The sequence below is a fragment of the Camelus bactrianus genome, chromosome 8 (assembly GCF_048773025.1).
Source record: "Camelus bactrianus isolate YW-2024 breed Bactrian camel chromosome 8, ASM4877302v1, whole genome shotgun sequence".
Lineage (NCBI taxonomy): Eukaryota > Metazoa > Chordata > Mammalia > Artiodactyla > Camelidae > Camelus > Camelus bactrianus.
In genome coordinates this window covers 29,584,496-29,872,853 of record NC_133546.1, presented here as the reverse complement: position 1 = coordinate 29,872,853, position 288,358 = coordinate 29,584,496, and the positions used below count along the sequence as shown (strand labels likewise).

The following is a 288,358-nucleotide window of genomic DNA, read 5'->3' as shown; positions in this document are numbered from 1 at the left end:
AAACATTTTCTGTGTGCTGATGAGTCATCTCCAAGGTACGCTATTTGGGAAGAACATTCTGCATCAAAAGCCTGCCTTGGGCTGTTTGAGAACCTCTGCTGAGTCAGCGCTCATGGGGGCAGTGGCCCAGCCAGAGCTATTAAGCACAGATCTTTAAAAACAGATGTATGGTTGAGAGTGTGCAGGTTATTTATTTTCTCATGTGCTTTGTGTTCTAAAAGGCTTCCCAAGCAGCCTGACCATGGAGCTATTGTGTGAAAATAAAGAACAGGGAAGGGAATTAATGGCTTTGGTCAACTGAGGAGCCTTGATTATCTATTGAGCTGAGGGTGACAACAGCCAAATAAGGTCCACCCAGCCAGGACTGAATGTATAATTTGCAGGGCCCCTTGTTCAAAAATAATTAAGAATTTCAAGATCGTGACAGCAGAGCATTCAGCTCAGTGACTGCACAGGTAGCATGCCTCTGAAGCTGGCCCTACACTGAGCTCTCCCCTGTAAGCACTCTAGGAAGTTGATCTTTGAACAGTGGCAGTTAAAATGGTGAATGGTGGGTTACATTAAAAAGTGTGCGGTGTTGCTTAGCAACGGGCAAAGGGCCTGAATGGGCTGACTTGCGAGTTGAGATACACCATCTTGAAAGTCAAAATTCACGGAAACCTCCTAGTAGATAATTTTCAAGAAAAAGTAATCCAGTGGGGGAGAGAAATGGGGAGGGCAAGAAGGAACACATTTTTCTATTCTTATCACCCAGTGGTGAGCTTGTCATTTTCCCTCTTCAGTATTCTAACACTATAACTCTTCATAAGTGAAGTGGAAGTGAGAAGGAAGTTCTGGTTTTCTCAGAAATGTAAACAACAGTTTTCCTTAAAAAATAATGAAAACACAAACTAATCAATGAATATTTTTGAGCACATTCATTTGATAATTCAAGGGTACCGTATAAGAAAACGGATTCATGTCCGTTGAACATTTAATAGTAAGTATGTATTATGTAATAGAATACAGAGATGAATAAGAGTTTTTATTTCTGAGGAACTCAAACAAGATTATGTGAGAACATTAAACTAAAATGTAAGAAGCCATTAAACAGCAGCATTACATTTTAAAGAATGGAGTCCATTATCTCCTCTTCTTCTTTCCTTGGTATTTTACAGGGTCCTTGTGCTGCAGAATCAGAACCAGCTCTCCTGATAGGGAGCAAACAGTTTGGGCTCTCGAGAAACAGTCACATTGCAATCGCATTTGATGACACCAAAGTTAAAAACCGGTATGTATCATTCTGAGATATTAGACAAAAACTGATACATGGAAGTGCTGAGTATTTGCAATTATTCAAGTTGAATCAACTACATTTATTAATAAATGCACTGAGTACAGTAAAGAATAGAATTATATTCATCTGAGCCTGAGAAGCCCAGTTTAGGAAATCAGCAGACCTTTAAAGTTGTCGTCTTGGAAAAGGTTTTGCTGTCCTTTATGAAAAAGCCCCCATGATCAGTCACTCTGTCTTGGCACAAGAACACGCTTATTCTTCTGTTTTACTTTGCATGCTTTTGTTTCACAGTCTCACGATTGAATTTGAAGTGCGAACCGAAGCCGACTCAGGCTTGCTCTTTTACATGGCTCGGATCAATCATGCTGATTTTGCTACAGTTCAGCTGAGAAATGGATTGCCCTACTTCAGTTACGACTTGGGAAGTGGTAACACCAGCACCATGATCCCCACCAAAATCAATGATGGCCAGTGGCACAAGGTAATAGTCTACAGGATGTTGGCAGTGCCCTACAAGGGGGTTCCTGGGTGACAGCCACCGGCATTCTCCTGGTGCCAGTACTGTTTGCCAGTGCAGACACTGACTCTGGTGCTACTGGAATATGGCCCAGGAGTACCATATACAACTGCCCAACCTTGGAAAATGTGAAATCAGACCTGGATAGCTTTATATTTGACCCCTTACATGCCTCATCATGGAACTGCAGGATTCCATCATTACTATGCAGCTGTGGTTCCCAAACATCTGTCCACAAGCTAGGGCCAGGCGACTGAAGATGTTTTCAATGCCCCAGTTATTATTATTGTGGGACAATGGAGCATGTTCATCATAAAGCTCTATGGATTCAATTTAGAGAAATAATATTTATTCTGAGATTCTATTTTCCTTTAGTACTTTTGGGGTACTAAAATGGCCTCTCTTTTATGAAATAATATTTGACAAACTTAAAAGCTGGCAACACTAAAATGGACCCTGAGGCCACCCGCCTCCCCCCACAACCCACCCCATACCATTCTGAGCACACCCAGAATCTGGGAATCTGCTACATCATGTTTAAAGGCCTGTAGGGTATCATTTCCACCAACAGTCATTTGGAATGACTTTTAAAATGTTGGCCTTACACCCAGAAGCTGGTGCTGTTATGGGCACAGAAGGCTCATTTGCCAGCTTACTGTCCTCTTTGGCATGCCTGTAAATAGATAATATACTGCCTGATTAAAACGAAAACTCAGAATTCGTCTCTGCGCCTGTGGTGGCCTATTAAGTAAAGCTTCCCTAGGTGGACCAATGAAATGTTTAATTTTTAGAGTAAGATATTATTAGATATTGGATTTTATACATTCACATACTTGGACTTGTCATATCATCTAGAAAGCCAAGGAACCTGAAAAAATATAATAAAAATGCGAAGTCAGACAATTTGTTATTTGGAAATAAGAAATTTTATAGGGAGCTTATGACTAGCAAATACCAGTATTTCTGAAGGAGCCATCATTAAGATTTATTCTTATCTCTAGCTAATAGAATAATAAATATGACACTTGAGAAAAAGACATATTGTTGGGCTACAGTGAGGCTGGGATTAGGAAAGTTGTTTAAATACTCTAGTCAAATTAAGTGAGGGATTTTATTTGGAAAAATTGTTTCCAAAACCAGAATATTTGTGTAAAATAAGGTCTTAAATTACTCTAATGCTGAAGTCGATTGGTTTTTAAACCGTTATGGTACTCCAGCATTTCACAGGGTTACTTACTCCTTTTGCTAAATTCAGACTCAAGGATTTTATGCTCAAGCTAGTCTTCCCACCCCTTATTTCACTCTGCCCAGAAGATAACTCACTCCACCGCAGTAATTTCAGCACCAGGCGGCTTTCCATCTTCCTGCCTGACTTTGGACTAATCAGCTGCTGCAGAGACAGCAGTGCAGGCTGGATGTGCTGCCCTTCCTCCAATTTTGCCCGAGAAGTGCCTGTTAAGCAGAGGAATGTAGCATATCTGAAATTGTGTTGGGAAGACCAGGCTTTGCTCAATCAAACTAATGCACTTTTAAAATTGGACATGAAGTTTTGCAGCCCACTTAATTCATGACAGGGCTCTCAATCTGCAAGTTTCCTTACAAGTGTACCTCTCAATCCATATGCTCACTTGGCAACTATGGAAGAGTCTTCAATCTAAACTCACTCAGGAAGGTTTTGTACTCTTTTGGAGGTGGTGCTAATGGAAAAGACAGACTTTGAGATATTCTGCAAGTAGTTTTAATTTCACTTATATTATGGGTTTAGCATCGATTAGGCACTCTGTAAGTTATTTCACATTTTCCTAAGGAATATCCTGAAAGTTCTTATGTCTTATACTCTGCATATTTGAAATTTATCTATGATTGGTATTAATGACTCCTCTTCTTTTGGTAGATTAAGATTATGCGAATTAAGCAGGAAGGAATTATTGATGTAGATGGTGCCTCCAACAGAACCATCAGTCCCAAGAAAGCTGATATTCTGGACGTTGTGGGGATGCTGTATGTTGGCGGCCTACCCATTAACTACACAACCCGAAGAATTGGTCCAGTAAGTGTCGAGTGTGTTTCTTTGTGGCCTAAATGGCTGCCTGAGTCATGTATGTATCTTGAATAATTAGGTCCCATTGGCACATGACCACTTACAGGTGAACAGGCAATCATGTTTTCTGAGAAGTGACTGATTTTCTAGACAGATTTGACTATGGGAGGCAATATTACAAAACAGAATGTGGACCCTGGAGCCAGACTCCCTGGGTTTGAATACCTGCTTAACTGTTAACAAACTGTGTGATCTTGAGTAAGTTACTTAGTTTTTCTTTGACAAAGTTCCCTCTTTGGTAAAACAGAGTAATAATAATGCCAAACAAGCAAGGTTGCTGGAAAGATTAAATGAGGTAATAAATTTAAAGTGCTTGGAAGAGTACCAAGTGTACAGAAAGCCCTGGACAACAAGGAAGATGATAACGATGATACTGACAGCATTGTTTCAAGATGAGAGATTTTAGCAACTATTGAGAGATGCGGTATTTAGAGTACAGTTATCTGATACTGAATTCAGAATTTAAAGTCTTCACCAATTTTGTAAATCGATATTCACAAAATAATTTTTTGTCAGACCACGTGTCTTGGTTTACTTTGGGAAGCATTCTTTTAAGGAGCACAGGAGATTAGTGTTTTAGGAAATTGCACTACATACAAGTGTGGTCCGTTTCAGTGCTCAAATTAGAACACATGATGATGTAGAGTTGTTCTTCATCAAAGACATGTGTTCATGATGGTTGCAGTTCTCAGTATTTGGCTCCCCTCATGAATGATCAGTATTACTTTCCTCTCATAGCTGTTGGATAAGCTACCTAGGCCAATCAAAGTGAGGGTCCCTGAACTGAAAGTGGCAAGAATGATTAACTTGCATCCCTTAAATCAGATGAAATAGCATGAAGCAGAGTATGATTGATTGATTTCTAAAGTCTCTAAACTTCACAGGTTTCACGCAGACTTTCTGGTTTTTACGTGTATGTGCATTTTCATAGGAACGTGTCGAGAGCTTTCATTAGATTTTCATAAGGAAGAAGCACTGAACCAAACCTAATTACCTTTTCAAGTAGAATTTGAACATAGGTTATGAAAAAAATGCATATGTAGTAAGGTTAATAAACTATCACTAGAAACATGAAATGGAAACATGAGACTAATTAAAACTTACGATATCCATATGGGGTCCATAGCTCTGTCAAACCAGTGGTCCCACTAGAGAGAGTGTGCAGGATTTAGAATATCAAAACAGCCGTATTCCAGGCTAGATGCATCCCAGTCGAGAAGCACAACCCAGGATTCTGCACCCATGCTGTGAAGCCTGCAGTGATAGCGCTAATCCAGGCAGTTTTGGAGATGCTTCGGACAATGGGCTGATGATTACATACATAGAGCATCCTGCAAATTCCACATAAAGGGAAACTTCTGCCAAAACATGATGTGTGCTTCTTCTGACTTGAATATTTAGGTAACCTATAGCATTGATGGCTGCATCAGGAATCTTCAGATGGCAGAAGCCCCTGCTGATCTTGAACAGCCAACCTCCAGCTACCATGTTGGGACGTGTTTTGCAAATGCTCAAAAAGGAACATATTTTGATGGAACAGGTTTTGCCAAAGCAGGTGAGGTGCTTCCATGTCCCTTCTGTTGAATATTAACTAGGTACAAATACTGACTTCTTGCCTATGTGGGAAAATAAAAGTCCCTGGGGTCCAAACTAGTATCCTTGATTTAAACCAGAAATACAAACTCATAGAAGTAATAAAAACTACCTCTTAAAGATTAATGAATTAATCTGATTCTGATAAGAATAGAAGAAATAAAGTAAAAGGCTATTTGGAGAGTCTTCTATTTCCTACCCTGGAGATCAATAATAGTAAAATAAGGTAATTCTGCAAGAAGGTTCATATGTTTCTATTATGTAATGTGTCTACTTTCCAGTTTTCCTTGTCTACCTTTCTGGAGACAAGATAGTATTTTTCTTTCTTCCTCTCTTCAGTTCCTTGCGAGGTTCTGTCCCATGCTCTCCTCTCCCACACACAGCACATGCATCCTGGTACCCATTTCTTGTTGATGGTGATGATGACTGTCCCCTTTCCCTGACTTTTTTTTAAGTATCTCCCTCTTCCCAGTGGACATTTCCAGGGCAGGTCTGGATCACTGATAGTGAATGTACAATTTGGAAAGAAAAATATAAAATAACTTGTACATAATGACAAAAAAAAATGACATTAACATACTTAAGATAGATTCAGTCCAGTGTTAGAAAAAAATTAATGAGTACATAATATGTAGAAGTTAACATGGGAAACAAAAATTTAAAAAGTGTCATTTCTTCCTTCAAGAATATACCATCAGTAGATAAGATTCTGTATGCTCAGAAATCACAAGAAGGCAAGTAAAAATAACTAAAAACTATGGAAGACATACAAGCAAGGTCTGTGGATATTTAAAGAAAAGATTAATTTGGGTTGGAGAAATCAGGAAAGGTTTTGTGGAGGTATTGACATTTGAGCTAGGGTTTAAAAGATGAGTTGAGCACTCACATGCAAAGGTTATCAGAAATGGAAGAGCAGGGCCCTCCAACAGAGTATAAATGGGAGATTTCATTTGTGCAGAAGAAAACAGAGAAACACAGGATATGTTAAATATTGAAACATTGGAGGTTCTGTTGAACCCCAAATTCCATTCCCCAAGTCCAAAGCTTTGCTCGAGTTTTCTGCAAATTCACTGGTGGCTAGCATACACTTGGTCAGATCTGATGGCCACCTTCTGTTTCAGCCTCTGCAGTTAATAGATTGACTGGCCCTCCTGCCTGAGTTCTGGATCAGACTGGACCTGAAAATTAGCAACTTCTCCGGTTACCAGTAATTCCTGCCATCACGTCAACACACAGTGTAATATAATCTGTATAGGACTTGGGTGGTCAGAGGAGGTTACTGGAAAACATACAACTTCAATTTAAGCCTCTGACATCTTTGTCTTTAAAAGCTTTCCAGCTCCCCAGTTTCTGGGGTCCGAATGGCTCTCCACTCCCCTTGTCCTCCACTCAGCTGCTTCGTGTTATTCCTCTCTTTTCCTGATTTCTTCCCTTCAAGAGCAGAAGCAAAATCTTTATGTTCAGTTTTGCAGAACAATTCAGCTTCTTCTACCCTATATTCTTTTTTTGTATATATATATATATTTTTAATTGTAGTCAGTTTACAGTGTTGTGTCAATTTCTGATGTACAGAATAATGCTTCAGTTACACATGAACAAATACATATTTGTTTTCATAGTCATTTTCATCATAAGTTACTATAAGATATTGAATATAGCTCCCTGTGCTATACAGTATGAACTTGTTGTTTATCTATTTTATGTATATTAATTAGTTTCTGCAAACCTCGAACTTAAAATCTGCTCTCAACCCACCTTTGCCCATCCAAACCCATGAAGGTTCTCAGTAGGAAAAAGAAATCTTTCACAAAGCAGGTGCCTCCCTTCATTGGAGATAGTTGTGGTTACACATCGCATGTGTTTCTTGCTTAATAAATAGGAGACCTGGAGAAAATGTCTGTGAGTTTCTCCCTAGTACTTCATGCAGATGGTGTAGTCTAGCCTGATCTTAATGAGTCACTTTGTTCTAAGAGGCATGTCTTAAATACTTGCTTAGAGATTAGGTAAACCAATGAATCAAATATGGATAATTATACAGAAAAGATTTAGTTTAGTGAACTAGAAAAGTCTGTTTATGTCCCAGAATCTTCTCCTTCAAAATTGTATTTGCAATTCCTTTCTTTATTAATAAAAATGTTTGGGGACATTTGAGCCCTTTCAGGTCTTCGTGGTACCACTGAGAGTGTCCTGGTAAAATTTTACTGAATAGTCATTGAAATGCGTGACTTAAGTCAACAGCAGGAGTTCTAACAATCATACCTGGCTATGAGATTTTTTGAGTGAATCTCAGTGTGTGTTCATTCATTCATTTATTCAACAAATACATATTAAACTTCTGTTATGTGCCAGATGCTTTGGTAAGCACAGGAATAAAAAGGTGAGCAATACAAAGTCCTTGCCCTCACAGAACTTCCATTCTAGGAAGGAAGGCAGCCAAGAAAATAAGCAATATCGATGAAGTGTATTATATGATTCGATGGTGGAGGTATAGGCAATATGACAGTCTGGAACTTATAATCGACTAACATGTGAATTGAAAGCTAGTAACAATTGCATTGTACAAATTTGAATTAACAATCCCTAAACTCTATTTCACAATTAAAAAAACAACCTTTGTTTTACAGTTGATGGGTTCAAAGTGGGATTGGACCTTCTTGTAGAATTTGAATTCCGCACAACTAGGACCACTGGAGTTCTTCTGGGAGTCAGCAGCCAAAAAATGGATGGAATGGGCATTGAGATGATTGATGAAAAGGTGAGCATCATCGGTCTTAATATTTATGATCTCTTCGTGATATTGTTGTTTACGTATAGAAAGCTCTATTTTGAAGCTTTGCTCTATTCTTTGTTGGGAGAAAGCTAACCTTGTATCTTTTTATCCTTCTGGATTTTCTCAATTCTTGTGTGTTTTCAGCACACTTGTTCTGTAGACCAGTGTAAACTATAATATAAATGTGCTAATTCTATGATAAGCCAGTTGTACTGACTAATAATGGACTAAGTAGTTTAGATCTCAAGCTCTTACTGTGTTGCTAAAAGCACACTGTTATTCTGCTCCTTATGAATACACAGTCTATGAAGCTATCAATTCCAGTGGGGAAAAAAAGGAGAGGGCGTGGATTGCCTAAAATCAGTTTTTGCCTCTTATAACAGGGTGGGCCCCTTTCAGAAGTCAAGATGGCTAGCTGACATGTTGGTTTCTCCATTTTTATTTAAAAGTATCCATATACAATTTCAAAATAGAACAAATTTATAATAAAGTGATATTAGTAGTGTATCAAACATTGTGTCAATTTTCTCACAAAGGATAATCTAATTCTAACCATCACTTTAGTCCCTGCTTGCCTGTCACCAGCAACCTACGGTGAGATGACCAGTTTTTATGTACTTTGCTCTATACAGAATGGGGAAAAGCAAGAAATTTCATAAGTTTCCTATCTGGCTATTCAATCGGATTCATACTTCAACTCTGTTTACATTTTGCTTGTAGGGTACTGTTGCCTCCCAAGAAGAAAAACCACCTATTGATCTAAAATACACCTTCCTTTTTCCCTCTTCTCAGCCTTCAAACTGTCCACAAAGGCAGTAAAGCAGAAAGATCCAGGAGCACAGAGGCAAAAAGGGAGAACAAATAAGCAACACTTAATAGAGATTTTCAAAACATTTTCACTGCATCTTGTCGAGGGAAGCTTCATTTTTCACCTGCTTGTAACCAGGGTTCTTAGCAACTTATCAGGGTATCAAGTTGCATCACAATGCATACGGATTTCTCACCAAGCTCCTTTTATGTGCACAATTCTGTTATTACGAATTCCACCCAATATAGTAAAATCTTAACTAATATTTACATCACTGTGCAGTTTACAAGCTTTTCACCTATTTGCTTGCACTCTTAATCTTCTTTTTAAAACCCCAATTTCTTTTCTATTACCTTGTCAAATGTTTTGCCAGACTGACTGTTTTTAATGTTTCAATATGTTTTTTTTCTTCATCAGCTTCAGAAGAATTCTGTCATCTCAAATTTCAGGCACCCTTCCATGTTACTGAAAACAGATTTTTCCCATTTTGACAAGAACTCCCAATCTAAGTTCTTTATTGTTAAGAATTTAACTGGCCTTCTGGCTCTAAGTCTTTGGTGCCTATGACATGAAGCTTGCCCCAAAATGTAATTTATGTAACTTTCAACCCTATATATAAAATAGACTCCATGTAGGAAGAAATATATAATTAAAACATCAAAAGTTTAAATTAAAAAAAAAAAACAACCTTTAAAATGAATTCGTAAACCAGCTCCCTAAGAACTCCCACACTCTAATAAGATCTGTGATAGGAATTTTTCCCTGTATATACTGTTTCCTTCTTTGTCACCTGCCCTCAAATTGGATTTCACATTTTCTAAAAGCAGAATTATTTGTTACCAGTCTCACACATCTTACCTATTGCTCCCAACAATGTTCAATGGCAAAGAGTGACCCTGTGACCCTGGTCATTAAATTTGTGTTTTAATTCTTGTCAAATTTTTTAAAAATGTAGTATGCCTCAGTTATGTTCATTTCAAACTATTCCAGCCAATGTCCGTCCTAAAGACCTGACAGTTTCTACTGTGTGAACCACCATGTTATCCTTCTAACGAAACCGCTGTGAGCATTCAATTTCCTACTTTCCAGCTTATGTTTCATGTGGACAATGGCGCCGGCCGGTTCACTGCTGTCTATGATGCTGGGATACCGGGGCGTTTGTGTGATGGGCGGTGGCATAAAGTCGTGGCCAGAAAGATCAGACACCACCTTGAGCTGACAGTAGATGGGAACCAGGTGGAAGCCCAGAGCCCAAATCCAGCATCTACATCAGCTGATACAAATGACCCCGTGTTTGTCGGAGGGTTCCCAGGTGAGTGTTGCCTACCCCAGCAAGAGTGTCTTTGCTCTGTTGTGTTAGTGGTTTTGAACACATTTATATTCTGTAAATATGTCCAAGGATGTATACTTGCTTCTTAGCTTTAGAATCTGCTCCCATAAATAACACCTTACCTGACATTTCTAGTGTGTAAAATGAGCCTTTTACTTATATAAACCACATGGGACTGAACTTTTCATGATAGCCTTCAAATTTCATTCATGGGGAGATGGAGGCTAGAGGAAATGAATTTGGCTTATAAAAGATATTAGGCATTTAGCAGCAATCAGGGCCAGAATTGGTATTCTTTCAGATTTTTAAAAAGTTAATATACCAGAGGAATCATAAAATGTTATGGAACTTATTTCCTCAAGTTCTGGAAATCATTGGGTTAAACATAGCTAATTTCCCCCTTATGCTGTTATAGAGTTTATATTTATATTACAAGAAACCCAAGCAATAAATCTGTATTCAAAAATCCCTTTCCAGCACATTAAATACAGCATGTGAACCACAAAGAGTTACCTAAAGTGCTCATAAGCAAGAGTGCCCAACTTGATGAGAAATAAGCTAAGTGCCTCTTAATAAATACTGTACTAACACAGACTCCTGGAATGGTCTTTCAGTATTTTGGCAAGAGAAACTTTTGTCCCCATTTATATAGAGCTCCTCTCCTTAACAAAACGAGCAAAATATATATTCAGCAGCAGTTGATGTAGGAAAAGCTATAGAAGTAATGGGGACCAGTTCTGAATTCCTCTTTCCAAAGTTGCTCCTGGGTTTTTGAAAATACTTACTTCCACTTCAATTAGGATAAACCCCAAGACTTTACGAAGGAGATAATGTACCTCTCCATTCACAGTCTACAAAATGGGATCTTAGTTAGCACCTAGTAGGCCTGCTAGTAGAAGGGACTGTCTCAATAAGAGAAAGATGTGATTGAGTTCTCAACCAATTTCACCTTTTGGGATTTATTTATACAAAGTAATAAAGTCACCATTAAAACTCAGTGTCCTAATTCAGTACTTCAAGTATTTGATCAATTGCTTTGGTTCATTAAATAACATTTAATAATTTTAAGTCACAACTGGAAACTTGTTCCTTCCGAACTAAATTCTTTGTTTGATGTCTCCAAATGGATAATTGTAGATATCTCCATATTTCATAATGCAGAACCATAAAAAAGTTGATATTTCTCTACAAATTTAACTGTTAGTAAAGCTAAGAACATAATCACTAACTTTACATAAAATAGTCTTCCAGTTGCATCTTAAGCTAACAGCTGACTTTGAAACAAGCTCTTAACAGAGCAGCTGCATTTGAAAACTGAGCCCTCTTTGCTGTGCTTTTCAGATGGCCTCAACCAGTTTGGCCTGACAACCAACATTCGTTTCCGAGGTTGCGTCCGATCCCTCAGGCTCACCAAAGGCACGGGCAAGCCACTGGAGGTGAATTTTGCCAAGGCCCTGGAACTGAGGGGTGTTCAACCTGTGTCATGCCCAGCCAACTAATAAAAAATAAGTTCAGCCCCCAAGAAGGGCCCTCCAAAACAAGTATATCAAGTAAAACAAATGTATTTTATCTATATATGTTATGAAAACTAATTTGTGCATGTATATTGAATTCTTGCTGTATTCCGATGGTGCTAATTCAGATCCCAGACTGAATTTTAATTCAATTTTTTTTCTCCAGTCCATGAATATTAAATCAGTTATTGCATTCTAAATAATTGCTTGTTTTGTGTGATTTTAAAGATAAAAGGCAACTGACCATAAATTGTCGAATTTGCAACTGGAGTCATCTCAAGAAAAGCTCAGATGTAATTTGTGAAGGCAACATTTTTTTTTAACTAGTGCCTGTTTATACTTTTATCATCCTTTTTCCATGTATATCAGCTTGGGCTTTCTGTCCAGGCCATTGAAAACAACAGTGGATTTGGCATGTGTAATTGGGAGGAAATCAGCTCCCTCGCTCCCTGTGTTTGTAAAAGCATTAGCAGATCATTTCCCTGGTCCAGGTTCATTATTAGAGGGTTTAACTAGCCATATGAATGAATACCTTTTTATGCTGAAGGTAGAGTATAGATCAGATTCAGGCCAGAGAGCTTAATTACTTGATTTTCTTGTTTGATGATGATTTATAGGCTTTGGGGAGATACCAGAACCAAGCTCTAGAATGACAACTAAGCACACATTTGATACTGCAGTATTGAGGCTCTGGGCCCTTTGAGTTTTCAGTGACTATCCCAGTCTATACACTTGAAGGAATAATCCTGAAATGTGCTTTTTACTTAACAGGAAACAATAAACCAGAAACTTAAAGAGTATACATCATTGGGTCTTTTGAGTTGCAATTTAACCTAACAAATCCATTTCCTAAAAAAAAATTCTGATTTTTTCCTTCTTTTACCCACTATTTCAATCATCTTCAAAGGGACCTGTGAGAGGACAAGCCTAGATTTTATTCATAAACTTAAGAAGGAAGCGTTTCATTTGCCATCTTCAGTAGAAATAGTTGTAGTCTAATAAAGCAAATAATTTAAAGGAACAGATTTTCCTCACAGTGGTAATTTCTGCAAAAGAAAAATAGTCATCTCTGATAATGCTCTCCACAGGGGAAAGAGAGGTGCTGTTTCTAATCGAGGAGGTGGCTAACACAATCTTACTATTTTATCATTGGCTGGTTGCTTGACACAGTTTGTCCACACAACTTCATTCTAGAGCAGGCGATTCTCAGCCATGGCTCCATTTTGGAGTTACCTGGCAGGGAGTCTGGTAGCCTGAGCATAAGGATTTTAAAAAAGCTTCCCAGGCAATTCTGAAGTGCCACTGGGATTGAGGACCACTGTTCTAAAGAGAAAAATTATCTGCTATGCTAACAAAGAGTTGTGGAGTCATCTGAGAATCCTACTGTTGACTTTGTCTTGGCCATTTTCACACATATAATATCATATTATAACAAAATAACATAATATTGAATCTAGCTAATGCCTTTTGACCAACCTTCAAGCAATAAAATTCTTTGAAAACCAATGTGTTTTGAAAATGAAGACATTAAGGAACCCTGACATGACTTTTGGGCTTATTCTGGATAATAAGTGGATAAACAGGACTAAAGATGCTAGGCTACTAAATTCATAGCTAATACCTTTCTTTCCTAACTCTTGAAAAAAAAAGATACATAACAAATTTGAAAGCAAAGTTACTTAATTGGCACTCCTATCAGCGTCAAGCCCTGCTGAAGCCAGTTTGTAGGTAAGTGCCTTTGAATGATACTGTTGGAAAGATCCTTTGAGATCAATTAATACAGTGACTCAACTCTAGCTAGACAGTAAAATTGCCTTGGGTACTTAAAAAAAAAAAGAAAGAAATGTATATATACACATGTGTGACTGTATCACTGTGCTGTATACCAGAAATCAACCCAACATTGTAAATCAGCTATACTTGAGTAAAAAATTAAATTACATTAAATTTTTTAAAAAAGAAAGAAAAAAATCTTACATCTGGATATCCCCTAGACCTTAAATTATAATCTTTGCATAATGCCCTGGCGTTGACATATTCTAAACATCTCCAGTTGATTCTAATGTGATTCTAAGACTGAGACCTCCTGGGCTTCTACTGCTTCCATGTTTTATGGGGAGGATCTGGAGGGAACCCAGAAATATTTGATGGTGTGCTCAAAGTCCCACATTAATTAAGTTTTCCAAAGTAGGCCCAAGAAAACTGATCTGGGCCCAAGCAGCTTTCACTGAATCAGGTATTAGCTAAATGTGTCCCTTACAAAATCCACATTCCAAAGTAGTTCACGAACTTGAATGGACAAAGCTTGTCCAGATTCTAAGATGAGAGATAAGGAAATGTTATAGAAGGGAAAAGTTTCTCTAATGTATTTTAAACTAATTTCCTACCTTAAAAATAAATTAATTTTTATTCCAAAGCAAGATAACAAGATAAAATGTTTCCTTTACCCAACTTTATCCCCTTAGTAATTTCCTCGCCTCCTGCCACCTATAGCAATTATGAAGAAAGAATACTTTTCATTTGGTATTTTCCAAACACCCATTCATACCAGGTTGTCAGCCTTCTTTAAGAAGGTGCTTTGTACTTTAGAAGAAAAACATTTGTGAGGGGAGTTTTATTGAAGTTGCCATGGTGAACACCACTGACAAAGGGAAATAAAGAACAGCAAATTTCAGCCTCAAATCACCAGAGCACTGTCAGACACTTAAAGCTTCAATTAGTGGTTTTAAAAATCATAACTATTTTCTCCTTCTTTGATTTAGCCTATTGTCTCCAACTGCAGAACTCTTCTACATTTTCTGCTTAACAACAGAGAAAAAGACTACTTTGACAAATTGAAAATCCCTTGATTTTATGTGAGTTATTTACTGAATTACTTTGTATATAAAATTGGTACCTACAATTAATGTGAAAACAAAACACAATAGTCAGTTTTCACGAGTACAGAATATAGTCTTCTTTTCCACTGCCACTTGCAAAGGACTTGACTTATTGCTGATGCAACTTTTTTTATCTCTGGTTTTCAATGTTCTTTCATCTGTGTTGAGTCAAGAGAGAGATATAAACGTATGTACTGTACTCATTTACCTCAGACCCAAGGACATGTGAAGGGAAGGGATGTCCCTGGATGGATCCTGAATTCCATTATTTTGGGGTCCTGACATGCAAGGTGGTGACTCAAATCACTCTTTGGTGTTTGTGGCAGTTAACTAAGGGAGCATGACATTTGTGCCCATTACTGAAGTTAAAATGTTAGATGGTGTGAATTATGTTTCTCCAAAATTCATGGGTTGAAGGTCTATCCCCTAGTACCTCAGAATGTTACTGTATTTGGAATTAGGTCCTTTCAAGAGGTAATTAAGGTAAAATGAAGTCAAATGTTTGTGCCACAACCCAGCATGACTTATGTCTTTATAAGAAGAAGAGATTAGGATACAGGAAGAGAGAAAAAGACCATGTGAAGTCACAGAGAGAAGAAGGCCATGTACAAGCCAAGGAGAGCGATCTCTAGGGAAAACAACCCTGCTGACATCTTGAACTCAGACTTCTAGCCTCTAGAATTGTGAAAAAATTAACAGCTGGTGTTTAAACCGCCCAGTCTGTGGAACAATTGAACAGAAATATAGCAGGGACCGAAGACGTTAGGCTCCAGCACTTTTAAGTAAAAAGAGTTCTCTTTTTGAATCAAAACATTGTCAAAGTCCCATTTTCTTAGAAGACTCTGAAGAGTACAACCACTATCCAAAGGGAAAAAAAAGCCAAATAAAAAGACAAAGAGTAAGTTATTCAGATGAACCTTTCAATTAAGAATAAAATATTTCTTAGGACCCATTTCTAAAAATAACACTGAGACAGACTAATGAAAGTTATATAACAATTGTAAGAGCTTTTACATAACAAAATATTGGGGAAGATAATATACTCTATTTGGTATAGGTTTTTTAAATCCTTCTGAAGGTAAAAGAAAAACACATTTACTGAATTTATTGAGTTGTAGAAGACACATCTGCCTCAAATCTATTCCCCTTATTACTGGGGACCTACCCTTCCCAGTATCCCTGCTGAAGAAATGAGCACCGGTGCGGGTAGTTCATCAGCGAATCTCATCCCATCCTCTTGCCTACAGTGATTGAGATGGTAAGAAATCCAATGAGAAGCAATGAGTTTTCTGTTAGGCCTACTTGAAAATATACATCTCTCTCCTAAGCTACGGCATAGTGTGCCCAAGGCTGTGAATATTGCCTCCAATTTACTACTAAGTGGGGACAGCCCAGATCTGCCAAAGGACCACAGGATGGAATCTGAGGATGAAGCTGACATAGCAAAAAGCAAAATGGAGAAACCACATCATCGGTGAGTAAAACCTCATCTGAAGGCTGTCGGAACTTTTCAATTACAGGTACTGTGCTAGCTTTTTGATGTTAAAGAAAATTATTAGTGTTAGCTCTCACTTGTAACATTTAGTTCTAACTGACAGGAGTGCCAGCTATTTGGTAGGCACTACACACACAATCTCCAAGATAATCCTCTCAACAGCCCTTCTTCCTGGTACTGCTGTCATCATCCCCTTTTTAGATATGAAAAAACAGAGGCTTGAAATAATTGACTTGCCCAAAGTCACCCAGCCAGGAAGTCCTGGAACCATTGATTTTAAATTGAAAATATTCACATTAGGTTCAATACTTTCCAAAAGTAAAGTTCTAGATTATTATTTTTCTTACACTTATATTACTTTTTTAAAAATGGAACTTGCAGAATTAAGCTGAGGTTGAAAAGTAGTTATTGTAATCCCAGGGGTGTTCTCACTGAGAAGAGGGGTAAAAGTTATCATTCCTCATCTTTCTTTCCACAAATATTTTTAACTCCTAAAATGTACAGGCACTGTTGAGATAAGAAGCAGATATCTCATCCAAGTTTCTTTAGCTTGTGAGTAAAATCATCAAACCAACCAAAGCAACACGAAGTGTATATTATCAGAGTATCAGGGAGTTTTGTAGAACCCAAGGAAAGAGCAGAAGACTCTCCTCTCATAAGGATGTGCAATCAAGGACTGAAAACCATCAGGTGTTACCCAGCAGCTAGTCTGCCTCCTTCTCTGTTTCCCACTGTGTTGCTGCTTCACTATTCCCTCTCTCCAGATGGGATGCCCTGGTATGGCTGCCTGTAAAAACAGACAACTCATTTTAAAGGACCCCATGAAAAAGGACTAGCTGCTCTTGATCCAAATTTTAAACTCTCTAAACAGAAAGCATGATTGGCTGAACACGAATCCAATGCTGGTCTCTTGTAACCAAATCAGTATGGCCATGGGAAGGATCAGGTAGGACAAATATACTGTATATGAAACTCCCCAGTGGCTGGAGATGGGAGCGATCCCAGAGAAAAGGGAGACTGACTACACAGAAATTCAAAAATCTGTTTGACTACAGCATAGCAGCAAGATAAAACAAGACAAAGGCAGCGCTCAATTTAAGGTACATAGTTCAGAGGAGAAGGGGTTCTGTGGGGCCACTAGGAGAGGCTTTGAGTCCCTGGTGGAACCTTATGATTCTGACTCTGATCCAACTTCTGATCACCAGTTTCAATTCTGGTGTGCATTTTTCATTCCATATCACCAAGCAATTCTCTCGGACACTAGCTGGGTATCCTATTATTTAATTCATTTCTCACACTGTCTACCTGGAGATAGTGTCAGATCCCACAGGTTAATAGCTAAGTCATGCAAGACTGCCCCAAACCCCTTCAAATGCGAGTCTGGGCTGTCATCTTTGACTAAACCTCCTTGTTGTTTTCAATTAATTTGCTAGAATGACTTATAGAACTCAGAGAAACATTTTACTAACTAGATTACCAGTTTATTATAAAAAGATATAACTCAGGAACAGACAGATGGAAGATGTGCATAGGGCAAGGTATAGGGTAAGAGGCATGAACTCTCCATACTCTCTGATCATGCCACTCTCCCCGAATCTCAAGTGTTCATCAACCTGGAAGCTCTTTGAAGCCCACCATTTTAGGTTTCTAGAGACTTCATTCATAGTCATGATTGACTAAATCATTAGCCATTGGCCACTGATTCAGTCTCAGCTACTCTCCCATCCCACAAGTAGGGGGAGAGGGTGGAAGAGATGGGCCCATAAGTTTCCACCTTCTAAACACACACTTGTTTTTTCCAACAACCAGCACCCATACTTAGGTGCTTTCCAAAAGTCATTTCATTAACATAACGAAAGACATATTTATTGCTCTCATAACTTGGGAGATTCCAAAGGTTTTAGGAGCTCTGTGCCAGAAATGGGCTAAGACCAAACATATATTTCTTATCATCAATCACTATATCACAGACTTGAACTTGGCCATAAGGGATTTCCATAGAATGAAAGGTAATCCAAATAGGGGGATCTGAATCCTGGACTCTGACTCTGAAAGTGATCTGATGAATGAAAGTATCATATTTTAATAAAATATGTAACAAGAGAAACAGAATTGAAAAATAAATGAACTGACATGTTGAAACTACAGCTTTTTTTGATATTCCCAAAGAGGTTGTAAGAATTGTGTGGTGTCTCATACAATCCTTCCAAAAAGATAAATGATAAATGAATTCTAAACTAAGTACTGGTTTTGAAATTAAAGTTTTATCACCACAACCAAAAAATATTTAGTCATTGATTAAATGATAATGAGTTTTTAAAATCATTCTTTCTCCCCCTCTCCTTCTAAAGAACCTCGTCTGCCTAATAAATCTATCTAAATCACGCCATAATTTAAAGGTTTACTGTCTACTCAGAATGCTTGGTTTGTGTTTATTGCAGTCCACATAGTGCAAATATGAAAAAAATCTAATTTTCTTAATGGAAGGTCTATAATTGACTCAACCTAATGTATTTCTGAAAGATTAATAAAGCTACTTTTCCTCATGGCAGTAAGACAGACATTAAATAATAACATCTCTCAAGAGTGAATAGTAATCCAATGATCTCTTTCTCATTATCTGCAAACACTTTATGAACACAAACACATGGGATAGGGTCACTGGACCCACAGTCATCCCTACTGAACTAAAGTAGATTGTTTTCCTGCTCAAATGGAATAGAAATTATAAAACTTATATAATGACCTTCATTTATGCTTTCTAGATCAAACATGATTCTCAGAAGTGATTTTTTAATAAATTCTAAAATGAGGTACTAAAATTCATAGTGTAATCAATTATTAAATGCCTCTTCCACCATTTTCTCTTACTCTGATTTCTCCCCTTTTCTTGGCTTACCATTATGTCATTCTTTTGCTCAGAAAAACTAATCTTGATGAATGCCAGATTAAGATCAATAGACATGGCTGTTAAAAATAAGAAAAAGAAAAGTTTAGCACTCCTTTTTCATCCACCACCTACCATCGAGGGCCTCTTATATGCAATGCCTTGGCTAGGTGCTGGAGATGACATGCTATATTGAATCAGATAGATGGAATACCTTGTCTCTTCCATCATTTTGGGAGAAACAGGTAAGTAACGCAGTAAAATAAAACCTTGTAATAAATGCTAGAGGAAACAAACAAGAAATTAAAACAGAAACAATGGGAACCAATTTTAGAATGGGTGCTTAGGGAAAGCTCTACTGAGCAGATGACTCTTATGCTGATAAATAAAAATGAGAAGAAATCAATTATGTGAAAAGTATGTGCATGTGTTTTCGAGAAGCAGGGCATTATGTCAGAGGGCAGTCTAACTGGAAAGACTAGAAAGGGCAAAGACCCTGAGTTAGGATGGAACGGGTGTCTTCTAGGGATGGAAAGGAAATTAGTGTGACCAGAGGATAGCAAGCCAGTAGAAGGGAGGTATGAACTGAGGTTGGACAGAATGACAAGGTCACATCATGCAGAGTGTTACAGTCTATGGGGATGAATTTGGGTATTGATGCAAAGTAGCTGTATTCATAATTGTCAAAAATTGAAAGCAACCTACATGTCTTTCAATAGGTGAATGGATAAACTGTGGTATATCCATACAATGAAATATTACTAATCAGTAAAAAGAAAAGAGCTCTCAAGCCAAAATAAATAAATAAATAAATAAAATAACCACAGAAGACCCTTAAATCCTTAATATTTCTTAGTGAAAGAAGCCAATCTGAAACTACTAGATACTGTATGATTCCAACTCTGTCACAGTTTATTTAGAAAGACATCTTGGTTGCTTCCAGTTTTTGGCAACAACTATAAGATAGAGTTGCATAGGTGGCTAATAGTGTCTACAATGGTGAGGGAAAGAATTAGTGTTCCTTTTTGAACATACTGAATTTGATATTGGAAGCATCACATGAATATGTCAGGTAGGCACTTGGATGTGTGAATCTGACACTTAAAGGAAAGATCTGGATGAGATATATGAATTTGGGAGGCAAGAACTTAAGGATCCATGCAGACTGGTAAGATCTCCTAGGGGAAAAGAGAAAGAGAGAGAGAGGCACCCAGGACCAGGCTTAAAAAACCACCACATTTAGAGGTTGAACATAAAAGAGGTGATGTCATCAAAGGAGAACGACAAGGAACAGAAAAATATTTCAGGAAAAGGTGATGTCAAGAAAGACAAGAGAGAAGAGTGTTTTAAGATGCAGGTAGTGTTAAACGTGTGTTTCCAAGGATAAAGAGAGTCTTATAGTCTTTTGGTGGACAACATGATGACCTCGGCGAGAGCTACAGAAGTTGATTGGTGGAGGAAGGATTGTTTTGAACAGTGAATGGAAAACAAGAAATTAAAGAGAGTATTTATGAACAATTAAATGTTTCCTGTTTTTCTGAAGAGGGATTATTTTGTGTCAGACCAATGTCTTGCATATAAATTTGCCTCATTCACACCAAAGGAGCAAAGTGAAATAAGAACATTAAATTGCTTGAACCACAGGTGTGCCAACAAGATTCTGATTGGAGATACTGGCCCACGGAACCAGCTGATGCAACTATAAAAGGTGCTGGTTCTCAGAGTTCCAACTCCAGTAACTGAGAGGTCGCTAACTAAGAAGGAAGGCAGAATGCTTCTGGATTTCTAGAGCCTAAATAATTTAGTTAAAATAAATCACTCTCCAGCCATAAATAAGTAATAAAACCTTATACATTTAATAGAGTAGAATAAAAACAAATATGATAAAATATCAAAATAAAAGATAAAATATAGATAAAGTAATAGAATCGAATCTAGCAGACAAAAGAATCAAGTTGAATAAAGAGCACGCACCAGCGCTGCTAACCACAGGCCCCCGCCACCTCTCCGCGCTAACCCCCTACCCCAACACCACACACACAAAAATGAGCGGGGGCCCTTTAAGAAGAGGTGGCTGCAGGAAAAGGAAAGCCCACTAACAAGCTAAGCTTCTGCTGTAAAGAACATCTGACAGTTGACTTCTAGGAGGGGGCTCCATTCTCACGAAATTCCAGTGTGACCACAAAACCCAACAATAATTTCTTCTGGTAAAACCGAAGAGCATAAACAAAATTGAGTTTATAAGCAAAGGCCTTGCTTGACGTCATTTCAATTCCTTCTAGTTTTGCTTCAGTGGTCAGGTAATTTACTAAGGTCAAGTGATGAGGGTGGATGTACTTGGGTCAGGTTAGGGTACAGGGACAATGAACAAAGTTCCTACTCTGTGTGCGTTACCCAGGAGGTTATTTCTTCGTTTATGATATTCTGGTTCTGTAGTTTTACTATAATGTATTTAGGTGAAGGTTTTGTTCCTTTGTGCGGTTCAGAACTTAATGTGCTTTTTAATGTAAGACAAGTTTTCTTGCAGTTGGAGGACATTCTCTTTAAATAGCACCTCTTCCAAATTCTCCTTTCCTTTCCATTTGAATCCTACTTAAACTGAAGCTCTCATTTTATCATCCATAGCTCAACCTGTCTTTCGTACTTCCACGGACAGATCCAGGTTTTGGGGATCTGCAATTTGCACACCTGGGAGTAGTTTATAAATAAGCGCACAAAGGACGCCGGGAAGCGCGCCTTGCGCAGACGCAGAACGGCCCTCTAGCTCGCGTTGCACCGCCTGCGCGGCTTGTGTGCGGCCGCTTGTTCCACTGCGTGGGGTTGCTGCCGGATTCGCAGCGAGCCACGGCTGCCGTGGCCGGGTTTTTTTTGTGTCCGAAGACCTGCATACACTACAGAGGGCCTTTGGACAGCTTGGCTGCAAGTGTAGACAGGAAATCCTCACCGCGCGGCGCCACAACCGGAAAAGGCCAGGTTAGTTGTCGTTTAATAAATGCTTCTTTTTATTACTGTTTAACATTGTTTTAAAAATTATGGGTAGTACAATAAAACAAGAAACAAAAGAAATATAATGATTGTAAATGGAAAGGTAGAACTATTATTTACAAATGATAAGACCATGTTCCTCAGAAATCTAAGAGGATCACCTGAAAACCCTTTGGAAGAGTGGTTCCCAAAATTACCTACACATGGGAGTCACCTGGGAGATGCAAAACAGAAAAAAAAAAAACAAAAAACCAACAACAACAAACTTGTTGGCTGAGCCTTAACTTCCAAGAGATTTTGATGTTTTTGGTCCAGTCAGTGTTATGTGTGTGTGTTTAATATAGGATAAAATAAACCAGAAAATATCAGTGCATATTTCATACAGTAAGTATTGTTTTGTGAAACCTCGTTTTCAAATACATATTTGACCTGAATGTGTCTAATGGATAAGAAGGGAAGTCTATTTTTCAGCTGTGGGCGTGGTGTAAAAAGTTTGAAAGTTGCTCTGAATTACCTAGAATTGGTGGAGGTTTAAAATGGGAGCTGCGTTGTCTTCCTGTGGAATATGTTACAGAGAACAGTGCTTGAGTTGTTAATAGCACTTGGAGTAAAGAGAACTCCAGAGGCAAGAAGCCCTTCCAGAAATGTCCTCATGAGTATCTATCAAGACGCCAGGAGAGTGAGCTCCTCTTTACAACAGTGGCAAGGACCATACTCAGCTGCAGTGCCTCTGCCAGCTGACCGACTACGGTTCCTCTAATTAACTACGTTTTCTCTTCCTATTCCTTTTTAATTATTCAGATCTCAGTTAAGCAGAGTAACAAAGGGGAAGGAGGCTTCAGATGGAGGTGACTTCCCCACAGGGTGGGCTAACCCCACCTGAGGCGTAGCAGGGACCTGAAACCCCTCATCTCGAGAACTTGTCTCCAGTGAAGGATCCACATAGCATTTAATTGTTCCTAGTCTCTTGCCTCACCACCTTGCTTGTTTTCTTTCCACTTGTGACTGAAATATGAAGTGAGAAAGGAGAGGTTCTCTTTTAGGTTGTAAATCCTGGGACTCTGCGTGATGCCCTAAGGAAATTCAGGTAGTGGCAGGCAGGTGGAGGGCAGGAAGGGGGGGGTGGTGAGGGGAGAAGGATACAGAAGGAAGTGGCTATAGACTAGCTTGTTGATATAGGTAAGCTGTTCTGTTTGAACGATCAAGAAGTCCTAGAGATTTGTAGGGAGTGAGTGAAAAAATCATGTAAAATCAATCAATTTGTGTTCAGGATTTAGTGTTCATTCTTTTTTTTGGTGGTTGAAGTATAGTCGGTTTACAGTGTGTTAATTTCTGATGTACAGCATAGAGATTCAGTTATAAATATATTCGTTTTCTTATTCTTTTCCATTATAGGCTATTATAAGGTACTGAATATAGTTCCTTGTGCTAGACAGTAGGACCTTGCTGTTTATCTCTTTTATATACAGTAGTTAGTATCTGCAAATCCTAAACTCCCAATTTGACTCTCCACTCATCCCCTCTCATTAAAGTTATAAAACAGAAGTTATGGTGAGAGTTCCTTATATTGCAGATTACATGGTACTTCATTAACAGATGAACATAAATAGGCAAAGCAGGACTATAGCCTCACATTTGTTTTATTTTGTTTTTTTCAAACATAATGATTCCACCCACATTTTATCTAAAAACTGGAAAGGACTTTAAAGTTTATATAATCACCTGTCTCCTTTTAATTATTTTCTTATTAAATGGAGGTATTGAGAGTAAGTCAGAATAAGTGCAGAGAAGATACTGTTCCCAGGTTTCAAAATTACTGGTTAGATTGTTTCCATCAAAGGAAGCTTCTTTTTCTTCATAAAGAAAAGGTTACACCTTACTATGTTATTATGAAGTTCATTCACACACTTATTCATTCATCATTCCAGAAGCTAAGTACTGAGCTTGTATTATGTGTCAGCCACTCTGCTAAGTGCTTCTCTCTACAAGTAGAATGAGACAGGCTTGGTGTCTGCCCTCATAAAGTTCATGCTCTAGTTGAGGAGAGAGTCATTAAATCACTTTGAAAATATTCAGTTCTGGAGAGGAAAGGCAATTGAATACAGGTTTCCTAAATTCTTCTACCTGTTGATGTTCATCAGATTCGAACCACCAGAATCTGAGAATAGCTTCGTAGCTCCAGTTTATGTCCTCAAAATAAAAAAAAGTCAAAGAACATAACAAGAAAAAAAATGGTGTGATGAAATGCAGAAACTTCAGATTCTAAAAAATCCCTGATTTAGTTTCTTAAATGTTGTCTTAAATTTTCGCATTGAAATAGCTCCTTCAGATTTCCTTAATTTGTACATGCTTTTACCCACAAGAAATAACAATCAGGAACACACAGGCTAATTTTAAAAAGTCATGTTTATCAAGTGTTGGTTTGAGAGCCAAAAAGCCAAATCCCTCATCTCCTGAGGATGCCCTTCTGGAAGAGTGGAATGCAAATATTTATATTAAGTTATTTTCATAGGTGCTAACCTTATGTCTTACGGTGGTTCAGATTAATCAAAGAGAAAATAAATAATTCTTTCCTCCATGAAAGTATTTGTGAAGTGAAATATTTTGATATCTTAAAATGTATGCATTTTCATACTGAGTATATGTTCTACAGTTGGAAAGTAAATTTTAAGTAAGTGTCATATGAACATGAAATTGACTGAGAAATACCCTTTGAATAATGTCCGTTTAGTTTCAGGTTAATATGGCAGTATTTTCTGTGGAATCTATAACCCAAACAGCTGTCATAAAATTATTATATTTCTAAATGTAGGATTTAGTAAATATTAAAAATATCCAAAATGAATGTTTAAACTATTTCATAAATCAACATGAGCCTTTTCACTTACAGTGATGCAAATTGATATGCATAATTGGTGTGCATGCGTCTCTTAGCTCATCTGTTGGGGATAATTGAAAGAAAACAAAGTATAGGGAGGACAACTCTTGTGCCAAACACTATACTGTAGAGTAGTTTTGAGGGACCAAAATGATTTAGATGTAGAAGTCAGGACCATAAAAATTAAAGTAACTAAAAGAACTAGGATTAATTTTATCAGAAAAAGTGTACAAATGTAGTGCTGCAGTGAAGTACAGGAGAGCACTTCGTAGAATAAAAGAATGAGCATAAAGTGACCCTTTGCTTCTATTTATATTTGCATAGAGTTGCATCCTGTTTATGCTTCATAAATAAAGGCCATAAGTAAAACTTAAAAAAAATACAAAGTATGAATAGAAAGTTAGACATGAGGTGAATATTCATTTCTTGAGAATGAAAAAATCACATAAGTTATAAATTGAAACAAAACAAATACTACAAACATAATAAACTGTAGAAAAATATAATTTGTATATTAACTGCAAGAATACATCCATAACACTTTCTTTCTCCTTTATTTTTGGGTGCATTTTCTTTTGTGACAATAATTATGTAATCTTCTTCATTTGAAGGAATAAGATGTATTGGTCTGTTGTTCTCTAGTTCGATTTTTATTGACAATTTGTCTTTTAAAAGGTTTCTTTTAGTGCTACAACTCATTAGTAATATCTATGTTTAGGATTGTTGTCAAATATGGGGGAACGGCCAGCATGTTCCTTTCGTATATAAACTGAAGGACCGCCTTCTGACTCTGTATATGTCAGATCTTGTTTTTTCTTCCTTATTTTTACTGTCCAGTGCCAGGGGCTAGGACATCTTTCTATCACAAAATAATCTCTGACGCTGTTTTTCAGTGACACGATGCTAGGTATTTTGGCACAGTGGTGGCACGGTATTCCTGGAACTAGGGATGCCTGCACTAACTCTGCTACACAAATGTATCCCAGCAAACACAAAGCAAATATTCCCAAGTCAACTCTTCCAAAAATGTATGTAACTATAACAGTGCTGCCCGACATGAGGAAAGTGTGACAGAGGCCAGCTGGAATGGAAAGATATGGCAATATTAACCATTTGTAGTTTTAAAGTCTCGCTTTTGCAAATATTATAGAAACATATAATAATATGAACACGTTGCTAAGGAGGGGAATATTGCTGGAAGGGGCAAGTGAAGGGCCGAGGCATAAGCCTCATTATTTCATTATAAATCTGGTAAATCTGTCTCTCTACTTTTCCCATTTCTTCCTGTTTCCGCTGTATTTTGATTTCTTCAATCTCTATTTTGCATTTCATGAGTTTTCTTTTCAATGAAGTTAGTCTACCATTTATCCCGTCTATTGACTTTCTCATTTCAATGACTCTTTTTTATTGAAGTGTAGTTGATTTACAATGTTGCGTCAAGGACATGTTCTTATTTCTGAAATTTCTATTTTGTTGTTTTTCACACCTTCTTCTAATTAAAAAATATTAATATCCTCTTCTTATGTATTCATTTTCTTCTTCTGTATCTCTAAGCATTTTAAGTACATTTGTATTTTAATTTATTCCGAGTTTCTCTATTATCTATATTTCCTTGAGTGTGAATGCTCCCAAATATCGTGCCGCCTAACACTCTCAAGGTGGCAGAATGCCTCGCGTGTTTGTAGTTTGTGACAGAGCTTACCATGACGGGAGTCTTACGTGCCCTGATTTACGAAGGCATCCCCACGAGGCCGTTTCCTGTTGCCTTTTATGACTTGAGCCCAGGTCTCACACACAGCCACACAGGGCCTCAAACCATCTCTGCACTGGGATTAAAACCCCATCCCTGTGTTGCAAAAAGATGTGGGGTGATTTGATCATTCAGCAAATAGCAGATTTGGGGGGTAAATGTTGGTATCTTCCTGTAATTGAGGGAGGTAGCAGCTGATACCACACCTAAACACAAACATACATATACCACACACATATAACCTCAATAACAGATGGTGTGTCACAAAGAAAGCAAGTCATGAGCCAAATTCTGCTCACTAGCACTCCCCCCACCCCCGAAAAAGAAGGCAAACATTTATTAGCAAGCAAGTACAAAACTAATTGCATGCAGTGGTCTTTGCCTTACAGCACCTTGCATAAAAAATCTTGCTCCAATACAGAAATTATAATCTCACAGCAGAACTACCTAGATGTACAGTCAGGGTGGATGACTGGGTCCCCCGTGATCAGAGGAACTTGGGTCCAATGGTGCTATGGATCTCAAGCACTACAGTAACTGTAGAAGTCTTCTGAGATACCGGGATTTTTATGCTTTGTTCCTCTACAATGTTCCTAACCAAACATCTATCCTGAACATGATTCATTTTACCAATGAAGAAATTGTTTCTAACATCCCTTAAACTAATAACAGTCTCTCTGGTGAGGATTTTGATAATATTTGAAATGCTAAGTGCCCACCTCTAACAGTGTGGATTCCTGATGAAGTTACTTCAGATGCTGACTGACCACATCTGTCTTTATATTTGTCAGCTTCAGTCTTTCTTGTTGCAGCAGACTATCTCCATGAACCAGAAAGATGCCCACCAGCAGCTCCCCACATTCCGACAGCTTCCTGACCAATTTCAGCTTGAGAATTTCAGTGTACAATGTTCTTCTTAAATGTGGTTTTCAGAACCAAATGGCCTGATGTAAATCAAACATCATCAATGAAAACATGACTCTTAAACCAATGAGATAGACAGTCTAATTCTGTTGACATGATCACAGAGTTTCTTTAGCAGCAATTTGGGTGATGAGTTTTTAATCACCTGTTATTTTTCACACATGCACACATGTGCTCAAGGTGAGGTGCTCCATACTGTAACTGTATAATTAAGTTTTACACCTAAATTTAGGCTATATATATCCCATTTACATTAATTTTACAACTTTCCCTCCATAATGTCCAAGTTTTTTTTAGAATATTTATTCTGCCATCTGGGTGAACAGATGGACAGATGGATAAAAGATCTAACATTACCCCACTCAGTAGACCATATTTTACAGTCAGCAATGCTGTCCTAAAACTATTTCAAGCTCTGGATTCTGCTTCTATTATTTCCCAATCATTGCCCCACTTTCTGTCTTTTTTGGATATTGCAAGCCATCTCCACTAGCAGCCCTGGAAATTGCAACTGAAGAGAAAAGCTTATGAAAAAACAGTAATTTATGAAGCAGTACCCTAGTGGTCTGGGTTATTACAGGCTCCCAAGGAGCCTAACTCCCTTTGGGGGAGCAGCTTATGCAGTAGGAGAAGCTGATTCGACATATTTCTGATCCTGCATCCTCTCCTGGTTCTGAGTGTGCTATAACCAACTCTGCTAAGTGATCAAGTTTCACAGCACATGTAATGGTAGCACAGCAGGACTTCAGCAAATCACCAGGAATTAGAGGTAGCTAGGGAAAGCAAACAATTATGGAGAAGTTACGGATCACAGAGAGGTGGCTCCTAAGGCAGAAAATTCTTCCTGTGTCAGGCTTGAGTCTAGAAAAACCTGCATACAATGGTCTGTTGTGTAACTGTCCGATAGTCATGGACTTTGGTCACTACCAGCCAGGGAATGTTTGTACCAGGCAATCTTAAAAGTAATTCAGTTGGTTATTAGTCCCTGAAGCAGTCTTGTTATTCTATGCCAAGTAATAATAGTAGTAATAATTATTATTATAAAAATCTTATATACAATGAGCTTTTAAAAGTCAGCACACTGTAATTCCTAGCAAAATAAAACGTGGTGAAGGATGTAGTATCATGTCATTCATCTCTCAGAAGCTCTAGAAGGATACCGTTACCCAGTTGGACATCTGAGATGATAGTATCTATTAAATGAATTATCTCCCTAGAGATGATATTAATGGGTGCTAAAGACTTGATTCTTTTATTAGCGACTTTTTTCTCAAAACCTTAAGGTCTCCTGTGTGTAGATTTAAATTCTAGAATTTGTGGTATTCCCCTTTGTATAATTGCCCTAAAGAAACAATGGCTGTGAAACCTACCAGACTTCTTTTGGTGGCTGTCACTCTTGTTGATGTCCCTTCATCTCTGAAACCTCCCTCATTCCAAACTTCCCTTCATTTTATCATCATTTATTCATATAGGGAAAATCTGTTTCTCAGTTTCCTGGTGGTGTTTAATCCATACTTTCTCTTAATAAAGTGAATATTCAGAATGAGAAGAGGAATCATTACAGATTTAAAGATGTTGACAAAACCACAAACATCACAAAATCCAGAAAAATAACATTATTATTAACTGCCTGGAGACCACCATGATCCCCCCCCACTTTTTTTTTTTCAGCTGCCTACATTTTCACTGCTTTTTTTTTTTTTTTTTTTTGGTAAAATATGTGTAACATTAACTCTACCATGCTTTTAGGTGCTAAGGACTACCGTTCTTTATTTCTATGTGCTGATTATTTTGAACAGCACTCTCATGGGTCCTATTTCATGTTTGAAAGATGCTAGCCAAATTCCCTTCTAAACAAAGAAAAAATTGCTGCTTCTGCCTTCATTCTGGATTATCTTCTTTATCCTCTTCAGGAGTAGTGAAAGCAAAGAGGGTGGATGAGGCAATCATTATATAGGCCAGAGAATCCCAGTTCATGTGGAATCATCAGCTCCAGCTCTCCTGCCTCCTTGTAGCTTTTCTAGGGCACTGAACTATGCAGTGTCTGAGCGCTGTCTGCATGCGTAGGTTTCTTATCAGAAACATTGTCTGTTACACCTGTACTGTTTTGTGGGCATGTGGGTATGTTGGAGCAGGGTGCAGATAGGGGAAACCTTTAGCTAAGAAAATAACACACCAGCAAATCTTCCAAATCTGCCAAAGAAGTAAACTCTTCCCCAAGCCAATGAAGAAGTGTTGGTTCTGGTTTGATTTCAATTGCCTAGAATCCTATTAATAAGGCTAGATTTCAGTTTTTTTGTGTGTGTTAAAATGAAGTGCCTTTCTTTTCGTGTTGTTAAATATATGTGGAAAATAAATACGAAAACTATGCTGACCTAAATAACTATTTGCCTGGTCTTCTACAGACGTAATTTGAAGGAGGTGATAAAGAAACTAGGGTTCCTTAGAGACCTCCATGTAATTACAAAGGAAACACTCCAGAAAACTAAAATGGCAAGTATATTTAAGGTAATTCCCTGTGAATAGACTTTGGCTGCCACCATCCATTTTATTATTGCTCTTCTAAATTGCTTTCTTGCTGTTCTCTACCAGAGCCGCAGATCAATCTCTAGGTATTGTTGCGAGGGCTTGTCCAAAGTAATGACACCTGGCACAGGGCTGGAGTTGTTTTATGTTCAGGGCATGTTATGCTGTGCACTAAGTCTTTTTCTTCATTAAGAGACTTTGAATCTCATAGTTGGATTTAAGCACAAAAGAAGGCACATTGCAGAAAATGTTTTAGTTTAGATAGAATTTCCCCAGGGAAGCAAGGCGCACAGGGTCACCCACATTCAGGGAATGGGAGGTGGTGGGAGATAGCTAGAGCACGGTGTGAGTTACCGCTTTATTACCTCTCAGCCCCAAATTCACTTTGCCTTCCATGCGCTGCAGTATTAGGGTAGAGTTCTATAAACCTGTCTCCACTGCCAGCCGGCCCAGCATTCTGACTGTCAGAAGAGGGGTGCTGGAGGAGGAAGGGGCTTCTCCGCCTGGTCTACCGTGTTCAGTTTGTTGGGCTCCTGCAGAAATTTCTTCAGAAATACCGAGCAGCCAGCAGCAAGTGACCCCCATCTGCAGCAGCTCCCCCAGCGTGCTCCCTTCAGGAGACAGCACAGCTGAGTGTCCAGGATGGTGCGTCTCAGCCACCAGTCTCTGAGACTGGCTTCTCAGCACCCCACCCCACCCCCACCGTGAGCTTCCTAGGGGAGGGCCATTGTCCAGCATCTTTCCACAAAGTGCTGGCAGGCACAGCATCTCCCCTTTAACCATCTCTGGCCCTGCCACAGCCTGCAGAATTCTGAGTCCCTTAAGTTATGGCTTCTCCCAGCACTCCAGAGGGAAGATTTCCAGTGAACTTCACGTAATCCATGAGCCAGGACTGTGCGCTCTCCAGAAAGTCTGCATCTCTACCCTGAGAGATGTGACCTTCTCCTGGGTACCCTGTCTCAGCCCCAGGGGCAGTGGCTGCTCCTGTATCTGCTGTTCTTGTGTGTGGTAGCATCCTCATGGCTTGAACTAGCAGTGCCTCATTGCTGAAAGCCCCTGATAATTCTTTATGTTAAACTTCTTCTATTCAACTTTTTGATGTGTTTTCTGTCTCTTAGACCAATCCCTAACACAATGCCTTAGTGGTAAGGAAGAGCGAGAGGGGTTCTCAGTGCTTTGCACAAAGAAGAGCTGCTTCATCCCTGACTTTTCTGCCTCATGTGCCCACCTTTCTAACAACACCCTTGTCCCCAGCTGCTCTCCACCTATGCTGATCACTGGCTTAAACCCACTGGACACCAGTCCTCTAAAGGCTCCTCCCTCCCTCACTCCCAGAGTTTCCCCAAATCTCTGCCCATCTTAGGCACATTTAAGGAGGGTGAGTAAAAAGAATGACTTTAATATCTACATAAAATGTACTCTGGTAAAAACTGTACCTTGACCTTTAAAAAAATTCACAACTTGGTATTTTGTAGCAGATACTTAAATAGAACTCTGACTTGATCAATATTGCAAATTGCCAAGTTAGTGAAAGTCCCAGAAAATCATGCTGAGAAACAGCAAAAATTTGTTCATCATGTGAAGGTCAATCAGGAATTTCTGAATTGCATTGGACAATATCACAACCACAGTGGCCTGATTTTGACACTGTAATCCATCTCCACCATGGCACAAAGAAAATCAGTGTTCATTATACAGTTTTCCAGTGCATGACCAGAGTAGCGACAAATTGACTTCCCATGATGACTATAAATAAAGGAAATGCACTTTAAGACTCTCGTCTAGTGTAGTAGCCTGTAGATAAGTTAGACATTAAAGTTAGAGGATTTGAAATGAGCACTACAGTTATTTCTTTGATCTGATTTTTCTACTGGCCTTTAACCTCTTGGCCCCAGCAGATACAGGCTCCAATTATTCCTCTAATGGGTAACTTTAATCTCAGTGGAAAAAAAAGAAGAGTGATTCATCTGAAAAATTAAAATCTGAGCATGAAATACAAAATAAATAATGGATTCTTTTCTAATAGCAGAAATGCCTGGCTAGATTCTGTTCCACAAGTATGCTGCAAAGGTGCAGAGCTGCGGTTTTAAATTTGAAATGCATTCATCTCTTAAGAGTATGACATAAAATTCAGTTCCTGGAGTCTGGGCAGATACTGTACTGAGGCTCAGCCTTGGCAGTGCTTGGAAATGCAAGTTTCATCTTTATGTCCATTGTATTCTTGCCGATCCCCTCTTCCATTTGCCTTGGGCATGTCAGGCTCTGTGTGTGGCCTTGTCTGCCAAAGGACTCAAAGTGCAGTATCCCACCGGACACAATACCAAAATACACCTTTTACATAGGATGCACAGGAGTGCCCCCGGAGTTGCAGAGGGACTGAAATACTCTCACAGAGGGGACGATGTCAACGGAAGGCAGAAAGGGACAAGATGGAAATTACTCAGATTTCAGGCAAGGACCTCGGGGGGGAGGAGCTGCTACTGCCTGACATGGGGGATCATAAGAGGAGGAAGCAGCTGTTGCTGGGAAAGGTACGGAGTGATGAGGGTCTGCTCTGGGTTCTCATGTACACTCAATTTAAAAAATTCAAACTGGCTAAGTCCAGAATAATCCTGTCTGGACTCAGATTTTCAGTGGACTGGTATAGGTGCCTCCTCTTGTTAATCATCCAGTTTCCTGCACCCAAGACTCCATTTGTACAAGACCTTTTGAAAGGGGTTGTTCACCTAGCTAGTCTGATCCTCTCCCTGCTCCAGGCACAGTTATGAGAAGCAGCCAGTCTTGTCTGCTCAGTGGGTGACCTTTCTCCCGGCGTGGAGAGCAGGATGCTGTGTGGACAGGGACAGCAGCTCACCGAGGTGGCAGCCTCTCATCAAAGGTATATCTTTTCCTGAGGCTTGATGGTGTCTTCTTCCTGCTTTCTCAGAAATCGCGTCACCCAGGTCACGACTTCCCAGTTCTCTGGTTCTGCTGACTTAGTGTCTGCGTCCGTTAACTAATAAATCTCCATCCCCCCTTCCCCAGCCCCTGACAACCACCCTTCTCCTTTCTGTCTCTGTGAATTTAGCTATTCCAGGGCTATTTGACTCTTCTAGATTCCACCTCATGTAAACCATACATTATTTGTCTTTTGTGATTGGCTTCTTTAACTTAACTCAGTGTCTTCAGGCTCATCCATGTTGTAGCATGTGTCAGAATTTCCTTCCTTTTTAAGGCTGAATGTTACTCCATTGTATGTATATATCACTTTTTATTTATCCATTTATCTGTCCAAGGACACCTGGGCTGCTTCTGCCTTTGTGCTATTGTGAATAATGCCGCCTTGAACGTGGGTATACAAACATCTTTTTAAGACTCTGCTTTTGATTCTTTTGGCTATGTATCTAGAAGTACAATTGATAAATCATACTGTTTGATGTATCCTTTGGCAATACTATAACTCTGATTGAATCTCACTTTCTCTCCCTAATTTAACCCTGCACTCATGTAGCTGTTCATGGCTGCAGAAAAGCAAACATCCAACATCAACTTCCCTCAGTTTATGACTAGGATCCAGTGTGACCAACCAGCCTGGTTTGCTCAGGACTATCCCAGTTTTAGCACTGAAAGCAAGGCCCCTGAAAAGCCCTGAGACCAGGGCAAACTAGGACAGTTGGTCATCTTACCAGAAACAGGCTCTTGACAGGACCTTGTATCATACTGTATTTCCCTAGTCCATTCACTCTCCTATTCTCCTGAATGACTTTTTCACACCTGCTCACTTCTTAAACCTCTGACACATCCCCCCCCATATTTATTCTCAATTGAAGACCTTGATCCCTACTTCACTGAGAAGATGGAAGCATTCTGAAAAGAACTTCCTGCATTCCTACCACCACCACCTACGCAGTGGCTAGAGTCTGCACTCACATCCTTTGACGTCCCTCCTACAATCATCTTTTTCTTTTTTTTTTGCCATCATCTCCTATAATTTATTCCTTTGCTCATTATATTCCAGGTACAGAGAAGTAGTTTTTTTTTTTTTTTTTTGCCAGTCTTCAAAGGCCAAGCTTGTTTCTGCTTTGGGATTTGCTATTCTCCCTGATAGAATATTCTGTTCCCCCCAGGCCCTATCTTTGCATGAATGTTTGTAACCCTACACATTTGGAGGGTAGGGGTTAGGATAGGAAGCAGACAACACTCAGTCTAACTCTCCAAGTTTCTAAATGCTCCCCCTCTACCAGACCATTTTGATCAAATTGTTCTCTTTAATGGTTATTCCCGAGTCACACCATCACCAAACTCTGACATCTCCTTTCTTTCACATGGTAGCATGTAACTAAATATACTTAGATGCTGTCATTTTGGATATATTGTTTCATCTTCACTTACATGTGTACCTGTTGATAACATCATTTCCATATCTCCACCTCCTTCTGGAGTCATCCTTTGATGCTTTCCACCTATTGAGTTCCCAGCGATCAGGACTAGCTTTCTGTGTCCTGTCCCTTTTGCTCCTCAAAGCCTCCCCCCCTTTTTTTTTCTTCAGTACTCTTAGGTAGTCCCACACTTCTTCCTCATAAAGTCAAACTTCTCATCCATGGCAGCAAATAATCAAGTTGGAAACCCACGCCCATGCCAGCTTATTTCTAACAATAGTGGTACCACTCAATTCCAGTAGTAGTCTTGCTCCTTCTCAGCAATACTCAGAAAATGTATCCAGTCAATTTCTTAAGATATTGCTATTTAATTCTCTTTGGGGAATTCACATGGTATAGACTTTAGAAAACATAAGAGGTAAGAGAGAGAGGAGCTTTTGGACGAAATGGAGACTGTTAGCAAGCCCCGTTCTAGTGAGCTGGGCACACAACAACTCGTCTTCATTGGCTTCCTTCTTCTTCCTTCATGATGCTTTCCAACTTCAACCAATCTCAAGGTGGCTTTGGAACAATCAAGGAACAATTATGTCCTATATGTTAGCTAATTTGTGCAAAAGAGAAGCACACAAGAACTAAGAAAGAGTAATTTCCATAGAATAAATTTATAATAGCATAACTATCTTTAGTTTATTTTATATGATTGTATATAGCTTTTTAATGGCTAGTAGAACCCATTTCTAACAAGCCTAGAAAATGTGCTTTACCTTTTCTTACCTTGAATTGACATTTTTTTAATGAATAAATTTAAAGATTCTCATGTACCTTAATGAAGTAGGGAAAAAACTGGTGGTTCTAAGTTTGAGTCCAGTCCAATGATCTTGAGTAAACTGCTTTGCCTCTTTGAGCCTAAGTTTTCTCATCTATAAATGAGAATATTATCTTCTTCCTAAGGCTGATGTGAGGAATGAATGAGAATATATATGAAAATTTTCATAAAGTGTCAAACAGTAAGTGCTTATCATCCAGTTCCAGCAAAAGAGCAGAGTTAGAACAACCTGTCAGATGAGGAGAGACTACAATATATGCACTTAGGAATTCCATTCCCCAAACCACAAAATTACCTTTGTTTCAAGTCACCATACAGATTTTTCACTTCTTAAGAAATAGATATGTTCAATTACAATGTGTGGAGATTTATGGGGCTCTGGAAAATGGTATTCCTGCTGTAAGCATAAGAAAAGAAATGCAAATACTGATACTTAAGTGGACTCATTATATTGCATTTTGTTAGAGTTAACTAGAAAAAACCCCAAAAGATTTGATGTAAAAATGTGGTTTTTTTTCCTTGTAGAGAATTAATAGCCCCCTCTATGTAAAAACCAACAACTAGAAAACATTTTCTAAGGTTATCTATACATATATTTTTTTTTCTACACATGTTGCAATCCTTTCTAATTCACAGCTCTCAATCACCCCTCATTTCTTGTCCTCTAATCCCCATGGGGAAGCCTCTGCATACCCCTCATCCAGCATCCATCTCCTGTGCCTCTTTTGTTTCATCATTTAAGATGTCAACTCCTAAACAGATATGTCCAGCCCAGACCTCTGTTGATGGACAGATTTTAATATCCAACTGCCACTCATCTCCTCTACTTAGATGTCTAACAGGACTCAAAATTACGTCCCAAACTGAACTCCCGATCTTTGCCCTCAGTGTTGCTGTACACCTAGTTTCAGTTTGTTAGTGACTATTCCATTCTCCCTTCGATTAGGCCAAAAATTTCGTAGTTGCATTTCCACATCCATTCTGTCAGGAAGTCTCACTGGCCCTACCTTTCAGCAATGTCTAGAATCTGACTACTTCTCACCAATCCCACAGCTACCCTTTTGGTCTGAGCCAAAAATCTCTCTTGTCTAGGTTTTTGCAACACCCTTCTCACTGGGCTCTCTGTTTTCATTCTTGTTACCCCCAACTCTGGATTTATTTTCAAAAGCAGCAAGAGAGTGATTCTTTTAAAACCTACATCAGTGCATCTTACTGCTCTGTTCAAAACCCATAGTATTCAAAGATGGTGCCCTCCTCCTCTTCCTCCTCCACTCTGGCTCACCCTGCCTCAGCCACACTGGCCTTTTCACTTGTCCGTGAACATGCTACGCACATTCCCTTCTCATTCCTTCACATTACTTTTCTCAGTGAGAACCTCACTGACCATCTTATTTAAAATGTCAACCCTCCTCCTGTTCTTTTTTCCTCTCTAAATACATACTATTTATCACTTCTACATGATATTATTTTCTGACTTTCATTAGAATATAAAGACCACGAGGGCTCTAACCTAGGTAGAGTGCCTGGCACTGAGTAGATGTTTGTTGAGTGAATAATTTCAGCCTCTCAGTTTTGCAGAATCTTGAAAGTTGAGTTGTGTGGTGTATTAGTTATCTGTTGCTGCTTTAACAAATTACCACAAACTTAGTGGCACAAGACAATACAACTTTATTGTCTATAGTTCTGGAGGTCAGAAGCCTAAAATCAAGGTGTCAGCAGGGGTGTTCTTTATGGAAGCTTCAGGGAGAATCTGTTTTCTTCCCTTAATTTTTTAGCTTTTAGAAGTTGCTTACTTTTCTAGGCTCACAGCCCCTTGCTCTCATTACTCTACCTCTTACTTCTGTTGTCACATCTTCTACTGCTTGCTTCCATCTCCTGCCTCCTCTTATAAAGGCCCTTGTGATTACATCAGGCCAACCTAGATAAACCAGGATAACCTTCTCATCTCAAGATCTTTAACTTAACCACATCTGCAAAGTCCCTTTTGCTTTATAAACTCACATTCACAAGTCCTGGGGATTAGGACGTGGACACCTTTGGGAGGCCATAATTCAGCCTACCTCATGTGGGAAACAGTTTTGGGGGTTGAATATATGAGCATCACATAACTAGGCAACAGCTGAAGGGATGTGACTGAGTCTATGATACCTGCCCGTGTGCCAGGCACAATAAAGCAGAGACAACAGGAGATGACGCTTTATTCACATAGCCTGGGAGACAGGCATATGACTTCTATTTAAATAGGCACATACTGGAGATGGAATAAAAACCAGTAGAATTGGGTCAGAGAAGTTTTGAGCATAGAGGTAAGGTACGAGGCTGCGGGGAGAGGGTACAGCTTAGTGGTAGAGTGTGTGCTTAGCATGCATGAGGTCCTAGTTTCAATCGCCAGGGCCTCCATTAAAAAAAAAAAAAAGGTATGAGGCTGAGAACCTGGTCAGGGGTGAGACATGGAAATTCTCCTAAGCCACATTAAGGATTTTGGACTTGGTTCTAAGGGAAATTGGAAACCACTGAGAAGATTTACATATGGAAGTGGCCTGATCAGATTTACAATTTTAAAACATCACTCTTGCAACGTGGGGGAAAAAAATGGGAGAGCAGGAGGAAGGATGAAAGACGAGCTGGGAAAAGGGTGCAGTCATCTAGGTGACAGCGGCTTGCTGCTATATTGAGTCTTGGTTTCTTCTCTGTAAAATGAAGATCGTGTTGTTATCACCTTCACCTGACTATTACGATGATGCAGTGGGAACACACACACAGAATGGTGTTGCGCATATCAACTGTGCTGGCTACTGGTAGTGTAACTGAATCAGATCTTAGCTACCCAGTCCTAACATAAAATTACAGGGAAGCTGCTTAAAAGGAAATAAGGTTTCAATTACATCTAACATATGGTATTTAAAAGCTAATCAAACATTGACATAATCACACCAGGATAAGAAGCTGGCCTCTGCACCATCTGATTAGGTCAAGAAGACCCGCCTTTAAATACGTCCTGGAAAAGGAGGTGAGAGATGACCATGAGCTCAGAGAGAACGTGGATCCCAGATTTCAGTAACAGTGAAACAAGGAGAAACAAAATCACTGCTGGGAATTTGGGCTGCCAGAGGCTAAATATTATGAAAATGAACAACGTTGAGGGTTTTCAGAAGTGCTTTTCTTCATGTCATTAAGCAGTGAGTTACAACAATATTGTGTACAGAAGCACAGACTTGGACATGACAAGGGGGTTCAAGTCCTGGGCCTGTCACTAGGTTTACCACTGGGAAAGCCCTGTAAACTCTCTCAGCTATTCTTTCTGAAAGTCAAAATAATTATAGAAATACCTCACAAGAGGCTTAGAATGTACTGAGAAAACATTTACAAAGTGCTAACACAGTGCACGGCCCAGATTAAGTACCCAAATGGTGGCTATTGTTGGTATTAATGTTATTAACTGTTGTAGGCTTTTTTCTTATATGTCAGGCTGATACCTTTCAAGGCATTGCAAATAGCATCCCAAAAGGTGAGGGAAGCAGGAAAGAGACCAGCAGGGAAACAGCACAGTGAGTGTTAGGGTCAATGCCAAGTCTTCTTTCTCAAACAGACATGCTCACATGTGACTCAAGCAAGGGTTGAAGAGTATGAGCAAGGAGCAGGCTACAAGCAGGCGAGAGAAGACGTAGGCAGGAGCCAAGGGGAGAGAACGACAGCATCCAAGCGCCAGAAGCAGCTCATCTCTGGAGTGCCAGGCTCACTCCGGTCAGGACTCGCATAGCACACAAGAACACTGGCCGTGCTCTCAGGGCTGCAGCTGCCCTCTCTGCGAAAACACAGGCACGTTAACCCTCCTTTCAAGAAGCTGTTTGCAGCCTTCTCCAGAGGGCACTGTCAGGTTATGAAAGAGAACCACTTAAAAGTAACAAGACGGCTGTTGTCAACAAATAAACCTCTGAAGACAATCTCAGGTATTATCAAGGATAAGAGAGTCCAGTTGCTGGGTTTTCCAATGGATTCAGACTGCCAGAGCCCTTTATAAGCTGCATATGGTCAGAGAGAAAAATAAAGAGATAATGTAATTTTCTAAAAGCCAAGGGGTAAATCTAAGTCAGGATAAGAAAATGAAGAGGTGTCTAAATGACTGAGCCTATTCAGAAGGGAGGGACATAGGAGAGTTACCTGGCTGTCATTCTTCCCTTTGGATGCCCCAAGAACTCAGGCTGAGTTCCTATGGAAAAGAAGCACTTTGGTTTCAGCTCAGCAAAGTGCATTAGAGCAGGCCCTTGGAATGGCTTTCAGACAGTGAATGTAGCAATTTTCAGGACTAAGAATTATTAGATGTCTTTGGAAGACTGGATGATTGATTATGTTTCACTCTCAAATCAGAAAGATTTCAGTGGCTCCCCATTGCCTACCAATTACATATTCCTCACCCTGATTTTGGAAAACCATCCTTTTCTCTGCTCAGTCCCCACGATGGGACAAGGAAACTCTGAGGGTCCCAAGTACAATCCCAACTGGGTGTGGAGACCAGTAACAGGACGCTCATCTAAATACTAAATTCTCAGGAAAACTGACTTCCCATCTCAAGTCAAGTGTCCACCCTTGGTCCAGTTAGACATGGCGACACCACAAACAAGCCTAAAGTGTGTCCAGCCTGCCTTTCCCCGTCTCTTTATCTTCTGTTCCCTAGACTCAGCCACGTTAGACAGTTTGCCATTTCCTCCACATCCTTCCTCTGGGTTTTCTTACGATTTTCCTCAGGGTAGAATGCCTGTTGGAAAAAGAAATTAGACACAGCCTTCAAGGACTAGGCTCGGGAACTTTTCAGAATTACACTCAGACTCATAAATGTTAAACAAACTAAGGAGGCCGGAAGGAGCCTCTCACACCCTAGGGCAATAGCAGAGCCCAAAAGGAAGAAGACAGACTTCCCCTTCTTGCTGGCAAGAGCTTAGTCAACGAGAAACTGCCACAGCTCAGCCAATGGAGAGCCACTCTCAGTTCCTCCAATGGACTCTAGCCCTCCCAGCTTCCTTTCCTCCTCTTAAAGAGTTCACCTCTCCATTTTCATTGGGGACCTGCACATGGCTCACCAGGCTTGCAAACCCTGAATTGCAGTTCTTTGTAGACCCAAAATAAACCCGTTTTTGCTGGAGAAATAACTGGCAGTCTATCAGTTTTAGATCAACGATCATAAACATTCACCAGGCACCTACCATGGGCGAATTACTAAACACTGGAGATACTAGATGAGAAAAGACTTCTGTTCCCAGTGTGCAGGAAATCTCATTCCTGGGGCATTATCTACTTTGACACTTTGGTGCTCACATAATGCTCACAAATTCACAATTTATACAACTTTTTGACTTAAATGATTTCACCTCTCAGCCCCGACACTCAAATTGGAGAATCATAATCTTCTCCAATGGACAGCATCCCACATGCCATCACCGTGCATCTATTCTGGACTTGCTCTTTTTCCATTAAAACAGCATCATCACCACTGCCATCATCATAGCTAATATTCACAGAATGATGGCTACACATTAAAGAGTGTGTTCATATAACTTGTCTCATTTATGTATCCAGACTTCTCATCTGGGTTAATTTACCAAAGCTCCATGGGGGTGGAGTCTCTGTTTTCTGGTACATCTCTTGATAAACCCAGATGCTCAGTATGCTTTTTGGTCACAACAGGTCACCAGGTCTTTGACTTCACAGAACAATTTTCATAGTGTCCACCAAGCTTCTACTATAGGTTCAGACCTAAAGTGATGCATTTTAGTAATACATGTTATGTTTTAAATTTGACCTGAATGTTTCTCCCAAATCCATGGCTTTGTAGTACTCACCATCCTTGAAGGTCACCTGCTACCTCTGCACCTTTTCAGAGATTTGCAAGTTTTTCTTACCGTCTGAGGTCAGATGGCAAAAGAGCCTTCTAGGTTGATTGTATGTTGTCTTGGGACAGAAAGGTGTTTTTGTTTTTTGGTTTTTTTTTTTACTACTAATTTTTATGCACTGACCATATATCTCTGGAATCTTAGTCATTGCATTTCTCTACCTAGGTAAGTTAATTTTTCTTATTCTTCATTATTGTCTTCATATATAGTTCCCTAGCCAAATGACTGACAGTTACATAAAAATTGTACTTACATTCATCTTGGTGTAAAACTTTGAGAAACCACTTTTACATCTCAAATACATATACAAGTTTACCTCTACCCACATGCCTCTTTACCCTCACTTTGACAACATATGCAACAAGAGCTTTAAACATCCTTATACTCTGAGTCAGTAATAATTTTTTTGGCTACTTCTCAGCAGTTGACCAAATGAATTACCATGACAGCAGGGTAACAAATCCATAGGTAAGTCAGATTATTTCAAATTCTTTGTTTTCAACAAATATATAGAGAGACCTATTAGCTGGTAGATCATTACAAATAATTTTGATGATAAATTGCTATGATTTTTGGCATGCAATAAATTTTTAAAGGAGTTAAAAACCTATCACTGCTATAACTTAATTTTTTAAGTTTCTCAGTGCATAGATATATTTGAAAAATATATTGCTAAATTTATTAGGAATAAGTAAAATCTATTCATTAATAATTGAGGAAAAACAAAGTCCTATTCTCATTAAGAACCCAATTTTCAATAAAGTTTTATATTTATTAACTATCAAAATTTGTGATATATCTTTGTTGTTTGATCAACTAGAAATTCAGTATATACACTTATTTTGTCACAGAGAAATGTAATTAATCTGTACCATTGAATAGGTTATTTTAGGATAAATTTCTAAGGAGAAAGTACAATGGAAATAGAAGTTCAAATAAAGATAGAACAATTAAAAATTTCTTACTATTAATATAGAGCTTTCATGCATTTTTTTTTTTAACAACAGATAACAGGGCATCAAGTCCCTATGGTATTAAAATTCCACTGTAAACATTTTAAAGTATTAGAATGTCCTTTGCAATTATTTAAACTTACGATGAGAAGTTGTGATTTCAGTTTTAAAATATGCAAGGTGATACACAGTCTATGAAAATTAATTTTAGAGGGTATGTGAATGAGAAAAATTTTGAAGAAAGGAATTATAGAGCACTTCAATGCATGCTGTTTACCTCTCAATAATTAGGATTTGGAAACAAAGCTTATAACACTTGTCCTAAATTTTGTTTTACTTAACATCAGATCTTACAGATTATCTAATACATACTCCTCATGTTTTGCTGTATAGATTGTAGTGGGCAGAGCAATGACTCTCACACGTGGCAGTGCAGAAAGGCAGTGAGACAGACCGGCATCTCCCAACCAAGGGTATTTCTGACAGAGCTGCTAACCTGGAACAAGGTTTAATGTACCAGAGTTATAGTCCATTTAACACCAGCATCCAACAGGCTTACTTTAACATCATTTGATTTTAAACTTGGGAAAGTCTTAAATTTAACAATCATCAAAATTAAAATCAGTGATCCTGCTTAAGGACTGGTAAAAATCCTTGGGGGGATTTTTCACCTTTAGCACCATTTTCTTCAAAACTTATTCAGTTATTTAGAGTAATATTTTACACAACATGGGCCAAGATGCTCTTGAATTAATGAAGCATAGAAATACAGGTAATATCAGATATTAGAAAATTCTATGTGAAAACTATTTGATGAACGAGTTTCCCCTCTGCAAAAAATAAAAGAAAAGAAAGAAAGAAAGAAAGAAAACTGATAAAATGGCTTCCTTTTGCCCCTTCCCCCAACAATCTCAACTAAATTCACAGCTTCCAAGTCCTATTTACATCTTGGCCAAACTGCAAGAGGCTTCTGTCCCCATCACTTCAAAACCACCCGCTTTCTAGGTCAGCCTCAAACTTGTAAACTTTAGCCCCAATATTGTCTCTCCTCAATCTTTGTCTAGTTTCTAACTCAATCTTCTTCTGATTTCCATCTCTCAATTATTTGATATAGTTAACCATTTCCTTCTTGCAAAACTAGTTGTCTTCCCTGAAGTCAATGATTTTCCTCTTCTGACTCTACTACTATGGTTTGAACTGCTCCTTCCATGGCATCTCTTCCTTTACGATCTCTTAAGTGGAGGGAGCTAGACCCCAAAGTTGTCCTTAGCCCTTTCTTGTCCCTGCAGCCTCAGAAGACCATCATTTTAAATTATCACCATTTTTCTGAATACACACCTTTTAAAGGCGTCTTGCCTAAGAGATGTCTCATTTCCAGCTGTTCAGGCTCTTCACACACCTCAACACAGCCTCATTTTCTGCCTCTTCCATGCCCATAATACACATGTCTCCCTTGCCCCAATCCCTTCATCCCAAACCAGTACTTCCCTTGTTCTAGGACTCAATACAAAGCGCCATCATCTCCTCCTAGGGGTCTATGACGCCTCTCTCTCTTTCACTCCTCTCCATCCAGTGGAATCATCAAGCCCTCTTGACCCAACTCTGCAGCATCAATATAACCCATTCTCACTCATTTTCATTGCCATAGGCTTAATTCTGAATCTCAGCCTTCCAAACCTGGTCTAGTCCGTGGTATCCCATCTGAGCTTCCAGCTTAAATACCACTGCCTCCACTAACAATTACCCAGTTAATGGTGTCCTTTCTCTATGCTCCCAGGATATTTTACCCATAAATAAGATACATTGTTAGTTGCACGCATTTCTGCCTCCCTCAAATCAGAGATCCATTTGCTGAGACTCCATTCCCTATCACCAGCCTGTATCAATGCTACCCACAAATCTAAATCTAATCCCCTGTGGAAATGCATCATAGGATTGATTTTCACATCACCACAGCATAAACCACAATGTAGAAGAGCAAGCACTACAATGTCTGGAAAGAAAAAGAAGAAAGAGGAACAACTAGATAGCCATGTTTTTTTTGTGGAACTTTAAAGTATTTCTTTAAAGTATTTCTTATCATAATAACATCTAATAAACTCATAGTGTGCTTTAAGGCATCATCCAGTAATGTCTAATCATTTCTTAACAATAAAGTACATGAATTTCCTTCCTCTCCTTAACATGAAGAATGATGATGAATGAAACATGTCCTAGAACGTGTTTCAAGATTCCCAGACAAAAGGTGATGAACAATCCCTCAACAGGTAATTCTTCTTACTCTCAGTAGAATTCTCAGAATTGTCGAACTCAAACTGGGTGATACAAGCAACCCAGGCTAAGATGCCCCAGGATGTCTCCCATTGAAATGAATGTTTTAAAGGCACCAGTAATGATGAAATCACTTCCTTTTTTTCTTTGTGGCAAGGCTTCTATCAGGTGAGAGAAAGAAAAGTTTTAACTGATTGCTCAGAATTGGGCCACACTCGGTGACTCTCCTTATGAACTTCCCTCTATGGGAAATTCCTTGTTCATGTTGGCCCTGGCTGGAGGGGAATGTGACTTAAGACAGAGATTACATGAAAGCCGTCATTTTGTACAGGTTATAGGAGATGCAACAAGAGACAGAACTGAGCTGCCTCGGTGCACTGAGGGGCGAACATCAAAAGAGGAGTGAAGACAGAAGAGAGTGGGCCTGCTTTCTCTGAAGCTTATCTGAGCTCTCTTGGTTGAGAAATCAAGACTTGAAATGTCAAGATAAAAAGCTTGCTTGTGACAAAGCCAGTGCATATTGGCTTTAGTTGGAAATACCACAGAAGCAGCTTTTCTTGTAACCGATCTGCTTCTCCTATACTGTACGCAGCTCTATGTGAAAATAACTCGTGGAACCTTTCAAAGACATCTCAAGGCGTTTAAGGAATGATTATATGGATAGAGGTGGGTGCTCATGTTTCATGTGAAACGCTTTCTAGCAGAACCAAGTTCCCCCATGCAATACTTCAGGTCAGAAGTGGGGGGAAAATAAAAGGATGCCAAGTCCAAATTCTAAGATTGAGGCCAATTGAAATGGAGGGGAAATTATTATTGCTGTTTATTAAATATGAAAACTGAGAAATCAAAGACCCAGAAAAACCCAGACAATGAAGTGGGACCTTTGTCTACAGGAGCAGCTAACACCCACTGAAAGTCCCTGGACCATCCCCGGCGTGAAAAAGTTACCAAATACGGGAGATAAACTGGGTGTGTGTTTTCTTCCTGGGCCTCCTGGTCTGAGATACGGGGAGAGAGCACTCCCTCTGGTCAGTCTGCTTACCTTAAATGAAACAGATCAGATTTAAAGCCGGAGAGAGAGGATGTTCCAGAATTATTTATGTGTCCTCTGCAGCGCCATATATACCTGAGGAAGAGTAACCACCACTGTTTTCCAGGTGGAAAACCACCACGGCATTGGAACCAATAACCCGGAATGAGACTGCTAGCTGATCATATTGATCACAGTATCACGAATAAAAATACAAAATTTTTGAATACTATTAGGCAGCCACGCTGCTGAACCCTTTCATATGGATTGACTAATTCTAGTAAGCGTCTAAGAAGTAAATATACCTTTTATTCTCATTATACAAAGTAGAAAATGAGGGCTAAGTAAGGACTTGTCTTTGGTCACATCAATTAACCCAGGTCAGCTGGCTCCAGTGCTCATGTCACCTCTTAAAACTATTTAACGGCATAAAGTCCCAAACTATGTAGCCCCACATTCAAGGCCCTCCCTACACCTCCTACATCTTCTGCTTGCTAGAATCTCACCTGCTTCCTTGTGTAACAGAACTCCTTGTAAAGGAGTTGTCCATAGTCAGTCTTCAGTTCTCCCACTCTGTCTTAACCCTGCTTTAATCGGTCTTTCATCCCTGTCACTTTACCCAAACTGCTCAGCACGGTCAGCAATGACCTCCCCGCAGATAAACCCAGGGGTCCATTCTGAGCGTTTGGCTCATTTGCGCCCTCAGGAGCATCTGACATCACAATCACTCCCTTCCCTCAATAACCTTTCTTCACTTGGCTGCTGGCACATCACCATCTCTTGGTTATCTCGATGGTTGCTTCCTCTCAACCTTTTTCCTGGTTCCTTCTCCTTTTTCTCACTTCATCAGAGGTAAGCTCCATTGGGTAGCTCCAAGGCTCAGCTCTTGGTGACTCTGTCTACTATATGCACATTCATTGCCTTGGTGATCTCATGCAAGCTCCCAGTTAAAGTCCACTTACGAGCCAGTAACTCCAGCCTAGACCTCTCTCCTGAACGTCTGCACAGATCACTGCCTACTTGGATGTCCAGTAGGCACCTCAAATTCAACACATCCACAATGAACTCCTGAACCCCTTCTCCCTCAGAATACCTGACTTAACCTTCTCCTTCCCTATATCTGCTGTTGGAAACTCCATCCTTCCAGTTGCTCACGTCAAAAGTCATGTGGTTATTCTCGATTAAAAATGCATTCTCACTGTACACCAGAAATTGACACAACATTGTAAACTGACTATAACTCAATAAAATTAAAAAAAATGCATTCTCTTTTCTCCTATTAGAACTCTGTAGGTGCTACCTTCAAAAATACACCCAGAATCTGATCACTTCTTACCACTCCACAGCTGCTTCCTCACCAGCAGCCCCATTTCACTCAAGAATGTTCTGATCTGAATAAATTATGGTCATCCTAACGCAAGGCCCTCCATGGCCTCCCCCCATGCCCACCCCAGCGTCACCTCTCTGACTCGCCCACTACTTTCACGGGCTCTTATGACACTCTGGCCATGACGGTCTCCTTGCTGCCCTCTGGGGAGCCAGGCACATGTGTGCCTTTGGCACTTGGTTCTGGCTGTTCCCTGTCTGGAGGGCTCTTCTTCCAGATATCCGTGTGGCAAGTTCCCAGCTTTCTTCAAGTCCTTGCTTGGCTCTTAGATGTTCAGTGAGACCCCCCATTTACTAATGGAATGAGCCTATCTCTCCATTCTTTGTTGCCTTTACCCTGCTCATCATTTTTTTGTCTCCATTGTACTTACATCCTTTCACCACACTGTATACACTCATCCCTCGGCATCGGCTGAGGATTGTTTCCAGGATCCCAGCAGATGCCAAGGTCCATGGGTGCTCGGGTCCCTTCTGTAAAATGGTACAATATTTGCATGCAGCCTATGCACAGTCCTCCAGCATACCTGAAACCGGCTCTGGATGACTTATAAGACCTACGATACTGTAAGTGCTATGTAAGCACAGTAAATACAGTGTAAATGCGATGTAAATAGTAGCTAGGGTATAGCAAATTCAAGTTTTGCTTTTTGGAACTTTCTGGATTCTTTTTTTCCAAATATCTTTGATCCACGGAACCTCTGGATGTGGAGGGCTGACTGCACTTTTCTTGTTTTGTTTATTTGTCTCTCCTCGCTGGAAAGTGAGCTCTGTGAGAACTCCAGGGTCTCCAGGACAGACCATGCCCGGTGTACGCACGTAGGTCCCCAGTAAGTATCTGTGGGAGGAAGAAGCAAACACGTCCACAGTAAAGACAGAGGTCATTATGAACTCTCACACATCCTTCGTTTTAATTTTCCACTTCACTGTCTTCCTCTCACTGTGTTCCTTCTGCTTGAAACAGACATTGTCAAAGCACTTAATTTGGGCTCGGAAAAACCTCCTCGCCTCCTGCCCTCTCCACTCAACAAGTTAAGGATAAAAGCAGACTAACAGATTGAACATAGAAACTCTGAAATTAATTATTTACAATTCTCAGAATCAGTGACCCAAGTGAGAGCTCCAGGCTGGCTTACCTGTCTTGCGGATACCTGGCACTGAGTCTCAGCCACACGCCACCAACGCAGGTTCACTTTCAAAACTTCGCCTCGCTTAGCTGCAAAGGAATTCCTGACCAATAGTGCCACCTACTGACCAGTCTTTGAGAAATCAGGACGATGAAGTAGAAAGTACAGTCCAGTCTAACCTGAAAAGTAGGAAATGAAACATCCCAGAAAGTCAGGAAAATAAACCACTTTTCCTAAAGAGTGCTAGCAAGGAGTTACACTGAATTCTACAGCAGCAGTCAGCAAGTATTGTGCAATTGTAAAGAATCACAATGACTCCATTTACAAAACAGGAAGCATCTCCAAAATATTAGCAGGGCAACCAATCACTAGCTGTCTACTTTTCACCAGCAACTTAAGAATTAGGATGTTTGAGACTCAAAGCAAATATATTTGTTGTTTTTATTTTCCCTCACATACAAACAAATCAAAACTAATCTACCCTGAGACTTAAAATTCACTAGAAAAAAAAAATTACAAAAAAAGCATTTTGGTAAATGCCAAGGCATTCACATTTGAGGCTGTACAATATAAAGTTTCTCCTCTTTAGAAGTACACAGAGACATTTTTCTTAGTTAATTAAATGCAATATTGTTCAATATCAATGAATATGGATCACGTGCTCTAAGGATGACTCAAAATAAAATGGCATTTTCATATTTTTTCACCAAGATCTAGTACTTCTTCATTATTAAAAGCTTCTTGTATCCCCCCTTCCCGCCATGAGTCCACGAGTAGTAAACGGTGACAACGAGTTGACACGGGCTTTAGGAAGCCATTTATCTAAGTCATTGTACTCACTCCTGCCTTTTTTAAGTTGTGTGCTCCTAAATGTTTTAAGCACTTGATATTGGTTTTATATTTTTAATTGTTTTTCATTACATTAAACCATTACTAAAACATTTTGCTAACTGGGGAATGAATGTACATTGTTGGAATCAGAAACAGAATACAGTGTGCTTTGAAAAATTCTAAACAATAGAAATCTGCATAAAGAAAAAAGCTAAGAAAGGAAACAAGTTTCTATCTCCCACACGTCTTCCCACTTTAAAAAACTACACAGGAGCAACAGGAGCAGGAAAACTCAAAATAGGCCATTATTACACTTGTGAATGGATAGGATTAAAAGCAATAATTCCAAGAGAAGATCATTTAGAAAAATGCATTTAATTATAAAAAATTTTTAAATAAAAAAGCAATGGCACAAATCACCAGTTACTTAAGTGATCATATCCACAGGCTGCTCTTGTAATTATATGCCCAAAATTTGCAACCGTTCTCATTAGCAGCATTTCCCTCCTCATTAGAGTGACTGCAAGAGCTTCTGAAAGTGTGCAATTTTTCCTAAAGTCCTACTAAAAGTATCATAAACACAGTTTGTGCAACATTCATTTACATCACCTTTTATTTACTACACTCTAAACTCATAAAATATTGAACAGACTCTCCCTCACTTCATCCCTCTTATTTACAGTACAGAGGCTCATCGCTTGTCACAATATGGTGTGTGCATTAAAATCCCTGAAAATGGGAACTTCCACAGCATTTTAATGAATTTGCTCTGATTATTATAAGTACACAAACAAAAGCTTGTTCATATGACTCTGTCATACCCAGAAGAATAACTCTTCCTGCTGACATATTTATGAGTAGAAAAAAACCCTCTTTCAGTAGAATGCATTCTCGACAATTACTGGATCATACTTTCACGCATATTTATGCTAATACGACGGTAGGTAAAGCCAGCTGTGACTCTGTATTTCATTTAGAAGGGTGCAGAACACGTGACGTGATCTGGCTTTCACTCTCTTGTTATCCATAATCCAGTTATGCCACACGGATACATTTTATTTATTCTGACTATGTAAGTCTTAAGTGGTGGATTAATAATTGGCAGTTTCTGACAGTTCTGTTTTCTTGGTAGTGGATACAGTTCCGTGCACCTAGGTCAGAAGAACTGAAAAAAGAAATGCAAATCACTTCACGTGACACGGCAGGGAGAAGCGGGAAGCCATTGTCTGAACCAGTGATTCAAAGAGATGAATATTAACATTCAAGAGTGCCAGGAATACTGCTGAATTCAGTCTGTTTTAAGCTGTACTGTCTTCACAACTTGCCATACCTGGTGTTTGCTACCTTTTTGGTTGAAAAGCAAATCTAAATGGGGGAAGGCAGATGTCAGGAGGAGAGAAAGGTGAAAAAGCACCTACTACTGGATGTATCATTTTAGGAGAAAAAAAGTAAGAGGGAAGAGAGTATTATTTTCATATTAAAGAAAAATGGTATCACAGCTGGACATATTTCACAGGGTACATAAAATTAGCCTACAAGCTAGGTAAGCTCCTTTCTTCTCACTCCAGAGATATTTGCTTTCCAATAATAATATTAACAATAATAATTGACATAATCTGGCAGCAGCACAAATCTATAACATTTTAAGGCTTGAGAGTGTCACTATTCAATAGCTGGGTGTGTCAGAATAACACACAAGAGTCCTGCCTGTCTCTTTTATCTACACCCTTGACCCAGCAAGCATTACTAAGGAAGTCCTTGTGGTCACTGGTGGCTCAAGTCTTCTACGATGGCTTTGACTTTATAACCCACTCAGCATTTGGGTTGAGCTGATACAAGTCCTTCATGTAAGTGTCCTCATCGAGGCAGCGTTCCCCTATTAAAGAGATGTTGAGTCAGTTTAATACAGTGAGGAGGTAGGGATGCGGTTTTAAACTGAAGCCTAATGGTTTAACTCTGAAGCCTTACACTTTGAAATAGTTCTCATTCTTTCTTGTCTCCTATACTATTATAAGACTTGGCCAAATATTGGATAAGTCAATTAGACAGTTCTTTGCTAAATGCACAGGTTTCAAATTAACTGTTTTGTTAAATGGTTCCTTAAATGCTTATTCACCTTTATTAAGAGTGGCAACAGTTTTGAATGGACCTAAGTAAGAAATCAGGCTTAATTCCCAATATCTAATAGCAAAATGCAAAATCAAATGTATTAATACTTCATCCTTATTAGTAGAGTTAACAACCCAGATTTCGAATGGAGTTGTGGTTTATTTAAAATTTTAGAAGGAAACTTTACATGCCTGTCTTCAACTTTCAATATTTACTAAAATTCTTCAGTCCTAGAAAAAAAACTCTACAAAACTTGTCTTAAAATATTTTAAATTACTATTTTGAAAAAAACACCATTTAATTTATTTGTTGACAGTTTCACTCACCGTTTTAAGGGTCAAAAAAAGAGAAAAAACTTATTTTAAATTTTAACAAGGAGATGGGTATGATGCATTGATAATTACAGATGGGCAAATAAAACATGAGACATGGTCAAAACTAAGTCAATTTTCCGACTTCTATTTTGTAAGTTACCAGTATGTCTATGTATGTGTGCAGGCAGTCAACAATGGCAAAAACGACTTGTGCTGTCACTAAAAATATCTAGTTCTGTACCATAATACAAGCGTCATCTGGGTCTTAAATAAACTCAATTACTTTCTTTATTAAGATATGACATCAGCGTAAAGAAACAGCTTTGAAAAACTTCATTAACCATTTTAGAAGTTATTCCAATTTTAGGGAACTTGCCTCTACTCAGGTTCCAAATAGACAGGCATTTGTACAGAAAAAGCCCTACAAGAGCCTACACAGACGGGTCAGACCACTAAGCAAATCCACAACATTTATCAGCTATCTACAACATGCTGCATTTTTATTCTGATTTTCTTTTCTCTCCCGAAGATGTAAATAATAACCATTGGCAATGTCAAATCAGCATATGGAATACAAAGATTGAAAAAAGATTGAAAAAATGTATGGGTGCTTACCAATATTTCCTCCAATTTCATACAAAAAAACTTCCCCGTTCTTGAGAGTCTGGGCAACCCCACTAACAGGGACAAAACAGACTGATTAGTTGTATCATCAGACAGCTTGCAAGTAAATCACTTTAATGTGCTTGGGGAATTCTAGCTTGTATGGAGAATTCATGACTTAGACATACTGTAATTATCTACACGTTTGTATTTTCCCATCTGTTAAATGTGCTGAATAGGTAATAAAAATGTCACACCTGTAAGTTAAAATAAACAAATGGAATCATACATCTGAAGGTGAAATAAAAAAATCATTATCTAAATTTGTGAAGTTAAAAAAAAAAGTGACAACATTTTAGCTGCCAATACAATTATTAATATGGTCATCTATTTTGCATAGGGGCCAAAAGTCCTCATAAAACTACAAGAAAGGTTTTCCCCTTAGTTGTCACAGTGCATTTATTCCATAGGTATTTGTCACAGGTTTACTGTGCTGACAACTCTAATAGTATGATGAATTGAATCGAATCGAATAGGTGAATACAAAGAGGAGGACATGGTTCATAACCCTCCCTGTGCTGACCATCCAGATGCAGGAGGCACATACACTCAAAATAGAAGCAGATACTCAGTATGAAGACTTTACAAGTAGGATGCATTGTACAGGTTTACAGTCTTCAAAGAATAAACTCTTTAGAACATTAAGTTTAAACAATAAAAATTGGTAACATTCAGTGGTTTACAAAGATCTCTGTATACAAACTACCTGGGAAGCCTGCTAAAAATCAGATCCAGTGCTCTAGAAACTCTGGCTTAATATGTCTAGATTAAGCCCCCAAATCTGCCTTTTAAGTGCTCTCTTGTGGACTCCAATGCATGGAAAGGTGGGGGAACCACGGACAGAAGACTATGAAGACACACTCCCTGGAACTGAGAAGAGCAAACCAGGTCTGACTTTTGTCCAAACCGTTAGAGAAATGTGGTACAGCAGAAGCTTTCCGAACCAAACTATTTCATGGCTCACTGGTTATCCAACTCCGTCTACTCTGCCGTCCGTGGCACACTGAACACTCAGGGCTATGGGTGCCCTTACGCTTAAGATGTGCCCTGCTGAGCTGCATCCTAACCCAGAGGACAACTCACTTGGTTTCCAAACTGGTGTGTTTATTTTTGAAATTAAAGAACTTAATAATTATACTTTTACTTTTAACATAGTGCATAACCCAATGAACTATGAGTATAAAGAGGGTCATTATTTCTAGGAAATATATGAGAACCAAACAGAATGTTTTGGGGAGACTAGAAAAAAATCTAATCAGATGCTGTTCTCAGATTGCTTCTCCAGTATCTATGTCCTTTTCCACTTTAAAGAAATCTAGACTGGATCTCCTGATATATACAAGCTTTCACATAATGCTAGCTTAAAGAAAAGGCAACAGCCTTTATCAAAGACTGGTGAATGAATGTAATTTATTGCACATTTGTTTTATATCATTCATGTGTCCTTGGCTTCAGTAGAGAAAACAGGGGAGAATAAAGGTGGGGGGATGTAGGGTTTCCCACTGTCCCTACGCAGGTGGAGTGCAAATGGGAGAAAGAGGGGAAAGTCGTGGAAGAAAAGACTCACACAAACATTTGTTTAGAATTTCACTTACTAGATGCCCAGACAGATAGTGCTATGTGCTTCATGGTCATGTTCCCAGTTAATTATCATGAGGCTGTAACGTAGGTCCATCCTAATGTGGTCCACTTTTACAAATGAGGAACTTGAGATTTATAGAGATTATAAAAACTTGCCTAAGATGAAACATGAAAAGCTGGTAGTTGGATCCAGATCATCTGCTTCCAGCATCCCCAAGCATGAGGGGAAGGGCTGGGGTTTGGAGCAGGGCAAAAAGGCAAATGGACAGAGAAGTTTACCAGACTCCCCTCTGGGTAGAGCAGGATGGGGAGAAGGGAGGAAGGAGATGGAGGGGATACTTTAGGGGACAGCAAATGCTGAATAAAAGCTTCACAAGCAGAAGATCCAAACATGCAAAGGGCACTTTTCACAAATCTGGTGCTTTCTATCATAATATGCCTACTATGGTCCTACTCTAACCTAAATATTAAAGTCACGATTGAATGTATCATTCAACTCCATGGCCACATCTTGTACTGTCTGCAAGTAGAGGACCAAAAGTACAGGCTAAATTGAGCACTTGAGTCCTGCAAGTAAACACTGTGTAAATTCAAGCCAGGCCTAGCCAGGAAAAGCTGTTTCTATCTGAAGTCTGGACAGATCATCAGGTACACACTCTTGGAGAGGATGGGAAGTCACCCTGGGTGGGAAGAATGGCAAGCGATGGTATCTACTCAGTTAGGGCAGGGAGTAGAGAGGACGTGGACTGACTTTGTTGAAGAGGACAGACCTTTTAGGGAGCAAAGACTCTAAGAAATTCCAGTCGCCCCAGGACTTAATCCCCCACATTCCATCTACTCCCAGACTCTGCACCAATGGCCCCCACATCCGTGATGGCCTCTAGCCAGTATGAAGATAGGTTAAGGGACTTCCTCTGAAGACAGAAACCACAGATTTAGAATTCAGCTCTACGACGTATGAAACATGACTCTGCAAAGTCTTGATTTTTCTTATCATTAAAACAGAAGTAATAGTATTATTTCGTTCAGAGCGTGGTTGAGAGGGAAGTTCATGCTGGCTCACTGAAAGCCCAGAATTACCAACAAGCCTCTTTTATTTCATCACCATCTGTTAACTGCATGGGCTCATCTCTTCACCCAGTTTACAAACCCTGAGGGAAGACACTTTAAAATATTTTTATACCCCTTCCAACATCTAGCAGAGGGCCTGAAACAGAGCAGAGACATATTAAATACATGTGTTTCTGTATTAAAACGGGAGAAGTTTTGGCAGAAAATGTGAACGTTAGAATGAGGAGATTAAATTCTATGGGAGACAAAAACAGAGTATTCAGAAACTGGGATGCCAAAGTGCCTGATGTCCCTGTCTTAAAAAAAAATTAGATTCATTTATTTCAATGAGTGGAAATGAGGGGGGAAAGCATTAAGATACAGTTTTAGCTAAAAACGAGAATTCGAACACTGAAATACCCTTACCCTGTTGGAACCTCTAAAATCCAAGAAAAGATACTGCAAAATGTCTCAGAACATGTACATCGGAGGGAGGAATGCCAACAGCCTTCAAAGAACTCCCGCCCTATCAGCCCACGACCGAGGGGAAGGCTCAGTCACCCCTACTGAGGATGGTGTGCTTTGCTCTGGTGACTTCCGAGCTCTGGGGACTGGCTGTCCTCTCTCAGTTCTTTATACCTTCTGTTTTAAAATTTAAGCATTTCCTTTTATTCATTTCATTTCACAGAAAAAGTTGTATCTTTTGTTTGTTTTAATCCCACTGTATCCTAATTAGTGATTTTCCTAACAGCCTACACCCAGTAATTAACCTCCAATCAACAGATTCTGGAACGAACATTGAACGGTCTCCTGTGCCAAGCCCATTGCCGGCGCCGTGGAGCAGTGCTCAGACATCCTGCTTGAAATCAGCTCAACGTGAACACAAACTCCATCAAATGAACTCAACTCATTCCAACAGTCTAATTGTTAAGTCTGCTTTTCTTTCTGCTGGGCAGATGAAATTTTTACTCCCTTCATACCATCCATAGTTTAAAAAAAAAAAAAGGTAGGGGGTGGGGGGAGAGAGAGAAAGCAAGTGAGTTATAGCATGGAATAATTAAAACAAAACAGGCTTCTACCTTTCTTGGCTGAGAAACCTGGCAAGTACATCACTGGCTTTGAGTTCTTCAGTTAGCTGTATTGCCATGGAAACTTTCGAAAGATGGGGAGCTTGCACTCGAATCACTCCCTGAGGAACGTCAGCCTGCAAAGCAATAATGACACTGGAACAAAGCTGGCAGCAGCTGGAACATGTAACTCTGTACCATGCATTATATGGTAAGTGTGCTTAACTACTAGGCATTTTACTTCACTACATAAAAACCTTAACTACTGTATAATGTAATTTGCTAAATTACATCAAACCTCAAATATCCTCTTAATGGTGATAGGGGAACTTTATAATGCCTGTGCAGTAATGCTTAATTATTTTTAAAGATGTAAAGAATGACAGCAATAACCATTACTGCCAGATTAAGTGCTGATTTCTGAGGATTATCTACTAGAGGGTGCTTCCTCATGTAGCAATTTATGAAATTGAATCAGAAAGAAGTTACTTTGTGTGCTGTTGCAACCTGTGCATTTTAAACATCTTGCACATTCACAAAATTTCGCAAAAATTTTTGTCCCTGAGAATATTTAAAAAAAAAATGAGACGTACTTTCCTAATACACGTGCACTGTCTGCCCCTCACCTGGCTGACGAGCTTATCCTCTGACAACACACTTTGAACCTGAAATGACACTTTCGAAACCCTTTGCCCACAGATGTTAAGAACATTTTACGTACTGAGAGGCTATCAAAGAAAGATTTTGAGAACTGTAGTATCACAATGTCAGCTATGACATTTGAAATATTAGGTCTAATTAAATCCTAATGGTTCTGCTAAAATAAGTACTAATTTATTATTTATAACCATATGTCTTGAACAGACCGTAGAACAAACAACATGCACAAATTATGTTTAAATTTAATGCTTTAAACACTACAAACACCCTGTTTAATTCAACCAAGATTTACTGAGCATCTAGTGAGTCCCAAGCATTGTGCTAAATCTGCTTACCTGGTAGATGAATAAGACATAAGTCCTCTGCTGCACAGTATTATTTTGTGCTCACAGTGTCATTTTTAATGTACATGGTCTTGAGTTTTTGGTTTGTTTTTTTTTTAACATAAAGTAGGACTACACCACAGATGGAATTAATGCAACTCTTCAGAGTTTAACAAAAATAACATGGTTTGAGATCAGGCTGCACCAAAACGTACATGCCTTCAAAAGACATGACTGCTTCTCGGTAACATCTGAGAGGTAGTGTGGGAGCAACAAAGAAAAGGAGCGACACTGCACAGGACTGTCAAGGGAGCCCAGGGTTGTGTAAGACAACGGCTTCGTTCCCTGAGGGCTGCAAACACCTGTTCCACGGGGAGAGACAGACCACGCCCTGACCTGACCACTCGGGGAAGCCCAAGGGGTGCACTCCCTCCACCCTAGACAGAGACAAAGCACGTGGGTTGCTGCCCGCTGTCCTGCTGGGCGTGGAACCGCATTCCTAGCATCCCTGTCCTCGTGGGACCTCTCTTCCTGGGGATCCCGTGCTCAACCTGATCCCTAAAGGACACCCCGATCCCAGCCTGTGCACAGGCCTGTCAACTTCTGCTCCACCTCTCCCATCCAGCCTGGACCCTTGGCTGGAGCTGCTGACTTCCAGTTTCTGGGGCCTACGGTTTGGCCGGATACCTTATCTAGTCTCTGAGCTCCACCTCGCCTCCAGGTTATGGGTCTAATTTGCCTTTTTCCTTGATGCTAAGTCAGATTTTACTTTCATCTTTAACATTTTGGAAAATAAGTTGCTTCTCCCAATGGATGGGGCATTTCACGTGGGAGAGTTGCTACCTTTTTTCCTTTCAAAGCAGTTATTAAATCACTGGTGTATCTTATAAATTGGGGATTATGCTACAAGCACCTCTCCCTTGGGGTTCATCTCTGGCTTATGTCCTGCTGGGCCATGCTGCCTGCTGGCCTGGCCTCCACTGTGTCCTCACAGGGGTGAGAAGCAATAAGCTGGGCCTGACAACTTGATCACTGGGATGAAAACTGTAATAACAACAGTTGAAGCACTGAGTCTGTGTTCACAAAATCCAATCCCCTCTGTCCACTCAGTTAGGGAAACAAATATCGGTGTTTTAGATTCTGTTAGTCTGTTACTATTATTCTCTTATGGAGGGTCCTGAACAGCAGATTAGGGTCTGCAGACTGGTATCTACTATATGCTGATTTAGAAGTCAGGAAATTCTGCTCAAGTCACAGCACTAAATACTCTCACCCAGAGGTTTCTTTGGTGAAAGTAATGGTGGCAATACTTGTTCCCGTAATTACATCTGATCCAAGCCTAGAATATCAAAAAGGCAGGCAAATCTATGCTGACATTTGAAGTGAAGATGATATGATTGAGTTTTCATATATAGTTATAAAAGCAAAATGATCCAGAAAAATAATAAACTGCTACAGAGAGTTCGGGGATACAGCAACCATACTTTGCTCCTTGCTTCCTCCCCACCCCTCGCTTTTCTTGTGGGACATTCCATCCTTTGGATAAAAAAGGTCAGTCAAAATTTGCTACAAACACCCACGCTTTCCTATCTTTACATAAGTTCTACTCCCCTTCTGAAATATCTCCTGCTAGCTATCCATTTTTCAAGGTTCAGCTCAAATACTTCATGAAACATTCCAAGATCCAGAGTCAAAAGGAGTTTCCTCTTTCCACTGAAACTCTTTATGACAGGGATCCTAATAAGTGTCGCCTGTATTCTAGTTACAAGCCACTTATCTGAGTCACATCTGTAGCCATCCATCATTGTTTACTGATTAGATAAGGAACTCAAGAATATTTCTCATGAAAAATGCTATGCCAATAATAATAAAAATTTCTCTAGAATAAAATAAACTATACCAAGGAATATTTTCCTCAATAGCAAAAAAAATAGTCTCAGGAATATGGTCTAAAAGAAACAAGTTAAGTTGCCTCTACCTACCACATGGTACCACTACTCTCCTTGCTACTGAGAAAAGACAGGAAGGGAACGAGAATGGAAGAAAGGAATTGAAGGTGCTACAAGGGATAATAATTTAGTCCTGCAGAGAGTAACCAACGTTAGCGTGCACCTGCTTGGGGATGAAGCCGCTTTCCCCCCACAGCATCTCATGCACAGCTGAAGACCTCTAATAATATAATCATGGCCTCTACTTTCTAAATGAGTTCAGGGATCACCCTTTGGAGAGTATGGCCTTGCTTTCTCGTAAATCACAGCACTGAGATCAGGGTGGTGTCAGGAGTTGTACCCGACAGCCCCCCATCTGACACAGGAGTCCAGAGTCTCTCTGATAGTTTGGAAGGGAAAGGCCCAGGTACCAGCTTCTGAGGGCACTTGAGAGTTCTCACATGTACGGGAAACGTCAGGTAACTGCCGTACTTTGGCTTTTGTCAGCATATGGGGAGTGGCACGTATACAGGTTCCTTATGGCTGTGAAATCAAACATTTCCTACACCCCTCCCCTCAGTGTGTATGTGTGTGTTTGTGTGTGTGATGGGAGCAGTTCTGAGTGTTGATTTCAGTGGTAAGACATCCCCTCCCAATTCTCACAACAATACAAAGATGGACAGTTGGATTCATTTTGAACCTCCCTTCCCTTTACTGTTGGAGTTTAACTGGTAAACGTAATGGTTAAAGATGAAGAGTTTAAAAGTTGTTTTTGGAAAGTTTTCCCCGGATAGCTCGACAAGGGTGGCCAAATAATACTTACTAAAGACGATAAACAATAAATGGTATCAAAGCTCTCATTTAAATGGCGTATGACAACTATGATTAAGCTCCAGAATCATGCTGCATCAAATACTAAAGCTATTAGTATACTAATTACACTGAGCTGCCAAGCTTTGAAGAGACACAACATGCCTGATTGTTAAGCCAAACCGTCTGTTCTTAACTTGAGCCACTGTAATAACTAAATCTGTGAGTAGCACCATCTTTATAACCTTTCTACTTCATATTTTTTTTTGTCTTAACAGCTGTGACTCTGTCCCTTACTTTTAATTTTCCTAGTGTGCTTGTGAGCTGAAGTTTTATGATGTACAGCAAGACAGGAGAAGAGTCGTTATTTGACTACCATGCCATTAAAAATTAGTCACAAAGGATTTTACAATTTATAAAATGTTAGTTTCTTACTCATGCAAAGGCTGTTAAAGCAAGAATGATCTCTCTCATATGGTGCTCACATGTTTTACGCATCGAACTAAAGTATTTTTTTTAAAGTATGATTTTATTTCTTACTATTTGGTAAAAATTAACAATGATTTTTAGTATTTTTTTCAAAAAGTATAGATAAACATGGCATTGCTATTTTTGTACCCTAGAGATTAGAAATTTGATGTCAGACCTTGAGAAGAGACATTAATTTCCTTTTTTTACTGAAAGCTAATTTAAATGTGAGGATGACATTTTTAATACTACAGAAAACCCTTTTTTATCTTCAAAAGGGCAAATTGGAAATACAGCTTTCTCAAATAAAGGCCAGATATAATACATACTTTAGAAAATTAAACAAGGCCATTTTAGCAGGGTATCTTAAACTAAAATGGCATATTCATCACTTCAGTCTGATTGGAGGTGGAGATACAGAAGTCATTCTATGCTATCTTGAACTGTCTGCGTTCTGATTATAATTGGGCCTTTGTAATCCAAATACTTAAACTTTTATCCAACTCACAGATTCAGAGAATTTTTAAAGAAGGGCCTGAGATAACTTCTGTACTTAATATGCATTTAATTTACAATGAAATAAAGTTCTGATAATTTTCTCTTTTAATAGGGTATTTTTTATGCACTATAAAAAAATTAAGAGAATGTCTGAAAAAGAAACAAGATTTTGTGCTTGATATTATAATTTGATTTTCCACATGGGTCCCCAAGTAGATCCAGACACTGTTTCCAGACCTAAAGCAGATGCTGGAAACAATACCTGGGACAATGCTCTGAGTCAGAGCTGTTAAGTGAAACCAGAGATGGAATTCTAAACAGTTGTGACTAAAGACATACAACCCTCGCCACAAACCACCCAGAGTCTGCACCGCACTGCTGCCAACTCCAGGATTCTTCTGGAGAATGACAGAAGATGAAAGTAAAAGATCTCTTTTCCATGTCCAAAACCCGGAACCTTAAAATGTTACAAGATCATTTTGGAACTCGTAGCAAGTCATGTAAACTCTCTCAAGTCCAAGCCCCTCAACTGTTAATTAAGGGCATGGCCAACAGATCATCCTGAGTTAACACCCATTCGCGTTAGGAGCGAGAACTTTTGCTTCCTTTACAAGGGCAGAAGTGGTGAGTAGCTTGGCTTATGCCAGATAATCTCCCAGAGCTTCACTTTGCCCACCCTCTCTCCTAAATGGACAGCTTCCCTTTCTTCTCAGAGGTAAGCTTGAACGGCAGGAGAAAAATCATACAGCTCTAAGTCCACAATGGACTTGAAACATGCATGATTCAGCAACTCATAATCAGAAGTTCATCAAAGCTGCCCTAGATCGTTGTTAGGCAGAGATGCAATCTGAGGTCATTAGGGACAACATGATGAAAGGTCTGTGACTTCCTTAAAAATACTAAAAGGAAAAAAGGTGTGGGAGGTAAGATAGAACAAGATCAAAAAAATGTGTTTGATTGTTGGTTGATGGCTTTATGGGGGTTCATATACTCTTCTATCTTTGTGGATGTTAGAAAAATTCCGTAATAAAATTAAATATATGTGCACACAAATACATGTACACTAAATGGGGGAAAATTTACCCTTACAATTTTTACACAATATACAAAACCAGGTCCTGTTCTTGGAGATTCTGACTCAGTGGGTCCAAAAAGTGACCCAGTTGTGATTTTTTGTTTTTAAATAAATAAATTAATAATAATAATAATAATAATAATAATAATAATAATAATAATAATACAGATGTTCCTATTGTATTACTTCTGGCTAAACACCATTCATCTGGTCTTATTCTCATTTTATAGAAGAAACTGAGGCCCAGAGAGAGGAAATTATCTGCCATTAATGCCTCAATATGGCAAAGCTAGGGCTATTATCAAGCCACATGACTCCTGCCGTTTGATGTGGCATGTATAAGTGTGTATGTGGGTATGATATCAATCCCAAATACAAGTTGAAAACTATCTGAAAACAGTTATTTTTACATGGTCTACAATTATGTGATTTTTTCACCAAGTGTTTCTTCCTGCTGTAATTAATAGATAAGTCTCATTAGTACTTAAGAAAGTCACAAATTTGTACCAAATAATGAATACACTGTAGTCATTATAAACATTGGTCTTATTAAGTAGATTGAGTGTGCTCCTCACAACATGGTTCAAACTATTCATTTACCTAGTCAAGTATGTCTTAAAACATGAGTGCCTGATTATATATAGTTAGCATTAATAGCATACAGAGGGCTTTAAAAAATACTACCTTGATGAATTTTCATGATCTATAATCTCTTGTCTTTCACTTTTCAATCCCTGGCAATCATGGCTTCTTCCATTAACAGTCACTGACAGTGCTTTGGAGAAAGTCACAACTAATCTTTCAAATGCAAAATCCAGTGGCCCTTGTATCCAAGGCTAACCTGACTCCACCTCTCTGGAGTATCTGGTACCACTGACCAAGCTCTATGACTTCACTCTTTCTCCCTGGGGGGGCGAAGACACTACAGCCTTCAACCTTCTCTTACTTCCTATTATTTCTTGGCCTCTTTTACCAGTGCCTCTTCCATGGCCCACTGATTAAATATTGGTGTTTCTGCCTTTTTGTTTTCTTACCCTATATATCCACGTTGTGTAATAGAAACCACTCTGTGGCTTTAGCCTCAATCTCTATGCTGATCCCAAATGCACTCTTCCAGCCCCGGTCACCCCCTGAGCTTCATGCCTGTGTAGCCAACTTTCACAAAGGCACGTCAACCCCAAATGTCAAAACTACCTCATCAAAATCTGTTCCTTTTATTGGATGTTTTGAGATAAAATCACCCAAGATAAAATCAGTGAGACATTCTAGATTCCTTCTTCCACACTCCTCACATCTAAACAGTTTCCCCATCTCACGGATGTGGGTCTTACTGGCTCACAGTCAAAGCTTCTTTCCCTTCCCATTGCTGGGCCTTAGCTCAGCCCAGGACTGTTTTAAAAGCTATATATTAAACATATCTTAAATGGCAGTAATACATGTTTATTGTATTACTACACATAAGCTCAGGATTTGTGAATATATATATATATATACACACACACACACACACATATATATATCTATATCTCCTTCTCAGAGGTTTGCTGTGCTCTTTGGGGAAAGAGACTAACCGTAAAGACACCTGGATTTAAAATCATGTAGATCTGGTTTCAAATTTCAGCTCCACCACTTCCTTTCTAGATAACCTTAAGTTATTTAAGATTGCTGATCCTCACTTTCCTAATCTGTTAAAAAAAAAAAAAAGACAATAATATACTCCAACTAAACTTCTATGAATATTAAATAAGATGTTGGTAAAATATTTAGCATGATATCTGACCTCTGGTAAGCATTTAAAATGCTGACAATGATTATCCCTTCCCAATGTAGCAATATAATAGTATTCACTGATTTGTAACTTCTTTCTTCAACATATTACAAATATCTTCCAATGACACACACTTGTCCATTTTCATGGTATTTCATTACACAGATGTGCCACAACATATTTAACTGATCATCTCCATCCTTTTGAATCCTTCCTTCCTTCCTTCTTTCCTTCCTTTTTTATTTGGGTGGGGAGGGCGGCTTAGGTTTATTTATTTGTAATGGAGGTACTAGGGATTGAACCCAGGACATTGTGCACGCTAAGCAGCATGCGCTCTACCACTGAGCTATACCGTCCCCCCTTGAATTACTTCTAATTTGGGTCAGTATAAAGAAAGTGGCAACAAACTTCTGTATAACTATTTGCATGCTTATCTTATTATTCCCTCTGAAGGAATTTCTAAGCCAATGAGGGGTATGGTTTTCAGGACTTTGCTGTATGCCAACTGCTCTCCAGAGGGATTCTGCCAATTTCGTATACTCCCATCAACAATGAAATTAGCCGGCATCTCCTACCTAACCTCCTCTCTCACACTCATCCAGTGTGTCCTTCACCTGTCCTCATAACAACGATTCTAAAGTGCAAATATAATCATGTAACTCCTGGAGTCATGACCTTCAGCAGTTCCCTGCCATTTACAGAAGAGAAGCCTGGCTCCCTCTTAGCCCCATTCCTGCCTTCCTTCTGCCCCTGCCCCTCCACACACCTTACCGGCCAGTATGACCTCATTCTCCCTCCAAACACCCTCAGTCATGCCCACTTAGATATCCAATTCACATTTCACACTCAGCAGGTCCCAGGTTGAAACTGTGATCTTCCCTAAGTGTCAATTTCACCCTTCCAGTATCTCAAGCCAAAAACCTTTGAGTCATTCTTGACTTCTTTCTTGCTCTTATAACTCATACCATTTCAACAGCAAGAAATCCCAATGGCTCGATCTTCCAAAAAAAAGAAATCTAAAACCCAACTTTTCTACCTCCAGTGCTAATGCCCTGATCTGTTACTTGGATTATGACATGACCCCCTTAAATGGTCCCCCTATTCTATCCTTGCTCTCCAGAGTCTGTTTTCAACACAATAGTCCAAGGGATCATTTTAAAACATAGATTTTCAAGCCTTTGTTGAAAACCCTGCAATGACCCCATTTTACCCAGGGCAAATCCAAATTTCTAACAATGACCTACAAGAGCCCACACAGTCTGGTCCCATTGTCCCCCCTGACTTCACTTCATACTACTGCCCCTATTGTTGGCTCCACTCCAGTCACAATCACTTCTTACTAGTCCTCAAATACCCCAAGAAAGTTCCTGCCTTAGGGCTTTTGTACAGACCATTCCCTCTGCCTGAGGTACAGATTCAGCTCCATTCCCTGTTCTCCAGATCTTAGCTTGAATGAATACTACCCAGATCACTCAACTTAATACTGCAAGAGGCTCCCCCTCCCAATTCCCCATTTTTTGCTCTACTATTTTTATTTTATAGCATTTACCATATACTAACATACTATGTAACTTACTCATTATATTTATTTTTATTTATAGGATTTAAGCTGCACAAGAGCAGCAATCTTTATCTGTTTTGTTCATATAACATATTTCAAGTGCCTAGAATAGCGCCTGGCACACAACAAGCACACACCAGAGTCGTTTCACAAACCAACCAACCATCCCAGGCAGTTTCATGCTCTGTAGTCAAGAAACACAGACCAACAAGACAGGACTGGAGGGGAGGGGTGCTTATCCGAAAGTTGACAGACCATGTTTCATCCAAAAGGAATAGCTGCTACCCAGATCCAGGCAATTGTTACCCTGCAGGAAAGCAGGTCTCCTACTGTGAGGGGATGCAAGGATGCTCTGACCTCCAATCTGTCAAGTTAAGATGGAAGTTCAGACTTTGATGTTAACTCTTTCGGTGTTAAAATTCTGGCAATTGATGGACAACCATGCAAAAACTGACTGGTTAATGGCTCAATACATATCCATAGTATTTGATATTATCTTCTGCTTTATTTATTGTTCTGTAATTATTTCCTAAGTATATTTTTTTCTCCCTGATAAAATGATGATAACTTGAAAAAAAATTCTGGCAACTGATGAAATTTTTTCAACCAAAATGACAGGCCAAATGACCTCCACTGTGGGCCACGACCCCCTGTGGGGGGGCCAGAAAGCTCCCTCTGCTAGCGAGACTTTCTCTTCAGTTTGCTGCCTCCATAACACCTGCTCATTTTTCACGTCTCAGCGCCACTCCCCAGGGAAGCCTCCCTGATGCCCACTTCTGGTTCTGTAGCCCAGGGTACCCTGGTCAGGCTCCCATCACACACCCCGGCACCCCTGAGCTCAACCCTCCTACATCACTCTCCCGGCTCCCTGTGGGGCACACCAACCGCATCGCCCTTTAAAGACCTAACAGGGAGTGGGGGCTTGGCACCAAGCAGGTACTTACTAGCATTTTGCAAAAGAATCACTGAACTTCTCAGAAGACAAAGCCAAAACTCAGAGATTAAGTGACAGCTAATACGTGACGAGACTGAGAGTTAAATCCAGGTTTAAATCCCAAGCCTTAAAATGACAATACAGCTTCTAACTAGTACAGACATTAATTCTCAAACCAGCTCTCCTCTATTTAACCCAAAGTACAAACTAAAGAAATCCAGATTAATACTGTTTTTCTATAAATGACAAAATTATTTAAATGTTCCATCTCCCAAAGAGTAACATTTTCATTTTTGTCTAAGGATTTACTGTTTAAAAGGTACAGCACAAATTTTGTTTTTCTAGAAACACACTGTTCCCCAGAGGATAACTGTCTTATTAAAAAGACAAAGGTATAAAGTCACCTAAGTTAATATGAATAAGCAAGGTTACAAAACAAGAAGGTATTCACATATTCACAATGGTTTTAGAAGTAATAGATCATTCTAAGTTAAACAAAAATGATACCTCAAAAATCCTCTCTAACCTATAACATCAAGCCCTTTCTAAAAAATAAACACCATGTGTAATTTTGCTTTATTAAATTTTATGTTTTTAAAGATACTTTTAAATTGACCAAAAAATATTTAATGCCAAGAAAATGCTATTTTCTAAGAGTGAGAACTATAAATAAATAAAGGAGAAAAAAATATTTTTGTGTGTGATTACTGGATCCCTAAGTAGGCCAAAGCAGAAATATCAAGACAAAGGCTGATAATTGCATTTCCACATTATTCCACAAGATGTCAGCATACAACTGAGGAACCTCAATGGTGGTGCTGGTGGTGGAGGGGTGTCTTCACTGTAAATAGAACAATAGAAGCCCTTTCATTTCATGATCCTAAGTTAGAGCTTCAGTAACTCACTTTTTAAATGTGTTTTCATGTACATTTCATTTTTTTTATACCCAGTTCTTACTATATTCTTACAGTAGTTTCTGAATGCTGAAATTTAGATATTCCTTTTTTGAAACATTTTAATTTTCTTCATTCCAACATAACTCCCTCCAAATTCTTCTGATCCAATCAAGAGCCTGTAAGGTCTTGCTGAAGTCCAGGAAGGATTGCAGGCACGCCACCAATACTGACCTACTTGTCTGGCTGGGTTAGCTATTTTCCCCCATTTCACAGATGAGAAAATCGAAGAAAAAGAATGGTTCACATAAGGGACGCTACAGTCGCCAAACATCACACAATTAGTGGGGAACTCGAGCCCCCTGGGAGCCCTGTGTGTGTGTAAGTGCGGTGGGTGTGGGCTGAGACATGCCAGTCCTGCTGCCTTCCTTTGTTCCTTATCATCAGCTCACATGCTGAGTCACCCAGACCTATGCAACTATCAATACTGATCACCAGTACCAGTCTAGTAGCACAGTTACCATCACTGATGCCTTTAACTTGTAAGAGTATCAGGGCCTAGCAAGTGTGCAGAAAGTCACACTACAAAAACCTCTAAAACTCTCTGTCATATGTATGATATTTAAAACAGCACTGCAAGCTGTATAAGTACGTATCTGCAGGTTTCTCTTACATCATTTGCACTCTTATCTTGCTTCTCATATTTTTCTCGGTCATAAGCCATTTTCTTCAGCAATTTCTTCATGGCTTTTTTATCTTTTCTATGATTTTCGGTGTTTTGCTTCCTCACTTGGTTGACAATAAACTTGGGAATCTATGGAGACATAAAATTAAGTTTGGGGAGGAAAAAGAAGTAGCACCATTTTAAACTATGGAAATAGTTATCTTTTTATTTCTTCTATTTGGAGAGAAGTAAAGGCTTTGTCTATTTGATAAGACTGTGCCATTCATCAAATCTGTGCCCCAAAATGCATCGTATTACTCATTTACCATGTGTACAGAGCATTAACATGATGCAAATTACCACCCACTGTGTCAGGTTGAAAGAGAGGCTTGGTGAAGTTCAAGGACACAGTGGCATCTTCTGTGCCTGGTACACCAGGACTGGAGGCTGCCTGGGGTGACTGGCATTAGGGCCACCACCTCAGCAATTGGTCCCTTTAGCAGCCTCTTACCTGCAACCTAGCCTCTAGCTAACCTACAGTCCCTTTCTCATAACCAGCTAGGCTCTCCTGTCAAAAGAGAAAGAAAAACTCACCAATAAACAAGAGCTGATAGGTATCGAGCAATACTCCAGGAAAAAAAAATGATCCTCAGAAATTCCACTAGCAAAAATAAACTATTTTAAAAGTTACCAAATTGAAATAATGAAATACCATCAGTTTAAAACCTGAGATTTAAAAAAGGGACATTAATTTTTTTTTGAAGTCACATTTGAAATCACCTATATTGGTTACCTTTTCTAGAAAATATAACAATAAAAAGACTTCAGAATCTAGATACCATCACTTATCAACAGAGCTTGAAGATACATACTTACTGTCCACAGAAGTTTTTGATACTTAATCAGTAAGTGCATGATATGAGCTATCCCGGCTGCCATTCCAAATTCTCGCTGTTCGCTGGACTTCAAACCCAATGTGTGATACATGAAGAGATTTGGGGCCATGACCATTGCTACATTCATGACTGTCATCTTATTCTTCTCTTTATTGTCTACCACTCTTTGGAGAAATTCAAGCAGGGCCTGAAACAGAAATGACTCTTTGGGATTTGTGTTGTATGTGAAGGTAAGAGAATAAAGCACTGTAGCATACAAGCTTTTTATTTATTTAAAAAAATAAGTGGTGCCTAACCACAGTCAGCTAGCCACATCCAGTGGAAGGCTCATTCAACCCCAGCTGCCTTTGTCTTAAGGGCTGCAATAGCTGATGGACAGGAGATCCAAAAACAATGGGGAGGAGGGGGAATAAACAGAGACAAAGGGAAAAAGAGTCTTTTTTTTTTTTTTAAAGGAATGAATGAAAAGAAAATTTTCACCAGAACAGGCTAGTTTATACTCAGTTTGATGCCACCAACTTCCCACCTCTATTGCCAACACTTATGTCTCCTCTGAACCTCCCCCCCACAAAAGCCACAGACAGCTGAGATCATCTTCCTTCTGCTAGGAGGGCAGGCTTTAAGTTCTTTTCTTTCCTTCTTGTATTAATTTTGGTCTAAACAATAGTAACAGTAACTGCACAGGTAGTCAATGTTCTCTACGGGCAAAGTATTATTTTAAACACATCACAGAGGTCAACTCCCTTACTGGAGACAGATGCTGTAATGATCCCCATTTTACAGATGAGAAAACAATGTCTAAGAGAATGTATAAAACTTCACAGAGGCCATAGAGCAAGCAAATGGTGGAGAAGAAATTTAACTGCATGTCTATTCTGAATTCTTAACTACTAAAAGAATCAATGTTTTCATATTTAGCCTAAAATCCCTATCTGAAAGAGGTCAAATAAACTATACCAAAATAGAAAAACAGAAACAAAACAAAAAGACTGTATTCATCTCTCAAAGGATCTCAGGGAAAAACAAAAACAACAAAGTGTTAATAGATTGATCTTGAATCAAGTTTAGCTGCTAAATAGACCCCCAAATTGTGAAACAAACTAAAGGCACAGCCTTAATATCTAGCAATGAAATTAATGTATCTAATTTCTGGTACAGTGCTCAGAAAGTTAAACTGTAATCCAAGCAAAGGTGAAACAGAAACAGTACCTTCTCAAATGAAGACAAAAGATTAACTGGTAAGGTTTGGACAAAATACTTAATTTTGTTCCAGAGACCAGAATAATTCTTCAGGGACCAGTGTATCTCTTTCTTTACAAGCATAAATTACAGAGATTAGGTAATAAACCACTTAAATGTGGTGTGCATAATGCAATATTCAAAATATTACTACCAGGATACTAGAATGTGTGTGTTGTCTGTGTGTATAGGTATGAAACTAATTAAAGGTTAGCCTAGCCTCAGCTGAAAGAACTCCATCTTCACGTGTATTTTCTTTTCATCTGAAAGATAAGGACTGTCCTTTTAAAAAAGTATCTATCACCAGTCTGGTATTATGTAAGTATCACTGAACCCATTCTGAAAACCTAGTCAGAGTCCCAGCACGGTTACTTATTAGCTATGTGTAATCTTAGGGCAAACCTTCTGGCATCCTGCTCTTTAAAGTCTTCTTGTTCATAAAATGGAAATACTAATCTCCTAGCCTAACAGGATTAAGCAACACAATGTATGTAAAAACAAACTCCCTAAAACTACAAAAAGGATAAACATATGCCCCTAATTATATTAACACAGGTCTCCTATTTTATCTTAACATCAGTCTTTCTTATTGCTCCAAGTCAAAGGTAAGTATGATCACTGGTCCAAATGCACTAAATCCAAGGTTAAAAAAAAAATCCCGGTTAAGCAATTTCTCCAAAGACACCTGTTGCTTTAGACTTAAACTAGGACATGGTGTTTAACATGGTCACTCCAAACCCTTAGATGTGCTGTAGAAACAGTCTACACAAGCCATGCACATGATCCTGTCCCTCCAAATGGCAACTGAAGGAGTAGCACTAGGATTGGAAAAACTGAGGAAGTTTGCATTAAGCTTCCTGAAATTACCTTGTGATGAAGTTTCCCTTCTCTTTTATAGAACTAAATTTAAATAGTTTATTCTCTTGTAGGTATACTTATTTCAATGTTTCTATTATTAGAAGTCTTGTTTGAAATCTTCACCAGAGCTGGCTAATTAAGTTACTAAAGCCTAAGTAAATTATTAAAATTACTTGTTTTCATTTTCTAATTTTTTTTACCCCTCAAAAGTATTTTCTACCTTATTTATATAATTGTGCTCCCAGTAATCTGATATGCAAAAATTAAAACTACTTTAAAATTAAAAAAAAAAAAAGTGCCTGGGACTTTAAAGGCAAAGTCCAAGAATGAGTTCCAGACCAACCTCGCCCAATAGTAACCATACCAGGATAAGCATTTCCTCCCCAAACTACCTGAATTCTTTTGAATGCAGGCATATTTTAAGTAAATCATGTATCTCAATTTCCACCTTATACTGGTCATTCACAGGGTCATCACATAGACAGGCACCTTTACGTGACGAAGAAAAATATGGATTAAATTCCTCTTTCTGGGTAGTTGATACCCTATGTCCAGGGCATGGCTAACAAGCAGAGAACAGACTGGAAATCAGTCCCCACTGTGTCCTGGGCCAGATGCTCCTATTTTAGTCACAGTCTATACACCCATACACAGCAGCTCTGGTCACACAATTTTTGAATACATCCCTCTCTGGAGTTGGTCTATCTCCAAATCCAGACCAAACCAAACCAAACCTAATCTGCCTTGTCGGTTATTTATTTAACAGCCAGTGAAGCAAAAGATTATTTTCTGACTTAGTTAAGGGAATAACTCTTTGGAAGTTCTCCTATAGTGATGCAGTGTTTTGTTTTGTTTTGTTTTTTAACTCCAGTGATCCTCATTAACTGCTTCATCCAGAAGAGCTGAGTATTAATGTTCAATTCCATGGGCATGAAAGAACTCACTCACCTAGTTTCAATTCAAGGAGTCTTAACAAGGTACAGAAAAAAATTTCCAAGGTTTACCAACTGGTGGTTTTGTTTTCTTGACAGGAAATATTTTTGACATGATTTTTCATTTTAAATAGAAATAAAGGGGTAGATGCGTAAAGTTTTCACCCTTATCTATATACAAAAATTTTTTTAAAGGCAACAACAAAACAGAAGGTATAAAAACTCTTTCTAAACTTTATAAAAGTTTATAATTAAATTTCTTCCAACTACTCTATAAACTTTTTCCCCTAAGGAAAATAAATCAACACAGAACAATCCACTGATTATTATAAAAGCCTCTGACAACATTTAAGATAAACAGTATTAAATCATATGAATATTGGACCAAATCACTTTGAAATCATGACATAAATCAGAAACTCAGGGTAAAGCCCTTATAGAAATGACTAGCATTTATTAGAGTTGGTCTATGTTTTGGCTAACCAAACATTTCAAAATCATCATTATGACTTAGTTCAGACTCTACTGCTTGGAACTACAAATGTAGCGTCTTTAGGCAACAGTGGGTTATATTTGACGAGCCTTAGGATTTTCTTTTTAAACTTTCATTTTTCACCTTACTAATACATGCTCATTAAATAAAATTTGGAAAATGCGGAAAAATAGAGGAGAAAACCCCAAAAGCACCCATGTTTCTAGTAACAAATGAACTTCAGATACCTGTTTTGGTAGAAGAAATGTGACAGTGAAAAACAAACCACCCAAAGACAAAAAACAAACAAACAAACAAAACCTAATGATACCATTAATATGACTAATCTAGTTAATAAATTAATAAAGTTAAAGACTTTCACCATCTGTCCTTAAATATAGGTCCTTTCTTTATAGACAACTACTAACATTTCCATAACATCATTTTGTTTTGCCACAAATAATGAAAAATTACTCTGCTGCGTTCTGAGGGAGAGCTCACGTAAATGAGTCCAGCTGACCTTGAGTGTGTCTCTGTTTGCATCAGGCAGCAGGATGACAAGAAGGTTCAAAGCCTGTAGTTGCTGCTTCTTGGTTGGAAGATCTGCAGACAGAGTAGACAAATCTGAATGCTTGTCTTTACCAAACATTTTTCTTTACTTTCTCTTCTCATTTTGTAAGAAAGAACGTTATTTGGCATAAACATCACTGGGAAATGTAAGACACAAAGACTGAGCCGAAGCCTTGTTGAGAGTGTGTTTGTGGGAGACCAGGGGAAGCAGCTGTTGCTGTGGAGTGTTCTCTCCCTCAGAATGCTCACTTCCAACTGTGATCATATGACGAGCGGCCTTATGTTTGCAGACACACAACAGTGCTTTGGAAAAAATTTTAACTTCTGCGTGATAATTATTTCCCAAGGAAAAGACATAGAAGATTGGACCTTCTAGGATATGGTGTCAGGGTGCATCTGTAACAGTGAAGTCTGTTTCTCTTAATGGTGAGTGAACAAATTATGTGGTGTACATGGTGAGAGTCCATCAGTTCCAACAGGAATGTGCAAAACAGGGCCTGGAACACAATAGGTGTTCAATAAACACTTGTGGAATGAATGAGAAAACCCACTAGCAATGAAAGAGTTGGAGAGGCACAATCATCACCCTTGATACTCATTTCCGGTAGCCCTCATCCCATTAAGAAACACTCTTGGATATCTGTAATCATTCTGGCATTTATTTTTCAGGGATAAATTTAGTCCTTTCATCTTTAGCCAAGGAATATATAGGCAAAATAGCACAATTGAACCATTAAAAAAATTTTTAGAAAACGATTTCTGTCATGTCTTCCCCAAAAATTCTGAAGAGGTGTTATGATATCTAATAACCCACAGGAAACATTTCAATATAACATGCTTTAAGACTAGCCTGGCACATAATGGAATAATATTCATCCATAAAAAAGAATGAAATAATGCCATTTGTAGCAACATGAATGGACCTAGAGATTATCTAAGTGAAGTAAGTCAGAGAAAGACAAATGTCATGATCTCATTTACATGTGGAATCTTAAAAAAAAAGATACAAATGAAATTAATTACAAACCAGAAATAGACTCACAGACTTAGAAAATAAACTATGGTTACCAAAGGGAAAAGGGATGAGACGGAGGGATAAATTAGGAGTTTGAGATTAACACATACACACTATTATGTATATAAAATAGGTAAACAACAAGAACCTACTGTATAGCACAGGGAACTATATTCAATATCTTGTAATAACCTATAATGGAAAAGAATCTGAAAAAGAATATATATATATATATATGTACACGTATAACCAAATCACTTTACTGTACATCTGAAACTAACAACATTGTAAATCAATGGTACTTCAATATAAATAAATAAATAAATATAATGAAATCTTGCCGTTTGCAACAAACATGGATGAACCTGGAGATCAATATGTTAAGTGAAATAAGACAGAGAACAACAAATATCCCATGATCTCACTTACATGTGGAATCTTAAAAAGACAAAAACAGCTCACAGATTCATAGAATTGATTTGGGAAACAATCTGAACCACCATAGGTGGTGGGGATGGGGGGAAATGGGTGAAAGGAGTCAAAAGGCACAAACTGCCAGTTATAAAAGAAATAAGCCCTGGGGAAACTGTACAGCATGGGAATTACAGTTAATAACACTATATGTATATTTGAAAGTTGCTAAAAGTAAATCTTCAAAGTTCTCATCACAAGAAAAATATTTTTCTGTCATGTGTAGTGACAGATGTTAACTAGACATTATGGTGTTCATCTTGCAATATATACAGATACTGAATCATTACACTGTACATCTGAAACTCATAATATTGTATGTCAATTATACCTCATTAAAAAAAAAAAAAAAAGAATAGCCTGGAACAGTTCTGGTTGACACTGTAGCTCGCCATAATCATTAACAGTACCTCCTTTTTACTCTCAAAAGTGTCCCAACTTGGAATTTAACAATATGGTCACTATAATGTGGTGACAGCATTTTTCCTGTTTTAATGGTCTCTAAGACTAAAAGAGGTAATCATGCCAGTACATGAACCTCCTAAGATCTCTGTGTTCACTGGACAGGAATCGAGAACTACTGGAGACCTTAATTTGGAGCTTTTCCCAAGACCACAATATGGCAAGACATGTGAAGTTTGTCACCCTCCCCCCGACCAATGAGGCAGCCAAATGATTTGTTCTACGTTTCTGCATGACAATTTCAGAAATTAATTTTTCAGGAAATAATCACAGGTTCTGCCACATCCCCTTGTGCTTTTATGATAACTGTTAATCCACAGCTTCTCCAGTAAGTGTTGCTTTTAACATTTGGCAAGACAAATGTATCAGAGAACTTAACATGACTCATTCTGTTATAAAAGAAATCTGAAGTTTCCAGGTTTTAACACGAAAATACGTATACTGAATTGCTGAAAGGAGATGCAATTAATCTGTACCCAAAGAGAACATTCTGTTATCTATTTACTCAGAGATGTATATTTATAAAGGAAAAGGAAAACACAGTGTGGCATTTGAGTACACGCTGCCATCAGTGAGTCAATATGTCTATCCAAATATATCTGGTTATAGTCTGTGTGCTGCAAAATGTCATTAAAACAATTAATATGGATGGCACCAGCACAAGAATGGCTTCAGAGACGGATGGACAGCACTTACTCTGGACAGCCTGAAACGCTTTGAGATATTCCACACTGAGCAGCGGCTGGGGCAGCTCCCGGATGAAGAGTTTCAGCAGGCTGGTGGCATCGTGCTGCTTGACACTTTCCCAATTAAAAGTCCCTTCATAAAACTTTGCTTCGAGTTCTTGGCAAAGATTCTGAAAGGCAAAGGAAGAGAGAGACAGGGGAAAAAAAGCTACCAGTGAGTGCATTTTTTTTTCTGCCGAGAATGATACACTTCCCACTTTAAAAGAGGTTCTACTCGTGTAAAGTCATCTGAAAGTACCAAACACTCCTCTCTTAATCAGAAAAATACTCCCCACCCCCACCCTAAATGTACTTCACCAATGAAGATGATACCTAACACCAAAAAATTTAAAAAACTGTACAATTTTCAGGACCTGCAACAAACCTTAAGCAGTGCAGATTTAATCAAAAGGTTAGTTGTAAGAGCCTTTACATTTGGTGGCTTTACTTAGATACTAAAATTTTTTCACTCACTTTAAAAAAATCATTTTAAAAAAGTCTATGTTTTAAATTATTTAGAAGTCCGTTACATAACAAAATACATAATCAATCTCTGGACCTAAAGCAGGAGGCCACCTCTGAGTACTCACCTCTAGGAAATGGAAAACCAAATTCTCCAGCAAATGAGGCACGAAAATATATCAATACACCTGTCTTAAAACCACAGGCTGTCAGTGACACAGCCATCCTGCTGCTAGCTGCAGAAAACAGTGGGGGCCATGTAGAATTAGAAATACCTACTTCATTTACCTCAGAGATGCTGCAAAACTTGCCAGACAAATTATTAATAATAAATCAACTTAGCTTCATAATTACTATTTTCTATATGCTTTTTCACTGTGGCATAAATCCTATTATGATAGAAATCCTTCCAAGGTTGTCACTTTCTTCTATTATTTGAAACCGTTCTCCCAAGAAACGTTCTTTTGCTTTTCCTGTAAGGTGAATTTCTGACACTTTCTCGACACAATTCCAGCCTTCACCCCAATTATTTTTGTAATTGGTTAAATATGTAAAGGCGAACCTAGAAATGGGGGTTAGGGGAAAGACAGGTGGAAGGAGAGAAGGGTGAAAGGAGTCGGGGGGGAGGAGAGGAAAGAGAGGGGTGGGCGGAGGGCCCCAGCAACTTGGTGAGGGAGGGGAGGAGAAAGAACCAGAATTTTTGCATATTATCTTTAAATTATTTATAATGGACCAGCTGCTGTGTAATTTGGTCTGTGACAACGGGCTGTGTTGAAGAGTTGAGCCAGCCGAATCCACGTAATTGAGCTTCTAAGAAATTATACCGAGTTGAACTCCTCCCTCCGCCAGCTACCCGGCCAAAATGCAGAACACGCATGCTGCGCACCCTCGGATGCTCAGCAAAAGGCGTGCAGGACTCTGGCAAGCGGACCAGCCGTCGCATTCTGCTCATGCGCGCTGTGAACAGTGCCCTGCGAAGCGGTCGTTCTCGCGGAGGTGGGTAACATGAAGTCCCGTTACCTGTTTCCGAGGGATTCTTTCTCTGCAGGAGAACGTGCTTCTCCACAGAACTCATCTCCGAATCACACAGTGTCCATAACTGACCGGTGGTGAAAGGCCGGAGGTGTCAGCAAGGGACCTGAGACCAGGGCACCTCATCACGCTCACTCACGGGGGCACCGAAGCAGTTTCGGGGACCTCTGTGCACCGCACCGCAAGCCCAGGGGACACCAGCGGGATGACAGCTGTGAGCAGGGTATGTATCGGGTGACTCAAACCCGATTAAACTGAGATCACCACGTAGTAAGAGCCAAGTCGGCCCAAACTAGCTTCCTAAATTGAGGAAGCTTATCAAGATAAGCAGGTGATGCAAACTGTGGAACCTATGAACAGTAATTCCGGTCCTGGCAGCGCCACAGCCATTGTCCCAGGCAAGGAGAGTGCCACCCACCAGGAGTCATTTCTTCTTGATCCAGCTCTAAAGGTCTCACACAGAATAGGTCTTAAGGAAATGAACAGAGGATTACCTCTTCCCTCTATCCTATTTTTTCTTAGATTTACAGATTCAGGAAGACAAAATATCGGATGTGGGCAGTGACCTATCTAACTATCTATTCAGAGCCAGAGCTGAATCTGGAGGATAGGGTGATGGATATTGTTCATAACTGCTAACCAAACATTTTCCCTTGATAAAGTTTCTAGATAGAGCTACCAATCCAAGTATGAAGTCCCTGTAAAATACAAATCCGGGGGGAACGTATACGAGCCATGCCATCGTCGGGGGGTAATTGTACTTTACCATGCATTCATTTACTTTCTTGCCCAGAGCAGGAGCTGGGGAGCAGAGAAAGGAGGAAGATACACAGCATTCTAGGACAGTGGGAAGGAAATGGCATCTTGAGAGAAGAGAAGGCAGGGGGGGAGGAAAGAGGGGGCTTCGACTGGGAAGTCTGGGAATTCCCTGGCCTCTTTTATTTTTTATTCAAAGAAAGAATTTTTTATGATATGAAGAAATAAAAAACTGGTTGCAAAACTCAGGCTACTCTTGGATCCAGGGAGCCAAGGAACTGTGACAGTCAACAGGGTGGTTGAGACAGAGTCTCATTTTGCCAGCTTACTAAAACTAATAATGTCTGGGGACTGATGTCAAGTCTTCTACTCTGTTCACCTGGCGGAGTTTATCATCCTGCCTTTTTTAACTACTCTTGTCTTTTGCTTGTTTACTTTTGTTCCTATTTTACGTTTGCCCAGAAGAGAGATTAAAATCATTTCCCTCTTAATTTATCACAGTATTATCACAGGTAATACAGTGATTTTGGAAAAAAAATCAAAACCTACACAAATCAAAAGAGACTAGAAAAACTAACTATAAACTGAATGTTTAATGTTAGAAGGTTTTTTGTTCTATTTTGTCTACTAAAATGGGAAGAAGGGGTGGGGAGGACAAGTTAGCTTTAAAAATGCAAAAGTATAATTAAACAGTAAAGTTTTACATGAGTAGAACCAAGTAATTACCTTGATTCTAACGGCAGCTCCGGGTATTCTTAAGAGGCCTTCAGTTTCCAAACCTCCTTCTTCAATTCGAGAAATCAGCTGTGTGTAAACAGAATACTCTGATTTTGGTATTCTCAACAGGTACAATTCCAAATTTAACATGTTTCATATATAAATACATGAAAGTTGATTACAGTGACATGTAAAGTGGATTTCATGAAGTTTTGAATGCTCCTTCACTACCACTATCATCCTTGAAACTGACATGTCCCAAAACTTGTCATCATTTAGAAAAATGTCGAGTTTTATTCTCCTTTGTAACACAAGTGTGTAGTTTCACACAACAGCTGAGATACTCCAAACAGAGACTGACCCATGTTCATTATTTCAAAGCAACTAAGATCATGCATTTCTTCTGGTTTCCCAGAAACATACATTCTTCAATCAAACAAATCTTATGAAATTCTAAGTATTTGCATATTTATATCTCATTTTTAGTTTATTCAAAGAAAGAATTATTTATGATATGAAGAAATAAAAACTGGTTGCAAATAGTCATTTTTAGTCTTTTAAGCTTTTGGTGGTAAACTTAATTAAACAAAAAAAAGTTCTTGTATAGGGGGTCTAAATTAGGCTAAACTGGGCTACCCAATGCCCAATGAATACATACAGTTCTCTCTATCTTCAGAACCCCATTAAAATAACAAAGTTGTTTTTTTGTTTTTTTTAATAAGGCAGAAACCCACAAGAATAGGCAAATGGAGAAATTACAATGACAATGTTGGAAGCTAGGAAAATATAAGTGGTTAGTTCTTGGCAGAGACTTCCAGTTGGCATATGCATTCCCTGGGCAGTACACAAAGGGTTTTTAGGAGGTACTCTGCTATTTTAAGGAAATCAGTTTCTTTGTCCTCAGTTTAAATACAAGGCACTTGCTAGCATCACATAGATTTTCCTTCCTAACACCCACCCTCCCCTTTTCACAATAGCTTTCTAAAAGACAGACCTACTCTTTACTCAGCCCCAAACTTACTATAATACTCTCTGCAGACCCTAAGGCACAAAATCTTCCAGAGTACCAAAAGAACGTAAAAAATTTTAATTTTTTTTCAAGGAAACCTCCTTTAATGATTTACCAAAGCTCTGTAAACAACATAAAGCTTACTATTTTCCCCTTCTTAGCAAAGTGTTAGGAGCAATGCAAGGCGTCATAAATGAAGTCTTTTGACCTTTATCTAGATGTTCTGAAATCAGATATATTGTAGAATGTAGACACTGGAAGAGAGGGCAGTTTTTCTTTAATGACCTCACCCCTTCTGTCCCTGTACTATAGCCGAAGAACGCACTGATCTTGAGGGAGTCAGGTAAGAATAAAAAAAGAGTAGTCTCAGAATTTTCTCAAGGATTTACTATTAACTGAAAAGAGAAGCATCTTTGACCAAAGCAGTACATGATTTTAAAAAATTCATCTGGGATGTTTTCCAAGACATTTTTCAAGTTACCCTGGATTAAAAAAAAAAAACCCACAGGAAAAATCTTTATGTGAATTATTTTAGATTAGACTTTAGACTAGATGAGCATTATTCAATAAAATATTCAAAACCAAATTTATCAAATAATACCATGCAACGTTTATTCATGTACAAGCAATTTTTGTTTTATTTCATCTTATAAAACGTTTAAAATGTTCTATTAACAAAAAATAAAACTGTATGCTAGTAGCTGGACCAAATTAGTTTTTAGCAGCATATGAATTTTGCTTTCATTAAATACACAGGAAAAAAATGGATGATTTCTAAATAACTGTATGAGAGTGATGTCTGGATTCTTATATTTGAATTCTTTTTATTATTCTCTAGTGCTGAATACTAGTATTCAATAGATGTATGTGTATATATTGTCTGAAAGAATGCCATGTGTTTTCTTATATTTCTCACTTTGAAAATATTTTTAGCTACCACGTTATATTGCATTATTAAAATGTAAAATAATACTTAACAACTTTCCTTTTATTTTCAAAACTTAAAAATGGAGAATGGGGAGGGAGGGTATAGGTCAGTGTAGAGGGCATGCTCAGCATGCACAAGGTCCTGGGTTCAATCCCCAGTACCTCCATTAAAAATAAACAAACAAAATTAGTAAGTAAACCTTTAAAAAAATGGAGAAAAACTATAATGATCTATATATTCTAATCATGCTGCTTTTAGTAATTTATCTTACAAGATACATTATATAATAATTTATCAGTGAAGTTCATAGCCTTTCCCAAAATAGATACTACATACATATGAATTTGTGAATTAATGGATTAAATATGAAGTCAGACATTTTTGACACAAAGTATTTTTTATTTGATTAGTCTGACAGTGAAAACAAGATTTGCTAATTTGGAGAATTTTGCCATGGATAAAAATTAAGAATATTTCTATTTCTCCAACCCTTTCTGAGAATGTGGTTTAAACAATGTGCCTCTAAGTGGGAGGGAAAAAAAACAGACACAATTTACAGAAATTAGATAAGCTTTATTCAAGTCTTTTTGGGGTATATTTCTCAATAACTGAGAGAAAATAATCCTCGAAAGACTGGTAATAAAATTTTTTGTAAATCAGTGGGTTCCAATTCTTTCCTTTCTACAAAATTGAAGGAATGCATAATTGTCAGCTGATAAATCAAAAAATATCATGATAGATCACTGTGACTTTTTACTTATAATTCAGAGGGGATGCAAACAGATGAGCATTATCTAATAGAAAACTGTTTACACTCCCTTTCTTTTTTTATATGAACCAAAAAACTTTAAGACTCTTGTCCAATGACTTCAAACTGGTGGGCAGTCTGAGTCTCCGGAATGTGAAAGAGACCAAAAATGTAAGATAACTAATTAAATAAATAACGAAAACAATTTCAAGAGAAGATGACAAGAGGCAGGATGCAATCCTGGGCCTGACCAGGAGGCAACACTGACTTTTGTGGATACCAGAACTTACTGCTTGCTGGTGTGATGGTGAACATGATGTGTCAACTTGGTTGGGCTACAGTGCCCAGTTGTTTGGTCAAACACCAGTCTAGATGTTGCTATGAAGATATTTTTAGATGTGACTTACATTTAATCAGTAGACTCTGAGTAAAGAAATTACTTTCTAAAATTTGAGTAGGCTTCATCCAGTCAGTTGAAGGCTGTAAGAGTAAAGACTGAGGTTCCCCAAAGAAGAAACAATTCTGTCTCAAGACTGCAACATAGAAACCCTTCCAGAGTTTCCAGCCTGCAGACTTTGGACTCGACTCTGAAACATTAACTCTTGCCCGTGTTTCCAGCCTGCTGGTCTGCTCTTTATAATTCAGACTTGCCAGGCCCCACAACTGCATAAGTCATCAATTCCTTAAAGTAAATCTCTCTATATATGTATACCAATATATAGATATATAGACACAGGTATAAACATTAGATAAAATCTCCTACTGGTTCTGTTTCTCTTGGAGAACCCAGGGAAAGGATCCTGCTGAGATCCCTGCTTTGTCCACCTGTGTAGAGTAAATCACACCTTTCACCACCATTGAAAGAACCTGAATATATGGCTACATTTGTCAGCATCTCTCTTAATCACAGAGACCGCTGACAGCTATGCACACACATCCAGGTTCTGCAGGCAGTCTGTGCAGAACAAAGTCCATCAGGAGAAACACTGAGACACAGGTTTGGATGTAATGAGTGAATATGAGGAATGAAGGAATCGGAGCTTCGTAGGTAAGATGGTAAAAGACTGGGAATAACAGAAGAATTAGCGCCAAGCAGACTGAATCTGAGTAGTGTTGATGAACTTGTTGAACCAAACAACTGTGAAAGTCCCAACTGCCACTCTTGCCACCCCAGAACTTCCAAAAACTGTGAAATCCCTGGGCTGTTGCAACAACCTACATGTTGAGTAGCCCATAACTGATCTGACCCACCTTCCTCATGGGCATTCTCTGTCTTTTATCAAATGTGATCTGTGTTCCTGAATAATGATAGCTTGAAGTTTAGACTGAAATTTTTATATTGTCATAGATAATCCCCTTATGAATAATTGAGTGTTGACTGTATGAGTGACTTCATAGTTTAGCAATCATTTTCTAATTCTACTTTATGATTTCTTTGACTACTTTGGAAGTAGGCACTAGTAAATTAATTGGACATCGTCACTGTAAATAGGAAAGCCTGGGAAATACATACAGGCATGAAATATTCATGAGGATTCAATTCCCTGGAAATTTATAAGCAGTTCCCACTCCTATGTATTATAGAACTGAGATCTCAATTATACAAAGCCAGATAATATAAGACAGGAAAATGATGCCATGTAATCACAGTTACAAGTAATAACACTGAAAGCATCACCATGAAATAAAAAATTATGAGCTTTTGAAATAAATTTGTTTCCTGAATAGAAAAATCAAAGTATAAAAGAGCGTATCAATTGGAAAACTATATTATAATCCTATGAGTGCAAAACAAACAAAAAAGAAAACAAAACCCACCGTTAGCTCAAGTATGTTCTCTCTATGCTGACCCATTCAGGCCTACTTACTTTTTGAAATATCAAGGGTATTCGAGTTCCTGGGACTTTCTTCTGATCTTGTTCTAACAGTACTGTCAATGGAACACAAAACAGGCCAGAATCTGCCACAAAAAAAAAAAAAAAAAAAAAGGTAAAATGTCTTCACTTTCATCAACCTATAAAATATTAATGCAAAAATGTTAAGGCAACAGATTCCTGATCTTGTCATTCAATCAGACAAGTATTTGCCGAGCACCTAAGTGAGTGACGCTGTCGAGCCATTAGGGATACACAACCCAGCTGGAGGATTCTGGCCCTGCCTTATAGCGCAATCTAGCAAGGAAAGAACCTGACAAACGATTATAAACAATCACCAAAATAATTAGAAAAGTATAAACTGGTACATAAGAGAAACAGTGCTGTGGGAGTAGGCAGAATCTGCAGATCATTCATTACATGTAATCACACTAAAGCTTCTGGCTTAAAACAAATATCACTCATCTCTTCCATACTTAATTGATAGTCGACATTCTACAATACAGTAAAATATAAACATCTGCTTTTTGAGAAATCAGCCAACATTATGATCTTATTCTATAGAAGTTTTTCTTGAGAAAATACAGCAAATGCTTGGTCTTTGTGGATTTAAATGTGTAGTTTTATATATTTGAAAATAACTCCAGAAGAAACAACAGGTAATAAGTTATAATTTTTCTAAATTAAAATCATACACCTTCAGTCTAGGATGAGCATCGCTTCTACCCAGCACCTCCTACCCCACGCCCATTACCGAGTGAACAGTAAGCACAGAAGTGTAACACACATCGTCATTCCCTAGAAATTTATAAGCAGTTCCCACTCCTATGTATTACAGAACTGAATCTCAATTATACAAAGCCAGATAATATAAGACAGGAAAATGATGCCATGTAATCACAGTTACAAGTAATAACACTGAAAGCATCACCATGAAATAAAAAATTATGAGCTTTTGAAATAAATTTGTTTCCTGAATAGAAAAATCAAAGTATAAAAGAGCATATCAATTGGAAACTATATTATAATCCTATGAGTGCAAAAAAAAAATAGATAGAAATCATTCGTGAACATGGAAAAGGTGATTATCTTGTGATATAAAAACAGACATGAAAACTGCCATGTCAACAGAGATGACATTCAAGCAAATGCCAATAACCCAGTAAATAACTTGTAGTTTAGGAATTAGGGGGGAAAAAAGCAATCTTCAAGAATGTCAAAAGCCTAGTTTATAATGTAAGATAAATAAGATACAAACATATAAAAAAGATGAAAAGAAAATCTGTTATATTAATAGTGATATTCTTAATGAGAACGGCTTAATATTTCTCTCTCTGATAGGAGGCAATTCTAAAACATAAAATTAAAAGACCTCTTTAAGCCACTTTGAAAGTCTTGAGCACTGAGTCACAGCTATTTAAATTATATTTATATTTAGTATTTGGAGAAGACTTTGTGATGAGCTTCTGAAAAAGCATCTGAATCTTCATTATTCACAATGGACTGTGGAAAACCAGAAGAAATGTTTGACTCAGAAATTCACCATCCCAAGCCTTAAGCTAAAACACTCACTCAAAGGAACTGAACACAGAATGAGGTCTTCTGGGGCCCAGCATGGGGGAAAGGACCTGAAGGGAAGGTACACTTCAATCCTACAGAGAAATTGCCTCTAAAACTTAAATCAGGTGAACACTTGTCTTTGCTAACGTTACCATAGCAACTCAGTAATCCTCATTCTTGGTTTCTCTTTAAGAGATGCCTTTAAAGTTAAAGGAGATGTTAGAGATTCCTAAACAGTAAAGCTTTGTCAACAGAAAATTATCTGGATTTCCAGGCCAATAAAATTTTGGAAAAACAAAAACTAAGGAGGTGTCTGTTCTCTACCATGTTATAAAAAATAAAGTCTATTTATGTAATGGGTAAAGCAAGCTGCTAACAAAGGAAGAAACCACACAAACCCATAAGAAGCACAATTCAGTGACATTCTGTGCCACAACTGCACTAGTTTCTTAATATAGGGGAGAATATTTTTTTGCAAAATAGTTAACGTAAATGAACAAAGGGACAGACTACTAACTGCCCTATGTATTTGCCATCAAATAAATAAGCAAAAGTAATTGATCAGGAACAACCATCTTAAAGTTATTTTTCAAGATCCAATTTTGGAAATAAGTATATGTACCAAATGTTATTTTTAAACGTAGTTTTCAAAGGAGAGCCCATTTGAGTTAAGAAACCTTGACTCAGAATTTCCTTCTAATTTCCTTCTATGGTAATTAAACATTTGATTATCCCTTTATTTTTTATAATCTAGGAGGCAGTGCATTCTCATCAAGTCACAAAAATTTTGCAAGGAATGTTTTAGAGTCTGAACTGTGGATGTATTCAAGTGTTGGTTTATTTTGTAGATGTTTCCCACCCCTACAAGAATATTTCTAAAAAGCCAAGCTCATTCTTACTACTTTAGGAGTAAATTCAACCACTTTTCATTTCAAAATTACCTTTTGTTTTGATTTTCACAGCTTTTTGTTGTTTCAGTTCAATACCCAATACATCGTAGAGGGCAGTCAGCTCAATTAGGGCTAAATGGCAAACTTTCTTCATGTCCTGGGGTGCCAGGTCACCAATCCTGGTGGTGCCTGTTTTGTCTTTTGGCAATCTGAAACTCTAAAATAAATACCATTAATATAGTAAAGGTTTACAGTAGTTAACCCCTTTTTTAATGAAAGAAGACAAAATTGTAACTACAGAAAGAAGTTACACTCAAGAGGACCGACAATGAAAGCTGTAGCAGGATCTCTCCAGTTGGAACGAAGAGCAATCCTATCTTAATGCTGGTTGCAAACCTGTAGGAAATCAATAAAAGTCTGACAGACAAGGGAACCAGGCCATGTGCCAAGAATATGAATACCAGTGGCCAAGAGGACAAAATCAGTAAAAAAAAAAAAAAAACTCGAATTAACAGACCTTAGAGAACCAAGAAGGAAGAGAAGGCAAGACAAACCATGAGGAGGAGGAAGAGGGAGGGAAGGTGAAGAAGAGATGAGAAAGAAGAGGAGTGGCCACCAGTGAGTGCTCAGACTGTGCCAGGGACCCTGGACCTACGTTATTATTAATTGCCATATACATGTAATACATGACATTGTATGTATAATATTGTATATATGGCATATATAATATTGTCACAAAAATGCAAATAAGACAGGTACAGAAGGACTGTATTGCACTGCGGAGGGCAGAGGGGAGACTCAACATGGACTTCAGAGACACAATGCCTACCAGTCATCTAACTACTGACTAGCTGTGTGGGATTCTGGTAGTAAAATAGGAGGCAGTGGGGAGAGGCGGGGGAAGGAGAGGAGAATACGAAGGCGGAGAGGGGGAGGGGAAGGGAGAATTCCCCTAATTCAAAGGGCTGCTATGAGGTTTAAATGCCTGGTATTTCCCAAGCACTTCTATGTGGTTGCTACTATTATTACTTCCACTACGGAATAAATTAACTGAGGCTTAGATACACTTCTATCACAGGCAAATAAGTGGTGTCTTTATTGTCTTGTGCCTTTCTCAAATGTTATCTACTACCTATTCAGCCTCTTCATATTGAATATGTGTGAAACTAAGAAAAACAAAATAAAAACACGAATTTCTCTAACATATTTAATACAAATTATAGTTCCACTGTATGTACCAATTACTAAAACAATAATCATTCTCTAAGAGTTTGATAAAAATCTTATTATTAAGGTTATGACTTTGGGGTTTGCTCTTGATTTCCTAATTTAATTTAATGGCCAAGGGTATTGAATTGATTCTCTTTTATTCCCTTTACTTTGCTCAGTTTTGCACCATAGCATTAACACTTCATGGTCTAGAAACTATTGCAAAAGACATGTCCTAAAGCAGGAGTTCTTAAAGTGTGGTCCAGGGAGGCAGAGAGGCACCAAATAATACTCTTTCAAGGAGTCTAAGAGACCAACACTATTTTAATAATTAATGCTGGGGCATTATTTGCCTTTTTCACTCTCATTCTCTTATGATGTACAATGGAGTTTCCCAGAGGTACAAGACATGGTGTTGCCAACAGACACTGCAGAAGTAGATACTAGAATACAGCTGACATCTTCCAAAGCCAGACCATTAGAGAGCTGCTAAAATGTAAAACCATGGCATATGTCTTAATAATTTGTTCTAGAAAATATGGCTATTTTTCATAAAATGTTATTTATGTCAACTATAATACTATATTTTAAATGGATTAAAAAGTATTCTTAAAATTTCTCAATTTTAATTGCTAATAGGGTAAATATCCACACATATAACTGACATAAACAAAAGCTTCCCAGATACACACAGTATTTTTAATTATTTATCAAGAGAAACTATTCCTTCATCTACTTATTCATGTTTCACAGCTCAGGAACACAGATCAGTGACAAGCCTTCCAGGGAACGCAATCCAAAGAAACTCTTTACATTCCAAAATCACTTTGTACCAGCCCTCTTCATCTCCTCAAAATCTTTCATGGAATCATAATTTCTGTGGAAATCTGCGTACGCCTGAATTCTTGGTTGTTGCGTACAGAGAGCAGCAACACCCGAGGAGGCAACAAATGCTCCAACATGAAATCAGATTCTTGGCCAGAAGGCTACGTGCCTGAGGCTTCATCAAGCACTGGAAGCTGTGGTAGTTACTTTCCTCAACCCCAGCATCTTCCCTGACGGATAAGACAAACGCTTTTTGAGGTCCTCCATTATTTTTAAAAGCCTAAGCACATTATAAGACCAAAATGTTTGAGACTCACTGTTCTAGAGCGTTTCCTAAAACCTACAACTTTTGGCAATTGAGCAGCTAATTCTCTTCAAGCAAAGCCAACTCTGAGAATCTTAGATACTTCTCCACAGAACCAAGTATAGAATCTTCTTTAGAACCTGATAAAGTCTCAACAGAGTCCACTATAAGAGAAAGGAGGTCTCTCTTAACTTTTAATACATTTTCCCCTATAGAACATTAAAAGAATAGCAATAGATATCACCAATACACTACCTAAGTGAATTTCCAGCATAACTTCCAGTGTTAATGGTACAGTTGCACAGGGGTTGAAAACATGGAGTCAGGTATCATGGCTTTTATTTTCTCTTAAATATTACTGCAAGGTAAGGCAAAAACGATAATACTCATATTTGATAAATGATTTCTCATTCTATTCCACAAAGGTCCTGATAGGATAAGAATGATTACAGCATATGCTAGGTGGGGAAACTGAGGCTCACTAAGAGGCTAAATATGGTACCCAGCCAGGGACATAAGAATGCAAATTCGGATCTTCTAAATCCTAAACTCAGTAACCATTCTGTCCTGCTCCATTTTCCCTGTCCACCGCAGCAGACAGGGAGGGATGTCTGATCAGTAATGATGGGGGACTGTGAACTCCTCAAGGACAGGAACCATGTCTTAATCATCCCCATCTCCCTACTGTACCAGAGCCGTGACACACTGCAGGTGTTCCGTCCCACTGTATTCAGTGAAATGAAGACCCCCCTGCCCCTGGGAGCAAAGTACAGAATCAAGCTCAGTGAGACTCAGGGTCACTGGCCTGATGCTCCCTCAATTTCCCATGATTTGTACTGAGCTTCACTTTTAAATCACACAAAACTCTCTGTATTTTCTTCATGCCTGGCCCCAGAGTTCTGTTAATTGCTTTATGTTCTGAAGGGCTGAACCAATTCTATTTACCAACCATTTATTAAAAAAAAAAAAAGTCCTAAATGTTTCACTAAAATCAGTTGCTTTTAGTCTAATAAGTCAAACACATGTAATAAAATTATTTAAAGTATTACCCAAGGTAAATGTTTAAAGAAACCTGAAATATTATTAGTTCAAACATTTGAATTACCTTGCAATCTGTCATGAGCTTTATTTATTTATTTATTTATCTAACATTGTGCTTAATGAAAGGAGTTAGTTCTTTATCCCAATGTTTAATTCATAGCAGTGGCTTTAAATATTTATGAAGTTTCATGTCATTTTTGTTTAGTTAATAGCCTGGATGGTTCAGTTCATTGGCTAAGAGAAGGCAGTGCAGTTTCAGCAAAAGAAAAGCTCTTTACCTTTTGAAAAATGTGCTTTTGAAAAAGGAGAGAGAAAAATTTTCAAAAAATGTAAGGTCACTGGTTCCCATGTGGTTACCATAAATTAATCAGGTAATTCTCCCAGGCTGCACCCCTCTTTTGTAGGCCTTGGAATAGGAGGGGCCCATCAGAAACTTTGTCAGTAATGATGGACTTGACTTTTTCACGCATCAAGTCACTCTAACGTCAGCTCAGAAAGCAAGAGAATCTATTCCTACTGGTCAGTTTCCACAGATGGCTTCTTATCATCTGCTAGGACATTCATCTCTTACCTAAGACTTTTCTATGTGTAAAATGTGATTTTATTATGGTGTTTCATTCACTGTCATTCTAGAGAATGGATACCTTTCTAGATAAATGAGATTTTAGGAAACTTTCAAATTTACACTTCTTAAAATTTCCTTATCTTTTTACATGGGGAGCAATAACCATAATTTAAGCTTTTCTTGACAATTCAGGATCATGACCCTACACACCTAGTTCTGTATGGTGTCCAGACGTGGGTCTGTCTTAGGTTTTCAGTCTCCTCACTGTATACTGAACCACCATTTCTTTTACTGTCCCTCTGCTTCCTTCCTCCAGAGGTGTTCTATTCTCTAGCAAACTCCCAACTTGGGCCTCCATGCAAGTTTTTGGCCTTCAGTATGCGCAGAGCTTTGTTTCCAACCAAAATTACTATAAAACATGAATTTACTTGAATTAAACATAATTCAGTAAGAATCCAAAAGACACTGAATAAAGACCTAAGAACTAAAATACAGGCATGCATCTAGAATATAGACTTTACACCATAGTTATCACTTCAAAGCTATGATCTTAAAAATTCCTGAATAAATCCTTAATGTTTTAAGTCTCCCAACGTAAGATGAAGGAGTGCTATTAAATTTTTATCGTATATGATGGACTCAACAAACCAGAATTTCATTTACATAATATCCCAAGCTATCCTAAATAAGTTGTTAGTAGCTCCAATCCAAGGACAAGTACACTTAACCTCACACCTAAATGAAATGAACACATACCCCTAGGGCACATCAAGGAGGGTCAACAGGATCTTCCAGAAAAAACTCCTGCTTCAAAAGCTTAGTCACTAAAGCCAAGCCTTAGCATGCCATGCAATCTCTCTAACCTGTCTCTGTGTATGAAAAACAGGAATTGTAATATCTGCCTCATACAGATCATTGATAAGTGAATGAAATATCTACAGAGCATACTTTCTAAGATATCGTGGGTACACAAAACACAATTAGTACCTAATTTTCAAACTAACACCCATTGAAGGTTATAAAACCTGATCTCCAAATTTAAGAGGAGACATTTGAGTCTGCTGTGAGAGAGTGTAAAGAATTAATAAAGACTGCTGGATGCCGTAAGAAAAAGGAAGTGAATATAAAATGAGGTCAATGGGGAACCACGCATTACATAGAGCCTCCCGTTCATTTACAGAAGTGGGAAAGCATGAAGTAGAAATAGAATTTAAGGTTTTATCTGCTTAGACTCCTGCCTCAGAGTAATGAATATAAATATTCATTTCACCAACCATGCTGAGGACTTGTGGAAAGCTAACAAGTATGCCCATGCCTTCTAGAAGATATACAAACAAATAAATGATTGTATACATAAACCGATACATATATGCATAAATAAATACAAGGATACTATAATTTGACAGTAATTATCAAAAGCATGGCATCTTAACAGTTTTAAAAATGATTTTCTAAATTTTATCTAATGTAAGTTCACAATCAGGAAAGACCTAACAGTAAAGTTAGAACTGAAATAGACCCTAAAGGGTTAGTTAAGGCTTCCTTAGTAAACATGGAACAACAGAGGGGCAGTCATGGGAAGGTCATTGTAAGCTTGGGGCAGCACAACATGAATAAAATCAAGAAGGTAGGTGAGCAAAATTTAGTCTGTTAGGCAGAGAAAAAATGAGAGAGGAAGTTTTGTTTTTAAGTCTCTGAAGCAGAGATGAGTTTTTATTTTATTCCACTGTTTGAATTAGCAACTTAAAAGCCCACTGTGTCTTGTTTAATTAGACTCTCCTATACTTCACTTAAACCCCCTCCCATCTGTTGAGATATAGAAGACAATCACTTTTAAAAGATAGTTTTGCTAAGGATGGTCTGGGACCTGGATCATCTCTTGAAGCCATATGATACATACTCCTTTATTTTTCCTACTAGGATTAAAATGGATTTTTAAAAATATATGGTAAAGCCTGGAAATAACCTAGATGTCCACCATCAGGTAGCTGGTTGAATAAACTGTGATACATCTTCACAATGGGGTACAGAGTATAAATAAAAAAGAACAAGAAATACTTCTCTATATTATTATGAAGTAATCTCCAGAACATACCAATAAGTACCCCACCAAAAAAAAAACCAAGGTGGAGAAAAGTGTGGATAGTGGACTTCCACTCTTCTAAGAATGGAAGGATAAACCATAAAGTTAAAATCAGAAGAAATTTACCTGCACAGTAAATTTACCTGGAAGGGGGAAGGAGAGAAGAGGGTGACGGCTCAAGGATAAAAGTGAGACTTTTAATATATCTTGTTTTTCACTTTGACTTTTGGCCATGTAAATAATACACATGCTTCTAAAATAAAATTAAATTTCAAAAAAGCAATCCCTAAACATTGACTACAAAGTGAAACTAATGAACCTAACCAGGTATGCAGTTGGTGACTTACCTATATGGAGAATAACCATCCTAAACAACCTAAAACAGAGTAACTGGATTATGGCAGTCCTTTTGGGATCCACCCCAAGGATACAAACAACGGAAGAAAAGAAAAACAAGTTTAAATTATTTTCAAGTAATCATATTGTTGACAGCAGTGTTAGTATTTTTATTCTGAGAATGCTGTGCATTAATGGAGGATAAAACAAACAAGTAATTATGTGATATTCTGATTATATTATCTGCTGTATCCTGAGAACCACTATTCTCAGCATGGAAGAAAGAAGATACATGTACTTCTGTCCTCTGAAAAGGCTTAAAGCAATGGCCACCCCAGAGAAAGGAACACTCCTAGTGTCCTGAACACAGTCACAGAAGTATATTTCTACCAAACAGAATCAGGGTTTCTTGCAGAGATAGACAATTCTAGATATGGAGCAGAAAATATACCAGAAACATATGAGAAATTTTCTCATTTAGATGTCTAAATCCATGAGTTAAGATACTATTTTTACAAGAAAATAAAACAATGCTAATTGTTCACAAGTGAAAGATGCTAGGGAACCAAAAAAAAAGGAAAACCAGTAAATAAAAGGAAAAGGTAACCCATTTGAGACAGTTTTTCTTAAAAGAAGTATTTAAATTAATAAATGAAAAAAAAGAACTTAGAACATCATTTTGTCACCCTTCGTAAGTGTATGGGTTCAAGCAGTGATCAGCAGCAGCTGCTAGTTTCATGAAAGAGAAAGACAACCAGATGTTCAGTGACTCTTGATACCTGATCACGTATGAAGTAGTCTTGACCAAAAAAATGAGCCTGAATCTGATACATCCAGAGGTAATCAATTTACAAGGAACAGAAGAACACAGGGACAGAATTAGAAACTTTAATAACCAGGTTCCTTCAACAAACAAATTTTGGAGCAGGGAAAAAGGAACAGAGGGAAGAAAGGATAGGGGAAAAATGAAGAGTAATGAAGGAAGGGAGAGAGGGAAGGGAGAGAGGCAGAGAAAGAGACCCACACGGAGAGACACGGAGACAGAAGAAGGGAGGGAGGGAGGGAGGGAGGGAGGGAGGGCAGGAGGGCGGGATTAAAAGAGTCTTAAAAGGCATTATCAACTAACTGCAATGCATGAACTTTATTTGGATTCAAACTGTAAAAAAAAAATCATGAAACTTGTGATACAATTTGAAATTTGAACACTGATCAGATATTTGAAATGAAGAATTGTTAGCATTTTTTAGATACAATAATAGTACTATAGGTATGTGTTTTAAAAAACTATCTTTCAGAAATATATACTGAAATATTTATAGATGACAAAACAGAATTCAGAGATGTATTTCAAAATAACACAGTGGGGAACTAGTTGGGGGCATGCACAGGTCAGGACTAGCCCTGAGTTAATGAACGTTGGGAGCTAGGTGATGAGTATTGGGGGCTCATTACACTATGCTTTTTAACTTCCATGTGTGTGAAATTCTACAAAATAAGTAAATGTAACTTTAAAAAATATAAGACATTTAGTAGCAATGAGAACACTCAGTACACAGAGCTTGGTCTCCAAATACAATCTGCTACTGAAAAAACAAGGGCTCTTTGAAGAAATAGATTCTTTCTAGTCTGGGAGGAAAAAGTACAAGGTGAACCTGGAATATCTTGTACTAGAAAGCAAAGAAGCAAAAGAATGGGGCCATGTTAAAATGGCACGGCTTGAAGGACACCTTTTGTCAAATTTGGGTAAATTTAAACGTCAAAGAAAAAACAAAGATTCATAAAACACAATGAAAAAGAAGTCATCAGTCTAGAGTGATATTCAAAAACAAAAAGAGAAAAGGGGAGGAAAGCAATTACTACAGATCACCAGTCAATCATTACAAAAGGAATAAGAGAATGAGAGAAATCACCACTTCGCAAACACTAGTTTCATTACTGTTTCAGCTAAAGATTATAAATGCATGGTGAAACCAGTGGGTGAATGGTTGTTAGTGACAACGGGGTATTCACTCAGTCTTAAGGATCACAAATTAGTATTAGCTGCAAGGGGAAAAGGTGTCTGTACAATGGGGAGAGCTGGTGAACATCTTAACCAAGTGGTCAAACATCCATCCTCAACCAAAGGACCATCTGAAGTCAGGCCCCTCTTCTGATGATGCTATGGGAGGCAGAACCATCTAGGCAGTAGTTTGGCTAAACAGGTTTAACTTGGATCTAGTCATCAAGAACAGACAAAACCAGAAATTTGATTTAGACCCCTCAAAATATTAAAGAAAAATCAGAAGACCTGATCTAGATTCAAGAAACCAAAAAGATATGACATCAAATGCAACACATGACCCTTGCTTGAATCCCAGCTGGAGTGAGGAAGAGAGGAACTATAAAGGACAATTCTGTGGCAATTGGGAAAATTTTAATATGACCATATACAAGTGTAATTATTGTTTTCATGTTCACTTTCTTTTTTTTAATATATGTATTTTTTAATGGAGGTACTGGGGATTGAACTCGGGACCTCACTCTACTGCTGAGCTATACACGCTCCCTGACAAATATTCAATTTCTTAAGCATTAGAGCTGTGTTTTGTTTTGTATGCCTTGTTAAGCTTAAAGAAAAAAAAAAAAGAAGTGAGTGTATATTTGATAGCGCAACATATACACAAACAGATGGATGTAGAAAGAGACAAAGTAAATGTTGTATAATGTTAACTGTTGAATGGATCTACATGAAAGCTGTAGGGGTGTTTGCTATGCTATTCTTTCAACTTTTCTAAGTGTTTGAACTTTTCACAATAGAAAGCTGATGAAAAATACATTCTGATGTTTAGTGACATCTCAATAATGTGCTACGTACAGGTAACAGGGCATCATCGCCTTTGCTTCTCAGGGTCTTCTCCTTGGAACTCTCTTTCTGATTGACTGCTTGCTCTGCAAATGATACCTCCAGGTTGATGTCTGTTTCAGAGGCAGGTGCCTCCTCAGGCACCAGTGGAATCAGGTCCTTTTCACCAACAACTAGGCTAGATGCCTGGCCTGAGGAAAAAAAACAAAAGACTCAATTCATATGCTTTGGTTATTTCTTTTTTTACTTCAAATGCATAGACTGTATAAACCTTTGGGGAAAGTACTATTCACTACAGGCAAGAATTAACAGTTATTTTACTAGTAAAAAGCATACTCAAGGAATCCTACCAACGGTGCACGAGGGGAAGAGAAGGGAAGGTGGTGACTAGAAACCCAGAGTTCAACTGTGGAATTTTTTTCTAAGGTCACAATTCTTAGACTGTGTCCAGTCAACACTGCTGATGATCTCAAACTTGGAATAAATAATCTCACAAAAATTTAGTAGACTTAATTGTTTTATTTTACACGGGGAGCTTAACAGCAAAAAAACAAACAAAACAGAGAGAAGAGAAGGAGGTTAGTTTTACTCTCTCTTAGAACTATGATACACCACTTAACTTCCTCACAGTGGAACAGGTTCCTGGAAAAGACTTCTTCCACGCCCTGCATGTCCTTTCTGGAATGTTATCTGCCTATCATAGTGAAAATTCCAAAAGTTAGCACCAAAAACATTTGCTGTGGGAGTCAGGTCGGGAGGCACCTGGTACAGGAACTAACAGGTTTTACACCAAGAGTATATCAAAGATTGTAACAGTTCTTACAAATCTAGTCAAGTAAGTTTCAGATACTTGTATCAACAGTTTAGCTTTTGTTTGCTTATTGTTAATCCTCCAGGAAAAAAACTAACATTTGAAAATTTGAAAACTTCTTTGCTAGAAAAAACAGCTTTAAGCTTAGAAGAAAATTTAGCTTCTAAATTTGACTACCTGGTAAGTTTTTGGTTTTAACACAATTCACACTAGAGGAAACTCTGGAATCCATGACAGGATTACTTTCTTTTTTTCTAATTGCCAACCTTTAATTTATGGTGAGCAACTCTGGATTACATAAATAATAGTGCACTCACATGTTTATATACTAACACAACAAGGTGATGGAGGGCAAAGTTAATTTTAAAATTTAATAATATGTCATATATATGTATATTATGAAAAGTCTAATGCCTTCAGAAAATGTTTATATTATCTTCTATTTTCTATATTTATATCAATTTAAATCAAAAAACACAAAAAATGTTTTACTGAAAAGAAAAGAATAGATCTAGCCTTTTTCACTCCCATTCAACAAGCAGGGAAGGCCTTATGGCCATGGACCTGTGTAGTGCTCAGCGGGGCCCCACATGGGGTTTAATGCTCTACTGTTGCCATCTTGAAATTGGAACAAGAAGACCTACGTTTTCAGTTTGCACTGGGCTTGGCAGCCTACATAGCTGGCCTGGTGGCATCTCCCAGTTGTAAGTAAACACTAGGTAAGTAAACACTGACCTATGCCAATTCCAAAAATAGGTAGAAATTTAAAGCTCTTTGATTGTATTTATCTGCTACCATCCATGCCACGTTACGCTTTTTCCAACAGCCTATGACAATTTTTTAAAAATTATAACTAGACCTTTCTCTGATTAATTTTTAAAGTATGAATTTAAATGTCAAAGCACAATTTGAGTTTTATTTTCCCCACTGGTTTACACTGTTTTTATGTTTTACTGTGAAATATGTATGTTGGTTTCCTAGGAAACCATTCTAAGAGGAAAAAAATGATTAGCCATTTTCTTAAATTAGAAGCTACCTTTCCAGAAGCTGAACATTTATGGATTAAAAACATTAAAACGATTCCCTTTTCTCCTTAACACTCCCATATCAAAGTTACAATAAATACCACCTTTCCCTCCACACAAACAAACGTTCTGTGCTGAATTTAAAACCGAGAGGAGATACTATAATTAAGTTAGAATGCATTTAAAACATACAAAGTTCCTCCAAAACATGGTAAAAAATAAAAAAACCTAGTAAGGACTAACGGATAAAATGATAACCCAAGTTAAGGCAGACAGTAGGAAAACCCATTTCACGAGTGACAGAGGGACACTGCTAAAAGAAATGGATGGTTAATTGGCTAATAAATATACCTATGAATTATCTTCTCTCAAAGAGAAAAGGTAACAGAGAATGCAGAGATAAATCTTTTAGTTCTTAAAGTCCTAAAATGTAAATAATATAATTTCTTTAATCTATTCTCCTTTGGTTTTTGAAGTGGACAAGAACACTGAGTTATATATATTTCACAAAATTCCTTAAAGTGTTTCAGTTGTCCAAAATCATCCACAGTGTCTTTATTTTAAAAAATAATTTTCCTTTCTCCATGGAACTCAAACAAGAAAATATACATAATATGAAATTTTTAAAAATTATTTGAGCATTATTAAAAATGACTTGGGCACTATGTTTCTTATACATAGAGTTGTACAATTTGGTAAGAAGTTAAGATTGATACTTAGCAGGAGATTAGTTAATCTGAAATGCAACAACCCTTGCAACATTAAAATTTTATAACTTTTTCATTCAGAATAAATAACTTTGAACATGTATAAAAGCCCAAGTGTAGGGAAAACATTTAAAATAGACTATGTAGCTCAGAATTTCAGATTCCAAGTGGAGAGAGTTCCACCTTTGAACTTTAGACATGCATTTCATTCAGTACCTTTCAGTGTTTTCCTAACACTGTTAACTCACTGGCCAGCAAAGGAGCATGGCATTGCCCAGAACAGGTGCGGGAATAAATACTTGGTGACTTGGGTGGCACTGTACACATTCTCTTAGTATTCTGATTGGAGGCTCTCAGCCCAATTCACAGCACTCCAGCAAAAGCAGATGTATATCAGGCAGCAAGTTTGTCACATTCCTCTCAGCTGCTGTAAGCTAGGCTGGAAAGTACTCACATAATGAACTTGTCTTCCAGGACTTCTGTTTATATAGCCTACATCACCATCTCTGGCAAGGGAGGAAAACGTCAAGAAAGGACAATGTTTTCCTCAGTATTCATTTAGCAATTGCCAGTCACTCTTCCCCAAAGCCCAAAGCATATTGACATTGGCCCAAAAGGCTCATCTGTCTCTCATGATGACCCAGCTCTTGCCCGGCAGCACTGGCTGTTCCAGCTTGCTTGCCACTTCAGCTTGCCAGCACACAGACTCAGGGAAACACAGCCAGTGACTCCATTCTGATATAAAACATGGAACTAAAGAGACCTCCACAGAAGAGTAAAAAGCAAGTGCTTTTATAGATATAAATATATAGACAAATACGTGTCTATATGCACACATGCACATGCTTATATTTATAGATATGTGTGTGTCTGTATATTTTAAGGCAGGGGTATAGGACAAAAGTTTGGAGAGAAGTATGGAGGAAAAAATAAAGACATTGGATGCTCCAAGACTCCAAAAGACCCCATATACAGTAATTGTGGACTAACATTTAATTTTTATAGACAGGTTGGGAACACTTCCCAGTCCTCTGCAGTCTACCTGATATTCCTCCTCCAGGACTTCCAATCCAAATACAACACTATTAATGGCATGGACACTTCAGGTGCCAGGTCTTAAGAACAAAAACAACAAGAGCAAAAAGGACAAGCCCCTGAGCAGGAATCAGGGAGCCACAGACCACCTTTGTTATAGTTTTTAAGCAACAACACATTAAGGATTAAGTTTTTAAGCTTAAATTTATAACCTTAATATAGAGCCTTTTTTCCTTCTCATAAATCCATGAAAGAGCTATAAATTCTTTCTTGGTAAGTACTAATAAAGTCTTAACATATATTTTCATTCAGGCCTTCAACTAATCCATTTCTGAAATAACAGATATAGAAAAAGAATGAAAAGCAGAAATAAAATCAATTGCAAAAAAAAAACTTAAGTTTTTAAAAAAGTTTTTCTACACCTTCTGAAAAGCAATCCATTTCTGAACCTCAGAATTTATGATCTGAGATCCATTTATGAACCTCAGAGCTAATGATTTGACAGTGGGTCCCCACATTCACTGGCTCCCCTTCCTAGCTGTATGGCCTTGGGAAAGTGACTTCGCATCTCTAAACCTCAGTCTTCTCATCTGTAAAGTGGGTTAAGAACAATATTTACTACATAGAACTTTTAAGCATATTAAATTAGGTAAGTATCTCTGTACAATACCTGACACATGGTAAACATTTGGGAAAACTGACTATGCATAGAGATGTTAGAACAGATAAAGATAGACAGGTATTACAATATATGTATATACATCAAAGGCCCACTACGTGCTCAGTCTTATGTAATTATCTCCTTTGGTATTTTACGTGAGTATTTTAATAGAATCTGCTTACTAGAACTGAGGATGAACGTTTTAAAAGGTTTTATACGTTTGTTACACTAATAAATGAGGAAACACAAGAGAACAGGTCCAACATACCATCTTTTGCTTGATCTTTGTTTTCATCTGTTCCAACTGATTGTGATTCGGAGCCATCTGGAGCCTAAAGATAGAAAGTGGGCCATTGAGTCATCTCCAACTCACAAGCAGAGAAATGGTATTGTAAATAACTCTATCACTAACCTTTAGAGTACAAGAAGTGTACTCAGAATTATAACAATCAGAAAAAAAAAGGACTATGGTTATAATCAAGAAGCAATCATCCAACAAATGTGTGATTACCCACAACGTGTAAGACACAATACTAAGCCCTGAGGGAGATACGAGCAACGTCACGAGAATCCCTGTCACCAAGGACACCACTATGGATTGAAGTGAAAAGAAGTTAGTAATATCCGTTAACAGATGAGTAGATAAACAACATGCGATCTACCCGCACCAGGGAATACTCTTCGGCCATAAAAAGAAATGAAGTACAGATACTCGCTACAACACGGATGAGCCCTAAAAACATTAGACTGAGTGAAAGGAACCAGGCAAAAGGGCCACATATTATGTAATTCTGTTTCTATGAAATGTCTGGAATAGGCAAATCATAGAGACAGAAAGTAGATCTCTGGTTGCCTGAGGGGTAAGGAGGGAAATACAAGGAATGACTGCTAACAGGTATGGACTTTGTCTTGGAGATGATGAAAACGTGCTAGAATGGATTGTGGTGATGGTTGCAAGTCCATGACGACACTAAAAACCACTGAAGTAAACGGGTGAACTGGACGGTACCTGAATTTTCTCTCAATAACGCTGTTACAAAACAAAAGTACAAGTTGACATGTAGGTAATAAAATACAAATTATTCAAATTAAAAAAAATAATACATATGGGGTAAAATAAAAGCTAAATTACCAAGCAGGTAACAAGAGCTTAGATATTCAAAGGAACTCCCTGGGCAGTGACACTTGGAAGAATATTGCCCTCCAAGGGTTTACAGACACCGTAAAACATGGCTGGCTCCGTTCACCAGTAAGTGTGTCCAGGCAGTATTTCCTCCCTTTCAAGTAAAGCTTCAGAAGGAATTTAGGAAAAAGGGAAGCGAAGTTGAGATGAACCATATACAGAGGTCTATTTGAATGAATTATTTTTAAAATACTCATTCTATTGGTGTTTCATCTCTACACAAAAGAGGTAGCCTTTGTAGTCTGCTCACCGCACATTTCAACTCAAGTGTTAGCAGAGAAGGACCCCCCTCTCCACCTGCAGCCTAAGAAGAGTCTAGAAAAGCACTCAGGCAGGCACACTGAGGTGCTCTCCTTAGAGATCTGAAGTTCTGGGGACAATGTAGAGTGACGACCAACCACAGAAGTGGTTCATGAGTCATGGCACTGCCTCAGTCCCCCTCAGGCAGAGCAACACCACCGCCTCCGCCCACAAGCCTGCAGAAGGCTAGCCCCCCATGGCACAATGAGCACAGTGAGTAGTTCTAATCTTACATACGAACACATATTATGGAGCGTGTGGTTGGAACTGTTTTCCTAAGCAATTGAAGACGACAGTGCAGATGGTATTCATTTCTATATTATATTCCCCAGTGTCAGCAAGGGCTTCATGAGGAAGCGCTGAAAATGGACGAGCTGAATGTGTACAGTCATCCCTCGGTATCTGCAGGAAATTGGTTCCAGGACACCACCACCACCCACCTCCTGCCCTGCCCCTGCAGATGCCAACATTGGAAGATGCTCAAGTCCCTTATTAAAACAAACAAGAGTACAGTCGGCCTCCGTACCCATAGGTGCAGAACCCAGGGATATGGAGGACCCACTGTGCTTATCTGAGAACAGAAGAACTGCAGGTGAAGGTGGCTGACCCATGTTTGCTTCAGGGATGGGGGCAGTGCTTCAATTAAAGGCATGCAGTGGGAGCAAGTTAACATTATTTTAATTTACTTGCGCTATTTCTCTCTTGCTGACTCCATCAGATGATACAATCACCAATTACCTTACATTCAAACCATATGGTTCAGACGTTACCAGGAATTTGCTGGAAAATGTTGCTTCTAGCATTGAGTAGCAACATCCTCTTGGGGACTGGCAGGAATCCCACAGTCTGCAGTTTGCTTAGGCTCAGCTCTCTGCCCCCTCCCCCTTTTGGCTTCCTCTTAACTCCCTCTGGGAGGGCCCTTTAATTGGGAAGGAAATGTCATAATACTGTATTTCTTTACCATTCATTTTTCTACAGCTGGTAACCGAATCCAGTCCTTCAATTCCAGTGGATGTCCCAAATAACCACTGGGTGGGAAGTGAGTGTGTAACTGCCTTACAGCAGCAAGAGACCTGTCTGAAGCAATCCAGTGACCCCAAAACTCCTGTAAAATGGACTGGATTTCATCTACAGTTGACTAGGCAAATAGAGTAGCAAACTGCAGCTATAAAGGATTTCTTGGAAGAATGAAATGTCTACAAAAAGCAAAAAACCTCTACATGACAAAGACATCTTAAATATATAGCCCTTTCATTCCCTCATTTTAAAAAAGAATCCTATGATTTTTGTTAGCTTTTATTTACAGTGCAAATACAATCTCATGTATTTACTGAGATTACTTAATATCAGCGTCTTAAATGGAAACCCAAATATAGCAGGACGCATAGTGGTTAAAAGCACATATTTAGAGTTAGTCACATTTCGGCTTACTAGCTACAGGATCACTGAGCAAGTTGCTTAAAGTCTGTGAGCCTCAGGTGCAGAAGGGAAATGATAATACCTCATTCACAGGACAGCTATGAGGACTAAATGAGATACGGCCTGGAAAGTAGTTAGCAAGTAAGTGTTCGGTAGTGGTGGCAGCAAACAGGATTGCTATGATCATCACTGCAACCATCATTTAAGATTCTTTCTGTTTGTTCTCATCCCAACCACCACACTGGGTCTTCTAGACCAGACTATTCAGTGTATGAATCGCTGAATCACTATGCTGTATACTAGAAACAGAACACTGTAAATCAACTATACTTCAATTAAAAAAAAAAAAGTGTCATCTGAGAACACGTCAGACTGTAAATCAACTTTGACCCTTAGAACATCATTTAGTTCAGCTGACCTTTTTTCTCTTTGGAGCAAGTTTCTTGATGAAGGAGCAGATGATAATTTACATCTTACGCAAGCTCTCCAGGTCCTCATGGACATGTAATAAACAGACTACCACCTGGCTGTACTGAGTAGCACTGTTCCAGGGCACACAGTTCTCCTACCTGTCCCAGGCCTTCCCTGATACCTGTCAGTCCCAGAGTCCCTACCAGACTCCAGCAGCTTCCACTGATAAATCAATCATCTTGACAAACATCTACTCAAATCCTCCATGTGCTAGGCTTCGTGCTAGGCACGAGACACAAAGAGGAAGTTATTTCATGTTTCAGGGTTCCTGTTTTGTAACTGAGCTGCACAATTCCCTGCCATTCATCCCCACGTGAATCTAGAAAAAAAGCAAAATCTTCCTACAAGAGTTAATGGAGAAGGGAGAATCCTCTCCCTCCTACATTTCTGTAAGAAACAATTAGCAGTCACTTTGTCTAGGGAGCTGGGGCCACTCCTAAGGCTCCAAAGCCACTGAACACAGGCACTGTCATACAGAATTGGAACTCGTTTAATTTTCTGCTCCATTGGGATAACTTCTAGAAGGACAGGGGCGGAGTCCCTCTTGATCACTGCCAGCACAGAGTTTCAGTGCCCTGCAGATCAGTGCCCATTGTTTTCAATGCCTCAAATTAGACTGGATGGGTCCAATGGATTCTAGGTGATTATTCCTTCACTTTATCAAAAAAGAAAACCTACTTCTTTTTCTTTTGACTCTCTCTGTTGAGCAAATATGTCTCTGACGTCAGGAACCTGGTACTGTTTGTTTTTTTTCCTCAAGGTCTGGGAGACAGTCTCCACTCGTTTCTGAACAGCTGCCGCCTGGGTCCGGGTCAGTGTTGATAAAAACACCATGCTTTCTTGGGGATCTCCAGCAGCCTCTCCGAAGAGATTGGACAAACCGGCCTCCTTAAGCCATTCTTCTTCCAATTCTCCCTCTAAGACAGTAAGAGAAAAAATGGTATTTAAGTCATAAAATATGAGAACTTTTACCTTTTTTTTTTAAGCTGTTTAAAAACTCCTGCTGAAACTCTCCTATCACAACCAAACCACAGGCCCAAGAATCATTATCTGAAACCTGGACAGCTGCCAGCAGCTCCAGCCATAAAGATATCAAATTTTAGATCCATTTCACATATACTCAATTAAAAATTTTAAATGACTTCACATGTGATTAACCTCTATAACTTCCCTGCAGATTAACTAGGGGAAGATAATACTCTTCCCCTTTCAGAGACTAGCAAGCGATGAAAAGATAACTTACTTCCATCAGGTCACAGAAGGCAGTCGATGCTGGGGATAGCCATCAAAGCCCTGTGTCTTGGCTTAAATTCAGCACTACCCCCAGCCCAACACTAACTGGTGGAAAAGTTTGTGTTCTCTGCTTACTGTAGCTGACAGCGAGAGAGGCCAAGACGTAAAGAGCATCCGAACATCAGGAACTAATCAATTTCAAATTAATTTTTTTAATCCCCCTAGTCAGCACATCAGAGTCATGGTTTTTTCACAATTTTTTTTTTAAAAAGCAATAGCTTATTAAAGGAAACCTGTTAAACAACTGAATCAATTCAAAACACCGAAAGGAAGTAAACAGCAAAGCAAGTGTTGTGTGAGATCTATTGAGAATTACAGAAAAACTGAATGGTAACTAGAATAGATTCACTCCAAGCTCCAAGTTTACAGAGGAAGGCGAAAGACCAAGGACCTGGGACACAAAAGAACTGTATTCCTGCAAAAGTCACGTCACTTTGGCCAAGTCACTGAGCCTCAAGCTGACTCTGTTTTCTCATCTATAAACCAAAGCACAGCTGCCCTGACCGCCTCATGACCAGACGTGAGCATGTTACAGGGGAGAACTCTGCGGAGCTCCGGCACGGCCCGTACCACGTGATGTAACACTTACTGCTCTTCCTGTCCATCCTCCTACGCTGTGCAAACTCCACAAGGGCACAAATCAAGTAGGAATAACCTTGGTTTCAAGAAACATAAGGCAGTGCTGGGCATTCTGCACGCCAGGAAACAGGCACTGTTTACTGACAGAAAACGTCAGCCATTACTATTAATGCTATTGAGGAAGAACTCAGTATGTGTGTGTAAAACCAAAATTGCCAGGAAAAAGCTGATATTGCCATGACATAGAAAGAAAATGAGATTACAATGCACTGTCACTCATTCCTTTAAAAAGTAGAGGTAAAATTCAAACAATTTAAAGTCAAAGAAAAGGCATGGGCCTGGAGAAACGTTCCCAATTCCTCTTGATAATCACATCATGAACAACTATCTATGAATCCACTTCCATCCGGGAGAATTAAGAAAAAGCTAATGCTGTGGGGGAGGGTATAGCTCAAGCAGTAGAGTGCATGATTAGCATGCACGAGGTCCTGGGCTCAATCCCCACTACCTCCTCTAAAAATAAATAAAAGAAATAAACCTACTTACCTCCTCCCAAGCCTCCCCCACCAAGTCAAATTAAATTAAAATTTTTTTAAAAGAAGAAAAAAGGAAAAAAAAAAAAAAAAGACGCTAACGCCACAAGGCTAGGTATCAGGCTGGAGTGCTGCTTTTCCTCACTCAGCAGGCCACTGGTAAGAGGCTTCTATCTTGAAACACTGAGACAGGAAGGCTGAGAGAGGCTATTAGTTATCATAAATAAGCTCACCTGGATTGGTCAGGCGAGGAAGAATGACAATACAGGGAAAGAGAACCCAAATAAAAGAATGAGTTGGTCATCATTTTCCTTTCCAAATCAAAGGAATGTTAAATTAAGAAAAATCTCCGACTTTTTAAAGTATTATTGGTTGATTTTTTTTTTAGGCAATGTTATAGCAAAGGAGAAAAAACTGTATGTAGATTTCAGTACTAAACAGCTTGATGCCAAGTCATTTAGCATCATTAAGCAGTCTTCTGTTGAAAAAGAGGTCACTATCCTTGGGCCACTGTGGCTCTTTTATATCAAGTTATATACCAAATACATACTTACCAAGCTATGGATGGCACAAGGCGTAGACAGAAAGCTAATATAATAGATGCCAGAGCTGGGCATCAGAAACCTGGTGTCTGCTTGAATTTAAGAGATTGACAGCAAAAGTATGAGATTTAAGGAGTAGGGGGAGTAAAGTTTTACATATTTCTTCCAGAATATCAAACACAGTAGTGGAGGCTGCAGAAAATGTGGCTGGAAAGAGACTTGAGAGAAATTATAAACCAAATACAAGAAAGAAGTAAATATGGAGGCTAAAAATGCTAATGCCACTTTCCACTGTCCAAATCTACACCCTTAGCTTAGCTGGCTAAGCTGTGGCACTGCAGCCAATGTGGAGTGTGAAATTGTGACACTGTGAAAGATTCGATGACCAGGGCTGAGATAGGTCTGAAAATCACCAACAAGGATTGGCTTATGTGAATCTTTTTTCCTTCTAGAAAAAAGTTACTTGGCTAGTAAAACAAGATTACTATCCTCAACCACTTGAAAGGCTATCATGTAAAAATAGATTTATTCTGCTCTTCCAGAAAAAGTGAGTCAAAGGTAGAGTAGAGCAGATTGTAAATCAATAAAATAAAAAAAAAAAACAAACATCAAAACAGCTCGAGCTGACTGATCAATTTAAAAACACCTCCATCATCAGAATCTATACTCACTAGAGGCCAAATGACTGTATGGCTAGGATACTATAGGAGAAATTTAAAGGGAGGTTAGATGACCCCAAAGGTCAAGTCTAACCCTCAGAGTTTATGACACAGCAAGCTTGGCCAACAAGACCCTGACAATATCCAAAACTAACTGAATTTATTCTGCCACTTATATTTGGCAGCTGCATCTATAAATCTGCCACAATTAAGTAATTTTCAAGTTGAAAGGCAGCCACCATTATCTTTTTCTCATTTTCCTATCTTTAATTATTTTTTGTCCTCTTCGTTTCCATGAATTCATTTCCCATTCAAAATAAATATCAAAAAAAAAAAAGAGTTTTATTTATTTCATTATTACCATCAGGCTCTTTGACAACCACCACCTCCTGGTCTTCTTGTCTGTTCTCATTAGATTTCCTGATATTCTGTATTTCAGTCCAATAGTCTTCCATAGACAGTTCATCCAAAGAATCCTGGGAACTTGATCGATCAAATGGAGGCTTTTCTGAAACTTTGGTGATTTCCTGATTCATGGTATACTGGCCATATCTGCGACTGTAAATTCAAAAGAAAAGACAGTTCATTTTAGTACATGAGGAATTAGTACAATTTCTTTCTTTCTTTTCTTTTTTTTTTTTTTTTTTTACAATTTCTAAAATATAGTACTGAGCTGGAGAATTTGGAAACTTCTTAAATTCTCCTTAACAAAACCAAAGAGATGTGTATTTTGAAACTGTTTAACTTACCATGTGACCCAGGAATCCTGCTCCTGGGCATATATCCAGAAGGAACCCTACTTCAAAATGACACTGGCACCCCAATGTTCATAGCAGCACTATTTACAATAGCCGAGACATGGAAACAGCCTAAATGTCCATCAACAGATGACTGGATAAAGAAGTTGTGGTATATTTATACAATGGAATACTATTCAGCCATAAAAACTGACAACATAACATCATTTGCAGCAACATGGATGTTCCTAGAGAATGTCATTCTAAGTGAAGTAAGCCAGAAAGAGAAAGAAAAATACCATGTGAGATAGCTCATATGTGGAATCTAAAAAACAAAACAAAACAAAACATAAATACAAATCAGAAACAGACTCATAGACATGGAATACAAACTTGTGGTTGCCAAGGGGGTGGGGGTGGGAAGGGACAGATTGGGATTTCAAAACGTAGAATAGATAAACAGGATTATACTGTATAGCACAGGGAAATATATACAAGATCTTGTGGTAGCTCACAGAGAAAAAAAAATGTGACAATAAATATATATATGTTCATGTATAACTGAAAAATTGTGCTCTTTACTGGAATTTGACACAACATTGTAAAATGATTATAACTCAATAAAAAATGTTAAAAAAAACTGTTTACCTTTGAGATGCTACTGATTATAACATGCTTGTAGAATGAACAGTTCTACTCTCTGCAGAAAAGTATGGCAAAGAACCAACAGCAATGTAATAAATCATCTTTCCCTTGCCATTACTCTTTCACTTAAATTATTTTAAGGCTCCTTTAAAACTAAAAATTTGTTCTTAGAAAGTAACAGGTTAAATCTTGATTAGAGGTTAATTAAATTGGGATTGAATTTTATATAGTATTTCATATTTATCACCAGTATCTATAAACCAAACTCAGTTTACCCTTACATAGCACATATATGCAACCAATGAATGAGGTACAATTTGAATTTTTGTTTTATTTTTTGGAACCAAAACATAAACAGAAGGATGATATATTAAGCCTGCTGTTACATCTATTCTAGAAAGCAACTTTTAATCTTTGCCTATAAATGTACCTATTACTTATATAGATTTTAAAATGTGGTAAAAATGTATTTGTTGGCAATTCTGAATAGTTAAGAATTACCTCTTAAATATTTAAATATAATCTATGAAAAAAAAGGAAAGTGAATAAATAAAGGTATCTGCATGACTTCAAGTTAACTATGTATTTTTTTCTCATAAGTCAAATCCTATCTACTACTAAAATTGAATTAAAGGGCTTACTAATAAAAATCCATATAGAATAGAAATACTGAATTGTTTTACTGTTGTTTATATTGAGATAGAAGGAGAAAAGCCTTATTACTTAAAGGAGGAAAATTTTCAGTTCTGGTTCTTCCCCTTCATAGTCAATAATTTTTTAAAAACACAATTTGAGTGGGGACAAAAATTGGTGAACCAGTGTTTTGTTGTTCCAATTTCAAATTGCTTTTTTTATCTCCCAAGAGGCCGTTAGGAAGTAATACTTTGCTAGATTGGTTTTACTTACTGCACACATAGAAAATAAAAAGAAATGCAACAAAACAAAATTCTTCTAATAGCGTGTGAATATTTTCACATTTCAACTGACCTTTCCCATAATTATTTAAAAGAGTAGTAAATTATTTAATACTACATAAGGAAGACCACCACTAAACTCTAGTCAAATCTACCCAGCAGTTTAATTCCAACTGACATCTTAGAAAAAGTCAAAGAACTTAATTAGCTATTGCTGCAAATAAATGCGATATAACTGACTACTTAACTGTAATATGCTAATAGGCCAGTTTTATCCCTTTAAAGATGATTCTCTTTGCCTTAATTACATACTTTATTAATGCTGGTTGCATAAAGGAATGAACAATTTCTATAATCTCTCCCCCTCTAGCAATCCTGGGGTGCTGATTGGTGGGTGTTGGGAAGAGGGCCAACAGGAGGAAGTCTGGACATGTTTGTGTGAATCTCTTCCCTCCAGTCTCCACTGTCCATTGTCTGCCTCCTCCATCCCTTAGTTCAAGGGACACTTCCTCCCCTCCTCCCCAACTCGTGCTTACATCCTTGTATCCCACCCTGGTCCCCTTCTCTCTCCCATTGGCTGCATTACCATCAGTGTTCTCAGTTTGAGGTTTATTCTCCTGATTCTTCTTCTTTTTTTTTTTTAATTTTTTACTGATTTATAATCATTTTACAATGTTGTCAAATTCCAGTGTAGAGCACAATTTTTCAGTTATACATGAACATATATATAGTCACATTTTTTTTCTCTGTGAGCTACCGTAAGATCTTGTATATATTTCCCTGTGCTATACAGTATAATCCTGTTTATCTATTCTACAATTTTGAAATCCCAGTCTACCTCTTGCCACCCCCCACCCCCTTGGCAACCACAAGTTTGTATTCTATGCCTGTGAGTCTATTTCTGTTTGGTATTTATGCTTTGTTTGTGGTTTTTTTTTTTTTTTAGATTCCACATATGAGCTATCTCGTATGGTATTTTTCTTTCTCTCTCTGGCTTACTTCACTTAGAATGACATTCTCCAGGAGCATCCATGTTGCTGCAAATACCGTTATGTTGTCGGTTTTTATGGCTGAATAGTATTCCATTGTATAAATATACCACAACTTCTTTATCCAGTCATCTGTTGATGGACATTTAGCTGTTTCCATGTCTCGGCTATTGTAAATAGTGCTGCTATGAACATTGGGGTGCCAGTGTCATTTTGAAGTAGGGTTCCTTCTGGATATATGCCCAGGAGTGGGATGCCAGGGTCATATGGTAAGTCTATTCTTAGTCTTTTGAGGAATCTCCATACTGTTTTCCACAGTGGCTCCACCAAACTGCATTCCCAGCAGTGAAAGAGGGTTCCCTTTTCTCCACAGCCTCTCCAGCATTTGTCATTTGTGGATTTTTGTATTCTCCTGATTCTTAAATTAAAATGTGAGTGAGAAAGCTTTTTCTCCCTTAAAAATGAAAAGTAAATTATATTAATTTTTAATTTCTGAGATCAGCAGCTCAACTGATCTATGGTTCATATTCTTAATCCCGCTTCATCAGGATAGCTAGAGCTAATTTCTAGAGTGTCTGCCAGGTTCATCTTTGGTTTATTTCATATCAAATATACAGATGTCCTATCCTTTCTTTTGTTTTACCTCTCATCATAATGTAAGATGGTCTACCTTATTCCTATTTTCTACAACCCTTAGCCCACAAGAAACCATGATGAGAACTGTGGAATGTGTGAACTATAGTGACTAATGCCAAATAATTTGGTTTATCTGCTCACAAGAAAGAGGTGCAGTTGAAGGAAAAGTACATTAAGCCTTTCACTCCTGAAGGAATGTGTTTATTCTGGCAAGAGTTTTCCAGTAAATTTCCATTAAGATAGCATGTGCAGAAAAATTCAAGGGCATTGAGCAACAGCACTGTTACGTAAATACACCTCCTATATCAAGCCTTGCTTTCAAAGCGTGCAAAAAGTGAAAACCTAATCGCTTAGTGGCTGATGAATCGACTCAATATTTTGACTTTAATAAGATTCAAAAGCTGAATACATTTGCTGTAATAACTTGAAGATACTGAGTCATGGAAAGGAAGGGTTTTTTTTTTTTTTGATCACTGGCAAATGTTGCAAGAAAACAATTTCTTTTATAAATATTAGGGGGTGGGGGAGGGCATAGCTCAAGGGGTAGAGCGCATGCTCAGCATGCATGAGGTCTTGGGTTCAATCCTAGTATCTCCTCTAAAAGTAATTAAATAAATAAACCTAATTGTCTCCCTCCCTCTTCCCCCCGAAAAACTAAATAAATATTAGGGGATGGAGTGCGGGAAGGAGGCAACCATCCAGTGATAGTCCTCTGCCATATATTTTATATTTTCTCTAAAAATGTGGCTGAACATTCTTTAATTACAGTTTATATCAATAAACATGTCAACCCACTCTCCTTTACTTCTTAGATATTCTCACTTTTGTACTCCTGCCAGGCAATGGCTAAAAGTCTGGCCCATCTGCCCTTGTAGGAGGCCAGTTAACTTGCTTCCTCTCTTCTGTTTTTAGGAGTATGTTATATGACACCATCTTCATTCTGCAAATTGGGTTCAAAAACATAGAAGCAACATCTGCTAGACATAATGAAGTGTGGTGCAAAAATATTCTGGATTTCTGAAACATCCTAGCCAGCACATGGTGATGAAATCAAAGAAACACAGTTTGTACCACAGGCAACTTCCTGGCAAATAGTTGTTCTGTTTGTTCTTCTTCACTCCCCACCCTAAATCCTTTGTGCTAAACCTCCCATGGTTGCTCTTCTAACACCCTCCTGTTTCTCACTTTTTATAATGGTAACAATGGAACTAGACACTGTCCTCTAGAAGTTGCCTCCTAGTCAGCCCTACAGGTCATGCTGTTTCTAATACAGCACAATATTATCACTTGGCCTTTCTTCCCATGGGCACTAACATTACCAGCAAATACTCAACTTTGCAGACCCTTATGAGCCTCCATGGTGGTTCATCATCTTGCTGGTGTGTCCTCATGCTGTGGATAAAAATTGAGGCTCTGTTTCCTTATATTTTCCCCAGGTGTATTTTATCTCATTTTTCTGTAATATTTTTTTCCACCTGGTCTTTGGATTTCAAACACACAGGTATCATTCAGGGTATAAGTGATACCTGTTACTTTGTTGTAGAGAATATTAAACTGATCTGACACAAGCTGTCCTTCATAAGAAGGTGGAGCCTGCCGTGTGCTGTGCTGTGGTCCTACTGTGATTCAGCCTAGCACCAACTCAGTCAGCAAAATGACAGGCAAACACATGGGACTAGGAGTCTTTAGTTCCAAATGATTCCAGCTCTACTTAACTATCTCTTATGATCTTTGGAAAGTCACTTCTCTAATTCTAACTTTTCCTATCTATAAAATGGGAAGAATGCCAATAGCCCTGACTGCTTTGTTTGTTGTGAGTTATCAAATAAGAATTCCTACTAAACTGCCTCAGAGGTAACCAACAAGGCAGCACCCAAGGTGGTATCATTGCTAACACTTGTATAACTGCCACTGCCATAGAATAAGGTCACCTTTGCCCTCTTCAGAGAAACTACTTATCCTCTAGGGACAGCCATTCTGAAACCTTTGGTCCCAGGACTCCTTGCCACACTTAAAAAATGTTCAAGGGCTCCCAGAGGGCTTTTGAGATAGATTATGGCCATTGATACATACACTATTAGATATTAAAACTGAAAAAAAAAAGTGTAAATACTAGTTCATTTAATAATAAGAATAAACATCTTAGATAACATTTTAGGGAGGGAAAAAAAACCAAACCCTATATTTTCCATACCAAAAAGAAAAAAAGTGCTGAGATGAGTAACATTGTTTTGCATTTTTGAAACTGTCTTTAATGTCTGGCTTAATAGAAGACATCTGGATCCTCACATCTGCCTCTGCATTTACTCTTTTGCGATAGTGTAAGTCATGGAGTTGCTGGGAAACGCCACAGTATTCTCAGGAGAGAATGAGAATGCAAAAGGCCAATAATGTCTTGATGTTATTATGAAAATAGTTCTGATCTCCCAGACCCCTGAAAGAGTCTTGGGAGCCTCAGGTGTTCCACGACCATACTTTGAAAACCGCTGCTCCAGGATTTCTCAAAAACACCTAATGGATCTGAAAAAGCACTTTTCAAGTCTGTGGGCAATGCTCCAGAGAAAGCCTTACTGAAAGAAACAGACATGCTTTCCTAGTGACTCTTGACCCACTTCTTTGTTTATTTTAGTTTAATTTTATAGCCTTTCATCGAAACTGGGACTTATTCCAGTGATATATCCATATTTAATTCACACTACAATGACAAAGAATAAAAGCGTCATTGAAGAACCCCTGCCTTGCCAATGTCTTCCATCATTCGCTTTTATCCATCATGTATAATGGGCAGAACGCCTCTCTAAGCTTCCCCTTTTGGCCAGTGTATTTGAAAATGTGTATTTTCTTTAATGCTCCTTTGCCATCTCTTCCTACAACCATCTCAAGGCATTTAGTTGGAATTAGGACATTTCTTTGAACTCATATTTAGTTATCTGACCCAGTTTATACTCTGTCCCCCACCCTATCAAGAGTCATGTTGCTACACTTCGTATCCAATCTATCTCCTGGCTCTGCTCCCTCTGGAAGCGTTTTTGTGGTCCCAAATCTGCTTTCTTGAAGTCCTTTGCAGTTAGGACTTGGTTTTGTTTGTTTCCTTACAAGATCCTTTCTAAAAGAGCTGCACTTTCTTTCATGCTCCTTATTTTACTTTTATTTCCAATGCAGGAAAAGAAGTGACTGGGCTGAGAGATACAAGGGAACAAGGTTATTTTTGTTTTGTTTTGTTTTGTTCTGCTTTCAATGTACTAAAAATAAAGTTCTTATTCAGATCATGACTTATCATCAACCATAATGACTAAGTATATTTTAGAAAAAGCCATACTTATCGAAGTGTAAACCTTAGAATGGCATTGGAACTTAGAGATTTAAACTGATCCCATCATTTTCTAGATGAGGTAATGAGGCCCCAGGGTTAACTCTTCTTCAAAATCTCAGCAAAGTGATGCTGGAATCAAGATTAATGTCCTCATTTCTTCTTCAGCGATTATTTTATTAAGCAAAATATACTAGAGAGGGTAGAGTTTACTTTCTTCACATCCGATGCTCCAATCTTTGTGAGTCTGTACTGCACATAGCAAAATCAAAAGTGATCTTGTAATTAACATTTTAAAATGACCACTACACTTATCTAGAGAAAAATACATTTAACAGTCAAATCATACCTCTTTAAAATGCATGAGAAACCTTTTCCAATGCATTTTCTAAAATATGGTTTGTACCCCACTGGGGCACGACTTCAAATATAATCCTTTTAAAAAAAGCTTTGTTTTGAAGATGTTTAAATTTGTTTTAAATGTTTTAAAAATTCACTCTGCCTCTCCATCCTTCATTACTTCTAGGTTGGGGGCTGGGGTGTGTTTCTGACGTGTAGATTTTTCTCTATCATTTTGTCAATGACATTAAAGAAGTAATCACTGCCATCACGAGATGGTGAAGCTATTAATACTCTGTAATGGCCCTGTCCATCAGGCCACACTGAATTTGAATCACTAGGAAGAGCTGCAGCCCATGAATGACCCAAGTCATTTTTCTCGCTGGGAAGTGAATGCCTACTATTGTTTAGCTGAAAGCAGTAATTATTAGAAGTGGCTCTGCCATCCAGGAAGAAAGAACACTGACAATGCCTGAAGGCAGTGAGAAGCTGATTGGAAAGTAATATCCCACTGGCCTCTCCCCAAACCCAGGCCACCTTCAGAACCCGGGGAAAGGGTTCCTTCTGTCTTCTACCCAACCCAATTGCTACAGTTTTAAAAATACATTAGTTAATTTTCACGTTTCAAGTAAACTTTTCCTCTTGGTACATGTGACCCCTTTCATTTTGGGGAAAAATAAAATGTACTCATTATTTCTTTCAGCTTTCTTTTTCTTTCAAAATAAAAGTTACTTAATATGGTGGCCTCCACGGAGGGTCCACCCAATTTTGACACACAGCAAAACAAAGAGCAAATGAACTGATGATGCTCTATTTACACAACGTTGCCAAAGTAACACTGAAAAGAGAAGCCCATTAGTGACACTGAAGAGTGCTTTGATAACTTGGCTTTATCACTTTTACAGAAAACTATGGCAAAACCAATTCACATGTGAGCATCGCAAAAAAAAAAAAAAAAAATAGGGGTAGAGGCAGCGATTACCCAGGTCTAGCAGAAAGAAAGGAGGAAAGACACAAGACAGAAAGGCCTGCGGGAGAGTCATGAGGCAGCCATAGAACATCGGGAGAACTCCCTTCCCTTTTACACACAGACATAGGGCACATAAAGGGGAAGTTATGGGCCAGCACTGGCCAACAGACACAGGTCCTCCCTCTTTCAGAGCTCCGGTTCTGGGTAGAAGTGAGACCCTCTTTGTTCCTGAGCTCCCCAAATCTATCTCAGGGGGAGGTTTTTCCTCCTTAATTGGAGAGATGACTGAACAAGCAGCCAGATGGGAGCCATGGATTCTCACGTCAAAATCATTTGCTAAGACAAGGGTAAGAGGTCTGCAGTGGGGCTTTGACATAAACTATCCAGATCTTGGAAAACTGGTTCAAAGCATATCCAACTGAGTCTGCACCTGCAATTCTCCATCACCAGATTCGTATCTACCTGACCCCACTCCTCTCCAGAACTCTTTCCTTTCCTAGTTCCGGTGGGTTGTAGCGCCACCTGGGGATTAAACACCAGTGTTCAGAGCACAGGAGCTCCAGCTGGATCTGCTTTCCCGCTGCCACTACTCAATTTCACATCTTGGTACCTTTCTCCATGCGGGTTGGAATAAAGACAGACATTTCCTCGCTCCTTCAGTCTCACCATTGCCCTCCCCACATGCTGCACCGTGATACTCCTGCTTGTGTCTCTACCACCACATTGTATGTTCCTGGGGGCAAGAATCTGCAGTTTATTTGTTCATTTTAATCTGGGAATCCCTGGGTTGAGCAATCCATTTGCCAAAGCAGATGCTTGTGAATTGTTCATTATTAATTGCTGAATTATTGCTGCCTCAAAAACATCCTTTTAACTTTTAAGGTGTTTCTTATTTAATCGCACAAAACTATAAAGGAATAAAACAGGGGCATAAAAAGTAGACACTGAAGAAATGAGTCATCAGAAAACCCTAAAGGGTAATTAATAGGTAATTGTTCTATGCTCCTATAGTTCTTGGGTGTTTAATATGAAAGTAGGCTTTCTTATGAGGGAATAGAAACATACAAATAAAGGGCCAGTTTCCTATCAGACTGTACCTAATAGTAAGTCACAAATAAGCACTGGAATGCAGCTTGTTAAGCTCACATTCCCTGGTTCCATCCTGTCAACTTAATCTCTGAAAATATCTGTTGCATACCCACTATATGTTGAACAACTTCTCAGAGATCTGTTGGACCAACCTACTCAAGCCTTTATTGTGAGATAGATTATAAAGACACTGATACTACGCGTGGGTGGAATTTTCCAGTTCCTCACTGACCGGCAGCCCAGACAACTCTCCATGAGCCTCTGGGTCATGACCTTTGCTTTAGCACTGTCCCTAACACGCTTCAGATCCTGCTGTGGTTCACCATTCCTTCCTCAGCAAGAATTTCACTTCTTCTCTAACTGCTACCGCCCACTCACCTCCACTTCATCCTCCACTCAACCACTTCCATAGATGCAGATCAATAGTTTGAGGTTACCTCCACGGTCCATCCTGGATCCTTCCCTCTCCCCTTGACTGCTGCTCACAGTCGTGCTGGATTTGCCTGAAGCCCCCGCACTGGTCCATTAAGGAAGGCTGGTCTTTCCCGAGATGGAGTCTAGCTTTCTCTTGTCTAATGCCTGGCTCTTGTTTCAAAATAGTCAAAGGTAGTTATCAACATCCGAAATTTTCATCAACCTTTTATCCATTTATTTTTATTGCTTTTAACAAATCTTTTCCCTGTTTTGTTTCAAAGCTGTGCTCTTTTCTTTCTGAGGACTCCATCAAGTTTTTAACACATTTTCAGAGGTGAAATGAAGAAAGTAATTTACTAATGAAGACCAAGTCCTCCCATCTTCTCTAATAATCTTGAACTCATCATTCGAAAGTCTCCTATCAAGTCTATCAGCTTAGAATCTCATCATTACAGTTTACCAGTTTATGTCTTAAAAATACATAAATACAAACAGATAAATTTTCACCAACAAGCAACTCTCTCATATACAAAAGTTAACAATATACTTCAAGATCTGGGGTCCAGGATAGATGTTGAACTGTTGGCCAGGAATCTCATTCTGGGCATCACCTGACTACAGATTGACAAACTGTAACTTTCTGATATCCCCCTCTAATTCATAATGTAGGTCACTATTGATTCATAATGCCTGCCATCATATAGGTACCAACAAAACATTTGTTGATATAATACGAAACTATGAACATTAATATTTTTTAATTTAATGTTGGAATAGCATTGAAATAATATTAGTTTTACTTATTTATATGGGCCAAACTCTCGCCCACCTGTAAGACTTTTATATACATATTAACATCAACTTTCTTATAAATTTTTCTAATAAAAATGTGGACACAAGGCAAAGTTGGATAAAAAAACGTTTGATAACAACTAAAGGTAAATGCATGGGCATATATTATAGAAGAGATGTGGCCATTGTTATTAAACTCTTCTTAGTTCTCTGTGATTATTTGCTGCAGTAAGGTAGAGAAATCATCACATATCTCAGTGGGGCTACAGGGACATAAAGCCAACCTTCCACCAGCCAGCATAAGGAATACCATAAATAAATATTGGAAGGATGTTAAAAATGAAAGGATGAAAAAAAAAATGAAAGGATGTCTGTGTTTATATTATATAATAGGAAGGTAGAGGATACATACTTCTCCATCATTTCAAAATAATGCTGGTGAATGGTAACAGTAGAACTGAAAACAGCAGCAACAGTGTGGCAACTACCTGGGTAGGAAAAAAGCAAGCCACTTCCCTTGGGCTTCAAAGTGTAATTATATGGATAGCTCCAAATGACCTTCAAATATTATAATGTTCCACTGATAAGCACTGAAGGCCAGAAAGTATTTTTATAAGCCAGGTGCAAAAAGTCAGCTCTACTAAGGAGATGGAGGGGGTGAAGAAATAATTTCCAGCTTTTCAAATAATTTAGCCAAGCTTAGAAACAACTCATCAGTAATATTTTCCACTAAATGTCTTTAGAAGTCAGTTACAAAGTAGACTATGTGAATATTACTGGGTAAGTTTTCCTTTTTATATGAGATTATCTAAAACCATTTTTTCCTTAGTATGCTTTAGAATCTGAGCTGAACCAACATGAGACAGATCTGAATGCAAGTAGCCTAAAAGATACATAAAATATAAAATAAAATTGGGAAACTAAAGGCAATTTTCAATACTAAAATACTGCTTGGGGATGGGGACTTTCAACTTAACTTCTGAAGGAAAAAACAAAACAAAACAAAGAATCCCACAAAAATGTGTTTTCAGCAAAAGCCACTGAACTCTGTTTAGAGGACAGGAACAGGGTTCAGAGGGCAGTGAGACCTAATGTGACCATGGGGCTTGGGCAAGGGTTTTATGGGAAGGAATTACGGAACCTTCAAGAGTTGAAGGGAGGAAACACAGAAGGCAGAGAAAACTATTAATAAGAAAATGTAACTAATGCTACTCCCAAGCATTACCACATCACCCAGCACAGTTACGGGCACTTTGAGCTCTAGTGAATGCCACCCACAGGTACATCCAATTCCAGGATGATTAAACCCCCCAAACTGGAAGCTTATGAATGTATCCTAGTTTAACTCCTATCCTAGTCCTCTTAGGAAGGCCCTGAGTCTCCCACTCATCATGCTAGCCTACTGTTTACTTGTTACTTACATGGGGCAGCAATATTCCCATTCAGCCAAAAGCAATATGGCATCTGGTTCCAAAATGTCATTTTATGTAGGAATCTGAAATAGGTCATGAAGTCCACAAGAAGCCAACGCCCTTGAGACTTCCTTCCCTAACCATGGCCAGGCTGCTGGCACTCTATAAAAAGCTAAACCAACATCCAGCTCAAGGACTTCCACCTCCCGTCTTCCACTGGCATCCTTCTTGTTCTCCTCTGCTTTCCCCACTGCTCCACACGTGGATTCTCCTTTCTGCCCAGTCCCTGCAAAGAAACAATCCAGACTAAGCGATACCTATTTCTTTCCCAAAGATCACCTGCCTGGATGCCTTCCTGAACCGCACACTCAGCACTGGCCAGGGCTCCTGGGAACTGACATCCCAGCCAGGTCTGCTACCCTTTCCCCTCGCCAGGACAGAGAAGCGGGAGAAAGCACTGATAGCTCACTGCAGAAGGGATTAACCAATGGGCCACTGAATAGGGAACAGAGCCTCTAGATACCAGAACAGAGTCTGAGTAAGTCCTAAAAGGAAAAGATGAAAGAATTAAGAGGATGTAGTTCCCCTAGGGCTGAAGGCAGTATTCGTGCAAGGCACCAAGGGCATGGTAGCCAGGGTAGATGACAGGATCAAAGATGAACTTCCTTTACTATCTTGTCAGATACTCTACAGGAAAGATCCTAGACTTAGAAATTTTCTTGCTCTTTGTTTTACTTTTTCTTTTTCAACTCAGGTACTTGAGGGCCAACTATTAAGGGTTCTCACCTCATAAAGGACTTTAGTTATTTCCTGGAGCTGGCTCTATAAAGTGAAATACATAACTTTTATTAGAAATACCTGTGAAATTCTAAGCATATGCCAACCAGTCTAATACAGGAATGTAAATGTCTTAATCCAACAGCTTTGTGAATAGAAAGTTTCACTGTACAGTGCCTATGTTTAATCCTCGGTCTTCCTTTATTGCGATACTGGTCAGAATTTCATGTTTAAATTTTGTTTTTTTTTTAAATATCACTGTGGTTGATTTAACAATGAAATCAAGCCACGAAATGAAGTACATTTTCCATTCCAAGTAATGAAGTGGACACTGGAAAGAAGAGTGGAATTGGAATGAAGCCAACACTTCAATGTTTTGGTGGAGTGATGCTATAGAGCCTGGGTCCTTGCTTGGTAATAATAAGCAGATAACTAAGTTGTGATTCACACATTCATTCAACAAACACTGGCTCCTCATTAATTGCAAGATACCACACAAATTGATGTCCAAAGCAGCACAGAGCCTCCTCTCTGATCCCCAAGAGTCTACACTGCAATAGAGGAGATAAAATACACAGGAAAACAACCACCCCGGGCAGCACTGGCTCCACGCAAATGACTGGTGCAGACAGCAGGTACCGCAGTGCTCATTCCAGTTAAACTGAGGCAGACCCAGATGCCAGAAAACGTAAAAAAATGTCAGCAGCACAGCCAGGGCAGGTAAGAAGGGAGATTCCAGGCTCTTCCTATCCCTCGTTCTCATTTTAGAAAGCTCTCTCCAGAGCCAACAGGATCTTCCTGTTATTTGATTCAACTTTACTTCCCTCTAATTTAAGCCCATTTCCTCTGAGCAAATAAAGAATTAATCAGTGTCCTCTTTATATTAACCCCTTTGCTGGGAACAGTTTTGAGTCAGTCCTTTATTATACCTTGAATTGGCCAAAGAATAAAAAGCAGTGTCTTAGAAATATGCCCTATGTACACAGTCTTAACGGCATCTGGATCATGATACAGGTAACTGCGTATCACCTCTGTTCTGAAATTTTCTCTTTGGGCCTCTTTCAGATTGCCTCTTGCTCCGCAAGTGAAACCTCCAAGCTGATGTTGATTTTAGAAACAGGTTCCTGTTTGGAGCCAGGTGGGCGATCCTTGGTACAGATACCAAAGTTAGAAACCTAATCATAAATGTTTCTTCTTCCTCACTGAGAAAGGGAACACTGTTACGAGTTTCTTTCCATGGTTCTGCTTTCTTTTTTAAAAAGCCTTTGCTAATGATGTGCATTAATATTATGCTAATAAAAGTAAAGGGATGCTTACTAATTCAGTCTCTGCAGTAGGAAATAAGGATCAGAAAACGAGAGGCAATTTGCATGTTTTCATGATTCGAATGAAATGGCATTTAAATACTTGTTGCCATTTCTGAAGAATAATAATAATACACGTTGGGCCAGCCTGGGCAGAAGTAATTTCTCCAGTGGAAGCATCTAAAACCCAAGTATTTCAAGAGACATTTTGCTTCTAAGTGTGAATCTCAGATGACAAGGATGAGCATTCAAACCCAGGGCAACCACCTGCATCATAAATACATTTCAGTTCCTCTCTGCAGAAGAAATTCATTTACTGTTGCAGGCCATTCACTTCCACTTCTGGGTGCTTATTCCTCAAAAAGCTTCCAAGTGTTGTGAGAACAATGATTAAAAGAGGATCTTTCCATCTGTGCTGCATTAGGCTGCAAGACAGCCCCTCCTGCAGAAACAGCCTTTGCATAATTCATTGTGCCATTTTAAACCCTAATCAGTGAATTGTAATAAGTGATGGATTGAGTACAGAGGGAAGAGAGACTGACATTTTTGGCCACCTCCTAAGCGTTCACCCAATCCTCACTTTGGGCTACTGCTCCATGAATCACAGTACATATGCCCTCACTTTATCTCCAATAGGTTCTTACCCCCGCCTCCTTCAAGCACTGCCGTCGTTGTTTGGTCATACTAAAGTCCCAAGACAGAGCATTTCTTAGGTTATTTTTCACAGGATAGTAAACACAAGAAGATTCCCCTGGAAGATAGAAGAAGTTGGCCTGTTTCCAGCTCTACTGTTCATTGTGTGAGCAAGACAGATAACTCACTCTACAAGAAGAACAGCTCAAGTCTCTTCCAATTCTAAAAATTATATCTCTAACCTGTTCACACTGATTTTTCATGTCTAAAACTTTAATTTAGCTTGCTACTTCACCTGAGTGTTGTATTTTGAAGAAGAAACTAAGGTGATGGGAAAGGGCCTCTCTGGTTTCCCCACTCACCGCTCAACCATAGAAGCTTTACTTCAGTTTACCTGTTATTTGGTGATACATCTAAAAATGTACCAGAAAAGGATTCTATGTCTACAGAAAACTGAAAAAAAAGTGCCTTAGGCATCTCAAGTTAAAAAATTTTTTTACAGAATCCTTAAGCTTTAAATGCTGAAAATTTAATTTAAGCAGAAGGTTTTAATGATGGCATGAAATGTGTATGATTTTGAACCAGCAAAAGTACTGAGAAACTATGTGGGCAGTAGGGTTAAAGGCATTGCAAATTTTATAATAAACTTTCTCATCTTCCATTTCTTATTATAGGTCATGCTAAAAAATAAATAAGTAAACATTCTGAGTTTTTAGTGATAGGTGACATTAACAGAGGTGACATATGGTAAAGTTTCTGAGATTTAGTTTGGTAGTTCAGTAAGAATCAAAAGAATTCTCTCAAAAGACACTGTAACTTGGAAAACTGAATTCAGTGGTAGTATTTTCATATAAATGATTTTATTTTTAAACCAATAACTCATACTTGAAAACTTAACCCTAACCATCAGATATTTGACAGAATCTCAAAAAGCACAACTGGGGGTGGCAGAAAACCTGAGTTTTTCTGAATGTGACAATAAATTGTTATTTTAAAATGGTGCTATCTAATTGAAATAAAAAATAAGCCATAATAGTAATTTAAAATTTTCTAGTGCTTACATTAAAAAAGCAAAAGAGAGGTAAAATTAATTTTCATGGTATACTTTAGCCCCATTTACCTAAAATATTACCACTGCAACATGTCATCAACATAAAAATTGTTAATGAGATCTTTTGCTTTTTTTTCATTCTTAAGTCTTCAAAATCCTGCAGCTTAAGCTTGTACCGCAGCTCAGTGTGGTCGCCACAGATGGCTGGGGGGCTACTATATTGCCAGCAGGGCTGCAGAATGAACAAGGTAGTAGGCAGGTTCTCCTCACATTGCTCAACATATACAAATGACGTCATTCCCTTCCACTTCAAATCTGCAAAATGTTATTGTCTGTCTGTCTAAAGAGTATTTGCTGTTTTGGCGACTTGGCAAGCATTTAGGGAAAACCTACTTTATTCCACACTATGCTACACTATGAAATGCAGCTGTATTTCAGACAAGGTACACCTAGAACTTAGCAGGGAGCAAAGACATGTGCAATGAACTCCAAAACAATATTGCAAGTGGTAACTGCTGTGGATATGCAGATCAGAAAAGTCACAAGCTTGAAGGAGGAGACTTGGTAAAGATTTCATAGAAGAGTGATACAACCTGGAGCTTGAAGGCTGAGTAGGATTCTGCTAGGTAGAATAGGATGAGAACGGATTCAAGGAGCTAAAATATAGAAACAAAGGTACACAGTGAGCTTGGGGAACTGTGAGTGGATTGGTGCAGACCGACTGCATTGACTTCAAGGGAAATGTGACCAACTTGGGGCAGGGGGTGAGTGTCGTTAGGCATTGGGATAAAAGGGACTATAGCCAAATTGTGTTGGACCTTGTTTGTTATATTGAGACACTTGGAATGTGACAGGGGAAGATTTTTAAACAAGCAGATGTCACTCTGAATTAGTGTTTAAGAAATATGCCTTTAGGAAGAATAAATACTGAGATAGCCTGGAGCTAGGATGCTCTGGAGATGATAAGGATCTGAATCCAGAGGGCACAGATAGAAACAGAAGTGAAAGGACAAATTCAAGAAGCTTTCCTCAAGCAGGCTTAAATGATCTTGGTGACCAGCAAGGTAAAGTGGATGGAGGACACAGAAGAAACCAAGGCGGTTCCACAGCTTGTTCTTGGACAGGCAAGCAGATGGCAATCATTAACAAAGAGAGGAAATATGGACCAAACACCAGGTTGGACAGGGAATGTGATGCGTTCAGTCTGGAAGATGTTCAGTTTGGAAGATGTTAGAGACCCCAGAGTGACAATGTATGGCTACACTCGGCTCACGCCCCTCATACAAGAGTCGTTTGTCGTTACCTCTGTGCCTTACTCAATGACTCTTTGGGTATAAAGTGTGTTCCCAGGACTAATAGCACCGGCATAAAGCTTGTCAGAAAGGCAGAATCTCAGACCCACCCCAGACTTGCTAAATCCCAGTGTGCATTTTACCAAGGTTCCCGGGTGACTCCTGTGCACATTCAAATTTGAGAAGAACCGCTGAAAGTATCTGAAAATCTGGATTAGGAGCTCCTGAAAGAGGTACTTACTGGAGGGAGGCTCATTTCAGAAGTCATCAGCATGTATATGAGAGTTAGAACTACGGAAGTGAAAGAGAGCTTACTCACGGAAAACAAAGCACTTTAAACACGATAAAAGAGTCTGTGTGGTGACGAGGGGGTTGTACGTTTGGAATTAAAAGAAAGAATTGTCATAAAGGTAAACAACAGTTCTCTCTTGTTAAGTACCTTAAATAAAAACAGGCCCTTCAAGAAGAAAAGGAGGAAGAGAATAAGGAAACAAAACCTTTAAAAACAATGAAAGAACCACAATGGTGAATACACATTAAAGCAAGCTATAAAGAATTTCTATTTATAATTAAGATAAACTCATATAAACATTCCTTAATATTCAAGGACGATGAACAACGAATCTGTCGAAAAATAAATCTGACATGAGTCGAGGCAGAATTAACTGGACGCTTTGGGGTCACTGCCTGCTGGGGCAGAGGTCACCAGGACCTGGGACAGAGTCAGAAGGCCTGGGATCTAGGCTGGCTTCCCACCAGCTGGGCATCACCTCTGCATGTCTCCTGAGCTGTGGAATAAGGAGGCCTGAGAACAAGAGACTCCCACCTGAGATTTCCAGCTGTGACTGGCTACGTGGGAAGCGGAGATTCCTCTGTTGCTTCCAAACACTCCCTGACAACGTGAAGAATGTTCCTTTCCCTTCCCCACCCTCAGCCCATCCCGACCGCCTCATCCCACCTGGTTACCCAGCCAACAACTTTCCTGAAGTTTTGTTCAGACTCCAACAGCTGTTTAGAGCCGGTGTCAAGTCCACCCAGCGGTCTTCTGTGTCCTCTGTTTCCCAGGTGACGACGCTGACGTGGCTGCCTGGTGTTGCCACCAACACAACCAGCACGCCCAGGCCTGCAACCAAGAGAGCCCCCCCAGGCCTGGTGCAGGCCGTGGCTCCCTGAGGCGGCCGGCCGTCTGCTGCCCGGTGATTAAAAACCAGCGTGCATAACTACCACTCCATGTCAAAGCCTCACATCTATTTTTTAAGTTGGTTTTACTGCAGGTCCCAGAAGCAAGGCCGGGAATGGCAAGCCGGGCTTTTATGTGGGGGACAGTGCCCATGAATACAAACACGGCAGAAGAGGAACGCACCGCCGACAGGGACGGGCTGCTCTAGCAGGAGCCGCGGCAGCCCAGGATGAAGGGCCGTCGGGGCGCGATGCTTGCTTCTTGACTCCTTGGAACAAATACTCAGTGTAAACCCACACTCTCCTTTTGAAGTGGAGGCAATTCATCTATTGCCATCCTCTTGCCTTAAATTCCGCTCTAGTGTGGATCTGGAGAGGTGACTTTGTCCTCTCAGTGCAGGTGCCCTTCATGTGAGCACGTGAAAGCTACTAAAACATCTTCTCATGTGATAAACTCTTCCTTCCACTGCATCAGATAGTCTCATCTGAGATGGATTCCAAATCCACATTGCAAGAATGCTTCCTGTGCAAAGGATCACAGGCACGTGAACCCAGCCACAGATCCAAAAGTTCGCTTTTTAGTTAACACAGGACCTACAGCTCACACCCCCCTTACACAAAATTCATTCCTCTTTACCTCTGCGCCTTATTAATGGATATCAATCAACTGCGGTTGCTCTGTTATAGGAATAAAATGGGCATTTGATAATTTGCCAGGAACAATAATCACAACAGCAAGACTACAAGGTAGATACTTTATCCCCACTTTAAGGATGAAGAAGCTGAGGTTTAGTGAAAAAAATCAAAATGACCAGGAAAGGCAGAATGCAACGCAGGCCATGTGGCCCCAGAACCCATGCTCTAAGAAGCCTTAGAAATCTTCTATCGTGAAAGGGGAATCCAAGTTATGATGGAGCTTAGAGCTGGGATGACCCCAGAGATCACCAAGTCAAATTATTCTCAACTCAGCTGAGCTTCAAGGCCGGCAAGTGAGAGGAGCCACAGCAAATCCACTGTTATCATCAACGTGTTTAAAGACATAAGTGATAAATACAAACCATCCAAACCCTGTCTCTCGTCTCTAATGCTGGTTTTTGTTGTTGTTATTGTTGTTGTTTGCTGTTGTTTGTTTGTTTTGGAGACAAAGATAAAGAACCAGGTTCAAGTCCTGCATGAAATCCTCTGCATCCTTTGTTTCCTAGGCCTTATAAAGTCCGGCCCTTAATCATTCAATCATGAATATGACAGAGCAGAAAAACTGGGTGGTTTGCCCGGTGACATACAGGTACTAGTTCACGGCCATGTCAAACCGCTAAGAAGATTTCCTGACTCTCTGTCAGTAAATAGCATAACCACCTACCTTCCTTTAGGACAGATGGTATTATGACAGAGAAAACACATTACTCTTCAACTTTATCACCAGGGTAATAAAGACGGGCAATGAATACTCTTTTATTGATAATTATTTTCCCTCTGTGAACTTTGACAGCCCAACCCACTGGCCCTTTGGCTAGTCGAAAGAACAATTATCCACAGCGATACCACTTCACATCTTCTCCAACGGAGCCACACTTACTGAAACCTACTCCTTTGTAAAGAAAAGAGCTATTAACACTAAAACTTCAGCAGACACCAACTGGGAGCCTGCAGGCTAGATTTGGCTGGCAGAAATGTTCTGTCTGGCCAATGGGGTATTTCAAACATTTTTAGATTGGCTTAGCACCTTTTTCCCTTGTAACATGTTTCTCTGGATGGGCAGCAGGTGCTGTGGGCCCTGCCCCTCTGAAGAGTGGATATACTCCCAGTCTGCCGTAGTTCCCACCAGTCCTGCTCATCTGTTATGCTATCTGCTGGTCCCTGTGAGCATCTGTTTCACAGTCTCCACTTTACTGCATTAAAATAACACGGCCCACTATTTCACACCCATCACCAATGACTGATACCTATATTCTACACCAGAATAGGGCTCATTTTATCAAGAAGAAAATAAATGCAGGAGGCTGTAGGGAGATAGGACTGAACTGGGAGATTGGCTATCTTGACTCTGGTCTTTTCTCCATCAGTAAATAGTGAAATTACTTTGATCATGTCACCTAATCTCTATGGATCATGGTCATTTCCTCATTTGTAAAACAGGAAAGTTGGCTGGCTACATTTTTTTTTTTTGCTATGATTTTTTTTTAAGCTAACTAAAAAATCCTATGAGATGTCCCTTACCTCAGTCATGCACGAATATAGGAATTTTCCGAGTGTCACTAGCAAAGGGGGGAACATGAGGGACTTTAGGAGTCACATAGACTGGAATTTGATACGTGGTTCCAACATTTTCCATGTGATTAGGCAAGTTGCATAAAACTTTCAGAGACTCTGTTTCCTCATATTCATTTACTGAACACCTACCATGTATCAGGTACCTTCTATATGCTGGGAATTTGGCAGTGAGCAAAACAAAGACCCTGCTCTCATGAAGCTCACGTTCTAGTGGTTTGGAGAGCGAAAAAAAAGATATGTATAATCTGTTAGATGATGAAGAAGTGCTATGAAAATAAATCAAGCCGGTTAAGAGGATGAAGGAGGGGAGGTTAGGTTATTAGAGACGGGAAGAGAAGCCCTCTCTTAATCGACACTTGACAGAGACCTGAAAGAACTGGGGAGGAGGGGATATCTGGGTATAGGTTGTTCCAGGCAAAATCCCCAGGAGCTGTAAAAATTTAATGACGTGACAAACAGAACTCCTGACAGAGTTATTGTGGCAGCTTCTTTCCTCCCCATTTCCTCCCTCCCCACTGTCCCTCTTCCAAACAACTGTGGTCTTTAGGATCTCCTGAGTGCCTTGATATCAGTACCAAACATCTCAAAGCAAAGCAGATCAAGAATGAGAAAACTCACTTCCCATTTCATGTTCTATCCAATGACAGCTACACCTGTCAAATCCTATTTTTCATACTCAAGTAAAAGAGTCAAATCCTTCCTCAACTGTGTTTTGAGAAAAATCCTTTCATAACAAAGTACTCCAAAATACATACAGGTAGTGAATGGTTATGATCTGTTCTCCTCAGAGTGTGGGAGGTGGCACACAGAGGTTAAAATCACAGTCTCTGTGTCAGAAAAGCCTGGATCACATCCCAGCTCTCTGCTTGCTGCCTGTGTGACCTTAGTCAAGTTACTTAGCCTCTCTGAATCTCAAGTTTTTCAGAGGTAAATTGGGAAGCAACATTATCTCCTTTCAGAGTTGTGTTGACACTTGTATGAGCCTACATGCATAAAACACTTCAAGCTTTCTTGGCACAAAAGAAAGTGTCCAATGAGGTATATGCATCTCTATTAGGGCTTCTGATTGCAAGATACAGACATCAACTCTAAGCAGAAGAGAATTTTATTCTTTTACTCAGGAAGTAAGGAATTCTCCAAACCAGATAAGGGTATGACCTCAGATGCCCAGCAGCCAAAGAATGACAGGTATCCAACCATACCACAATTACAATACAGTTGACCTTTGAACGGCGGCAGGGGTTAGGGGTGCTGACCCTCTGATCCTTTGTGCCATCAAAAATCTATGTGTAACTTATGGCCAGCCCTCTGTATCTGCAGTTCCTCCGTATCCATAGTTCTGTTTCTTTGGATTCAACCAAACTCAGACCAAGAAGCGTTGAAAAAAGTCCACGTATAAGTGGACTCCCACAACTCAAAACCGTGTTGTTCAGGGGTCACCTGCATAGATACCCTTTGGAGCATCTGCTAGTTTGCTCACACTTCTGACATCACCAAGAAGGACCCCAGCCTTCTCCATGCAGTGCAGCCCCATCCTGAAGGCTCCCTGCTCTGGGAAGCCTTCCAACCTGACTTGAGGGCTTGCTTCCTCCCTTCTCCTGCTAATTCTCTTACAAGGCACCTCATTATAAATTGATTTACACCCTGGCTATGCACACTCATATACAAACAGACACAAATCCTTTGGGGAAATACACAGGGTAGAGATGAAAAACAAATGTATATACAGTCATAAATAACACTGCCTAGTTCACGAAACATTTCATATGTGTATATCTCAACCCACAAATGAGGTTATAATTCTTTGTCGACAGGGAATGCCATCCTTTTCTTCTTTACCTGTTAGAAGCCTATTTTCTGTTCTTTGCCAATGTTTAACACCTTCTTTATTTTTAATCTGGGATGAAGCACAGTTTTTATATTGAGGGTCAAATATCTAATTCATCTACAAATAATACTTTGTCAAGAGCAGTAGATTCAAACCCCCACATAGAATGGGGAAAGTAGCGGAGGCGAGGGTGTAGCTCAGTAGTAGAGAGCACACCTAGCATGCACAAGGTCCTGGGTTCAATCCCCAGTACCTCTATTCATAAACAAACAAACAAACAAACAAACAAACAAACCTAATTACCTCCCCCCAGCCTCCCCCCCACAAAAGGCAGGGGGTAACCAGTGTCAACAAATTTCATAAAATATTAGAGCCCTTACAAATTAAAATAATCATTTTATAAAATCCTTTTTACTCCCTATTTTCAGATTAAAACAACAACAACAACGACAACAACAACAACAGCATCTTCCTACTCTGAAAAGTGGGGAATCCCACACTGCCCCAATTTTATCAAGGAAAAAAAAGCAGTTTTTTCCTGTTTTTTTCCCCCATAGAATAAAATTCTCATCTTGCAGGCACTATTCTCAACGTTTTCAAAACTCATGGTGACATTTTCAGAACTGTGACACCTCTTAATACTGTTCAGGGATAGACAGAATTGAACTACAATCCCTATTTGGCCCATAAGCCAAAAGTTCCCTGAGTTTTTAATAAAAGCTTTCTGCACAGAGCACTTGTAAATTTAAAATCATTATAAGCCTACAATATTGAGTCAGGCATCAACCAGGTGTACAGAAAAAGAAAAAAGATATATATATTTTTCAGATCCACGGATACCTAAAGAGGAAGCTCTCCCATGAAGGGTTCTCAATGAGTAATGAACTCCTCCAGGAAACATTTATTGAGATCCAGAGTGTCTAGCACGGTACTGGCTATTATCCCCAGGTCAGGAGCTGCCAAGCAGAAAGCAATGCAACTGTGAAGGGCAAAGAGAAACGGACAAGACGCTCAGTGGCTCCCGGCAGGCTCCTGGCCAAGTGGGGGGAGGCTGATAACGCCTGCCTGGGCTCTTGGCCAAGAGGAGGCCGGCTAGCAGGCATTCAGAAATGTGTGTGTGTGAAAGAGTGGGGAACTAGAAGGGAGAGGGGTTGGTGAGACAATAGAACAATGGGACAATGGAAAAGCAGTCAAAAAGAAGTAAAATGAAATACGAGGAAAGAGGCTCAGAACAGAGCCCATCTCTCTTCTCTGTACTTCAAATGCCCCTTGGGAATTGGAGCAAGTCTGCAACTTACAGATACCACAGATATTTAAAGTTCCCTTGTCATACCTTCCTTCCTTTTGGAATTATCATTATGCAACAAGCTTATTTGGTCTTGGTTACATGCACTCTTCCTCATTCAAATAGTCTTTTACCAGAGACAGAATTATGCTTCCTAAGCCAGGACAGGATGTCAAACCACTGTTTTCAGCCATCGTTTATTTCAGAACAACCTTTTTGTTGAAGAAGGCTATCACTGCAATGGGGAGCACGCGTGCAGGATAAATGGAGCAGCATCTGTAACCATTCGTCCCCAAGCATCAGTTTATCCAAATTTCACCAACAAATGTGCCAGAAACATTCTATGAATTCAACAGCTCCCATCATCTCCAAAGTCTCTTTTAAATCTCTCTGTAAACCATAAAATCAGTCGGCATACAGGAGCAGCCTGGTTCACTAGGTTGTCAGGCCCTGCATTCTGCCACTCAAGACCCTCTGGGCTCTGCCCCAGCTGTTTTCCCCATCTGGCCTCAGGCCCATCTCCCACTTCTCTCATCAAGGACTCAACCCATCCAAGGACACTGGCTTGCCACGCCCACCTCAACCTAGGCACCCTTCCTGCCCCAAGAGCCTCATCTGCCTACTCCCCACCAGTTCTCACACCCTCCCAACCTTCCCTAACGCCTATTGGCCAATGATACAATCCCTCATTCTGATGGGGTGCCCGTCCTGTGAGTCTGGTGCTGCAAGGACAAACGCAGGCTTTGGGATCTGAAACGCTGGGACTCACTGCACGTGGAGTCTAACCTCTTTGAGCCACCTAACCCCTTTGAACATCCCTTCCCTTATCTGCAAAATGAAATAACAATACCTACCTTGCAGGGCTATTATAAGGGTTGGAAATAATTTACATAAAGGGCCAAATACTACACAGTAGATACTCAATAAATGAGAATCATGATTCCACAAACAACAACAGGGCAAGTGTCTCAAGCCCAGAGAAATAAAGCAATCACACGAGGGGCTGTCACAGAAGCTGTGGGTTCCTGGAGAGCAGGGTCGGATACTTCCTCTCCTCCAGGAACTCAGGGCTCCATCCACTGGGCTTCACTTTTTAACGGGCACTTTTTAAAGAGCAACAGAGAAAAATGACTAAAATGACGTGCACCAAAATGTTAATGTCACTAACTTCAGACACTGGTTTTGTAGGCAGTTTATTGGTTTTTTTTAAAATTTGTGCTTGTCAATATTAACTAAATGTTCTACAGTGAACAAACATTATAAAAGTTATGCCAAGTGCATTCAACATCTGACCACAATTTTGAATCTTCAATCCCCATTACACACCATAAATAAAAGTTACATTAATAATTGTTCCATTTTTCACTTGATTTTTCATCCATCTATTCATCCTTTCAAACTTTATCTAATTTTTCTCCTCAAGTAATAATGCTTATAATAAAGCAACTTTTTCTAGACTCAAACAAGGACAGTTTTTATTAAAAATCCCCTTAAATCTGACTCCAAAATATCCCCTCAGAATTTTATTTACTTTCCTATGAGAATTCGTGTTGGATGTCAAGTTCAAACTTTCTCTGGTCGAAAACCAACTTTAAATGAAAAAAAGGGAGTAAACCCAAGAAATCCCACATTATATCATAAAGAATGTCTCATTATTTTGACATTCATACTTTCTCACCTGGCAGGTATCTATAATCACTGCAGTTTTAATATTTTAAATATTCTTTAATATATTATATCAGTCTACAAGCGGAAGATAGAAAAATCATCCAATTAAAAACTCAAGTGGCAACAGTGTGCCTGTTGAAATAAAAAGGAAGACTGCATATCATGCGTGACTTTTTCTCACATTCTGGTAGGAGACCTTCACACTTCAGATGGATGTTGGCACCATGTCAGAATTCAAAACCAAAATAAACTTCCAGAAAAAAGGGACACATTGGTGGGCAGCCACATAATTTGGAAAACCTCTTATACCACCTACTTTCAACCAAAAAGGAGGATCATCTAGATGCAGCTAAAAAAAAAAAGAAAGGAGTGTGAAGTCATCATTCCTAATTGTTAGTGCCCTCCCCTCAGTGCTCCCCTCTCTTCCTCTGTGGGCTGAACTGACGCAACCTCCTTCACTTCATCCCATCTGCCTGCATCCCCAAGGTCCCGGCACCTGCCTTTCCTCCAGAAAGATCGTGACCTTTTCAGATCCTCCTGGATTCACAAGAAGTGACTAATTTCCACCCGATTCCCAACCTGATGCTGTCAGTTTTTAACACTTTCCAGTAGAGAAAACCTGCCTCTTCAAATGGAGCTGTAGTATTTGAGAGATGTCAGGAGTCAGAAACCTTGGGGATCATCTAGTGACGTGGTTCTCAACCTTAACAGACGTGCCCTTAACATAAACATATTTTAGCATCTCCACCTTTGCCATACTGAGGTGAAATTGTGATCATTCATCTCTACATAATTTTAAGACATGTGTATGTGCCCACGCCCTTTATCATAATGAGAAATAGAGGAAACTAATTTAAAATATTATGTATTTCAATAAGTGAACTAATGCTTAGACGCTAAAAGACATAAGGAGTAGTCAACTGCATATTTCTACTTGTTGTTTCTACTTATAAATGAGTGAGTTTAGATTTGGAGAAAAACACGATCGGAAAACATTCCTCATAAGAAAAACAGAAAATAAGAGAACAAAGGGACATACAGTACATGGAATTAAAAACTTGAGTTAAGGTAAGCAGAGATGAGACTTTTTTATATGGTATCCTTCAGCAATGCCAACTGGGTCATTATGAAGGACACCAGATAATTCTGCTTGGCAGGACTGTCGTGAAACTACAGAATGTATAACACAACTGGAACCTGCCCTACAAACAATGAGACAACATAAAACACCCCCACATTTTCAGGATGCCCTTTAGAGGGCAATACTGCCCCTGATGAGAGGCACTGATGATACAGCTCAACTGTTCCCCCTCATTTCGGCTTTGAGAGCACAGACGCCCTGCGAGGTTAAGAGATTATACTCCCAGCAGGTAACTGACAATGACACAGCTGGTTCCCGAAAAAAGACTCATAATCACCACACACACGCTTACACAAAAACTCCCCTCCCCTCTCTCCTACCCCTGGCTAGACTTTTCACCCCTGCACTCTGCAGTCATCACACTTAGAGTTGAAACATCTGTGCCACTCTGACCCCACAACTCTCACAATCTTCCCTAATTGTGTATGTGACTTGTCCCCACTGCACATCAAGTCTCATTACCATGGTCACAGCCTGAGCCTTATTATCTCAAATCACAAGGAGCACAGCCACCGTTCCCCTTCCTGGACCACAGCCATCCTCTTTACTGTCTTTGGGACCTTCTGGTTCCCAACCAATCCATCATGTCAGTCCCACATCTCACCCTCTCAGCATCCAGCACTCTTTCAACACCTCTCCCTCAGCGTTACCCAGCATACGTCTGGTAAGCCTTGGTGTAAGGCTCCACTGTCGGCTTTTTCCTTAATCCTTACTGCACAGAAGTGTAAGTATGTTAAATTCCATATCTAAGCAGACCTGTGATACGGCATGTTCATCACCTACGCTGTAATTCCATTCAATGTCATTCCTTCTAGCTGCTTAAAAGTTTCTTTCAATGGCACCTCCAAATCTGCTGAATCAATCCACGATTCAATCCACCTATAAATGACTTTGTTCTAATAATAATAAGGCCAATAAGTTATGACGATGCCCCTTCCAATAACATCCCTGTTCATGCTGTATGTCCAAGTGGAATGCCTCCTTTCTGAAAAACCAGGTTTTTTCTTTCTTTCAAAATCTAGTTCCTGTTATATCCTCAACAAAGCTTTCAAGCTCTTGGCCCATATTGACCTAAGAATTCTCAAATTATTAATAATGACAGATTTGCAGAAATACAAGAAATCTTTAGACAACCTAGCCAAGTCATTTTATTTTTCAGATGAAGGAACTGAGATTTAGAGAAGCAAAGAAACAGTCTCTGGTCATAGAAGTGGTTGTTTGCAGACAAGGCTGCAACTCTGGTCTCTCCCTTCCTGCCTGGTGAATAATTTGATAATATTTACATACCTTTCAAAAAAAATCAGTAAAAAAATATTTTCTTTAGAAACATGCTTTTGGATAAATGTTAGAAAGATAACTCCACTCTGCTTTGTATTGTCATTCATTTGGTACTTAAAAATGGAAATTTTTTATTTGCAATATATTTTCATACTACATGGAAATTTAATGCAAATATCCAGTTCCTATTTTCCTTGTTCAGTTCAAGTTTTTTTCAGTCAACAACCATCTCCAGTTTGATTTCCAGGACAACACAGCTCTGCCAAAAAAATCTTATATGGAGCCATCAAATAAATGTCCCAAATGAAGCTTTTTAAGTTTTACAGCATTTCAGTTTCAAAGCAGGTTTATTTTACAAGCGGTTTTCCTTTTCATTTTATGACTACACAGAAAGAATAGAGTAACTAAAATCACAATATTTAATCTGAAACTCTTTCTTAAATTTCTAAAGTGTGCTTTGCATGACTTAACTATTGGTAACTAGTCAGCAGTGAGTCGCACACTGTCTAAGCTCATGCACTCTCTGCTTACAATTCCTCAGCCCTCAACCATTTAGGCAGTAAACCCACTTTTAGGTGTTAAACATTTTAAACAACCAGAATAGTTTGTTTCCATTCTTCCCATGAACTTATTTTTACTATTTGCTTCTTTAACATTCAGGTACCATCAGTTGACTCTTTTCAACGTTATCTTTGACTCTTTTTAATGGTATCCGAAGACAACAGTCAAAATCCAGATACCAACCCATTTCAAACCTGCACGTACATGTTACTGTATGAATGTACTTCACCAGCCTTGAAAATTTCTACCCTTTGAAGTTACTTTATGCTCTATTTTAAACACAATCAAAATGTGGAAAAGGAAAGTGGATATTCTTCCAAAGCCACTCAACTGAATGACAAAATAGGGGAAAGTGTCAAAGATACTGGCTCCCATTTCATTTTATCTCTAGACCCACAGAGTAACACACACACACACACACACACACACACACACACACACACACACCTCTTTGAATAAGATGTTAGTCACTGACCTCTTTTTAACTTCTTCCCAATTCCACCTCAAGCTTTTAATCTCTCCATCATTAAGGAAAAATACCTTGTTGAAGTATTTTATAAACTGTCTAAAGATTTCAATTAACTATTTTTATCTACATGAAAAGTGTTCTGTAAAATTCTCATTGTTACAACCATCCAATATTGAAGCAAACTAGTGTGACACGTTAGCTAGGCAGGTGTTGCACACGAAGATCTGTAACACACGTCTGTGACTTAAAGAGAGGCCAAGTCTGCCTGCCTGGCTCCACTATTAACTATGTAATCTTGAATGAGGCACTGACTCTCTGGCTTCCTTCCTTCCTTGTAAATCAAGGGAGTAGAGGACGTGAACATAGTATCTAAGTTTTTAAATTTTATAGTTCCAGGAAATTACAAAAATTATATTGACATTTTTCTGTAACATGTTTAAATGAATATTTTTTTCTTAAAATATATATGTGTGCATGTGTGAGAGTGTGTATGTGTGTATTTGGTTTTCAACAGAGGCATTGCCTAAGAGCTAAACTGTGAATCCCTTTTGTTTATGACATCAGCTCATTTTCACGTGTTACAAGTGGCCAAGTGAATCTATAAATAATTCACAAGGTTTTCTTTTATAAGGTGTCACTTCTACTTTTCATTTTTTAAATGTTGACAAAATTGCTAGTAAGAAAGTCAAATAGTGAAGAGGGAATAACAGTAATGATACCAGTAGCTTGTACTTACTGAGCAATCACCAGCAGCCAGGAGCTCCTTTAAACATTCACACAGGTGTTTTTGCATTTACTCTCCTACTGATTTTTCAGTTGAGAAACAGAGGCACAGACTGGTTAAGTAACTGGATAAGGCTACAGCAAGGTAGGAGAGGGGGATTTGGGTGCCAGGCAAGGCACCTTCAGCTCACTCAGGTGGCTGACACCATATATATACCCTTTAATTAAGATGCTGAGTGGCAATAGGAAAGGTTAGTTCAGTCCAATGCTAACCAGCTACGTGCCCCTGGAACTCAGTTTCCACCACTGACAATGAGAATGCCTGCTGGAGCAACTTCGGTCTTCCACTATCTGTCTGATGTTAGAATCTACAAAATCCATACGAGTATTTACACAGACGTCCAAAAAGATGGGCATTTCCCTCTGGAGCATCTCTTTTAGCACAGCCACTTGCTCTTTGTCCTACTTTGTATAAACAAATCTACCACCAAGGAAACAGCCTTGGCTCCAAGCCGTAAGAGATATGAGAAAGTGCTTCAGGAAGAATAAGCAACAGCGACTTAACTGCTTCTCCCCACCCCTTGTTCCTTGGATGTGTTCCTTGGACACAGGTAATCAATTCCCCTCCCTCTCTGTCCCTCGCCTTCCTGTGCTGCCAATCAAATAGCTCTCAAGTCCAGACCAACTCTCACCTCACCCCACCCTACTCCACCCAGCTTAGCACATGACTGCTCACAAATGGAGGAGCAACTGTCCTATTTCATGCAAAGACTGACCAATAAGTGGCCAGAGATCACTTTAAATGGCAGCTCTTACTTCTGCTGAAAGTGTAAAACAGACCCACTGAAGAAACCCTGGTTAGTGTCATTGGGGTCAGGCACTTGACCTAGTACATCAAGCGTTTGCCTCTGACTCTTTCCTGGCTAAATGCTGGGAGAGGCTGTGCAATGGTGAGAAAAGTGGGAGAGAATGAAGACAGCAGATGCGGCCAAGGCTTCTCACATCTGATGCAGTCGGTCAGTGGTCCAGTAGTAGATGGGAAAGTAATAAATCTGTGGCAAATGCAATGTCTTCTGACAAGTGAAAGTGGAAAGGACTATTGCTTTTGCTTTCTGACCACCCATAAAGGTTAAATGACCCCCATGAGCTGCAGAGGGGGCAAGAGGTTAAATATCACCACTAGAACTTACATCACTGGGTGATCAATCCATTAAATACAGCTTAAGGTATTAGTCATTGAATTTTCACAAGCATAGGAAACCACCAAACTATCCAAAATCAACCACTGGCTCTCCAAGAAGGGGTGGGCGTGCCATGCACCTGGCTTATGAGTTCCCATACCTTTAGCATCTCCACAGTTAGAGTTCACGTGAAAAACATTCCTTTTTCATCCTTCATGAAGATGGAATGAAAACACTCTACCCATTCATACATAAACACTACAGTATACATACTACACTTTGTAGACCTTCAGTATTAGATTGTTGCAATAGTACTCTTTAAAATGCCTGGAAAATAAAATGTGTACAGCAGGCACTTAGCAACGTTCATCAGGGATTCCAGGTTCCGCTCCTTCCACCACCAGCTGGACGTGAGAGACCTTGAACAGCCAGTAACATTCATCAGTGATTCTAGGTTCCGTACTTGGTTCCGTCACCAGCTGGCTGTGGGTTTATCTCTTCTCACCTCCTTCTCCTCACATGTGAAGGAGAGAATTAGACCAAATGACACTTGAGTTCCCTTAAACACAAAAATCTATGATTACATGGTAAAAGTACTATCCTTGAAAATTATGTATCCTTGAAAATCATCTAAGACTCAGTGATTTATCTGAAAATAGATGAAGAGTTGCTTGTACATTTTTCCAAAAAAAGGGGAAACTAGAACATTCAGGGATAATAACACCACTGAATTTTTGTATCATTGAACCTAAATAAGTAAATCATAGGCCAGATCTCAAACTGCAAATTGAGAGTTTGTTGGGATCCTACTGCCAAAGGTTAAGTTTAAATAACAGGTTACATTTGTTCACTAACGTAGTCTTCACTGCTTTTTTGTTGTTGTTCACAAAACTCATACTTGCTTATGATTATGAGTAACTAGTTTTAGGCAGTTTGGTGAACTGTTACTTTCATGAAGCAGGACAACTTAGAAGTCTGGCTCTCAAAGAACTAAGGCACCATTTTCAAGCCTGTTAGGTTCTCCCTCTTGGTTAGATTGGACTATTGTGTGCTACTTGTCAAGCTCTTGGCACTGTCCTAAAATTGAACGTTGATGCTTGGAGAATATCCAATGGAGACACAAAATAACAATGGTTAAAATATTTCTTAGAATTTTGTCACCACTGAGAGGACACTGAGAGGTCACTGTTTTTTTCCCTGGACACACATCCCCAATCTCGCCTCATACCAAAGCCAGTCACAACTCACTTCTTCCCACGATCACGTTTTCCTTGTCCTCGCAAAAACCTATGCTCCCAAACTTCACCACGTTTACTGTCAGCCAGAGTTTAAGCTTCCCACACAGAAATAATACTACCATCACAGCTATGAATAATTTTAATGTGTGAAGGAAAAAGGAATGCAAGACAGCAATGACTGAAAGTTCCAAAATAAAACTGCATTGAGTGCCGCCACCCACGTTTTCCTTACCATGCTTGCTTCATGTTTCCACAAGGTAGAATTAAACCCATTGATGCAAGAAAAAAGAAAAGTGATTATGTGCATACCAGAATATGAGCTCACTCTGGGGGAGGGGCAGCCTCTAAGCTGTTTTTTTTTTTTTTCAAACTGTGCCCCACTGAACCCCAGAGACCCACAAGGGTAGCTCCTTTTGGGGTCTCTAAGCAATGTGTCCACAAATCACACAATAAAATTCACCTTACATCTCTGTGCACATATTTGAACCTAAACATACCATTGATTAGGAAGGTGTGGTTCTCCATTAATCTATTTTCTAAATCCAAGTTGACACATTTGTGCTCAAGCAAAGCTGAGTAGGGAAAGACATCACTCAGTCACATCTTACACACTCAGCAGATGCCCGCTCACACGCAGGAGCCATGGATTAAGCTCATGCAACCTACAAATACATCTCAGTTGCCTGCTCTGCCCAGTCTCTTCTAGGCACTGGGGATACAGCAAATTCCTCTCTTGCAGAGATATCACAAGCAAATACACCCTAGTTTAGAAACAAAAACAGCTACAGAAGGTACCCGGGAAACATTGTGGAAATCTTAATGTGGACTGTATATCAGCCATAATTATCTTTGGTGTGATAATGGTATATATTACAGTGGTTTTCAAACTTGTCTGCACACTGGAATCACCCGGGAGCTTCAAAAAAAAAAAAAACCAAAACACTGATGTCTCTGACCCATCTGGAGATTGAGATTTAACTAGTCAGGCATGTGGCCTCAGCTTTGAAATTTTAAACTTTTGAAAATTAAAACTTTGAATCCAGATGTAAGATTTATGTGTATACAGTATCCACTTTAAAACACTTCTAAGTGCTTAAATTTTTTGCAATAAAAATTGAGGAAACAAAATCAATCAGCTTGTTCACTTGATCCTCTTAGACAGGATACTGTCCTGAGTATGAAATTCAGCAATTTACAAGCTGAAAACTACTTTCAGATGATGGGAAATGTTTCAGGAGTCACCAAGTGAATTCTTAATTTCAACTTACTGCAACAGTTTTACTATGAACTCTTTTTGTTCCAGTGTTTATTTTAAGATGTTTTAAAACCATCCTGTCATTGAAAGAACACTGCCTCACTGACATTATTCTGACTATCAGCTGCTCCTGCAGAACGCTGCAGGCACAGGGAACATGGGGGTTTTATCTATACTGATCCCAAAAACACACTTTAAAGTACATTTTAGATTCAATCTTTAATATACATTTGATTTGTCTTAATTTGCCTCTTTCTGCAAAAGATGGAACGGAATGTTCCAATTAATATTACAGTCAATTCCAGTGCCATCTGTCATCTGGACAGTTATTATTCATAGGGGAAATTGTAGTTATTATTCATTATTTATATCACCCCAATTTGTCTTTTTCTCTTGGCAAGAAAAAAAAAATACACACAAACATATACTCACACAGACACATATATACATACAGAGAGGGGAGACAGAAATGTAATTGGAAATGCAGACTGGAGGCCTGATTAGAAACATACTCATACTTAAGCATGTACTCATTTGGAAACTATTTACTAAGAACCTACTACATGCCAAACAATGTGGAAATAATTATAAACAAGCCAAACAGGATCCCAAATTTATGGTCATGTTGGGAATACAGACAAACGTGCATGACACAATTAGAGCACTGCTTTTGGAAAGCTAATCTGATGATCAGGATTAAAAGAAACCAGACCAGGCTTGCATTAAAATTGTACATCATGTACAAGTAATAAAGGGGTTCGTTCTAAAAATTAGAGTTGATGCTATAGTCCTGATCGAGTTGCTTTCCATTTCATTTTTATTTCTTTCCTCAACTGTATTAGTTTCACATGGCTGCTAATTACTACAAACTTGGTGGCTTAAAATAACAGCAATTTACTCTCATAATTCTGGAGGCTAGAAGTTCAAAATCAAGGTGTCAATGGGGCCAAACTACCTCCAGAGCCTTTAGGGGATCCGTTCCTTGCCTCTTCCAGCATCTGTTGGTTCAAGCCTGCCTTTGCTTGTGGCCATGTTGACTCCAACCTCTGCCTTCATTTCCACCTGCCTTCTGTGTGTGTGTGTGTGTGAAATCCCGTCTGTCTTTCATAAGGATGGTGGTGACTGCCATTTGGGGCCAAACTGGATAATCCAGGATAATCTCCCCTCTCAAGATCCTTAATTTAATTGCATCTCCAAAGACCCTTTTCTTACATAAGGTGACAGTCACAGATTCTGGGGATGAGCACCTTGAATCTTTAGGAGTCATTATCAGACTACCACACCTACCCAAGAAAGCCTCAGAGTGAAAAGGGACAACAGGGTAAAAAGCCAACTTGACTAAACCAGAGCGTTTCCAGATCTGCTCCAAACACACCTCACGAGTTTGCCCACTTCTGTACAGGTCGCTGAATAAAGGCAAGGTGGTTGACTCCTCTGCTATAGTCATGTGTTTGCGGTGAGAATTTAATTAAATGAGATTTGAAAGCACCATACAAACTGAAAGGAATGTTAAGTTTTTTTGGGTTTTGTTCTTCTTTCTCTGCTTCCTCAGTCATTAACCTCAAATATCCTCACAAAACAGCTCCTGGAACTTTCACTTACCCATTGCAGGCCCCTGGCTTGATTTTTTCAGTATATTGAGTATGGAAGAAAGAGCCCCCCCAAAAAAACTTCAGGAAGGCAGCCCAACCCAGGGCTGGTTCTTGTGAGTCTCCAGGACCAGAGGGAACCTGGGCAACGCCGAAGCCTGGTCTGGTGCAACTCTGAAGCTGGAACCTCCCTAGTCTCTGGAAAGGGAAAAGAGGGTCCCCTGTTCACCCTGGGGACACTCTACTTATGGTCACTTTTCCATAATTACAGAAGGAAGTCTGGCCTAGAGACGCTAAGCAGTCTGGGGCCAAATTTATATGGACAAGAGGAATCGTACAGAGAAACCACAGGCTTCCGGTCAAAGCACCGAGGAGCCAGCCTGCCTCTGCACCTCCGCGACCACTGTAATGGAGGCCAGGCCACGTGCCTGCTCTCCTGACCAAGCCAGCTCCATCCCGTAACACAGACCACCACGTCCTCTAGAGGCCTGGAGAGCGAGAATTTCTGCTCTTCTAGAATCCACTAAGCCATGATCCTCAGCTGAAATTCTTACTCAGAAGTGTTTCTTAATACTGGTAACACATAAAAGTGTCCTCTAAAAATGAAAACATCCTGCTGTAGAAACTTTAACATGAACCAATAATTGCTTATATACAAGCCCCAGCTGCTTTCTTCTCACTCCAGATCGGCACTAGTAAATAAATTCCATCCTTAGCCTCTTAAACAAGAATAAAAATACCACCTAGTACGCTATGATGCCGTTACAAATATATTTCCATTTTATTTGAGCCATTAACTTCTTTTGCTTTTATAAGCAAATAATAAAAGAATAAACAAAACAATTCATTTCTTTGTTGCATTGGCTTAAAATACAACAACATGAAAGCAAATGAAAAATGAATAACAAACTAAAATCCACTGGATACTAGTCAAGGGCTGTCTGATGTTGGGCAAGCACTGGGGGACAGTCCGAAGACACAAAACATTGAATTTCACCTTCTTGTTTTCCAAGAGCATGGTGAGCCAGCTCATGGGTAGGCAGTCTACTATCTCCTCTTCCTCACCGACTGGCTTGCTTTCAGGTAGCAGATGTTCCAGGCAGCTACAGAATACATCTATTGTTTCTCCTCCACTGTCTCATCACGAGATCTCCTTCTGCTACAGTGAAAAACCCATATTCTCTTACAGAAATCACTTTCACTTATTAAATTTATAATACAATAATTGCACCACCAGAACACACCGTAATTACAGAATCACACAACATTTAAAAAAAAAAGGGTCATTGTAGATTCAGTATATGAAAGCAGACATTACAACGACCCTCATCAGACTTTCTGAACAAAAGTCCTTCTACCCCTCTCCCCACTTCCCCAGTTTTGGCTGAACCAAGGAAAGGACAATACTGGTGTCTGTGAGTGTGAAGGCATGCCAGGGACACAGAAGAGATAACTACAGCTTTGGAATATAAAACTCGTGCAAGCCAGAATACTGATATGGCTGCTGAAGCACATTTCATGTGGTCTTGGGCTCGCTTCCCTTTTTAGCCCTGTCCTCAAAGCAAAAGACAAGGTCTTAGAGCCAAGTAGCAACACAAGAGGAATCAACCCAGAGCTGCCACCAACATAGGTTGCAAATGACAGCTTGTGAACAACTGGGTGCCATTTTCCACTGGTAGTTGTTGAAACCTGGATTTCTGACACTGGTGTTACAGTGTCAAATTCTTTAATTCTGTTAGATAAAAATAAAGTAAAACCCTGGAGATACAAAGAAAGGTTATTTTTGTCCCAAAACACTGTTGGATAATCAGCAATCATTTATTGACTGTACACAGCATGCCTGGCATTAACTAGATGTTGAGATTCCAGTATTAAAAAAACAACAGGTTCAATGCTTTTATGGTTATTCTACAATAGATACAATAAATTACACGTGGAGCTGAGAAGAAAGAAGGGACGACACAATAAAACACAAAGAGAATGTCATTTTTTAAAAAAATTTGCACACATAATGCATTTTTATCAAAGAAAAACATACTCATAATAACACACTTTTATCAAAGGACACAGCTTGATAATATTACTCTCTCTTACTGGCTGTTCTATTTCTTTATCTCTCCTCCTCTGTTTCTCCTTTCCTTTTTCACTGCTATGGTTTAAAGTAGCTATTCCTAGACTTACATACTAGAAAAAATTTTTTTTTTAAATTGGGGGTGGAGAGTATCAACAGAGGATTGTAAACTTTCTATTAGCCAACTAAACGCTTTTTTTTTCTAGTAAAAACTACCTACTTGCATTAGCTTTATTTTATTAAATCCACTCGATCACATAAAAGAACACATGATCACATTCATTCAAGTATCAACTACCAATATCAGATCCTTTCATATCTGACTAGAAGTGTGAATTACAGAGCATGAAGAATAACAAATAACAAATAGGAGAAAAGAAAAACCCTTGTGGTCATAAACGTAATGGAGAATAGAGGCTGGAGACAGCAAAGACTGCTTATTTCATAGTTTTCACTGGGGTCAGCCCCGTTTATCTTCAATGATACAGTAACAAAGGACCAAGTGTGTCTTTTTTTTGTCTTGCATGGAGTGGATGAGGTGAAGGAGGACACCATCAAGAATCTTAAAATGACGCAGAGACAAGCGGGAAGTAATAGAGGTGTTACCAGGGGGGTGTTCAGTACAGAACAGGGTGCTGAGAAGAAAACACTTGTGAGAAAATTACTTTTTAAAGTGGATTGAAAAGAAAAGAAGCTGGAAGACAGACATAGACAGCATGAGACGGCTGACATGAAGATGAGGGTTGCAGTGGTTGAAAAATAGAGCACAGATCTGAGAATGTTTAGGGAAGAAAAAAAATAACAAAGCTCAATAACAGGCCTGGGGAGAGAGATGTCAGGGATGACTCAGATGTCACGAGTGGAGGACAGGCAGGCCAGCAGCAGGGCTGCCAGCGACACTGAGGAAGTACGAGGGGAAATGATGCATGAGATGGCTAAGGCGCACTATAAATAGTGACATATCTGTGGTTTCTCCAGCAAAAGTGCATGTGCGAAACATCCTGTGTTCTGCACCTTAGTTACAATTTAACTAGGAGAATAACAATGTATGCATGACACAAAATGTTGCTTTGAGAGTGTGTGTCTAGGAATGTGCATGTAGGAAAAAAAAATACTAAGGGAAAGTAAATTTCAATAGTGCTAGCTCTGGAGTAGTAGGACAAGTGACCTTATGTCCTTCTTTGCACTTTTATTTATTTTTCCAAGTTTCCTCTAATGAGAATGCTATTTTGTTGGTAGAACTTTTGAAATTTCGTAACTGAACATGTTAGTGTGTTGTGTTACTTGGTAAGTTTCATGGCCCCACATACAACACACACAAAACATGTCCACCTACTTTAAGTGTTAGGGAGATTTCTGCACACTAAGGGAACCCCACATCACCAAGACTATTTCCACAGACGTCAATGTGGATTATTCTGGTCTGTCACCTGGTGACTTTGACATTTAACATATAGCAAAAGCACAGAGATTGGTCTTACTTTAACCAAAGTTAATCACAAAAGCCAAGAAAGTTCAGCCCCATATGTAACCTAAAGCCTGCCAATGCCAAGAACTAATATCTCAAGGATTATTTTACTGAGATCTGTGAAAAGCACTTCTTAGAAGTATAGAAGATATCAGCACTAAGATCTCCTAGTAGTAAATAAGGCACTTTATGGTCATAAAGAAGTGGAATGGGTACTTCCGAAGCACACTGGGCAAAACCAGCATGCGATTTCATTGGAACAGAGAATAGTCATTATTCCTACTGTGGACAGTGACACAGTGCAGTCACTAAGAGACCAAACTCTGGAAACCAGACTGCCAGGATTTGGAGCCCAGCTCTGCTCTACTACTTTCCCAGTGTGTCATCTTGGGTAAGTTTCTTAACCTCTGTGCCTCAGTTTCTCCCACTGTAAAATAGCAATAAAATTATATCTACCCTCAGAGTACTGTGATGTTTCTAGGAGGTTTTATTCACATAAAGGATACTGTAAAGCAGATAAAAGAGCCCAAAACAAATACAAGGCACCATGTGAAGGTTAGTTATTATTTATTTTTCTTCACAAAGTGAGATGTTGAAAAACCTCAGCCTTCTCAAAAACTAGACTTAACTGCAACCATAAACTGTGCTAATCATACGGATGATCATGTGATACAGTTTTGCTATATTCAAAAGTACAAAGTTGCTTTTTTCTCCCTCTCCACTGCTTCTTATTCCTCAATGACCTACAGACATAGATGAACAGAGTTGATACCAGAGTTCCTCAAAACTAAGTGTCCCAAGAGTGAGAAGCGTAGGTGCTTTCCTGCCCTGTGTCATGCTTGTCCCCGCTCAAGCCCTCCCCTTGGAGACAAAGGAAACTTCTTTCCTCAACAATCCAGTATGTTGGCAACAACTTTCAAAATCAAATGCACAAATGACTCACTCTTTAAAAAAAAAGGTCTGTGCTAAAGGAAAATTAAATAAATACATATTTTACAAAAAGCTACAATAACTCGCTCTCCTGTGGAGAAATGCAGCCTCTCAGAACCCAGCTCTTGAGTATTTCTTCAAGTCACCTCTCTAGATAATGAATCATTTCCCAGCAGGACTGTCCATTTGTGTATTTAGTGCCAACATAAACAGAAACACTAACTCTCACTAGAGCCAAACCCCACTACAGTGGTTGGTTCCGTCTTCCTTGGCCACGCTGTCATTGGCACTTGCCCTCTGCAGTCTGGGCTGCTCATCTCCTAGTGAGCTTGTCTTTCCCCAGGCAACCACACAAAGCCCCCTGAGCATTCCACACATGAGTATCAGGGAGCCCTAGAAAGCCCGCCCCACCTCCAAATCTGGCCAATGACAGTAGCTTCTAGCCTAGCACTCCACCAATAAGATGCCAGGCCAAAGGCTGCCTGTGAGGTAAGGTGACAAGTGCCAGAGGCTTACCCAGAATTCCCGTGACTCCTCACAGGGAGCTAACATCTACTAAGCTCAGCCTCTTCCCTGGGATACTGAGAAAGCCATCCACCTGGATATTCCAGCAAAATATGGGCTGAGAGCTCCCAGAATCCTCAGAATTGGAACCACAGAAGTATTTATACAGACTTCTGGCTTTCTCCAGATTAACGTTTCTTTCAGAAGTCAGGGGAGTCACCATGTCAAGTGTCACTAAATTGCTTCCCTAAAAAAACTATTCTTTATAAGCGCACAGCCTCATCACTTCAGGACAATCCACTGCAGGTGCCAGGCAGGTAGTCCACACTGTTATTAGGGCCTGGCTTCTACACACCACACCCTCAGGACTTGTAACTCTGGTTCATGGGTCTCAGAGAAGTTGGAAACCATCACAGTGTCCAACCGTCCAAGTTACTGCAGATGACAGGTGCCAAAAATTAATAACTCTGGAAATAACACTAAGGGTCTAAGGCTCTAGTGACAGAGCTTGTAGCTGAAACCTTAGCCCCCCCCCCCCCCCCCCCCCCCCGTCAAGAAAGTGTTTTCTGCCTGTCTGGGGCTGACAAGCCATAACCCCTTTCCTCTCCTCAGGGACCAAGTAGGACTCATCAGGACAGACATCCGAGCTCAGGCTCGAGCCCACCAAAGCAAGCCTGGCCTGAGGATGCTTCTCTCATTCTCTTCCCTGAGGAGGGAAGGAGGCAGGCAAGCATCTTTGCTCTAGGAAGACAGACTTCACTACAGGAGGTAAACTTATAGGCAACTACTTACAGTCCACACAAAATGTCATATTTTCTTCTAACCTACACCTTGACCCGTGTTGACCATTTCTCACACTTTGTCTATATCTAGATTTATTCACAGACTTATTGTGAGCTATGCTCATAATAGGACAGATAGAGGAGGAGAATGTCTCAGATGGTGTAAGAGGTTCAGTAGGGAGCAAGGTTCTCGGGTTTTTTATTTGTTTGTTTTGTTCTCTGGTTATCTGCAGTGAGCCTGTGTACTTCACGTGGCTTACCTCATTTAATCCTCATACCATCACTGAAGCACAGAGAGGTTTAGTAACTAGCCCAAGGCCACATAACTAGTAAGTGGATCCTAGATATGGAACCATGCAGCCTCGCAATCCACAGCTCCCTCTTTTCCCCACCAGGCCCTTCCATCACACCTGTCCCAGCTCAGGGGCTCCAGGGGCCCATGACAGAATAGCTGGGTATTCTGAAAAGTGGGCAGGTCACAAGCAGACACAGACTGAAAGAAATCCCAACTCCTCAGTCAAGGTTGACCTTTAAGGCTTGCCACAACCTCCGCTTCTAACCCTTCTTCCTCCTCTCTCAAGCCTCCTGTCCTTCAGCCAAATTAGAATCCTCACAGAATTGACCCCCATCTGAACCTCCCTCTCCTCAGAATGCATCTGTCTTCTTCCCGCAAAGCCAAATCCTACCCAACCACTCCGACAAGATGAAACCTGAAACTCTCTCTGATCCTTGGTCGACTGTAAGATGTCCTTTCTCGGCAAACATCCATAGCAGGGTTATTGGTATGTTTTTAACCCCTATTATAGTGAAACTTCCTATAGTAATTGTAACATGTGACACGGCTCGCCATCCTTGGCAGAAATTTGAAAACTCCTTGCAGGGGTTTATCTCTGAATCACACATGGTACCCAGCATAGGATAGTACTCAGTACCTCTTCAACATACTTCATAGAAGAGTTTACATAATACAGGTTTTTGTTTTTGTTTTTGTTTTTAAAGATGTCTCCCCACTGACAGCTGCTACACTGGGTAATGAAAACAAACATAGCTGCTACCAGTGACGATGATTCCAGCTTTTGGAGATTTAGTAGAAGAATGATTCTAAGTGTGCTGCATCTAACTGTCTAACCTAAAAATCTCTATTCTCTTTCCATCTCCTTGAGGATGTCAGTGTCACAAGGCCAAGAAGAGGCAGGCTCTAGGGGATTCTTTAACATCCAAAAATGTACTTGCTGTTACTCTTCTTTGTCTGGACTTTACTGAACAAACAGAACCAAGGGGCTAATCTTAAATTTCTAGAGGAATTAATAGTTGCTATCACTAATGCTCGCTCCCCAGCCTGGCCTCTGAGGCCTGTCAGCAGCTTAGGAACAAACGTATCAACCTTTAGCATGAAAGACAAGAAGAAACCTGACAGCTGAAAGGCAGAGATTCTTCTCCCAGATGAAGGTGGGAGCCTTCCCCCAGGAAAGAGAAGTGGGCAGGTGTTTTTGCATTTGAAAACTACAGCAGAATGCTTCCTCGAAAGGCACAGGAATCATAATCCACTTATATGTTATTTTGCATTAAGATGTCCTTTTGGCGGGAGTAACAGAAACCATTGCAAGTGTGAAGGCAAAACACACAGACAGACAGCTTTCTACTCCTCTCTCTCAGCACTCAGGAAAAGCACACATTTTTCCATTTGCTTTCGTGAGGGCCTGAGAAAACAGCACCCCTAGAGAAACAATTGTTCTCTGCCTCCTTCATGCCTGTTATCCCAGCCTTCAAGTTAGAATTCTGAATTCTGAAAGTACAAAGAGTTTTGGCCGTTTAAGCCAACTCGTCGTTTAATTTTAAAAGGGGGCTAGTCAATGTCTGTGTTTAAAAAATCACATAAATTTAAGTTACGAATCTAATGCAAATCACAAGCAAATATCCGATTGTTTTGGCTAAACAGTCAATTAATAACATTTTGTGAATCCCAAAATCAATACAAAGCTCTTGCCCGTGTAAATCCACATGTATGTGTGTATGTAAAATGATTTATATGGAAATTGTAAGTAAAAATTAAGCAGATGCCTAATTCATAAAGTACTAATATTATCTTCATATAATGTACAATGTCTAAAGTGGTACATGTCATTAAAATGTATAAAATCACTGCTGAACCAAACACACACTTATCAGATGTATTTCTATAAATGCTATACCTAAAATGGAAAATTCAAATACCTGATGTGGCTTGAGCAAAAGTGGCAGATTTTACCCTTGGCTCAAATCATCTGTCATTGCATACAACATAAAAATTCTCCAAATGTAAAATGATCCATGTTCCAAATGTAATAAAACAATGATAATTTGCATAGTAAAGAAACAGTTGATTACTCACAGGTACAATTTCAGAATTCATACATAAGGTTTGTTTTCAAACAAATAATTACTATTGTCTTTATTTACTTTTTATGCAAGATGTGCAAATAAAATATTAAATAGTGTAAATATTCATGCACAGAGGATATATATCAATAATACAGCATTATGTAGATTTGTAGCATTTAATATTTCTCTCAGAAAGAAGGAAAACATTTCATACTATGATTTCATGAGCTTAAAAAGATATGTCACAATTTAGAAGATTCATGAGGGACGAAAGAACTCTTACATGCCTCACAACATCCAGACATTTTCTTACGCTCTCTGAAATTGTAAATTCAATGCAATCACCATTTATTCAATACAAACTACTTGAGTGATTGAAAAAAGACGCTAGCGGTACACAAAAACACAGTGGAGCAACTGCATTACATCTCGATCCCTTATTTATGGGGCTCAGTTTAAGCTGTTCTTTGTTGAGCAACACAAGGTATGTTACAGCAGTGCACAAAATCCTCGTCCTTTAACAGGTTATTCGAGCCTCCGCTTAGTTCATTAATGAAAAGGAGATGGGGGACAAAGCAGTGAATACGTGAGGGGGAGAGGAGGGCGTGGATGACCCCAAAATTGTCACCTGCAGCACAAAAGCACTAAAACTTTCCCTAAACCAGTCCTTGATAAAGGATGACACAGACTTTGGCCACATGTCTTATCAGCATGGGGCCCTGAGAAGCCTGGGGAACTCCACCCAAAGAGCAAGAAGATAGGGACCGGGGGAGGCGGGGGACCCTGAAACAGGCAGATCCTTTGCTTTCGCCAACTCTGTGGAAGGATCTAGCTAACCTGCATGAATTTTGTGCACTTCAACATTTTGCTCAGTGAGCCAGTACTTCCTAATGAGATCTACTCTTTCGATAACTTCTTCAGGATGCTTGGATTATTAGGATTCTAGGTAGAAATTTAAAGACCATCTCTCTCTAAGCTGCAAAACTGACTGGCCAAGGTGTCACAGAACAGAATTTTCTGAGATATATATATATTTTAAATATCAGAACTATCAATTATAAAAGAAAAGGTACATCCCAACCGGTGCTTCCCTGGCCACCTCCCCAGGAAACATAATTAAGGGGATGTGAACTACCCCACAACGGCACCAACAAATGGTCTCCGGTGGGTGAATAACCCACCCATGTAGCTGCAGGAGTCTTCTCCCACCCGTAGTCTGTTTTTAGGTCGCCAAAAGTCTGCTGAGAGGCTACCCACACACCTCCCTGCAGCCAAGAGCTCTGGTACCTGCTATGCCCTCCAGCCTAATGCCCCACTCCTGGTGGCCTCCTGGGCTCCTGGCTGCTCCTGTAAGACACCTCCATTGCCACTGGTGCCTCAGGCCTGACCCCAGGCTGCTTCAGCACTGACACCCCCAGCACCTCTGTCAGATAACAGGAGCAAATGTCCCTCATTTTCATAACTGCCCTCCTCCCCTTCAGGCTCATTTTTCTGTTCTTGGCTCTGAAGCCCAGGGGGCCCTTCCTTCCCTAGACTGAGATCTGCAGGCCCACTGCCTGAGACAAGGGCTGGGCAGCCTGGGCTTTGTCAAGTTTTTACATTGTGAAATATTTGACTCTTTTCAAAATGCATGCTCCCTTCCTTCCTCCTTCTCCCCAAAGGGGCAGGCTGTCCATGGAGCAAAGCTTGCCTGAACAGGCCCCCTTCTCAAGACTATTCCATCATGCCTGGGTTCCCCTGCAGCACAGGGTTCAGATTCTCCTTCCTCTCCTGTCCTCCCTGCCCTGGGTCTGCAGACTTGGCCGCTCTGGAAGATTGCTCCATGCAAACCACTTGCCCAGAAAGGGTAATAATGTCAAGGAGCTTAAAAAGGCAGAGACTCAGGAATCGAATGGACTTCTTTGGGCGATGTCCACACGCCTTTCTCTGTGGTGGAGCAGCACAGGGCAGCATCCTAGGAAAGCAAGAGTGCTTTGGGTGGCCACAGAACTCTGCTTTTGCTAAGATTAGCAATTTGTGGCAGCGGGACATTTATGGGAACATGTCATGCAGGGACAGCCTGGCCTGGAAATCGACTATTTATAAAAACAGGTCTAGGTTTAGGACCAAGAATAAGGTAATCCCCAACCTTTGGCTTCCTGACAAGTTTCAAATGACTTCGTCTAAAAGTGAGGAAGCTCCAGAAAGAGCTGTGGTGAGGTGATCACTTGGTTAGTAGTTATAAACTAAGAAAATCCACTTGCTATGAAAAATCTCCCTGGCTAAAAGATGGTTATAAGTATATGCTGTCCAGCCAACCAGCCAGCCTTCACTCACCATCTTCTTAAATATTTTTCAGTAATTTAATCAAAAGCGCCTTTGAAACACCAAATAGGTCACTTTATTTTGGGACTTTTGGGTCTGTGGCAGGCCAAGAGCTTAATACCCTTGCAGCCCCCTGAAGTGTCTGAATGACTTTACTAAGTGTAAAGGAGCTGTTCATTAGCACACAGTCATAGCTAAAGAGAATGACTCATATGGACTTCAGTGGAAAGTTCTCATGCAACAGAAAGAGTATTGAGACCACCTTGATTGTTGGGGAGGACCTGCAGCTGTCTCATTGTCCCATTTTTGGGGGAGCTAAGGGAAATCTGATTACTTAGTCTTTATGGAAAACTACAACCACCTAACAGGGATGACGATGGTGATGGTGGCAGTATTTTAAAGGCATGTGACTGTGTCATGCTGGTTCCCAGAGATTGTCAATGCATTTGAAGAGAGTTTCCAGTTTACAAAAGCCTACTGATGGAGAGAGAGCAGAGACGCCCCACCTGGGGCTTTCTGGGGCTTTCTCCTCTTCTGTATCTACAGGAACTTTTACTTCCCCATCATTCCTGCAGCCCCCACCGCAGCCATGGCATGCCCAGACTGCTGCTCTGAAAGACATCCTTCTCTTGAACTGGGGCCCCACTCTCATTCAGACACACATGCTTTGTTTTGCTTTTTGGCGGGGGGGGGGGGTAATTAGGTTTATTCATTTATTTATACGGAGGTACTGGGGATTGAACCCAGGACCTCAGGCATGCTAAGCATGTGCTCTACCACTTGAGCTATACCCTCCCCTCAGACACACATGCTTTGAAGGGAAAAAGCCAATAACAGCCCTTACTCTGCACCACTTAGCAGAAAGAAAATGACCAGAGTTCAAATCAGAACTGATCGGTACACAAGCCGTGCAATGTGAGACCAGTTATTCCGTGTACATGAGCTTTCTCTTTCTTAAGATGTGGATGATAATTCTCACCTTATGAAAAGTAAACAAATTCCATCTTAAAGGGCTTTGAACATAGAGAGTACTCAATAAATATTTGCGTTTTTTTCCATCTGTGATACAATTTGGTCCAGTTACATGAATAGCTGACCCCAAAAGGCCAGGAGACACCTCAAGGCCACGTAAAGTTATTTACTTAAATGGCAGAATTTAGTAAAACTATTTACTACTTCATTGCAGTAAATGGTATCTTGGGGCTTGAAAGCAATTAAGGTTATCTCCCAAAGTGCCTATTTCACTACCAGTGAATTGCTTAAAATCCAGATTGGCATACTCTTCTCTCAGTACCAAAGAAAGCAGAGTTATTATTACACACACACACACACACACACACACACACACACACACACACACAAACTGCCAGACAACCAAACATTCTGTTGTAATTTAACTTGTTCTGCATATAGTTTTAGAAACCACATTCAGGTTTTTTTTTTCTTTTTGTGGAGGGGAGTAATTAGGTTCATTTATTTTTTAAGTCGAAGTACTGGGAATTGAACCCAGAACCTTGTGCATGCTAGGCATACACTACCACTGAGCTATACCCTCCCCCTATTCAGTTTACAAAAGTTGAAAGTGATTAATTTCTATGATTGACATGGTGGTGAAGACTCCCAGAGCAGGTCCAAATCCCAGTCCTGCCACTTAGCTGTAGGACCTCAAACGACTCACTTTACCACTCCAGGCCTCCATCTCTCGTTGTGCAGACCAGGAGTGACACCACCTACCTGCTTGGGTTGTTATGAGGATTAAATAAGTTAGGATAGCATTTCTAATTGAGTGGCAGCAACCCTTACCTGAAAAAAAAACACTAATATTGTCCTATTCTTTTAAATAGAAAAAATAACATATAACATGTCTACCCAAGACCTTAACCCGTTTTCTAAAATTAAACACACAGCAAAAGTCCCATGCATAATTAACAAGCGATAATGTTGAATGTAAAATGCTTACAATGCCCTTTACTGGAGATCAAACTGTGAGTAAGATTAAGCATTGTTCCTAGGCAGTGACACGTCACACATCCTCTTGGCCAGCACTGGGTAATGACCCTTGAGATATTTCCCCCACATTTGTGTTTAAAATGTCAATATTGGGTTTGCAGGCATACATATAAATTTTTCCTATAAAAATATAAGCTAAGAAATGTATTCAATAAATATACGTATGTATATACATGACTGGGACACTGTGCTGTACACCAGAAATTGACACATTGTAATGGCCTATACTTCAATTTAAAAAAAAATTGTACTCAAGGATGTGTGTTCTGTAAAGCTTGAGTGTTAAAAAGCAAAAAACATTCTTACTGTGGAAACATGTTCACCAAGGGGAGACTTTACAGGGCTTGCTTGTGTGGATAAGATGGATAGTGGCCGCAGAAGAAGGGTAATTTTTAAGAAACTATTACTACTACTACCACCACTACAATAAAAAAGCCCCAAATGTTACTAACCCCAAAGTATACAATTTATAACATTTTCCCACATATAAAGAAACTGCAATATTTTGAGGTTTGACAAATTGTGTTCCCTGGAACGTTAGTAGTAAGTGTTCTGCAAAAACAACAATAACAAAACAAAGCAAAACAAAAAACTAAATCAAGTAAGTTCAGAATATTTAGACTATGCTTCTGGCTACCAGGTTTCTTCTAAAAATTCATAATACTAGCTAAGATATTATATGCTACATGGTGTGTTGCAGTAAACTCTTGCTTACACCAAAATAATATACTGCAAAACCTTTTTTTAATGGAACACTTAGTAACAATATTTGACACACAATTTGGGAAACAGAGACCTAACCCTTTGACTTACTTATTGAAGAAATTTTGCTTTAAGAAGATGAACAAAGTATCGGTCTCGACTGAAATGTATTAAAAACCTACTGGGAGGAGCCTTTCATTAGAAGGACACATGACCTGGCCTTAGCTTTCAAGCTTCAGGCTTCAAACTAAACTCAAAAGAGATTAGTCTCTTTCTGTTGCCTGCAAAATGAAGAGGATATCATTTCGAATCTATAATATAGAAATGGGAAAACTGGTGTAAATATATTTCTTAAATGACCCTAAAATCTTAGGAATTGAGCAATCTGACAAAACAACTATAACATTACCATCATTGCTATAGACAAATAATTAAAATGTATGCAGTAGGTTCTCACAAAAGCAGCAGCCGCCTTAAGGAGATACAAAGTATTTCTAAAAAAAATACATACATATTTTAATCTTAGAGTACTGTTTAAAAATTTTTTTTCCTTTCTTTAAGGGAAAAAATGCTCCCCTTGTCCCCCCTACCCCAGAATACAAATGGTGTCCCAGCCACTTCTCTTCCTCTTTGTTTTGAAAGAAGTGTGGCAAGAGGCAAATCCAGTTTAGTAACTGATCCAGCAAAGCAAAATTTCTAAACAAGAAAGAAAGGAAACTCTATAGTGACGCTATTTAGGTATACTAAGGGGCAATGATAGAAGTTATTGGACAACTGCTAAATTTAACTAATGTTTCGGGAGTACAAAAAACAAGCAACTCAAATACCGGCAATTAATTTTCATAGAGCCTCTGGGATATTCTCCATATGTACTAGATGATCTCGAAAATACTATGTACTCCAAAATACTACATCTGTGTCCAAGAGTCCCTTAGAGTAAGTATCACTGGATGCAAACAAACAAGGGCCTTTGGCAACTTTGCTCCTATCAAATAGAGGGAACGTGTTCTTTCCAAGGAAGATCTCATTTCTCAGGACTCTGTTCTTTCCAAATTCAAATTCACTTGATCCTAAAATCAAATGCAAATTTGGAAGCTTTTGTGAAAAACACTTTTGAGAATCAAGCATATTTTCTGGTGAGCATCATGAAATTGAAATCCTACCTAGAAAGTAAACTAAACATGAAACCCCACCCATCCAAAATATCAAATGTCAATCAGTGCACAAATATAGCTGAATTCCTATTATACTTAGGACACTAAATCCATCTAGTGCTTAGGATAAAGAAAAAAATTAGGCCCATGCTTGGGGCATTTATGTTCTTGATGAATAGAAAAAATTTTCCAATATAAAAGTACCTAACAAAGCGAGGCAGAGGGATTAATGCACATAGGATGTGTATGTACTAGTGGAGAATTTTAAAGTCAAGCTTCAGGAAACAGAGGTTTCTGTATAAGAGCAGTTGGCAATAAGACCAGAAAAGGCAGGCAGGGCCAGTTCGAGAGAGACGGGAATGATAACTGAGCAGCTTATTGCCAAAGATGACCTCCCTGTGGGTGAGCCACTCCCTCACCGGGAGATGAAGCCTACTCCCCCATGCTCTTGAATTCCTGCTGGACTATGATTCACTGGCCGATTGGGTACGGCCAAGTGGCACTGAGTAATGTCTGAGGCTAGGCCCTAGGAAGCCTGGAGGGGGTCTACCTAGACTTCTCAGGATGCTCACTCTGGGGTAAGCCAGCGAGAATGTAGAAGTCCGACCACACGGACCCGGCCGTGCTGGGAGGAAGCCCAAGCTAGTCGTGTGGAGAAGCTGCATGAGGAGAAAGTCGACCCACCAGCCCAAGTGTCAAACCTGTGCGTGAAGAGCCTCTGATGGCCTTCTACCTCAGCCCATCTTGCTGAGATGGACCCCAAGAAAGAACTTGACTGGGATCCTCCAGAAACAAGAGAGAAAATTGTCATTTTGGGTCACCATGTTTTGGAGGAGTATGTTACACAGCAACAGATGGCTGAAAAACCACCTTGACCTTCAGGTTAGGGGGTCACAAGTGGTGGTGCCTAGGTCAGGTCCAACCTGCGGACAGGATTTTGGGGGGGCTTACACAATATTTTAAAAATTCTCACTAACATTTTCTAACAAAACTCACATTCTTCTGAGGCCTGAACTTTCTAATCACCCACTTCACTTACTTACTATACAACCTGCCAGGCCCCTATCGATTCTTAAAAAATGGAGAGCAAAGGATGAATACATGTATACCATTACCTAAACATATCCAGTGCGATAACATTGGGAAATCATGCTATAATCCAGAAAGATTCAAAAAAGGCCATAATTCAAAAGAATTTTAGCCTGGAAATACTAAAGCATGCATGTTCCTATTTTCAATAATACATTTAAAAAATGAATAATCAATGATTTATTTAAAAAAAAAAAAGACATCATACAAATTTACTTCTACCTTGACCTGAATAACTTCTAACAGATGATGGGCCATAGCTTTGACAGTATTATTTGGACCAGAGAAAAATGAACAGACACACACTTGGTAACTCTAGTCAAAACATTAATTATAGAATAAGATGATTGAGTTACATGTTTCTAGACCACCTATAAATAGCCAAAGTTCCTTTCAACTTTCAGTTGCCAACTCACCTTTTCTTACTCAAACCAAACCTTAATTACTCAATAACAAATTCTTTTAAAGTTTTATACCTCAAAAGAGAGAACCATGCCATGGCTTCCTAAGCATGATAGTGACAAAGTTGTTTTAGAATCCATGTGAATTTTATTGCAAGCTCCTTCAGAGCAAGAATTCTTATATGTGTTTTATTCTAGGCTTATCATCTACACCCAGCAAGGAACTTCACAGTTGTTTATTAAAATATACATTAAGGTTCTTTTTTAATAATTAATTTTAAGACACTCTACATTTACATATTTTTAATACCTTTCTGAATTACCAAATCTCTTTCTAAGTAGGATTTCAATTTCATGCTGCTCATCAACAGTAAGTTATTCCTCCTATTTTCCTCAAAACATAGAAGGAATCTGACAGATGTGAGCATTCAGAGATAAACCAGATCTCTATAGCCAAACCACCCAGACTTCAAAGATTCTTATTAGTGTGAATCGCAATATTTTTCTTCACAGTTTCAGTTTTATAGGGGCATGATGTTAAAGCATTTCCCACTTTATTAAGTTAATTATACAGTTCTAATATGATTCAAGGAGGATCACAAGAACATTTATCAACCTCCATATTCCTAAATCTCCCAAAATAGATGAAAAATTTAGACAACTGCACCCTCTCTAATGGAAGATAGGCATACGTTTAGGAGATGCAGAAAGACATACTGGGGTGTGCAGTGCTACCAAGTACCTTGAGAAGCACACTGTACTAGAATAAGACAAAACTCAAGGCAGCAAAAAAAAAAAATCACTTTCACACCTCAATTCACAAAGATCCTAACAGGCAACAAAGAAACACTGAACAGTAACCCTCAACTTAGTTGAAGATTTTACTTAGGTTTGAAAAATGTATTTCAAAACCTGTTGTTGGGAACTCAGAACATATTTTCCCAAAGCAACAATGCTACAAATACATGGTGTTTTGAGTTTTCTGGCTAGTGAAAAGAACTGTAGTAATCCAGAAAATGGCACAACTGGAGAATTTACAGCTCAATGGAATTTAAACATCATGTATACTATTTCCCTCCTTGTGGAAAATGGCTTCTGCCTTACTAACTGGCATACATCTGCCCCCTCCCCCTAGTTACTTCCACTCCCACCAAAAAAGCCCCCAGTCTCTTAGAAGTGGAAGCGAAACAGCCTGTTCTTGTGTGCTGTTTGTGAGCAGGAGCTACCGAGTGTAGAGCAACTTGAAAGGCACATACTGGAGGGATCTGAGAAGGACTGTCAAAGAGGGCAGTTTCCTAGCCTAGGGCCCAGTGCACAGTAGGCATTTAAAGTAAATTAATTATGTATGATATAAATGAAGAGAAAAATCAACAGTACAGTCTTCAAAAAGGAACCCTCCTACACTGTCAGTGGGAATGTAAATTGGTGCAGCCACGATGGAAAACAGTGTGCAGGTTCCCTAAAAAACTAAAAATAGAGTTGCCATGGGATCCAGCAATCCCACTCCTGGGCATATATCCAGGGAAAAGTCTAATTGGAAAAGATACATGCACCCCAATGTTCATAGCAGCACTTTTACAACAGGCAAGACATGGAAGCAACCTAAATGTCCATCGACAGATGACTGAATAAAGAAGATGTGTGTACACATACATACAATGGAATACTACTCATCCATAAAAAAGAATGAAATAATGCCATTTGCAGCAACATGGATAAATCTAGAGATTATCATATTAAGTGAAGTAAGTCAGACAGAAAGATCGTATGATATCACTTATATGTGGAATCTTAAACGATACAAATGAACTTACTTACAAAACAGAAAGACGCACAGACATAGAAAAAAAAATTATGGTTACCAAAGAAAAAATAAACTTATGGTTACCAAAGGGGAAGAACAGGAGGTATAAATTAGGAGTTTAGGATTTGCAGGTACAAACTGCTATACAGAAAATAAATGGCACAGGGCACTATATTCAGCATCTTGTAATAAACCACAATGGAAAAAATATGAAAAAGAATACATATATGTATAACTGAATCACTTTGCTGCCCACCAGAAACTAAAACAACATTGTAAATCAACTATACTTCAATAAAAAGTTCATTTCCATTAAAAAAAAAAACACATTAGTCTTCAGATGTGTGCACGACATTGGAAGGGTTGGGTTGGGGCTTAAGGAGAATTGGGTGGGGGAACACATCCACCCAGATCTGTGCCGTGGCTATCACACCCTCAGCTTAGCTCTGCTCCATGAAACACCACTTCTTGGTTATAAGATCAAGAGTTGTTCATAAAGTACATAAATATATTTTAAGGGGGGAAGTGTAAAAATTAGCCTTTCTTCAAATACTTTAGTTATGATCATATAGTAGTACTTTTACCTACAAGTGTTCAAATAACCTAAAGTCAATTTGCTCTTCAAGGAACATGAGCAAATAACTTTTCCTTGCTCTACATGAGATGATTTTCTATCTTATTAAGAGTTAACAAATGATTTAGAAATTTATATCCACCCAAGCTATAAAAAGTTATTCAAGACAGTCACCTGGGCATAACAGGGGTTCAACATCTTTAAGCCCATTTTACGATACTTTTTTGATATTCTTAGTAGTTATTCAAATTAAACCATCTGACATATTTTTATAAATATCTTAAACTTATCCCAGAAATATTTTTAAGGTTTTTTTGGGGGGTAGGGAAGTAATTAGGGTTTTTAAATTTTATTATTTATGTATTTTTAATGGAGGTACCGGGCATTGGACCCAGGACCTTGCACATGCTAAGCACACACTATACCACTTGAGCTATACCCTCCCCTGACAAATACTATTTTTCAAATTAAGAAGTTATACTGCATACATATTAAAGCAAACATTTTGCCCCAAACCATTTACAAATCAATCTCAAAAGTGCTTTCTGAAAGAATTTCCACATTAATTCATCAACAAGTAACCATTTTTAACTGCCCTGCATCACCATAGAGAAAACATTGTGCTTTATGTCAAGCATTCTTTTAAATACCTCACATATACTAGTTCATTCAATCCTCACAGTACCCCTTGCGTTAGGTATTATTGTCTCCAGTTTGCAGAAGAAAAAACTGAAGGTCTATGACATTAAGTCCTTTGCTCAAGGTCACACAGCTGACAGAACTCGGACTCTGACCCAGGCAGCCTAGTTCCAAAGTCTTAGTAATCCAAAGGTTACAAAGGTGTGTAATGACTACACCCTACACTCTCTGACACTTATTCATTCATTCATTCATTCAAACTTATTATTTGCCTACAGTAGGTCAAGCATCCTGCTAAGGCCTAGGTAAAGAGACAAAATAAGGCAAGATCTCCATCCTCAAGGAACTTACATTTTAACACACACCTAAAAAGGAAAATGCAAATTAAACCAAAAAGCCTAGCATGACAATTCTGGTTAAGTGAAATGTCTAGGGAAATTTAGACACGGTATTGAAAAAGATTTAGTAATAATACTCCTTATGTGTCTATCTTTTGAATACTTGCAAAAAGCTTCACATTTGATCTCTGTAATTAACTTTGTGAAGCAGACAGAGCGTTCTCATTTCATACATGAGGAATCAAAGTTCTAAACAGCTTCGCAAAAATGCCACATCCCCTTTGGCAGGAATCTGTCCCACCTCCAGAATCTGCTTCTCTAAGACTTCAGATGGTCAAATCGTAGGCTTCCTGGGGCAGCTCAAAAAGATTCACTGGGCAGATCCCCTTTCAAAAATCTGAAATTAGTTAACAGAGAGATGGGTCCATTTGCTATGAGATGTAAGGTACGGAGGGCAACAGGCTGGGGCATCCATGAAGAGCCTAGCTCAAGCTCGAAAAGATGAGATTCTAAAGCCCGTGGACAGAGAAGAATGAAGAATCTCAGAGAGCAATGCGACATGTGACCAGTCCCTGAGGGAAGACAACAGGGCGTATGGTCTTTTCCTTGTGACCCAGATGCTTGCAATATACCTCATTTTCCCTAAAGACACAAGTGTCCTTTGCAAAAGAAACTAGTAAAACAGGAGATGTAGAAGAGATGACATTTCATACTTTTTTTCATACTTAATGGCCTTGAGCAGGGAAAAGACTCCAGATGTAGTAACTGACCACACAGGTCTTCATGGTTTCTGTTTACTTGTTACAAAAAAAGAAGAAAAAAGGGATAAACTTGGCCAGCTCACAGCAACAAACATGGAAGTCAAAAGAATGTGTCTTCAGAATAATCCAGACATCATCCCTTCTGCCCCCTCTGCCCTATCCTACCTGCCTTTACTGATTCATCCCCACTCTCCTCACATAAGACTTCTTATTTTCTATCTCCTCTCACCAAAAGAAAAACAAATATCAATATTGACTATTAACTTTCACAACAAACCATTTCATCTCAGAGTATTTGTATGAAATTAAAAGTTTAAGGTCAGGACAGAAATCACCCAGGACAGAGTTCAGGAAAGGTTTGGCATCACACCAGGCCGAGCACAGCTTCTTCCCCAAACCAAGCATGGAGATCACGCTGCTAACTCGTCCCACCCCACCCCCTCCACCCCTCCACCGTCAGCGCCCAGGGAACCGCCTGGAGGCCCCAAGTTTCTGCTGTTCCAAGCCCTCTCACAGGGACACCACGAGGGCGACATGCAGGGAGGCTTCTCAGGACCCTTGGGCTGAGTCCAAACCAAGAAGATGCAGGAGAGAGAAGGCTGCCAAAAGGAGTGAGACCTCACAGACCCATGACCATGGAGCACAGGGAGCTGCCACTTCACACAAGTGCAGCCTTGGCCTCTGCGATGCTGGGTCCTTTTTCTAATGTGTGAACGACACTTATGTGTACAGCTAATGAGGAATTTTAACACAGGAGAAAAAAATCATTCATGCTGGTGGGCCCATTATTAAAAACTCTCTAGGCCTAATTGCTGTGCAATCCAGTAGCCATCACATGTCATTAAATGCATCAATTTTTGTGAGTTCATTTTGTTGCAGCAGTTAAAAACATGACAAATACTAAAAACTCAGATACAAAAAGATCAATAATAAACCTTCATAATTAGCCCCAGCTCCACTGAGAAAAGAGAGACGAGGGTAGACAGGGACAGAAGCAAGTGTGCCATGAAAAACAAGGAAAGCTTTCAGCTGGTCTTTTTTTTTTTTTTTTTTTTTGAGAGGTTGGGGTTCTTGAGATTTATAAATCCTTATCATTGAATGGCATACACCTAATACCTACTACAATTTCCATGAAGATAACTTTAAACAGGCCTGCAAAAATCATAGGCCTCACAGATGAGGTTGGGTAAGAGGCAAGCATTACATAACTAAATGAAGGTCAGACCTGCCCAGTTAGGGTACCAGGTGTGTCTTTTAATGATTCAAGAGAGAATTATGAACTGGGCTTTCTAAACGACACAGTAAAGAAAATCAGTTATTAGAAAGTACTCTTATGCCATAAAATGGAGGACTAGATTGATCTAGAAAACAATTATCCAGGTGAACAGGTTAAAAATACATTTAGTCACTAACTCTTGCAAAATTTGAATGAGGAATCATGCCTTAAACGCTAAAGTTAGGGGAAAAAAAAGAAATATGAGTTCACTTATTGCATGATTGCATTATAAAAACCCTTTACCACCCCTTACTTCACCAAAATCCTACATAATTTTTGATAAATACACAAATTCAGAAGGAAAGAATGCTATTCGTGATCTAGTACCCAGGTTTTTTTTTAAATGCTGCAAATTTATGTGAAAACTCTGACCTCCTCCAGAAAGACAGAAGATGGCAGCCCACTTCCATGTGGCACACGGGGCAGCAGTGGTTCATAAAGAACAGGGAGGCAGCACTCAGTCCAGCTGCCAAAAGGGGACCCACCCACATTCCATTTCACCATAAAAGTCAGTGTTTGCAGCCCTCAGGGTGGCCCGTCAGTGCCCCAAGGCCAGCCTGCTGTAAGTTCAAATTGTAAATGTTGCTGTGGCTCCCAAGGACATTTACAAGGTCTTTCAGACTTCCAAGGCCTGAACTTTTACATTACGGTTAATTTTCAGTGCCGCCATTTTCAGTTTAGCCTATGGATCATGCCCATGTTTCTTAACACATGACAAAATGTTGATTTGCAAAAAACAAAACGAGGAAGAATATGCTATATGCCGCAAAGCTCAGTACGTTCTTTCCTTCTCTGTATCTAGTGTAAAAGAAAGCAGTGACTAGCAATAAACCAGGCACTGTTCTACGGGCTTTACAGGGGTCATCTCTCTTAATCCTGCCAGTGAAGTGAGGACCGATATGAAGTTCAACTTACACGCAGAAAGTTAGGTAAACCCTCCAAGGCCACACTGCTAACGAGTGGGAGAGTCAGGATGGGAACTCATGCAGGCCGGCCCCCAAGCCCAGAGTTTCAGGCTTTATGGCACCATGACCTAGTGCCTCTTGGTTCTGCTTGCCCAACACCAGTGGCCAGTGGGGTCAACAAAACAAGATCTCACATGATGAATGCCATACATTTATTCATAGGAGACATAAAAATACATCCTATGGCAACCAGTTAAAAGGTCCAATAAGAAGACAAATATCATTTGACATTAATATTTATCAAATATTAGCAAAAACTGATAGAAAGCAAACAGAATGGTTTTTCTTAAAATGATGAGAAAAGTCAAGGAAGACTAGTAAGAAATAGACAAAACGCAGTATTCTTTGAAAAACTGCCTTGCAAAAGTAAACATTAAAAAACACACTTGAAAATTAACAAGTAAATAAAGTCTTATAAATATAGCTACTCATAAAAAGTGGTTTCCTCTGGAAACATTTGACTACGTACAAGTCAGTCAGAACAACTAGTGTTAGTGTATTTCTTCAAATCCTAATGTTGTCAGGAAGAAATATAACCAAAAAAATTCAAAACAGGATTCTTGTAAATATTTGAGAGGTTCTAACCAGGAGTAGGAAGAATTCCTTAATCTGGCATCCAATGAATGTGTCCTGATAAAGACAGATAATGGATAGGAATGGAGGAAATTTTAGCCTAACGCATTGCTTACAAAAATACTAATTCCTATTATCCCAGCTTCCTCAAAAGATCAAAACAACAGTAAAAAACAACTACGGCTAAAAATCATACACTTTCTGTAAATATCCTAAATCACATACACAACCCTTTACTCTTTTCAAATGGCATATACATGAGTTCATTTTATTTTACTAAACATTTGACTCAACAGTCCATCACAGTGGATATTATTTAGAAGAAACAAAGTCTTGCAATAAGCTAAATTAGACATCTGTGCTTTCTATAGCAACTGTTAAATAGGTAGGCGGGAACACAGAGTAAGTTTTCTCTCTTTCTAAGAGTTTTGTGTGTGTGTGTGTGTGTGTGTGTGTGTATTGGTTTGGTTTTGACTTTTGAAGAGTTTTTTAAAATAGGGATCAACTTTGCACCTCAGAGCAGATTCTCAATGCTTAAAAGCACCAGTTGACCACCCAGGGCCAGAGCCAAAGCCCTGTGCACCTCCACCCCCAACTTTAGGGCATCACTCCTGATCCCATTCCACCTTCAAGTCCCTCCTCCGTCTGCTCGTCCCCTTCCCACCCCAACTACAGTATCTCAGTTCTTTCAGGCTAAAGAAGGCACCTCCCAAAGACACACTAAGTTTATGTGATAAATGACTCCATGCTTCAGGGTAAAAGCCAGTAAGGACCATCCCTTCTCCTTCCTGCTTGCCTTTCCTCCCAGCCCTCAAAACAGGGCTGCCATCTTCTCCAGCCTAGGACTCTAGCTCAGTGGTGGGAATCTGGGACCAGTATGGGCAAGCAATATGGCAGCCAGCGGGGGAGGCATGTGGGTGCTGCAGCCTCATGGAGAGAGCTCACTGTGAGTGGCTGTTCACCCTGCCGCCCTGTACCCAGGATTCTGCACAAGCCTAAACTGGGAATAATCCTGCTCCAGCCTAGGCTGAGAATGATCCCTTCCTCTCTTTTGTTCTCCCAACCCGCTCAAGTATAGGCCACCCACAACGGGCTACAAAACCGCAAATGTGGGATAAAGCCTCCATATCTCAATATGAAGCCCCAGGCAAAGCCCTAGAACAACAGGCCTGGCAGCAGCCCACTCCCAGGGTTCTAGTTCTCAAGGCAAAAATGAGAGGCCAGGCCTCGATGTCCCTAAGATTCTTTTCACTCTCACAATCAAGATCCAAAATTCAGCTCAGATCCTCAGGCCACCCCAGTGTCAAGTCTCTGGAGAATGTGCTAAGTTTGCCCAATTTTGGCATTTTTGACTGTCACGTGGAGTCCAAGTTACGGCCAGTATGGAGTTGACATTGCAGTCTGCTTACTGCTGAAGGGTTAATACCACACTAGGAGTCTACAGAAAAATGGATGAAAACATTTTATGACCTCTCACAAAAAAACTTAAGACAGAAAATAAAATGGTAACATAGCCAAAACACAAGTTGCAAATCCCTTTTATCTTTGGAAATGAATTAATTCAGTGGAATACATATGGTGGTTGCTATGTGAGGCAAAATTCTGGTCAGCCTGGGAATCTAATAGGGTATTACAGCCTTTCTTTTGATTTCCTTATTCCCCTCCCCCGCATCTGGGGATTTTAAAACAAATGAAAGAAGGCATTATTTCAGCTTAAGGCATAAAGCATAAATCACAAAAGAACAAAGGAGGTTTTATTATCACATTAAACATCAAGGAGGAAATGCACCTAATGATAACTAATTTAGCGTCCAACCCTATTAGGTTAGCATTTGCTGGTTGCAAGCTTCTAGGCCAATATTTACGATTTATATCTAAGACAGGAGGTAAAAATGTCTATCTAGTGAGAAGGTCATTAAGAAAGGAAAAAAAAATCCTTGGAAAAACAGAACAAAGTACACAGATAGAGAGAAAGGTACTCTTTGCGCCTCAGTGGTCTATAGAACATTTGCCCTCTCTGCCTATAAAGTGATTTAACATTAACCACATGTAACTCTGACAGCAGAAGACTACTTCCTGACAAAACCTTTCTGAAAGATCCCTCCAACAGCCTCAAAATCCACAGACACAAAAGAATGTGAAACATATTGCCACAGGCCAGTGTCTTCAGCTTTCTGCCTAAGAAGTTTGCTTTCAGTGGGAAGAAGGGGGAAAAAACACACTCTCACAGCAACAGATTGTAGGGTGAACAGCCCCCCCTGCTTGTTGGCACGGTTCCCAACCAGCAGTGCCAGTGGCTGGGCCTTGAGCTCATTCAAGAATTCCATCTCATGGGAAGTGTTTCAAACATAGTTATTTGATCTTTCAGCATTTGCAAATGCACCTGCTAAGCAAGGAGCCTAACAGCCATCGTGCCACTTCCTTCCTATCCGTCTTCCCCCGTCATCCTCCTCTGGGCGGTTTCAGACTTGAACTAGGTGAGATGCAAAGTACAGAAAACCCCAGCCAAACATTAGTGCTGCTGCACGAGGTTAGGTGCGACCTGCGAATGTCGGCTCCATTCTCCCCACACCAGCTTCCCTGTCACTTTTTTCCTGGAGCAGGTAAGAGGGTTTTGTTTTGTTCTCTGGCTTTCCAGTGCCCGGGCTTACCTCGCGGTGGCTTCCTCCCCAGCCTGGCCATGGCTCCCCGCCACGGCCTGGTCCTTGCCGCTGGGGTGGTAGGCGGTGAGCACAACTCCCTGGGAACTGGAGAGCCAGCTCATGGTGAGAGAAGGGGCATAGTTTCTGCGATCCTGACACAGAGACCGGGAATGAAGTTCCTGGCTCTCCGGGCAACTCCGCTCATTAGCATCGGCCGGCCCCTTCCCTCGAGGCCAGCGATTCACACAGGAGGGGCGGGGCCTCTCCCGCGCAGGGCCGCCTCCCGGCTCTCCAGGGAGCAGACCTGTGACTCAGAGCATTGCCCCAACCCAGGACAACTCCAGTTCGAGTGGCTTCAACTAAGGGGTGGGGTGGAGGGGGTGCTTGCTGCCCCCACCCTCCAAGTTATCCTGATCTGATTAGGCTGCAGGCTGCAGCCTCCTCTCATCAGTGTGAGCACAAGCTGTCTTAGGAAACAATGAATTACTGCTGAGCCTTTTTTTTTTTTTTCCATTCTTAATTCCTGTTTCCATCTAATAATTTCTGCTACTTCATGTAACATGAGTAAGGGCTCTTCTTAACCCCTTCACGATCAGCGTTAAAATTAACCATAGCAAAACCCAAGCAACCTGCCTAGCAAAACCGTGAAGGTAACAAGAAAGGCTACTTCTTGTGTCGGGTTAAAAATATTCCTATAAAAATGTTGTGTACCTGGAATGTCGTCTTCTTTCATATAAAAGCCAATGCCAAGTTTATGTTGTTGCTTTTAACGAAATATCCTTCAGTAGCAAAAAGTGACCCATCTACCAAAACTCTGTTAAATGGCATTGCTGAGAATTAAAAAAAGGGGGGGGGGGGACCTACCACTTGTTGAGCACCTACTATATGCCAGGCTTTCTCTGTGACAGCTGTTTTACATGTATTATCTCATTCAATTCAGTTCAGTTCTTTCTCCATCCCCCTCCTTCTCTCTCTCTCCCTCCTTCTCTCTCTCTCTCTCTCTCACACACACACACACCTTACAACATAGATATCATTATCATCTGCAGAAAGGTGAAGCTGAGAGGCAGATTAAGTAACTTGTCTAAGACAACACAATTGTTCTATGCCAGAAGCTAGATTTGAACAGAATTCTAGGCTAAATTCCATTCTTTTTTAACCAGCATGCTGTTCTTTGTCCTGTAGATAAGGAAACAGGTACAAAAGTTATGAAAAACATAACAGCTGTTTCTGTCCTTTCTCCTCTAAAAAATTCTGCTCTCCTGTAGGTACCCAGTAGTCTGAATTGAAGTGGTATTTTGTTGTTGTCCACTTTTATGGTCTATCAGGATATCTAAACTTCCTCCTAAATAAGTGTTCAACTTCATCACTCCGTAAACATACTGTTTATACTTTTTTCGTCATTTAAAATGATCATGAGAAATTAAGTACTTTATTCACACTTAAATACTCTTAAAGTATCTAAAATGTATTATTATTCTTTAAATCCTCTTTGGTATCTACTGTGAGCTCTCATTTACAAGCCTTCCTTAAAAAAAGAGCTTATTACAGCTTTCTCCGACCCCCTCCACAATTAGTTGGTCAACCTTTACATAATTACCTCCATCAGGCTCTACCTACTGCCTCCTTTCTCCCCCCATTGCCCAAGTCCTCTCTCTATACTCTATAATTAGATCTTAACTCCAATCTTACAACAGCCCTTTAGCTCATTTTCTTGCTTTCTCCTCTAAATTACTGTGTACATTATCATCCCACCCAAGCACAGTCCTAATGATGTCTCTCTGTACTTAAAAACTTTCACTGGCTCCCCACTGCTAACAGAACCAGTCCCAAACTTTTGAGTAGACTGCTGAACATTCTTGTTACCACAAGCCTCTCCATCTCTTCTGTCACACACTCTTCCCTCTGGTCCCATCACCATTCCTTTCTGTCTCTTCCACATCTAACTTAATCCTTTACCACATAATGGGTTTTCAACAAATGTTGACTGGTAAAGAACTGAATGAACGTCATGTGTCCTTAGAAAACACACTACATTTTTTAGTTAAAATTGGTAATATTAGACCAGTGATTCCCATGCACATATAAGTGTGAACCTATGGTGAAATGTTTACCAGTTCAGGCAAGATGAAAAATACAGGAAGAAAGGCAAAAGGTAAGTTGATTGGAGTATGAGTTCTTTATGATGTCTATATGGGAAAATACTAATTCCCACATTCACCCTTATTTCTTATGTAGTTGCTCTGAAATGCAAAACAAACAAATAAACAGGAATCACTACCTTCTGCAATTATTGATAGGCCAAATAGACTCTACCTTTTAAAAACTCCTTTTTTTCTCCAATTTCTTCCCTATCCCACCCCATCCTTTCCCTTCCCTGGACCTCCTTTTTATCTTCTTTATTTTTCTTTCCTTCTTCCTTTGCTACATCCCCAGTCTGTCAGTGTTACGTATGCCCCTTGACAGCCACGAGCCAGCTCTCATGAGACAATCTATGATAAAGAGAAATTATGCCCAATTTTAACTAAAATGATGATTAAGTTATATCTTTGCATAATTATACTCTCTCCATTTGGTTAATAACAAATCACAACGTGCAAATCGAAATGTAATGATTGTGCTAGCTTGAAATAATATTTGTGTTCACAGCAGCCAGGCTTTTCTAATTTTTGTGAGGCATATATAAAATGAAATGTGGTATACATTGATTTACATAGCTTGGTACATAAAATTTGAATCCAGCTAATTTAACTTTCAGGTACATGGAAATCCTCTGGATTCCTTCTCCTTTTCTCCTAATAAGCCCTGTTGTTACTGGTCTGAGAATGTTGCCTGTCACGGGGAGACAGCTGGCAGGCTTGTGCTGTGGTGCACACAGCCTCAAATACAGGCTGAGGTAGATGAAAAATAGTTTTCAGAATTTTCTTGTGACCATCACAGAAGCAAGCCCACTGTCAAAATGCTCTTTTGAAAGGCGATTCCCATTTCACACCTAAAACCCTACCAAGCATTAGCTAGAATCTGTCCCCTATACATCACCCTTCCTCAAAGAGACACATTTTACGAAAAAAAAAAAAAAAAGTACTATTTTACTCCCTTCCGCAACCACTTTAAACAAACACTAAGAACCTAACATTCTTGAAGATGTTAATATTCCGAGCTAGTGACTGCATGCCAAACACTTTTACTGTTATGAAATAGCTCGCAAAGTAATTAACAATATCAAGACTGTTTAAACATTCATTTGTTCCCTTCAAATGGATGTCCTAGATGACATAGGGAGGAAAAAGGAAGCTGTAATTTACGTACCCAAATCAGTTCTTAAAAGCAGGGTGGAGATAGTACTGTAGTCTCAGATAACTTGATAACGATGTTTAAAAATAATGAAAAAAATTCTTAGTTTCAGTGCTAGTAGTATCAAAGAGTTATTAACTGATCTTCATATTTCGATTTCGGAGCCTATTTCGTAGTATGGAATTATATTTGCAGGGTACCAACACTGCAGCGGAACCAACATATTTATCAAACGTTTTCTCAGTCGGTTCCTGTCCCTTTAAATGGAATTAACTAAAGAGAATGTGTATACTCAAACATTGTAAGATGACTGGAAGCCTGTGTAGGACACAGGGCTATGTGAAAACTGACCTTTCAATTGGCAATGTTAATCTCAATTCACAATGATATAACAAGAACTCGAATAATTTAATCATCAACTATGAAGTTAAAGTTTTACATAGGTGATAAAACCTAGACTCACACTGCAGCATTAACATCAGGTAGGACATATGAGAACAGTTCCTCAGGGGATTTTTATCAAACTTAAAAAAATATATATTTATTTATTTGTTTTGGTAGGGGAGAGGTAATTAGGTTTATTCACTTATTCTTTAAAAATTTTAGTGGAGGTACTGGGGATTGAACCCAGGGTCTTGTGAATGCTAAGCGTGCATTCTATCACGGAACTATACCCTCCCTACCCCATCAAACTTTTTTATGAATAATTCTGTGAGCTTGCAAGTGAGCCAATTCTGTACTGAGGAGCTGTGACTGAAAATTATTCTGTATACAGAATCTAAACCTTCTCCCTTGGAAATTGCATTCATTATTACTAATTCTGTCTCTGGAGCAACAAGGAAAAAGCCTTTTCTCTCTCTCTGGACAGCTCTAAAAAAATTCTGCATTATTCTCAAAGTTATTTTCTTAACAGTTCCTCCAGGGAGAAAATACTAGCCATGCCTGGAATGATTTCTAACTGCTATTGCCAGAGGCTAATTTAGGCTTCTTGGTAAACAGCTGGAAGAGATCTCATAGTTAAGAGTTTACTACCAATAAATAATAATGCCTAATGTTTGAGAGCTTGCTGTTTGCTAGACATGGTACACATAGTCTCTCCTCTAATTGTCACAACAACCCTAAGAAATAAATATTAGAATTATACCCTCTTTAAAGATGAGGAACCTGAGGCCACCCCACTAGTAGGTGGCAGAACCAGGATGTATAAACCTGAGTTTACATTGAGCCCAAGCTGTTAAACATTATAAAGGTTACAGCTGTCCTGGAGCTGACTCTATTTTGTTTCTGAAAAAGTCCACATGAATAATTAATGAGGTAAAACAATCTACAGCAAATCTAAAGTGTTTAACCAAATGGAATAGTGATGTAAATGCACTGCTGTGGAGATGAGCATTCAGACAGGCACAAACACATCAGCTTTTTATTTTTTTCCTGGTACTTTGAAATGTCTTTTTTATGTCAAGTTACTAGGGGGTGTGGCATAGTATACATGCTAATACAAGGTCATCATCTTTATGCCATTGTATCTAAAATTGTCTCTGCTTATAGAAATGAAAGAAAATTGGGAGTTCGAGATTTGCAGATACTAACTACTATATATAAAATAAATAAACAAGTTTCTTACAGAGAACTATGTTCAATAACTTGTAATAACCTATAATGAAAAAGAAAATGCAAACAAATATATGTATGTATACGTATGACTGAAACATTATGCTGTACACCAGAAATTGACATAGCATTGTAAACTGACTATACTTCAATTAAAAAAGCTAAAAATAAAAAACTAAACCAAAAGAAAAATAAAAACTAAAAAAAAGGAAGAAAAGTCCTCGGACCATTATGATGATACACATCCCTTTCCTTTTAATTAAAAAAAAATTTTTTTTAATATCAGGCAAAGACAGATCTAAGTTCAGGGACCCTAAAGCTTTCAGAATTTCTTAAATACAGGGCTTTGGAAGGGGCTTTGCAAGAGCAAGACCTTGAAAGTTTAACTTCACTTAGCTTCATCTGGCACATCAAAACTAGCTTACAGTGGAAATTAGCCACAAAAAGAAAAAGCAATGATCTTAAACTTTCCTTTGGTTTTCTCCTCACTGCTGAACACAATGGGACTCATGCAGGAAACAACTGCATTTAGAAGCACCAAGTCAGGATGAGTGAAGTGTATTCCAGAGGTAGGTACATTCTGGAAAGGTAGTATTTTGCTTATGAACAAAACTCAAGTTGAAATATCTAGAATTAGAGCAGTATTTAGATTTGCCCCAGTGCAATAGCCTTGTCCTGAGGTAGATCACAAACAATGCTTATCACCTTGTCAAGTCCATCATGATTGGGGAAGACTTGGTGAAAGTGAATATCTAAGGAAAGCACTATAGTTCTATTAAAGTTTTAGTTTTTATTTTAATTAAAATAACTAAGGTTGAGTTTTATTTATTAAAATTTTAGAGTAGTTTTTAGAGTAATAATACTATTTTCATTGACTGAAATACTTGATAAAACTGCACAGACAGATGCTACCAAAGAAGAATTTCTATTTTCTGAGCCCTTTGGGAAATTCCTAAGGTTAGAAATGTCTCCAAAAATGATAAAGCATAAATCTACTCGGAAAAAAAAAAAAAAGGTCCTATTACTCCATTTACAGAAGAACACCTGGAAGACTGGGCAACACCCCTGGTTTTTCTTTCTCTGGTGAAGAAATTACATCATATATCATCATGGATCAGTGCTTCTACACATGCACACACTGAAGGCAAAAACTATTCTAGAACCATGCAAGTTGTCAACATCACCAGACAGTGGGCCTTGGCCATTAACTTTTCAAAAGGGGGTGTCAAGAAATAATAGAAAAAATATTAGCATCCTTTTGATTACACAGGGTTTCACTAGATTTCCATAGGATATCTAGATGTGTTTGTATTTCATGGAGAAGTTTGCTTTTTAAGAGAAAAGGAAAACCCTCAAGATAATCTCAAGAGGATTTTAATCAGGGAGTTTGGCTCATTTAATAGTAGTTATTTCTGGTCAGTTGAATGAGTAAATCTTCTCATTTTTAAAGTTGCAGAACAAGCAGAGTTGTTTTGGACAGGTAGCCACCATGCCCACAGAGGTCAGAAATTGAAATACGAGACAAATTTTTGAATGCCATAGTTGAATGCTGGTATAGCAAAGGACAACAACTTCTCAATTTCTCTGCAAGCAAAAAAAAAAAAATCTCAGGAGAACCCTTTTTCAAGTTTGCTTCTACTCAGATGAAAGGGAAAATAACACTTCTTGACTTTTTAACACGACTTCGACTCAGGGTCTTAGAAGATTTCTGATAGGCCTTACTTGCCTGCATCTGGCAGAGTAAGCTTTATGAATTCTAATTTTCTGTGCTGCTACTACATACCTCTGGGAATCAGGATTTTCAGGAATTGTTACCAAAATAAAATCAAAATGAATTACATATAAAAGAAAATATGTGCATTATTTTGTGAAAAAGCAGCCTTTTTACTAAAATTTATTTAGGGAAGAATCTGTTTTGTTTCTTGTTTTACCATTTAGGATTTTGTTTCTGTTTTTTTGGAAATAATCATTAATTTTTTTTTTCCAACTGGGTGAGTCACGGTTCCTAGTTTAAAAAAAAGTTTATATCACAGTCCCTCAGTTTTAAGAAACAGATTTTAATATTTTTTAAATTAGTAATACTTTGAAATTAGAATGTTTTATATGGTGAAAAGACTTTCTCTGCAAAATTATGGCAAAATAGACTGACTTCACTGGTTATAATGACTTTGCTTGATTGGCTATAATTTGCTTATTTCATCGGAAATTTATTTCTCTGTGAAAGAATAAATTTCCCACGAAATAAGTAAATTACACCAAAAAATTTAGTATAATTGTTTATAATGATTTTTTTGAACCAGAGGCCATACGCCTCCAGAATTCTCAATATACCTCCAGAAAAGATGAAGAACGATTGCCCCAGACATTAAAGGATTTTCACCCAAATGCCCCATACCTCACTCTAACTGAGAAAGATCTCCTTACATAATATCCTAGCCCCAAATTGTTTGTGTTCCTGAAATATACTCTGAAAACAGCTAAAAGAGTTATGTGCCTTCATTCTGTTTAATAATTTGGCTAGCTGGTTTATTGCAGAGGCTCAAAGAACATAGCTATAATCATGAGGATATTGGCTTTCTGAAATTTTAAAACAGACTCAAAATTATAGGGTTGAGGTTGTCCAAAGGTTATCTCTACCTACTCCAAACTACTTCTTTTATAGAAGCAGCTGCTAAGGAACAAAAGGTGAGGCAAAAGCTGTCAGGCAGATGGTGACAGAGCCAAGACTCAGGGAGTCGAGGAAAACACCATATCCGGCCACCAGAATAGGTACTTTCCCGCAGTATAAACTGCTCAAGTTCAGACACTGTCTCAGCACACAGTCCTGGCTCACTCAAAATGTCAATTATAAGAACTGATGTCTGGTTCTTGTGACTTACTCCTAAGTCATGTCTTTAAAACTTCCCATCCCCTCCACCCTCAGAAAGTCCTAAGGTTCTCTACAATTCAAATAGTGAAAAAATTTGATTCCACTACATAAAGTGGAAAATTTATTATTTTCTATCATCAACCTGTCCTTCTGCTAACTATACTTCATTTTTGTATCTTTCTTTAAAAGTATGGAAGATCTATATTTTTTCTTTCCCAATAATGAAATTATATATTTAATATTAGATATGTCACATTCCTGCAGGAAAGGATTAATAAGCAACAATAAACAGAATAAAATTCCTCGCAGTCATCATTCTTCCAAGCCTGTTACAGTACATTTTATGTATACATCAAATACCCACAAACACTGAAGATTAGATTAATATTTATAAAAAACAGCTTTTATCACAAATTGGCCCAAAAGAAGAAAAGCAGAAAAATAGGCACCTTGGCGTGACAAAGGTAGATTATTCTTTAGTTTTCTAACACATTATGTCACACTGCCTCTTCCTCTTAAACAGAAGTAGTTTTAAAAATTTTTTTCTGGAAGGTAAATATATAACCTTCTAAATCTCTGAGTGTCAATCACAGTCAGCGATGGTCTGAGAAATTTACATCACTGTAAGTTATCACGAATTCAGATCAAGGCAGCAGAGTCACATGTTTGGTCACAAAAATGAGACACCTATCAGAAATCTCCTTACTGCCCGTCTGGCCCTCTCAAAAGTAATGCTGGCGAAGATCATCAAAATAAAGCTGCAGTGAACAAGTAAATACACCACTTACAGAAAACAAGGCGAAATGGACAGAGCCCTCTAGGATTTGATTTCTTGCAAGAGAAGCTGCCATGCAGGCTATTACAAGCATTCATATATTAGAGGATTATAAAAGGAAACTTGATACAATCACCATCAAACATTTAAAAAGACCTTTCAAAAGCTTTCAGTCCAGAACAGACATTCCGCCACCTCAGTGTGAACTAGAGACAAAAAATGAGCCCAATGGAGACTCCTCAAATGCCCCAAGAGCAGGTATTAGACACCAGAAATGGTTGCTGGGGTACTTAGAGGAAGACTAGTAGGCCTGCCTCTAAAAAAGTATAATTCTCCAACAGCCCTTGGTTTTTACCACTAAAGTCACATGCAGGGTTATACTGCACAGCCACTGGCTCAATCAAATAGATAATCTAAGAGAGGTGTAAATGAGTCAGACACAACCCAGCCCCAGGAGTTCATTTTTTGGCTAGGATGGACAACTGTGTACGTATTTACAATATCAAGCATTGAATAGTAAACGTAAAAATAAACAAATAACCCAACGCGTATCCAAATGCTAAGGGAACAACTCTTTGGAGTTAAGTAACTCCACAATCTATTAAGGTTTCAAGGAAGGGGGCACCATTAAATTAATGTGCATATGTAATTTTCCCCCAAGCTTTCTGTATGAAGCAAAGATTATTTTACAATCAAGGAAAATGCTATTGAACAGACACCCAGTAAGAACAACCCATTAGGTCTTGAATTAGGGTGGGTAGAGCCGGGCTTTCCAAAAAGAAAGGGAACAAAAGAGGCGAAGGCACAGGTTCTGGATAACTGCTTATTCAAAGTCAAGGCATGTTCACAGCCTAAGTGCTGCGAAGAATGCAAACAGGCAAAGGGAGGCATGATAGGAAGATGAAACATAAAAATATCTAAATTCACACCAGATGTTTAGGGACTTGGATCCAGTGCCTTGCAACTATGTAGGCTCTCCTCCCCTGGCAGCGGGGAATAATCAGAGGTTACAGAGATAGTAACCTAACCAACTACAGAAGAAGAAAGTACATTATGGTAGCTGTAAATAGCACAGATGGGAGGGAAAAGATGGAGAAGAGAGATCCATTAGGTCATGACAGGAGAGCTCATCAGTTAGGAGGGTGCTGTGATATTACATCAGGGGCAGTGCGCAGAGGCACTCAAGCAGTGGCACCTTTAGGAATTGGGAGACACATGGACGTGGGAATGGAAGAGGATGGGGTCCAAAATGACCCCCACGGTTTCTATTCTGGATGATGGAGACATCTAACAAATGGTTAAAAACGAAGTTGTTTAGAGGACAGCTGTGACGTGTCCCCACAGCAAGAAGGCCTCAGGTAACATGTGGTTAGGAAATACCTGGTGGCCGCTGATAGGTGAGGAAAACGTTGAAAACGTACCAAAGTTTTGGGACTCGAGCCAGCTCTCCCCAAGAGAACTAGCTGCCCAAAAGGTTTTGTCCTGTGCCTGCCCCACTGATGAGTTTCAGCACCTGCCCATTTCTCAAGGATGCTTAATTTCCACAGCAGGAGCCCACTTAGATCCGCTGAACTTCAGAACTGTTTCGAACAATGAAAGTTTTCAATCAAGAGTAAAGAATTAAAAAGGAAGAGAAGAAGAAAGATGGCAAAGGTGAATTCTGAGCAGCTATCAAGTTCCAGGCACTTGCGAGTCCCTTTAAAATACTTCCTCCCTTAATTTACCATCTTCTGTTCAGGGGCACTAAAGCTTTAAGACGCATCAGTTCACTGCCCCTCGTCACAGAGCTAGCCCTCGGCACAGTCTGGAAGCAGGCTAGGCTCCCTTAGAAATCTGACTGCAAATGCAGACAAAAGGCACTCAACCTACTTTTCATTTAAGTCTGATGATATTTTATTACTAAAAATAAGTCAATTTCCTTGTTACTTGACCCATTGGCAGCCTAATTAAAAACGTGATTACCAAATAAGAGAAAGAAATACTGAGGCCAAAACAAAAATCTTGTAATTGAAAAATTTCAGGCCAAATTGAGAAAATATGAAAGCAATTTCCACACCAATCGCCTACCAGTGATTCCACCCTGGACCGTTGAGCCTGAAGGTCTAATATCCATTGGTTATTAGTCTATTGTTCTAACATAGTACATAGCCCAGGTAACTTGCTTCGGTTTTGCACCAAGCCCTGAGGTTTTAGTACCGATCTTTAATTTCAATCTATCTTCACAGTTATGCTCTATTGAAACAAAAGAATGGTGTGAATTGATTTATGAATCACAGTATTTTTGAACATTTGGTTTATACCATCTTGAACCAATTTTCTGTGAACAATGAAATGAGGAAAACAGCTGCTCCCAAAATTGCTAGGCCAGGTGATATAATATCCTTTTCCCTCTTCCTTTTCCTCTTCTTTAAATAGAGGCCTATCCTTGTTTACAGGATGAGGGCAAGAGGCGAAATCCTTTCCAGAAAGGATGCAGTGTGTGCTGTTATTACTAAGGTACTGTGCAAACCTGTGACCCAGGCTGCCGAAGGAAATTTACCAACAAAGAAGTAGCTAAGCTCTCACCTCTGTGGATAGTTACTGGTGAGGCGGCTAAGGGAGCACGGGGGGCGTGGGGTACAGGGAAATAAAGGCTCCCAGGGGCTTTTTCTCTCAACTCACACTTGCCGCTAAGCCTCTGTCTCTGAACCAGTAAAATGGAAGTTACATGTTCCTACCTGACAGGGCCGCTCTAAAGTATAGATAAGCTGGTGGAGGAGGTTGAGAGAAAAAAGGAAAAGGCATTCACTGGATCTGCTCAGTGAATGTCTGTGCAGTGCAGAACCCTGATATGAAGGCTTTATTCTCATCATGCAGATGAGAACACTGCAACTCAAGGACAAATGTCAGGGAGAGCTCTTTGCTCAGATTTTTTTTTTTTTAAAAGGTAGAGTCAGGCTTCAGGGTAAAATTCCTTTGATATAAAATCCCTGCGTTTCCCATTTTCCCATTATTCTATCCTGTGTCTATGGCAGCACATGAATTATTAAGGTGAGTTTATATATTATTTTTATAGTCTACCAAATCTGAGATGCATACTTTTTTTAGACTCATTATTTTGCAAACTAGTGAAGAAAAATACTGCCAGTAGTACTAGGAAGACCACCAACTGCACGTTGCATCACAATTTCAGAGACGTTCAAACGTGAATGAAACAAATAGACATCTTACTCCTCGTCTTTCTTAAAATGACGGACTGCAAATGCAAAGCTCGCATCTTTAATATGAAAACTCCTACTCTAGATTTCTTTATTTGGTTATCTGTTTATCCTTAACCTTTGAAAAGAAGGCTCAGGGCCTTTCCAATTGGCACAGAAGTCCTTGCACTAGGGCACGATTTAATTGGAACCTGCCCAAGCCTGGAGTTTTCCAGACTTTGCATGTCACCACCTATACCCATCACGTTCCTGGCTTGGTTTGGGGGCTCCTGGAAAGACTTTGCAATCGTCTCTTGGCAGACCCACACCTCAGTATTTTCACTGAGCCAGTCCTGCTGGGATGAGATTCCATGTCCTCCAGAAGTGCACATAAACCCCCAGGAAAGCCTTAGAAGCCATCTGATGTGCCCTGGGTCACTTGGCAAGGAACAGCTTACTCCATTTCAGATTTCTGTTCTGTACCAGCCAATGAACTTACTGTAGCCTGACAGATGTCAAGTACAAACACAGTCATTCCTTTCTTAACACCAAAGTCACTTACCTATTCCAGTAATTGATAAAGTAAACTTTAAATTAATTAATACAAGAAGAAAATTCCTAACTACTTTTCTTTTTGTATTGAAGTATAGTTGACTTACAATATTATATTGGTTTCAGGAGTATAACATAGTGATTCAGTATTTTTATAGATTGCACACCAAAGTTATTATAAAATATTGGCAACATTCCCTGTGCTATACATTACATCCTGGTGACTTACCTATTTTATAACTAGTAGTTTATACCTCTTAGAAATCCCCTTTACCTATTTCACCCTTCCCTCCACCCCCTCTCTCCTTTGGCAACCACTATTTTGTTCTCTGTATCTGTGAGCCTATCTCTGTTTTGTTATATTTATTTGTTTTGTATTTTAGATTCCACATATAAATGAACATACAATATTTGTCTTTCTTTGCTTGACTTACTTCACTAAGCATAGTACCCTCCATGTCCATCCATGTTGTTGCAAACGGCAAGCTATTTTTTCAATCTAACGACCTTTTGATAGTTATGGACTTCTCTCTTAACTATCCTTTTCTTCTGGATGAATGTGAGGGCCACTAAATTGGCCCTAAAATATCACTTATGGCATAACTATTGTCAGTTCATTTGTTTATTGTTCTATGAGAATGTGTTCCTTGGCCACTCATCAGTTTATTCATTCAACAAACACTTTTGCCCTGCCCTTACTGGTGCCAGGTACTGTATTAGCTGATGGTAATAAACTGATAAATAAGAATGAAATAGGGAACTTACAAAAAGCTGGTGGGCCCAAATTCTTAGATTCCCTCAGCTGGAAAAAAATGCATTTATTAAATACCAATTATATGCTACTCTGTGCTATTTTGTTTCTTCCAGGTTAATCCTCATTTTTTTTTTGCCTCTGTTTGACAAATGAGGAAACTGGAAGATTAGTTAGAAAGATTAAGCAATTTATATGAGATAGAACCAGCGGGGCTCACATCTGAAACTGCGTCTCCTGACTTTAAATCAATCATAGTCTTTGTCACTGAGGCATGTTACTCATGGCATCTGTCAAACGGAGTATTATGGTGCAGTTAGAAGTTCTGATCGCAAGCGGATTTGTGTTGTGTCAGTTTGAGCATTGCTGTGTCATTAACAGAAACTTGGATCACAGATTTCTAGCAGCTGAGCACAGTGTGAGCAAGACAGTCCTCCGAACACTATTAAGTCTTTCAATATTTATTTTCATTTGACTAGAGAAACCACGGTCTCATATTTTAATCCTAGGAGGGCTCTACACCTTCTCTCTGTAGTGAGCAAGTCCTATTCGTTCAAGTGAAAAGTGAAGCTACTAAGATTTCTCAGACTCTGTACGTGTTAAGATTATAACAGGGTCATTAGAATCCCATTATAATGAATTCTGGCTTCATAACAAACGATTGTTCCAAAGGAGACTTACTCTTACACTGAGATAACACTTGGTCCCCAAAACTAAATCCCCTTGGGTCAGAGTCAGCTATGCAGCAAAGCACTTGCCCTACCTGCTCACTGGCCTCTCTCTCTGCCTGTCCCACTCTACGAGGGATTTGAGGCTGTTTTGGGGGGTTTGGGTTGAATGTGTACCACTAAGACACATACACAGCCTAGCATTTTAAAATGTGAGAGCCTTTCTTTCTCACAGGGAAGTTCTAGGTATTAACTTAGATCTCCCTTGGACATTCTAAAGAAAGGCTGATTTCCTGAAGTATGTGTGATAATTTCACCAATAATACGTTCCCACAGAATGTGCCTGGTTCTCCACCACTCATTCTGTTATACCAGTTATTTATATTTCTGATAACTCCCTCCTCTACACACACACACACACACACACGAGGATTCTATAGGATTACATGGTCATTGAGGGCCGAAAGTTTAGCCATCTCTACACTCTCCATATAAAGTCTGGCCAGTCATTCATCAGTATTTGTTGACTGGATATGCCAAAGTGTCCATGTCCAAACCGCTGATCTGGCCAAGGACACCAGTAAAAGCTCCAGAGGTCTATTCCCCACAGAGGCATGCGGAAAGGTCAGTGCAAACCCTGAGAACAGTGGGACAGAGAAATGCAGCAGATTTGGGGCCCTGCTGGAATAGTTTCTTGGCTGATGAGATACATGCTGGAAGTCTGAGTAAGAATAAGCTATTCTACTGAATCAGTCATTGTTAATACAACCCTGCATCACCTGTGAAGCAATGGGAACTACGCATTCTGAAATTGGAAGGAAAAACAATCATTTCCACCCTATTCTTTACCTCCCCTTTCCTAAAGAAACCAGCATCACGATCATACTAGAACTGACTTAATGTGTCAATAGTCTCAACTCGTCTTTATCTTACAGAGCATCAGAATACATGAGAAAAATGCATTACGCGAAGAGCACAAAGCCTGCAATCCCCCCACAGCACAGAATCAAACTACCAGTGGCATCACTAATCAGCAACTGTAATTAAGCCTAATTATAAATTACAAGTATCTAATTTTAGAAGACCTTGGCTTTATAAATCCTAGACATCAGAGATGTTATTAGCTACTTTGAATTATTCCAGAGCCGGAAATATCCTTCATGCATTCTTGCCTCATGAATCTGGCCTAGAAACAGTCCAATAACCAGGATCCTTTCCTCAGACCTACAGAGGGCAGAGGCAGTGATCCTTTGGTATTATGAGTTAAGCATCTCTGAGAAGGAAGTCTCAGAGTCTTGTAGTCCTGGTGTGACTTATGATATGAATAATCCCAGGAAATGTGGTAAATACAAGCCTTATTGATTTAACAAAGACCTGAGCAAAGGGGAGCCCTGAACTGGGAAAGAAGTGTCAGAAAAGGAAGAAACAGGTCCACTCCAGAAAATCCCCAAGCGGATGGCCGTGTACTTGAGCCCCTCACTTCCAGCTCTGAACCACCATCATTTCTGTTTTGGTTGAGTTTTGAGCATTTCCAACTATAATTAAGATGCCCAAAGTATTATCTTTGCCAGGTATAAGGACTGGCATAAAAAGGAAGGAGAAACCATCACAGTCATTCGGAATGTGATGGCTCAGTAAAGTCCTGGTGAGTTTTCTTGATTCATAAAATGAAGGCTGCACTGCATGCGAGGACCTCTGTGCTCCCTCCAGCCCCAATGTGATAGGTCTAGGGTATATCACCACGTGAATTTCCCTGGCAGCATGACAGACCACACCTCCCGCATTGGCAGGTTATACAGATACAACGGCGATAGTTACCAACTGATTCAAGACACAGTGTCCAGAAATCCCTGACCTCTAGAGATACTAGACAGCTAAGAGCGGCAAGCAGTAAGCTAAATAAGAGGGGAGATGTTTGCTCCTGTCTGCTGCTTGAAAGGCCTTTTATAGGAAACTGCAAGTCATTAAGGAGAGCCACGGGATAGCAGCTTTAGCAGTGAGCGTTGCTAACTCTTTTTCCTGGAACACAGGTGGTGGTGGTGACCCTTAGCCATTCCTGACAATCACAGGATGCTGTACGTATGTCAAGTACAATGGTCAGTAGGTATGGTCTTCCTGTTGAGAGAAAGGTGGCACAGCAGGGACTTGCTCTGGAAAAGGAAGCTAGCGTTAGGGGTTTATATTACTGTTTAGAGTTGACTTTATCTCAAAGGATATCAGCAGTATGTGTCATGTGACAGGGCTTTTGATCATGACCTCCCTTCTAAAGGCAGTCACCACAGCACCTGCCACACCCACTACCCTGCCCACAGTCCCCTGAAAAGGAGTAGCTAATCCTCGACAGTCATGCTCTATAGGACCCAGACCCAGCCAGAGCTAATGACTGAACCAGGGGTATCAGTGTGAAAAAGAACAGTGCCTTCAGGAGAGCTGGTTTCCAGAACTCATGTTGATGCTAATTATCTCCGTGACTTTGCACAAGGTACCTTTTCTATGTCCCAGTTTCCTCACCGTATAAAGAAAGGGTTAGTTAGATCACAGGGGCCTTCAGATCTCTTCCACCTTGAGCGACTCTGTGGAAATGATATACATCACCTAAATAGCAGCATTTATTATGCTTGCTTTCTGTGTGGCATGCACCATACTAAGTCCTTTCCATACATCCTCCGCTTTAATCCTTACTACAACACGTGATGATGGTTTTATCCTCACTGTATAGGTCAAAACAAAACAAAACAAACAAAAAATCCTGAGACGCAAAGACAGGATTTACAAAGGGTTCTGTCCTGCTTATACTTTTTTTCCATCTTTTTAGTCAAAATGTGTGCTCTGTTTAAAAATCACACAAACTCACAGTGGGCAGACAAAAAAGAAATTCACGTAAAACCAGATTAGAAGTAAAATGAAACAGAATTTTTATAACCTTTCTATTTTATCAATTGATGATTTCGCTTTTGACTCTGCTTTTTGATCTGCCAAATCAGTGAGTAGTTTCATTATTGTCGACACAATGTTGCATAATTCTGGACGATTCCTCTGACAAGCCTCTGAGATGTATGACCACACTACTCTGGTATTCAAAGCAAAAGCAGCTTGAAGAAAACTATTTTTCTAGATCTGGGGCCCAGTGTTATAAAAAAAAAAATGCCTTTGCCAGGAGTGACTCCACTTTAGAGCCAAATGTTTTCCATCCACCTGTCATTTCCAGATAGCATTAATATGAAGAGGCAACCTTTTATTTTTTTAACCAGTTATCATAATGAGGTGAACCTTTAGCTTTAATTTGGTTGCCACCTGCTGGCTGAAAGACAGAAATCTTCCCTCTGCAGCAAAGGCAGCTTGGGAACTCAGAAGGACGAATGGAAACAAGTTCTCTGTCATTAATCAGCAAAGCAAGTTTGAGTGGCATCGGGTTACCTTCTAAATGGGAAGGGAACCAATATTTGTTTGCCAGGTACTGTGTTAGGTACTTGAGAGACATTTAATTACACTTACTCAGCCCCCAACAACGTGACTGGCCTGAAATATCAACACCACCATTTTAACTGGCTTCAGATTCCAAAACCCAAAAGCGGCCGCAAATTCAAGGTCTCGTTCAGACGTCAGCCTGGCTTCGTCATCAGCAGGTGCTCTTTTCCCTTATTCCGTGAGTCTTGTCGGCGACGGGATGTCCAAGTAATCTTACGCTGTACAGAAAATACTGATGGGTTGAGGCTTAGGATCAGAGCCACAGCTCACCGCGGAGCTGTGTGTCACAAAGCCTGCATGATATTTCACAAGTTAAGCAGAGACAAGTCAGCTAAATACTTCATGAATTTGGCAAGAATTGCATCAGTGATTAGTCAAAGTAAGGTAGGATGAGAATGTCACGAGAACTATCGATAAAAGCCACTTCAAGGGGATCAGAAAAAATAACATATTTTAAATTAAAATTTCAAACATTCAGCCTTTCAGCAAAATAATTTGAAAAAAGGAGGGCTGGGTATTTTTCCTTTGGTCTGTTTAAGAAAGTCACCTGTGCACCCATCTCTTCATGGCCACCAGTGTACTGGGTGCTGTGTGGCACATATAAAGCCCAGCTCCTGGCCTCAGGGAGCTCATGATCTAGCTGGCCAGACAGCAATATAAAAGCAAGCTCCAGGACTCAGGGCCCCCTTCTCGTCTACCATCTTCTGCTGTCTCTGAGAGGCACTACCACTGAAAAGAACAATGGCTAGTGTTTGTGGGGTAACTGTGTACCAGACACTGATCTAAGTTAGTTAATATAAGGAAAGTGCTTAATCTTCATATAATGGTGTGAGATAACTGGTATCTTTAATCTCTCTTTTATCCATCTATGCAAGGGTAGACAATTTGCCTAAAATCACACAGATCTCATAAGTGATTGAACTGGTGTTCAAACCCACGCACTTTGCTCCACAGTTCAGATTTTTCAAGACCAGGCTAGGCAGCCTCTAAGAGAAGTATGATTGCATTGGTTTCAAAGAAGAACAGGAACACAGAGTTCAGAGAACTTAGCAGAGGTTGCATAGTCGAGGAACTTGAGTGGAACTTTCTCTCGAACCACTTGTCCAGTTCTCAACTACTATCATTGTGTTGCTTCTGAAAATAAGAATGATGATACAACAAACAAAGAATATTTATCCACGTCACCTAAGGAAGTTCAAGGTCAGGTTCTTAGGAACAGAACCTGTAGCAGTGAGCGGCTTACTCCAAGTGAGGCTGCTTTGAGGCTTTGAGCTACTTCCAGACCCGTCCATCTGTGACCTCCTCCTGTTATTTCAGAGGCCTGGCACAAAGCTACAACTCTCTAAGTGAGGAGGGTGACTGACTAGCCATCTCAGCCCCTCTACTCTGAGGAAGCATGTGAATTCCCATTTACACGACTCACATGGTTTATCAAATTAGAATGACCACCAGTTCCTGGGGCAAATTCAAAGTGCATTCTGGTGTCAACTGGAAAGACGTAAGAATTAAAATCCACTCCATACATCCTTCTGGAATTAATACCTATATGAAATCGTTATCCTCAGATGAAGTTTTATTTAGAAGTTTTAGGAGGAATCACCATTATTATTTAATAACCATATCTCACATTCATCTAAAACAGCTATAATTGAAAGATATGGTTATAACTAGTATTTACCACTAATCAAACAAAATATTGACACTAAGGCAGTGTGTGGATAATGAGATACACAGACACATCTGGAAATTACCCTACCGAGAATTACTAAGATACAAAATCATGACTAATGGTCACCCATGAGTAGACCTAAAGCAATCTGACAAATGTTTTTTTTTCCTTGATTCTTCTAACTTCATTTCTCAGGACATTAATACTTTAATTCTATTTCTCAGGACATTAATGGTTTTCTTTCTTTCTTTTTTTTTTTCCACCATAGGATGATGTGTTTGTTTTCCGTTATGAAGGCTATGAAAAGAAGAAGAAGAAAAATGCCAGTGGAGGAAGGAAAAACATATACTGGCAAATGTAGGTGATTCCATAGAGAATTTTACAAGTGAGTTATAATTTTCATTGTTCTAAAATACTTTATAATTATTGCCGGTGGCTTAAAGGTAGATACATCATGCTCTGTATGTGTTTTAAGCTCTAATATTACATTTCAAGAAAAATGTGTATCTAGAGAGGATGATTGGGCTTGTGTGAAATTCCCAAAATATATCATATGAGAAAAAGTAGAAAGAAATAGGCATGCTAATCCTCTGAAGGACAAAAACATTCAGAAATAATAAGAGCAGGCATTATGCTGTACATTTTAAGCTTATATAGTATTATGTCAATTCTATCTCAAAAAGCTAAAAGAAAAAATGATAACAGCAAACATTTATTGAATGTGTATTATATACCAGACATTGCACTAAATAATTTATGTGCATTATCTCATTTAATCCTTACAACCACCATATGGGTAAGTAATATTACATTTTACAGACAGAAACCAAAGATTGGAAATATTCAGTCACCCAAGACCATAAGTTAACAAAAGGGGAAGGTAAAACCATCCTGCAGGTCTGCCTTCCACGTAAAGCCTAGTATCTTATTCAATCCACTACAATGGGCTCAATGTAAGAGATAACCCAGCCTCTCTTGTAGAGGCTGGGGTTCTGATACCAACGCTGCCACCACCTGGGAATGTGACTTTAGGTAAAACATCAGCTCAGTGATAGTCTTCTGTCATCTACCAAACAAGAGTTGGGATGACCCTGAAGTTTCTCATAGCTCAAATTCTGTAACTCCAAATATTAGGTTTATTGAACAGAGAATGAATTTCGTGTTGCTTTAGATGACAGAATTATAATTAATGGGATTACTCAGACTGACCATAGCGTACAGAATAAAATGGAATGGAGAGATCTGCAAAGAACATATGAATGAAAATACAGATCTCAAACACACTCATTTAGAATTGAATACACCTATGTTTTAGTAGTATTTTGCTGTAACACTAATGACGGTAGAGTGGAACCAAAAGTAGACTCCAAATTCAACTTTTAGAATAAAAAGAAATTTTAAAATCATACTTTGTTCTGTTATTTTCCCCCTATATTCAAAGAGAGTGTCTTTCAAAAGAACTAGTCAAATTCTGAATCCCCTAAATGCTAAAATGATTTTAATGATGTGAAATGGCTTAGATTATAATTTCACAGTGCTAATGAAAAATGTTTTAAAATATTCATAATCAACAAAAAACTTCATGGTGACAATATTAGAACAATCCATTCTCAAATATAAAAGTTCCTGATGACAAATTTGTTTTTCTATCAAACTAAGATTATGATGCTAAAAAGTTAAAGCTATTGATGATAGAAAATCTTTGTTGTCGCCATTCTACTCTAAAAATTAAATGATCACGTCTATAGGGAGGACGTGCAGTCTCGATTTCTATGCTCAATTTCTCTCTATTTAATATGCTGGTCTTGCATTCTGGCTACCTGCTGGATATCCATCTCTGCTGGGCATCCCTTCAACATCTTAACTGCACGTGCCCATGCTGGCAATCTGTGGAGTTACAGAGAGGTGCCTCAAAGGACTTGAAAAAAATGACAGCAACAAGCAGTCTTCAGTCTGCTGATCCAAAGGAACCTAAAGCACAGATCAGCTCTTAGGACAGCAGGACCAGGCCAGTGGGGCAAGTTTACAGTCCTATTAGCATATCCAACGAATGATCAAAGGAGTGAGGGAAGAGAGGCTTGAGCAAGGCAGGCGAAACAGACAGATGAATGGGAAATAGCAGTTTCTATTCAAATGATATTCAGGGGCCTGGAGCCTTGCTAACTGGCCATGGAGGCTGGGCAGACCTCGTCACTGAGAGAAACGTTCCAAGCCTAATGTATCCAGCACCCCTGGTTTTTGTTGACAAAACTTTTTGGCATGGTTTCCTATGGTGGTCTGCCTAGGAGATAGTGTTCATCAGACAAACTTTTAAGAGAAACTTTAAAGAATTTCCTAATTCTTTGTCACTGGTCCCTAATCAAGTGTCAGTAAAATGGTTTCTCCATTGACTTACAGAGTAAGAGTTGACCATGCCTATTAAACACTCCAGTTCTTGCGGCAAGTCAAATATAAGGCACATGAAGAAAAATATACAACACGGTAATCTAGACCTCTGGGATTGATCACAATGCAAATATTCAAGTAACCACCACTGCAGCCACAAAATTAGGACACTGCTAGCCCCTAGAAACTTTCTCCTCTTTCCTTCTCAATCACTACCCCTAACTTTCTGAATTTATATGATAACCAATTTATTGGGTTTTTTGGTAGAATTGCCACCTAAGCACATAGCCTTCAAACCAAGGTTCAGTTTTATCTTTCTCCTACTCTTTATATGAATGTAAAGGTACAATGCCTGGCTTTTTTTTTTTTTGACCTATAATTTATGCTCACAAGATTCATCCACATTGTTCAAATAAGTGTAGTTTATTCATTTTCATTGTTGTATAGTGTTCCATTATATGGATAAACAACTTATCCATTCTACTATAAACAGAGGTTAGGGCTGTTTCCAATTTTTACCCATATAAATAATGTCTATGAATATCCTTGTACGTCTCCTGGTACACTTGTGAACACACTTATTAACTGTTTTGTATATGCTGAGAAGAAGGTATATGCTCCTGTTGTTGGGCTCCATATACGCCTGTTAAGTCAGTTTTGCTAATCATCTTGTCCAAATTCTCTACGTTTTTACTGGGGATTTTTGGTTGTTTTTATTTTTTTTTTAATCTCCCCCTCTCTCACTCCTGTTATTTCTCACTCTTTATAATTAAAAGCAAATTAATAATCTTCTCCCCACTCCCCAAGAACTCTTCCCACAACTTCACTATTCTAGTATATTATATAACCATTTTCTTAAGAAATATGACTGTTTGCTTCTCTAAATCCTCATGGGAGTGTTGAATTGCATTTATCATACGTTTTACATTATGGTTGTATACTAGTCTTATCTACATTACTAGATGATACATTTGTATAAAACTTTCATGCAGTATGAAAACAATAGTTTCCAAAAAAAATTTGTTGAAATTATATAATTCACTTTATCTGAAAACACCTCCAAAATTGTTTTCATCCTTTAGAAATCAGCTGAGTGAATGGAAAAAATTTGCCTTTGAAATCTCCTTTTTATCATCCCATTTCTTTCCTGAATAATCTAAATCTACACGAGATCCCCATTTAATTTATATCAGCCAAAACCTTAAAACCATCCAAATATCCATTTATAGAAAAAAAGAAAAACTGTGATATTTCCATACAATCAACAATTTAAAAAAGAATAGCTTTTGATATATGAAACAATATAGATGAATCTCAAAAGCGTCATATTAAGAAAAAGGCCAGATATAAAAAATAAGCCAGATATAAAAGCATACATGTATTTCATTTTAAATAAAGTTCAATAATAGACAAAAATAATGTATGGTGATAGAAGCCAGAATAGTGGGAGAATAGGAACAGGATCTGAAAAGAGCACAGGGGAACTTTCTGGGATGATGGCTAGTATATTTTACCTTGATCCAGACTGATGGGTACACAGGTGTACAGACACATATACATTCATCAAGCTGCACATTTAACATACTTACATTTTGCCATAGGTAAATTATGCCTCAAAAAAAGTTAAGGGGAAAAAAAAATCCTGTGCGTTAAAGTCTACTACAGGGCACTAAAGATAAACCAATACATAGAACGCTGTGTGATAAAGAGAAAAATGAATAACACTGTGACTGCACTCCTTTTGACCACAGGGAAATATATAGCCAGTAACATAATTTGAACAGTAACCTTGCAGAAAGACTCCTTGTTGACCTCCTATTTTTATTACAGCTCAATGTCTTAATACACATGTGTTAAATGTTCATTGTAGAAGATGTAGAAATTCCAAATAAGTATAAAGAAAATTAATTATTCATAATCCAACCACAGAGAATATTTTCTTTTTTAAATTGGTTAAACAAATTATTTGCTCTACTACTGAGCTATGTCCAAGTTAACAGGAGTTTCTAACCATAAATTCCAGGATCCCTTGAACATTGAAAATATCCCATTCTACTCAATTCATCTTTCATTAAAAAATAAATATACAACATCATTCTAAGTGAAGTAAGCCAGAAAGAGAAAGAAAAATACCATATGATATCGCTCATATGTGGAATCTTTAAAAAAAAAAAAAAAGAATATAAATATAAAACAGAAACAGACTCCTAGACATAGAATACAAACTTGCGGTTGCCAAGGGGGTAGGGGGTGGGAAGGGACAGACTGGGAGTTCAAAATTTGTAGATACTGACAGGCATATGCAGAATAGATAAACAAGATTATACTGTATAGCACAGGGAAATATATACAAGATCTTGTGGTAGCTCACAGCAAAAAAAATGTGACAATGAATATATGCATGTTCATGTATAACTGAAAAATTGTGCTCTACACTGGAATTTGACACAGCACTGTAAAATGACTATAACTCAATAAAAAAACCCTGGAAAACCATTTAAAATAAATAAATAAATAAAAAAAATTAAAACAACAAAACAAACTCAACTGAGATATGTTTTACTGATGGCTTGTTGCAAGAAATAAAGGGAATATGGATCTACGTAACAATTTCGGAGTACTTTGTAATTTGTGAGTACAAATTATAGCTAAAGTCAGATGGGGCTGTTAAGTCTTAAGGATCCCTGATTTTAGTCACTGGTTTTTAGAAACAGTCAATAACACATAAAAGATTCAAAACCTTACAGAGAAAGTGGGATGAAAACAGATTCAGTCTAAAGAACCAAGTGTTCTAATGGCTCCCCAAGGACAACAGCAGCCTTTCGCAGCGGAGGATGGGGGAAAGGTCAGTTGTGGTAGGCTGAGTATATTTAGGAAACAGGTCATGCCATTTCTTACCCTCAGAAAATTAGAACTTACATAGTAAAGTGATGCTCTCGGAAATCCTGATTTGACTCAAACTGATTTGGCTACCTGAGCCACTCTCCTCCCACTCCCAACTCAAGTAACAGCTATGAACATTTCAAACTCAGACCACTCTCTGGAAACACCAGCGATTCAGCTGCTCAGGGCCTCCAGGATGGTGCCCATTAGCCCTCTGGCCCCACCTCCACCTTCTTCTACGGACACACTGGCCTGCCACCACAGCAAGACCACTGCCCTCCCTGAAGACACCCTGGTGGCTCACAGGCTCAGTATATATACCCTGCTGTCCTTTGGCCTCCCCATCTGGTCCGTGCCTACTCATCCTTGAAGGCAGAGTAAAACCTGCTTTGCTAGAGAAGCTTGGGCAAACCTGCCTCGAGGGGCCCATTCACGTTCCAGTCTTCTCCATTCTAGGCATTTCCTCAACATATTATAATTGTCTTCTCCTGTGACTCCCTACACACGGGTCCAAATGAGATCTCTGGATGGTGGGACTTTCTCCTTTCGGTCTTTTACTAAGGTAGACTGGCAGATAGGAGATTCTTACCAAATACAGGTTAACTGAATGAACAAATGAACAGTAAATTATGATATAAGCTCTTCTCAGGGAGGTGAATCAAAATGGAATAGCTGTTAAATTAAGATACCCATATTCTTATTTCATCAATTAATTTATGGTGTTAGCATTCCTACTAACAGTGTATTTCTGACTGACTCCAGATTTCCCCATTGGTTACACAGTGAAAAAGCAAATAGACCCAATGCCCCGTACACTTAAAAGTGGTTGAAATGATAAATTTTATACTATGTATATTTTGCCACAATTTTTAAAAAGTAAATGGAAACAAGAAATATTTAGAAGTTATTTTTTTTTGTCCTGATTGCTGTGGGGGAGAGGGGTACAGTAGAGTTATATAATAACTATAATCTTTTTGAGCCAATTTCTTTGACTATCAGACCAGCAATTTTAAAATGTGCTGAGCCGAAATTGTAAAACTGAGGGTAAAAAAAAAAAAAAAGTAAACAAGTGAAAAAAGTTATAAAAGACACGTTTTTATTATGAAATTAAAATGCAAAAAGCCCCTTAATTAGAGAAAATAGAGAAGCATTGCTGTAAATGACATCCTCATTAGTACCACATAAATTGCAAGGGACAGCTTACAGCTCACAAGTGACTATAAAGTTAGTTAACTAGTTTTACAATAAAACACATTCTAATACCACATAAGAGCTGTCCGTGAGAGAGATTTTTACGTGGCTCATAAGCTTGTTCCTAAAGATATCCCAGTAGAGGGGTTCTTGCATACTTTGATCCATGAGAGACGCTTATAATAACAGATCCCCAAGGCGTTTACTCCTCATAAATTTTCTTCAAAGGGGACAACATTTCTGGTTTGTTTTAGAATAATCTGTAGTCGTAACTTTATAGGCAAGCTGCTTCTTTATTCCAGATCCTCAATCAAAAATTCTAGTATTTATAAGATGTGCAGAAAAATCAACTACTTTCAACTTGATCCATCATTCGCATGACTTGTAAATATATAGATCAGACACATTCTGGTACTCTCAGTTTTATCATCCTTAAGAATAAAGCACTTCTTAAATTGGCTTAACTAAGATTTTCCTAGGTTTCCCTTATCAGTAAGGTAGCATGTAACTATTTTGAAAAAGGGTCAGTGAAGAAGAAATTTTAAATGCCTAAAACAGAAGACATTTTCCTAGAAACAGTTACAGTATAGCAGGTAAACAGCATTGATAACAACTTTCTAAAACGAACACAAAAAAATCCTACAATTTCTCTGTTCATATCTTGTAGCAGTTATTTTTGTTAATCAAATGTGGAAAAGATCAGGCAAAAAATACTATCCATTTATTTTCATGATTTGGCAGGAGAAAATAAATTTAGCATTTTCTATCACCCTATTTTTAATGACACTAAGGCTAGGAATTTTTGTACTTTTAATCTTTACCCCACGATCTGTGATAGGTTACACTGAGTTAATCGATCTATTTTCCCCCCTTACTTTTTGTAGACAGATAATCCAGGATCATAAATCAGAAGAAACCAGTTTATCTAGAATGAAGGAGTACAGCCAAGTGATCACCAGCTGCTTCCTCTTCACCCCACTGAGAAATGACGCAACTTCTGAGCTCCCTAGACAAGAGCTGAACATCAACCACAACTCTCACTTCTGTTTCTTGGTCCTACTCCTTTAAAGATTTGGACCACGTAGGTAAATTCTGCAGCGACCTAAACAACTAATAAGAGGAGTAAAAAGTAAAATCTACTTGAACAATTCTGCATGACTTGCCATGCCCTTTCATTTATTTTAAGGATATAATTTCCCCAAATGAAAGCATCAGCTGCCATTATTTTGCTACTGCCTGATCTACTCCTAAGACCTAGTGTTTAGATGCTGACACGTGGACTCACTAAAATGATCTTCTATCCTTCTCACTGTGAAGTTCTCCCTCCCTGGGTCCCTGGCTGTCCCTCCATAGCATTCTACACCCAAACTTCTGACTCATCCCTCTGATGATTTCTGGGAATTGACAGTGTGTCTGCCTGGGCTGTGGTCCCAGCCTGTCCCTCACAACTTAGCCCAAGTCCCCCAAACTTGACTCCTGACATGCCAACCTTATGACACCAACCAGCCTACCTTTTAGTTGACCCAATTCCAGACATTGGCACCCCTGGCCTGCCACTTTAGTTGTAATTTCTAGGCTGGATAATCCACAAAATGGGTATGAAGTTACTTTGCAGTAATGCTCCAAGCTATTTTGGGAGGTAGAAGAAGACACACATTTGCCATATCCAGAGACTCAGACTTGATAATAAGGGCTCTATTCAATAAGTGACATACACCAAGGGAAAGATCACATCTTCTTAGGAAACTATGTAACATGTAAGAGAGTCAACAGAACTATAGTATATGAATGATACCGCAAATAAGGTCTGTCATCAAAACATAAGAGAAACTGGTAACTGATATCAGATCACATATTATTTAAAGGACACTGTATATAATTCAAAGTATGCAAAGTTAGTGAGTAGAATGTAAGTTTGCTCATTCTCACCAAATCTTGTTCATATAATCACAAGCTGGAAAGAACCTCTAGCGGGTAGGGGGTTAGCTCAGTGGTAGAGTGCCTGCTTAGCATGCACAAGGTCCTGGGTTGGATCCCCAGTACCTCCATTAAAATAAATAAATAAATAAATAAACCTAATTACCTCCTCCCTGCAAAAAATAAATAAATAAATAAATAAAGAAGAATCTCTGTATAATATCACAGGGGTGATGATGGGGAAAAACAGCAGCAGGTATGGTCTCTATCATTTTAGAAGAAACCAAACACGTTGGGGAATAGAAGTTCTTCCAGCCGTATGTAAAACCTACTGGTAGAAGCATAATGTTTGAAACTTGTAGGCTTATGTCTAGGCTGGGGGCTCTTATCCCATCATTTGAATTAAATATGTTTACCAAGAATTAGGAGGCTATTCAGGCCAGTTAGACTTATTATCTTAATTAAATAAGTTAATCATATATTATTCAAACTGATAAAATAGGAGTTCAAAAAGAATGGTTTCTATGAAAACTAAGTTGAATGCCTTGGGAATCTTTTGCAAAGGCAAACTGCCAAGAAAAGTGCTGTTGAATTCGACGTGAGCAAGGCAACGATAAAAAATTAGAAATGTATAAAAACCTAGAATTCTACACTCATGTCAGAAGAGGTTTTAAGCTCTAAGATGATGAGATTTTTAGTTTTTATAAAACAATACACCTCAAAATACATTATGCCCATAAATTTCCATATGATTATATGAGTGTGGAGAGAGACACTGGAAGGTACACAGCAGGTTGTAAACATGGGTTTCCTGATTTCATGTTGTTTTGTTTTGAAAGCAGTTATGTGGTGGGGGAGAGGTGAAGGAAAAAAGATTGCATGTGAGAAAAAAGTTACAAAATAAGTAACATCATATATAAAGAGAATCGTGAAAGGATGGTCATTAAAATAGTAATGGTGGTTATCTTGAAGCTATTGTAGCTTTCATACATTTCTTTATATTGAATATTTTACAGTGAGCATTATTTTACATAATCATAAGAAAAATAAAAACATTCTCATTTTGGATTTTTTGCACTATTAAAAAAAGAGAGACAAAAGAGCCCATGAGACAAATTTTAGGGGAAAATCAATTGCATGACTTTTGATCCTTGATGATCTGGTTTTACAGAAGAAGGGAAACTGCAGTGAACCACCTGTGCGCCAACCAATTTCTAGCATGTAAAGCTTCATTCTTCAGGGATCCAAAGGACCTGTTGTTTTCAAACTGCTTACACTTTCAGATGACAACACCTGGCCCTATCTCTACACTTTCTTATCCATCTTATCTGCATGGTTTTAATAGAAAATATACCTTTAGCCCACCTTTTATACATCTTATAGCCCACAGACCTACTGAAAATTCCAAGTCAGCTTGCCTTCTGCTGGATTTTCAATATTTAACTCCAGGCCAGTGCTTCATTCAAGCAATGCCTGTCACAGGTTATAGCTTATTTTTAAGAGCAATGCATAAGCTTATGGCTTCCCAACAGATAAGAGACATCAGACTGCAAGGTGTTAATTGCAAGGGGTAGGGGACCTCAAGTTCCAATGATACATTCCCAAGTATATAAGGGGAAAAAAATTCTAAAGAAATCTTAATTTTTTTTTAAGTCCACTTAAAGGGAAAAATGTCACAGGGAACAAATTCTAAAAAAAGAAATTATAACTTCGTTACAATGAAACTAATATTTCAGCAAGATCTAGGACCTGAGAGAGGAATCCAGCTCTTCTTACTATGTTCTAACAATTATTTTGAGGTCTTCAGATGTCAACATTCAAGTATTCTTGAACACTTTTTCTAACATTTTCCCTTTTCTAATAAATCTCAATCCTTGAACTTCAGTACTACTTTTTAAAAAAAAGAAAAAAGGCCACTCTCTACAGTCTATTCTTTCTTCCCCACTAATTCAATTATCTATTAGACAGGTTTACATTTACGGTGTGCACCAAGTACTCTACCTAGAGCCAACTCACACATAGGGGCAGTTCAGGCTCCCAGAAGTTACGGAACTTATCTGTGTTTCTACACAAATAGCAAGTGATAAAACGGGAATTCAGACACATCTGGAACCCCTGGATTCCAGGTGAGAGCAGGTACAATGTATCCAAGACAGGGTCATGAACCCTCCAATCCTCCATTTTCGTTAGTTAATGAAAATCTGCCTTAGAATTAGATTCCGTAACATTAGGTTTACCTTGCAGTGGTTCCTTCACCTTGGTTGTGATCTAGAACTGTCTGTCTATAAATTTCTCCAGGGTGACAGGAGAGATAAAGAGTATTCTCAAGCTATTGCAGACTGACACCAAATTACCAGGTCTACTGCACAAACTCATCCATCTACGCCAAGTTAAGGGGATGATGACTGAGAAGAAACCTTCCTGATGTGGTACACACTTCACACCAGACTGTAACAGAAGCCGTCTCCTGTTTGATGACAAGGCTCCTGGAGGTCCAAATCAGAGTGCATCTCAGCGCTGCGGCCTTGGGCTTACGCACAAGTCCCGACACTGATCTGGCCTGCCTCACCGCATGGCTGTCCTTGGCTTCTCTTAAAAATTCATTTGGTTTTACTTTCACTTACACACAAACACACACACCACACAAATGTATCACTAGAAGTTATCACTATATTTGATATTAATATCAACAGCAAGTATTCTAAGTCCATCCAAAAACGCAGTTATTTCTTACAAGGAAGAAAATACGGTTAATTCCATATATCTTTTCTTCTGAAAGTAATAATTAGATACTCAGATGCTATACACACTATAACGCCCAAAACCAGACCTTTAAGTCTCAGGGCCTTGAAGGTAGAAATCACACATGAAAATGATCTAATTGGGAAAGAAGACAGAGTCTGCAAGTTATCTGCTGTTCATGTTTCTTCTCTACATCTAGTCCCTGCAAAGACGGGCAATCTGGATGTGGAGGGGGAATTATCAACTTGGGCGTCAGGAGTCCTCGCTTCTCATTCCAACTCTAACACCAACCTGTCCTGAGACCATGAACAAATGCCTAACTTCTCTGGTCTTAGTTTCCTTATACGGGAAAAGAAAAGATGAACAAATAACTCCTAAGACCTCTTCCAGTCTAATCTCCTCTGGCGTGCCTTTTCATATCAGAGCCCACCCACCCAGCCCACAACTGTGTTTCCGTACTTTAAACTCTTACTTGGACTAAGTGTGAATTTTTATTACCATTGTCCAGCACCCCCATTAGAAAAAAAAATCACATTGTTATAAGACTGAGCAAACATCTGCTCTAATTTCCTGGTTTTACTGAGATATAACTGACAAATCCCATTGTATTAGCTTAAAGTGTACAACATAATGATTTGAAACATGGACACATAGCAAATGATTACAGCTAGCATCCATTGCCTCACATAGTGAGGATTTTTTTCTTAAAGATGAGAAATTTTAAGATCTACTCTCTTTGCAATTTGAAATATACAATACAGTGTTATTAAGTATAGTCACCACACTGTACATTACATCTCTAGGACTTAGATAACTTTTTTTAATTCTTTTTTTTTTAATTGACTTGTCAATTTACAGTGTTAGTTTCAGGTGTACAGCAAAGCAATTCAGTTATACATATACATACATGCCCTATATATAGTCTCAGTTTCTTTTCCAATATGGCTTATTATAAGAAATTAAATACAGTTCCCTGTGCTATACAGTAGGTCCTTGTTGTTTATCTATTTTATATCTAGTAATGTGTACCTGTTAATCCCAGACTCCTAATCTGTTTCTCCCCTCCCCCACCAGTTACCACAGTTTGCTTTCTATAGGACTTACATATCCTATACCTGGAAATTTTTACCTTTTGACCCCCTTCACCCATTTCCCTCACCCCCAGCAACCACCAAGCTGTTGTCTCTATGAGTTCTGTTTTTTTAGATGCCACATAAAAGTGAGATCATACAGATGAAATAATAAAGAACTGAGGAAGCAGGAGAGATGGACTCCTACCAATGTCTTTGTGAAATAAAATTTGTGGTTATTTGACACTGTTGACAAAGGATGTTATTAGACTGCTCAGAATTACAAATGAGGTTAGAAGTACTGTTAGATATTAAGCAGATTCTATTTCACAATAATTAACAAGGATAGAAAAGTATGCATGCTAAATCACATCAGAAATTTCCTTCGGCTTTTAGGCATGCCAGGAAGAATTTGAGTCACTTTTATTGCTTATCCTATTCCTGTGCCCCTGAAGGGGGAGGAGAGCGGGAGGAAGAGCGTTAGTCATCTGCAATTAATTACTCATTGAATTTTCTGAGCCGTGATCATCTTTCCTTTTGAGCTTTCATCTAAGTATCGCTAAGAACTTTTGAATATTAATTATAACAACACTGTCCTGAAATAATTTTTGGCTTTGATTAAAATTGCGTGCCCTACTTTTGATTACTCCCTTCAGGTGTGGAGCCTAAAAAATCCTAGAAGGTTAGAGCTTAAAAAGATGTTAAGCACATCAAACCCCACACCTCACCTTCTACAGGCGAGGTTCTGGGACTACAAAGGTTAGGAGACGTGCCCGATTTCACCTAGCTAGTCACAAAGCAGATTCAGCCTCCAATGAGCCACATCCTGTTCTCCGAGGCCTCCTTTGAGCCTGTGCCAAAATAACATTTCATAATCATCTTTCACCCATTCACCCCCTAAGTTACTAAAAGAAAATTTTAATTTATGGATGACTTTCTTAGACACAAGGCCAGCATGTAGGTGGGAAATGCCTCTGTTGCCAAATAAATGGGGACTCTGGAGACCTAAGCAACATATATTTTTAATTTTTAAACTTTTTATATTTATGTCATCTCAAAATTAAGCTCACCAAGATTTGGTTAATTGTCAAGATGTGACCGTTGCAGGCAATTCTGGAGCTGAGTGAAATGAACAGTGTTCAGATCCAGGAAGGCAGCCCCTAAACATCAAACATCAAACATCAAACATTCTGTGGCTAGTAACATTAGAATCTGGGTTCAAACTCTAGGTTACCTGCAAGGGATCACAACCACTGGTGGAAGAGCTTCTTGTTTTGTTTTTTGTTTGTTTTTTTAAGTGACCTATGGTGCCTGAGTGTCTGGGAAACAGTGGGCTTGTAGGGTGGGAGGTGAGGACACGGGTATGAGTGAGAAAGAAAGAGAACAATGAGAGGGTATCTAAAGAACAGTTCAATTAATTCACAACATGGCAGAGGTCTGGCTCTCAAATGCCACACTTATTTCAAGGGAAGACCATACTAACATGGCTCAAAGTTGGACCTCAAGTGTCAGACAGACTAGGTTCCTCCACCTGGTCGCCAGATGCTCTCAGTCTTATTACTTTACCTCCTTATGCCTCAGTTTTTCTATTCATGAAGTGAGGATGATAAATGAACCCCCCACAGAACTTTTAGGAAAATTAAATGAGAGAATACAAATAAACAGTAGCAAATATTAAGCACATAGTAAGTACTCAATAAGTTAACTCTTAAACTTGCTTCAAAACAGCTGACCTGTCTTTCCATCAACTGGTTACCTCTTAATGGTTTATGCAGTTGTGAAAAGCAAAGATACTCAGGAGGCACCCCTTCAGAATGCTATTTTTCTTCTCTCCTGGAAAGCTGTTTTTAAAAATTAGCATAGGCTAGTGTGCCTCTTTCAGATTTTTTTCATTTGAGGGTACAAGGCTTAAATTAATCCATCTGTCCACCATTTTTTTATTTCTTCAGAGATATTCAGAAAAATGATGTGCAATTTTATTGACCTGGGTTACATTAGGGTATCTCATCTGAATACTTCATCTTTTGTTTCCACCTTTGTAATTTCTTTCCTTTGTTTTCTACCTTTTGCTTTATTCCACCTCACTAGGCTCTGTAACTCCTCAAAGAAAGCACAGATAATCAAAAAAGAAATGGAAAGAAAATTACGAGTAATAGTGGAAAACACAAATAAATTGAGTTAATAGAGCCCAAAGTGTGGAAGTTTCATGACCTAGAGAATAAATGTGTACCCTTTCTGGTTATTTTCTTTGTGTCTTGCATAATGTCATGAGCCTGCATTCCTGGTAACATATATTGCAATGTCCAAAAAGGTACAGAAATTAATTTTATAGTGCTCATAGGAGTATTCCTTGACTATAGTATCTCTTTCAGATATTCAGTGTACTTACATTTTGCTACTGTAGCACCAGAGTTACTTTATAAAAATGATGTCAGGAGATCTGCTTGGTTAATGTTCTGACAAAAATAAAGAACTGGCTTTCTGCTTAGCTTCATCAAAGTTCCACTCCAAATTGGAGATAAGGTAGATTTTTTTTGTATTGGCAGAATATCAGGTCAGGTGTTCCTTACATTAGGTATGTGTAGCCTGAAATCATCAATGATTCAGTTCAGAAAATAAATTCTATTGCAAACCAAAATAAGGGTTGCATGTATCCTATAAATGGCTCCCAACTCTTTTGTTCTCATGCGCCATCTAGTGTTACTTAAGGGAATATGGTGCTAAATTCTCATTCTGCTGGGAAAATGAAAGGTTTAACCTGGAAAGAGATCATCTCGTTCAAAGCCCTGCCCTGATTTTGCATATGAAGCAGACCCACTCATTTCTGCAGGAGAAACACAGAAAATTAGTGATTATCCCTAAATATGGGGTAAAATATTATTCTAGTATTGTGGGGGGCATTCTCCATAAAACCCTGTTGGCTTACTTTATCTGCTGTTCATAATCATCATCATTTACTAACAGTTTCGGGGGCACAGAACTGAGATATACACAATATTCATTACAGAAACTTAAGTACTACAATGGCTTTGGAGTGAGACAAGTAACTGTGATTTGGGGAAAGTTACATACTTCACTCAGACTCTGTGACACCACCTGTAAAATGGGCATCATCATATGTATCATTATCATCATACCAACCTGTTATGGATTAAAAAAAAAAAAAAGAAGCATGTGTAAAGTCCCTATTGGAGTTTATGTTCCGTGGAAGCAGTCAATTAATGGCAACCATTTTTAATATTGTATGAATAGCCCTATGAAATAAAGTTCCCAGAAGCTGATAGATACTTGTTTGGATCAGCATCCATCTGGGTAAATCAAATACAGATTTGTACAATAACTGTGGTCCCCCTTCTTTCTACTTACTAGCAATTCTCCTCTGGTAAGGTACTCAGTGAAGAGTAGTGGGTGAAAGTAGTGACTTGAGTGCCAACGGTGGAGGGACTCAAACCGCAGCTTCTCCACATCCGAGCCAAGTGACCCCGGACTTTCTGCTTGACTTCTCTGTGGTGAAGTTTCAACATCTGTCACACAATGATAATGGTAATTCCTATCTCACTGGTTTTTGTGTGTGTGTGTGTGTGGGGGGGATTAAATGTGTTGATAGATGTGCCTGGCACATAGCAAATGCTATGTAACTGAACTGTTGTTTAAGTATTAGCTGTAATTTAAAGCAAAATAAAAGTCATCTACTTGGCCTAAGTTCTAATAACACTGTTGTCGAACTGCTAACTGATAATTAAATAAATTTTTAAGAAAAAGATTGCTATAATATAGCAGTTGATTTCCTTAATCATAAAAAGCTAGGAATACTTGTATATTTCAGGCGTTTTTAATACAAATTGATAAGATTGTCATCTTCTTGAAAGATCTGTTTGATAGAAGTATTTTGGTTCAACAGTAATAACAATTTTCCCTGCTTTCTTTCTCTGTGCCCCATACTGTGCTGTGTGCTTATGGTTATTATGTCACTTGATCCCAAGGAAAGCACTTTGAAGGCAGAGGGCACGACCACTTTCCAGACTGTACAGATAAGGAACTGAAGCCTCAGAGAAACTAAGTAGCAAGTTCCAAGTTCACAGAGCTGGTACGTGTGAAAACCACCACCACCGCCAGGATTTCAAAAGAGGGACATTTATAACTACTACGTTAAATGGCCTCTCCACTTACAAATGGTTGAAACCGTGTCCTGTGAATACTTTCAAATGAAATAATACTCAGATCCTAAAGCAAATTGCTTGACCTCTCTAAGTCTCAGTTTTCCATAGATATAAAATGAGGGTGATTGAATCAGATGGTCCAAGATACTAAAAACTCTAGAATTTAAAACAAGTAATTTTACTTCACAGATCTCATTGGTAAACCTAGAAATTTAAAATTTTGAAAACACATCTACTCATGATTTTTCTGTTGGATTCTCTAACTGGTGTCCTAAAACTATAAATCATCTATATCAGTACAAAAAGTTTAGATTTTCTATTACCTAATTCAGAACTCAAGGGCTATAAAAATATCTCTTCTTATGTATATAACATATCAACTCTGTATTTGATCATTTTAATGATGCCCAAATTTTCTACAAGCCTAGGTTAAAGGAAAAAAAAAAATCATCCCACAGGGTCTACTTTCTCCATCAAAATATACCTTATATTAAATCTATAACAAAAGTATCCAATATCATAAACCCATTTGATTAATTCTACATTTTCTTCTTAGTCTATAATATTTAAGTATTTAATGTTAAAAATGTCTACACTTTAATCGTTTGCTCATTAACCAGTCCCAATGTCTGTATATCAGTGAATATAAAACAAGGTGGAAATCTGCCAAAAGTCAACTTAAATATTAGCAGAACACATCACCTGCTTGGCATTTTGTTCTTATTTTCCTTAAGTCAGGCAGACATATTTATAAGAAAAAGGAAGATAGTACTATCAATGCAATCTTCCATTCTTAGTATTCAATGAACACATCCAACACTGGAAAGGAGCTCCCTGCTATCACAGTACTGACATAAGAGACAGCACTAAAGTCAGTCTAAGCCCCCATCTTCATGTACATCCTGTACAGCCAAACTCTTCAGTTGCTTGGCCAAGAAGGTAAATTGCATCGTGGTTCCTAAGATAAGGGAGCCAAGCTCTAAACAAGCAAGCATGGTAGTGTAGCAGCTACACCAGGTGTGGAAGGAAGAGAGGACGCCTCCCCATCCCTGACCACCCACTGGAAGGTCCATAATCTTCCACGTGCATTATTCACATTCTCTCCACAGCACTCATAATTCTGATAGGTTTATTAACTGCCTCTTTTTCCCCATCAAAATTCAGGTTCTGGGACATCAGGAATTAACCCATCTTCTCACCCTTGCATCCCTAGAATAGTACTTGACACATAAGAGGTGCTTGGGAAAATCTACTTACTGCATAATAAAAGAAGTCATGCAAGTGGTTGAAAAATGACTTTCTCTTTCTGGATAATTTTTATCCCTAACCCCTTGCTGTTAGTTGTTGTCCTGTCTCCCTCTCTGCCCACTCTAACCAATCCCTTCCCGCCTCGGTTACCAACTATGTCTTAAACTGAAAATTCCTCATAGCCAAGGGCAGAAAGTGGCAGTTTGCTGTTGAGCTGTTAGGGGTTTGCCCTGAGCTCTGAGGATGCTTACTCTTGAAGGACAGGAGACACTTCAGGATGGTTTTACCTCTCCTCCTGAAACTTCTTTCTTAGGAGTTTTTCATAGACTGGATGCTCTGATTCAGCACCATGAGCTTTGGACATCTCCATCACATCTGGAGGTACAAGGCTCCTTATGTACTGAGATACTTGTGTCTTGTAAGCAACTCCATCCTTCACGAAGGCATATCACCTGCCCCATTCTGACCCATGATGTCCGTAAGATGCACTCGTGCACTGAAGCCTTGCTTTCTAAGTGAAAACCTGGGAATTGTTTAGAAATAAGGGATGGACAAGCCTACATTTTTGTTTTTTCAATCTTCAACTTTTTACTGTCTTTAAAAGGACTGCTCATATCATTTCACAAGCAGGGGAAGAAAATACAATGACTGTTTGGATATAAAATGCATAATCCAAGAACATCTTTCTTAAACCACTGCCACTAACAATGAGCTCCCTTTAGACACCCTCTCTGCTCTACCCCAACCCCCACCCACCCCCAAATCTATAATTGTTCTGGGCAAGGCCTGCATCCAAACTGCAAATGAAGGTACTAGGCTGACCACCAGGCCTTTCCATACTGCATTCTCCCCTGGTTACCTCTACTTGGAAGTAGATCTCACCTTGCCAATCCTGCAAAGAGGCCAGAGGGCTATAACGGGCGGGTACCTGTGCTGCAGCATGGTTCGTAAAGCCATCCTTCACCTTGTCCTGTGGGAGTTGGTGGGCATAAGCTGCACAGACTCTCACACCCCTCCCAATGGGGGGCATAAGCAGTCAGACAAATGGTAGCCCTGTTGGTATCACACAGTATCATCCTCGACTTGGGTGTGAGGTACTAATTCTCAGCCTGGTTATCCCCTCATCATCTGCTACATTGTACTTGATGTCACTTGAATAGGCCTTTTTCTTGACAACCTTGACAAACCAGAAACCCACATCCATGTCTGGACACAGACCTGCAGGCCTTGCAGAGCTCCCTGGGAGAAGACCGCAGTCCATGCCAGGCATGAGAGGACCTGGGGAGTTTTCTAAATGCAGATTAGCGACCTTTTTTCTCAGGAAATTTTGCTTCAGGAAGATTAAAAGTGGGCCAGAGACTCAGTATCCTTTACAAGTTTATTCACTGCTGCCACTTCTACCAACCACTCAACCCTCCACTTCACTGTCAGAAGCAGATTCATTTTGGGAACTCACTCACCTAAACCACGTTCCTACAAGCAACGCAAAAAGCAACAACTACTTCATTTTGCTCTCAGGACAAAGGGAGCACTCGTTCATTCATTCACTTACTGATCTGTGCATCAGACACACTTCTAAAAATCTGCAGGGAAATAAAAGGTAAATAAGACATAGTTCCTGTTGCCAGGACTGACTACATTACTTATGGGATCCTGTGTTGGGAAACAAACCAACCAACAAACAAAGCGGGGCCCTTTGTTCAAAAAGTATTAAGCACTTCAAGATGGTTACTGTAGAGCATTACCCAAGCACAGGGCCCACCTGAGCATGGGCAAAGCATGTTCATTTTGGGAACCCACTGACCTAAACAACATTCCTATCAGCAGTACAAAAAACAACAAGTATTTGTTTTGCTCTCAAAACAAGGAGAGCCCTCAGCTATGCCCATGACACTGGCCCGGCTTATGTATGAAGGAGGAATGTAGAACATTCCCACTTGAGAAATGAAGTTCAAAAGGCAAAAAGTGATGAGGTAATCAAAAAAACAGTCATTATCTACGATATATAAAATAGATAAACAGCAAGGTCCTACTGTACAGCACAGGGAACTCTATTCAATACCTTGTAACAGCCTATAACGAAAAGGAACATGAAAAGGAATACATACATGTATAACTGAATCACTGTGCTTTACACCAGAAATTAACACAACATTGTACATTAACTATACTTCAATTTTAAAAAAAGTTGTTATTATTAAGAAAGAGTCTCTATTTCAACCAATTTTTCTAGCTGAATAACTAGCCCTTGGTCTTCCAATGATTGTGCTTAAAATAAGAACTACACAGAACAGTGAATTACTTCATTACTTTGGGGTTTCCTGGGTGCTATCACCTTCTAGAAGCTATAGTAAGTCCTGACAAATCAGAGCCCCTCTTTATAGATCCGACTGAGGCATAAGCAAATGATACCCATGGGTTCATGAAAAGCAAAGATTAGCAGGCCCTCATTTCCACTTAACTCACAATAGCTTCTAAATACACTTTCTAATCTCCTAGTGAAATGCAAAAAAAAAAGTGTGAAATTTTTCACTCAAAAGACAGCCAACTTGAAACTTGAATTAATCCAAATGCCCTTAATAAATGAGCTCTTCCTCAGAACATTATTCTTGTTAAGACATTTGTCACTCATATTCTGCCAATTCATGTTAGTAACCATCATGATTCCATAATACAGAATTATGTAGTTTAAGAAGTAGATGGCTATTTTGTTGTATGCACTTGGAGATTTATAAACCCAAATCTTGGTATTTCTTCCCATCCTTTTAAGGTCAAATTTTTTATAAATGTGCAGACCAAAAAGCATGACCGAAATGCTTGCCCTTCCTAAACATAGGGCTTAAGAGTTCTTTGTGTGGCTCCTGATTGTTGAGGCTACTACATTAGCCGCCAAAGTGCCAAAGATGTGGTTCTTAGACATTTACTATTTTGTGGTTGTTTTGCCTTATTTGTATTCTGACATAATACTCGGCTTCAGAACATTGCAAATAGCAATCAACAAAACTAAAATGAACACAGCTACATAGTATGCGGAAATGGCAGTGAAGGGGAAACAAAGTTTCTAAGCAGAAGTATGCACAGAGCAACAGGGCTACATATTGTTTAAAAAATACTTACCCAGATGATAAGGGGTACTTTCTCCCTGCTGACAGAGGAGGAAGAGCCAGGAAAGAAGACCTCTCCTGTGCTATTTCTAGTCATTTCTAGAAGGCACTTGTACATTTAAACTTGCTACAGTGAAACCATGGAAGGGTAGCAGAGTCTGAGCTGTTCACGACTCCCCCTCCCCACAAAATAAAACCTCACTCTTAAGAAAGATGGAAAGGGAAATTATCAAGTATAGAATTACAATTAATTTTACACAGTGAAAAAACAGAATTTGCAAAAATTTAACCAAATGTACTAAGGGAAAAAAGAATTTTGCTGAATTCAGTGTAGTTTTTGGACGGCAGTCCTACGGTGATCCAAATGTGACGTACATTTGTAATATACATACAAACATTCTACAGTTTTTCTTAAAACTAAGAATGTAATGAACTCTATATATAATTGTTGCTTTACACCTATTATCAAATAAGTTTATGTTGTCAACAAAACATCTTATACAGAACCATGCAATTGCTCTAAAAACAAGACAATCGAGTATTCTTCAGTATTATTCTTTTAAAAATACAGACCAACCTTGGGGATTCTAACTTGCTAAGTCTGGGGTGAAGCCCAAGTATGTTTTATTTAAAAAAAAATTTTTTTTAAACCCCTAGTGGCTCTGACATGTAACTAAGGCTCAGAACCATTGTTCTAAACTAATGTTTCTTAAAGTGTGGTCCCCAGACCAGCAGTGTCAGCTACACCTGGGTACCAGTTTTAAATGCAGCTTCTGGTGCATTACCCAGACCTATTGAATTAGGAATTCACGGGGTGGGAGGGGGAATACGCTGCAGTTCTTAACAAGCCTTCCAGGTGATTCTGATTCGTATTAAAGTTCAAAGACAGCTGTTTAACCAAAAACGATTTAGGTCAAAATCATGTCTTTGTTACTGAAAGCCACCAGAACTTTCACCAGATTTTTTTTTTTTAATAGTTTCTATCTTCAACACACAAATCAAAATAAATCTCAGGAAGGTATTACTCCATATAAGGATCTAACAGCTGACACTTTGGAAAAATTCCTGCAAGCAATCACGTTTGCCACCCTGATCTCAGCCTCCATCTCCTTCCCTGGTTAGAGCAAAGGTCAGAAAACTTTTGCTATAATGGCCCAGATAGTAAATGTTTTTGACACAGCATGTCACATGGCCTGTCACAACCACTCAACTCTGCCATTTACAATTCATAAATGAGTGGGCGTGACTGTACTCCATTAAAACTTTATTTACAAAAGGGAGTATCAGGCCAGATTTGGCCCAAGGACTGCACTTTGCTGACCACTGAGCTCAAGATGTGATGGCAGACTAATCGAGAAAAAACCAAAATGAAATGCACGCTCTTATCCAGTCTGGAAGCTGCTTCTAGGTGAAGGACAGACTACGAGGAAAGGAGACAAAGTGCTGTGTCTCACTCATTCATCTATCTCTTATTCACACAGTAACCACTAGTGAGGTGCATACCATGTGCCTGGAACCAACCATCAAAGCCCTACCCCCACAGACCCAAGTCCAACAGAAGAAAAAAATTAAAATAATTAAAAAGAAACAATGCATTGTAGCACAGCCAGACAATGGAATATTATTCATCACTAAAAAAGAATAAGCTATTAGGTCATGAAAAGACAATGGGAAAACAAATGCATATTGCTAAATGAAAGAAGCCAATCTGAAAAGACTACATACTGTATTATTCCAACTATATGACATTCTGGAAAAGGCAAAACTCTGGAGACAGTAAAAACTACTGGTTGAGGGATCCTAGAATGTAAAAATAATGCCAGTGAGACATCTGATACTATATTGTTGTTCCAATCATGATGGTTGTATTCCAGTAAATCCCACTATCTGGCCCTTTAATTCATGGTGTCGGATTAAGTAGACTAATTGCTTAAGTGAACCCACAGGGCTGAAGAAAGAAGCCTGGTCTAAAAAAGGACTAAACTAGGTGATAACAATAGTCATAATGACCCCAAACAGCATTTTGCTTTAACCCTATCATAGCCTCTCACTTTGTAGGTGTCTTGCCATTAGACCATACATTCACTAAGAGCAAGTCCCTATTTTATTCATTCCTATATCTTCAAGAAATAATGTAGTATCAGGCAAGTGGAAGGCACACAATAAATATGTATTAACATTAAATTAACAAACTCCCTTTAATTAAGTGGCTACTGAAAAAATAAGAAACTGCTTTAATATTAATCATATTGTTTTAGGAGTAGAGGAGGAATGGCTGACAACCTCTAAAGCAGCTAAGAATCAGATAAATTAGGTCTGGATCTCCTGGAATGAGTAGGATTACACCTCTTGGAGAAGGAGAAAAGTAATACAGTAGAGGACACAGCAGGTGCAGAGGTACAAGGCTCAAGAGGAACACATTAAAGAAACAAAGAGAAAATCAACAGAGCTAGACCATGGGGTAAAACAATGAGGAAGGGAAGGAGAGAAATTCAGAAAATAAAGGCAAACTGAGATGTAATTTGTATGTCTTGAGAAGTTCAGAGACTATCCAGATACACAGCATTGTATTATACAATCTGGAAATCATCATGGTCAAATATCCAAATTTTCAAAAGCCCCGTAAGATCACGCTGGTTGCAGCACAGAGGACCAAAGAGAAAATTATTACAGGAGAATGCTTAACAGAGCCAGGGAAAGATGAAGGAATTGACTGAACCAAAACAGTGGCCAGAAGAATAGATGGGAGGAAAAGATTTGAGAGGTTTTTTTGAACTTACATAGACATTATTTCCTATCAGATGGAGAAGAAAGAGCTAAAGAGGATTCTCCCCTTTCTCATTTGGGAGACTTTGGGACAGATAAGAATTTTACCTGAGTCAGGAAATACAGTAGGAGAAGCAAGCTCGGAATGCAAAGATAAAACTTTATTCTGTTGTGCCTACGCTGAATGTCAGGTGTTTGGGGAAAGAGAAACAAGTGTAGTTCTCAAATGTTTATTTAATAGAGAAACCCAAATGAAACAACTCTGAAAATCTGAAATCACAAACAGTAGTAATATTTTTAACAACCAAGATATGACACACCTATAAGACGTAATGTATTTTGAAACCAGAGTAAGACGTAAAATGAGCGCATTCTTAGGGATTCATCAGAAACCAGTGCGAGATCTCTCCCTTTCATGTTTCAGATGTCCACTGCCCGAGGCGAGCCGAGTTCTCCTGTTAATGACAAGCACGTTTGGAAAGGTGAAGGCCTACAGACAAAACTTGGAAAAAATAAATGTCTAGTCTTCCGGCCCCAAGATTTCTCTTGGTCCACTCCAGGCCTGGGCAAGCCTATCAGTTTCAACCTCTTGCTGGGCTACCCCCTAGTGAAAGATTCCAAAAACAGAATAAGAGTTCTAGTACCCATGTCTTTGCGAAAGCAGGGATTGTGAACAATACAATGCACATATTAGATCAGAGGGTCAAATTCAGCCTTCCTCACCCTAAACAGTATAGTGTACACATTTGGGATACAGGAGGGGATGGTTGATTCAGAGCACACACCACAGATCATAGAGCCCCAGCATCTGATGTACAGTGAAATATTCAATGAATAAATAAGGTGACGCTGTGGCACATGACATTGTTTTTCCACCCAGACTTAAAGCAGACATTTTCTGGTTTATTTGAGCCAAAAGAGATGCTTTACCAGAATATCCAGAATAAGCTCGTTTCCTAAAAATAATATACTGGCTTCAGAAAAAGTTCATGGAATACCAAAAATATTATCTGTAAATTTAAATGATAAGATTATGGATTATTTTATTTCTTCTAGGGACAGGTCTCCGTATTTTCTAAGTTTTCTATTGATGAATACCAAAAACATTAAAGTGATTGGGTTTGGGTGCCAGGATTATGATTTCATATCTTTGGGGAGATGTCTGTCTATCCTGAGTATCACGGGAGAGCTCATCATATAGGTGATCAATAAGCCTTTGGTAAGGAAGGGAGGAGGAAAAAATGTATCAGCTGGAAGGATTTTAGCTGAGCATTGCCTTCAAGTTTATTTTATGATGTGCTTGAGGAGGTGATTAAGATTGTGCATTTTCTTTCTCAGCATGCCAGGGAATCATCATTGCCAGTTTGTGTGATACATGGTAGTAAAAGCAGAGAAGTTAGTTCAGGCTGTTCTTTTGAATGCTTTCACCTGGTGACTTCTTAGAACTGAAGGTCTCTTAGAGATTCATCGGGTTATCTCTGCCATGGCTGACGACTCTTTTAAAGTGATATAAGCAAGACCTTCAAACACAAAAATATAAGCAACTTAAAGGTGCAGGAGGACGGAGTGGAAAATAGAGAATGAGTTGTTCCAAGAAATGCAGATATTCAGATGCCAACTAGACTCGCACCTTCGAAATGACATGAGCAGTGACCAACCCTGGTCCCCGCCACTGCTGAGCTACTCTGCAGAAAAGAATATCACAGAGAAATGATACTATCCTCAAACCTTAGGATGCATCTATATTCCCAAAATGAATTCTTAGCAGTGACAATCTGAAAGATGCTGGCTGGGATGAAAGCTACCTATGCCCTTGAAGATGACACAGAATCCTTGGAATTCTGGATATGAATATATCAACCCTAGAACTAGCTTGGTATTTCTAGCCTCTTGCTCAGACTCCAGTTAATGTTTGAGTATTTCTAGTTCTGTATAGGTAAAGTTTTCCTTTCCTTAAATTGCTAAGCCCGAAGCTAAGAGTCATCCTAATTAACGGGAAATCCATTTATTAAATCAAAAGCAATCAGTGACCAGAGCTAACACCTTTTACACTACACAAGATAGCTCTTTTTAGACTGCCATAAGAAATCTGATGGAGGATAGATGAGAAAGCTCTATATTATCTTATTATTACAATAAAAACATTTCTGATCGTGTGGTACCTCTACTGAAAAATCCTTGGGATATATACTGGCTGAGGTTTTAAGAATGAACAAACTACCACTGAGCCGTGTTCTAATCCTAAACAGTGGTAGAAATAGACAGACATAAGTTTTTCTTTAGTAAAGGAAAAGAAAAGGAAAATGTACATGTTGGAACTGAAATTCTTGTACTATTCAACTGTTAAAAGGGAAAATGAAATTTATTACATTTCAAGCAGTTGCTTCACAGACTCGCTCACTCTAAGGCAGTCTATAAAATCACACCTTTTTTGTCTATATGGAAAAAGCCAATAGTAGAGCTGTAGGGACAGGATACAGGGACAGCAGGGCTGGGACAGGATAGGGGCAGACACAGGGGATGCGCTGGCCCCAACACCACCCTCACTTTGCACTGGAAAACTTTTGCTCCTCATCGTGTGTCATAATTGGATGAGGGCAAAAAACTGTCTAACTATTCTTCAATATCCAAATGTTGAAATGACTTTTTTCCTGTTTCCTTCTTCGGACTGGTGGTTGAGGCATCATTCTAGGTGACGGCTGACTGGGGTTCTGAGCCTTAGAACAAACTTAATGTCTAACCAGAACAGAATAATCACGGCTATGGTGGGGAGGAGAGTGCTTCCCAGAAACCATTCCACTGAAAGAGACTCAAAACAAAGGCAGGCCTTAGGAGACAGTTTTTCTCAGTAAAATCCTGGGTCTTTGGGAGCTTCTAAATGGTGCTTGTGTTAATTCCACTGGGGGACTCCTGGGTTGAGGATCTTGGAACTCAGCTAGTATGAAGAGGTGTAGGTCAGAGGTCAGACCATTAACATCAGAGTTCCCTGGGGAAGATTTTTGTCTCTGCACAGGTCAGCTCAGAGCTTAGAACTTGGGGTGCTAGGGATGCATAGAATATTTACACCAAAATGGGAGGAAGGAATGGAACTCTCTCAGCTCTCAGGCCAATAATGAGACTTTAAAGAACTTTGTCCCTTCTGTAGGAAAAAGTCTGTTGACTGAATGCAGTAGGGGTCCTGTCCCTATAGAATAAACCAGAAATAGAAAGTTTTAGCTCTGCACAAGTTAGACTCTTCACCCTTTCTTATTAAGAGACTGCTTAATGCTCACTGTTAAATGGGCCCACAAGGGAACACACCACAAACACTGAAAAACACTGCCTCTCTTATAAAGAAGGCTTGAAAGGCAGTCATCTGTCCAGAGACTCCAACTTTTTTCAGTCAGACATTTACCACTCAATATCAAGTATTTCCTTCTCTTTCTTCCTCTTTATCACTGCAAGATTTGTAATCTTTTTAGTTTTGATAGGAAAAAAGTCCTTTGATGTCTTAGCAAAACAGCACACACTGTTTTAAATGAATTGCTATTAATAATTTATCTTCAGAATAAGCAGGAAATAAAGAAATCTAATATCATAATAGAAAGAAAACATTTTTCTGCCCCATTTGATTACAATTGCTAAATGTTAGGCAATACTTGTCAGACCTACTATTGCCTTATTTGAGATTAATTTGGAAAAGTGATCCTTCCTCTCAAAACCTCCAGCCAAAGTAACAGTAATTGAAATGGTAGCTATTATTACATGGCATTTTAGATAGTTTTTCTTTGGTAGCACAGTTAAATACTTGTATTTGAGTGCTCTTGGTTTATACTCAAAAGCCTCCTCTATTTTTGTTTCTTTTTATGAGGAACCAGCTGAAGATATTGACTCCACAGTTTCCAGCAAAAAAATGTTAATGTGCAACCACAAAGCTACACTTTGAAAATGTTTCTTTACTTTTGAACTGATAATTCTGTGGAAAAACTATCCTATTCAATCGCCAAAGAATATAAGGGGTGCTAATTTTTTTTTCTTTAAATTTGAGGGCTTCTATTTACTTCTCAAGAGTAAACCCTGAACACTCGTTTTTACAAATAACCAGGTAATTGCACATAGTATGAGTATGTCATCCAGTCAGCTTAAGTTCAATGCTGGTCAAGGTTGATGTTCAATTTTAATATTATTATTTTCTCTTGGCTGTAACTGAATTACCTCGAAAAGGCTACTATTATGATATCCGTTTACCTATCTGGAAAGTACCGTTTCCTAGAATATCCCAGGCATCTTTAAAAGGAAAAAAAATGTATCCTTAACCTCATCTTGCAAATAGTGGCTTAAATTTTACCAAGCAGGTCAAGGACAGGGTCAAGAATAACAGAGGTAAGAAAGAACACTAATGCTTATTTTCAACGTCAAACAGAAAGGATTTTTAAAATCACACAAAAACTCTCTTTTCTCAGTCTTCGTTAAAAACAAACTTGTAATGTGAGAATACGGCTAGCAGCGCACGAGACCTTCCCCCGCTGTGGGTTTCGGAGCTAGTAAATGCACTGAAAAGAGAAAAGCATGCAAAGCTGCTCTGCTTACCTGAGGTGAAAGCAGTGCACCAGCTTCGTTACTATTATAACCATCGTCCCCAGGTCCAGAGCAGGGAATGCCCGGGTGACAAGAAGTGAAAAGGGAAGCGACGATTCTGAGCCTCTGGGAGAATCTTCCCCGGGCGCTGGCTGGCTCCCCCGACACGCCTCCTCTCTCTGGCCGGGAAGAGAAGCGGCTCTCGCTCGCGCTTCACCGCGAAGCGCAGCCTGTCTTAGCTGCTCAGTCGCCCAGCGGCTGCTGGAAGCGCGGGGCCGAGGCGCGGGCACGCGGATCAGGAGCACGAGACCGGCGCCGCTGAGCCGGCAGCGTGGCTGCGGCGGGCGGACGCCCCGGGAGCCCGCGGCTGCGCGGCTGCTGCTGAGGCTCCGACAGCCGCTCTTTGCCGGGCGGAGAAGGTCAGCTTTTCAGTAACCAGGATCAGCTGCGGCGCGAGCCCCTCGGCGTCCCCGAGCCCCGTGCGAGCCCAGGCCGGCCGTGAGCGCAGCGCGGCCCCAGCTACTGAGCATGCTCGGCTGCCCCGCGGCTCCGACAGGGGCCTTGCCAGCGGCGACTTCCCTTCCTGATCTGAGAAAGGGAGATGGGAGAAGTGGGCAGAGGGTGAGATTTAGTGGAGGTAATTTCTTGAACAGGGAGATGTCTTCCTCCCCATCCTGCCCCTGGCGGGGGGGAAAAAAGAAGAAAAAGAAAGAAGAAGAAGAACACATTGCACTGCGCTTAGCAAATATTTTTGATTGATAGGCTGAAGACGTTTGGAAGCTATCAGTAATGTTTAGCCTTTAACTCTCTCCCTGCACAATTAAGCTGCCTCTGGGGTCAAGTACGTGGTCTAGGCAGTGAAAGGGTTTTAATCCTAGCAAATCACCGTCGTTTAGGATTAGGTGTGGAATTGCCTATATTTCAAAGTCTAGGCAACATGCCATGAATTAATTGCTCTCTCCACAAGTGCAATCTGCCTATAGTTACTATTTTATTTTTTAAAAAGTCTTTTATAAGATACGTGTGCAGTTTTTGAAAGTAGACGTTGAGCTATATTACAACAACATACATTTTGATTTAAATCTTTCAGATGGCAGGCTCAGTGAAAGCAGGGAATGTTGCTTATTTGTCAACTGGAAACCCAAATCCTTTCTCCAGGACCTGGTAAAAGGCAAGTGCTGGTAAATGCTTGTGTGAGAATGAATTGTGAGTTTGTTAATATGTAAAGGGCACTTACATAAGGAAGGCTGAAGTTCTTGAATTTGATAGGAGCCTAAATTCTAACTCGACCTCAGCTTTGCATTTTTGGGCCCCATGACACTAAATTTTTGTCTTAAGTGTCCAATGGATAAGCAAATTGGCTTTTAAATAGGATTTTCACTTTTGTCCCCTTGTCCTCTTTCAGTTCTCAATGTTCTATGCCAAGATGAGCCAAATCCACAGCCAGTTCTCTCCGCTGCTGTTGAAACCAGGGACATTGACTCTGCATGGTTTGCAGATAACACAATTTCATTTTTAAAAACTTCTAGCCAGTCAATTCTGCCAAGTCTGTGGAGGGTGAATCCAAGATTTCATGGCTGAAATGAAGCTTCAGCCTGAAAGCTGGGCCTGTGAGAGTCTATATTGGAAACACGGGTGAGCTGGGAGTCAGGTGTTTCTTGAATCCCTACCAGTGCTGCCTTGGCTCATTGATCAGATCCTTGGGTCAAGAAAGTTACTTCTCTCTCTTTATCTCTATCTCTCTTCCTTTCTCTCCTTCTCTTCCTCCATCGTCTGACTACCTTTCCCTCTCCCTTTAAGATTCAGGTGCTGCCTGAGGGCTTCTGGAGTCCAGAGCCCCTCCTGGCCCCACTCCAGAGTGTACTGTTATCACAACACTTTCTAGATTGTCTTCAGCTAAGTCAGGCCCCCCCTACCACCAGCTGTGAGTTCCTTAAGACTAGAGACAGCACTGGCTGTTTGCATGTTTACAATTGTGTACATCTGCACAGTGTCTGGTTTTCACGTGTTTTCAGTTTAGATTAAGGCACAGGCGGGAGTCCTTCTAATTGTAGCGGCCAATTAGAAGATTGACAGGGTTAATCTAGAGACACTTCCTAGGGGAAGGGATTCCAGATGGAAGAATAAAAATTCCAATACAACCAAATCAAATATTTCAGGATTGAAGAGGAAGATGCAGACCTTTCTGTACAGCCCTGATAAGGGCAGATAATCAGGGTGGAGCTGTTTGATGGTCCTTAATCCCTGATTCTCTATGCTGAATAGAAGTAGAAGCAGAAGAATAAGCACCTCTACCCTTTGGATACACTCATTTTATTTCATAGCAGAGATTCCTTATACCATCTCCCTCATTCACCCCCTACAATTCTTTGTTGTTGTTGTTCTTCATTAATTGCAGTAAAACTGGTTCTCAAAGCTTCCCCAGGCTACCCAAATCATCAAAGCCAAGATTTTCTCAGTTTTGATGATAAAATCATAGCTATCATTTCGTTGACACCTCATTCTCTGCCAGGCACAGCTAAATTCTTTACAGACATCACATTTCATTGCTACAGGAAGCAGCTTTTCTTAGCATTTATCACAATTTTACATTTTGAATTTATAGCATGTAATAGTATGTTTGCTGATGTCAAAAGAAAATAGGCACAAACAGTAATTGGTCATGGATAAGGATAGAATATTATCATGTCTGATGATGAATCCAAGGCTCTGAGAGCTCAAGATAACAGAGCTAACAGGTGGAGCTGCGTTTGAAGTCCGTGCTGCGAAGTCTCGAAAGTTCACCTGTGCTGAATCAGCAGCGATGGCAGCTGCTTCTCAGTTGCCCTCACACCCTACTAAGATAGCAGAGCCCAGCAGGGAAAAGAAAGACTCCACCTTGAGCAGATCAGTCTTGTAAAGAAGCGAACATTGTACCAAGTGAAGAGCAGAGATGGAAAACCTGGGTCTTTGGTGAGCATCATTGAATTGACCTGTTTACCCAACTGCCTACCTTACCTCACCTCTTATAATGCGTATTGTATTAGTTCAATCTGTTTAAAGTCACTTTATTTTTTTGTATATATATATATATATATATATATATATATATATATATATTCTATTGAAGTATAGTCAGTTTATAATGTGTCAATTTCTCATGTACAGTATAATGCTTCAGTCATACATGAACATACATATATTTGTTTTCATATTCTTTTTCACCATAAGTTACTACAAGATACTGAATATAATTTCCTGTGCTATATAGTATAATCTTGTTTATTTATGTTATATATATTAGTTAGTATCTGCAAATCTCAAACTCCCAATTTATCCTTTACCACCCTCTCCCCACCGGTAACCTTAAGTTTGTTTTCTATGTCTGTGAGTCTGTTTCTGTTTTGTAAATAAGTTCATTTGTCTTTTTTTTTTTTTTTTTCAGATTCCACATATAAGTGATATACGGTATTTTTCTTTCTCTTTCTGGCTTACTTCACTTAGAATGACAATCTCCAGGTTCATCCATGTTGCTGCAAATGGCCTTATTTTATTATTTTTTATGGCTAAGTAGTATCCCATCATATAAATATACCACAGACTCTTTGTCCAGTCATCTGTCGATGGACATTCAGATTGTTTCCATGTCTTGGCTATTGTAAATAGTGCTGCTGTGAACATTGGAGTGCGTGTATCTTTTTGAATTAAGGTTCCCTCTGGATATATGCCCAGGAGTGGGATTGCTGGATCATATGGTAAGTCTATTTTTAGTCTTTTGAGGAATCTCCATACTGTTTTCCATAATGACTGCCCAAACTATATTCCTACCAACAGTGTAGGAGGGTTCCCTTTTCTCCACAGCCTCTCCAGCATTTATCCTTTGTGGAATGTTGAATGATGGCCATCCTGACTGTGTGAGGTGATACCTCATTGTAGTTTGGATTTGCATTTCTCTTATAATTAGTGATATTGAGCATTTTTTCATGTGCCTATTGGCCATTTGTATGTCTTCATTGGAGAATTGCTTGTTTAGGTCTCCTGCCCATTTATTGGATTGGGTTGTTTGTTTTCTGTTATTAAATTGTATAAGCTGTTTATATATTCTGGAGATTAAGCCCTGTCAGTCTCATCTTTTGCAAATATTTTCTCCCATTTCTCCGTAGATTGTCTTTTTGTTTTGCTTATGATTTCCTTTGCTGTGCAAAAGCTTATAAGTTTAATTAGGTCCCATTTTTTAATTTTTGCTTTTATTTCTATTGTCTAGGTAGACTGCCCTAGGAGAACATTGCTAAGATTTATGTCAGATAATGTTTTGCCTGTGTTTTCTTCTAAGAGGTGTCTTGTCTTATGTTTAAGTCTTTAAGGCATTTTGAGTTTATTTTTGTGTATGGTGCAAAGGAAGTATTCTAACTTCATTGATTTACATGCAACTATCCGGTGTTCCCAACACCATTTGCTGAGGAGACTTTACTCCGTTGTATGTTCTTGCCTCCTTTGTCAAAGATTAATTGACCAAAAGTGTGTGGGTTTATTTCCAGGCTCTCTGTTCTGTTCCATTGATCCAGATGTCTGTTTTTGTACCAATACCATGCTGTTTTAATTACTGAAGCTTAAAGTCACTTTAAATTGGGTTTGCCTTGCAGCCAAAAGCCTCCTGTCTGAGATAAACTCTTTTACTTTCTTATTCAAAATGCTAAAATGATTAAGAATTAGGTCAATTTCTTAGCATAGCATTCGGGAACTTTTTCCTGATCCCTCTGTTTTTGTACCTTTGTCTCCCATTATATTCTGCTCTGCATTTTACTTTCTGGCTGTGCTGGGCTCCTTGCTCTAACTGTGAGCTTTGCTATCCCACCTCCCATCCTGCCTGCCTTTGTCCTGCATTTTCTCCTAAGCTCTATTTGTAATATACATGAGTCTCTTCCTTACTGAATGATAAACTCCTTAAAGGCAGGAATTGGGTTCATCTTTGTCCCATTGTACGTTTCACATAATAGGATCCAAGTAGAGATCTGCTTTGTTACTGAGCTGAGTTCTAGAATATGTGACCTCAAACTTCTGTGTCAGTAACTCCTTACAAAAGTAATAGGGATTATACCCTCCTAAACTTCATGAGAACTTGCTTTCAGAAGATGTAAAATGCTATTCCATGATAAAGATTTTTTTGAAAGAATTAAAAAAAAAAATTTTAAAAGAATTAATTCAGTCTTACTCTCCTGGCCACTAAACTCCTCTGGGCCTGTGTCTCCACACAGGAGTTCTATTCTGAAACTCCGGTGTCCAGTGTCAGGCAACAAAGTTGAGCATTGGATGATGAATACTCCATCTTTCACAAACTTAATCCCCAAGGCCAGTGGATTATCAAATTTTTTGGGTTAATTTTATAATGTACTTAATTTTCTCTGGCATGATACACTATTTCATCAGAATTCATTTTTAGGTGGTATGTGTTGACCTAAAACAGACTGCCAAACATTTCTTCAGCAAAGATGGATTTATTCAGTATCAGCAAGAATTGCTCTGTATCATTGTTAATTTAGAGTCAATGAATTTATTTATGGTTAAGATATAGTAATAGTGTTTATAAGTCAGAGTCTGCTAAGGAGACAGAAACCCCACAGTAATTTGAAAAGAGAGGGCTTATATAAAGAATTCTTAACTATTTTCAGAGAAAACTACTAAAAGGGAATAAAGAGAACTCTAAAGAATACCCCAAGGCTGATGGAGTCCAAGGAAGGGGGTCCTCCCTAAGTCTGGGACTCAGCCCTCTTTGGGCTGGTTGCCCACTGGACGGTGGAGAAGTTTACTGGGTGCCCAGGCCACAGTGGTCTACAGTCAGCAAGCTGAGGCTTCCGGGCAGGTACTGTGGGGCTGGGACTCACCAGCTGGAAGCCTCCTGCAGTGGTGCCAGTCAGCTGAGACTAGGTGGTAGGACGCTGCCTGCTGGGATGCTGATGACATTTGCTTGGAGGCTGCCTGTGGACGTTGCTGTTGAACTGGCTGAGAAGCTGGCTGGATACTGGCTGGACTCAACCAGAAACCTGCCAGGAAGTCACCTGAAAGAGGTGTTATTGAACTCTCTGGGCACCCTCAGAACCCAGCTGAATCCACCCATGAGGATGTGCCACGGAACTTACTGATGTGAAGCTAGCTGGAGTGACTGCAGAACTCTCCAGAGGCTGCTGCCTGGAGATGGGGAGATGCCGGTGAACTCAGCTAAGATGCTCCTGGAACTTACCTGCAAACTGCCTTAGGAGGTGCCGCTGCACTTAACTGCTGCAAATCCTACTGGGGAACTTTTGGAACCCACTGAAGACTTCTGCAGGGGTACCGCTGAAACTCACTGAAGGTGAACTCCTCTGGATGTCCTGCACGCTAGCCCAGCATTGCAGGAGCTAGAATGCTGGCATGCACACAGGAACTTGGAAGAGAACCCTACCTCCTGCAGCGTCCCTCTAGCGCCCTCTACTGACAAAGCTTAACATTATGCCATCTGGAAAGAAATATTTCAGTATCCCAAGCAGGCAAAGAACGATGGATTTGGAGCTGAGAAGCAATAAATTAATGACTGATTGGCATGGGGCTTTTGTCAAAATCACTGCTGTGTTTTAAAACTACCTCTTTACTTTGCTTTACCTGTTTGTTTCTTCCGCTAACAGACGATATGTAAGGGCTTCAAAGGTAAGGACAATCTTTACATTTTATGTGTAGCGTAGTGTTTGGCAAGTATTATACATTTAACACAAATTTATCAAAATGTGTTACTGCACATACGTAAACATTGCATCCTGCGCTCACTTGGTCTGACAAGCACTAGGTGTGCCAGGATTTAGTTGGCATGAAGGGAGTTATTTCTGTTATTTTCAATGTTTGCACAAAGAAGGAAAATTGCAGTAGTGGCGATGGACACACTGCACACCTGTAGAGTCACTATTTTCTAAAAATGAACTTTTTGTAGTTCCTTGGCATTTTGGTTGGGGTTGACTGACTGGAAATCCTCCATGAGTCACCAGGGGGGAAAAATCCCCCCCTTCTTTGGAGAGAAAGTTTATTCTACTCAGAAATATATTGAGAAAATGAAAAAGCAATTATACTAGTAAGCTGAAGGATGCTCATTTCACACAAATTTTAGTCAAAAATGCTGAAAGTTAGCAATCTCTACTACACAAAGATTCTTTATTCTGAGATTATTAAAATTTCTGCTTAGTTTTAAATATTTTAGAAATGTGTTGAATATTCTATCACGATTAATGCTAACTATAAAATAGTGTTAGCTATTCTGAATATTTAGTGGTTAGGGAATCAAGGTTAGCCTTCACAATTTCTGTTACCTTGTTTTATTAAATTAATATATAGGCTGCTAGAAAGATGTAAGCCATTCACCTTTAAAAAACAAATTGGTAGCTACTGTGCTAACAAACAAGCACAAGAAAAAAAGAAATAAAAGAAATTTCTGAATAAATATAGCAGAGTAGGAAATAGCAGGTACAAAATTCAATTTGGAAGGCAAAAATTATTTAACAACAGTAAAAAGTACACCAGTAGCCTTGAAGGGAGGACAGTAGCATCAATAATATTTGAAAAATGTCATCAGTGATAAACCAAAGAGATTAACAGGAACAGAGATGCAAGTTGAAATTATTTAGAAATCACACTGCGATGCCCTCAATTTGAAGGGTAATGTAATGACAGGAATAACCACAATTGAAAAGAAAGCATAAGATATTATATGACAATATTTTATGGAATTATGCAAAAAAAATTGAAAACCTGACTGAAATAGATGATTTTTTAAGAAATGTTAAAGAAAATAATTGATCTCAGAAGAGATATAAAAGCTAAATAGATGAACAACTACGTAAGAAACCCAGAAAGTAATCAGAGAAACCTCAAAGAAAAAGTGGTTTTCTGGATAATTTTTTTCAAATTTTCAGGGTACAGAGATTTTCAGTGTTCTTTAAATTGTTTCAGAGCATGGAGAATGAAGGAAAGCAACTGTATTAGTCAGGGTTCTCCAGAAAAACAGAGCAAATGGAATCCGTATATTAGCTCATGCTGCCATAACAGAATACCGTAGACTGGATGGCTTAGCCAACTGGAGGCTGGAAGTCAGAGATCAGGGTGCCAGCAAGGTCAGGTTTTGGTGAGGGCGCTCTTCCTCGCTTGCAGATGGCCACCTTCTCACTGTGTTCCCACATGATAGAAAGAGAGAGCAAGTTCTCTGGTGTCTCTTCCTGTAAGGACACTAATCTCATGAGGGCCCCATCCCTTACCAAATGTGTATATAATTTCTAACTCCTTATCTTTTTGTAGGCTCAATTCTCTACATACTATTTTGGTATGGGTTTATGCTCAGTTAATTTCCAAGCCTCTGATTTATCAAGATTCACATACTCCTCTAAGAAAGCTGACGTATCAACTTACACTCTTTTTGTGTTCAGTTTCCTTCGTAATTTTTGTCCTCTGGAGACTTCCCTCACTTTCTTGTGAGTAGAGCTGTGTATGTTAAAATAATGTTTGCTATCTTTTATTTATCATTTCTATAATTTTGTATCAGAAAGATTTTCAGTTTATCTTTAAGGCCCTATTTTCAGAGAACATTTTTAGATGATATTAAAACACATTAATTTGTCCACATGTTTACAAACTCTTCAAAATACTTTGATGTTAATTTTGAAGGTATTTTAATAGCTTCAGATCAGGACAAAATTATACAAAATGGCCAATAAATGGTTCCTGCAAAAAGACTAAAAAGCTGATGTTAGGTTAATGAACAATGTAATAATCTAGAATTTTTGCAATGGTTTCTTTCAAAGAAAATAGTGAATACAGAAATGCATTAAGGTGGGTTAATTGTGTGAGTAACAATTATTCTCAGGCAAAATCTTTTATTAAGAGATCTTAATTCTAACAAGAAAACTGGATCGAAATTTGAAGATCTAGTGTACAAATTAATGGTTCTGGATGTTTGCTGTTCATCAGTTCTCAGAGACATAAAAATGATTTAGCTCAGTGTTGGCAGGGCTGCAAGTAAGAGGGCAAATTCTTTTATGGCTGATGGTAATATAAATGGGTGCCATTTTTCTAAAGATCAGGAAGGTAACATGTAACAAGAGCGTAAAAATACATTTATATCATCTGATAAAAGAATGTTATTTCCAATTATATTGCTTTCTTCTATTTTTATCCATTTATCTCTCCCTTCTTTTGTTCATTGACCAACAGTGTTTGGGGAGCCACTTACGTGCCAAACATTATGATTATTTTGTGAATAAAATGATAATCTACACATGATTCTTTCCCTTCAGAAACCATTGGCCTAATTATATAATAGACTTCTCCTACTTTCATAGTCCCACCCTGTCCCCCCAAAAAGATGCATTATCAACAGAGATATTAAAAGCACAATAATTTACAACAACAAGAAACTTTTTCTACGTAAGCCCCTCTAACACCAATGTAAAGAAATACAATAATAACAAGAAAAATGAGTATGTGGAATTCTACTTCTTCCAAGAGGGAGTAACACGGTCAAAATGAACTTCCAGCCATAAATATCTAAATAGTTGAGAACTATAGAGGAAATCTATTTTTAAATATTGGAGAACTGCCAGCACAGAACCGTGAATTCTAAAGTGAAGAAATTAATGTTAGACATACTATCACCTATATACTTTCTGCCCAGAGATAGTTCCCTGTGGTGTAGATGAGAGTAACACAATAAAGGCTAGCAGTCATTGTTAGTTGTGTATACCAGCTAGAATTCTTGGAGCAGATTACCCAAAAGAGGGGAAATACAGAGATAAAATTTCCAGGAATTGATAATAGGGAACCCCGGAGTCTTTCTCTGAATACTGAAGTGTTCGTGCATAGGGTGAATGCTCTTTTGGGCCATCCAAAAACGTCTTTCAAAGAAAGAACAATTAATGAGAAATTCTAAGACAATCATCAGAGCTCACATAGAACCAGAAAGTATACTTAAATCAGTGGGGAGAAATCTCATTGAGGTCATGAGACCTTAGGAGTGGCACAAAATTGATTATAGAATAAAGGCTACTCTAGACCCAACTTAAAAGACTTTAAAAACAAATCTCAAAAGGAATAAGCTAATCGAAAAGAAACTTGACTTCTTTCCAGAAACCAATCAAACAGCATTTTAAAAATACAACAAAATCTAGCAGTCAACAATACAAAATTTACAATGCTCAGCATCCTCTCAAAACTCACTAGAAATGAAGAAGGAAAATGTAACCCCTAATCGTGAGAAAAATCAGTCATTGAAAACAGACAAGAAATGACAGATGATGGACTCTGCACAAAATGATACTGAAATATCTATTATAAATATGATGCATATGCTTACATATGTAAAAGAAAATAGGATCCTGGTGAGGAGAGAAATTGAAAGTATATAAAAAAAGAATGTAATGCCTAGAAATTGCAAACATTATATCTGAATTGAAAAAATACATGGCTGGGATGAGCCATATTAGACATTGCAAAAATAAAAGATTAGTGAACTGAAAGACCTAGCAGTAGAACTATCCAAAATGAAGTACAAAGAGAGAAAAGGCAGAAAGTAATAAACAGCACAGGGACATGTGGGAAAATACCAGCCAACCTAACATACATGTAACTGAAGTGCCACAAAGATGAGGGGACAGACAGAAAAAAATTACGAAAAAATTTCCAAATTTGATGAAAACTATAAATCCACAAATCCAAGAAGTTAATTAAACTCCAAATAGAAAAAACAAAGAAAATTATACTGTGTCATATTATAATCAAATTGCTGAAAACCAGTGATACTGGAGAAAATCTTAAAAGCAGCTGGGGGAAAAGTCACATTACATACAAAGGAAGGGTGATTAGAATTTTTGCAGACCTCTTGTCCAAAACAATGTAAACTGGAAGATAAAGAAGAGACATCCTGAAAGTATGGTGGTGGGGGTGGGTGGGTGGATTATATTGTCACGCTAGAATTCTTTACCCAGTGAAAATAGCTTTTACAAATAAAGGCAAGGTAAAGTGTTTTTTAGACAAACAAAAGAGAGAATGTATACCCTGCAGGTCTGCACTACAAAAAATGTTAAAGAAAGTTCTTCAGGTAGAAAGGGAATAATACCAGATGGAAATCTTGGACTATACAAAAGAATGAAGAACACCAGAAATTCTAAAAGTGGGAATAAATGTGAAGTGTATTTCCCCACTTAAAATTTTTTTAAAAGATAATTGATGGTCCGACGCAAAAATAACAACATATTATGGGATTAGTAACACATATAGAAGTAAAATGTTTGATTTTGACAAAGATAGTTTCCAATAAAGGCTAGAAAGGAAAAATGAAAAAGTATACTATATTAAGGTTTTATTTGAAGGTAGACTGGCACAAATTAAAAACTTACATTGTAAACTCTAGAACAATACTTTAAAATATTTTAGAACTAGTAAATCACATCACTAATTGTTAGAGAAATGCAAATCAAAACCACAATGAGATATCACCTTACACCAGTCAGAATGGCCATCATTAAAAAGTCCACAAACAATAAATGCTGGAGAGGGTGTGGAGAAAAATGAACCCTCCCACATTGTTGGTGGGAATTTAAATTGGTGCAGCCACAATGGAGGACAGTATGGAGGTTCCTTAAAAACTAAAAATAAACTTACCATAAGATCCAGCAATCCTACTCCTGGGCATATACCTAGAGAAAAATATAATTTGAAAAGACATATGCACCCCAGTGTTCACAGCAGCACTATTTACAAAGGCCAAAACATGGAAACAACCTACATGTCTATCAGCAGATGACTGGATAAAGATGTGGATGAAATACACAATGGACATGGAATACTACTTGGCCATAAAAAAGAATAAAATAATGCCATTTGCAGCAACATGAATGAACCTGGAGAATGTCATTCTAAGTAAGGTAAGCCAGAAAGAGAAAGAAAAATGTCATATGATATCACTTATATGTGAAATGTAAAAAAAGGAAAAAAGAGGACACTAATGAACTCATCTACAAAACGGAAACAGACTCACAGACATAAAGAACAAACTTATGGTTAACAGTGGGTAAAGGAGGTAGGGACGGATAAATCGGGAGTTTGAAACTTGCATCTCCTGGGAAGTGGTGGAAATGTTAGCTATGTTGATTGTGGTGGTGGTTTCATCTATCAAAATTCATCAAATTGTACATGTGAAGTATGCGTAGTTTACAGGAATTATACCACAATAAAGGTGTTTTAAAATATTTTAGAGCTAGTAAATCAATAGAAGAGATAAAATGGAATCTTGACAATTATTAAATTTAGTAAAAGAGCCAAAAGGAACAAAGATAAGACAAATAGAAAATATAGGGCAAGATAGTAGATTTAAATTATTGTATTGATAATTTCATTAAATGTAAATGACCTAACACTCCATTAAAAAGCAGAGATAACTGAATAAAAAGGAAAGGGGAATTACATGTTGTCTACAAGAAAAAATATGTTTTAAATATAAAGACAAATGATACTTCAAATAAATGAGAAGATATAATATGCCAACATCATTCAAAAGAAAGAATAGATATTTTTCTATTAGGCAAAGTTGATTTCAGAGCATGGAATATTACCAGAGATAAAGAAGGACATTTCTTAATGATAAACATTAAACATATAGAAATGTAAGATATATTCATCTTATATATATATTTATCTAAACACAGAACTTCAAAACACACAAAGCAAAAAAATTGATAAAATGCAAAGAAGAAATAGACAAAACCACAGCTATACTCCTCTCTCAATATTTGATAGAGCACACAGACAAACAAAAGGTTATCAGCCAGCTATACCTAATTCATGTTTATAGAGCACTCCACCCAACAAATACAATGCACATTCTTTTCAAGGGCATATGAGAAGTCACCAAAATAGACCGCATTCTGGGTCATATAACAAATTTCAATAAATCTTAAAAGATTAAAATTGTAGAAATTATGGTGTCTGACCACAGACATTAAACTGAAAATCAGTAACTGAAAGACACCAGTAAAAAATTAAAACACACTTCTAAAATTCTAATAACCCATGAAACAAAGAAGAAATCACAAAAAAATTTAGAAATATTTTAACAGTAAAAATTAAAATCAACATCTCAAAATTTATACAATGCAGCAAATGTAGTGCTTAGAGAAAAACATGACAAGCTTGTGGTAGAAGAGGAGAAAAATCGCAAACCAATTAGCTAAACTTCCACTTTAAGAAACTGGGAAGAGAAGAATAAATTAAGCCTCAAGTAAGAATGAGTAAGAAAATAATAAAGATAAGAACAGAAATCAATAAAATAAAGATAAAAACAATACAGAATATTAATGAAACCAAAACTGATCATTTTTAAAATAATAAAATCTATAAACATTTAGATACATTGGTTAAAAAAAAGGAAAAAAGACATAAATCACAAATATTAGGAATGAGAGAGAAAACACATGTCCTGCAGATACTAAAAAGTCAGAAAGGAAATATTATGGAAAATACAATGACAATAAATCTGATAGCTAAAGTGAAGTGAATTTATTCCTTGAAAGATGCACGCTAACAAAGCTTGCCCAAGAAAAAACAGATTACATAACAAGCCACATTGGTTTTGAAAAAATAAAATTCATAGTTAAAATGTCCCCACAAAGAAACTCCAGGCTTAGAAGGCTTCTCTGGTGAATTCTGCTAGACATTTAAGATATAATCTCAATTACACATGAACACTTTTAGAAATTAGAAGAGGACGTAATGCTTTCTTACTCATTTTATGATACCATCATTATCCTGATACCAAAATTAGATAAAGACACTACAAAAAAGGAAAACTGCATTTGAATATCCCTCATGAACATTAACCTCAAAACATTAACGAATATTAGCAAATAGAATCCAGCAATATTTAAATAGACCATCATGACCCAAGTGGAGTTAATCCCTGAAATGCAAGGTTGATTTACCATTCAAAATTCGATGTCAGTTTTAGCAATGCCATCCCATTACCCAAATAAAAGCAAACAGAACAAAGAGTGTCATTGTCCACCCCTGACATTTCTGGTATAGTATTTTACTGTCATTTACATTATCACTTTCTATAATGACAAATTTCTGTCATTTACATAAGTCAGCAAAGTCTCCTTTTAGATCACTGTTGTTTATTTATTTGATGAAATGGAATGTCTTAGGAAAAAACTAGCAGACTTCAACATGATATAATCTATTCAATGGTATCTGTGTGTAAAAATCAGAAATGTATAATAAATGCATTAAATACTCAAAATTCAGTAGGATTCAATAATTTTATTAATAAAATTGATGTAATTTTTAAATGCATAGCTCTTAGATATAGATGACAAAAATTGCAGCTTAAGTCAAGGAAGGAGATAGTATGGGCCCTCAACATGATCATGACCTGGCATTTTTCCTTTTTTTTTTTTTTTTTTTTTTGATATGAAATCTGATTTCTTTTCCATAATTTTTGTTTGGCTGAAATAAGTATTATAACTGATTTATTGACGACTTAGCAAACTTTTCTCTAATTATTCATTAACAGATGTTTAAAAAAAACTTCTCTAAAGTAGATGAAATGAGATAATTATTTATTAAGACATTATGTGCTAAACTGTAAACAAGACATTGTATAGCCATGATAAAGTAATACAGTAAAAGAAAAGAGCAACCTATGTTTTATTGCTGCAATTCCAAAGACAAATCGCTCTCAAAACTGGGGTGACCTAAGGTCCTATGTCAAGAATTTCTGTGCGCTTGGACAGGGAACTTTATAGGCTGGAGTTTTTGGTAACTTAGGAGACCATTTAGTGTGTCCTTCCCATCTAATGTCATGTGTATCAGACAAGGAGAGTGAATTTCACAAAGACATTTGGGGCATATTTCCTCCAGGCCCTTGAGAACTATTATGTAGAATGTGACTTGCAAGCAAAGCAAATAAACACTGATTTGAGATGACTCAGATTTTCTAGTAGTAATTAAGAGAATTCCCATCTAAAAAAATAAACACAGTTATAGCACTTATTTTTTTACACATTTTCTTAATGTTACCTTTTTAGGTATAAATCCATGTACGGAACATTAGGTTGCATATTACTATTATTATTATTATTATTATTATTATTATTATTATTATTATTGGAACTACCTTTTTGAGGGGAGCACTGAGACCCAATCTAACTAGACTTTCCCTGCCTGGGGTTTGAATCTGCAGTGGAGATAAAACACTTAGGAAAGGAAGTGACAATGAGTCATTTCAGATGCAGATGTCCATGAGTTCCCACTAAAATGTATTACTGGTTTCTGTTTCCAGAAGCACATATCTCCTTCATAAATACTTTCCAGATGTGTTCCTCTTGGTCGTAATATAAAAATATGCCTATTTCCAAAAAAAAATCTGAATAGGGTAACATCTTAACTAAAAATGGTATACTACTACAATTTATTAAAAACCCAAAATGTGAAACAGGCTATATACACTATCTGTTACTATCACATAACCCTCCGAAGTAGGTCTGTGATCCTCCTTGCAGCAGAGTCTTGGTACGTTCTCTCTCCCCATCTAACAAACTTGCTGTTCATCCTGTAATTTGTCCCTGAGTTTCTCTGTCAGTTTCCTCTCTCCTGACTCAGAACTTTGGCACACTTTTATATTTTGCTGTCATGATTTTGTCTTGACTTACTAGTTCTTCTCAGGGTTGCCCCTCCCAGTCCAGGCTAGCTGTTGCTGGACTCTCTCCAACCACAAGCAGCATTTGTTCGTTCAGTAACCTGGAGGGCTAGCCTAACATCTGTTTTAGAAGCCATCAAATTCACTCCTCCATTCTGTGTAACTGGCGAACTCTTTCTCACTCTTTCTCTCAGCAAAAGACTTGTTCTCTGGCTAGAAGGTTTCTGGACTGGGAGATGTCCAGGCACGCGTGTCTGGAAGAAAGTGTGACTTATGAAAAATGGGCCAGTTAGAAGACATAAGTAGACTGGATACTGAAACCTGGGGACTTTGTTCTCCACTCCTAGAGTGCTGAAAGCCAGGCCTGCCTTTCTTCCTAAGGCAGGAAAGTGGGATGGTTTTCTTTAGGAGACCTTCCTGGCCCAGGGGCAAGTCCTCCACAATTAAAAGCCCAGTCAGATCATCTGACAGTGAGTCTCAGTTAACAAGCCCACACATGGACCCAGAGCTTCCAATCACCCCTCCCTCTTCAGTAGCCACAGACAAGCAGGCATTAATGGGCATCCTAGAAGAGCCTCTAATATGAAAGATATAGGCTGAAAAAAAAGAAATAAAAGTAAGAAATAAGAAAAAAGTAAAACAGAAAGAAGCCACTTAGGAGAGACGTATATTAAACAGGAAGAAGAAAAAAAACCTATCATTAATGTCTTCAGCTGTGAATAGTTTTATATCATTTTAATGTACATCATTGACTATCAATCCAAAATACCAAGCCAAAACTATGATACAACTATATTGGGAAAAGGGGGGATGATACTAATGTGTGTGTGTGTGTGTGTATGTGTATGAGTATATATATTAATATACGGAGAGAGAAGGAGAGAGAGTTAAGTCCTCATCCTTTGCAGAGGGAAGTTGATAGGTAATGCCCAAAATTGAAAAATATCAAAATGTAACAATACAGCCTATTATTTAGGAGGTAAATACCTAAATTATTAGCTAAAATTGTTGATAGTTACTCCCTCTAGGGAAACAATGGAAGGATGGGTAGGGGACTAGTGTTATTTCTCATGACAAATTTTGTGAAATCTTTATGTACATGTATAACTTCAACATTTTTTCATTAAAAAGGGGGGAGGCAATAAAAAGGAGCCAAAAATGACATGTCATTTAGACAATTTTTTTTGAATTTTATGCAAAAATGATGATGTCTTGAATTAGGATCATGGTAGAGGAAATTGAAAGAAGTGGAGAGAAGAACTATTGAATTAATTTCTGCCATTGTGGTCAGAAAAGATGCTTTGATATGATTTCAACAGATGAACCATTTAAAAGTCACAGCATCTGAAAATCAGCAGGATATGGATCTCCAGCTGGAGAGCAGGAAGCAACCAGGTTGACCACTGGGTATCTGGCTTGAGCAACTGGATAGTTAGTGGTGCCATTTGCTGAAGGAGAGGCTCGAAGGGGACAAGCAAATTTTAGGGGGGAAAATACTTGAGTTCACTTTTCGAACAGTTTAATTTGCCTGTACATTTCCCCCAAAGAGGTAGTGCAGAGAGGTTGCTGGATATGAAGTTCTAGAGCTCAAGACCTATAATGAAGCTAGAAAGTATAGGCAAAAAAGTTGACAAAAGGTGATAAACAAGGCCACGGATATTTGTTCTCTTGCCCCAAAACTCCTTCCCTTCCTCAGAGTTCCTGTGAGGACATTCGTGTCTTGGCTGGGACTCACTCGACTCTACTCCAACTGCAAGGATGGGACCCAGACTAACCCTCTAAGTACCCCATCCCTCTGGCCCACAGTGCTTGGTTCAGGGTGAGGATGTAAACTGAGGTGAGTTTATCAGAACTCTTCTTGAGAAAGTGGGAATGGATATGAGAAGAATGTTCATCTCTTTCCTTCTAGGATCCTGGGCCAGAAAGTCTGGGGCTGTCTGTAGCTCTCTTGGCTGTTCAGGGAGAGAGCCTGGCTGAGACTGAAGACAACACTGTGTAAAGCAGGGCTCAGAGACAGAGGAAACAGGACAGATTCTTACTATGATTAGTCACCTTCGTGGATAGAGCCAAGTTTCATTCTCTGAATTCCCCACTTGTGTGAGCCAATAATTTCCCTTCCTAAGATGGTCTGGGTTGCCCCTGACAGTGTCCTGTCTTGTGAGCGGAAGTGGATAAGGTTGCCACGTGAGAATGTGTGGGGTAAATTGAGAAAATATTTAGAAGAGCACCCTACACGTCTCAGAACTAGGAGTAGAGGAGGAGCTGGAGGGGGAGATAGGGAAGAAACTGCTGGGGAGGTAGAGAAAAAAAGAAAAGGAAAAGCCATGACAGCCATGAGAAGATAATGTTTCCAGAAGCAGAAGGGAATCAACAATATTAATGCTGCCCAAGGTCAATCAGCACTTTGAAAATTTGGCTTTGGCATCATGGGCCTGACCTTGAAGATGAGAGGTGTTGGTGAAGTGAAACTGGATGGAAATGGCTTGGGGAATGTGTGGGAGCTGGAGAAATTATGACAATAAATGGAGACAACTCCTTCAAGAAGTGGGGTTTGTGGAAGAGAAGAGATTGCATCAAAGCTGGCAGGGGACATGTCGAGGGAGTGTTTCTTTTTCTTTTTTCTATTTTTTTTTTTTTTGTTTTGTTTTAAGAAAAGAAAAGCATGAATATAATTAAATAGTGATGGATAGGACTAAGTGTAAGGAGAGAAACTGAAGTAGAGAAGTCTAATAGTTTATGAAGGGAAATCCATGAGCTGTTGAGGGGGAAGGTGGTCAAGAGCACAGGGGAAGGGTGTACTTTGACAAGGAGAGGGAAGGTGGAGACATCGATGGATACGTCGATGGAGACAATGAAACTGGCTTTATAGGCTTGGTTGAGAGAGTTCCCATCTTCTGAATTTATTTTCATTGTGAAATAAGAGGCAGGGTTGTCTGCTGAGAATGAGGAGAGGTGGAACATTTGAGTGAGGTTGGCAAGACCTGAAAGAGTCACTGAGCCAACACATGAAACGACACTAGGTTGTTGGGCAGCGTTGAGGGCCTAGATAGGGTTGTGTCCAGGAATTTAAAGGCATGTGCCCTGCAGAATTGAAGGGGTTGCTCAAGCAGTTAAGGGTGACATGGGAGCTGGGAGGAAAAGCTGACTTAGTCTAGGGTTGACGTAGAACATCAGTCACCTTCTTGGGCATGGAATTTCTTTCTTTAGAAAACAACCCAGCTATTTTCTTACCCTAGGATATGTCAGGAGAACTGATGGAGCTTACTGGTTGGACAGTGGGATGGAGAGTGAAAGGATACATTTCACAGCAGAAGTAAAAACATAGGTGTCTATCAGGCAATGAACAAGTTATTTCACAATCCATCAACTCATCTAATCTTCATAACAGCTCCAGGAAGTAGTTTTACTATACCCATTTTATGACTGAAGAAACTGAGACTTGGAGAATTAATAACTTGTCCGAGGTCTCTCAGCAGAAAATGGCAGACTGTTATCATAATAGAAAAAGTATGATTTCTGGTATATCAAAGATACATGTAGATCCAGTCAATCTTTTCTCACTGTGGAAAGAGCTTGTCCTAAACACTCTATGTGATGAGTAGCGTATCTCTGGGGACAGCAGCCCTGACAAAGGCCTTAGGGACACAGTCATGGCTGAGCCAGACCATGGACACAGGATTCCCAGCCATCCTTCCCTAGGACTTGGGCAAGAAAGGCTTATGCCTTGGGCCAGCACTCCAGAGGCCCCTGAGTATCGCAAACGTCTGTGAAAGAGCACATGAGGACTTCTGTCACTTGCCATCTATGCAGCACTTGGTGCTGACGTGGCAGAACCCATAATCCTAAACATCTGCTCTTGGAAGTAACACTTTTCATTCTTGGGAAACACTTTGCATCCCTTTTCCTATATCCTCTAGACAAGTGCTGGCCACCACTGAATGCCGCCAAGATCTGTGGGTTCGGCTGCTGACACTGCTCCTGAGTGCAGGGAGGATTTTGGACGTGGAAGCATGTAAAAAACAGAAAAGGCAAATTAACCAATTTGTTAAATCCTTCCTCTCAAATAAGATTACTGCATTAGACTCCTGTAGAATGAAACGTCCCTTCCCAGTGGTATCAAGCATCCAGGTTCTGGCTGTCCTTGTCTTCTACATTCATTATTGCACATGGCATCCAGGCAACATTTTGCAGTATTAAATAGTCAATATCACTCTTATATTTGTTTGCGTTTGTCTCTATATCTATTTCTACATATACATAAGTCTAAACAGAATATGAGTAAGGCATAATCTAAATTTTGTAAATGATGACTAGATGAACATTAAAAGCTGGAATTGTAAATAGTTTTGTTTTTGTGAAAGTATTTAATGAGATTTATTAATTTTCCCCCAAATAATTTCAGACTCATTTAAATAATTTTATATTAAACTTTGTATCAATCATTATACTTTTATATTGCATTTTAACTTTTATATACCATTCTGAATATTATAGAACATAATATTTTTGAAAACATGGATAAAATTTGAATTTCCTTTTTTAATGAAAATAGGTCAAACTAAATTTAGTTTTAATATACTTATATTTTATTTCTTAATCCTTTAGGTTAATGAGAATGATCATACTAGAAATAGAAAATACAAAAGTAGAGCTGGGGGAAAATTTAAAAAACATCAAGAAATAGAAAATGTTCAGACAGCTTGCTTAGGTTTTTAAAAACTCAAAGCAATAAAAGTGAGATTTTATTGACCATTAATCACATAAAATTTTCAAACAGGACATTATACATTCCTAATTAAATAAAGATTTAATTACTGACCAAAACATTGAAAATAAAGTAAAATTATTTTTATTAGATCTACTTTGAACAAATCAAATAAAATCCCAGCAATTATATGTAAATGAAGATTAAATAAAAATATTACTGTAAGAGATGGTGATAATTACATAAGTTACATAATGAAAATGAACTATTTTCATAAAATTTTCTTTAATAAAGTTTAAATTTTATAAAGTTTTGGCTTCATTCCCAAATATATATATTGCAAATTTTATTAATTTTTTTTGCTATTTTTCAGCTGGGCAGTTTCTCCAAATTTAAATAAAAATAGTCTAGGAACTGCAGTGACTCAATTTGACATTACTGTTAATAGAACACAAATTATAAGAAACTCCTGACTTTAACAATATAATTGGCATTTCTCTTCCTGAAATAAAGATAAGAAAAATAAATTGTGTGGAATAATTATATAATAATCCATGAATTATGGAGTATCTTCATTTTATTACTCAAACATCACCAGCCCAGTCAACAAAGCTCCCACACTTGTACAATAATAATAAAATTCCATTTTCTTGAAATGTTGCTCTCTTCAGGTATATAAAAGCCATGTTTTACATGTTGGTAAAAATTTTATTGTTGTTTAAGATACTTTTGGCAAGATGGGGGAATCAACATTATATTTAACAGTGTGATAGATTTTACTGCTTAAATGTTTAGTTATGTGGTGTATGGGTCTCCATTTGTACTCTTCCCACAGACAGTTTAGTTGTTAACAATGGACTAGAGACTGGTCAACAGTTGTTAAATCAGAACTTCTTAACGTACCCACGTGTAGACTTAATTTAACCAAGTTGATTCCAGAGAACTACCTGATAAACCACCCTCGAAACCCCAACGGGATCATTTGGAAAGCAACAATGCAAGCAAATTAACCTAAGAGATTCAGCCAGGGTAGAAGAAATCAGAGAGGAAGGGCACATGTAGATAAAATGATCTCTAAATCGCTGGCTCACACCAGAACCTTCTTGAAACACTGACTAGAGTGGGTGGAGATAGTTAAAATGTTCACCTGGAAAAGGTTTGGGCAAATTATTTTTGATTATATGCAAATCTGGAGTGGTAATGAGTTACCTATTTATTTTGGTTATCATTTCCCCTAAAAATTAATAGTGGTGCTGGTGTGTGGAGGCAATTACAATAAAGCATGGTCTATAGGACTTCGTGGCATCATCTTCTCATTGAAAAATACCCCCTCATTCTATCTGTAATGGAAATAAAGTGTTTCTTCAGTGCATGTAATGGGAAAAAATTACAGCTGTCAGAAATGATAGCCTAGACTACTTTTATAAAGCATCTCCTTAAAGCTGTAAATCACCAGTGTTAGCACAATCTCGTAAATCTTCCTCTCCTTCCTTTTCGTGTCTTCTCCCCATTTACATTCCCCCCTTTCCTTCTTTGCATTGTCCTTCTTCTAAGTGTTTATCCATACTGTCATTTTGAGTAATGCTTCTCATTAAAAAATTTCTAGTATTTTTCACACTTTGAACATATTAAGCCTCAAAAATCTGGGGCCTTTGTGATGTAATAATTTTTGTTTGGATTTACAACACGTTAGGGAAAAGGATACTTTGAGTTTTGACATTTGAGGAAGTTTTTACCTGTATTAAAGTGCATGTGATCATATTTAGCAGGATTTTTATTTTAACATGAAAAAATATAACCAAGAAAAGCAAAAACAACAGCAACAGTTTAGAGCGCTGGTTTAGGTCATACAGACCTCAGTTTAATCTGAGCTCTCCCTTTAGCAGCTGTGTGACATTGAACAATTTTCTTAACCTTCATGAGCCTGAATTTCCTCCTCTGCCAAGTAGGTATAATAATAGTCGCTATCTCATAGAAATGTGTGAGTTAAATAAAATTATCTGTGTACAGTGCTTATAGCTGTGTGAAGCACATAGGCAAGCTTGTGAACATTATTACTGATTCCACTGTTACTATCATGTATTATTATTAACTGCCTCTGACCTTCTTTTATAAAATAAATACCCACAGTAGACAACACAGCCAGGAGAGAAGCACAAATTGAAGAGCCTTCTTTCCTCGCTTCTGCCATCCCCCTTCTGTTAAATATTTCTTTTGTATTCTGCCCCCATATTGGTTTGAGAACCAGCATATATACATTCCTTCTTGAAACCACAGAGCAATCAGGCTTCGTGTCCTGTCTTGCACTTTTGTGACTTAATTTATCTTGACTGTCTTTCTCTATGCACAACTATGTATCACCCTCATTCTTCCTAATAACTGTGTCATGTCCCCATTGTATACATGTCCTGTAAGTCATATAACTGATCTTCTTTTGCAGCTTTTGATTTTGCAGTTATGACTGTAAGAAAAAGTCTGAGTGGTGGAATTTCTGAATTAAAGTATATGTGTGTTTTCTACGTTGATATATTTTGCCAAATTACCCTCCCAAAGGTTTGCACTGGTTTACTTTAGTGGTATTTTATACATTCGGACATGACCCTGAAAGTGTGTATGTATATAAGGTATTTGAAATAGATTTTTTTTAAAGTTAAACATATTAGAGATGTGATTTATGTTATAGCAGGGTCCATGACCTCTTTTGATGATTTTTGAAAGATGTGGCGAGAAGAGAGAGGAATCTAGAATGACACCTGGATTCTGGCTAGACAAGGAACACGGGAGGCTTCCATCCTGCAAGTGCTGAGTTTGAGCACTTGTAGGATGTTCTCTTGGAGAGGTCTTAAAAATAGATGCATAAAGAGATCTGGAGCCCCAGAAAAGAATTTGAGCTAGGGATTTATGAGTTATTAGCTTATACTCGCTAAGTATTAAGCAAAGTGAGGCAGGTGACCAAAATCCCCCTGGGAGAGGGTATAGAGAGGGAAGAGCATTTAGAACAGGACCCTGAGGTCCTGAAGTATTGACTAATACTTAAGCAAGGAATAAAGGAAGAGATGCCCACCAGGAGGCTGAAGAGGAGCTGCTGGGGAAGGAGCAGGAAAGGCAGCCAGGTGTGAGGCCATGGTGGGCAGTGCCGAAGCCACGCTACGCCACGGGGAGCTGAAATAAAACCATTGCTAAAAACGTCTCTTGAGTGTACTACTGAAGGAGGTCTTGAGATTCCCCAGAGTAGTTTCAATAGTGTGATGGGGGGCAGAAGTGTGACCTGAATAGGCTGAAAAGTAACTGGGAACATAGTGCCGGTGGAAAGGGGTTTTATTCAGAGCACAGGTGGAAGGGTGAACCTCAGATGCAGAAAAGGAAACTTGCTCCGTTGCAAGAGAAGGAAAGGAGAAAAGGATGGGTGCATTCGTTTTCATAGAGAAAATTAGAGAATGATTTTCTGATATCTAAATTGTAAGAAAGAGCAATAAGACTTCTTGAGTTGTCTCAAAGGACCAAAACAGGACCAATGAGGAAACAAGAGGAAGATTAAGCTTCACTTGACTTCAGGAGGAACTTGTTAATGATGACAGTTCCTCAAAACGGAATGCGTGTCTTAGTAAATTGTGAGTTCCCTGTCATGGGTGTGATTGAAACGAACATAATGGCTACTGCAAGGGAGAGTAAAGACTAGAAAGGGGAGGATGGAGGAGGAAAGGATTGACCGCATGCTTTTGAATATCCCCTCCTGTCCTCATATTCGACTCTGTAACCTAGAGCAAGCCTATTATGTATTGAGTACCATCCCTCAATTCCTTTTTGCTGGGGAACTGCTCAAATACTGGTGGTTAAAAATTTTATTCTCTAGACACTCAGCTTCCAGATTGCAAGGCAGTTACAAATATATCAGACCTGGGAACTGCATCACTTCAAGAGTGGGGACTAGAATTAATCTTCTGACCTATGCCTGATTTCCAAGGCCTCTGTGATAAGACAAACTCACAGGTCCTTTGACACTGCAGCTTTTCCTTCTAATCATCACAGCCAAGCATCTTCTTTTTTATTGCTGAGCACCCACTATGTTTCAGGCATTGTGCTAGGTGCTGAATATGTGATGATGAGAGTAGATTTCATAAGGATGTAGATTTTTGTCTGAAAATAGTTCACTGATGTATAACTTCTGGCACCTAAAACAGTACTTGGCACAATGCAGGTCTCAATAAATATTTGTCCAATGAATGACACAGACTCTGCCATTAAGTAGCTTGAGTCTGTACAAGACAAACATACGTGGCACGTGCCGTTGCGGGAAATTGCACAGGAAGCACAGAAGGTGAGCCCCTTCCTTGGCCTGGGGTTCTTGGTTTGTATTCTGTTCTCAACCAGCATTGGAACCCAGCCTGAACTCACAGCCGCCTGCTGACCTGTCAGCCTTTGCTGTTCTCACCTGTAAAGCTGAACCATGTCACTCTACCCCAAACCATTTGTGGGGACTCCTTTTCAATCAAGATACTGCAAAAATCATGACCATAAGTGGGTATTGCTCCTGGTCAGAGATAGGTACTTACATCTAGCAGATCAGAGTCCTTAGTTGGGTGAATGCCAGTCCCAGGCGTTCCTAACTACACATAGCCTCTTGGACAGCTAGCCAAGTTCTTAGAGGCCAAGTCGTGCTGCCAAGACAGTGTCTCAAGGATGGGTGACTCTACTGCCTCCTGTGCTGGCTGCCTTAGAATCCCAAGATGACTCACAGATGTATTCAGGCAAGTTCTCTAGAAATCATTCCCCATTCCAACATGTATTCCTTAATACAGAAATGTCATCAGCGAGAGAGGAGGTGTGGTGAAAACAGCATGCGTTTGAGCCCCAGACAGCTTCTTTGCCTCTTTCATGTGACTTTGGAAAAGTCACTTAAATTCTCCACCTCTATCTCTTTTTTAAAAAAATAATTTTTCTCTAATTTGACATATCAGACTGTCAGCCAAGGGAGGCTGAAGAGGGATTCGAGGAGGTGAGCTGCCCAACTGGGGGAAGGCGCGAGGAGCCGACATTACGCACGAGGAGCCGACACGGAGCAGACAGCACTTTCCTGCAGTACAAGCGGGTGGCGCACGCGCTCAGGTGTACGCACTTGTCCTTTTATAAGGCAGTGGCACATGCGTATTGCTCATAATGCTGACTCATACCACTAGCACATGTGCACATTTGCCTCTTACCAGGTGCAAGCTCTTGTGAACTTTGGCCTGGGCCCCATGACCTACTCACTTAAGGCTGCTGACATTTCACTCCCTAGGTCGTGGGGACCGTGGCCCATAAAGTGGAATGCTGTGCCCAAAGGCCACAACAACAATATAGAGAACAACATCCTATTGCTAAACAGGCAGCTACAATGGCCAGGACAGTTAGGCCCCATCTCCAGGAGGAGCTTAAGGATGACCACCAATTCTTAAGGGGGTCTTAAGGTACATGGTCTATGTGATCTAGTTCTTGATCTATTTCTTGCAGGGCCTCAGCTACTCCCTTCTGGTGATCTGGTATATAGATACAGCACTCAATATGTAACATAGCACATGTGCCACCTTGGCTTGCAGTGAGAATATCTAATGCCATCCTGTTTTGTAAGACCACCTTTCACTTTTGGGTGGATTCATCTCATAATTCCTCTATGGCTTTCCTAGTAACAGTCAATGCAGCTGATATGTGCTGAGCTAAAGCTTCTACCTGCAACTCTACACTGATGGTCCCGGCTCCAGGCAGGAGCAGGGCCATGGGATAAAACCACCAAGCTGCATGCTTTTTCACGGTGCCAGCAGGTGTGCAGTGGATCCCAGTTCACAGGGCGCTCTGTTAATGTGGGCTGGATATCTCCAGGCAAGTAAGCTTTACCAAGTATAGTGCCCTGTCCACTTAGCCGGGGGACATGCCCTCCTGTGGGTGTCACGTACCCACAAATATCTTGGCGGTAGGAAATTGGTGGGTCTTGTGCCAATCAAATGCTATCCATCCCACCTAGTGGAGACATTCACATTGAGAGCGATGTTGGCACATAGCCCTTTGGGGAGCCACCCCACTGTGCAGTTTGGGGCCTTGTGTTCAAACCGCTGCGCGATACAGAAGGGACTTAAACTTCTTAATTTTACATGAACAAGTATTGTCATAGAGCAGGTTCCCCTGCAATAATTTTTCTAGTGGGCTCATACCAAAAGGCTTCAGTGGCAGGGTGCAGTGCTACTGCAACCCACATGGGCAGACTGCCCTTGCAAGAACCACCTGTATACCGAGCAGTTCCCGGGGGTGGCCCTTTTCTCTCGTGAAAGGGACTAGGCGTGGAGTCCACCTCGTGATGTGGGAGTGTCTGTACAGCAGGCGCAACTCATCTCACAGGCCCTAACACCTGCTGCAACTCTGCAGCCAAGGGGCTGGTGGCATATTGGGCCCTCTGTTCTAAATAAGCACCCAACTTCGTCAGAGTTGGGGTCTGTGCAGTTCCCGATCGGGGTTGCTTTACCCATGTCTGTACCCATCCTGCAATGGGGTATGTGGTCTGTACTTGGACCTCTTGCCTCCCCGTCAGGGGTTCAGTGGATGCATACGTTGCTAATAAATTGTTTCTCAATTAAAGAATAACAATATTCAGCCCCTTTCCACAACTGAGACCAGATCGCTATGGGCACCTTCCGATGCCCATGCTTTTGCCATAAGCCCCAACCATATCCACCATCGTCTACATGGACTGTCAACCAGAAAGGGAGGTCTGGATCTATCATGTGCAGCGCTTGCACTTGGGCCACTGCCCTCTTAATTTCTACAAATGCACGTTCGGCCTCATCTATCCAGTCCCAGACTTCTTCCTTCTTAATCAATTTATAAAGGGGTTTGGCTATTTGGGCCAAATGAGGGGTAAACGCTTGCCAGTATCCCAGAAGACCTAAGTAAGTCTGTAACTGTTTAACTGTCTTGGGGCAGGAGTATGCCTGGGTTTTGTCTATTGCTGCCTCAGGCAGCACTTTTGTCTTACCTGGCCAGACAACACCCAAGAATTTGATAGAATGTCCAGGTCCTTGCACTTTGTCCCTGTTCACAGCCCACCCCCCCGCCCACCAGGGCTTCTTGCAGCATTGTGGCACTGGTTTCCAAATCTGAAAGAGAACCAGAGGTTAGCATATGTCATCTATATAATGGAACAAATAAACAGTATCTGGTTTGCTCCTTGTAGCCAGGTCCTGGGCCACTGGGTTATGGCTCAGTGTGGGGCTGTGTAGATATCCCTGCGGTAACACAGCAAACGTCCATTGTCTACCTTCTCAGGTAAATGCAAACTGTTCCTGGCTCTCAGGGGCTATGTCTATAGAGAAGAATGCACTGGCCAAGTCAACCACATAGTGACAAGTACCCAGTTCATGGGACAGCCGGTCCATCAAATCTGTTATATTTGGCACAGCTGTATGCATGGGGGGAGTGACTTTGTTCAGTTCTTGATAGTCCTCCTCCAGGACCCATCTGGCTTCCACACTGGCCATGCTGGAGAGTTATATGGGCTATGCATAGCCCGAATTATACTGGCTTCCTCAAGCTTCAAAATAGTCCGTCCTATCTCATCGTGGCCTCTGGGCAACCAATATTGCCTGACATTCACCACTCGAGCGGCCTGTGGCAGAATCAGAGGTGCTTGATGAGGGTGCCCCGTATAACTGTTTTCACCACGTCAACTCTCAGGCAAAATTCCCTTTGAGTCGTCTGTATTTGCAATCCTTGCAAAATGTCTATTCCCAGGATATACTCAGCTACTGGGTATACATGTACTTCATATACAGCAGGGGGCAAGCAGCCAATACCCAAAGTCAGTCACTCGCTTAACTCGCATTTGCTTGATTCCATATCCCTCTATATCATGGTCCCCAAAAGCGATCTGGATTTCCATACAATAATGTAGTTTCGGCTCCTGTATCTACTAGTGCTAATACCCACTGTTTATTTGTAGAGGACCAGTGGGTAGTCAGTCAGTTCAACATGTGGCCTCTGGTCGCCTGGGTTCCCCGTGTCCTGGATGCCGTGGCCTTCCCCCTAGTCTGGGAGAAAATCAGTAAGGGCCACCTTTCAGGCCTGCAGGGAGGTCGGCAATGGGGTATATTGTTGCTCAGGCCTTAATTTCTTCTATAGAGCCATCAGGACCTCCAGTTTCACCCGCTGCTGCACCACAGGTCATAGATGCAGTGGAACAGGGCAGGGGCCAGGCTTACTGCTCTCGAAGAGGTGGCAGAACTGGAGCCATGCAGGCATCTTTCTGTCATACTGAGTCTCTGCTCAAGTCCCTCTTCCTTGCACTGTAACTGCTCCACTTGTATCTCTAATTCTCTATTTTCTCAGCTGGCATGGCATAAGACCAATAAAAATGTCCAGGCTACCCTCCCGGCCACCTCCCAATGGGCCTGTAGGACATAGTTTTCCAACAACTCCAGAGCCTTCTGGACGCCATCTGGCCTGGGTGCCACCATGTCCCAATCCTTGGGTGGAGCCCCTACCAGCAAATAAGCAGCCACCGGGTACCATAAAGAGGTAGGGGACCACATTGTTTCCTTCTGAGCTTCCCCGTCAGAGGAAGGGGGAAGAGAAGGGGCACTCATTTCATCCTGCCCACTCCGCCAAGTGTCAGCCGAGGGAGGCTGAAGAGGGATTCGGGGAGGTGAGCTGCCCAGCTGGAAGAAGGCGCGAGGAGCCGACATGGAGCAAACAGCACTTCATTGCGGTACAAGCGGGCGGCGCGCAGGCTCAGGTGTACGCACTTGTCCTTTTTTTTAACGCAGTGGCGCATGCGCATTGCTCATAATGCTGACTCACGCGACTGGCGCATGCGCACATTTACCTCTTACCAGGTGTAAGCTATTGTGAACTTCGGCCTGGGCCCCACAGCCTACTCAATTAAGGCTGCCGACACAGACTTACAGAAGAAAAACGGCTTGTTGCAAGGCCACAGTGGTCCCAAGGCTGGTGCCCACGCACTCTTGGGTGAAGCTGGGTCCCGGGGCTAGTGCCAACCTGCTGGTGAGTGGAGCTGGGTCCTGAGGTCTCTGGTTGAAGGGTCTGGGGTTCTGGGAGCTCACATCAGCCTGATGGTGGGTGGGACTGGTTCTCAGTAGCTGGCAGCAAGCTCCCAGGTGTCCCAAGGCTAGTGCCAGCCCACTAGTAGGTGGGGCTGGGGCCATGAATTGGGGTAACTGGAGACCGAAAGGCTAATGAGGCAGCTGGCCCATGAGTGGCTGTGCCCCCTTCAGCTAGCTGCTTCACCTGGGACATCCCAAGACTGTTGCAACTGGCTGGTGGGCAGGGCCAGATCCCAGCACTAATAAGCTAGAGGGAGAATTCCAAAAAGGCACCAGCCACAGTGTCCTCGTGGTAGAACAAACTCCCCCCAAAAGGCTGCCACCTTTGTCTACCTCCCCAGGGTGACTTCCAGCTGCCTCCTGCCTTTCCGGGAGGGATTCCAAGATCAGCAAGTGGGTCTGGCTCAGGCTCTTTTTAAATTGCTGCATCTGCTCTAGGTTTTAGAGTGTGTGAGATTTTGTGTGCACCCTTTAAGAGTGGAGTCTCCATTTTCTACATTCCTCTGGTTCTCCTGAAAGGAAACCCCACTGGCTTTCAAAGCCACATGCTCTGGGAGATCATCTTTCCAGTGCAGAGCCCCCAGGCTAGGGATCCTGATGCGGGGCTCAGATCCCTTGTCCCTTAGGGAGAGCCTGTGCAATTGTAATTTTCTCCCCCCCCCCCCCCATTTGTGGGTTGCCCACCTGGGGATGTGGGTCTTGACTATACTGCATCTCTGACCCTCATACCAATCTCATTGTGGTTCCTTCTCTATATCTTTAGTTGGAGAAGACTTATTCTGCTAGTCTTCAGGTTGTTCTCATAAATGGTTAATTGCTCTGTAAATAATTGCAGTTTGGGTGCACCTGTGGGAGGATGTGAACTCAGGGTCTTCCTATTCTGCCAGCTCGGACACTCCGGTACTTTATCTTCTTTGTTGCTAATGTAAATGGGGTTTTCTATACTATTGTGTTCTCTGTTATCATTTTGTAAGTAATTGCTATTGATTTCTATATGTTGGTTTAATAGCCTTCTACATTACTAAATTCTTTCACTGTTGGAGTTTTATCACTGTTGGATTCTCTAGGGTTTTCCAGGTATAACATCTGCAGATAGAAATAATTCTGTTTCTTCTTTTCCAATTCTTATGCCTCTGATTTCTTTTATCTAATTGCTTGGTTGACATTGCCAGTACAATGTTGATGGTAATGGAAACGGTGGCCAACTTTCTTTGTTCCTCTTCTTTCGTGTCTTGCCATTAAGTAAAATGCTGGCTTTAGAAGTAAGGAATATATATTTTCTCATGTTAAGAAAGTATCAATTATTATAATCTTAAGTGTTTTTTATCAGGAAAGGGTGTTGATTTTTTTAAAGAGTGCTTTTTCCAGCATTTATGAAGACAATCATATATAAAATTTTTCTTCTTAAAATGTTTAACATGGCATATTATACTAATGAATTTTCTTCTTTTGAAATAACCTTGCATTTCTGAAATAAATTTTACTTAGTCATGCTGTATTTTTTAAAAAGTGGAATAGATTTTTTTCTAATATTTACAATTTTGGCATCAATATTCGTAAGTGATACCAAGTTGTGATTTTCTCTCTTGTACTGTCTTTATCAGGGTTAGGTTTTTTTGTTTTATTTTGGGGGGGCGGTGGGGTGGCTGAAGGAAAGTGCAGCGTTTACTGTAAAGCATCAGACAAGGAGTCTGGAGCAGCTAATGCTCAAAAAAAAAAAAAAACCACAAACTTATCAGGGTTAAGTATTAATGTTACACTTGTTTCATAAAATATTAGGATATTTTCCTTTATTTTCAGTGCTCTGTAACATGTTAACAATGGCGCATTGGGACTATGTGATATCTGAAATTTTGACAGTGATTTTCATTCAGCTCTATAGCGAAAAAATGAGAACAGTTGTATTTCCTTCCCAGTAAGTTGTGGAATCAATTAAGTGATGGACTTGGGAATCCTTTACAAATGGCACATCACTAATAACATGTTAATCATTATAATTCATGTAAGAACAAAGTGTGGTGCAGAATGGGTAAATAAATCTGCCTCAGTTGGGAAAGTGAGAGATACCTGAGAAGGTTTCATAGAAATTTCCTTTGTTCAGTTTTGGATAAGGAATAGGGTTTCACTGAACTAAGAAGTAAATATTCCAGGTAAAGGAAAGGGCACAAGTAAAGATATTGAAGCTTATGACTTTAAAATTTGCTAATTTTGTGATATACAGTAGTGATAGACAGTTGACACTTTACATGTATTAGTTAATTTGCTTTGGGGGGGGTGTAGACAGGTGTTATTTGCATCTTAAGGTCAGAGAGGGCAGTGACTTCACAAGTAAGTGACAGAGACTGGAACAGAAACTGGAACAGTTGATAAACATTTGGGGCATTTTCTGATGATACAGTAAAGCCACAATAAATTTTTGTTTCTTTTGCACTTCCTTCTGTTCCTCTGTTATTTTTGTGTACTATATAAACAACTATTACCAATGTGTTGTGTTGTTTTATGTGATACCATATTGTCATTCATTGTTTCTTAATGTTTTCCTTATCTTTACAATTAAACTGTATTTCCTTTTGATAGGTAGAGTACACATTTGCTGTTTAGACTTCGTATAGAGAGAAACCCAATTTTTATTCTTGTGTTCTACTTCCTTCAAGTAGCTCATAAGTTTCAAGGGAAGCTAACACTCTACACTCCTACCCTCTAGACAGGGAGAGCTCAGATTGTCCCAAGCCAATCAGTAAATCCCATTGCTCTGGCCACAGTGATTAGCTCAGGACCCAGTGTGAGCCAGTAAGACTGGAGGCTTCTAGGAAAGAAACATCCTTGCTCTTTCCCACTGGATCTAACAGGACACATGACAAGCAAACAGGAAACACAAGAAGTGAAACCTGCCAAGAATGAGCCTAAAATAAGGGAGCAGATTAGGGAGAAACAAATCAAGTCTTGAGCTACCATTTTAAACCTCACCTGAAGCCAACATAGCTCAGGATTTTTCAAACACATAAGTCAGTAAATGCTGTTATTCTGAAAATCAGTTTCTGTCATTTTCAATCAAAGATCCTACTTGGTATAAGTTAGATAATGCTATGTATATCTGATGTACCTCATTGGTAGCAAAGAAGTGGGCAGAAAATCATTTATTGAACTTTTGTGAAAATACAAACATGATACAGTGTATCCATTTATTCATTCAGTACACACTTGCTGAGTGTTTATAATGCCACTGGTACATAGCTATTCATATAGGAAAATTATAGAATTGAACTCCCATTAGTATGGTTTGGGGTTTATTTTTTTACAGATGACCATTCATTCATTGACTCACTCAATTCAAAAAATATTTTTTGAGCATCAACCATATGCTAGTCTAATATTTCTCAGAGACCATTTCACTTGGGACTAGCAGACTCATTTCTGGGGAACATATCAGTTAATGACTACAAAAATGAATTCACATTACCAGTCCAAATGACAGAATTAAAACTCTGCACCATAACCCTATGTCCAGGCAATTGGTATCATGAATTTGATGTGAATCACTGCATCCTTCCTGTCACACATAAATGCACCCACATACAGTAGGTAGTAATATTTTTGTGCATGTTAAAAATCTGCACAAGAGAATCAACATGTATTTTTATTTTTTACAAACATTCTTCAGATCTATCATGTCCACTTATCAAACTCTTATTAATTTCTTTAAAGGGTTATAAAATATTTCACATATTAATTTTTTAAAATCAATACTCATACTGATGGACTTTATGTTTCTTCTACTTTATCACAATCAATGCTACATTGTACATTTAAGTACACATGCCCTTGTGCATGAATTTATCTAAGGCATTCACATGCAAGTTGACTTGCTGGGTTATTGGGTACCACAGAGGCACACTTCCTAGATATTCCTTTCCAAAGAGGTTGTACCAGCTTAATTCCTATCAGCAGTGGATGAGCAATCTCTTTTCTCCACATCATTGACAACATTTATTTGCATTTTCAATCTGAAATTTTCTAATCTCAAGCCACCTTTGACAACTGCCCCAAACAGTATCTGCAATATAATTTCTTATGCCACTAGTTGCCTCAGCATACTTCTATTAGCTAATTTCTACTAAAACCCTATGCTATAAGACACCTTCATGACACAGAGTCCACTTTAATAAATTAAAGATTCTAATCCCATATTCAACTAGTAAGTAGCCTCTCAGATTCCCATGACCAAAATGTTGGCTAGGTTTCAAGATTAAAATTTCTATGTGTTTTTTTAAAGCATTTTTACATTTAAGATCTGTTGATACTAGATACTCATGAAAGAAAAAAAAATTAAGTTTTAGTCATAGCTCCAAGATTGAAGTTACATTTTTATATGAAAAAAAAAAAATAAAGACACCAGCACATGGTGCATCACTAGACAATGTACAACAGCCTTTATGCATCACGGCCTGGATGAAAAGCTCTGCGTTTTCTATGCCCTTTTCCCTCTGGTGCACCCTGAGTTCCAGCAGACTGGACTAGGTTCCATTCCTATTCCCACCTGGGCTTTTGCTCATCTGATAGTCCTCTGGAGAATGTAGTGCATGGTGGACAATGATTTTTCACAGCCCACTTCAAGATGGCACAGGTGCTGGTGTGTCCGTGCCAAGCCATGCAAGAGAATAGGTTCTCCTCCCACAGCAAGACGATGTCCAGTTTGTGCATCTCCAACTGTCCCTGTGGAACTTACGGATTTTTAAATCCTCTGATTTCCCAGTGCAGTCAAACAGCTGATTCCCGGAGAATAGGGACTTCATTCAGATATAGTGATGATCACAGAAGGAAGCATATCCATTACCTCTAATGCATTCTTTCTTTCTTTCTTTTTTTTACTCTTTTGGTGTCTAATGGCTTTTTAAAAATATATATTTGTATTGAAGTATAGTCAGTTTACAATATTGTGTCACTTTCTGGTGTACAGTACAATACTTCAGTCATATAGGAACATACATATATTCGTTTTCATATTCTTTCTCATCATAAGTTACTACAAGATATTGGATATAGTTCCCTGTGCTATACAGTATAAACTTGTTTATCTATTTTATATATATTAGTTAGTATCTGCAAATCTCGAGCTCCCAGTGCTTTCTTTTGAGGGTGACTCTTTCTGCCCTAAGTAACTCAGTCTCAAACTCAGCCTGATTGGCTAAGTTATAGTATCTGCAGCTGGTACTATTTTCCCTTGTAAACGGGAAGGGGATCCTCCCATATTGTCTAATACAGTACCTTATTTTTAAATTTAAATTAATTGTAGTTAAATTGAAATTAATTTCCTCAATCACGGTAGCTGCATTTCAAGAGCTCCAGAGCCACATGGAGCTACTGAATAGGACAGCAGATATGGAGCCTTTTCATCATTGCAGAAAGTTCTATTGGCTAAAAACGCTCTCTAGAAAGTACAAAGAGTATTTCCATTTCAGGAGCAAATTTGGCTCTGAGAAGAGACTAGATGCCATTTGATAAGGTAAATATTCTGTAAAGTCACTTGGGGTAAGTTAGGGTGATACCCTGAAGGGACATAATTGGAGAACAAAGAATGGTTGTTCTTCAAGCAATGATAAGGATTTTGTTTATATTACTGGTGTGTGTGTGTGAGTATATATATATGTATATATGCTGCGGTCAGAATCTGATTGGCTTGGAACATACAAGGCATTTTTAGAAGCTGTGTAGAGGCTGAGGAAGAGAACGGAGACCTGGTTGTTGGCAGCAGCTAGGCAAGACAGCCAGGATGTCCAATGAAGAGATAAGTAAGTGTGCTGTGGTGAGTGCAATGCAACCCTTTCCTCCATCTCCTCCAAAAATCTTGTTAAAATGTACATTACTCATCAGTGCTTTGGGAGTCGAAAATGTTGTTTTTGCTGAGTCTGCTCTCAACATGAGTACAGTGAAGGTACAATGTGTCCGGTTATATTCAGTTTAAACATTTTTCTCCCTTGTATCTGGGCATCCTCTTTCTCCAGGGGCAATCTATGCCTGTCTTTTCCTTATGACACTAAAGGCTCTGGCTGGATCAGTACAACAACCAAACCCCTCCCATGTGTGCCAGAGGAATCTTTCAACATGCAACTAATTTGAAGAATTGTTGCCAACTGCTCTGAAGCAAGAAAAAATCTATTTGCTTTTTCTCCTCATTTAATTGTGCATCTTATATGTCTAATGCAACCCAGACACTCTTCCAGGAGCTGATTATATAGCATTGAACAAAACCATATCCTTGCCTACAAATAGCTTAAGCCTCGTCAATTTTAATGTCCTATGAGCTACCAAACAACAGCTAGAGATAAAACAACTACTAGGTATGGTGCTTTACGTATGTTACACTTGAACATTCCTAGTGCCTCGGAGTTGATACGCATTGTAAAGGTATCATTGTAATAGACACATAATTAATAGTATAAAAATAACGGTTCCTTTTTTAAAAATAATAGTTCTTAATGTCAGAGGGGCACAGTAAAATGGGTACTTTTGTACTTTTGGTGGGTGAATACATTGGTTCAAATATTGTGAATAGCAATTTGAAAATATGTTTCAATAATTAAAAAGTCATACCATATGATCTAATAATTTCACTTCCAGTGATCAAGTTCACCTGAGAACTCAGATGAAGATCTATCTAATGTCTATCTACTTAATGTGAAAAAAATTATATAAAATGTAAGCATCAGTAAAAAGGAAATGGTTAAGTAAGTTGTAATGCATTTATATTATAGAAATATATACAGCCATTCACAATGTTTAAAATATGTTTAATGAAATGTTTAGGATATAATGTTAAGTTTAAAAAAAGCAGAATTGAAAATTATAGTGTAATCCAAAGTAGTCAAAAAATGCACACACACACACACACACACACACGCTGATTCCTAATTATGAGATTATGAATTATCTTACTTTTCTTCAACTTTTTGTATTTTCCTATTTTTGAACAATGAATAATATATCATTGTGATAATCTTTGAAAATACTGGCTAGAGTAATGAACTAAAATTTTGTGCAGTTGTCATTTTAGATAGTTATTGGAATAATAATTTCAGTTCCTGTTTGAATTATTGGGCATATGGGGAAGGGTGAATATTCTTTACCAAGAAGAAAGTTGGATGGTAATTAACTCTGTTTTTAAGGATGATTTGGTCCTCTTTTTATTAAACTATCAGGGACATTTAGATAGAATAAAGGAAAATCAAAAATAAAGAGCTAAGATAATAAGTAAGGCATAATTCTTGGAAAAGTTGTAACTTTATTGTCCTTTATTAAAAATGTGAGATATTCCCAAATTTTTAATCTTTTATGAAATCTTTTCTTGCCGTAGAAATGTTCTACAGAAAAATACATTGTCTTCATATGAACCAAATTGTATTTTCTCTCTTTTCTGACAGTTTTTACAAAGAACATCTATGGATGCTTTTGCTATAGATTCATTTACCTGGCAACTTAGGTTTATAAAGTTTATGAAGAAACAAATTTAGGAAATGCTTTTATTTTTCTTTCTTTATTTTTCTTTCTATGCTTATCATAAAATTCTCTATCACACTTCTATAGGATAATCTCTACAGCTTTAGAGTGACACCAAACAGGTTTTGAATTTATCAGTTCAGCTACTAAAGAAGATTGGTTGAACAAAACCCATAAAATCTCAGATAGGAGTTTAATCTTTAGACTGCAGATTTAAAAATAATATCCTCACATGTATTTTGGAATCAATGTCAGTCATTTGAGAACTAATTCCTTTAAGTAAAACATTATTTAAAAATACGTAAATTGATTTATATTATATGATAACACAGTGGTCTAATAACTTTAGAGCATGTTTATGAAAAGGTTATACATAACACAAAAGTATTATCTTTCTTTAAAATATGAAAGTAATACCAATCTTGCCTGAAAAATATGCATCGAAATGTAGGATGGGATTCTACTGACTTACAATTCTCTGGAACATTGGCAAAGGAAATTTAATGGTCTTGACTCTGGACCTTTGAGAAGTTATATATAGTTTAAAGCAATAAAAACAAAATTGAATATTTAGTTAATATGTCAGATGCACAATAGTTTTAAGCTAAAATATGCACCCTATTTGTATTTTTAGTTTTTGTGTGTCAAGTGGTGTCATCAAGTAGATAATGATAATCATTTTAATGAGAGAAAGAAGAAAACCACAGATTATTCTTGTGATCAGGAGGAAAGGAAAGAGAAGTATTAACATAGTAGTAATTACCTGAGCAGATGGATTCCTAATCCTAGAAATAAACATGCTAATTAAGTTCCACTACAGAATGACAAGATATTAAGGCCCTCTGAGTCTGGAGAGATGCTTATTCTAATTTACTAGTGTAACTTAATTCTCATTATATTAAAAAGTACTTAATCAACCAAATCTTTTTTAATTATCAAATTTATTTAGGCAGTCTTAATGTTTCTGTAAATTTCTTCCAAGTGTCAGTTAATATGGGGGGCAGTTTTTTTTTTCCATCAGTATATTTATGATTTGTTCGATATTTGCATTTTTCACGGAGAAGGATTGAGTTTTTTGTATCACTAACAAGACACACCTTCCGTGTGCTGTCGATGTGTTTTTAACTGGGGAATCAAAGATCATAATGTGGACCCTTTCCTAACTACCCTATGCTGCCTTCCTTGAAAGATAAAAAAAAAAAATCATTATTAGTAATTGGAATTTGAAGTCCCTTGACTTATTTAGAAGAGTTACAGATTTTGATACTTCTGTAACCAAACATTTTGGAGGAAATTAATAGGAAGGATGGGAATAAAGGATGATAAATCAAAGTTTGTGTGAATAGGTAAATGTGAGAAGGAAGCAAGGGGGACAGTAGTGTTACTTTCACACCTACACGTGCATGAGAAGCTTAAATTATCTAACCAGTAACTGATCAACACAAAGTAGTTTTTGGAAGGTTACCTGGAATACATATAATTAGCATGAAATTTCTTAGTGGTTAAATGCATGTCTTTATGGGAGAAATAGACTTTTAGGATAAAAAGACTCATTTTGGAAAAACATTCTAGAGAGAGAGGGTTTTGTTTAGTTTCTAATTGTTTCCCTAACTGTGTGTGGGAGAGTGTGTGTCGGGGGGAGGGTGGGACAGGAAGAGTTGTCACTTTCCTCTACTTTTTCCTACACTTATATTTTAGTTGTAAACATGCTATGCATTTCTTTTATATCTGGAGATGTTTTAAGCATACTAAAAAATGGGAAATATTTGAGATAGTTATATAAATTTAACTCACCTCAATTTTAATACAATTCAACAAGCATGTGTTGAATAATTATGATAAAAAAAACATAGGATTGGCAGTACAGAGCTATACAACCTTAAAAAATACATGGTCCCAAGCACCTAGCCCTTGCTACTTAAAGAGTGGTCCATGGACCAGCAGCAGAGGCATTTTCTAGAAATTGTTAGAAATACAGAATTTCAGGCTTCTAAACCACTCTAGCCCTCTAAACCAAAATCTGCATTGTAATAAGATCAATTCAAATACTTGATTCAAATGCACATTCCATTTTGAGAAGTACTGTTAGATAGAACACCATAATCTAAGGAAAGAAATAGACATTTACATTTTTTAAAAGGCAGTCCTTTCATAAGGAATGCTCTAACAAATACTCTGGGACAGTAACAGAACCTACTTTTGGTTACAGGGATTTGCAGTAGTTTTTAATCTGCCCTTTTCTATGTAATAGTTTCCACATGATACATCAGCATTTTCTAAAGTGTGTCTCTGGTCAAATATGTTTGAGAAGCAGCGCCCGAGGTATACTACTTCTTTGAGATGCCTTGTTCACAATAGTACGTTCAAGGTTTTAGGGAGTCCTGAAATAAATAAGTCTGTTTTACTTAAGCCCAGGATTCCACAAAAATACTTAAACATGCAACTTTTATTTTCTTTGCATGGCACTATTAATATTACTCAGAACTAGGGTTCTACAGAACACACGTTGGGAAACACTGTATTTTATGACTCTGAACATTTTGCTCGTGAATTCTTTACAACAAGTCTTCTGCTCTCCATTAATTTCTCTTGTTTCTTTTTATAGTTAATAAGTATTCTGAATAAAGTCAACCTTGAATATAGGAATGAACAAAAAATACAATTTAACTTGGACACAATATACATAATAATATAGGAAGTCTGAAGCAAATTAATTCAGCTGCTCTATTAAAAATCATCCAGATCTGGATAGATAAAATTGTCTTTGAACAAACAATATGCTAAAGTCTGGCCTCCACAAATCATTGAAATTAAGCCGAATCCTGCAAGTAATGAAAGAGAAGTTTTGGTTAACTACCAATAATGAATTATTCATTGGTGAGATTATGAATAAGAACAATTGTTATGACTGAAATAATGTTCCCCAAACTGACATAGTATTTGAAATAAAGGAGTTTATAGATTCAGCTAAGAGAGAGTAGGTATAGATTCTGCACTGGTAAATTGTTGAAATTCAAAACTTCCTTCAGGGAATAAGTGATGGTTCTGTCAAATTAATAGTAAGGAGCTCTTAAAACTCAGAAATTCAAAGGCAATGAAGTCAAAGCTCATGCCAAGGAATTTACAATTCTCAATTTTTTTAGCCCTTCAGACCTGCCATTTGTTTGTGTTGTTACTATTTTAAAATATTTAATAAGGTTTTTTTTTGCCTCTAATTATAAAAGGAAAACATGCTTACTAATGTGGAAAATATTTTTGAGTATAGAAAAGATTTTGAAAACAAGAATTCCACCTACCTGAGCTATTTGGTTTTATGAAAATGCCTTTAGCTCTGATTTTGTTGTCCAATGATTCTTACTTATTTTAAAATATTAGTCTGGCTTTACAGGGCTTTCATAAATCTGTTGTTCTGTGTATACTGGTAACTGCATAACTCCCATGAATATCTACCGTTCCTGAGGTAAGGGCCCTTGGTGATTCAGAGGCCTGCAGGACTGCACAGCTCACGCAAAGACGCACATCCCATGTGGACCACGAGATAGAACTTCCAAGGTGGTCAGCCACTATTCTCTTACATCTAAATTGTTAACTCAAAGAAAAACAAAGAAGGCTACCTCAGACATCACTTGACAACTGTCCTCTGAGTAATCCAAACTTGATTACTGAATCCGAAATTGTTACCCAACTATTTTAGCAAATTCTGTTAGTTATTCTATTATGCCAAAGTTGATTCTCCTTGTCTTCAGGGTTACATTTGCTATGTGACTGAGCTGGCTAGGCCTCAATAAATTTTATGGTATTGCAAATAAAACCCCAAAGAGAGTTGTTTTTCATAGAGAAAAGATGATTTCCACTTAGGTTCATGAAAGCATTTCTTTCAGTATCTTTTTTTCTAATTTATTAAAAATTTAGATCTTGGGAAGGCTTATGCAGAATAGAACACCACTTTCTTCAAGTGTTTTCTGTATACACTAAACGACATTGGAAAATTATGGATATGCATGGTAAGTGGAGAATTAAACTCTAGTGAAGGGGGCTAGTAGGTAATGTAAATAATATTGGTACGATAAACAGGTAACTCGACTTCAGGGAAAAGAATGGGGTAAAGTGCTGCATTTCCATTTCTCATCACTAAGCACGACAATAATTAGATAAAAACCATTGCCAAGTTTACTGCAAAGAGGAAATCTAAACATATTTTGTGGGCAGTATCTGGCGTAACGTAAAGAAACAGCTTTAGAAAAGTCACTTTCTCTTGGTTAATTTTCTTACCGCATATGTGATTGATGAATTCAGTCATTCAAATGGTGGACAGAAAAAAACTCATGAAATAAAATAATTTCCTTTCTTCCTGTACTACTATGAAGACAATAATGCCATTCATGTAGAGAGAAAACCAAATGAATATGTCACAAATATATATACAGTGTTTTATTCCCTATAATTTTAGAATTTTAAAACCCTTGAGTAGTCTTCTGGTCCAATTACCTGACCCACATAAAAATATTTTTATGGTCCCAGTTTTTATGTACATATATATTTATGTGAAATAGGCATTATATACACATATATATGTATAATATACATGGGTATTACATATATATATTTAAATACCTAAAGCAGCCCACCAATGTGATGTCAAGGGGAATTCCAACATAACTGCAACAGAAAAAAAGGGCTTGTTCATTTTCAAAATACACATTACTGTTTTGCTCATGAAGAAATACTTCTGCTTGGTCAAATCGTAGCCACATAACAAAGAGAAATCTTGTCCACATCTGTGAAATCAAGGTAGCTCCAAAGTGGTACTTAAGTCATTGTCTAAAAATGTCATTTGTTAAGTCAGATATTTGAAACTTCACTCTTAGAAATGGATGTCCTGAATTGTCAGGTTCTCAGGTCAGTTCACAAAGTTGACTTGAAATAATACACAGCAGAAATGAGCCTAAAGCCATCCTGAATCCTCAGTGCCTGGCTCTCTCTGGAGTTCTAAGTGACTTCACTACTGTGAACTCAATTCTGTTGAGCAGTGTTTGTTAAGCATTCTCTACGTGCTATGTGTTAAACAATTAACTTGTGACTTTTCTGGATCCAGAACCTATTGCCTGTCTTGACCTTGAAGTCTGAGCTGCCGTATGCTCCCAAACCCTTTTGCAAATGTCCTATGGCTGCCTTCAGGAATATTTAAGCCCTGAAGTAAAATAGGGAATTTCAGGTGGGGTTCAGTGGTTTCCCAAGTTACTGAAAGCCTTTGTGTCTGAGGAAATTGATGCTAGAAGACTGATATACTAGCATGTTCCAATAGCATTGATGCTGAGATGCAGCAATTCATTTAAAAAATTGTGTGTTCTTAAGTTGGAGACTGATTATACCCATCAGTAGATCAAGGCAATGAAAATATGAGTGATAGTTAAATAGTTAATAAATAATAATAACTTTGAATTATAAATTGTGGTTGAAGACCACCCATATTTTCACTAGAATTTTTTTTTAATAATGGAAGACAGTAAGAGAAAAAGTTACAATGGAAAGGTAAGTTTTGAATAAATGGATGAAAGAATGGGTGAAACTATCAGTTACTGAGTAATGATTGTAGGCTAGACACTGTGTCAGACAAGTTCTCATTCTCACTGAAACTTCACTAGGCCTCTCCCATTCTGCAGAGGGGAAACTAACGTAAGGATGTTGTGCCTTGCTTTAGACCAAACACCTGGTAAAAAAGTAGGAATGAAGTTTGAATCCATTTCCTTCCAACTCCAAAGATCACAGGTAGCAGTAAAAACCCTTTAGTCTAAGAACCTGGTTTTCTTGTTAAAATAGTAACTATTGTTCGGAAGTTTGCAAGCCTGCAAGTACAGGTTTCCTCGGGTCCCAGTTCCCAGTCTTTTGCCAATTTCTCCCTCAGGAAAGCATTTGGAGGAAAAGTATTTAACAGAGGCAAACCCCAACCAATTGACAGCAAGTTGAACATGAAGGCAGGCTAAGTAACACCTACATTTCAGTACAGTTTTGAATTGGAAGATGGAGCTAATCAAAACCTCTCTGAGGAATTGGCAGAAGAGCTTGGTGGGGAGGAGGTGAAGAACTTTCATCATCAGTTTTTATCATTTAGCCGTCAGAGAACAACATGCGTATAACAAAGTTCGACTCTTACGAATCGATTTCGGTACACCACCAGATTGAACACATTTTGTTTCCTTTATTTTGTTTTGCTTACCAGTGGAAGTGATGGCAACATGGAGAATAGTTACTGAAATACCATAATCCCAAACCCACTCTTCCACAACCAGAACGAAAAGCAATCCGCAGGTGAAGTAGGTGACCTCTGTTGAGACGAAAAGAACTGCAGATAAAAGGAAGACTATAATTATTTAGGCTTACAGCAACTAATAATCCTGAAACACAATTAGTAACAGGACCGATACAACTTGTTCTGCAAAAAAAATTTTGATAAGAAATGTTTAATGTTCCATCTCTTCACATTCCTCAAATTTGAATAATAACTTAAAAAATATTCCATTTCTTAATAATTGTTAGGCTTATAGAAAAATAACAATACATCATTTCTGTTTTATATTCTTTATACTTAGCATTTCAGAAGTAAAATACAATAAAGAAAAGTTGCAGTGTAACCAGTGCACACCAACCTGTAACTAGATTGCAAATTTCATTTGAAGTTATATTAAAAACTAACGAAAAATTCAGCTCTGGGTTTTTAGAAATGAAAAAAAAAACAAAACAAATGTAAGAGTTTATTGAACAATAACATTTCTTTGGTACCAGTTATTGCCTAACTTGGAAATGAGTTCCTTTGTGTCTTTGTAATAAAACAGTATGTTCAGATAGTCATCTGGGAAACATAACCGATAACCATGAAGGAAAGAATGTGTCTTAAATGACTCATGTGGATGGAGGTACTCTTCTCAACCAGCAGTTGTTTCCGAGTGTTTTCCCTGAACATGGATAAAGAGCTAGTTATTGACAGATCAGTACCACAAATCTCCAAGAGCCTTGAACATATGAAGAGAGTCAGCCTTTGCCTTTTGTCTTTGGTAAGGATCTTAACGACTCTGGTAGTTTTGAGGTAGTTTTGGTAGTTTGAGGATGAGATCCATCAAACTTTAAAATGACATATGTGACATACCACCACCGTCTCTTTGTGTGGATATCACTTTCCATAAAAATTACCTTTCTTTCCTTTTAAAACACAGCAAATGACTGGTATGTTCATATAATTCAGGAACTGATAAATATCAGTAGGCAAACTCCACATTTTTCAAAGCAAAAAGTAAAATAGTCCCATTATGTTTTATTGTGCATGAGTAATTTATTAATTGGCATGCCAGCAGTTGCCTAGTGGGTGAGCAAGACACTCAGCAAGTGCCAGAGTTTTTATTCCTCTTTAATTCTATTTAACTCAACAAGTTTCAAAAGTTGAATGGAGAGTTCACACTAGCTCCTTTTCTGTCGTATGGAAATGCGATTTCAGCATGTCCTGCCCTCTGAAGTCAGGGCTGTGGAAAGAACTACACTGACATGACCTCTCTCATCACATTTCCACTGCTACCTCCACTAGCGGTTCTCAGAGCCCCCCCCCCCCCCCCCGATTAAAGGGAAACAGGGATGCCTCTTTTATCAGCATTTACAGACTTTATAGGTTAACTTGCAGGTGCTTAGAGAGAGTGATTTTAGTCTTGAACAAGCTGTATTTGCTTATATTGATAGAGAAGGCTTATGTTTTGTTTATGATAGAGACAGCATGATTTAAAGGAAGTCGTACACAATTTGAAGTCAGGATACTGGTGTTCCAGCCTCACCTTATAACTTGAGTGGTATAATCTTGAATAGGATTTTAACCTCTGGTGGTCAGTCTGTTACTTTCTCTATAAATTGGGAAATGGAGTACTATCTCATCTACCTCAAAAAAATTGTTGGGAGGATATTATTTATTTATTTTTATTTTTTATCAATCAGTAGTTTTATTTTTGAAAGCTCGGGCTTGTTTTCAGTTAGAACCTATTCAATTATATTAAATATAAGGATGCAAGTCCCCTTTGGTTATTTATTTATTTGTTTGTTTATTTATTTATATTTTTAATTGAGTTATAGTCAGTTTGCAATGTTGTGTCAATTTCTGGTGTACAGCACAATTTTTCAGTCATACATAAATATCCATATATTCATTTTCATATTCTTTTTCACCATGAGCTACTACAAGATCTTGGATATATTTCCCTGTGCTATACAATATAAACTTGTTTATCTATTTTATACATGCCTGTCAGTATCTACAAATCTGGAACTCCCCAGTCTGTCCCTTCCCAACCCCCTCCCCCCGGCAACCACAAGTTTGTATTCTATGTCTGTGAGTAGGGAGGATTTTATTTTTAATGAAAGCAGTTTGTAATCTAGTCTCTGTGACGCAAGGGAAAGGTATCAGTAGTCAAATGTCTCAACCAGACTCACATTTCACAGTGTTCGTGCTAAACCTGACCTCCTCGGTGACAAAACGGTGGAAACAGACAAGAACCCTGACCCTCAGTATGTGCCCAAGGCTCTGAGATTTAGTCTTCCATTTTGTCTCCAAGATTAAACAAGTCTGGATCCTCAAAGTAACAACTTTAAAGAGTTATGGTACCTATCTCTCCACGCCCCAAAACGAAACATCGAATAGGCTGAGGGTTTACTGATGTCTTTGTACACATGTTAGTTGTTTTGCGAGAGGAAGGAGCGATGTAAACTGCGCCAGGCATCCTGAGGCTCCTCGCTGTTCTCAGCTATGTCAGAACACAGCTTTCTCCAAGGAGCCTGTGTCATCCTCCTATCCTCCACTGACTGACTCAAGGGCAAGAATTAAATAATGGCAGCTGAATTTCAAATCTTTCTCCCCACCCCAACCACACACACAGCCCATACTTAACTCTTCCCTGTGACTATTTCTTTATCATTTGTGGAATGACTTGGAAGAAAAAAGTTAATTCAATCTTCAATAGGGAAATGCATGATGAGAAAGTTAAGATAGAATGTTAGAACTCTTGTATCTCTTTTGAATGAAAGAGTCTTGTCTGAACATAGTCTGTCTATCCCAAATTAAATCAATAATGGCACCAAACAAGGGTACCCATTGCAAGAGACTCTTCTGAAGCTTTTTACTTAAATTCAGTAGTTCTAGCTGACCGAATTTCCTATACAAGTCATGTGTGGCTTCAGGCAATTTGTATATATTTGCATATTTGTTCCAAAAATAGATGTCCAGTGGCTTTCTAAAGAATTGTAATGTTTGAAGAATCTACAATTCATTAAATGAAAAAAGGTAGGAAGAAATTTAACAGAATATTAAGAATGGTTCTATTTACAAAGCTAGTTTGTGATTGATTTTCTTTTTTGGCTCCTTTCTACTTGTAGGTATTTTATAAGCTTTCCTTAAATTACCTCTATTATTTTGTAATGGAAAATAGCATTAAAATCTTATTTTCCGAAAGATGGGCAAACTCATCATGAATAACTCCAAAACAAGTATGTGTAATATTCATTCAATACAAATAGATGTTACTGTTAACATACATAAGGATTATGAACTTACTAGGTATTAACTAATAATTATTTCTTCAACAAAAACAGTGAATTTAAAAGAGATAACATTTTCCTAATATATTCTTTCTTAATATTTTTCCTTTGCATTTTGGGGAAGAAAAATCAAACTAAGCAGAAATGTACAAAGCAGAAAATGAAAGTCCTCTGTCATCCCAGCTGGGAGATAACAGTTTGTTGCTTAATTCTCCAGATTTCTTACCACTGACATAATGTATTTTACTCTAGTCTACAAAAATGAATAATTATACTATACAAACTCTTTTGTAGTCTTTGTTTTCCATTTCATGTCTCACAAATATCTTTCTACATCAGTCCATTAAGCCATTCTTCCTCTTTTTCTTTGGAAAATATTTAATGCATAAAAAGTTTACCCATAATATCACCAAAAAAATCATATAGCAATACTATCCACCTATTTCACTCTATTCCATCTTTTAGGGACAACCGTTTAAAAAATTCTAATGGCACTTTTCCACACTTCTAAAGTCAGATATAGGATACAGATGGCTGAGACGAAGGGTTGATATTTGAAAAATTTTTTATCAAACGAAAACTATTTTGATTTTTGGAGGCCTTTAGTTCACTAATTAACAAGATTTAGAACTAAAACCAGTTACCTTTATAATTTGTGTTGAGCCATGAGGGATTTGTTTTGAAATCAAATGGTGCCAGGACATCCAACTCGTACACCCTGAAGATGTTACAAATGGAAAGAGTTTACGCTGGAGGAGGCAGTTCATAACTTTGCACATCAAGGTTCTGCACATCAGTCTTCCCATTCAAGGATAAGTCATTAGCTTTAATCACTTGGTGACACATTTGAAAACTGGCTGACTTGAATGGCAGCCAAATAACCTCTTTATTCACATTGTCTTCTTTGGGCAATTAAGTCCATTTTGTCCACCAAGTGGACTTTATTTCATTTGAGATCTCAGCTGTAATCCTGGTGGTCCCTTCCAACAAATGGGGGAGAAGAAATGAACAATGTGATGAGGGCATAGACTGGGAGGCAGCAAGACCTGGGTTATAATCCTGATGGAGCCGTTAACTGTGAACCAGGGCAAGTTGCTTAACCTCTCTGGGCTTTAGTTTCTTACCTATAAGTTGAAAGGATTGATCTCTGAGATCTCTTCCTACTCTAAAATCTGTAAACCACACTACCTCCTACCATGCCCAAGTTTGTAGTTGTGTGCAGTTGGTCCATCAGTTAGCTGGAGCTATAAGGCCCAATTACTTCAAATCCCTCTCTGATTCCCATTACTACAAACCCTTGAAATCCTAGGCTCAGAGAGCCCTGAATATTCTCAGCCCTTCCCTGATCCAGGCACGGCCTCAACATCTCCAGTCCCAGGCAACAGCTGAGACTGTGTGTGAAACACCAGACTCTTCCTCAGTGGGTTTGCCTGCAAACAAGCTTCATTATTCTGGTTACAAAGGTCAGTGTAATCATTTCTTGACACTAATTTGCATATTGAAGTTGAAAGGCCCTAATTCCTTGCTTACACAATAAAATTAAATTGTATAAACAATCAACTTCTAGGAAATTCCTTGTAACTATACATAATTATTTTAAGGAAATTAATGTATTGGCAAGCTAAATCTATAAAGACAAAATTCCACCATAGCAAGACCAAAAAAAAAAAAAAAATTACCTGAAAAAAAAGGCCTCACACTTACATAAAAATATCTTTAAAACTACATGTGTTACTTTGTCCTCATGATAACCCTCTTTTGGATTATTACCTCCATTTGACAAATGAAGATAATTGAAAGAAGACACTATGGCTTAGTCAAGATGATCCAGGAATTAGTAAGAATCTGGGCTGGAGTGCAGGTCTTCTGACTCACAGTCCAAAGCTATTTCCAGGATACATCAGAAAATATTTAAATTGGATGTAGATTTTCTCTAAATTCCCTTCTAGTTCAAATGTCCTCTGATTCAACACCAGCCCAGGGAGTGATAGCTTCACTTTCTTTCCATGATCATCCTCCCAAGGGAAGAGGACCAGCCCTGCCTGGTTCCAGTCACCTCATTTCATGATTGTTACTTCTACTGTTTTCAAAGATGGCACATATGCTTTTTTTCACTTTTTTTAAAAAAGGAAGAAGGTATACCATTTAAAAATCTGCTTCTTCTATCCCATAAAAACATGTTCAGTATTGAATGTGAACCCACTTCATATTGGATCTGAGCTTTTGGGTTCTGTGTGAAGGCAATGTGCTACTTACTTGAACATCACGCTGCACATGCCCAGAACCACGTAGTACACAGTGTAGAAGAGGATGACACACAGGAGAAGGTTCTGCAAAACAACCTGCAGAGAACAGAAGGGTGAGCTCCCAGGGCCTGGGCTTTTTCACATGGTTGTTGGTAACGAGTCTGACAAACAAAAGACAATGGATGAGTGCTAGATAGCGTTGGCTAGCCTTGTTTTGCTTGGAGACCCATGGGGTGGGAAGGATTTCAAAGTGCACAAAGAAAGTGTTGCTGACTGGAAGGCTAACACAGTACGTATTTGCAGCAAGGATTAATGCAGCACATAAATCCACACCACCTACCCTCTGTCTACCACAGCAAAGTTCCTAAGTGCCAATATTTATGTTTTTACTTGACTGGATGATTCTCAATCTCAGCCATCATGCTAGTAAAAATATGCGAATGGCTAAGAAATTTTGAAAAGTATGAACAAAAAATTATATCTAATAACACATCAATAGTCAAACCCTTGTGCAAGAATTTACCAAGCAATTGGCTAAAACACAATAGACAGTCCTGCAATGGACCCTTCCACATATGAGACTTATGAAGGAAATGTTGCAGATGAATGGAGAACAGATGGATTATTCAACAAATAGTGTTGTAAAAATTGTCTAACTTCTAGATAGGGAAATCCCATAAGATTCCAGTCTTGTATGAAACACCAAAATTAACCTCAAATGGATTAATGGCTTAAATGCCAAGAAATACAACAGGAGGAAATATTCGCAACATGTATCACAGGCAAATCACAATTTTTCAATAAGCAAATTGAGTTGCTTCTAGTAACTTCTGCCTATAATCTGCATTCTACACAGCCTGCAAAAGTAACTTTCTAAAGGGCAATCAGACCATGACATCCCCCCATCAGTGTCCTTTGATAGCCCCCACACTGTCATCAGGATTCATTCATCCATTTTTTCATTTGACAAATTGTCACTGGGCTGGGTGGCAAGACAGGATGAATTGGATGTGGTCCCTGGCATAGATACCCAATGTAGCAGTGCTTCTCAAATGTATAAATATCAGATGCACCTTGAGGGCCTATTAAAACAGATTTCTGGACCCCAGACCTAGAGTTTCTGACTCAGTAGGTCTGGGGTGGGCTCCATGAATTTGCATTTCTAACAAGTTCCCAGGGGATGCTGGTTCTGCTGTTTCTAAGACCACACCTTGAGGACCACTAATCTAGAGGCAGGAATGATGAATATACAGATGGCTACAATTCAAAGAGACAAGCTGTGACTGGGGAGAGTACAGAGTGCTATAGAAACCCAAGAGAGAGACTAGTGTGTGTGGAAGGTGGGGTAGCAAGGAACATTAGTCCAGGAGAAAATGTTCAACAATAACACTTATTGTAGATTTGCCATGTACCTGGCACCATCTATACATTATCTCATTTAATCCTCGTAAAAATTCTGAAAGGCACCTCTTCATTTAGTACAAGTCTATTATTATTCTTAGAAGAACAATGAGACTCAGAGAGGCCTAGTTACTTTTTCAAAGTTTGTCAGTAAATTTCAGAGCGAGGATTCAAACCTACTCTCTAACTCTTAACCGTTATGCTGAGGTGGGGATGAGGGGTTCTGCTCGAGGCAGAAGGAGAAGTACCTGCAAAGACATGCTGGGTTGTGGGGAGGAGGGCTGAGAGAGAGTTTATAAGAGTTGGGTCAGATCATAAAGGGAACTTAATGCCTTGATGAGGAATTTCCAGTGTCTCTGAAGGCCAAGGAGAGACACTGAAAGATTTAGGAAGGAGCAGTCTTGATTGGAGAGGGACCATTAAGTAGGGAAAGCACTGAGAGAAATGACAACTTTGTGACACGATAGAGATGTTAGCTAATGCTCTGGTGGTGATCATACTGCAGTATATTAATACATCAAATCACCTTAAGTTAACAAAATGTTATATGCCAATTATACCTCGATTAAAAATGCAAACAATAAAATAAAATACATGGGTTTGTCATAGTCTAGGCCGGTAGTGGAGGTGGAGAAGAAGACAGATACGTGAGCTAGTAAGGAAATAGAATCAACAAGTTGTGAGGGTCAAGGAAGCAGGGCAGTCGAGTTCATCCCCTGTTTGACTAGATGGACAATAAAAGAAGGAGCAAGGTCAAGTCGAAATGGTTGGAATGGCAACTGGTGATCTAGCCCAATGCTGTCCAATAGATTTCTACAAATAAATAATATATATTCAATAAATAAATAGATATTATGCAAGCCATGAAGGTCATTTGAAATTTTCTAGTAGCCACATTCATAAAAGTAAAAAAAAATGGGTGAAATTAATTTTAATAACATTTTATTTAACCCAATACTTCCAATTTCAACTTAGAGTAAGTATTAAAAATTATTATGGAGATATTTGTTGTTTGTTCACAGTGGATCTTAGAATCCCAGAGTGTATTTTTAAAAAATTTTAGGGGGTAGGGGGAGGTAATTTGGTTTCTTTGTTTGTTTGATTGTTTATAATGGAGATGCTGGGGATTGAACCTAGGACCTTGTGCATGCTAAACATGCACTCTACCACTGAGCCATGTGCTCCCCCCCCCCCCCACCTTGAGTGTATTTTACTTACAAAACATCTCAATTTGGACTAGTCACATTTCAGGTGCTCCATAGCCACGCGTAGCTAGTTGGTACTGTATTAGACAGTGCAGCTCTAACCTTCCAGCCTCACCCCCACAGTGCTGCCCCAAACAGTTAATAGTCTAACTACATGTACTATGTATAGGGGGATGACTACGTGCCAAGCACTCTACCCATGTTTTCTCATTTTATCCACCCTTCCTCGTACCCCACCACTATGGATTTTGGTGACTATCATCTGCATCTCACAGATTTGCAAACTGAAGCCAAGGAGGTTAAACTCATGCCAGCTCATGTGGCCTGTATGTAGCAGGGCTCCAGTCCAGATCTGTCAGATGTCAGAACTCTCTCTCTTTACCTAGACTTGAAATAGAAGGATTTTGAATAATCAAATCTAGCTCAACACTTTCTTTTTTAAAATTATGGAAACTGAGACTTGGATAGGTTGAATGAATGACCCAAAGTCATACTTTTATTTAGTGGTCAAGGTGAGTTAGAAAAAAAATTGTATTTCATTACCAAAGGAAAGGCACTTAATATTGCCACCCAAGTGACTGAACTCATAACTTCATTCTCATATAAGTATTATTAGTGCACTTTAGGAAAAGCTAATATATAAGGATCAGAATTTGTAGCAGTCTCAATATTTAGCTACTGTCAAAATTTTCATTTATTCTTTTAAAATACATATTTGGATCCTGAATCAAACAAACTATTAAAAATTATGATATTTATGAGACTTTTGGCTATTTGAACTTGACTGTTTATTTGATGATGCTGAAGAAATTAATATTATTAGTATTTAAAGGTGTTATAATGGTGTGATTATTTTTGAGTCCTTATTTTCAAAGATACATATGGAAATATTTGCAGATGAAATAATAAGATTTCTGAGTTAGCCTCAAAGTAAAAGGTGGTAGAATAGGGGGAGACGCGGATGTCACAAGACAAATGAAGAGAAGAGTGAAAGGTCGCTGTCAATTCCAGAAGGATGGAATGAATAGGACCTTTTCCTCTTGGGCTTATGCCCAGTCAAACCAGTATAGGAACTGGCAAGACAGCTGAGTGAGACATGCAGCTGGGGGGCTCAGGCTCCACTAAAGCTCTGAGTCCTCAGGGTTCCACCTGCAAACATTCACACTCTGCCTGGGGTCCCAGACAAGTCCTTACAAAGATACTGGTCCTGGTTTGGGGGGATTCTGAAACCTCAGATAGAACTTTCCTCTATTCTTTTATAGTTGGTACAGTCCTTCCTTAATTTCCCAAACTCTCCCAAGAACAAGGACATTTCTTATATAACACAAAACTATTATTATACACAAAAAATTTTACATGGATACAAAATATTTCTTATATAGTGTCCACACCGAAATTTCTCCAATGGCCCACAAAATCTGAGAAACCTAGAATCAATTAAATTTTCAGTTATTACATTTGGTTGTCTTATCTTCTTAGTGTCATATTCTGAATGAGGCTGATAGTTTCTTTATGGTTAGAGACTTTGGGGAAGAATCCTACATGGGTAACATTGTGTGTTTCCCAAGTATCTCATGTAGAGATACGGAACTTCATTTTGTCTCATTATTGGTGGTGGTCAATTTGATCACTTGGTAAAGGTGATGTCTTCCAGTTCTATTTTAATTATACTGTGTATCTTTTGTAGTTAGTAAGTAATCTGTGAGGTGAGATTTGAGACAATGTGACTAGCCTATTCCCTCAAAACATTTTTACCCATTAGTTTTCCTCATCCATTGATAGCTCTGGTTTAAATCAGTTCATTACACTGGTGGTGTGAAATGGTGATTTTCTCATTTTATTTTTTCCTCTACATATCAGCACGCATTTGTCTTTATATGAAGAGATTTCCCTTCTTTTCCTTGAACTTACGTATTTACTATTTATTCATCTATTTTTGGTAACTTTTGTTATTTTCTATTTTCTATGTGTTAAAATGCACCAGTATCATGATTCTTATTGATGCTGAAATTGTCCCAAATTTGACCAGTGTGAGCACCTACAGGATAGCTGGTGTTCATTTTATGTATCCTCATCATTTCCTTCGTACTTCTTTGCTTTCCATCACAACCTGACATTCTAATGAGATACTATCTTTTTCATTACTATACTTCCATGTGATTTTTTTGTCTACTTGTGAGCTTTCCATTCTCTTCCATTACTTTCTCTGTCTTTTGGTCTATTCAGGGATCAATATCACACTGTTTTAATTACAGTAGCTTTATGGTATGTATAAATAGAGTCAACCTCATTGTTCCTTTCTTAGGGTTCTCATGGCTATTTTTATATTTATTTTTTTCATACAAACTTCAAAATCTACTTGAATAGGTACATAAAATAAATTTGTTATTCTTATTGAAATCATGCTAAATGTACTAATAATATGGGAATAAATGATAGCTTTATAATGTTTATACATGCTATCCAAAACAAGAAAAATCTCCAAATTTATTCAAATTTCTTTTATATCTTTCAAAATTGTTTTAATTTTTCCTCACATAAATTTTACACATTTCCTGTTACTTTATCTGTAAATAAATTCTCTTTTGGCTACTAATATAACTGAAGTTTTATCTTCTGTTACATCGTCTAATCAACTATTGTTTGTGTATAAAAAAGTCTTCTGAGTTTCGTTTTTAGTTTAATGTTCTATTACTTTACTGATTTTTTTATGTATTTTCATTGACTTTCTTGGATTTTTCCAAAATATACTGCAATATCATCTGTAAGTAGAGATAGTTTCACATCTTCTACTCCAATTCTTATGGCTCTATTGTTTATTCTAGTCTGATTGCTTTGACTAGTACCTCTAATATATTTTTAAATTATAGTGGAATTAGTGGATATCCTTGCTTTGTTCTCGGCCTTAATGTGAATGTCTTCTAGTAGTATTATACTGGCTTCAGGACTGCACTCTGTGTGTGTGTGTGTGTGTAGTTATAATCATATATTAACACTAAAGAAGAAATAGTTCTTATTTTATTTAATGTTTTAATAATCAGGAATGGTTGTTAATTTTTCTCAAAGGCCATTTTAGCATCAATAAAGATGATCATATGATTTTCTGCTTGTAATAAATATCACTTGGTCATAATGTTTAATTTTTATGTTGAGTTCTTAGATTCTGTTTGCTAATATGTTATTTAGATTTTTACTTCCATACTCATAAGTGAGATTGATTATAGTTTATTTTTTGTGCTATCTTTATAAGGTTTAAATGACAATATAATTCTTGTTTCATAAAAAGGTCTTGTGGCTTTTCTCTTTCTATACTCAGAAATAATTTCAGTAACATTGGTAGTATATTATCTTTGCAGATTTAGGAGAATTCCTCTGTGAAAACCTGGCCTAGTCCTTTTATAATAACCTCCATTTATTCTATGAAAACTGGAAGACTTTATACGATTTTGCAAAGAAGAATGTTCCAACTAACTAGAACAGCTCTACTCTACAGAGCAAATATCTGTATATCCTTCAAGGTCTAGCTCATATATCATATTCACACTCCACCCTCACCTGAAAGACAGAATCAACCCCTCCTTATTTCTTTTACATCTGTTGTGTTATGTGTATGTCATAGATTTAATCACACGTGTCTTAGCATACTTATCATGGAGGTGAATTTCTCTAGACTCCCAAAGACAGAGACACTAATTTAATCATTTTGATTCTTCAGCCACAAACATATTGCTTGGTAAATGTTTTTTATATATATAAATTTATATATATATTTTTTATATATATAAATATTATATATATATAATAAAATGTATATATATAATAACATGTATATATATATAAATATATATAAGATATAAATATATATAAATAAATTTTATTTTTATTGAAGTGTAGTTGATTTACAATGTTAATTTCAGGTGTACAGCAAAATGACTGTTATATATATACATACATATACATATATTCTTTTTCAGATTCTTTTCCATTATAGCTTATTACAAGAAACCAAACATAGTTCCCTCTGCTATACAGTAGGTCCTTGTTATTTATCTATTTTATATCTAGTAATGTGTATCTGTTAATCTCAAACTCTTTTTTTATCCCTGCCCCTCTTCCCATTTGGTAACCGTAGTTTTTTTCCTGTCCATGAGTCTATGAATAAAATATACTTTGAATAACAATAAATGAAGCGAAGAAAAAGAAGATAAACAATGAAAGCCCACTACAGTAAGAAGCATAGCCTACTTAGAAAAAATGTGGACTCTAGGATCAAATACTGGTTCTTCTCCAGTCTCTCACTGGCAAGTGTGTGACATTGGCCAGTGACTCTCTGTGTTTTGTTCTACTCATCTGTGAAATATAGGTACAATCTCATAGGGGTTTTGTATTTAGCATACAAGTAAGATTTCTAGCAGTAGGTACTATATGTGCTCAACAGGTAACAACGTGCCCTCCACTTGTCCCCATGTGGAAGCCTGCTGCGTGGTTCTTTGGAAGATTCCTAGAGAAACCATTATATGTGGCTCTCTTGTCTGTAGTATCATGGCACAGGATCCAGCCTACTGATGCTAATTCCCTCTAAAAATGTCTATAGGAATGAGATTCTCCAGTTCAGGGCAACAACCACAAGGAAATGCAGGAATGCATTGTGCTTCTGAGATTTTTACATGCAACGTTTGTTTTAGAATTGTAATTTTACATTAGTTGAATGTAACTTTGAAATGTGTATTCCACTGGAGTTCTGAAAAAACAATGCATCGTATCCCAAACAACAACTTAGCAGTTCTCATACCTGGGCTTTCTTCCCAGTTCCTGTGCTGTTTCCCCAGACAGCAAATTAATTAAATGGCCTTTGGCCATAACTCTTTCCCTTGAGTCAGCTTTTCTCTCATTTAAAGTGTAGAGATAGGGAGGATTTAATTAGCCCAATGCCTGGCACATTGCATGCACTCAATAAATGTCTATTGAGTTTTGGAATTCTCTTTATAGACAAAGGTCACTTCTGCTATTACTATTAATTTATGAGCATATCAGTAATTCCTCTGCTGATAAAACTGACAATGAACAAGGACTTAAGAAAAGTTAACTCATAATTTACAGGGAGGTATCAGGAGAATTCAGATTTTCAGCAACTCTCCTATTTTCAGCCTATTCATATTGGTTTAATGTTCTAAGGCTGTGATTCTACATATAAAACTCTGAGATTCTGAAAAAAAGTGAAGAACTGAAGCAATTACTTGGATATTTCCACTGGAAAGAGCACGCGCACGCGCGCGCGTGTGTGTGTGTGTGTAAGCCCAGACTAAATATAGAGTCCCCATTCTTTATGTAAGCTACTTAAGGGAAAGGATATTATCTTTTCATTTTTATCTTTCAAATAAAGTTATTATTGCTAGTTCAATCCCAAAACTACATAAATTATGAACAGTTAAAATCCCCTTAAAATAGTTAAAAAAATTTTTTTTTGCCTAAAATAATGTTTTTATTGACCTAGAAAACTTTTCTTAGCTATTGCCATACGTAACATTTCTAACTGATGATATATGTTGTGATGGTGGCAGTAAGCAGAAAAAGCTTAAGGAAATACACCCAGCACTGATGTTTTATTAAAATGAATTTAACACTAATTCATAATCATAATTCAATTTTTAAGAAAAAATCAGACTTTCCAGAGTGTCATTCCCATAAGGCTGGATGTTTATAGGCCCAAAGCCTATGTGAATTTACACAGCTGTTTTGAGGCTTTCATATTTCCTTGTTTTAGGTGCTTTGATTTTTTAAAAGGAGTATTTTTATACTGAAATAAAACACAACTATTAACACCAGCCTCAAGGGAAAAAGAAACTAACAAACCTACAGATTAAAAATGTTTCAATACTTTGCCTTTAAAACCTTGTACATCCTTTAGAAGTTGGAAAAATGAAAGTCACCCCCTGCCAAAAAAAAGACCGAGGACAAACTGTCATGATTTCAGAGAATGACAGCAGAAGTACAGGTGTTCATACTAGAAAGTTTGCCTGTGAGTGAAATCGTACCTCTGAAACAGCCCCTATTTAAATGTTGTTGAATCTTTTCTTGGGCACGAGTGCCTCTGTATTGCCACCGTTACCACACAATACCAGCAGTACTGCAGAACGTTTTCTGCACCGTACCCAGCCAAAAGCGAAACAAGTTGCCTACAGACAGAGAGGCCATTTATAGAACAGATTTGCTTATACCAGTGCTAGGCAGTAACTCAAAAGGCAATGCAAAGAAGTTAATTCTCTTTACCTTGCTGGGAGCAACTCTGACCTGGAGAGCCATGTGCACATCCTACGTCAAAGAGGTGGTGAAAGCCACACTCTTGATGCCGACGACGTCTGGAACGAGAGGCAACTGTTGCGGTGAGCTTTGCAATTACTCCTGAAGACTGTGAGACGCAGTAGTGCAGGATGATTGGATTACACAAAACGAGACAGAAGCCATCTGTGAGCCATGCGTAAGCTGCTGAGTGCCAAAGTGAACGTCCTTATTAGGCAACTGAGTTCTCAGACCATTTGTATTTTGGTCAAGTTTGAAAGATGAGTTGATTGTTTTTAGACAGTACTGCAGATAGGCAGGGACTTGCAATTCTCCCTGTCTCTAAGAGTAATTAACTGTCTCCTACTTAAATTAGAGACATGAGTATTCAGTTCAGAAGTCTTGGGGTTGTCTCCAAAGGATGCTGCTGCCCCTCCTGTGGAAGCAGGACCTGTCCTCTCTGTTTCATCTGCAAGGATCACAGACTGAGGGAGAAAGAAATCATTTAGTCCCTTTCACATCATAGCAAAGCAGTACAAACATTCTGACTTTCTTTGGGGAAGTGGAAGGATTCTCATAAGCTCTAAAGTAGTGGCTTTTATACAGTCAGTGAAATGTTTTTAAGAACTGCCAGGACGCGGTCAGTCCTGAAACTCTGTGTTTCTCTGTGCCCTCAGGCTCCAGAACCAATCCTTCATTTACCAGGTTTCATCACCCCATCTGTTGATTGGTGCTCACATGTAGGTGGGAATTCACCTGTGGTCTGCAGTTCTTTTCCCATTACAGCATCTTCTTAGCCTCCATTTAGATCACATTATGCAATAAATATCACCATACATAACAGTACAGCTCTGGTAAAGGTGAGAAGAGTGTCTCTAGCAAGCCCCGGGCTTGATAATTTTTCTTCTGAAAATGTTTTCGTTTGGACTTTCATATGCATGTTAATAACATTATCTGTGCTCATTATTAATATGCCTTAGATAATTTCTTTAATATGTGGTTGCCCTGCATCTCTGCTCACATTGTGAGTTCTTGCAGAGAAAGTCTCTTCTGCCTGCTGGTAATTTTGTAACAGCTCCTAGTGTCTGCCTCAGTGCCTCCCAGTAAAGGCATATGGTGGACCTTCAATAAATGTTGATGGACTGCTTGGATCTCAAGTTTTGCCCTGTTTGTAACAGGTACTTTCTCCCTATAAGAGGCCTGGAGTCATAGCCCAGTGCAGAGCCAAGAACCTGTGCTTCCCTTGCTGTACTCCCAACACACTCAGAGTGTTTTGTGTACAACTCAAATTCCATCAGTATTATTTAGTTCAATAGTATCCACCCCAAGCCTGTCCCCTCAGGAAGTTGGCACTGTACATTGGGAGCCAACACTAATTTCATTACAGCCATCCCACTGGATAAAATGTTGAAAAGTACTAATTTTCTATAATTATACAAAAAAATTAGGTGGCCAATGGAGTATATTGGGTGGAGACTCGTGTGTGTGTGTGTGTGTGTGTGTGTGTGTGTGTGGTTGCATCTGCAACAATAAATATCTTTTATTTGAACTACTAATGTGATCTATTGTGAGACTATGGCATGATACAGATACACAGACACACACATTCATTAGCTCTAATTCTATTTCCCAGTTTGCCAGTAGATTGATATGATATGAATGTGTACCCAGTATATGTATATATGTATGTGTATATTTGTACATGTATGTATATGTTTTCCTTTTCATTCAGCACACCCATATGGAAGTTAAAAAATAAAATATGGAAAACTCTTCACCCTCTTGGGTTCTGAATTGTGCCCCTTGACAGTTGATCATGTTTTAAAGTGTTCTTGGTCCTTTTGTGTAACTTGTATCCAGAGTTGTTCTTTGTTTACACTTAGTTTAGCTACTTCTTTCATAGTAAAGACATTCAAAAACTTCAAGGTATTAAAGCAATATTCTCGAAATAATAGTAAATAATCTAGCATTTCTTGCTGAGAAAATCAAAAGAGAAAATGAGTTCACATCTATAGTCATTAATCTCACATCTTTGGGGCTAGAGATGTTTCAAATTTAAGAAAACTTTGAATTTTAGGCAGATAATAGGATGCATGTAATATTTTACATTACACACCCAAGAGGACTGGAACTTCACTCTGTATTCAAATGCATTGTTTGAGCAGCAAAGTGTAGGAATATTCACTCCAAGCAGGATAGATAAAAACAGTAAACTATGTTAGTTCAGGTGAGGTTTTACCACCAAATTAGTTTGGGTTAGGTAAATTTTCTACCACCTTAAGTGTTATATAGATAGTTAGGTTTCAGGGCTTTTTAGATTTTGCATTTATAGCTAACAAATTGTGGAGATGTACAAATGTAATCATAAGAATCTAAAGATTGGTGTTAATGATTGAACTCCAAATACAATTTTAAATGATATGGTGAAGAAAAAGATGCTGCTTTAACAGAGTCAGATTATCCAGAAGAAGTAAAAAAGTAAACCTCCTTGCCCCTTGTGCCAGGATTGAATGAAACCAGTTCCCACAATGCTTTCTGTTCCTCTTATTATAGTTGGCTTTGCTTTGGAAGCCCGGCACTGTGTATTTTTAGTTTTAACTGACTTTCTCTAACCCATTTCTCCCTTTCGTGGCCTTCTACCACATCTGTTGTTCACTGCCTTTTTGAAATTAAAATAAAGTATTCTGCAGGATATCACTAAATCATAAAAAAATACTAAGAACAAACAGGCTCTATTTTATTTCAGGGAGCCGTGGAAATACCAATCAAAGTTGAGATAAATTCTTTCTGTTTATAGCCTTAATGGAGTTTCCTTTAGGTTTGGGCCCATGTTAAAGAGAAGATATATGTCTATGTGTATAAGTACACACTGATTTCATTGTTTCAGATTTATTGAGTAATAAATTGTATCTTGAAAGATGAAGTCACAAGAAGGGACAATACCTCTAAACAGTAGTGGCACAGAATCAAAACCAGTTGGCACGGGCGAGTAGTTATGAATATTTCAGTCCTGATCAGACAGTAATTTCTATACTCCCCCCCACAAGCTCGAACCAGGGCCACTAATCCCTGCAAACGTGGACCCCTGAGGCTCAGTGTCTCACTTCCCCTGCTTCTAAGTCAGTCGACCACAGTTCTGGGCCTAGCGTGGAAGAGCACCACGAGGTTACAGAAAAGAGCTGAAGAGGCTACACATTGTGTCAACTTTCAATACTACCTGGGAAAGAAACGTGGAAGCCAGGGCAAGTTTATCACAGTGGCCCCAGAGTAAAACTAAGTATTGAATGATAGAGTCCTGATTCAAAGAATGTGAATTGGATTTTCAATACAGTGAGAACACAGAGTCAGGGGAAGGAGCGTGGGGGCATTCCAGAGAAGAGAAACATCGAGTACAAAGGACGTGAGAACAAGCCAGTGAGATCTGCTTTGCTGGGAAATCAGGAGTGAGACTAAGGCAGTGGAGGGATGCTGATTGGCGGAGGCCTCAAAGGACAAATAAGAGAATTGTATTTTGGTTCGAAATAAAATAGCCCTGTTCTCTTTTTTTTAATTTTATTTTTTATTGAAGTGTAGTTGATTTACAGTGTTAGTTTCAGGTGTACAGCAAAGTGATTCAGTTATACATATACATACCCATATATTTTCTTTTCCATTATATGTTATTATAAGAAATTGAATATAGTTCCCTGTGCTATACAGTAGGCCCTTGTTATTTATCTATTTTATATATAGTAGTTTGTATCTGCTAATCCCAAACTCCTAATTTATCCCTCCCCTGACCTTTCCCCTTTGGTAACCATAGTTCGTTTTCTATGTTTGTAAGACTGTTTTTGGTTTATAAATAGGATTTGTATCATCTTTCTTTAGATATCATATATAAATGACATCATATGATATTTGTCTTCCTCTGTCTGACTTACTTCACTTAGTATGATAATCTCTAGGCCCATCCATGTTGCTGCAAGTGGCATTATTTCATTCTTTTTTATGGCTGAGTAATAGTGCATTGTATATATACATATACCATATATATATATATACACATATATATACAACAGTCCATTGTACGTATACATATACATATATATACACACATATACATACGATATATGTATATCCAGTTATTTGTTGATGGACATTTAGGTCATTTCCAAGTCTTGGATATTGTAAATAATGCTACTATGAACATTGGGGTGCATGTGTCTTTTTGAATTACAGTTTTCTCTGGCTATATGCCCAGGAGTGGGATTGCTGGATCATAAGTTATATCTGTTTTCAGTGTTTAAGGAACTCCATACTGTCCTCCACAGTGGCTGCACTAATTTACATTCCCACCAACAGTGAAGGAGGGTTCCTTTTTCTCCACACCCTCTCTAGCATTTATTATCTGTAGACGTTTTGATGATGGCCATTCTAACTGGTGTGAGGCGATACCACATTTTAGTTTTGATTTGCATTTCTGTAATTATTAGCAATTGAGCATCTTTTCACGTGCCTATTGGCCATCTCTGTGTCTTCTTTGGAGAAATGTAAAATAGACCTGTTATTGAGCCCTGGTGTGACAGAGGAAATCAACATATAAGGAACATTGTTTTACCAGCAGAGTAGAATAAAAGACCACAGAGAGCATGCTGGTTGGTTTGTTGGAGAAGGCTTAGGATTTGACTTTTGTGGGCCTAGAATAACTGCGAAGGAATAGATTTTTAAAAACACCTTGGTTGCAAAGTGTGCAGTCTTTATGATGAAGGCCTAAAAAAGAAGCTGTGTGGTTAGGTATCCAAGATGGCTGTCCTCTTGCTCTCCGTGCATCCCCTCTGCGACCAGTGCCTTATTCACCGACACCCTACTCTCATGACTGACCTCCCTATATATTTGCCTTAGGCCCTAGCTAGTGATTGTTCTGACCAAAGGGGCCTTGAGGGGCATGCCCCTCTGTTGTTTTCCCTGATAACAAATGAGCTAACCTGATGTCAATTCCTGCTATAATTGCTAACCTCCTCCTGCCCTGGAAGCAAAGCCTGCAGCCATGTCCTGCCTGCCAGACCACTGCACATGGTGGGGAGTCACTCCAGGACCTTGCTTCAGGCATGTAAGATCCCCCATCCATGAAACCACTGCTGTCTCTGTTTTTGACTCGAGGTTCTTATTCGGTCTTGAAACTGGGCAAGCCCAGGGCTTGAAGGCCTGCATGGTGCGGCCCAACAGAAGGCAAAATGAAAAAGAGGAAAAATGACTTCAAGATTCTGATGGCAACAAATTAAGGTGATTGTGATGCTATCGATAAAAATGGTGAGATTAAGAAAATAGGAAATGAGAAGCAAACTGTTGGATTCACCACTAAGTTTCAGGGCCAGTTCAAAGTTCAGTGAGCATCAGCATCACCTAGCAGGCTTAACAAAACAGATTGCAGGAACTTGCTCTCAGAGTTTCTGATTCCACAGGTTGGAGGTGAGCCCATCATTTGTGTTCCTGGGTACCACACTTTGAGAACCATGTATGTTAAGTCATGTCCTCAAAGACAATTAATGATGATGGAGATGAGGATGGAGGTCTGAGGCCAACAACATAAGTATGTGAATTATCTGTATCCAGGTCATTGTTGAAACTATGCTGTGGAAATTGCTGATTTATAGCACTTTCCATCATTTTTATACCCTCTATCATCTGTTTCCTTAATTATATTGCTGACATTAAAGTGAAATAAATGTTCAGTCTCGGGTAGTTGGAATAAAAGGGACTGATTGTTTAAGAAATAAAAACACTGATTCTGAAAATAGGCAATGAGTATATAAGTGAAGAGCAGAGCAGAGCTTTTGAAGGATGCTACAGGAAGAGACGTAGGAGCAAATTGCAATCAGGCATTATGTGGCGGTTAAAAAAAAAGGACCTCTAGGTACTTGACAATCTACTCTAGAAATTTCTCTCACTCGCCGTGAAGAAGCTAAAAGGTAGAAAGTTAAGAGGAAAAGTTAATAAGTCTACTTTATATTTTAATTATTGTCAAGTACCCAGGTGCTTCAGTGAACAGTTTCATGTACATATAAATTACTTCTGTGCCCTAGCATATTTGCAGAAATCTAAATGAGATGTTGTTCCATTTAAAATTTAAATAACTCCCTTGAGAAAATGCCAACCAGACTGCTTCAACTAGAAGCCAATGCATAAACATGTATTTGTTATTTACTTGTTAATGTGTCCGGCATCTTGATGTATTTTGGTGTTCTTGCATGGAACCTAAGGTCCTCTGTAATGTGATTTGATGACCCTAAAATGATGTGTAAGAAAGTAAATAAACAATACTGTGGTGGATGTAGGGTGTATTATTTATAGAAAGACTTTCTCCCCCTTCAAGAGATAATGGTTACCAAGCCTGATACTCCATTGTTCCAAAAGTGTTCAGACGTGCCTAAGCTTGCACTTTTTACAAAATGGCAAGTTCAGATCCACGAGTGCAACTCTCTAACGGGTGACTCAGCGGAGGGAAGTTCGCCTGAGACTTAAGGCGCGAACTTGGCTTTGTTCAGCAGACTCTGGCTGATTGAGTCAGCCTCGGCTCTGACAAGGCAGCTGCTGGCAGAAGTGTGCAGTCATTTCACATTCTCCATATTCTGATTGGAACTTACCTCTTAGAAGAACAATTTAAAGTTAAAATGGGGGTGGGGGGAAGTTCAAGTTCAATACTTCGTACTTGAAAATACACAACTTCCATGCTCCAGTTGGGGAAAATTTTGACTAAAAACAGATTGTTTTAAAAAAAAAAAATGCCCCTAGGGTTTCTTGGACATAAAATTGTTTTTTTGAAAACAACAATATGATGAGTTAAAAATGAATGAATCAGAAACATACGGATTAAATTTTCCCTGAAATTTGCATGGATTTGGAAGTCATGGACAAAAGGGTACTTGGCAACATACATTTGAGATTTTTATCCAACCAAAAACATTTGAGAAATAATCTGAGGTGCTTTGGTGGACACAAAACTGTGCCAGATTCTTTCATTTTTATAAACTGCACTACAATTAAAAAAAAAATAGGAGAGAGAAAATGACCTAATTGCAATTTAATGAAGACATGGAATACTGCTTGTGCAGCAACTAGCAAGTTCTGCAGTTAAGCACCAGCTTTTTTAAGAGATCGGGCTACGGGCATTTAAGAGCCAGTCTCAATCAAACAGGAGCAGCACTTCTATAGACTGCAAATGCTCTCTGCCCACAGCTACATTGGGAGAACAAGCTGAGGCTGTGGAGGGAATGTTTTATTTGCTGGCTGTTTTTCTCCCTCACCTAAATGAAATGAACATCAGCAATCACAATGACTAAAATATTATTTTAAGAAAAACACATGGTGATGCCTATTTGTATGCATTACTAGCCTTTTATTTGTTTTTTGGTTTTTTTTTTTCATTACACAGCATGTCAGTAAGCTGATACTCTGGGGCCAAGACTGTGGCTATAAAGGCCTTCTGGGGTGTCCAATATCAGGTAGGACAGAGCCAAATTTATACAAACTGGCACTTGAACAAGTGAAAATCAGCTTCAAGTTGTTTTATAAGCATTCACAATGTCATTAGTATTTAGAATGACGATCTCTAGATCCATCCATGTTGCTGCAAATGGCATTATTTTGTTCTTTTTTATGGCTGAGTATTATTCCATTTTGTAAATATACCACAACTTCTCTATCCAGTCATCTATCGATGGACATTTAGGTTGCATCCATGTCTTGGCTATTGTAAATAGTGCTGCTATGAACATTGGGGTGCAACCAGGGAAGGGGGTTGAGAAGGAATAAATTTGAGAGTTTGAGATTTTAAAATGTTAGCCACTATATATAAAAATAGATTTTAAAAAAAGTTTCTTCTGTATAACACAGGGAACTATGTTCAATATCTTGTAATAACCTTTAATGAAAAAGTATATGAATATATGTATGTACATGCATGACTGGGACATCGTGCTGTACACCAGAAATTGACACATTGTAATTGACTACTTCAATAAGGGGAAAAAAAACAATGTCATTAACAAAATGATTTATGAGGAAAATATATTTTGAAAAATCTCAGTTCTATTGTTTTCATTGTGCTAAATATTTTTCAGCCTTAGGAAAGTTCTTAGTGTAACATTTTTTTCCCCATGGCTTTTTCTGGTGGATCAAATACTCATATCCCATTCATAGAGGATTCATATAAGGTCCTATTCCATAACTACATCCGTGTAATAGCTTAGAAAGTTACTGTATTGATAAACGGACATTTTCTAAATATTTACTGTTTGGTTGAAAAGAGAGGTAAAGAAGAGGAATAGAATGCATAGAGAGAATTTTTATGGACATGGAGACCAGAGTGTATAATTTGTAGTATTCAGTGCACAGACCTAAAATTTAAATTTACAACCACGGAAACAAGCAAGGTCATTAGGAACCTTGACTTCCTCCAGATTTGCTCTTGACCCCGGGTAAAGAAAATCACCTTTTCTTACTTTGCAGATGGTTCTAGCTGAAGCCAGAAGGAAGGCTCCCGTGAGCATAGTAAGCTGTATCATAAGCAATTCACTTTCTGACGAATAAGCTAATAATAAGAGTAGTTTTTAAGTGGAATCCAAGATGAACCAGGGAGTCATTCACAGAGCAGGTCCTGCTGGGTGTGTTCATTATTACTTGGCCAAACAAAATTAGTTGTATAAATAATATTTGAAGTTTTTGAAAGTCAGTCCCTCTGGCTTCTTAACTCTAGTAATATCATGTCATAGGTAGGGAAGGGGAACATGGAAAGGGCAAACCCATACAAAAGTAGGTGAATTTACTCAGAAGATGGTTAGAGAAACCTATGATGCAAATGCTGGGTTTCTGAGTCTCTCTTTAGAGAAAATCTATCCAGCCGAAGGGGATAAGGGCCTTTTGTTTCCAAGGGGGAGGACCTGAGCCCTCAGTGAATGTCAAAATTTGTGAATTCTACCGTAATACTTTATTTTCCCACAAAACAAAAGCAAAAGCACAAGTGAACATCTATGTACCTCTTCAGACACATAAGTGATTTATCGCTTTCACTTAATAAGTACATTTTACTGTTTCTGGTACTTTCTGAATCTGTCTTACAATCAGCTTCTACTTGTTTCCACGTAGAACCCGCAGGAGAACTCTGCTGCCTTGTAGAGCAGAGCCACTGTAAACCCTGACACACCACTTTTCAGCATAGCAAGTCTCCCCTAGGGGGATTTTCCACTACTGTCTCCCACCCCAAGTTGACCATCTCAGTTTGAGCTACTACCTGTGTGTTTCTGTGGCAGCCTGAACACTGCCCGTCACAGGTCTTGTCACTTTCCATTGTGATTGCCTGCTTACTTATTTTTATACCCACTAGACTGTAAGCCCCATGAAGGCAAGTACTGTGTCTGACGTGGTTTATTCATTTCTATAATTGAAGTACATAGAAAAGTGCCCAGGACGGGGCAGGTACTCAGTATGTTTTAATATATGAATAAATGTATCTGGGTGATGTTCTACATATATGGGCTTTTACTAGATGGTGATATCTACTAAAGGGCTATATACATTTGAGAGCATGAAAACATAAATGGTATCAAGAATGTACAAATGGTGAACAATAGACTTAACACATGATAGAGAGTTTAAAAAATTCAAGGGTACCTTGTCTTTTAGAAACAATTTTCAGCGTTAGTCCATTTTATACTATCTTTAATTTTCTTGTATTCCTCAACATCGAATCCACTGTTGACCACTTCTGATCGTGTTGAGAAACCGGCTGAGGCTAAAACTTGTTGCTTTCAGCATGCCTAATCTGATGAGAGCCATCTTTGTCTCGAAATACTACATTTAAGAGATCCATGCTCTTTATCACTAGTAACAACATTTTTCATTTTTTCCAACTTTTATTTTATAAAATAATAAGGAAAAGGTCAGTGAAGATTTAAATGGTTGTACAAACTGCTGTACGGGCCAGAGGGTGATGGTGCCAAAACGGCTGAGGTTTGGGAGGCACAAGAGACCCCCTCATGCAATCCATCAGCCAGTTCCTCAGGGTCTTCTTCCAAAGCATGCCTTGCATATATCAACTTCTTTTCCTCTATTACAAGCTCCACAGTCAAGCCACCATCATCCCTCCCTATCCTTGTGTGCTAGTCTCCTGATAACCCCTGCTTTTATTTTTGCCCCCAGAGAGTATCCTGTCTACCATAGAGCGGCCAGAAGGATCCTTTAGAAATAAGTCACTGGCTTAAAATCTTCACTGGCTTCTCTTTGCTTTTAGAAGGATGATGCTGATTTCTTGTTCTATTGTACGAAGTCCTCCCTGACTGCCGGTCTCCTTCTCTGACCTCATCTTACACCGTCCTTGGGCACCCTCCTCCTGCCCATTGGGCTTCATTTCATCCCCAATATGCCAAGCTCTGTCCCACCTTATGGCCTGAATGCTCTGCTCTTTCTGCCTGTAATGTTTTTCTCTCCTCTTCATCCTCTTTTTCAGATCTCAGGCTGTTTGTCCTCTAAAGCAGTCACCCCTCTTATTCTGCATCTCTGCATAGAGGTTGTGCTCAGTACTCATTTTCTTTTTTGTTGTTGGTTGTCCATTTCCTCACAGGAATGAAGCTCTTTGAGAGCAGGAGCCTGCGTCCCTTCGGGAAGTCAGACCTATGGGTTCATGGGTAGTTCTCAGCTTTTCTTTCTGCAAACCCAAAGCTGATTACACCCTTAATGAGAAAATCACGTCAGGGAGATTCTAAATGTTAACAAACTCCCTTCATCCATATGAAATCACGTCAGGGAGATTCTTCATCCATGAGAGTCCTTTTCTTTCCTGAATGCATTGGATTATTGGAAAGATAAAGTGCACGTAAAATACTACAAAAAGGACTAGAAAGGAGTAATGAGGGTGGAAACGTTAAATATAATGTGTGAAAACATTTGACACAGTACCTGACACGTATTAGGAACCAAAATATGCTCATTGGTTTGTATATTTATCCCATTATTCACCAATCCCTTTACTCGTTGACTCACTAGATGTAGTTCCCCAAATCCAGGGCACCAGTAGATACTGACAGTAAAAGGGGCATGTCTTCAGAGAGGGATAAGAAGTAAATCCACCAAAGCTGCTAAAGGCTAGAAAAGACAGCCAGGAACGTGAATGGCCTGGCACTGAATACACTCAGCACAGAAACTTTTCGAGGAAGAGAAATTTGATAGAAGCTAGTTGGAGGAGTTAAATGTGTGCCTGATCTTAGAATTTCTATTGATTTTCTATACCCTTAAAAAATGAGAATTAAATCTACGAATTTGCTGAATATATACACATTTAAATGTTAGTCCAGTTTACTATGACGGGATAGCAGATTACCACACAATTTAATGGCACAAAATAATGATTTCCTATGCTCTCAAATTCTAGGTCAGTAATTCCAGACGGACACTGTTGGTTAGTTCTCACGTAGGGCTAGATAGGGGTGACAGTCAGCTGAAGGCTTGACTGTGGCTTGAGGTGGCTCCCTCACAGGTGTGACAAGCTGATCAGATGCCTCAGTTCCTTTCCATATGGGCCTCTCCAAGGGGCTGCTTTCCTGTCATAGTATGGTGGCTAGCTTCCCCCAGAGTGAGCAATCCAAGAGCTCATGGTGGAAGGTACCATGTCTTTTACAATCTCGAGAGTCACACACTGTCACTCTGTACTCTGTTGGTCACACCGGACCAGCCTGGATTCATTGTTAGAGTAGATGACACAAGGATGTGAATACCAGGGAATGTAGATCTTGGGGGCCATTTTGGAGGTTTGCTAATGCAGATATCATTAAATATTAACGTTTTTGGTAAATAATATGCTTAGAGGATGCCCAGGGATCAAAAAAGAAATTTTCCATGACCAAAGTTAAGAAAAATGAATCACTTACAGCAATCAGTAATATAATTTTAAAATATTTTTTATATTTTTAAAAATAAAAATTTATTTTGAAAATGAAAATGCAGAATTGTATAAAAGAATACAAAATTATACTACTCATAAAAAATTCCAAATATCTTTTTAGACAGGATCTTTCATTCATTCATTTAGCCAATCATGCACTTTACTAAAATTTATTGAATGTACATAGTCCTGTAAAAAGTAGCTGTGAAAAAAATGATTTTTGTCCTCCTCTTTTCAAAAGTAACTTAGGCCATTAAGGTACTGGTGCTTTGACCAAGAAATTACAGAAAGGAATGACTCTGCATAGATTGCTGCCTTAAAAAAAAATTGTTCCAAAAAAAGTTTTGGAACATTTAGACCCATTTCCTGACAGTTTTCCACTGTTCCTTCCAGTGCAAACCCGCAGTTAGTAAAGGAGGTGGGGTAGGAGCCTTAAAGCTTGATTTGAATAGTCACTAGTTTTAAAGTATAGTTTGTTTTTTATTTAAAGACACAGCAGTGTGTGCGCACACATGCACACACACACACGCACAAATGCCCCACATGCATGTGCATATCCCTGTAAAGCATTGGGTTGACAGTAAGTTGTGCAACTGAATTTTGATCTCCAGGTTCTTCTCTCTGAAAATCAAGTCCATATGACTCTGAAGCAAGCTGACAGGAAGGGTGAGAGAACAGGTTTAACCAAATTTAGACCCACTCAAAGCCTCATGGAATCTAAGTTTAAAATAAACCAAATTTTCCAAATCTCTCCAGATTTTGCTTTGCCTAGCACAGGGGAGAACATCTTTCCAGTAATTTGAAAGAAGAAGAAGAAAAGAAACAGGAGCAGCAGTTTGAGAAATAAGTTCCATAGCTTCTCAGAAAGTTAACAGTCCAAATAAAACAAAACCCTGATATCTTGGTTACTAACTTAGCAAGTACCTGTGGAAGGATTCAGTTACCCTGCAAGGTCTGAGTAGTTCCAAATGGGTAGGTGTAAGGGGATGTTTGGTGAAGTTCTTTTGAGTTTTACCAAGCCCAAAGCATTTGAAATCTACCTGGAAATAGCTGAGCCCAGACTACCACTGGATTTGTAATAGATATTGTGTCACAGAACAGAGCGTATTCAAAATTCATGAAAAGAACCATTCAATAACATCATTGGAGGCGGCCACATTGCAGACAGGTGTTCCATAAATAGGTCCATAAGCTCTGTATTTACATTTCCAGCCTGGTGTCCTTGTGAAATTCAATCATAATGGCTCTTGAGTTGAAATATATACAAATTGACACAGAAAGTTTTGTGCCAACACAGGATATTTATGTTTGCATGTAGCAATGACATTCCTGGATGATCTGAAGTTTTGCCTAAAAACTCCAGGTGAGATCAGGCCTGATATATTAACTAAATTAGGCTAGCTTGAACAAATTGCTAGCATAAAAAACTGACCTAGTTTCTTCATCATGGGTTAAAAAATAATGATCATTACAGGAAGTGAAACCTGATTACATGAAACTGAACCCACGCAAAACTGAAGCTATTCAGATAAACAAAGTTTCCTCCAAGAAAGTTCTTCTGTACCCTTAACATTAAATGTTTAGTGCTGTATGTGAGACTTAAGGTTATCAGTCAGAAAATTTTAGAGTGATTATTTGTCTTGTGAGAAGTTTTCTGTTGTTTCTTCTTTCAATTATTGCAAAGTCATAATTTGTTCTTTATGCCTACTTACTTTTGGGAGCACATTTATCATGTAAGAAAGAGACTTTGGAGAAGTCATATTATATACATCACTCTCTTTGTCAGTGTTTATGTAAATATTCATTCACAGGCCTGATCACCCCTGTCACGTAATGTGCTCTGACATACATGATGCTAGTAAAATTGAGAAAGATTTCCCCTATTTTCAGTTACTCCAAAATTTTTGTTTTGAATACATTTTTTGTATTTATTTTATTGCTGTATAGTTAGTTACAATGTGTCAATTTCTGGTGTACAGCACAATGTCCTAGTCATGCATATACATACGTATATTTGTTTTCATATTCTTTTTCATGAAAGGTTGTAAGATATTGAATATAGTTCCCTGTGCTATACAGAAGAAATCTTTGTAAATCTATTTTTATATATCGTGGCTAACATTTTCAAATCTCAGACTCCCAAATTTATCCCTTCACATCCCTTTTCCCCCAGTAACCATAAAATTGTTTACTATGTCTGTGAGTCTGTTTCTGTTTTGTAGATGAGTTCATTAGTGTCCTCTTTTTTTTTTTTTTTAGATTCCACATATGAGTGATATCATACGGCATTTTTCTTTCTCTTACTGGCTTACTTCATTTAGAAAGACAATCTCCAGGTCCATCCATGTTGCTGCAAATGACACTATTTTATTATTTTTTTATGGCTGAATAGTATTCTATTGTATAAATATACCACTACTTCTTTATCCAGTCATCTGTAGATGGACATTTAGGTTGATTCCATGTTTGGGCTATTGTAAATAATACTGCTATGAACATTGAGGTGCATGTATCTTTTCGAATTAGAGTTCCCTCCAGATACATGCCCAGGAGTGGGATTGCTGGACCATATGGTAAGTTTACTTCTAGTTTTTTGAGGAATCTCCATCCTGTTTTCCATAATGGCTACACCAAACTACATTCCCACCAGCAGTGTAGGAGGGTTCCTGTTTCTCCACAGCCTCTCCAGCATTTAACATCTGTGGACTTTTTAATGCTGGCCATTCTAACTGGCGTGAGGTGACACCTTATTGTAGTTTGGATTTGCATTTCTGTAATAATTAGCGATACTGAGCATTTTTTCATGTTCCTATTGGCCATTTATATGTCTTCATTAGAGAAAACTTTGTTTAAGTCTTCTGCCCATTTTTGGATTGGGTTGTTTGTTTTTTTGTTATTAAGTTGTAAGAGCTGTTTATATATTCTGGAAATTAAGCCTTTGTCAGTTGCATCATTTGTAAATATTTTCTCCTATTCCATAGGTGGTTGTTTTGTTTTACTTATGATTTCCTTTGCTGTGCAAAACCTTAGAAGTTTAATTAGGTCCCATTTGTCTATTTTTGTTTTTATTTCTATTGCCTGAGTAGACTGCCCTAGGAGAACATTGCTGAGATTTATATCAGAGAATGTTTTGCCTATGTTTTATTCTAGGAGGTTTATCGTGTCTTGTCTTATATTTAAGTCTTCAAGCCATTTTGAGTGTATTTTTGTGTATGGTGTGAGGGAGTGTTTTTGAAAACATTATTAAACACAACTCATAGTGATGAGTAAGATGCTCAAGGATTGCTGAAAGAAAGAAAGGTTTCTATTTGGCCTTCCCCTTGATCTTACTGATGGAACAGTGGTGAAACAATGACAACCAAACCCCAACCCAAACAAGACAGGACAAATGGAGACCAGGAAAGAGAATGACGGGTCCCCATTACCTCTGACAGATGTCATGGCAGCAGCACCGGGCCAGGGTGGGAATCCAGACAAGAAGTGAACCAAATTTAATGGTAACCCAGAGTCAGTACTTAGAGATAAAACTTGGAAATGTGTCAAATTCATTTAGGAAAATTAGGTGAATATAGAAATTCACAAAAAGAAAGTGAAGTCTACACATAATTTCACCCCTCAGATATACTTCTAATTAAATTTCAGAGTATTAATAGAACATTTTTTTTTAAGTAGAGATCATAGTTTGTGAACTTCTATTGCATTTCCATGTGCCAACAACTATTCTGTATTTAGAAAGGCTGAATGTTATGGAAGTATCATCTTACTTAACAAATCCCTTCTTGATAGACTTTGACCACACACGGATTTGGTTGGAACTGTTGCTCTTGTACTATTTTAAGTGATGCCATGATGTGAATTCCTTTATGATTGTGAATAAATCTTTGTAGATGGTGAATTACTAAAAGTGGAATTGCTAGGCTATGGGTTTGCACATTCTCCAGGCGTCTGTAGAGTATTGAAAATGTTCTTCTAGTGAGGTCATATGACTGATAACCAGCAGTGTAGCAAGGTGGAGCTTTTTTCAAGGTCTCAGTCCCCTGTAATGGTGCCTCAGTGGGTCTTAGAGGGACAGCACCCAAGGCCTAGGATTTGGGAGGGAAAGGGGAAGGCCCGGCTACACTTCTGTGCAGCATCCTTCCTCAGCTTTCCCTGCTCATCCCGTGTCATTTGATAAGGGGAACCCATTACACATAGGAGAATGGTTGGGCAGTGCTAAGTGGCCAAAAGCAGGATGAAATTAAACTTCATAATTTTTATCTCAAGACTAGGAGAGATTTATTGACTTCCTGAAGGTTATATAAGCAACTTAAGCCATGACCTGAGAATAAAATGCAAGCTAGTGACTATTCAGATAATTACCAAACCAATTTTTCTTTCTAATAAAAGTCACTCACTTTAATGTCTAGGTTAATTAAAAATTAATAAAAGATATCAGATGAATAGCTCAGAAGGCTCCTGCCTTCTTAATCTAGGATCCAAACAACAGCATGCTTCTCATAAAATCATTCACAAATGAGCTACAACCGTTTCCTCTCCACGGCCATCACTCAGGCCTATGGCAGAATTACATGTGTCTAAGAAATTCAATCAGATCAGTATCTTGAGACTTTAAAAAAAAAATGCCCTGATGAATAGAAAACTGGGGTGGAGACTGGGGGCCTGGGGAAGCACCCAGCACCCAGACAGGCAATGTAAATTGAAACAGTTCAGTCACTTTGGTGGTGTTTAGTTATTCTATGGTCATCTTGCACAGATTATCTTTCTAAGTTCACTTTCTGGCCTTCTGCACTTATCCTTTCACTGGAAGACAGTGCAGTTTTGAGGAGCACACTGGACAGGGAAACCAGCTTTCTTGGCTTTGCTGCTAACTAACCAGAAGAGTTGGGATAATTCCCTTAACCTTTCTGGTCCACGGTTACTTAGTTTATCACATAGTAACTTATGTTTATAACAAGCAAATACCACTAATTAATATTGATGGGAGCCAGGTTAGCCTATATGGTGATTAAGATATTTGACCACAAGTCCTGATTACAGGTTCAAATCCTGCCTGTATACCACTTAAGAACCACATAACCTTGGGAAATTTGCTTAACCTCTCTGTCAGTCTTCTTATGCATAAAACACAAATATAATAGCACCTGCCTCTAAGAGTTCACGCAAGGATTCTGTGATACAGTTCTTGCTTGTCATCTGGGAAGCACGCAATAACTGTTAGCTGTCAATAGTACATATTCATCACAGTGTGGTAGAAATTTATTATATAAGACCCTTCAATTCATCTACTTTAGGAATCATTTGGACCAATGTTTTTATTGCATCTATTTGAGCACTATTTAGTCTAGCTTGATATCTTTACAAGCAGTAATGATTTGTTTATGTCTCATGGCTAAATCTGCTTCATTTTCTGAATAACTTTTTCTCCTTGGAGAGGCCTTCATTTTATCTTTATCTTCTTGTTTCAGAGCTGCTTTCAGGAAAAAACACTGAAAAAGTTGCTTGTATTAATGATGTAATTATTCAATTAGCTTTCAAAATATGCTTCAAATTTTATGAGAGCCTAAAATTTATTACTTGAGTTTAAAAAAATTACTTTGAATCACATCAGTCATTTTGTTAATAAAAATTTAAACCACGCAATCTACTACTGTAGAATTTATCATTCTGTGACTCCATTCGGGTCAGCCTCTAAGGAGTTAGTTATCAGAGAGGCAGAAACGCCTCATTACCACATGATTCACCCTGAAGAGGTCGCTTAGCTGTTCGCAGAGGGTACTTGGACTAAGAAACAAGGCTTTAGTGGAAAAAGAATGTCTATTATTGCAAAAAGAATTTTTATTAGTATCCAAAATTTAATACCACATCTTAAATTATGTCAGTTTTCATGTGATAAAAGTAAAATTAAGGAAACTGTCAACATAAATTCAGACATGCCCTGCACAGGTTATGATATTTTGATGGTAGAATACTCTTCCATGTAAAAAGGAAGTACATTAAAACAATATGAGGCACTAACAAACCTAATAAGTATTTATTAGGTGTAGTACATTATTGTAACTTTCCTTCTGCATCTTAGAGAACACATTAAAGACCTATTTGGGGGGAAAAAGAGAAACCCACAATACAAGGCATTAAAAGTCTACATTATTCAAGTTGATGAGTAACAACTAATAAAATAGATGCAAAAGAAGTCTATTTTCTTTCTTCCTTCCTCTTTTCCTTCCTTCCTCTCTCCCTGCCTCCCTCCTTCCCTCCTCTTTCTTTTTTTGTTTCTTTCTTTCTCTCTTTCTCTCTTTACCT

At 38.7% G+C, this 288,358-nt stretch overlaps 3 protein-coding genes and 2 long non-coding RNA genes across 9 annotated transcripts in view; 3 read left to right on the top strand and 2 right to left on the bottom strand.

Annotated features, from left to right (window-relative positions):
• The window catches only part of LAMA2 (laminin subunit alpha 2), a 516,774-nt gene extending 504,065 nt beyond the window's left edge, over positions 1 to 12,709 (top strand). The window contains exons 59-65 of the mRNA XM_045524726.2: positions 1,158 to 1,270; positions 1,568 to 1,757; positions 3,688 to 3,843; positions 5,296 to 5,449; positions 8,112 to 8,242; positions 10,155 to 10,377; positions 11,737 to 12,709. Of these exons, the coding sequence (XP_045380682.1) occupies positions 1,158 to 1,270; positions 1,568 to 1,757; positions 3,688 to 3,843; positions 5,296 to 5,449; positions 8,112 to 8,242; positions 10,155 to 10,377; positions 11,737 to 11,894 (1,125 nt within the window). The 3' untranslated portion in view covers positions 11,895 to 12,709. The remainder of the gene's footprint in view (positions 1 to 1,157; positions 1,271 to 1,567; positions 1,758 to 3,687; positions 3,844 to 5,295; positions 5,450 to 8,111; positions 8,243 to 10,154; positions 10,378 to 11,736) is intronic.
• Positions 12,710 to 48,958: 36,249 nt separating this feature from the next.
• On the bottom strand, positions 48,959 to 212,669 carry ARHGAP18 (Rho GTPase activating protein 18). Of its 2 annotated transcripts, none has more exons than XM_010965535.3 (15): positions 212,492 to 212,669; positions 105,667 to 105,863; positions 102,378 to 102,616; positions 98,595 to 98,658; positions 94,100 to 94,278; positions 84,934 to 85,099; positions 82,427 to 82,518; positions 77,883 to 77,960; positions 74,878 to 75,037; positions 72,184 to 72,266; positions 68,143 to 68,349; positions 67,276 to 67,416; positions 55,697 to 55,821; positions 51,939 to 52,000; positions 48,959 to 50,776 (listed from the first exon to the last, which is right to left on the bottom strand). In XM_010965535.3, exons 1-15 carry the CDS (start codon positions 212,533 to 212,535, stop codon positions 50,685 to 50,687), a joined length of 1,929 nt encoding a protein of 642 aa, XP_010963837.2. In that variant the 5' UTR covers positions 212,536 to 212,669; the 3' UTR covers positions 48,959 to 50,684. The 2 variants fall into 2 exon arrangements, with proteins under 2 accessions (XP_010963837.2, XP_010963835.2); XM_010965533.3 differs by lacking the exon at positions 212,492 to 212,669 and adding an exon at positions 165,633 to 165,828.
• LOC123619840 (uncharacterized) lies at positions 163,165 to 192,068 on the top strand. The gene is made up of 3 exons (XR_006728584.2): positions 163,165 to 165,584; positions 184,725 to 184,841; positions 191,800 to 192,068. It is a non-coding gene; the product is annotated as an uncharacterized LOC123619840 (long non-coding RNA).
• Positions 212,670 to 212,758: 89 nt separating the features above from the next.
• LOC123619780 (uncharacterized) lies at positions 212,759 to 219,034 on the top strand. Of its 2 annotated transcripts, none has more exons than XR_012508621.1 (5): positions 212,759 to 212,898; positions 213,570 to 213,650; positions 213,885 to 215,431; positions 215,904 to 216,213; positions 218,128 to 219,034. It is a non-coding gene; the product is annotated as an uncharacterized LOC123619780 (long non-coding RNA). The 2 variants fall into 2 exon arrangements; XR_012508622.1 differs by having other exon boundaries at positions 212,892 to 213,116.
• Positions 219,035 to 245,030: 25,996 nt separating this feature from the next.
• TMEM244 (transmembrane protein 244) lies at positions 245,031 to 270,477 on the bottom strand. 3 transcript variants are annotated; one of them, XM_074368384.1, is made up of 5 exons: positions 270,136 to 270,475; positions 261,270 to 261,355; positions 259,658 to 259,731; positions 255,664 to 255,789; positions 245,031 to 251,827 (listed from the first exon to the last, which is right to left on the bottom strand). In XM_074368384.1, exons 1-5 carry the CDS (start codon positions 270,166 to 270,168, stop codon positions 251,796 to 251,798), a joined length of 351 nt encoding a protein of 116 aa, XP_074224485.1. In that variant the 5' UTR covers positions 270,169 to 270,475; the 3' UTR covers positions 245,031 to 251,795. The 3 variants fall into 3 exon arrangements, with proteins under 3 accessions (XP_074224485.1, XP_045380620.1, XP_045380619.1); XM_045524664.2 differs by lacking the exon at positions 245,031 to 251,827 and adding an exon at positions 251,845 to 252,268 and having other exon boundaries at positions 270,136 to 270,477; XM_045524663.2 differs by lacking the exon at positions 245,031 to 251,827 and having other exon boundaries at positions 252,275 to 255,789; positions 270,136 to 270,476.
• Positions 270,478 to 288,358: the final 17,881 nt, after the last annotated feature.

Bases quoted from the DNA above. Each gene is read 5' to 3' on its own strand.
- ARHGAP18 (XM_010965533.3), bottom strand. From the start codon at position 165,745: ATGAGCTGGCTCTCCAGTTCCCAGGGAGTTGTGCTCACCGCCTACCAC. The intron at 105,864-165,632 runs GTAAGCCCGGGC...TTGAATTTACAG, and splicing joins GGGGAGGAAGCCACCGCGAG to TCGCAGATATGGCCAGTATA. The intron at 68,350-72,183 runs GTCAGCTGGACT...TTTCTGTTTCAG, and splicing joins CAAACAGAGACACACTCAAG to GCCCTGCTTGAATTTCTCCA.
- TMEM244 (XM_045524663.2), bottom strand. From the start codon at position 270,168: ATGGCTCTCCAGGTCAGAGTTGCTCCCAGCAAG. The intron at 259,732-261,269 runs GTAAGTAGCACA...TAACATCTTCAG, and splicing joins ATGTGCAGCGTGATGTTCAA to GGTGTACGAGTTGGATGTCC. The intron at 255,790-259,657 runs GTAACTGGTTTT...TTTTATCTGCAG, and splicing joins GCTCAACACAAATTATAAAG to TTCTTTTCGTCTCAACAGAG.